This window comes from Oenanthe melanoleuca, chromosome 11 (assembly GCF_029582105.1).
Source record: "Oenanthe melanoleuca isolate GR-GAL-2019-014 chromosome 11, OMel1.0, whole genome shotgun sequence".
Taxonomy (NCBI): domain Eukaryota; kingdom Metazoa; phylum Chordata; class Aves; order Passeriformes; family Muscicapidae; genus Oenanthe; species Oenanthe melanoleuca.
Genome location: NC_079345.1, coordinates 8,883,570 through 9,146,008, shown reverse-complemented (window position 1 = coordinate 9,146,008; position 262,439 = coordinate 8,883,570). Strand labels below are relative to the sequence as shown.

The following is a 262,439-nucleotide window of genomic DNA, read 5'->3' as shown; positions in this document are numbered from 1 at the left end:
ATCTCACAGGAGTCTACAGGAGGATACAAAGGTTAGAGCAGAGGAGGAGGCTGAGGCTGGACCTTTCCTGTGCTCAGAACCACCTTACCCCAGCTTTCTGAATGTGTCCTGCCCTTTTGACAAAGCACCCCCCAGGTCCCTGCAAGGAAGAAAAAATTGTAATGAGCAGGGGAGAGACAAACATGAGGGAGAATGCTTTGTTCATGAGAACTGACTAATAAGTCTATTTTTAATTACTAGGGGTTTGAAGTAAACATGAAGGATCCATGCTGTGGAGTGACTGCTGCCTGGGGGGTACAGGTCTCTCAGTTCACTTAACACAAGGTTGCTGGTGGACCACCTCTGGGGCAAGTCACAGTAATTACACCTCTTGGTGTTGATCAGACAGGTGGAAAGACTTCTAAGACTCCTATGCTTCCATATAACCTACATTTTACTTTTGACACTTTGCTCTGTTGGGGAAACAACAAGGATCTTCATGTGGCCATGTGTATCTCTGTAAACATCCTTGTCAGTTTTGGAGAAGATTTTATTAAAATAGAACAGAATTTCCTCTTGAAAACTCCAAGTTTCTTGAAGAATTAGAGTGAGAATTTTTTTTTTTTCCAGTAACCCTAAAATGAGCATGTTTGTAAATGTGGTCCCCTGAGATCTGTACAGTTTTACTGACAATTTATCTGGGCAAGCAATAATTTTATCCCCCAGAGGAAAGTAGAACAATGGGCCAAAAAGTAACATTTTCTGTTTTAACTTCTGTGGTTGAATTACATTTTATTAGTGTTCAGGAAAGGTTTGAGCCAGCAAGATAAGGCCCACCAAGAAAACAGGAAAATTAATTGATAGAAATTTATATAGAAAAGGGGCAAGATGCTAATTCACCATTAAGCACCTTTGTTCACGTTCAGTCTTCTTTCCTCTTTTCACTTTATGAGGCTTTGAAGTGAAAGTGTCTGGTCTAAATAAGCTGGCCTAGAAAAAGAAGACAGGGACTGTAAGAAAGAAGTGTCCAAAGTTACTAGTTTTGGAGTCATTCCTATTCAGAAAGAAGTGTTTTAACTGGGCACTTCCTTCTCATCACACTTTTGAAAGCAGGTGTGGCAAGGAGGCACCACTCTTAAGGCATCAAAACTGCATTTATGCCATCACAAAACATTTTAGTGTCATAGAATTAGTGGTACTGAAATTGTAACCCATGAGCAGAAAAAGTTAAAAAAAAATTAGGCTCATGCACATATACCAGCAACTCCCTGCTTGGGAATGGAAACTATATCCAAATGTCTTAGGAGAGAATAGAGCCCTAGGAAACCATTCAAATCTATTGAAGCAAAAATATTTCTTTTGTCTAAGGGCAAGGGCTCTTTACTGACTTGCAGAAAGGATGTATTTAGAGCTGAGAAGTTACCCACCCATATCAACTTTGTTTAGCATCTGGTTTGTAAGAGAACACAATTTCAACCTGTATGATTAATTTTATTTTTTTCTAGGGATAATAAGTGGCTTATTCTGCATGGTATAAGTGGCCATCATAAGCTCAAAAAGTTGTCTGATATGAATATGATGCTGGAATGAAACTGGATTATCCACAATACTACAATATTTACCTGAAACAACATTGCTATCTTCTCATTAAATAAAAGGGTTGAAAATTACCTGGTTTTTTACAAAGCTGAATAGAATTTGGGATTATGGTTTCATATAAATACAGTCTGGTCAGTGAAAACAAAAAGCAGAGACAAAAATTTTAATTTCCCCTTTTTTTCATCTTTCTACACACCCCACTCCAATATAAACAGAGAGAAACTGCACTTCTAAGAAAAAAGCCTGGTGGTTTCACAGCAAAAAAATATGAGTTCATCTCTGCAGAATCTTATTAGATTATAAGAAGGCTTATTAGAAGATAAAAGGTCTGAATTTTCAGTACTTAGTGTACATTTACAGCATCAGTGAAAACAGCAGCCTAAAGACCAGCAAATCCATCATCTTCCCTCTGATACACAACCAGGAACTGCTTTTAAATTGATACTAACTACAAATTATATAATCAAAGACACAGTTCTGTTCTTCATTGGTAAGCCACTGGGTATTTGTGAAGTACCTTAAGCAGGTAAAGCTTCCAGCTGAAAGGTCAGCACCCTTCCACAGCAGACAGCTGTGCTGTTCAACTCAAAGGCTGTATGAGAACCTCTGAGTCTTACAGAAGGGACTTCTGGAAGGAGCCTGCTATAAATCCTCAGGGCAGGCAAGAGAGGTCAGGTTTGCCTTGAACACTTTTTACTGCAGGTGACCACCTCTGAAGCATTAAAAAAGGAGCTTGGCTTTTACAGCCCAGCGTGAGACAGTGGCTGCACACATCCTCAGCTGTCAGACAGGCTCAGCTCATGCCTGCAGGGACTTGCATCCCTTCCCTGGCAGCAGCACTCAGAGGTTCCCCTGGGGTGCTCATACAGCCATGCTGGGAGAGAGGGAGCACAGAACTGCCATCAGCATCAGCCAGCACTTGCAGGGGTTCAGCCCTCACCAGGGATGGGGTGCACACCTGGGAGATCCTGGTACATGAGCTCTGGAATGTTGGCAACTTCCAGACTTGCAGCATGTGATGTTAACCTCAGTCAAACAACAAAAAGCATCATCATCTCAATTCCTTCTCAAAGCAAGTGATTTCCCATTTGTTTAAAGGATAGACATAGCATCTGAAGCTGTGTTTGAGGACAGCTTTTCCTATCTTCCTTTCTTCCTGAATGTCATGAAGAGATACCTGATTTTAAATAGTTTAGTTTTTTCTAACTAGGAGAATCAAGGCCAAGCAAAAAGTATCAACTGTAGAAATAAGTAATAACATTGCAATTCAGATAATTTTTAAAAATTCATCTCTAAAATTATGTTGCCCCTAACACAGCAGGAAATCTGTAACTGTTATTTATTGTTTTGAAAGATTTTTCCCACTAGAGTGGAACCTGGGTGACAAATAGCCAAGAGCTGACGATCAGAAATAAAATAACAACACAAAATTCACCACTGCCAAGGTACAGTTTCCCAGGACATCAGGCTTGGCAAGAATTCTGCCACTTCATGGCCAGCATTTCACCATAGTGAACTTTGGTTTTCAGCACATTCCTGCTTCTCCATATGTGAGGATCACACCAGCCTTGTGGACACAGCAGGCTGCAGCTGGCAACCTGCCTGTAAAGGTTTCTCACTCATAAAGACCAGGATCCAATTCCCATGACAAGGACAAGCAGTGGCTGGAAGAGATCCTTTGGAGAGGACCACGACTCGAACATCCGTGTAATAGGTGCTTGTAGGAGATGCAATGTGCAATTCTCCACGGGCATTTCCAGGAGAAAAGTAAGGTGAGGAAAAGCCACATTGTAGCAATACAGGAACTCTTCTGCTGAAGACAACTGAAAATTTTGCTGTTCTTCTAGAAAACGTATCACAGCTTAAACATTAAAGACCACAAGAGGACACTATGGTGCCACTTACCTTCTAAGTTTATTTACTTTAAGAAACTTCTGCTTCACTTGTAGAATTACTTATAACTGTATTTGATACATGGAATAGCCATTTCTGCAAAAAAAAATCTTAATCACAGCTTTAGAAACTGGAAAGTTGCTTAGTCTTTGAGACACCATTTCTTTCCTACTCACCCAGGCTCTGCACATTCAAATAAGAACAAATTTTTCTACAACAAACTTTTTAAACATGGCAGTAATTTTTAAATGTAGAATTAAGATGCTGGAAAAAATACTACTCTGTGGATCAATTTTCAGATTAGTTACATTTTTTGCATGGGTAGATTTGTCATAGTATATTTAATTTTTAATAAAGGGCTCAGAGAAGAAACTAAGCACAGGCCTGGACAAGATTCTTGAGATGCTGAGTTTATCTACAAGAGGAAACTCAGGAAGATTAATCCAAATCCAAAGCTGTATTAAACTTTTTTCAAATGTTTGTATTCCAGACTCAAAAGATCTTTTGAATTGTGTGATGAAACTTGTATTAGCTTCAGTTTTAATCTCTTTATTTTGTTTCTCAGCAACAACCCTCAGGGGAACTTGAATTCTTGTTTCCTGGGCTTTATATTTTCCTTTAATTGCAGAATCGACAAAAGAAATGTTTTATGAAAACAGATAGACCAGGTGCTGAGAAAGGGTTTCAGAGGAAAATACCCATTATACAGAGGAAAGAATCATCTTAATGGAGTTTAATAAACAATCTGGGGAAAAGCAACAGCAAAAGAGCAAAATTAAGTGCCCTCTCATTTGAGTTCTGATTGTTAGGGCCAGACCCTTAATTAGAAGCAGCAACAGTTTTCTGTTGTAAGATAAATGCTGAACTTTGTTTACTTAGCTTTTTTTTTCCCTCCACTATTTGTTGTCTCATGACAGAAACAACTGAACCAAGTCCAATATGTCTCTGAGGTCACAATTTTTGGAAAGAGGTTTTTGTTGTTGCTCTTGCATGGCAAAAACTAAAAAAAAAAAAAAAAAAGAAAGAAAGAAAGGTCATAATGAAGTTATAAATAAGCATGAAGGTTAGTGAGGAACTTTTTCCATTTCTCTGGTGTCAGAAGATTTAAAAAAAGATAATTATAATAGCAGCAAATAACCATTCCCATGTCAAGTTGTTCTATGTAGATGTAAGGTTTCTAGGTAAGATAGCAAGAGAAAAAATCAAGACCAGATTAAAAAAAAAAAAAAAAAAAAAAAAAAGGTCATTCTTGAACCAATTAAGTCTTCCAGAACAGTCCAAGCAGGGTTATCCAGGATCACAGTCTGTACTGAAAAAGGTTCAGCATATCAACTTAAATACTGCTCTGGGTCAGCAAACTGAATCCAAAAATTTAAAGGGCAAATGAAAGCCACTATTAGTGGGAAGAATCTCCTGGTTATTTAATTCTTTTGTAGTTTAAACATGTGGCATTTTCAGAATTTGAAGCAATTTGATCATTTCCATATGTATAAATCCAGAGAAGGGCAAACAGAGCTGCTGCTTTCAAACAGAAAATGGAAGAAATCCAAGTTGCTGCAGTCTCACTCTGTTGTTTCACTCCTCCCTAACAATGAGCATGGTTAACCATCACTGACACCAGCAGCAGCAAACTCCTCCCTTGAAGGAGGAGAAGTTTCCTGCAAGACCAGCTCACTGAACACAGCTTACACAAACAGCAGTGCTGTCTCAAGGAGCAGGGAGACCAAGGACAGAGCAGAGCAGCAGCCACAGCTGGCTCTGGGCTGGGCTGCTGGGCCACTTCTCCTCACTCCAGAACTGTTGTTAGGACACAACTGGGAGCCAGGAAAGCAGCCTTTTTTCAGGCTGCTCCAGAACAAGAAATTATAACAATGATTAAACACCTGCTGGAGACATGAGAGATGTGATGTTTTGCAGAAAGCATGTTTTCAAAGAGGTGTTGCCTTCTTGGACCAGTGAGCCTTTTCTTTTCTATATGGCACAAACTACCCTGTATAAGTGTAGTGTTTCTTTAAATAAAAGCTCTCTTTTTCTTCTCCATTACACGAAGACCTATGTTGCATTATTCTTTTCACTGGTCTCCTCTAGCTCAAATGCAACACAGAATAGGAGGGGGATGCAACACCTGGCTTTGCAAAGCTGAATCTGTGGTGCAGGTGCCCACTGAACCTTAGGTGTAAAAGCAAACCAAGTTCATAAACTCATATTCATATAGCTGGTTAGACTTAATGGACAATGTTTGCTGACCTTGCAACAGAGCAATATGCTGGCATGTTGCTTGAGCAACTCCATGACATGCAAGAAGGAATGTTAAACACAGCTGAGTAGTTTGTATCCAATGTAAAACATACAGGAGTCCTTCTGTGCCCCAGACAAGTCACCTGCTGGGTGGAAGTTTGGTACAGGAGCTGAACTACTCAGAGTTTAAGTGACAGACCTGTCATGTGTGTTAGACCAGCAGCAGATTTTGGAGGTTTGGTTTCTAGCATCACCACTTGCCCAGATGAGACAAATCAGAACTTTTTTATTCAGAATCAGAAGTTTTTTATTTCTGTGGATGCTACAGTCCATTAGTCAGGAAAAGGATAGTACTGGGGGAAGGGCCCTGGCACCAGCCTTTTAGAACCAAATCAATAGTCTGCATCAATATTATGCCTGTAGTTCTTGGCTGTTCATATCAGATGTGTAAAAGCATGAGCCTTTGATTGTTTAAGATGCCTTCAACTTTGGGTCTTCTGAAAATCAGCCTAAGGTGCTCCATAGTACATATATCTTGATATTTACAGAAAAAATAATAAATATTTCAGAATTCATGTTAGCACAACTCATTATTTAGAAGAGGTAAGTCATGACTTGCATTGTTTCATTTGGCAGCCAACAAAGGTTATTACAAAGTTTGTTTCTCAATTATATCTGGTACTTCACTGATACCAGCAGCCATAATGGAATCTGTCAGTAAACTTGAATGCATCCGAATTACCAATGCAAATGGTTGTCATTAATTGGGGCAGGGCAGAGGCATTCAGCTGCAGCATGAATCATCCTCCCATTGGGAGGCAGAAAACAGAGTACAATCATTTTATGCTTGGGTTGTTACAAATACAGAGTTGTGAGTACTACAAGTTGCTGTCAGGGCTGGAGACCTGAGTCACCTTCACCAGAGTGAAGGGTCACTAGCTTTTCTGAGAGCAGTCACAGCTGTATCTTACAAGATTTTGAAATTGATTTCTAATAAAATGCCTTTCTACCATGTTTCAAGTTGTGTGGTTTTGATCATTTAAGAAAAATAAATTAGCTGCATCTATTAAAGAAGCTAGATAACATGAATAATCAGTACACAAGACATCTGTTGATTTTGCCTTCTGATTTTGTTTGACACAAGCAGCTTATTTGAAGCATTCTGAATAAACATTCTAACTGGTAATGGAAAAGAGACTTCTAGGTCAGGACACATCTGTGAGCAGTGCTGTGAGGCAGAGGGTGTCCTAACCCTGGTGCAGGCAGCCTGCCTGGCTCCCCTATGCCTTGTTCCCCATGCCTTGACAGCTTGAGCAGGGATTTGCTGCAGGTAACACTGTCCTCATGGACCCACTGCAGTGACTGACCCCTTCCCATGGCCTTGGAGGGGTTTAGCAGTATCTGGATTTAATGAGGCTGACTGCCTACATCCAGGATTAAACCTACTTGAGTTTCTCCTGCCTGCCATGGAAGGGGCATCCCTTCCCTCTGTTATTGACCCAGATATGATATCAACTCCTGGTACTCTGGCCTCCTACAGGGGTCCATGGTTCTTTCAGGGTCTCATCGCCTCTGAACATCTACACTGTTTTGTGAGACTACACCAGTATTGTTGCACAATTTTAAACAATATTTTATTGAAATTTCATGTCTGTGTTTTGCCACAAGGTTACAAATTACTCATTGCACAAGCAGTCAACAAACAAGTGCAATATGTTGTAGATAAGGCAAGTCATATAAAAGTATTTTATGTATCTTTAAGGAAATGAATATGTATTTTTAGTCCATGCTGTAATATGGGAAGGTAAAAAAAGTAAAAATTAGCAGGCAGTAAATGACAACAGAGTATAAAGAAAACAGCTGGAAGGAATGAAGAAGCATGTTATATTTTGTGTAATGAAACAAATATCAGAGTACCAGTTATGAGAAAAGATGGCAGCTTTCCAATGGCTTATGAACCTATTAGAAGAAGTGCTAATGGGAATTAGACATTTGCCCTATTGATTTGATCATTTTACCAATAAAACATGTTCTGATGACCGTCAAGCAATGTCTGGGAGGCCAAACTTCTGAATCAGTAATCCCTTTTTCTACATACATATCCAGGATCAGTATTTATTGAGAAATTATTCTTTAAAAATTGGCTTGTGTGCAACATGGTTCCACATGATTTGTAAAGAATTTGGTAACATACTGGAGTATAATTAGAATATATTTATCAAGGAGACCATCTTATCAAAAGAATTAATGAAGCTTAATTTTGAAGCTATAAAAGAACAGGGTCCTTCCAGAAGCCCTACTTGTACACGGAGTGCAGAAATGGGTGATAGGAACAGTCTCAAATTCCTCTAGAAAAAGCTAATATGCTGTTTTTCCATCCTATTCATGCTCAGCCTTCTCTTTCGGTTGTTAAATACTTTGTGTGTTTACAAATGCTTTCCTTAGATCAATTACAGGGCTTTTATTCTACACTAAGGCTAAATTCTGTAGATGTCATATCATAAATAAAAATTCGTATCATAAAATCACAATTAACAGCAAGTATCATGGGAAAGCATTTACCAGCAAGCACTGGGAACTGGCCATACAAAGATGTGGTGCTGCCTTCTTATAATTTAATAATGAATCTCAGAATATTTGACTAAAATGTCAGTTTTGAGCCTATGAAGAACAGGCCTATCTCAATATATGCTCTTCTCTGCAACAGGAGCTTCTAACCTCACATACCTTGTGCATTTCAAAGTGTATTCCAAAGGCCAAAACAGCAGATTTATGATAAAAAGATCTCTGTCTAATCTCATATCTATGAATCCACTGACCATGGTTCTACCTCCACCCTACAGTAACTGACCAGTTGCCCACTGTCCTGGTCAGGGTTTAAAAATAAGAGTTTAGTACTGCAGAATGGGTCTCTAAAGTTACTTAGGCATGCAGTTCAAACTGGAATACTCATCTTGTCATCTTAAAAAAAAAAAAAAAAAAACCCAAGGAAACCAAAAAAGCACCCTACTCCATATGGCAGGGGATTGTCTTCTCTGACTAAGCCATCAACTACTAATGGAAGTTGTATGATTTAACAAGAAGTAATATTTGAAAACTTCTTGGCACAGATGTTTTAATCATAATCTCTAGTTCCTGTGTGGAACTGCTGGTTCTGTACTCTAGTATTTATTCCACAATATGGGTACCAAAACCATGTGTCAAATATTACAGAATTTATTCTTCAAATGTGAATATTTTCCATTAACAATGTTGATCCTGGCCTAGCCGAGATGATACAGAATTTATCACTTAAATTCTAAATTCTTTTGCTACATCATTTATAATTTACATGATTTTCAAATATGCAGATGAATTTACAGAAATTATGTTTAAAATTTATTATAGTTTTCCATTAACAAATCACAGAAAGATGAGCAGTTTCTTTGCAGAGTACTCCATAAATCTCTTTTTAGACTCCATAGATCTTATGATATGTAATGCAGCATTAAATGTGCTATAAGTGTCAGACTAAAAGGTTGTGCCACAGAAGGAAATCCAAAGGACCTGGATGGCTGAAGCTGAGGCTTACGTAGGTCTAGGCGACAGGAATTTTGTACTTCCTCCAGAATTTCACTTTCACCTACGTCCATTACTCCAAAAGTGTTCCGCACCTACAAAAATTCAAAAGGTTGTCCTGAAAGCCAGACTGGCACAACAGCAAAAAGCTTTATGCAGCTTTTTTTTTTTTTTTTTTAATGCCATTTCAAGTTGCCCAACTCAAACTGTATAGCAAAACCACATCTGAATGCGAGGAAGTCAACATCATTATTCTGCTGTTTGCATTCCTATGAAACACTTCCCAGAATTCAGCACAGAGACTTTACAGGGAAGAGCCACAGGACTGACTGTTCTTTGTCTTGGCTCTCTCCACATATGGGGCAAGAAACTCATGAGCTTTCTTTCCTGAAGTGAGCTCACAGTCTCAAGCCAGAGCTTCAACATTTCTGATTTAGAATGGAAAAAAAATTACTAAATCCCACAGATTGGTTAGGTGTGATGCATTTGAGCCTCTTCATAATGTCAGTCTGCCACACAATGAAGTCAGTATTATGTAGATATTTTGGCAGCTTAACTGGAATAGCACAAATTTCCCTGGTTTCTGTTCATCCAACATGCCCAAAAAAGTTGAGTCAAAGAAAGGTCACTGTGAAATATCTGTTGCCTATAAGGCTTTGTGTGTAGTATCTGCTTACCTATCCCTGTAAATGAAGCAGTAGGAGACAAGCAGTCTGGAAGTTTCAGCAGAGGCATTTGTAAAAGTTACCACTGAGGGGGCCCTAGTCTTATCCAGTCTCCTTCCCTCCTCTCCTCCCTCATCCTTCTGGATTAACTTCTACCATTTACACTTAAAGCTCGTTGTGATCTACTTGTTATGTTTATGGCTTGTTAGTGATCTGGCCATGGCAGAAGCCTTTTGAACAGCAGCCCAATCCCATGACAAGAATTAAATTGATTTGCAGGAGTCAACATTCCTTCCTGCCCCAGCGAACACAGCCAGACTGTGATGCTGGTACATCCGCAGCTTCTCCAAACCATGAAGTGATTCCATTTGGAAGTCATTGATGTGTGTTTATCAGATTACTGCAGAGAGAAAAACTTCCAAAGAGCTTTGTCTGCTCTCTCTCATTTTCCTTTATGCTGCTAACACTCTCTTGCCATCTTGGTTTCTTTCCCAGCATTTGGATTTACTGAATTAGGTGCTTACATTCCCTCATATCTCTCTCATTGAACAACAACAAAAAAAAAAACCCTCCTAAACAAAACACATTAAATGAAAGAAAAACAAAGAAAAAACCCACCCAAAAAATAAACAACAAAACACCAACAGTTCCTCTTTCCCTCTTAATAAGAATCAAGATTCAGTTTGGATTTTAATCTTACCTTTTCTACTTCCCTGAAGACACGGAGAAAGTTCTCCCTTAAGACTCCTTTCAGTTCAGTTTCATTCCATCCTCTTCTAAGAAGTTCCTCTATCAAAGAAGGGTATTTAGAGACATCTTCCAGTCCCTTGGGAAAGCTGTTGGCAAGAGTCACATGAGAACATTCAGCACACATCACTGACAAATTGGAGGAAAAGGTTTTTAATTAGTGTTTTGCACATATTGACTTTTGAAGTGAGCTCACTTTGGACCCAATTCTTCCTCTGAGAATTCAGCTGACAAACAGAAACAGAACTGGGACACACCAAAAGGCTTTTCCTTCACATAGGACCCAATAAACAGAGCACAACTGGAATTAAGATGCACTTCTATAGAGGCAAAACAACAGCATGGGAGGAGATTAGAACAAAAAAGGGGAAAATAACCAGAAATCCATGTGTATGTTAATCCACACTTTCCATCTGGCCTTTAGAGTAAGAGGAAACAGCTGCATCACAGATGAATTTGGGGCAATCCACTCGTGTAACTGAGAACAAAAGGAAACCTAAAAACATATTATGAGCTCTGGAGTTGCAGGCAATTTTGTGAAATCTGTTGTTTCCAAAGTACTTTAAAAAAAACCCCAAAAACAATTAGAATAATAATATTGGTTTGAATTAAGCCAATTTTTTAGGCAGTGGAAAGAAACCTATTCAGAACCCTCTACTAAAGAAATTATAAAAAGCAAAACTGATCTATGACTTGTGCTAATTATTTTCAGAATGAAAAGAGTTTTTAAATAAAAAGCTGCAAAACCTGCATTCAACAGCTGTTTTTAATTTTATTTCCATGAGACTTTGACATTGTTTTGAGATAACTAATATTTTTGTTATTTGAGATACGCTTATCACCATACCTCAAAAAATCTGTGGCATTACTGGCAGGAATTAGGACTCCACCACCAATTTAACTGATGGTCTTTGAGAAAATGCATGTGATAAAATGTGTCCTTCTGTTGCAAACTGTATTTTTATTTTGAGCATTACAGTTTCAGAGCTATGATACCATGGGAGCTGATACAATGGGTTTGTGTTTGTACTTTACAGGTGAGAGCCTGACTCTGACTTTCATTCCCAAGCAAACCTGACTCCAGGAGAAAAAGAAAAAAGGAAAAGGAGATAATGCTTTAAGAGAAAGATAAAAAGAAAAAAAATGTTTAGGGTTACAGCAGCAAATGCCACCCATTCTGCATTTATTTCCTGTGCTGTAACTGCAGTAGTCCAGGAGTGAGGAGAGGTTTTGTGGCAGGCTGCTCACCAGGCTCTGCTTGCCTCAAACACTTCCCAGCCCCAAAGCCAGGAGTGGTTTCACAGCACCCAAACTCTTTGGGCTTTCCCCAAGGATGGTGGAGGAAAGGGTTTTGCAGCATCTCTCCAGACTGAACCATTTACCACATAAAGGTTGAGGCAGCTTTTCTGTCATTCCTCTGTGGCTTTTGGAAAAAACAACCTCTCTCACTGGTTTTGTATGCACAAACCACCACCTAGAACACGCAGCTTCAGAGTTCACAGGGCATGAGGATCCATTTCTACATTTGTAGTACTGCTTCATGCAGTTCTAAAAAGAAATCATTGTGCTCTTCTTTCATAAAACTTGGTTTAGTGCTCATTAGAAGATAATCTGATACCAGTGTTTTTAGTATGCCTTCTTTTTTTTCCCTTAAATGAATCAAAACCCACATAATTTAGGGAGCAGATGTCAATGTACAACTTTACCAACCGTTCCACTCCATCATAGTCACCACCAATTCCTATTGATTCTGAGCCTGCAATTTCCTTTATATGGTCAAAATGATCTGAAAGAAAATATCAAGAAAAGAACATCTAAGCATCTAGGAAAAAATAAATGTTACAGTTCACACATATTGGCACTAAGTAACAGGTCTCCTTAATCGTGGGTTCTTGAACAAATCCTTTTTAAAAAAAGTCAAAAGACACCCCAACAGGCATCAACCTTCAAAATAACACTACACTGATGAAATACAAACAAGGAAAGAGACATCAACACATTCATTCCTAAAGGCAGCCCAATTATACCAATAGCATTTTCCATTATCCACTGCATACCTATGTTTCCCACTCCTAATTACATAGGCTTAAGGTGTTTTCCAGAGTTCAACAACTACTTTGGCTGTTGGCTCTGTTTGTGAGTGTTGTGTCCTCCAGCTACACACACATCATGTACATCTTGTTATCGTTTAATGAGTGTTAGCTCAAAAAGTACCTAGAGCTGGGCTAAGGTGTGGATGGAATAAACAAGCAGTGTAATTTACATGACCTTGAAAATGATGCATGCACCAAGATATTAATATAATTTACATAAATTTGTAGAACCCAGAAAAACTACAGTATATTAACATCAAACCTGCAAGGGTAGAAATATTAACAACTTTTCTGCCACAGGCCAGTACATCTGCATTGAAAGTCACCATGATAATTCCCTTGTTCTTTTTCTGAAAGACATAAAGAGACAGGTGATGAGTGAACTCTCATGCCCTGCAAACTTCATGAGCATCTTAAGTAGAATCTTTGCTCACCCATCAGTGGGAACAGCAACACTTAGTCAAAGTTCAGATGGCAAGACTAGGCTTTGGCTCCGTGCCCTTTTCCCTTGTCTCATTTTACTCATGTAGACTGAATCAGCCAAAGTGCAGTGACTACATCAAACAAACTCAACTAGAATTTCAAAGTATTTGCAAACACTTCATTTTTTTAGTCAAAAGCTAAACACAACCCAAAGAAAATGTCTCAGAAGAAATTGTAAGCTCAAGGATCTGCTTCTAAATCAAATCCAGGGATGAGGAGGTGGAAAGTAAACATCATGACTTGAATGCTGCAGCCCACACAAACATTGCCATTAAAACAAAAAAACAAAATCCCCAAGAAGCAAAACCAACAAATTCCTCCATCCAAAAACAAACCCAAGAACCATATCACTCACCAGTTCCTGGAGGATATCATCAGGAACATTTCTAGAGTGATTGCAAACAGAAAACGCCGAGGAGTGGCTGAAAATTACTGGTGCTTTTGAGATATTGAGTGCAGCTTTTACTGTGGAGTATGAGGTGTGAGATAAATCTATCAGCATACCCAGGCGATTCATCTCCTTTACCACTTCCTACAACACATGTACAGACAGCAGTGTCAGTATTAAGTTTCCTGAAAGGAAGCCATTTAGCTGGTGTATGTAAACAGATAGATTAATTCTGCAGCTGCCAGCTAGTCATAAACATGCTGTGCCTGTATTGGTTTCTGTGTACTTATTAATTCATTTGTGATTTATTCACTCAAAATTAGCCAGCATGCCACCACATGCTCAAAACTTAGAAAACTTAGTCAATCTAAAAACAGTCATTTGGAGTGTTATTCACATCTTACTGCTTGCACATAAGAATTCATACATCTAATCTGTATTAAAACGATTGTAATTAAATCCAACACTTATTTTACCCTAAGAAACATCATAGAGAATTTGGCTTGAATAAATCCTGATCATCTATCAACTATCAAGAACTTCCAGTAATTAATTTTTAATGACAATTTGCTTTTGAAAAGATAAGGCCAGAAGTGGTTAGTTGCATGACAGATTGCCCAGATTAGCATTTGAAAGAGATCCTTACTTGGCCAAATGCAGTCAGACCAGTTACACTGGGATAAAAGTTGTGTATTCCTTTAGATGATGATTCAGACCTTAAAAAGGGGAGTGAGGGAGGAGAAACATCATATTATTCTGGAGAATACAGTATCAGCAGTTGAAAACTTACACTACACAAAAGAAAAATTATTACAATGTCACATAGCCAAATGTGAGGATAATGAGCTACATAATGGTATCTTGTTCAGGCAGTGCTTTTTATATTCATAATTGCTTTCAGGTTCACTAATGTTGATGTTTGTGAAGGAGCTTAAGACAAGCAGACTGTCAAGTGTCCGAATTATGATCATAATAAGCACTATATAATGGATCTCCCACTATACAAATGGCATTTGCTGTACCTCCAAAACCTATCATCTTGACTTGCTTCAAAGTCTTTCACAGGATAAGCTTGTGTTGAATCCACAGTTTTACCATGCAGCTGCCCTCCTTTGCATTAGGCAGTCACACAAAAACATGCACAATAGTTACCAAGGAGTGTTGCAGGAGTGTGTTAAAGTCATGTAACGAACACCCAAGTCATAGTACATCCTCAGAGCTGCCAAGCTGCTGTCAATGGAGTGGCCACCTTCTATTCCAATCAAACATGCAATCCTTCTACTGTCAGAGATACCTGGAAAATATAAAGGGAGATAATTCCAAAGTAATTCCATGACAGGTAAGAAACCAGCACTACTGAGCAGCAATTGTTTGTGTAAATTGCAAGCAATAATAAAGACATTTTCCTAGAATTGGAGCTTACAGAGTACATGTTTATATGGAAAGTTTTCTCATGACTGCAGTGGACCAGGGCTGTGCACAGTCAGCAGCTGTGGTTCAGAGGAAATATTGAAGTTACTCTTTAAAGCAGGATAGCTTGCCTGCTTGGATCTCTCTGCACATACCTCCTGCAATCACATTTTTAACAATTCTTTTACAATGAGGACCATCACCTTGGGAAGTTGTCACAAGTTCCAGCTCCTCATAGCTGTTACACATCCTCTTGACAACATCAATCTGCTCTAGGGTCAGGCGCACAGCATCCTTGTTCTGAGCGCTGCAAAGAACATACACTGACCAAAACTGAAAGAGACATCGACAAGTAAACCAGGTAGCTTGTGTTTTAACTTGGAAACTTCTGTTTGCTTGTAGGTCTGGAGCACAGACCAAAATAACTTCCTGCAGTTTACAAGGGAGTTGCCACTCTAGCTTTTTCCCCAAAGAAAGAGTTATGATGCAAGGCAAGAGCACCCACTCCAAACATGATAAAGGCCTCCTGATACACTCAGCTAATCCACAGTACATGCAGGAAAGCAAATATAATCTTCCTTAATTTATATATCACAAAACAAATGCTGCTGTTTTGACAAAGAGTATCTGAATTATAAAACCCAAACTTTTGAAACACAGCTCTCATTAAAGAGGGTCTGTGGCTTTTCAGTTTTATTATTTTTTTTAAATTTTTCAACATAAAGGACCAAAATCAGGGCTAGGAGTATTTCTGTGGTTGGGAAGGAAGCAAATGTAGAAATATGGTCTGAGCCTCACCACCACAGCAGTACATACCTGAGCTCCCACATAACCAGCCTGAAGTTTCACCAGGTTTGTGTGGGTCTTGTTGAGTTCTCTTAAGTTGACTCTGCTGAGTCTATTTTGGTAAAGTATTCTCAGCTGCAGTGCAAAGTCATTGTGGCTAGAATGGAAAACAAATACAGCTTATCATAGAAATAAGTTGTTCCCTTTCTAACCTAAGTGTAATTTCTTCCACTGTTTGCAGTCCCTTAGACCATTAATTGCCAATAATCCTTGCAGCAATGAAAGTCTCTCTTCTTTTCTGCCTTTTCTGCTTCTCACCCACCCCACCAGCCAGCAGGTTGAGGGTGTACAGTAAGCTGGGAGTGGACACAGCTGAGACAGCTGATCCCAGCTGGCCAAAGGGATATTCCAGACCAATGGGGTCATGCTCAGCATATGAAGCTGGGGAGGAGAAGGAAGGCAGGGGACATTCAGAATCACAATGTTTATCTTTCTCAGAAAATGTTGTGTGTGATGGAGCCCTGCTTCCTGAGGATGGCTGAACACCTTAGTCATGGGAATACTGAACTAGTTCTTTGTTTTGCCTTGTTTATGCGTGCCTTTTGCTTTCTATATTAGGCTGTCTTTGTCTCAACTCACAAGTTTTCTCACTTTTCTGATCCTCTCCCTCATCCCACCAGAGGACAAGTGAGCCAGGGCTGTGTGGGGCTCAGTTGCCAGCTGGGGTTAAACCATGACACCTAATCAGAAAATCACCTCAGTGTTTAGATTAACACAATCTTACTTTAAGTACCCTCTGAACCAAAATTCCTTCCCAATGTATCACTGCAACTGTAGCTCAGTGCTATGTGCTCGTAGCAGCCCATGTCTCTGTTAATCTACACACACTTCAGCATTTCCTCCTCACTTGGCAGGACTCACAAAGAGAGTTAATTGAACATATTTTATATACCCATCGATCAAACGTGCATCTTCCATCAGCTCAAGAGCTCTTTCTCTCATTGATTTCTCACAGTTGAGTGGCACAATAGCAGAAAAGAACAGCAGTAGCCACAACAGCTTTGCCATATTTCTCTTCATTTCCATTTTCAGTGGAAAAAGTGCTAGAGCACAGGGATACCACAATTGTTCAGTGATGACAATGAAACAGCAGAATATCCATTCTGCAGAGGCTGTAGGCTTAACAGTGCAGACAGAGTAGAATGCCCCTCCTTCTGATAAGGGTGGTGTGAATTCTGGAGGACGAAAGAAAAAAAAAAACAAAGAAATAATAGTAAACAGAAGGGAAGATAGCATTGGAAACTCTGAAACTACTACATTCTCCCAAAGATTTTAGGGCCTCTGGCTGTTGTGCTCTTGTACATATGACCTCTCCTTAAACTCTGCTGCTGCCACCAGCTCAGTGCTGAAGAGAACCAACTGCTCAGACAGAGCTGGTGGGCTGAGCCTGCTGCACCCTGGGCTCACACCTCCCAAAAACAGCTTCCAAAGCAGCAGGAGATGATAGCTTTTTCATTAGGTTAACTTGCTTGCTCTCTTTCTGTGGGAAACCTCCACTGACATGAACACTGAAACTGTTTTCTGACAAAGTTGAGAAGTGAGCTGCTTCTGAGTAAACTGTCTTCTTAAAACACACAGAACATCAGATGGGATGAAAGGAACAGTGATTGCTAGAAACACAACCATCCTCAAAATCCTTCCTCCAATAGCAGTACAGTCTTAGAACAGAACTTTTTCTTCCATAAATATGCATCAGAAATATACAATTATTGTGGGACCCAAAAATTTTAGTGGCACAGCACTTCCACAGAACAGAAATATTAGTGAGCAGAGTTGTTTCTTTTCTGTTCTATGGCAACCATACAGATTTCCCCCAAATGTTAAAGCACAAATACAGACTTACCCTTTTACCACAAATGCACACTTTGTTACCACAGGGCGAAAAATCTTTGTATCTCTTATCTAGAAAATGTTAAATTTGTTTGTGGCAGCTCAGCATACTAAATGTTAAAAAGAAAAGGTCAAAAAACTGCTCGAGCAGAAGAATTCTGACAAGTTAGTATCACAAAGGCAAATTAGTTTCTGTAGGCGTGTTTTGGTTGTAAATTTCTCCAGCCAAAATACAGGGCAGATCTGCAGCTTGAATCTCTAGAACTCTTCAAGATCCTGACAATAGAACTCTAAAGGAGAAACTAAGATTTTAGAGCTTATTGTCTGCTCTGGTCTCATATACATATAGAAATTCATATAATGTGTCAGTTCAAACTGCTTAATGAGAAAGTAGCAAACCTTGTTCACACAATAAAACTATTCTGAGGCTAGAAAAATTGCTATACACACTGCAGATTTTGGTCCAAATATTTACAATTTTTTTCCTGAATTCAACAGCAATTTTCAGTAATATTTTTCAGCAGGAACTAGGTGTTCTTCCAGTGGTTTGACTGCTAAAATAAATTCTTTTTATCTATACATTAACAGAACTCTTTTCTGTGTATGTGTACAAAAACACAATTCTTTGTAGCTACAAGAATTTTCTATAGATTTGCTATATCGAAATATCCTCTCAGTTTCATGCAAAATATTAACAGTAAGACTCATTTGTCATTGAAACTATTTAGGTGTAAAAAAGACTCATAATTAAATCATCATTCAGAGATCAGTACTTGAAAATTGAAGGAGTATCACAAGCACTACACTAAATTAAGAACGTGGCATATTAACATCCCTATTTAAACAACATTTAAAGTACAAAACCCACACAGCTTTTTACCATGCTGACTGAGCTAAGTTGAGAAGTGGAAGCTGAAATAAGATTTCTAGCTTTACTTTTGTTTATCTAGAGGCTCCTTGGAGCAGTTACCTGCTTCAGATAATGCAGCCGAGTCGAAATCCACATTCCGCTGTGTTGGATACACAGCTAGAGCTTGGCACTGGATCTGCTTGGCATCACAGCAGCAGCCAAGAAACCTCCTCTGTCTCTTTAGCTCGTGTCACAGGCTGCACACACAGCAGGCATTTGGAAGTTGCCACTTTCTGAGATGTAAGGTCTGTGTGTGAGCTTCCAGCTCAGCTACACCCCCGTGGGAGCCCCACAAGGCTTTTGCTGTGCCTTGCTGAAAACCCAGCATTTCCTCCCTCTCGTGGCAGCCTGGCTGTGCAGTCCACAATGCCTCTGTTCACTAGCAGATGATGTGTTAAAATCCCTGTACTGTTCAGAAAGAGGTGCCTCTGACCACAGAATAATTTAGGTTGGAAGGGGTCGTCTAGTCCAGCCACCTGGTCCCAAGTAAGGTAACTCCAAAGTGAGATCAGGTTGCTCAGGACCTCACTCAGTGGGAGTTTTGATATCTGCAATGAAATAGATCATACAGCCTTTCCAGGCCCCTGTTCCAGTGCTTGCCTTTTCACAATGACTACACTTAAGCCAATAAATATCTACCTCTTGTCACTATACCTGCTGAATTTTAGTCAGAACTTACAGTGTAATTGTGTTATATTCATAGAGGTCAAAACAGTCACAAGCTACTGGTCATCTTTCCAAAAATAATTATGTCTCTGAAACTACTGTAGCTTTTCACTCCCTTTCAAACATGAAAGTTCAGAAAAAAAGAAATATATATATATATGCAAAACTCTGATGCTAGAGTTTCACAAGGAATGAGGTTTGTTTATCATGATTTTTACTTCTCTTCGTATTTTGTACTGGAAACCAAAAGGGTGTCATGCTTTTGTTTATGTTTCCATTGTGGAGAAATTACCAAGTCTCATGAAGAAATCTCCCACAGACCTGTTTGTGCAAGTTGTGTCTTAAGTGGAACACATATTTGTCTTCAATCCTCTAGTTCCCACTAACTGGAAAACTTAAACAGAAGCCCCCACATGCCTGAGAATTCTGCTTCACATTACTAACTTGACAAACTTCACTTATAAATATTTACTATCCACTTCTGTGGACTATAGAACCCTAAATAATACAAGTGAAGTAACAAGAGAAAAGACAAATATTTTCTCTTTCTAATCTGAAGTTTGATCCAGGCAAGAGCCATTATTATGCCTATGACTGGAAACTACCTTTCATATTTCAAGTAAAGCAGCAATTGTCAGGTTCAGATTCCTTTTCCATTTGTGGTCTATTTCTAGCCCATATTTCATTGTTAATTTTAAACTTCTCAAATTCTCATTTCTGTCTTCCAGAGTAAGTAAATATCACTTAACAATCATTACTTGCAATTTGTTTTTCCCATTTTCTGAATTTTCTCTCCTTGCAAAGTCAAGATAAATATCTGATCTGATTTCTACCTAAAACGGTTTTTGCATGTCTGCAGAAAAACTCACCAACTCTTTGTTCAACAACAGTTTTTGCAGAGCCACTGAGAACCTTCTTGAGCTTTTAACAGCTCACTTCTTTTCAGATTCAGAGCATAACTGATTTTTAAAGCTGTTAAATGCCAAATGCTTCCTTTGGCTCACAGTTTCTTCTATAATTTTGTTCCAATAGCCCTGGATCAGTGTTAGCAGTCTGTGTGTTATTATTCTTACATCCAGCAGGGCTGGTCTCTTAATACGTATCCCAAGAGCAATCTTGATTGTCCAGAATGTAGTTGCACAGCTGTCTCTCCCTGATGATAGCTATCCCTGTGCTCATACCATGTCATATTCACCTCACACTTACTTTGAAGCAAGCTGAGAAGCTGTAAAAGAACTGCAGCACTCACACTCACACTCAGATCAGCTGCTGTCAGGAAGCAGAGGGATAACATTATGTGTTGGAACTACTTTTCCCATTAGGAAGGCTTGTTCCAGCCCAGAGCATCTTCATTAATTTCAGTACTTACACATCCAAACCACTGATAGTTTTTATCAGGACAGATTGAACTGTAGATGACTACAGCTGGGAAAGTAGGACTTTGTACATGCAGATGCCTATTGCAGCAGTCATTTTTAACTTCAATTTTGTTTCCTATAAAGTTCTTCTACAGCTCCTGGCATCAACCAGACTACATACTAGCACTTCAGCATTTGGGATGGATATAGTTTTGTGTGTGAATCAGCTTTAAAACCCCATTGCAATTGCTTAGGGACAAGCCACATTAACAGAGTATTGTAAGTCCTGCTTATCAAGTGTTCAAACTTGCTGTCTTGCTTCTGTGTGTAGATTGCAATCTCCAGGGCAGTCAGTTTGGCATTTCTTGAGTGCAGGTAGCAGTGTTTTAATTAGAAACTGTTACAACACGTTAGGAAGAGGAAATCCTGTGTACTGGGATTTCAGTTTGCATAAAAATAGCAATACAGGCAGACTTCACTATTGCAAATTGAGTCCCATCTGTTCCTTCTACTCATCTCAGCATTAGTTTTGGGTCCTAGAATGAAATGAGCTCACACTCGGAGGGGGTGGTGATGGGAGGTCCTTTGGTAATCTTAATCTCTTTAAATCAGCATGGTTGCAACTTATTTCTTAGATGAGGCCTTATGAGAAATATTAATCTTGGGAGATCAAAGAGGTTAAAAACCAAGTCAGTAAAAAACTTTCTGCTTCTAGTTTCACTGCTAATTTGACCAGCATCCTGAAGGCAGCTCAGAGGAGTCCATGCACTCTCAGGACATGAACATACAGAACATCAGCTGTCAGCAGTTACCAAAAACAAAAGAAACAGGAAGTACCAAGATAAGTTTTTCTCTTCACAGAGAAAATATTTCATGAAGCACATCAAGATATCACCAAAGCTCCTTAGAAGGAATCTACAGCTGAATGTTGCTTATAGCTGAAAGCAAATAGACCATAATGAATGCTGATACCTTTCAGATGAACACAAATTAGTACTATTCTGACACCCATCAATGCATCTTGTCAATAAGTTTTTCTAAAAATAACAAAGTTGCTGTGGATTCTCCTGGCTTAATACTCCGACAGAATTAATTTCTGTATTTTCTTTGAAAGAAAGATGGAGAAAGCAGCAGTGGAAAAAAATAGCTGCAATAAGCTTATCTAGTAATTTCCATTATGTTTATTTTAAAATAGCAGTAATGTTTACAATTGATAATGCCCAAATAGCAAAGCAAACCAAGCAAAGCCTCTGTTTGTTTAGTTATACATTTGTTCTACAAAGGTATCAGTATCCAGTTTAACTCTTTTGATTCAAGCAAGATGAAAGTTCTTGCCACAAAGTGGAAGGAGCTTCCCCATTAAAATAATACATAGTCTGTGATCTGATGACAGATTGCTAATAGGCAGGACTGGAGATGACTTCTGAGAACCAGGATACAAACTAGCTTGCTTCAGACGTGTGAGCTCCTTAATTTGGAGGTTATTCCCCCCACTCAAGGGAATAAAAAGAAAAATCTTTTTTGAAAGGCAGTTGAAGAGGTCACAAAAGCCTCAAAGACAACAGAAGTTGTTGCCTACTCAGTTTGAGAATTTTATCTGAAAAGGCTTCCAGAAACACTTAAAAAAAGAAAAGGAAAAAAAAAAAAAAGGACTTTCCTGTTAAAAAGCAGAATTCTCAAAGATGTACTTCTGCCACTTCCCACTCCAATTTTTCAGGAAGAGCAAAGCCATTCATATCTATTTAAAGCAGCTGCTGCCCTTGTGGCATTAGCACCCACAGCCAGGCAGGGCAGCAAGCTCCACTCAATGCCATGTTTGCTGTCTGGCACAGGTTTCTGAGAAGAACCAATCATTTTGGTATCAATGAGAAAATCCAGTTTAGAGCAAGTCTACTTGGCTTCTGGTTTGCCACCTAATAATGGCTCTATATTTTTAAGTTTCAAAGGCTTTGCTTTGAGTTTTGGAGGGATGCCTAAAAATTGCCGTCCTTGCCTGATCTGCAGATGGTATCCAGGTAATCCTTGAGCAAGGCCTGATTTCTTATTCATTCCTATGTTTATGAGTAGAAGCTCTCAACCACCTTTAACTGCAAGCTTGTCAGCACAGGCTAGGATATTAGAAGAGTGTAGGTTCTTATTCCAGCTTTCTAAACAATCAGTTGTGTGCCAGTCTCTTCATTAGCAATTCTGAAAGGCTTAAGCAATGACTTCTCTTTGCAATGTATCTGCAAACAGCTGTGCTGGGCACACATACAGGTAATGTTTATTTTCCTGCCTCAGGAGCACTATGAAGCTAAATAGAACATGTAAAGAAATTGGCTGGTTGTATCTCTAGTTCAGACCACATTGAACAAACTGGAAACTAAGTAAAGTTGCTCATTCAGTCTGTCAGAGACTTTCAGAAAAATCTAGAATTTGCTGCAAGTGTTTTAAGTTAGCTGCCTCAGAATCTGATATAAAGCACAGTCAGATGCTCTTAAACATTCAGAGCTGTGTGCAAGTAAGAGATCCCAAGTATAATTTTTTTTTAAACAAAAGTGTTAAAAAATTTCCAATTACATTTGTCACCCTAGGATCTATTATTTCTGAGATGTTTTTCACATATTGTGATGCTTAAGAAGAGGTTTGTTTAATTGAGGAATTTGGCAGTAACTTCAATGAGGCAGTAGATAGAAATTTGCCGTGGTTCTTTTGGAAAGAGAACTCCCTTGCAGCAATGAGAGCAAATCACCATGGAAACTTTTTGCTAAGGTGGTATTAAAGACAGCATGTACACTTACATCTCTCCTTTTGTAAAGGCAGCATTTTGTGATACAGTCTGGAGTGACTGAGTAAAAGGGCTATTTGCACAGCAGGACAGCAGGACTTTCCCAGGACTGTTGCAGGATTTTGTTATGCTGCAGAGCTGGCCAGTTGACAGCACATCTTGTTACACATAGAAAAGGGTTAAGAGATGAATGGGCAAGTGATCTTACCCAAACAGATTGGTAAAGTCAGGCTGATACACACAAAGGAAAACAGATTTGTGAACTGGCCTTAAATCAGTTTATGATCATGAGAAGTGAAGTAAATGTTCTCATGTTGTCATAGAATGATCTGGTTTTCAAATCAGGGTGAGCCAAGTATCTCCTTGGTATCTCACTGGTATCTCCTTACCCTCATTCGCACAAACACCAGCTCTGGTGCTGCTCCTCTCCAGGCTGGCATTGTGCTTCTGCTCCCACAGCACAGGGTGTGTCAGACTCTGCACTGGGATCTGATTGTCCTCTGTATAGAGGCACATATGGATTTACAAATATGTCACATTAGGACCCAGATAAAGACAGCTTGTTCTTCTGTGTTAAGGCCAAAGGGTGAGAGATCACTCACATCACTTTGTCTCCTCTGACTTCACAGAGAGCTGTGCACAAAACCACAGGAGCACACAGGAAGAGATACATTGTCTTCAATCTGTTGACATAAGCTCCTTATTCCCTACAGAGTACTAAACAAGTATCTACAAGCATCCTGTTTTGAGGTTTATTATGGTTTTGACATATTCCTATCCTAGTTTTATATGTGTCTGCCAACACTGTATGCAAATCAATCTTCTCTTTTTGTAGCTTTTGTAGTTCCAAAATAATTTCTGTTAGAACCAAAATAATGATTCTTTACTCAGTTAGTTAGTTATGAATAACAAACTTTGTTAAACAATTTTACCTGCCTTATCGAAAATTATACTGCAGAAGAAAGTTTTGGAACACTGTGGATATAATGTTTTTTTTCTATTTAAATGAAGTTGTTCTATTTTTATTTTAAAGTCTAGGTAAGTCAAAAGGAATTTGTAGGATATTTGTAACCAGCTACCTGTCCAGTAAGAATGACACAGAAAAGTCATATGAGGACCTAATGGCCAGAGTGAGATACATAAGTTCAATTCTGATCCTTCACTGAAGAGACTCAAAGGTTATAACTCACAAAAGGTGAAAGGATTTACTTCTTCTGACCCTGGGAGTTTTTACTTGATGCAGCACTCCATCAAAGCTCCTCCATGAGCAAGAGTACCCCATACAGCTCAGCTTGGGGCCTGGTGGACATACAGCCTCTAGGGGGATGAAGGTTTCAGTTCCTTTGGAGCTATCTAGATGCAATTCAGGAAAAGGATTATGTGGAGCTGGAAAGGAATCGAATCTGGACTCTAATTTTTGTGAACAAATATACAGAGCTCCTGCCTCTCTTGGGGGTCATCCTTCAGGAGGGATGGCCACTGCACCTTCTCTTTCCACTTGGGATCATAACTGGAGAGGGTTGGTGTGAGCCAAGTACAAAGATTTCTGACCTTTGTCTTGTTTCCTGGTTGCATCAAGGTAGCTCACCAGTCAGCCTAAAGGGCTTTTCAGCCTGAATCAGCCTTTCAAAAAGCACTAAGAGCTGCTGAACCTGAAGCCACAAGCAGGCTTTTGATCTGGATATTTGTTTTTCTTTAAATGGATCTGAATCTGAGATGTAACCCACATTCTCCAGAGAGACAGAAAAGTGTGACACTAAGGTTCTTGCTTGCTGTTAAGCTTCAGTGCCCTCCTTCCACTCCAAAGTCAAGAGGTTTCGAGAGCTAATGCACAAGTATCAAAAAGCTGAACCATGATTATCAAAACAGTAGGAGTGGTTTACAACATGCTGGATATTCAGTGCAATTAGGAGCTGAAGCACCCATTAGCAATCAGAAAATGGACAAATTAGTTTGTACCTACACAAGCTAAAAATGTTACCATTTAAATACTACTATTTAATGTTTTGGGTTTTTTTTCCCCACCCTTCTTCTTAGTGTTGACATTCTACTCTGGGATGGCAAATTTGTTCATGGAGGTCCAGTACTATCCTCTCTCAACAGGACACATCTGATGTCTGTTTATTCAGGGATGAAAATTCAATGCTTTTAGCCCAAATCAACTCAAAAGCAACAGCATCTGGCTTCCAGTCCATTCTTGATCTTGATCTTCAGTGATGACTGTCAGACTTCCGCTTTTATTTCCTTTTACAGAGATAATTCAGTGTCCTTTTGCTATGTTTTTCCACTTTTAAATATTTGTTGTCTTTATCTAAGAAACAACAGAGTTTCTAAAGAACAGCAGAATTTTTACAGCTGAGATATTTCATGCAGCTCAATCCACAGGGTATTAATTGTTTCTGTTTTCCAGATGAAACACTGTGAATTTTAAAATACCACTCATAATGTGAGTGTTCCCAGCAAATCAGACATTAAAGGTTCACTTGCTATTTATGCTCCTGTACTCATTCAAGTGACTTGACCTTCTGCTAGTTGGACTAATGAACAGGTCTTATGGCTTTGTCTTGGCATGATCATTCCCTTCTGACTGTATTTGGATTGGCAATTATCAGGGAAAAGAGATTTCTCACTGTCAAAAACACATGATTTAAAGCATTTGAGAAGTCACGCAATGAAAGAAACAGAAGAAGGAATCTTTACCTTTGTGAAACTTTTGACTGCCATGGTAAACATACTTTCAAGATAAGTTTTCATTTTTCAGCAAAGCAAGTAAATTAACAATGGAAATTAGCTCCTTGTGAGTAAGGCCAGCCAGGAATACTTCCACACCAGCCAAGCTCCAGATGAATTCAGATTTGCAGCATCTCAGCTCTGTAATGAAAACAAGCTGAGTACCTGCACATAGTTTTCTGGATGTTTAATTCAGCAGGTGACTGCCACTTTCTATCCAGGTTATTCACCTTTCTACCCCCTGCCCAGTTATAATACTTTCACAGAATTGGAATGTTCCTCCTGTAATAATTTAGATAATTGTTGAATTTTATTTTTTTTTACAGATCTAAACAATCTTATTATCTGTCCCTCCTCACTGCCAGAACTGTGCTATTCCCTGCCCTTGTTCTGCTTAGCATGCCATGAGATCTTTCAGCTCTGCAAAGCTGTTCTGCAGGTGACACATAGAAGCAATTCTTAAATTCCTGCAAGCATTGTCTCAAATCCCCTGCAAGAAACCACACATGTTGCAGTTTTTATTGCTTTTCCTAAACCCACTAAAAGACTAAAATGCATATTCTCAATTGCTGTGAAAGTTACAGGTTCTTTTTAAATAATTCTTTCTGGCACAGTTGTCCACCAAAAAAAAGGGGAAGAACCAAAACTCCAAAAACCCCCAGACATCAGAAATACAAAGATAGCCAGTGAAATCACTTTCAATAGCCTTCTCTAAAATGTTCCATGTAGTTATATGAATTACATTACATTAACCTTACAGTGGTCACATATTATCACAAAAGGAAAAATGAAGACGAATTTGAGTTTCATGGTGGGGTGGGTGTGCATAAGGACGAGAGAGAAGCACAGCAGGCAAAAACTGTGAGTGAAACGTCAGTAGATGGCACTCGGGCTGCAGAGATCCCAGCAAGCACACGGAACACCGGGGAACTGGAGACAAAGGTGTGGGAGGTGTCTGAGGTCCTGTGCCCGGCACTTGGGGCAGCCAGGCCATGGAGCTGCAGCTGGGTCAGGTCCAGCCACGGGGACATGCTCAGGACAAGGGGAGATCAGTTTTCCCATTGCAGCTCAGACATCTTCCCCTCCCTGCCCGCCCCCCGTAACCACCCCGATACTGTGAGAGGAATGAGGGACTGGGCTCCAGACCAGTTTTAAGCAAGGGTCTAATCAAGCAGGCTACAGAAGGCACTGCTGTCACCTCTCAACAAGAGCTTAGAGAATAAAACACAAAGCAGGGCAGCTCTCAGTTCCTGAAATTCATTTCTAAAATTAAGGGGCTCCCCACAGTCGAACCTTCCCATTCACAAGAGCCAGTGGTGTCCCATTCTGACCAAGTGCCTGGAATTGTAGCCACTGAAAATAAAGGTGGATGCTCTTCTTTGCACCCATAAATCACCATGTGCAGGTACTGTTAATTTTTGCCTAAACTTTGTTCCCTCCTCACTGCCTGCAGAATCACTTAAGAAATGGGAGGAAACAAACCATTAGAACTAACGTACTTAGTATCTTCTAAAACATATGTACAGTTTCTATAAGTAAGCATTAAAACCACAGTAACTGAGCCATTAATCTTTAAGAAAACTTCTGCTAAAAAAAGAAGAAAACCATAACTCTGTTCCCTGGCAGGGAATATTACAACTGCTCACTAAGAGTGAACATTTCCTCTTCCAGTGCAGATGCTGTTGGCATACTGGGTTGAACCTAAAATGTCTTCGAAGCTGGATCAACAAGGTCCATGAATATTCAGGCATTAAAGAATTTGGGCAGATATCCCAGAAGTAGCAAGACCCACTGCTGAATCTAAAGCTCTCCCAGCTTTTTGTGTTGGAAACAATTCAGATGGCTTTATGCTGTATGGGAGCACTGAAGACTATGAAAAAAATAAACAACTAAAATAATTTTCTGTTGATTAAAATAAGTATTTTAGCTTTTTTTCCTTTTAATGCAGCCAGTAACAGTGCTGCCCCTCACAGAACTGCACACATTATTGCTCAGCAGCTGGTGCTTATCCATCCCTTTGCATGAGAAGTGTTGCTTTGCTCTTCCCCCTGGTGAGCAGTAATGCATGCGGACAAAGTTGGCCAGGGGTTGTTTACTGAAGCACTCAGGTCACAGACAGCATTTGTTCTCTGTGCCACAGCTCAGCGTGGAGCTGGGAAAGCAGGTATGACAGCCACAGATGCAGGGAGTGTGGGAGGGAAGCAGAAGAGGAGGGGCATGTGGAAGCCGAGCTGCTGCTGCTCTGCCGCTGCTCCAGGCTCCCAGGGCAGCCTCATCCTCTGCTCCTCTGCCACCGACCTCCTCTGCCACACCTGCACCAACTGCCCAAGCTGTGAGTGACACAAATTCCTCAGCTCCTTTTATTGCCAGACCCTGGAATAATCTGCACCAGAGAGAACTCGGAAGAATCATCTGAAGAAAATTACTCCTCAAAGGACAGACACGGATTGGAAAAGGCAAAAGTTCACCTCTGGCCACCCCTGACAAACACAGACGTGCCTGTCAGCAGCCAGGGCTGCAGTGACTGCTCCTTGCCTGGCTCCATGGAGGAGCAGGAAAACAACTTTGTGCTTTCCCCTGGAGCCAACACCAACAAGTGCAGCCTTGAGACCAACCCAACAGAGGTCCCAACATGCTGGGCAGGAGCAACCAGGGGTGGCCCAGAGGTGGTGATTGTACCAGTGCTTTTTGGGCTGATTTTTCTCCTGGGAATGGTGGGAAACACGTTAGTGTTGGTTGTTCTGGGGCGCCTCCGGCCCGGGGGACGCCCATCTCGCAGTGCCACCAACATCTTCATCCTGAACTTAAGCATTGCTGACTTCTCCTTTCTGCTCTTCTGCGTTCCCTTCCAGGCCACCATCTACTCCCTGCCAGAGTGGATCTTCGGTGCTTTCTTTTGCAAGTGGGTTCACTACCTGGCCATGGCAACCATGCTGGTCAGCATCTTCACCCTGGTGGCCATGTCTGTGGACAGGTACATCGCCGTGGTCCACGCCAAGCGCTCGCCCTGCATCCGCAGCAGGCGCAACGCCGCCCTGGGCGTGGCCGGCATCTGGCTGCTGTCTCTGCTCATCGCCATCCCCGTGGCCCAGCACCAGGCCCTCATGAGTGGCCATCAGCAGGCACCCAACAGCTCTTTCTGCTGGGAGCACTGGGCAAACGGCTCCACAGCCAAGCAGATGTACAAGATTACCATCCTGCTGGTGGGATACCTCCTGCCCCTGCTGCTCATCACCTGCTGCTACGCCAAGGTGGGTGCCAGGGGTGGGAATAATGTCTAAATGGAGGGGAACATCCCAGACTCTTGGTGGGTTGTGTGTATACACAGCAACACAGCCAAATAACTGATCCAATCCTTTCTATATTCTTTCCTGGTACAGAATACTTTTTTGAGGCAGGGGGAGGGAAGGAAAACATAGAATGAATGAAATTACACCAGCTCACAAAAAGGATTACGACTGCCAAGATGACACCCAAACCCCCTAAAGACTCTTGCTGGTTTTCATATTTTTCATTTTGTTATTTCTAAATAATAAATGTTTGTTACTGGCAAGAGGAAAAACCTATGGAGGGATAAACATTTCCAGGTTATTGCTGTGTTGTAATCAGGTTTCAAAAGCTAGATCTAGATGTTGTTAACTGAGAATTGCCTACAGTGCTCCAGCACTCCATATGACCCTCTCTCTGGAGGGTGACCCACTCCTACCACTGCATTTGTTTGTGCTGCTTTCAGGAGTCCCACCAGGGTACAGCCTCCCCTCTGCCCATGTGCATCATCAGCCTAGGGAGTAAATGAAGACAATCTGAGGCTCAATATAAAATTCAAAGTTCATGTGAAAACTCCTGTGGGTTTCAGCATAGTACCAGCCTAACTCTAAATATATGCTGAACTACTGGAAGCTTAGAAGGTTTAATGCTCTTTCCAAACCTTGTTTCTTGAAAGAGAACGTTGAGAGCTTAGAATTAAAAGTCTGAAAGCATCAATTCATCTTTGAATCATGTTAAAACAATTACTTCAAATTTTTAGTGCTTGTTCAAGGAGTTCAAGTATTAATGCACAAATTTCAATTTCCCCTTCAATATATTGCTCCTTTTTTCCCCCCAAGGTTTTATACCATCTCCATACGAAAGTAAAGAACATTTCCAAGAAGTCAGAGAGATCAAAGAAGAAGGTAAATATCTTTGGTTTAATCTGTCCATTGACTATAATACAATAGATATGCCAGGTTTATAAAGTAATCAGCCTGCTCTGTGCTGATTCCAGTTAAATTAGAGCCGTTACAGTTTCTGCCTATGAATCCTAACCAGATTTAGCTGTAGATTATGTGTAGTTTCTACTGGTTCATTTCATTCACTAGCATACACCCAGTTTTGTTTGCAATATACTTATGAGGACCAATTCATAACTGGTCTTGCACCTGCCCTGTCTGTAAGGATAGAACTCAGCTGGTATTTGCATTATCTGAACACAATAACTGTCAAAGTTATAATACACCACAAACAGTATTCACTATACAAGTGTTTCTCTTTCCCCTGAGAGGGTTTTTGAATATGTTTTCTGTCTTCATCTAACTTCAGGTGGGTTCTGATAAACTTTCATTTAACCACCTTTTCTAAGGCAACACATTATGCAGCAATGAGCTGCTGTGTATTGCCTGCTGCAGGAGCACCACCACACCTGGATGGAATAGACTGTGTTGAAGAACACTGTGTCCTTTTTTGCCTGCTGACTTTTTGATGAATGCTGATGCTGCTGCAGATAAGCTGTGAATTAAAATGTCAAAACCAAGAGTATAATTTCTGGATCAATAGTGCAGACTACAAACAAAAAGCAGAATCAGAGTTTTGCAGCTACTATGAGAAAAGGAAACCAAGATGTGTTGACAATTTTGATAATGTAAAATGCAGCAGATGAAGTGCTAAGAAGCACTGTCATTCCACATAGTGTCATTTCATAATTTCACAGATTTGGAAAGTTGTCTTAGGTTTCAAAATCACCAACCAATCCCTAAACTGGTTGATTTAAACTCCCTCCAGAATTTCCTTACTTATGTATGAATTGCATACTACCTATTTTGTTACAAATTTTTAAAAGACTGCTACCAACAGTTGAAAATTACTACTGCTACTTTCTTGTAAAGAAGTTAAGAATTTCATTTATGACATTTTTCAAATGACATAGAGGCACACGTCAAGAAAAAAGAAAATAAAACCCAAAGTGTTCTGTGCTTGGGTTGTGATCTGTAAGCTTCTTAAAGGATGGTCATGTTCAAGCTACAGCAACCTTTTCAATTTATGTACACATGAAACTACAAAAATTTCCCGTGCATAAAGGTTGCTGCATCCTGACTTCACATTCCATTATCAAAAGAATTTGACCCTTAATTCAGATTCTCACTTTGAAATTTTTATATAACTTTGCCATCTACATGTCAAATGTTGGACATGCTCAATTTAAAGTGTGTTTCCATTTATATGTATCACCTGTGCATTAGAGCAAGGAAGATGTTTAGAACTTTTTGCATGCCTAGGCTGAAATTCTGCATGATGAACTGAGACTGTGCCTGCAGAAGAGATACATGACTGGCTGATTCCCCATTTAATGCTATACTAGCTGTAAAAGTTTGCCAGCCTTGAAAATCAGATGGTGTGATGCTGCAGGATTCTCCTTTGAAGCCTTGGATAATCGTTTTTCGAGGCCAGCCAGCAAGACCACATGCTGAGAAATTCTGTGCACCCCTCTATAACAATTAAGTATATTTCAGTTCTGTTACCTCTTTTGTGAGCTATGCAGAGTACAGCAAGCCTGTAATTTGGCTCCAAAAAAAGTTAACGATTCCCTGTCTGACTGTGTTGCAAAATGTTTCATAAGTGGCCACCCCAGGAACTCAGATCGCACATCTGCCTTAATTAAGGTGATTTAAAAATGGAAATTAATGCAAACTGAGGTCTAGCATGGCCCTGTGGTGTTTTACTGGCCTCGGGAGCACACCAGGGTTCCTCAGTGTTTACTCAGTTCTGTCTTGCGCATCTTTAAAGAACAAATAACAAGCCTTGCAAACTGAACAATCTGAAGTGCTTTTTCAAGTTTAAAAATGTGTCTGGGGAGGTGAATTTTGCAGCTATTTTGCAAACTCCCTTGAAAGGATACTAGGAGTTGTGGGACCTTGAGGCCAAAAGCTTTAATTAACAGACCAGATGAGCCACTTAAAGATAACGAATTCTTTGTTATAACATGTGTTTTTTTATTGGTTAACTACAATAGAGAGGTGAGCCGTGCTTACCTGGCAGGTTGGCAAATCAGCTGTTCATTGCTTCCAGGGCTAAGTAAACACAAAGACACACAAGGTTTATTTGGGACACTCCCTGGAGTGCTGCACTTTGAAGGTCATACAAGAGCCTGAGGTACAAGATACAGAATTCCTCCAAGGTAGATGAGTATTCCTGAACATCTTGGCCAAGAGAGGCATATAAAAATTGCACTGTAACTGCTCTCTGTATGTTAAACTAATTATTTAGCTATTGTCCATGCAAATTGAAGGTTTTCATATAGATGATGGACATGATATTCAAGGCCTTGGCATTTGAACAATAAATACAGCAAAGAAACATGGAAGATCCTTGGATCCATCAAGCAGAAGAATATAATTCAGAAGTGAAATCCTGCACGTTGTTTGGTTAAGAGGAGCCCAGGGCAGCAGGAATTTAGAGCATCATTACCAATTAGAGCATAATAGAAATATCACAATGCTCAAACGCATTTATGAATAGAAAGTGATTAAGTTTCAAGGGCATCAATAGAGGAGATTAGTGGCATAATCCCAGGTTGAGAGATGTGCAGATGAGCAGTTGAAACATTGCAAGCAAGCTGCTGGGAAATGAAGAGTCCCTCTTAGCACATAAAGCAAGCAATCAAAATGATTACTTCATTTCCTCCTCTTCTTCATGACATCCAACTGCCATCTCTGGCTCCAATAAAGAAGACAGAACAATAAGAAAGAATACTTTCAGTGTGGTTTTCAGATCACTGAAGAGTAGAATTAGACTCAAGTGTAATAATAAAAAAAAAGAACAGAGGGCAATTAGGGGTGCTTCAATAGTAATTAAAATATGTGGGTGCTCTGAAGTAGAGACAGCTGCTATCCAACCTTTAAGTTACTTAAGAATAGTTATGCCATTTTCTAAACATTTTGCATTTATCATTAAGCTATGGGCATATTTCTGGAGATCAGATTGTGCTTGGGACCTTTCTGTCCATTCAGTTAAGAACGTTATGTGCAAAAAGAAAAAGAATGTTTGCAAACCCATCAGGGGGAGTCACATTTGCCCACAAAGCAAAGAACATGGCACCAGGAGTGAGGAAATTGGCAGTTTTCACTGTGCACGTTGGCTCACAGATGGACTCTGAGCAAAGGGATGTTCTTGATTGGGTCTCCCTGAATCTAAAGCCACAAAAATTTTCTTCCTCAGAGGCTGGTAAGTTCCTCCAGCAGTACAGTGATATATTGCACTAAGCCACATGTATTCTTTTAGATGCCTGCAGTATCTAAAAACAAAAGCTTAAGGCACCTGGGTCACTACATTTTTTCCAAGTCTTCACTACAGTATATTACAATATAGAGTGATGTCTGTTACTCTGTAGTTTACCATAATGCAGTCTGGTGCAGTAAAAATGTGCACCAATTGTCTCTCAAACTTTAAAGGGAAAAAATACACAAGTTAGAGATGAGCATAACAGGAGAAAAGATTTATCAGTAAATCACATAACCAGATATCAGACATCCTCCTACAAAGCAGTAATAAAGGAAGAGTCAATGGTAATTTGCTGATAAGACAGTGTGGAAGAACAGGCACAGGCTTCTTTATGCTTCTTCATTTAGAATTATGGAAAAAAAAAGGAAGAAAAATAATCTCACCATATTCAGGAAACAGCAGTGGTCTCACTAATGAAGCACAGTTTGTCTGCAAGCCAGTGCTGTTTAATAAAAACCTAATTGAATGTTCTTTCCCATTTCTGTGTGGCTGAGGTACACAGTAGAAATGGATGGTCTGATCAGCTCTGAAAAATGATGTGTAGCTGAGCTGTCTCCAACTGGGACTAAATTAGGAAAGTTACAAGCCCTCTACCCCTCTACACTGTTCTGTCCACTCTATATTTTAATCTCAGGAATGTTTATTAATCTAACATTCAGGTAGTTCTTCCTAAAATATGTAAATCCATGGAATACTTGAAGCATTTGACTCATTACAGGGCAATCTTAATTTTGCCCTTGAAAAGATGCCTGACACGTTGAAGCAGTTTCATCAGAAGCTTATCAAGAACAACAACTCTAAACACAATTAAATGTTAATTAATTCATCATCGTCCTGAATGAGGTATCTCCCAAAAAAAACGGGTTTTTAAACACATTTTCCAATGCTTTTTGAAGGATGGGGGAAGGCTGAAAGCAAGAAATAGCTTGTTCAGGGCCAGAGGAAAAAAATAATCAAAGGGCAAAACAAAGAAAGGCTGGAAAACATAAATAAGAGGCAGATATAAAAATAGTGAAAGAATAAGCAAGTAAACTCAACACAACCTGCATATGACAGAAATAAGGGGGTGTGGGGGAGGAATAACAGAAATTATCTGACAAACAAAAATATCTCCTTGTCTTTGTTTGTCACCAAGCTATTTCTCCACTGTACAGCTTAAACACACTTACTTTGCCTGTACAACAAATACACTGTAAGTTATTTCCTGGAGCTGCTTGAAAGGCTTCTAGGAATAGTAAGACTTAAGTGGCCAGTAGCGGCAAATGTACATGTCTATTATGGACCCACCAAAATTTCAAAGTCAAACCAGAAGGTTTGCATAAAATGGGGACAGCTTGATCAGCAGTAATGCAGTAACTGTGCAAACTATCACAACCCATGGAAGAAGCTCAAACAGTACACAAACTATTTGGAACAGTCCTCCACAGCTGGTCACAGCTCACAGTAACAGTAGTTTAAGCTACAGCAGTTACCACATTAAAAAACAGGGTTCTGTTTCAGTTTACTCTCTCTTAACTACCTGTTCCCTAAATTGAAAAAACAGACACACGTTCCATTTTCAAAACCTGTTTCTTGAATCATGAATTATGCACATTATTTCTCTAGTATTTTCTGTGGTTTCTGTCTGCAAAATCCCAAAAAAGCTGGACCCCAGAAACAGCTCTGTGCTATTACACAGCGACTGCAAACCCATTGTGAATACACAGCCCCATGTTGAATGGAATTGTTATTTCACAATAAAAGGGGGGAAAAAGCTAGGTGTATAAGCCTTATTCAAAAGAATATTTCAGTGCTTGTATCCCCCTAATTTAAGCAGATGGATGCTCTGAAAGGTTGCCTGGGTAACAAGCCCAGGCTACTTAACATTGCTGGAGGGTAAAGAAGTAGCACCATTATTGGTGAAAGCTAATGATGGGACCTGTTTATTAATCATCACACCACAGTGGGTTAGCTAGACCCCACAAGACCACTAGGTCTGTGTCTTTCAGTCTCACCAACTTCTAATCATTCCAGTCTATTTTTAAGGACATCATCTGGCTCCCAGCATGGTTGGTTTGAGGATGCTTGGCAGGGTAGTTTGTTCACTTTTAGGGGAGCATCTTTGTTAGCTCAGTGTCAGACAGCATTCTGGTAGGTGAAACAAGGAAGAACCTGGAGCATGCCAGGTACACAATAAACTTACAGGTTATTGCCTTTCAAAGTTAATAGAACCTTACTTGAGAGACCTATTTGATAGAAATCCCTATTTTTTTACTTGTGTTGTAGCTTGATCAAACACAATAACATCTTCCTTAGAGAGGTTAATGGGTTTAACTAAATGTAGCCATGATAACCACTGACTAAATGAATTTCTGTTCACTAGAAAATTATCCCTTTTCTAGGAAAGTAACTTCACACTATTCACTTGAAATCATGCAGGGGAATTACTGAGAGAAACATTGACCTAGACCAATAAAGCTGAAATGAAACATAAATTTAATTTTTTCTCCACTGCTTTTCTGCTACTTGTACCATAATTCTCCTTAGGGGAAGGATATCATCTGCATGTTTGCAAGTTGTTACATTTATTAAAATAACAAAATAGAAATTAGAAACACTAAATACCAAAGTTAAAAAGGAGACATTGTGCAGAGAACCAAGTAGGGCAGGAGGAGGGAATTCACAAGCTGTGCATTTGCTACATAACCCCAAAACTGAGGGATTAAATACACAAAAATTGCTCACCTTGCAATACCATTTGTGTTTTTGAAAATTCATGAAGTCTGGTGGAATTAGCCCTACAAAAACATCAGGCAAGGATCTTAGGGCCCCCAAGTCAGTAATCTTTGAGCCTCTTTAGGCATCCACTGAGTGTTTCAGAAATAGAAAGTGCGAGAAAAGCAACACTACCAGCTTTTCTAAACTTGAAAAGTGTGATCCTGCTCCCACTGCTGTAAGTCCTCAGGGTCTTACAGAAAAATGTTGAAGTGAGTTACAGCTTAATTTTAGTTACTGTCACTGTTAACCTTCATTTTGTAGGGAGATCTCAAAGAACAGTTTTCAGGAAAATTTTACCTCAGGTCAAGCTTTGGGACTTGGAAGTGACAGGCTGTGCCAGAGGCTGGCCAGCTAACTGGGGAGCAAGCACTGCAGGGGCACACACCTAACCCAGGCAGCACAGGCTGGGATCCCACAGGCACAGGGAGCCTCCCTCAGTCATAACCCAGATAGGAATGTGTCTAACCAATAAGCACTGTGTATTAAAAAAAACCAACCCAACAACCCAAAACTATATGCATTGGTTGTCTGGGTTTCTCCTATAATAGGGAAGATACTGGAAAACCTTTCTCCTCAGGCCAGCCTTTGTTACTCCTCTCAGGAGTGTGCTTACTTGCGAGTTGTTTCAATAGCCTTAATGTTCCTCACCCTCCAGATGTTAGGGAATATTATTTCCACTCTTCCTTGTAACACAGCTAGGAACTGTTTGAAGTTTTACAGGCACTACCTCAACTGTCTGTGTTATTTGTTTGAGCCAAAACCAGTCAATCCAAGTTTACCATATTGCCATAATTGGCCCACCTGGCAGCTGCCAGTGTTGCCTGTGTTATGCTGCCTTCACTGCTGACAGAGGAAAGCAAACTCATTCCACAGACTCACTAGATCACTGTGACCATTTAACACACGATCTTCTCCCTTCCAGACGGCGCAGACAGTGCTTCTCGTGGTTGCTGTGTTCCTGCTCTCCTGGCTGCCACACCACATCATCACCATGTGGGCAGAGTTCGGGCACTTTCCCCTGAACAACGTCTCCTTCACCTTCCGCATCATCTCCCACTGCTTGGCCTACGGGAACTCCTGCATCAACCCCATCCTCTACGCTTTCCTCTCGGAGAATTTCCGCAAGGCCTGCCGGCAAGTCTTCACCTGCAAGCTCTTCCTGCGGCCGCCTGCTGCTGAGAAACTGGCCAGAGTGCGCATGGAGAACTTCTCCACCACACGCTCCACCACAAACATGTAAGCTGGGCGCACAAAAATGTGTTTCAGGAGGAAGAGGAGGGAAGAGGGTTCTGCCTGGGGAGAACATGCATACAAGTGTGCTCCAGGGAGTAGTGGAGCCTGCAGAGGTGTGGACTTTGCCAGGTTACTGGAGTGGTAGGAGACATTTCCCTCTTGCTATGATGATATGTGGCAGTGCCTGTCCTAGGGTACCTTGCTTGTCACTGGGCTATGTGCAACAGAATTATCTGAATGTCCATAAGATAGAGCCCAAATGGAGTTGTAGTTATGACCATAGGGTCTAAAATAAATTTACACAGAAGGTAGAATATGTACAGACAAGAAGACAGCAGTAATTATGTCTGTAGGCAGTCATTGAGATGTGAACGAGTGATGCGACATTCAGAGAGCAAACTAAAGTCTTTGGATGCCTTTGTTTCTTCAACTAATTTAACCATGTGTGAGCTGCATATACATTTATCTCACTACAGTGGTAGGGTCTCTAAATCTCCTTGAAGACTTTGCTGTAGCATTTACCTATTGGGCAATTACACCTTTCACATGATGTGTCAGTGGCGTAGCTGTCTGCATGTGGTGGCTTTGTATCAGCTTATACATCCCAGGGTCTAAGTGCCTGTGTGCAATTACTGCTGTTAATCACTGGCTCCAGCAACTGTCTCTTGGTGAGCAGCAATAGAAAGTGGTATTTCTGAATATATGCTTAAAAAACCGTGATTTTGTTTGAAAGTACTGTCTACAAAAGGTTTTGTTGGTAAATACAGTGTTCTCTTGAGTCTATCTACCCAAAGCTTTTTATTAGACACTTTAGTATATAAATGCCTGAAATTTGTGGTGAGGGTTTTTTGGGTTTGTTTGTTTGGGTTTTTTTTGACAAACTGTTGGCATCAACAGTGCTCTAGCAACAAACAGGCAAGGGCATTTGTACCAAGTTCAAGGTTACTACTTGTAACTATATAAAAGTGCATATTACTTCAAAAGCAGGAAGCAAATGGCTGAAAGAATTTCATTATTTCACTGTGTTGTCTAATTTAGTATTTCTGTGTGCTGCAATCCAGACTGAGCTAAATTTCATAGACTGCAAAAATAGGAGTTACAGAAGTTAAACTACAAATTATTTGCTGTCCACGCAATGAATGGGTTTCTTCAGTCTCCAAATGGATCACTCTTCCACTATATTTCAAAAACTTGGGAACTATTGTATTAAATAATTTTACTGCAGTTTGTAACTTCCTTTAAGAGCCCCTTAACTGTGCAATATGAACAGATCACATGCATTGCCTGATCCTTGGGTGACTATCTGCAAGTTTTCTTTGTTTAACTTTTACTCTCAGTATACCAAGAGTAGCTCCAGTGAATTATTTCCTTACAAACTAGATTTAGATCCAATGCTGTGATCTCATTTACCATAATGTAGAAATAATAATAGAAATCTACTATTTCTACATTCCAAGTGATTGCACACCCTGAAGTGGGTAGCATGAGAAAAACAGCCACTAAAAGAAAGGGTTATGGCAAATCACTGCAACAGAAATCAGGGCTAAAATGCTTATTTGTGTGATTATTTACCATGGATACAAACTAGCAGCTAGATGCAGAAAAAACCTCAACTTCACTTCAACTCTCTTGGTTTGAATCAAAATAGGACAAAAGCACAACATTCAAAAGAAATCACTCACTCTGTTACATGTGAGTCACTAGAACCTGTGAGTAAACACTCTTCTCTCATTTAAGACATCTTTCGGTGTGTTGGGGTTGGAGTTTTTTGGTTTTTTTACAGTCAGTTCAGAAACTGGACATGTCACTACAGTATGCAGAAAAAATGTACAGGAAACACTTTAGGGCTTTTCAGTTTTATTTAATATAATATGAAGGAGCAAGATCCCATTTCTCAGTGAATGCTAACTATAAAATAACAAATCAAGTGCTCGAAAGACCCTTAGGCATTATTGTGCCTTCTCATTCCCACCGTACTTTACAAGTATCTGGTCTAGAATTCTCTGAATGAACTGCTACATCACAAGAAAATCAAGCATCCTTTGTGTCTCTAACTGGTCAGACTTTTTCTCCTACCACAGTAGCAATTTTTAAGTTTCAATAACAAATGTTAGCTGATGGTGGTGGGCAGTAATGAAATGCAACAGAGCTGTATACCAAACACTTACTTTCATTTCGATTTGAATTTAAATTATGTCACAAAATAAGTAAACTGTAAGTAATTCTTCAATATTCTCCAAAAGCATTATGTTACTCACTTACTAGTTTCCTTTGGGAAAGCTACATGTTGTGATGGCTTTGCAAATGAATACTGCAGCTTCCAGAACAGTGCACAAAGTTAACCTGATCACCTGGTTCTGAAACCCAACCCTATTCTTTTACTCTGCCTTAATGACCACAAGGTAAGCCCCCACCAGGGAATGCCTGGCAACCTGAATCAGCCTCCTGTAGGTGAAGGTTTATTAAGAGAGTCCATTCCTGGGAGACCTGTCCTTTTCCGGGCTGCAGTCTCTATTTTCCGTACCAGGTCCACATCCCACCGATGGGTGACAAAGCTAACCACAGCTCCAGCTGCCTTGCTCCCAACCCGGCCGACTCTCCCGGCGCGGTGCAGGTAGTCCTGCAGGGTGTCTGGGAAGTCATAGTTGACCACCAGCTGCACACTGCTGGTGTCCAGCCCCCGCGAGGCAAGGTCAGTGCACACAAGGACAGACACTTCACCCTTCTGGAAAGAGGCAAAAATGCCAGCTCTAGCAGCCGCCGACATCTGCCCCTGCAGCCTCAGGTGCTTGATTTTGTGGTCGTCCAGGATATAGCTCAGCCAGTTGACAGTGCTGGCACTGTTGCAGAAGATGAGAACAGCCCCTCCAGACGATGGGCGCTCCTTGAGCAGCAGCAGCAGCTCGGGCAGCTTGTCCTGGCCTTTGAGGCGGACAAACTTCTGCCGGACGTGAGGCGGCAGGCGGTGCAGGCTCTGGGTGCTGAGGGTGACGAACCGGCCCACGTCCGTGAACTTGGCCAGAGTCTCGCCGAGCCCCGCGGGGAAGGTGGCCCCGACCACCACCACCTGCGTTCTGTTCTCGTCGGGACCGGCCGGCCCGGGAGCGCCGGCGGCCAGCGGCGCGTGTGCCAGGATCTCCTCCAGCAGCTCCGCGAAGGACTCGTCCATCAGCGAGTCCGCCTCGTCCAGCACCATCCAGCGCAGCCTCTCCAGGGCCAGGAAGCGGCGCCGCAGCGCCTCCCGCAGCGCGCCGGGGGTGCCGAGCAGCACGGCGGGGCCCGGCGGCGGCGCCCGCAGCTGCCTCCGCAGCCCGCCCGCGGCCCCGCCGCCCGTCAGCCCGCGCACCGCCAGCCCCGCGGGCGCGCACAGCGCCGCCGCCACCGCGCCCACCTGCGCCGCCAGCTCCCGCGACGGCAGCACCACCAGCCCGCGGGGCGCCGCCGGGCCCGCCGCCTCCGCCGGCGCCTCGGGGCGGCCGAGCAGGCGCTCCAGCAGCGGCAGCAGGTACGCCAGCGTCTTGCCGCTGCCCGTCTCGGCGGCGCACAGCGCGCTGCGGCCGCGGCGCAGCGCGGGGATGGCGAGGCGCTGCACGGCCGTGGGCCGGCCGATGGAGAGCCGCTCCAGGCCGGCCAGCAGCGCCGGCTGCAGCCCCAGCTCGGCGAAGGTCGGGCCCTGTCCCGCCTCAGCCGGCGGCGCCTGCAGGGCGGGAGCCGCCTCCTGCGAGGGCTCCAGCTGGAAGTAATCCCCGTACGCCTTCCGGTGCTTCCAGCCCGCCGACACCAGCGGCGGCTGCTCCCAGCGCCCCACGGTTTGCCAGCGGGGCTGGCTCAGCTCCGGCCGCCGGCTCCGCAGCAGCAGCTTCCCGGGACGCGGCGGCGCCGCCTCCGCCTGCCCGCGCCGCCGGCGCTGCGCGCCCCGCTGCAGGCGCTGCCGCAGGGCCCAGGGGATGCGCACCACGGCCCCGGGGGGCTGCGGGCTCCCCGCCGCCGCCGCCGTCCCGCTGCCCGCCGGCCGCCGCGGCAGCAGCAGCGGGAGGGCGAGCGCGGGCCCGGCGCGGCCCAGCGCCATCGCGGCTCCCACGTGGGGCGCGGCGCTGCCCGATGACGCCGGAAAGAGGCGCTGGCCCGGTTCTCCCCGCCCCGCGGCAGAGCCACGCGAGGAGGGTGAGTGCGGCGGGCGGTGCCGCTCCCTTCTTTCCCCTTTTCTCGTTGCCATCTGAGCGCCTTCCCCTCGCCGCCACCGCGGGAGCCGCCGCGGCCCTGAGGGGCCCCTCGCTCGGGAGGAGCCCGTGCGGCGGGAGCATCCCCCGGCTCCCTCACGCCGGGTGAGCCCGGTCCCCGCTGCCCGGAGAGCCCTGACACACCTCTGCCTGGCAGAGGGCACATCTGTGTTTGCGGGCAGGAAATGACACCCCATGGCAGTGCCCCGGGCTCTCTTCCAGGTGGTACAGCGACAGGGATGACGGTGAACACACCGCTGTGCTTTAGAGGAAAGAAGATCCTGGCTCCCATGGTGCGGGTGGGAACGCTGCCAATGCGTCTGCTTGCTCTGGACTATGGTGCCGATATCGTGTACTGTGAGGTACGGAGAAGGAGCAGATGAGGTGGTTTTATCTGATAACGTTAAGAAAAATACAAATGGGCTTTTTCACTACATGAGTTGTTCTTTCTACACATAATTTTCCACTAAAAATGAGGAAAGAAGACTCTCTATTTATTAAAGCATTCCTCTGCTATGGCAAATCCATATTTTAAGGCTGTCAAGTAACTGTAAGTTAATTAGACAAAACACAATAACAATTTCCTCAAGTTATACTTCTATTTCCACTTTTGAGGGGAGGGTAGTATTTTTCTATTTTTTTCCAGTAGAGTCAGAACTTTAAAGGAACTTTGACCTCGTGTCTCATCTGCTAAGTTCTGCTGTGCATCCATATGATTCTACTCACAGCACTGCTCTTCTTGTTTCTTAATTACTTTTTTTAAAGCTGAAAATGGGGTCTGGGGTCCTCAGCGCAAGAACTATGTGGAGCTATTGAAGTGGACCCAGAGGAGGCCACTGTGATGATCAGAGTGCTGGAGCACCTCTCCTACAAACACGGGCTGGGAGAGCTGGGGTTGTTCTCTCTGGACAAAAGAAGGCTCTGAGGAGACCTCATTGAGGGGGCTTTTAAAAAGTGAGGGAGATGAACTTTTTACAAAGACAGGTAGCAATAAGACAAGAGGGAACAGTTTTAAACTAAAGAGAGGAGAGCTTGAGATGAGGTATTAGAAGTTCTTTAACCAGAGGGTACTGAGGTACTGGGACAGGTTGCTCAGAGAAGTTGGTCTCTTTAGATAATTATTTAATAAAATGGGCAACTGTTTAGATCTGACTGGCTGAAACAATTCAACTCACTGAGTTTTTTTATTCTTTCTCCTCAGGAACTGATTGACATAAAGATGCTGCAGTGTAAGAGGGTTATAAATGGTAAGTATGGCATTTCTTTTGATAATAGCTGTAAGAAGACTCTTTTCTAGTTAAGAGAAAGGGTAATTATTTCTCTGAGGAATTTTTCTAGAGATTTATAGTGATGTATCAGTACAACTCAGTGAATTATGTCTTACAACAAACTTTTGAAGTGCTGCCTTAGACCTGTCTGCTGCTCTATAGTTCCAAACTTTCAGTTTGTTTGAACTGCAGTAGAGACAGTTTCCAGTCATGAGTCTTTTTAAGTGTTAGCTGCTTGTGACATGGTACTATACATACCTTGTCCTCTACTGCAATGAGGAAGCAACACATACAAGATCTCACTGTTTATCATTCATTTATTGACTTGAAGTGCATGGGCTGGACTTGTAATTGTTATGTGAATGTCACTGCAAGTTCTTAAAAAGGTATCTTTGAGACCTGGCCCAGTTTGAGTGGCATAGAAACAGTTGCTTGCAGTGTCCCTGCTGGGAAACAGAAGTTCACTACAAATCTCCTCTCTCCTCCTGCCCCTTTCCCAAAAATAGTACTGTTCATTCTGGCTGAGTTGTCATTGGGCTTTGATACTTTTCAAAGAAAATCAAATGACTTTGATGGCACTTCATTTACATACAAATAACATGGTCATATGACTTTTTAAAATTTTTACATTTGTACTGAATTTTTGTCTGTTTTATCTCTTTCTCATTTCATACAGAAGTACTAGAAACAGTGGACTTTGTTGCACCTAATGAAAGAGTTGTTTTCAGAACTTGTGAAAGGGAGAGAGAACGTGTGGTCTTCCAAATGGTAAGAAACCAGATACTCTTCTAACAACAAAGTTAAACAAGTGCTAGTGCCATGATATTAGTCTAAAGCAGCTCTCCCTGATGCAGACTGTCAATTTCTTGGTGTTTCAGGGGCAGGTAAAGTTTCACACAAAATGTGTTGCAGAATTTCTGAGCTGTTGATACAAATCAAGATGTTACATTGTACGCTCTCCTTACAGTTTTTTTTCAAAAGATGTGATTAAGATAACCTCTGTGCTCTGCAGAAGCTTGTTTTCATAATAGGTATCTTAGGTATATTTCCAAACTTATGGATTTGGAAAATAAATTGTGCTGATGTTTGATCACATGTTGAAGTTTTGCACTGTCCTGTAGACAGTCTCACTGCAAAGACTGAAAGAAATGGCATTGTTTAGTATAGATAAGAGAGGATTAATCTGTGCATTAGCATTGCACAAATGGATTAGAGATTCTCTCTGCTGAAAAAAAAAAAGACAGTAATTTGCTCTTAGAGACCACTATCTGTAGGACAAGACATGATGGGCTAGGAGGGAGGGAGAAGCATGAGTGGTCTGCTTTAGATACTAGAAAAACCTTTTTCAGTTGTAGTAGGAAGTAGGTTGCTTGTAGTCTGCAGAATTATTATTAGTGGAGCTTCTTAAGAACATTAAAATAGGTATCTGAGGGGCTAGGGACATTTGATATTGCTCCAGGGGAAGAGGGCAGACAGACCCTTTGGATCCTTTTTTATATCACCTTTTATCATCCAGTGGCTGACTCCAATATAGGTAAGTGTTTTAAGTATCCAGTGTATCTCTGAGGGGTCTCTCTGTACTAAATGTTCAGAACAAATATAGTCGTACACATGTGCAACTAAGCCTTGGTATTTGATTAATCTGATGATCTTTTGTAGTATAAATCCTCTTCTTTTGCCAACAGGGTTCAGCAGATGCTGAGAGAGCCCTGGCAGTAGCTAAGCTTGTGTAAGTTATCTTCTCTCACCCCCTTCCTACCATGGATTTGTCTGGACTTTTTGGACAGAGGAATTATTTTTTAATGATTGAGAGCATCAAGGTAGCTCTTGATAGAATCAGGAAAAGTTCAGCCTCCAAAAAGTATTGTGCAGAAATGAAAAGTGGCTCTCAAAAAGCTGGTTTTAAGCCTCCATTTAAATAGATGGAAGTTTCAATAGGACTTGCTGTAGTGATAGTGGTGAACTTAGAGTTGGATATACTTTATATAGGATTAAGTATATAGAAGGTATTTAAGATGAATATATGCAGCTTCTGCACAGCACTGGTCATTGAAATCTGTGGACAATCTGATCTTCAGACTGTCATTAAGATTTATATATTTAACTTAAATAAGTGAGAAGCTAAAAATTTACCTTAAGTTCTCATTTATGCCTTAATGATGATGGAACAAATGACCTGGAAAGATATCTGTTTCTTGATTCTTGTTCTAATATGCTAAAAATATTCTAATTTTCCCTTCTCTTTCAGAGAGAGTGATGTGGCTGGTATTGATATCAACATGGGATGCCCAAAAGAATATTCTACCAAGGCAAGTGGGTTTTGATTACTCTTAAATGAGCCTTTTTTGTCTTGCAGGTATGGAGTCTGGAATACATGGTCTGGTTTCCAAATTCAAGCAGTAAAATTTTGATGCAGAGAAAAATTAAATTTAATTTTTTATAGTAAACAGAACACTCTAGAAGGTGTCTTGACTCTAATACAGTAAAATAACATAAATTGTTAGAAAATTATATTCTTAAAGGCTAGATAAAATAAAGTGATTTGTTTAGCGGTTTTTAATATTTTTTCTGAAGTCATTAATTTGTTGGGTGAGTGAAATAAGTTCTGCCTAGCCTTAATAAAAATTGAAATCACAATTTGTCATCCGAGCAAATAGATGGCAAAAGCTAATCACAACTTAGTAATGCTGAATTCAGTTATTTGTCAGTTTTAAGTGGGTGGACAATGGATCAGTTAAAACCTGGGGTTCTTTTGGTTTGGATTTTTTTTTTTTTTAAATAGAGCACATGCAGTTCTAAATTAGCCCTGTATCTGTGACTAGAACGGAGCATTCAAATTGATTATTAGGACTGTTAAGCCACTTGGTGTAGAGATAAAGGATCAATAAATTAGACCATGGCCCTCCATTCCTATGTCAAATGCTTCACAGAACTGTAATTAAGAACAAAACACCAAAATATCCATCTAGGATGAAGATCAGAAGTTCAACTGCTGATGTATAGTTATTCTCCAACAATTGTTCTGGGTCAAAAAAGTTTGTACAAAAAAGTTGTTGGCCTCTGCATCTATGTATGCAGATGAAACAGTGTGGGAAGAACAGCTAAAATATGAAATTGTTCATAATTACGTTAATTTTACATAATTTCTGTTCAATAAAGGCCCTTAATTGTCTTAGTCTCTTTTTTAAATTGTAGTGTGTAGACAGAAAGTACTGACCTAAAGACCTCTCAACTGTAGTGTGTAATGTTAAAACAATAAATCTGGTCAGCTGTCACTTAATGAGGGGAAAATGGATGATTATATTTGCTAAAAATAGCTTTCTGAAATCCTGTCTGCTCCCTAAAGTGATGAGAGCAAATTGATGTCCTGAATTACTGCTTACTTATTCTGATACAGGTCTAAGAAATATTGTACCAAGATGTTCACTAATGCTCCTGTATTTTAAATTTTGCCATTTTTCCTTAATATAACATTGGGCTTTTGTTGTGGCCTGCTATTAGGCAAAACAATTGAGTTGAAAAATGTATTTGTCTGGTGGGTAACAGCTTCTGTCTGTTTTCCCAGGGAGGTATGGGAGCAGCCCTGCTGTCTGATCCTGACAAAGTAGAGTCTGTAAGTATCACCTGGTGGGGTTGCAAGTTTTACATGTCTATGCATGTAACTTGAAATTATCAGAGTTCATTGGTCATGTTATATTAAAAGCAGTGTTGAAACTCCAGCAGCAGTTAATTCCTCTCTTAAAATCCAGTTGAAATCAACAAAGTAAAAGCAAAAATGTCTTAGACTGAAAGTGTATCTACTGGATAAAATTGTATATTCAGTTACAGGTTGTGTATGTCTGTCTAGCTTGTGAGATTCTTTATAGAGGAATGGTAAACAGTGTTACATTATTCTAACTCTTTTTTGAAAGAGAAAGGAGGAGAGTTTTAGCAATGCCATTGTTATGATCTTGTTTTTGTCTTCTTTTTTTTTTTCCAGATATTGACCACCCTTGTTAAAGGAATTTGTAAACCAGTAACCTGCAAAATCCGCATTTTGCCCTCAGTAAGAACATAAATTGTTGTCTGAAGTGTTCAGCTGTAATTGCTCTGATTTACTGTCAGTTAGAATATATGCTGTTCTAGTATCTTTCACTGTATGCCTGTGCTGTGAAATAGCACTTGGAATTACAATTTCTATTTGGAATGCTGTCCCAGCCTAAATGGTTATCTGACCTGCAGGTGCACAGAGACTCTGTGGGCTTGTCAGATTCTGTGATGTGCAAGGGCACAGAAGCTTTTATCCTCTAAATATCTCAACTAAGTCATTTTTATGTCATAGAGGTACAAAAGGGTGTAGGACAGCACCCCTTGAGCAGCTAGTAGATGCTGTTAATTCCTGTTTTTCACATGGGTTAGCCAATAGATGATTGTTTTCTGTTCTTTCAGACTAATTTTTCTTCCATACTGTTCTTGCAGTTAGAACAGACAATGAAGTTACAGGATCTGTCTTTTTCAGGGTCTTTTTCCAGACTTTTTTACAGCTGATGTATCTTCTTTACTGCTTTTTTACTACATATTTTTAAACCTCCAAGGGATGATGGGCCTTCTCTTTTAAAGACTGATTATTTTACAATTGGGTATTTAATTACTTGCCTAGGTACTATGATTGCATATGACCTAAATAGATATTTCAATTGATGGATGAACTGTACCTGAGCCAGCTTTGTTCAGAAGTCATTTATGTGTTGGGATAAACAGATGAAGCTTGTGTGAAAAGAATCAGTAACCCAGTCTAAGATCATTTTGATTCTGAAATATTAAATCAGAGAACTGGCACCTTTATCCTAGAGCCTCTTCCTTTTTGTTTCAAGCTGGTTTTGCATAATGTCATCCATCAGAACAGCAGGTGAGCTTCTGTCTCTGCATCCCTGCCAGCTGGGACATGTTGCAGTTTTCAAACTGAATCTGATATGTTTGGGATGAGCCACAGATATTCCTCCAGCTTTTGAAAGGAAAATTTGCCTTACCTTTTTTTTTCATTCTCCCTTTCCCTAAAGATGCATATGACAGGCTAATGCAGCAGTGTGTCAATTTTATTTCTACTTTTTAAGAGCATTTTACCTCTTTGAAGATATACTGGGCCTTTTGATTTACTTAGAATTTTTTAGATGCTGGTTGACATTTTTAAGACACATCTGAGATGAATATTTATAGTTGTGTGATTGCACGTTAGGTTGATTTCAGAAGACATCCTTTTACTGAAAAGAATTTTAATTACAATTTACAGAACAGCCATTAGAGAGGACTTGCTAATCAAATGTTCCAATCATTTTCAGTTCACAGTCTGAAAACCTATTGGAAAATATTCTCCTGCTACAGAGTATTATGTTACCTGATTTGAGAAAGTTTGTTCAAGGAAGCATTGAAAATGGACTCTTATTTTTTCTTTTATTTTCCATAGCATGTATTTCTTTAATTGAAGTATATATTAAATGGTTACACATGTTGTGTTATTGATGAAAGACAGGAATCACATCCCTCTTGATAAAAGAAACTTCCAGCATTTGTTTGTACAATGGTCACATGATAGTTATCTTTGCTTTGAATTAAAATCATGTCAGTCTGTCTTATCCCTCAGGTTGAGGATACTGTGAACCTGGTGAAGAGAATAGAGAAAACTGGCATTGCTGCCATTGCAGTCCATGGAAGGTAAATTGATTTTAGGCAAGAAAGAGATCTTTTTAATTTGTTGATGACTGTAGCACAGTATGCTATGACTGGTATGAGTGTACTCTGTACTCTAAATATAGTATGTGGTTTTGATTTCAACTGTTAACTGAATGGGTATTCTAGGAAATCAGTTCAGTTATTAGGAAATTGAACTGCTTGCTGCTCTTTTCCTAAATATTTTTTTCTATTCTAGACCAAATAGAACTAAAATTATCTTGCATACTTTGTATCTAAAAAATCAAATATATAAAATAAATAAGCTGAAACAAGTATATCCCAATAATCCTTGTGTCATGTCTATTGTGGTTTAGAGATCTATAAATTCCACAGGAAATCTTTGTCTTGTCTTTTTTGTTTGTTTGTTGGAAAGGAAGAAAGAGGAGAGGCCTCAGCACCCTGTCCACTGTGATGTGATCAAGGCCATATCTGAAGCTGTCTCCATTCCAGTAATAGCAAAGTAAGTTGGACTAATTACCTCATTATGGTCAGATGCCTGTACTTAAGATTTAATAGTGTGGGAAAAAGAACCATGATTAATTGTATTAATATTGTTTTTAGTGGAGGATCTCATGACTTCATCAAAGAATATGCAGACATTGAGACCTTCGAGAAAGCAACAGCTGCCTCATCAGTCATGATTGCTCGTGCTGCCATGTGGAATCCCTCTATCTTCAGAAAAGATGGGTTTTGCCCCTTGAAGGATGTCATGCAAGATTACATCAAATATGTATGGTTTTTTAAAGATCCTACTTGTAATTAACATTGTTTAGATTTGTTAATCCAAATCTTACTGCAGTATCTTAACTCCTCTTCATTTCAAAGATTGGTTCTGGGGTTATTTTAACATCGTGCATGTGACATGAATACTGCAATCAACTCCTGTTTTCTCTGATTTTGTTCAGAAAAAAAAAAGTTCAGAAATCTGTACTCAGAAAATATGCTTTTTAGCCCTAGTTTCTTGGGAACATTTATGGGGCTTACTAGGCTATCTGAAAATGTCAAGAAATTTAAAAATACGTAGTCCAACTCTTTCGAAGTCACAGTTGTACAAATTGCACAGATTATTATATACAATATACAATATTGAATTTTCAACATTGAACAGAAAAGTGAAGTAAGTGCTTGGTTGCTCCTGCATTCACTTTTAAAAATTAATTACTTTTCACAAATATTATCAAGAAGTATTCACAATAGGGAAGCAAAGGGAATGATTTGTCAATAAAGTAATGCTGTATTGTAGTACTGTAGCACTGTTAGCCAAGTCATCTAATAAATAAGGTTTTATCCACTATTTGAAAGACAAAATTTTAATGTAATAGGAAATTAGTCAGAAATCTATAACTTTGATCATGTCATCAATTTAAATTCTTTTTTTTTTTTTTTTAATTTGAGCTCGCTATTAGCCAGTTGCTAAAATACCAGTGCGTTGCTAGTAATAGGTCAACTCTTCAGAAGTATATGAGTCAGTTGAACTTTAGTTCATGAAGTCATGCCAAAATAATCAGATTATAGTCACATTCATGGGTAGTGTTGAATATGTTACTGAGGAAACTGCACTGTGGTTTGCCTTTCAAAAATGGTTGTGGGAGTCATCAAGAGACCATGCGCAGTATAGAAGATAAATTTGTTTGGTGTGTTTTGAATTCTTTGTCTCTTTCCATCAGGCAGTGAGATATGATAATCACTACACCAACACTAAATACTGCTTGTGTCAGATGTTAAGAGAACAGCTGGAAACTACTCAGGGTAAGAAGCTCCATGCTGCACAGTCCACACAGGAGATCTGGTAAGCATGGACTTCAGAAAAGGAGTTGTACTCTGTCAAACTTGCACACTACTTCACTGTCTAGCATTGCCTGGCATTTCACACTGTCAGAAGTTGCAAAAACCCCAAAAATAACCCCCAAGAAAATCCAGATGGCAGATGTGAAATCACAGAATAAACTTTTCCAGGTTTCCTCCATGCTTAGATGTTATATCTTTAATTCTAAAACTCTTTATTCAGCACAATAATTTGAGTAGTGCTTCACTGACTGACAGCAGCATTTATCCACTATTTGCATGAAGTGATTAAGAAAAATTTCAGCTTCTCTGAAATTTTGTGGAGCTTGTCTTCTTCCAAGGATATTTATTTGATGTAGCTTTCCGTCTTACATATGGATTTTTTTAATGTTACTGGAATAACATATTTGTTTTAAAATGAGCACTTAGAAACTCAAAACTATGTATCAGGGTTGTCTGGTTTATGGTACTTAAATGTGATTTTTTTTCTGCTGCTTTTCATACCTGGAATGAATGGTGGCAATCCTTTTGAGGAACTATAGTAGCCTTAAAAGAATCATGTCGTCCTGCACATCTGAAACAGACTGGATGAAATTTTTCAGTGGGACAGACAGAAATGAAAGAACAAAAATATTGAAAGAAACCATAAAATAGGGTGTTGCTTAAAGATTTTGCACAAAATTTGGGGAATTCAGATTTGGACACATCCCAAACTGAACAAAATAAAGCTCTGAGCTTGCATATCATATCCATATGTTGTGTTTTATAGTTATCCTTCTGATAGAAGGGAGGGGAAGAGTCTCCTTGTTTTTTTTATAAAATCAACAGTCTGAAACTGTTTGATATCTAATGTGTATGGAAATGCATGGAAATGTTGAAAACTTGAAATATTTTGAAAAACAATTTATTGGTTTCTAGCAAACCCTAATCAGTGTTCTCTTCATGTTCAAAATGAATTGAAATGCCTGCAATCCTTTTGCCATTTTATTGCCTGTACCAATTTTGGCTTTCTATAAATAATTCTGTCCATGATTATTACATTACAGTACAATGAAGGGAATTTGTATTGCATATATAAGGGAAGCTACAGTTCATTATTCTTAAAGGAGCAGTGGAATCCATGAAAAACATTTAAACTTTGCAAGTTACTTTTCACTTTGATAACTTAAAGAATTTAACACCTTTTAGTATGCTAACAGAGTATCTATTTTGATTATGGATTTTGAGTTTAGGAAAAAAGATATAGTGCAGATTGGAACTCTTTTACAACTTTATTGAAGTTTTAGCCCGAAGGTTGGTGGTGTTTTCTGCTGCATGAATACTAAAATAACGTATGTAAAATAAATACTGTAAAGTAACAGTGTTACACTGGTAATTAGAGGTCTCACAGTTCATACACATAAACACTGGATAGAGATCTAGTGTAAAACAATGGGGTTTATGTGCTATGCCTAACAATTTTTTAGGGGCTTCCAAAATTTTTGTTGTCTCATTTTTGTGCAATGTGATGCAATATCAACTTCGAAATGGGCTGAGGCAATGTGTGTGCAGGAGAGTGGGACAGAGAGAGCCTTTTGAAAATTTATGAAACTGCTTTCTGCCAGAAAACTTGGTCTTTTAACCCCTGTTCTGAACAACCTGTTTCATGTCCAAATAACTGAGGAACATTCACTTTTTAAAAATGCACCAGTTTATCTTGAGACAGAATAGTGCATAATTCTGCTGTCTCCTGGTGGTGAGGATGGGTTACAGCCATTTGAGCTTTAATCTCAGTGCTGAATGCAAGAGAACTGCCTGCTGCTCTTCCCCCAAAACATTTACACAGCAGTATGCAATAAATTGCCTTCCCTTAGAAGCATAAGTTAGTATTGTTCAGCTTCATTGCTTTTTTGCTTGGTGCATTGGAGATGGCTTTGGGGGTAGAGTTCATTTTGCCATTGAACAGCCCCATATCAACCAGCATCCTCATAACAGAAAGTAAAAGTTTCTTTCATGCTGCAGGTTTTATTGCCATTATCATCTGCAGAAAATCAATAGTCTCAATTTTTCAAAGTAGATCCAGCCTGCCATAAATTTGAAAATTAAAATGGTTTGAGGCTTTTTGCCTTTGACTAAAATCCTTGTTGCTTCTTCTCTTTATTTGGGCTTGTGAATACTACTCTGAAGTCAGAAAATCTAAGATTTTGAGGGCTTTGGGTGCTATAGTGTTTATTGCTTATAGTATTTTTAATCACTGTAATTAGAAGAAGAATCTTTTTCCAACTTTTGTCTATTATTGCCCTTGTGGAGCTGATGTACCAGGAGTCACTCTGAGGTGTTTGTTTGCTGATTCATCCAACTCCAACTTATTAAAAGAGCTAATAACTTGAACATTGCAACACCTGTATTTCTGACTGATTCTGCCTGCATTTCCAGGCTACAAATTGCATATGTAGTCCTGGAAATCAAAACATTCTTTTTCTACTTGTAGCTCAATGATGTCTGGTAAGAATTGAAGCAATGTAATGTCACACTGTGCAGAATACAGCCAAACTTCCACTTAGTTCTCTGTACTCTTAACATATGCTGTAAACACAATTGATTTCTACATTTTCTTTCTCTGTCATAATGTGACACAAAAATTTATAAACTGATCTCTAATATAAAGGAATTCTGTTTGAATAGTGAAGTCTTTGAAATGGCTGACTTCTATGAAAAAATCACAGCTATTTTTGAAGCAAAGAAAACATCTTTAGAAACCAAGACACAAGATGAAGATGACCAAATGGAAGATCCAGATGTAATAAAAATGGCTGTTAGATTTGACAAGTAAGCATGCAAATCAAGTTTTTCACTCTCTTGCATCTCTGAATGACAACTGTGAGGTTGACAGTCTTAACAGTATTTTGAAAATGATAATTTGCAAAACGGCATTTACTGAATGAATTCCTATGAAGCAGTAAGTGAACATCAATGTGTAATCACCACTCTTCCTGTATTACCTGACTTCTTGAGAACTGAATACAGATTTTATAATTTTTTTTTCTTCTGCCATGTGCAAGGGGCTGTAATTCTGTGTCAGTAACTGAATAAATTCCTACATTTCCTCCCCTTTTTTCATTTGATTATTGCTTCGTAACAGAAGCAGCTTCTCCTTTTTTCTACTAGTGTTTAATTGGTGCTTATAATAAGCAGTACCAAACTGTATCTCTCTTTTCTGTCACATATTTAGTTAGAATCTCCTTTCTAGTAAGTATCTTTTCTCTAGCTGTGTTATTACAGGATGTAAATGTTCGGGAAGAATTAATAGAAAACTTTAGATTTTATTTTAGATGTTTTGTCACAGCTATTACTTGAGTTACCTAATGAGGAAGAAGCATCTTTTTCATAATTTGAGCTCTAAAATTAAACCTCAAATAACTGGTAATACAATAAGCAGCACTGTCTGTTTTAAAATAGAACTTTGTACACAGTTGTTGACCACAAATTTTTCTGTCTAGGCGAGAATATCCGCCACAGCTCACTCCAAAAATGTATCTTCTGGAATGGTGTAGGAAAGAAAAGCATCCTCAGCCTGTTTATGAAACTGTGAGTCAGTGAAAAACCCTTTCAAACCTCTTCCTCTGCTGTGTATATGAAATTAAATATTTTAGGATTCAAGGTAGTGAGAAATTCTGCTTCCCAGTCTGGTGTAGCTCTTTCAGAAAGCAACTACAGAAATGATAATGTACACAGGTATGAAAATAGCAGCTTATTTTATTAGAAAATAAAGTCAGTCTGCTTTTGATTCATGTGTGAAAGAAGTTGCTGGAACTTCTTAGTCGTTATACAGGAGCCCATGACTGACTTTCTTTTGCTACTTCTCTGAAGTAAAGTATTAAGGCTTGGAATGTTTTCTCTGTTGTTGCACACTGTTAAAGGTAGGAATTGTATGGGATTGGAGCACCTGTTTGGTTACATGGGGACCTTATTTGACTACTTTTAACTTTTGTAAGGCAAAAATATTTGCAGTTTGGACAATTTCTTAATTTTTATAATGTTGAATATGTACGGTGAAATTTGTGGTGAATTAGAGTAAATTTTAAAGTTGTGTTAATTGTTATTCCTGTCTTTATACCTGTGAAGAATGTTTCTTCTGTAAATTATATGACTGGTTTTTGACTGCCCCTTCCCTTTTACTTCTTTGTTTCTACAGGTTCAAAGACCACTGGATAGATTATTCTGTTCAGTAGTGACAGTAGCTGACCGAAAATACCGATCAACTCTGTGGTAAGCTGTCCTTCATGGGTTCTTCAGCTGGATTTTTGTTTCTGAAATGTTGCTTAAAAACTTACATTAAAAGGGTATTCTAGTTTATAAAAGTTTGATAAAAGTCTACTAAAAGGTGCTTCCTAAAGCTACTTCTAGGAGGGAGAAAGGATTAAAAACTTCTGAGAATTGAATGTGACAAGAGGAAGTAAGCACTGGTATAATCTAGTAAACAGTTATAGAATTTAATTCACTTTGTGTTAGTCCACAAGTTGTATTGGAAGGGGAGAAAATAGGTGACCATTCTGTATGTGATGAGTTCAGAAAGAAGCCAAGGAAGGCAGAGGGAAATGTTAGAGAAGGTTGTCTTCAGCCACTACAACAGATCCACTCCCAATAAGAAGTCAAGACTAAGTGTCTATATCCAGTGAAGCAAAGGACAGTACACTGAGTTCTTGGAGATTACAGTTAATTAACAGCTACATCCAGGGCTGCTCTAAAGTTTCATGATGGTATTTTATACAATCATCTATTAATACTGGAGTTGACTTGAGGCATTTGCACCTATGGTGATCTTGATTTAACTGCAAAGCTGGAGCTCAGCATTGAACATTTGAGACAGGACAAGTGCACAGAACTGCTTTGCAGCCTTCCTGTACAGAGACTTTAGCAAGTTATGCTCAGCTGACACGAAATTTTGAGAAGAATATGTTTTCAAATACTGACTTCCACAAATGTGTGATGTGCAGTCTTTCTCAGAACTGACAGAATTTTTATTATTATGGGACAATTCAAGGAATATCAAGGAACTTGTACTTCTGCCAGAGAGTATACTTACACCTGAGCCCCTTTCAAGAAAGGTGATCTTTCAGTTTTGTTCAGTGATCAGATTTGTAAAAGTTACCTTTCTTGAGGATTGTGTGGGCCAAAAACACATTGACTGTGTACCTTTGCAGTGGAAAGTGTTTGAGAGACAAGATCTGATAGAGACAGATTTTCTAGGAATATTGCATCAGGAGTGATGCATCAACACTTGACACCTAGCAAGATTGAAATAATTTCTGAAGCTGACCTGTTTTGTTCCTCTGCTGTGACATGGCTACAAATGCTGTTTGTTTCATGATGTTGCATCAGAGACAGGAGATTGTCTCTTGGCAATGTAGAGACCTAAGTTTCTACTTTTACATGTGCTCTGTGTGCTTGCTCTTCAGGGACAAGTCCAAGAAACTGGCAGAACAGGCTGCAGCTATTGTCTGTCTGAGAACCTTGGGTGTGCCAGAGGGAAAGCTCTGTGAGGGAGAAAATCACCTGATTACCAAACGCAAGAGGGGAGACCAGGAGCGCCTGATTAGCAGAGACCATGGAGAGGATCCTGCTGAGCCTTCCCATAAAAAAGCAAATTTTATTGAAGAAACTTCTGACATGGCTGTGCCGAAGATGCCACGATAGCATGGAAATTAGAGGTTTCATGCCTATGCAGATACAAATGAGCTCCTATTTGTATATCTTGCTGTTCACATTTCATTTGGATTCTCTCAGAGACAGATACATTTCCCAGTTGTGAAAAATGCCACTGAGGTGTTTACTGTTCACCACTCACTGTCCCTATGGTGCCTTTCAGATAGGAACTTGATTTTAAAGAACATGGAGAAGTTAATCCCAGTAATAAACTTTTTAAAAATATCAGGTATTTTCAAAGCAATTTTGTCATTGGTTTCATTTTTTAATAAGTCTACAGTTTGTTGGTAAGAGATATATTAATACATCATCCACAAGCAGAGGAATGGAACTGTGTATTGAAACTGTGTAGTTAATCATAAAAATCAATGTAGGAAAATTAATTAATAGCAAATAGAAGTGGTTGTGCGAACTGAGTTCTATGCATGTTTAGCAAGCTTTGTTTAAACCTCCCATGTATCAAGAAAAGGTTTTTTTGCAAAGAGAAAGACTTAAAAATTGTAAGACAAGCATTAATATAACATTCTTCTGTGATAATTTCTACTATGTTTTACTGTTCAGAAATATGATAGTAGAATTAACCATCCTTTCCTGGTCTTAGGTGTTAACAATTGTATCTTTCCAGTAAGGAACTGGAGCCAAGCCTGGTAGCAATGACTTTGTTGAAAGGCCCTTTGAGTTTTTTGTCTTTTGAACTTGAAAGTCCTTGTAAATGTCTACAAGTAGATTACTTGCAGTGATGGCCATCCAAATATGGCCTTGTATGTTCTTGAAATATGACCTTGTTTGTCTCGTAATCAGCTGTTTGGTGATACAGGGGTCTTGATCAAAGGCCCATGTTCTCTTCTTTGTCTTCCATCATCACAACTTCCTAGTAAACTGTAAGTAAATGCTATATGCCAAGGAAGGATACAGACCCTGTCTGATGCATGGCAACTCAACTGAGCTTGTCTGATTTAAATTTGAGTTGTGAATTCTCAAAAGAATGGCAAAAGAATTTAGACATTTCTGTTATTAACAGTTTATTGAAATGGTAGCTTGGTTTCCCTCAACAGGTCTTGAGATGATCAGCTCTGGTCTGAAAGAAAAATGATGGAGATGTATCATGCCATGATCTCTAAAGTACTTTGTATAAAGAATGTACAAGATACAGTTAGTTTGGTTGTAATCCATAAAGAATCTTTCTATCTAAAAATTTTATTCTTTCCTGAAGTGATAGTGCCAAATTAAACCATTCTTTTAAAGAGGAAGAACAATATCTCATCAGATAACGTCTGCTGTTTAGATTAGACTAATTTAAAATAAATCTATAGAGTCTGGGAAGAAGGAAGACTTTCTTGTTCCATTTGTACATTGCAGGAAATGCACTTTAATATGTTTACATTTGATATCATTTTAGTGCTACAGTTTTACTCTGAAACACCAAAAAAATTTGCAGTATTAATCGGAAATTTCAGAAGTAGCCCTTTTCCTATTATAAGTTCTATTTGGGTATTTTATTTTTGTCAGAACTATTTGGAGCCATAATAATAAAGTAGTTTTTAGGTCCTGCTACCAGTGTGGTTTACAATGTCTAATGTAATGGAATCATGGAATATTTGAGTGTGGAGAGGATCTCTCGAGATTGTGTGGTCCAAATCCCATGCTCAGAGCAGGGTGAACTGGGGCAGGTTTCCCAGGACCATGTCTAACTGGGTTTTGCACATCTTCAAGGATTGAGACTCTACAACCTTTCTTGGCAGCTCAATCCAGTGTCTGAGCACCCTTAAGGTAAGCAAAAGTGGGGTTTTTTTTCTTCAACATGGAATATCCTGTATTTCAATTTGTGCCCATTGACTCTTGTCCTGCCACACAGAAGGATCTGGCTTAGTCTCCTAATTATTGTCAGTGTAAAAGGAAGATTGAATCTTTGGGTAGTACAGGTGGTGGTGCCTAAGTACAGTGTAGACTTGTATGGCTGCAATTACTGTGGATCAGTAGAAGTTACAGTGGATTGGGATGAGTTCATAGCTAAGTCAGTCATGAGAAGCATGTTATTTCTCTTTTGATTCAGAAAAAAAACCCAAAAAATTACTCAGGAGAAAGTGTGCCACTGCTGACTTGAACTTCTTACAGAAGTGAGATGGGATCATTCAATTTAGGAGCCAAGGCCTTCATAACAGTATTTGTACCTTGAGGGTTTTTATTTCTGGTATTTTGTCATGTCATGTGAATGTGCATCCTTCTGCCTCCTTGATGAGCTACAGACTGTGCAGACTTTCATGTTGCTTCCTTCCAACCAATGATTCCATGCAATTCAGAGCACAGGGTTGTGATGGGAGGTGAGTGTCCAGTTCATTTGAACATCTGAGCAGATTTCTGCAGGATGCTGTCAAAAATTCACATGTAACTGTAGTTGAAGATAGATACCTTAGCACAGGCTGTGTGAGTACCAGCCTGGAGGTGCTTTACTACTCATGTTACAGAATATGTGCCTTGGCTTGGTTGATGGACAGTTGGATAAAACTGGCTGCATAGTTTACTGTGAGTGAAACAAATTCTGTGTTAGCACTGGTCTGCAAAGTGTGTGTATTAAATCAAGTAGGGACTAAACGTTAGTGGGGGAGATGTTTCTTATTTCTAATAACTGCATGTTTTCAAATCCTTCCTGAAATTATTACATGGTTGCAATGTTACCTTACTCCTGTTAGCTCTCTGCACCAGTTGTACACATTAATGGGGTTGTCTGTGCTGTAGTTATGGATAGGCCAAACAGAGCCTGTGGAAATGAGAGTGAGGAGTCACTCTGTTGGAATGAGCTTTTAATGCTAAATATAGAAGGGCTGTGATTCTGGCAAATGGCTAGAAAGTGACACCTTTGATCAGTTTCAGGAAGAACCAAAGAAAAGTTGCACTCGTGTGCAAATATATGTTTATATGTATATATATATATATAGATGTATGTATGTATGTGCTTGTCAGAATGTTGTGATTTAATGACTGTTACATACTTTCATTCCTTGTAACTCTGTTACAACTAATGTATGATGACTTACCCTACTTTGATAATTCAATTCATCCTAACCAGTTCCACACATAGGATAATTGTATTTATCATGTGTGTTCCCTTCTCAGCACTGGTGGTAAAGTACTTACTTCAGTGACCAGTGCTTTCCTTATGGAAATCATTACATTCACATTGCTTTTAAAGAGCAGCTGGTTACTCTGTGTGAGTTTCTGCGTGCTTCTCTTCCCTGCTGTACCTTCTGGAAACAGAAGGTGGCAGGTTTTTTTATTGCTTTCAGAAAAATATGCTGACTTTTGCAGTATTTACCAATCCAGCCACTGCACTTCAGCATTCTTGCATGGGGTGGCAATTGAGACCACAGCTGGGTTGGAGGATATTTAGCTTTACTTTTCAGATTTTTATTTATTTATTTTATTTTGATGTGGTGTGAATATGATACTTGGTCAATACTGATGAAAGCTGTGCTCTATTTTAAGTATTTGCTTAGTGAAAAAGTTTCGCTATTAATCCTATGGAACTCCGTGAAGCAACTGGAGGGTTTTTTTCCTGGGGGGTACCATCAGCCAACAAAAAAGCAGTTGTATTTTTTTTTTACTTTATAGTGATGTTGCAGAGAGTATTTGTAATGATACCTGCCAAAGTGTGGTCCATGGGTATGGGGAAAACTGTAACTTGTCCTCCTTGTATTCTGCTTACTAGAAATATGAATGGGAACGCAGAGATATTTTTACCAGCCTTTAGTGTGGATGCACTCACTGTGGGTCTACCTCGAGGGCCTTGCTGGCTGGAATGCTTTTTGGAATGTCCCGGGCTCTGAGCCCAACCCCGCCCTGGAATGTGAGGTTAAATGTTGGCGGTACAAATACAGAGTTTGAATATCAAAATCCTTGAGTTCCCCAGTACTGCAGTTTCAGAAACTGGCAAGTGAGCCACATGTCAGCTCAGCTGCTCTCCAAAGAATAAGCATGCCTCGGGTTGCTGGGGAAGGAGGGGGCGTGGGATGGTTTTTGTTTTGGTTTGGTTTTCATTTACCCGTTATGACACGCAGAAGAACGTGCTTTTCAAACACGTCAACTGGCAAGATTGTGAGAGGTCCCAGACAGGTGTTAGCTGGAAAGAGTCTTCATTCACAAAAGCATTTTACTGCCATTCTTTAATCAAACTAGGAGCTCAACATAATGACAGCTATTGCCTTTTTAAACAGGAACCTGCCTGTGTTAGGACTCCGAGTGAAGGAGTGATGAGATGGCCTGTAAGGCTGAAGTTCCATCTGTGCCACAGTGCAGGAGACTGACACTTGAGGCATTGAGTCAGAGGTGCTGATGACAAAGCTGATGAAAAACATTAAAAGCTAAACATGGAAAGTAAGCCTTTGCTGAGGAGGGAGTGCATCATGTATTGTTAAAAAGCAGTTGCCTAGGTCAGTTAAGGAGAAGAACTGCTGAGCTCCAGGAGGAGTCTGGTTCAGTCACCCGTATTCCAAGGAGCTCTAACCTCAGTGGGCTTTGTGAGAAGAGGCTTAAAATATGCCTCACTTGTGGTGTTCACTTAGCTCCAAAATAAAACTGTCTTCCAGGAGCTAATGTGAATCTGCTGTTAAACATCTATCAGTTAAATAAATAAATACTTTTCCCTCACCCTGGTATGGTGGGAGAGTCTCTGTTTTCTGTTTTTAGAAAATTATTGTCTGCAAGAAATCCTCTTGTGAGAGTTTACAGAGAGAGAACACTGTATAAATCTGATACTTTGCTCATTTTAACTTAATTTTCCTTGATAAACTCCGTACGTTTGTTAATGCTTCAGTATGTTCCTGTTCAGCTGCCTTTAAAAATTATGCTTGGTGATTGGAACCAATGGATATAATCTATGTATAGTTGTGAACATGCATTTTTTGATTAGTATTCTGTTGCATAGAGCTGGCAGAACTAGATTTGAATACAGATCTTCAACCTACTTTTTAGCTGGTTTAAAACTGTATAAACACACTCTTTTTTCTAATACTCTTTTTGTTGATTTGCAAACTTCTCTAAGCAATGTTAGGCTGCCATGCACTTGCCTCTGCCTGTGCACAGGTGCTAGCATGGATTGTCAGCAGCTGGCTATGGGCCTTCATGTTAAACTTCTTACACAGAAACTGATAAAGTGGTTTTCCTCATTGTGGTCAAAGAAAAGTGAGCGTTATAAAGATATTTAACTAAAGCTTGTACATTTTTACCTTTTCTAATCTCAAGTGTTGGAAAACATTATCTTTCTGAATAAAAGAAAAATAAGGCTGTAACTGAACTTCATTGGGACTTACCTGGCTTCATTCACTGTATGCTTATTTACTTAAGAAATGAACTGCTGCAGTTTTCTTTTAAGTTTTCAGGCAGCATAAGTTAGCTTTTTTTTTTTTTTTTTTTTTTTTTCTTCCCTTTTTGTGGTAGTTTACTGTTTCATTAGCTGTCTGAATTGCTGTAAAATTGAAAACAAACTTTCTGGCTGTGTGTGTACCCATTCTAGTTAAATACTTATATTAAGCCCAGGCAACAAAAAGTTAAAAAGCTGAAACCATTGTTTTCTTTTGTGCTGAAAGAGACCCAAATCCTGGGCAGCAGACAGAACACCAGTAAACATGTGTGGGTAGAGGCACCTATATGAGCCACAAAACCAATGAGATCTGAAGGGTGTTAAAAACAATATGGGGCAGCTTCACTTGGGCAGAAGTGTGCATTTATTTCCCCTATATGGCATACAAAAGGGGTGTTTGTAAGGTTTGTTTTTTTTAGTAAGTTGATTTAACATTTTCTATTTGAATCTGTAGGTGTAGGGGAGTGGATGGCAGAGTGTTTACAAGAGCATCAGAATGATATGATTTCAGAGAGGTGCAATATTGGGACTGCAGGGTTCAGGCAGTAAATCACTGTACAGTTAGACCATGATGCCTACCTGTCACATCAGTGGCATGGTAATTATGTTATGCTGCCCTGTGACATTCTCTTATTACAGCTAATAGCAGCTTTTATATTTTGCTGTGCCTGAACATGGAAAACAACTGTAGTTCTTAGAAAGTTTACAGCCTGTAGGCTATAAAAATACTGCATTGTGAATGCTGAATTAATAGGTATTTAATAAATTACCTGCTCTCCCATTAACTTTTATCAGCATGCCAAGTGTTGCAATGTAGACTGTAAAATCTGTGGTAGTTTGCTCACTGGTGTTGGTAACATGCATGACTCTGCAGCATGACCTGAGAGTGCATATCCCATAATGGCAGCAATGCTGGTTGAAGGGATAGAGAGAGAAAAAAAATTAGATTAGTCACTGCTGTTTTTCTGTGCAGTAGTACTGGTACAGCATTTACCCATAGATTAAACATTTACCCCTTTTTCTTGTGTTTGTTTTTAGTACACGTCTGTAGTAAGATTCTCCATTCTTTGTTAGGGGCAAAAAGTGTTTATTGAAAGTGATGCCTTATGTCACAGGAGCAAATACAGCTTGTAGGATGGAGGGAAGAGTTTCCATTTAACTTTGTAGAGAAACACACTAAAGACAAACAGATTTGATCCACCCACACTCCATTTTCTTCATCTCTCTTCATTAAAAAAAAAAAAAATCAGTTTAGATGAAGAGGAGATTTTACAGAAAAAGTTGATATATTTTCATGAAAGGAAGAGCTAACCTCATCCTGTTAGAAAACATCTTGCATCTTCACCTATCACTGCCTGACTGCTATTGTGTACTGTTTTCCTCTCGGCCCAGCCTGTGAATTCACCGGATCACCTGGTTGGAGAGAGCATTTCACCCACACAGCTCACCCCTCTCACTTCCCCTGGGCTTTAGAACCCCCATCTCACTGTACTCACAGTGAGCAGCTAATTGTATTCCTTCTTACATTAGGAATTTTTATTGGCTGTTCTAGGACTGTGACTTAAATTGATTTTCACTAAATACAACTCAGCCCTTAGAGAAGAAGGCTTCTGCAACTTTTTAACAAATTTTGGGTTATTGACAAAAGCTAATCTTAGTATCTTGTTGATACTCTTCACTCAGGTCTTTGTGGGTCGGGAAGAGGGTTTTCAAATGGTAATTCAGGATAATTTCTGCTCAGTTGTTTTCTTAGCCTAAGTTAACTAAGTTAGCTTTTGTAAACACCTTTATTTTCTTTCACTTCAGTATTTAGAGCAGGCATGTCAAGCTGACCAGTCTTTTTAGCTGAGCGTAAATAGTCACCTTGTTAATCCTGGAATTTCCATTGCAGCCATTGTTGCATCCCTGGGTGAAATAAAATGAATTTGGGATGCAGCTGTTACACCTGCAGGTATTGACTTCCATTCAAGAAGGTTTTTAGCTGGGGTGACAAAAATGTGTGTTGGCTGTTTTCCAGTCTTTGGTCTGCAAAGATTGTTTCTGTAGTAGAGAGCATTACACAGCTTCTTCCTTGAGGTTTGTAGGGCTCAGTTGGCAGCATCCAACTGCTGCCAGTGTTGGTTTTCCTTACATTGCTTATTGACAGTGCAGCTGGGATCCTCAAGAGCATGTGTGTGCAGAACATCCTGTTGACAACCTCAGCACAAACATCAGTGGCAGAAAAAGAAAAGGGCAATTAAAATACTTCTTGGTCTTCAAGTACAGTATCTCCAGATCAGGACTCAGGTCAGTGATAAGGATATCTGTGGAGTTTGTACAGTTACTGTCTGTAATGTAGCTGATCTCCTAAAAGTATGTAATAATATTCATTCTTTGGCACTTCTGTGCAAATTAGCAGAGAAATTAGTGCCATCAGAAGATAAAGACCAACAGATGCACTTTTCTGTTATGCTTCCTTATGATTGAACTGGGAACTGTCTGGAAAATTTCCATCCAGTATACTTCACATTTATTGACTGCTGAATATAGCACAGACAAGTTCATAAGCTTTGCATAGGTATTAAATTTATTCTGTTTCATTTCTGTGAATTGATCAATTAATGAACAATGTACAGTATTGAGCTCTGTCAACAACTTGAATCTATATAACAGTAATACACCCCCAGTGCATGGTGAACTGCTGTAGTTTAACACAAAACTCAAATCAAGAGGATCTTCCTTGATAAGTGAGGAAGTGGCATGATCTGTCATTAGCTTCCTTCTAACGAGAAACAGGTATCTGCAACCACATCTTTAGACTCCCACACCACTGTGGATATCAAGATGTTAAACTTGGTTTATTTTAAAGGTCATCATGTGAGATCTCATGCACAATTTCTAAGCCATAAACAAAACATAGCTCCATAAAAGGAAAATGCAGATTATCAAAAGTGAGTGAAACTTAACACAGCATCTAAAAATAGACTCTGACATTACTTTTCTGACTCAAAAACATTAGCAATTATGCACAGGATTTGGGTTCTTTGGGTTGATATGAGGAAAAAGTTCAGATCTGTGTGGAAATGTAGTTTTATCCTGTATATGAAAGCAAAATCCAAAATAGTCCAAGTGTTAAGAGTATGTGGAGCGTCTGCTGTGATGAATTTATCACCTAAGAGAACAAAACTGAACAATAGAGCAGACAGGATATAACTACAAAGGGTGAAAGGCAGGGAGGAGCACGAAGCTGACTGACCCATTTTTCACAAGAGTAGAGGAGAAGCTGGAGTACATGTTTTTGCACTTTTTGTGACAAGGATGGATGTGGTGAAGCAGGAGGAAGCTGAGGGACTCATGGTATCATCAAGACAAGGAGAAAGAAAAACATTATACAAAGAATGTGTTGTGGATGAACTGGTGAGCAGAAAGTTAAAACAGGGATCTGGAACTGGGGTCACATGAAGCAATAGTAATGTCAGGGGGAAATGGTTTGCCATCTCCTTGAGTGCTTTTATTGGTAATTTAGGTATGACTCCAAGGTCCTGGATGATGTCCTGAATTCAGATCTACTCACTATATACATGAGAAATATTGATGTACTTTCTTATATATGATTGTTGACAGGAGATTGTTTAAAATGGAAATCAGCATTTTATTCAAGCTTTCACTAGTTGAATATAAAGCTTTAGGCTGAATTACTTATAAAGGATGAAATGCTGGTTGAATTAGATGGATTACAGTAACATACTTTCGATCTAAGTTCTCACAAACTTAAAAGCTATTTAGCCAAGGAATTTTGCTCCAAGCTCTTTTCTGTTAGAATTTTATTTAATTGTGTGCTTAAGAAGAAGGAACTGATATGCAATAATTCATGGGGACTGCATGAGATTTTTCCTGGAATGTATTATATTTAACTGAGATGGGAGTTGAACTGAAGAATGCTAAAACGGGGCATTGAATGACCATTTATTAAGGAAGTTGCTACCTGTCCTTGAGTCTTGAAGTGTATTGGAAGGACACTGTGTTTGAACTATGTTGCCATTATATTCTTGGACTAATTATTCTTGAAACAAAGCACATTTCTCAGAGACACTCAAAGCTGCTAAATAAACCATTGTAGCATTGGATTCAAATCTGTTAAACCCTTTCTTTCTTGAAAGGAAAAGTGGAGATAAAACTTAGGCAAGGGACTATGAAGGCTGACTTGACATCTGTTCTGAACTCTTTCACACTCAGAAGTAATTTCATCCCTTTACAGTTCCAGATCCTCTGTTAGAATGGACACACTGTGTTTTCAAGGCTGTGGTTTGAACCAAGGTATCAAGTCCTTGCCTTCTGCTTCTTATTGCAGCCTTTTTTACTTCTTACCTTTTCCCTTTTGCCAACACAGACGCTTGTGATTGCTTTTATTTTTCAGCTGAATCAATTCCCTGATTTGATTCCCTCTGGGACCACACAAGTCTTAGTGGTGCCACAACAGCAAGGATGGCACCTTAGTGAGAAAGGGTACCTGGGAATGGAGAGTGCCTAAAGAGGGAATATGGGGACTGTTGGCCAGTATTAGTCACCTAGGAAAGGTCAGTACAGCCAAAGCTTCATTAGCTTCAGGCCCAGAGAAATACCCCCCAGCAGTTCATATTAGTCAAATGAGATTTGCAACTTTTTTGCATTAAATTATCCCTACAGATGATGAGAGCCATGGCAAAAGAGCCCTCCTGAACAAGGATATGATACTTTGGAAGACAGTTTGCTTTTTAAGTTCTGTGATTTCTGGGAGCAGTTAAAACAAATATTATTTCCATGTAATTGAAGTGGTATTGTTAAAAATACCAGTTAAAACGACTGGCTACTGGCAGAAGAGCTAGACTGAAACAGATCTCTGAGCTGGCTAAACTTCTCAAGTATTTATTCAGTTTTGTAGAACATCATGCACCCCTGCAATGAAATCTGTGCTGCAAGAGTTCAGCTAACAACAGCTGCTCTATAGCCAGGCTGGCTGTTCTTTCATGAGCTCTAAAAATGCCTCCAGTGTCCATACACTGTCAGACACATTGGGGAATCATTGGGACAGTATCTGCATTATTTAATTATTGAAACAGTTGCAGTTCAGTTGGACTAGCCACTGATTTTGATGCATATGGCAGCAATGCAAGTTTGTGATAGAAATCTGCATTTCTGAACCTAGATGGTGACTTTAGGGAAGACTGCATCTTTCAAGCCCTAGATATGTTTATTACTTCTTGCTAGGTCTCAATAGGGATCATGGCAGCTGATAAACAATTCACTCAAGTGTAGAATCTGAAATTAAATATCTTGTTCTACCTCCTTTATCCTCCCACTATTGTTTCCTGAAAGCAAACATTTTGAAATCATTATTGAATCCACAGCCTACTTGTAAATGTTTGCCTGGGGAATTAGTGCTATGGGAGAGGTTTGGGTTAGTGTCTGTGTAGGCTGAAGCTCTCTGTCTGATTTGGATGCACTGTGGTCAAGTCAGTTTTACAAGTGTGACTTGTGAAGTCTATTCTAGAAAAGTACAGTAGAGTCTCCTCCTGCCCTTGCATCACACTCTCAGTTCTGCAAGTGCAACTGTATGTACAACTATCTGGCCAACTTCACTGGGGAACTGATGCAGAGTGAAAACAAGCCTGCAAAAGAAAGTGGGTTTGTTAGGTGGAATTTTTTGATAACAAAGGGCCACTGCTGCCAGAAGAACCACTCAGGAACCTCCTTTATTCCCCTCTGGGATGCCTTTGAAGCAGGTTATGTAGTTCCTGGGCTACCCAGGGCCCCACAGTTCACATTACCAGATGCTTTGGACAATGTCTCAGTCCTAAATGAAAGATGAAAACAGATACCTTTTCAACACAGAAGTGGCAGCTGGAAGTATTTAAAGGGTAGATATTGGCAACTACAAATGAGCTGAAATGGAAGCTAAGTGGATTCTTGTATGTCTAACAGACAAATAGCATTCTTGTACAAAGTGAGTTGTCTTTCCTGGCAGTAAGGCACTCAGGCTTGTTTCTTGACTGGATAACAGATGCTGTGCCTCTTCTCTATGTATGCAAGATAGCAGCATTTAATATTTGGAGGGAAGTTAGTCTGCAGCAAAAAAAAAGTTGTGCCAATTCAAAGTGTGGACAAGAGAACAAATATATTTCATCTTGCAGCAGATTTTGAGTTAACTGGTTTTAATTGTAAGAGATTATTTTTAAAATAGAGCTGCCAGAGGCTAAATTTTGCAGATCATTAAATATAAATAGTTTTTTCCAAATGGCCATCAGTTCCTCTCTTTAAAGAAACTGCTATACAGTTGCCTACTCTTATGAAATTTCTGGGGTTTCCTAGTGAGATTTCACTCTTTTCTTCTAAATCATGGTATTCATTCACTTTTTATCAAGGTATTAATAGCTATGGTAACCAACTGTCAGGGAGGACCTTGTCCAGTCCCAGGAGTAACAGGAGCCAACAAAAAAGGAACATTTTTCTTTCATTCTTTTCCTATGGTTCTCTTTGAATTATCTTTTGATAATTTGCCACAAAAAGCAGATTATTTTGACAGAACCAGGTTAGGGAGTGGCTCTTTGTGTAGCCAGACTGGCAGATCTGAGAGGACTGGCAGCTATAGGTGCTGTGGAGGAGCTCATCTCTTAACACAGACCAGCTGCACAACTCTGACCATGTCCTCAAATTCAGTAATGCTCCTTCTCAGATCAAGGCAGGGGAGATGGAAACTCTATTCCTAAAGTCCCTTGTGATACAGAAGCCAAATAAATGTTCGGCTTATAGTTGTATGATTTCTGAATGATAAACTTGAAGTTCTGAATGCTCTAGACAGGCAGATGAGTCTGATCCTTTGCTTTACTTGCCTGTGAATGAAGCCAAGGTTTGCAGAGCAATCCTCTGTACTGAACTGCTCCCAAAGAGCATAAGGGATGGAAAAAGGGAAGGGAAAGGTCCAGGGGAGAGAATTGAAAAAAAAGTTCTTACAGGATCCACACTAACCTTTTTTTACTGCTCTTTGATGCTGCTCCTGAGAATTTATTATTTTCTAAATGAATGAGGTGATGACACCTTGAACAATATGTCTTCCTGAGGAGTTCAGGTATTTCTCACAGCTGCTGGGATAGGTGACAGACAAACTACACAGTTATCTGTGAGCCATGTAACATATATCTAGGAAAGCACATAAACTTTTGGAACCATTATTCACACTTGAAGGCAGATTGGCAAAAATAATACAGTTGGCTCCAGTCTCCACGTTCCTACCACATCTATAAGCCTAGATAAGATAGAAGCTCTTTTAAAAGGATTTATGCATTTGAGTTTTCTTCTGACTTCTGGCTCCAGATTTTTGTCTATAGATTAAAAAAAAACACAAGCATGAAGGATTACCAAGAGTTGCTTGTGCAGGGAAAGATTTGGGAGGGGAGGAGCAGAACAAAAATGTGCCTCTGTTCCCTAAAACAAAAGCATATTCTTTGGAATCTCTGCATAGAGGTTCTAAATAGGGAGCATATACCCTGGTCAGTATGTGAAAGGTACTTAGTCTAGTCTTACTGCCCTTTAGAAAATATACCAGGCCCTGGAAATATCACTGGGGAGGCAGATCTGACCTGTAAACAGACTGAGTGTTAGGGATTACCTCCTACCTCATGGAAAAACAAGTACTCTATTATATAGAGTAATAACTCAACCCTCTATTCATAAAAGTGGGGATTGAGCAGCTGCTTAACAGCTCTTTTTGGTGTGTTACAGAGCCTTTAAAATTCTGTCTATGAACTTTTACATACAAATACCTATATTGTGTATCTGGTTTGGGGGCAGCAAACATACTGAATCTTGGAAGCTTGTACATTCATGTGGGGTTATAAAACAGTCTGCATATTTTAATTTTTAATTTTCCAATAAACTGCAAGAGTCAGTAACAACAAGCTTGTTCATACAAAAGCAGTGTGAAATTGCAACCTTATCCAGAGCGGGAGAGAGAAGGAGACACCATGGAGGGCTGTGTGTGACCCTTTTAAATAGATATCTCCTTGGTCCTAATAGTGCAAGTCTGATTTATAGGTGGATCAGGGAGGTTTTGCAGGTTAAAACCTGTATTCTCCACATTGCTGCCACCCCCCTCTAAACAGTTTTTTGAGGGCAACAAGGGAGAAAGAAAGGGAAGGACAAGGATGGTTTAAGACAGAACTGCTGACAAAAGCAGCATTTACCAGACTGTGTCCTGTAGATGTTAGCTGCCTTTCTTGATGTGGATGTCTGTGACATTAGAAATATTAAAGACTTCCCAGCAGAGCTAGTCCAAGGAAATATAAACCAAACCCATGTGTTTAATTATCAAAAACTCCCTGATCTATTGAAAGGGAGAATTGCCACTATGAAAGAGATGTGATTCTTCAGCTGCCCCTGGTGAGGCAAAACACTCAAAATTACATGAACACCATGGCCCTTCCCTACCCATATGTGTATTTGTCACATAAAACTCTTGGTAGAAAAATTTCAACAAGTTGAAGTAATTTTAACTTTTATTACTAATTTTTGAGGCTACATCAAACTGACTTAAAATGAAAAACAAAATATATATACTTCTGAAACATTTTGGAAATGAAATATAGTTTTTGGAGGTAACATTGATGGTAGACTACTTACTCCATTCATTGCTAAGTCCCAGTCCTACTGCTGTGTATGGTGAAGCTTCATCTCTAGGAACTGCCATAAGAACTTGGTGGATGTCAGAATTACAATTCAAGTCAACTGAGAGGCATTTTTGATTTTGTGCCATGTAACTAAAAATCAGGACAGAAGTTGTCTTTCAAGTTGAATATATGGGGACTTTTTAATCTTGTAAAGTGAAAACAGTTCTCTCTTCTTTAACTGCATGCAGCTTTTCAGTGCTAGGCAAAATTTTACATTGCTATCCCATTGTCTCTTTTAGTAACAAGAGGCAAAGTGAGTTTACGTAGGAGAAAAGTCTCACCATAATCTTCTATTTTTAGAACTGAACTTTTCCCCCACAACTCCTGAAGACAAAACACAATGTGTGAGGTTGACTACCCTCATCATATTCCAGCTGAGAACAGAAATAAAAGTGCCAACATCACAAATAAGCTTTTTTCTCACAAGATTTACAGCACATTTTTTTCTGACAGAAAGCATTCAGAAGAATTTCCAAACTCTTAGATGTTTATCTAAACTATATCCACAATTTTTAACCTTTTGTAGCTTTCCTTATATTTGAGACTAAAAAATACATTCATCAGGGCCATGGCTTAGAACAACAATCATCCCTAGTGGACAAATAGTTTGTTTTCAGAGATACTGGTATGAATTGTGGGGAGGGGAAAAATTGATGAATTATTGTCTAAGTGTTTTTAAAGATTCTCTCTTATTTGAAGTAAGGTTTAGCCTATTTTTCCTGATTTACTATTTCATATACATCTTTCTGACACTGATCCTTTAATGTGATTATCCTTCTCTTTACTGAAAGCAAAATGTCTTTAAAACGAAGGTCAACACGAGGAAATTCTATAGCAGACAATTCAATAACCCTGTATTTACCACTTGCAATAAGCCTCATTATTTACTGTTCAGATTCACTTTCTGCAAGTTTCACTGCTGATCAGCCTCATCACAGCTTTTCTTCTGAAGTCACTGAACAGCAGTGCGTTCACAGCATTTCTCCTCAGACACCATCTGTTCATCGCTCCTGTGCTCGTTCACAGGGGTTTAGGCTGCTGGGGCACATGGATGTGACTCAGAGCTGGAGCGTTTCTCTGGGGCTGCTGCTGCCGTGGGCATGGCCAGTGTCCGGGGCTCCGCTGCGGTTTTGTCTCATGACACGCAGCCCTTGGCAGCAGCGCTAACTTTAGCCATCCCTGGGCTGCGCTCCCGCTGCGCCCCGCGTGGCGCTGCTGACACAGCTCTGCGTGGGGACCAGACCCGGGGCAGCGCACAGCCTGGCACTCCTCCCCTCTCCCCCCAGATAAAACCGGCTTATTATAAAGCTGGGCCAGTTCCCTCGGTGGGGCTCACAGGGTGGTCTCACAAATGGTTCTGCTGAGGCAACTGAGCAGATGGGATGCTTGCAAGGCACAGAGGGAAGGAGCAAACCATTACACTGGCATTGCCTAACACCATATTCTTATAAGCCTCAGAGTAAAAACAGATGCAAATATTAAATTTATTTCCTAATACTTGTAGTTGTAACTGCAACTTACCTTAATGGCTAGGTTGCTGATTTTAAGGGAGGAGGTTTTGAGACTTAGGTGTTATAACTTATCATGTAGCCTAAATTAATTTATTTATTCAAATCGATTAAAACATTGTTAGAGAAAAATCTGTAGTTAATACACCCCAGTTGGCATTAATGGCAGTCTAAGTAACTGGTACAGATCAAAGCATTGCTTTTTCTGTTAATTATTCTTTAATTGCTAGGCTAATATCATCTTTGGTTTGTTATCTGGCACAGTAAAGATACATGTTTAAAACAGCTACAAAGGTCCTGCAAATGGGGTCAGGTCTGGCTCTGTTCCCTGGATTAGAGTGTGCTCTGGCATTCAGTCAAATTGAACCAATTCCAGAGATTTCTGTACTGTACCTGACTTGGGCTGGCTTTTCCTGCAAGTCTTGTAGGTCAGAAACCTGTGATTATGCCTTTGCTGCCTTGCATTCATTCTCCATATACTGTTCTTTGATCAAACCTTCAGATAACCCATAGTTTAAAAGTTTTTTTTTCTCCCCCAGTCTCTGCAGTCTGGCACAAGGCAAGCAATTGACAATTTTTACTGAAGCAACAGATTCATCCTTATCAGTACCTTATTTTTGAATCTGGATGTGTTCAGTTGATACAAATTGCTCTTCTTGTTTTAGTTTTGTGGAGAATGAGACACAACAATAGAGGAACAGGAAAAGGTTACATGCAAAGCCCTGTCTTTTACATGTTTGTTGTGGGCTCATTGCGAAATTGGTGCATAATGAGAGAGCTCTGGTACACAGCCATCGAATACCTCAGAGGATTGGCTCTGAGGCATAGGCAGGTGGGCTGTTGGTGAAGAAAACCGAGGTGATCAAGTTATGATTGAGATACAAGTTCCATCCTGATTTATTTTCCCATCTGCAGTTCAAGCTGTGTGGGTAGTGTGGCTTATTTAAATTGTGACTGCAAGGGAGTGTCATGAGTGACTGGAGGTGCCTGGGAGAGGTCACCCCTTCTCCAGCACCCACCAGGACATGGATCCGAGCTGAGCTGAAAAACCTGCTTCCGAAAGAAAATTACTCCATTCCCACCTTGTTTTGCCCCAGGCAGAAAATTAACAAAGCAGAAGTGAATGAGACATTTCCATCCGGTTTAGTGAGTTTGGGCAGTTCTCATACAAGGGGGTCATAGGGAAGAAAGTGTGGAATTCCCCTTTCCACACAACTGGAGCAGCAATCCCCCTGCCCCTTTACTGTGCTCGTTCTAGCAAACCACTTATAACGAGTCATGCTGGGCCATTTGTGACTTTTCTGCTGAAAGATGTTACTGTTCCCATGTTGGAAGTATCAGGGTTGGTGAAGTTTGATCTGTTTAATTTACTACCTGCCTAAAGCTAATTACAGTTCATGCCACCCTTTGGCAGCAGGCTCTGGGGCTCCCAGAAGGGTGGTTAACCTCGGAACTGAGGGTCCCAGACCTGCTCCAGGAGCTCCCATCCAACAGCGCTGGGGCTGAGCTGCCTGAGCCCCTCCCTTGTGCCACTCACGCTACCGGATAACCAGCCAGTTCAGGGAACCGAGACAAAAAGTTGCTTTCTTTGGAGCACGAGCCTTTAACTGGCTGAGGTCCCTGAGCTGCCTTCGTGCACAGTGCTCGCATCAGCACAAATCACCCAGCAGCCAGGGCAGGGTGGAGGGCCAGCCCAGGGCAGCTGTAAATCAGGTTGGCTTAAGGTGTTAGAGAAATACACCCTGAATGGAAGCAGAAAAAATATAAAAACTTTCCTTCCAGAATACTGTTTTTCTTGAGTAATTGAGCTACTGCTTAGAAATGCAAGAATATTAAGCACAAAGGAATTTAAATCCTACATAATTATAATTTAGTTTTTAATTTTGAGTCATATTTGGGCCAGTTATGTTATGAATATTGAAGTAGATTTCCCAAAAAATGAGTTATTTCCACCCTTTCCCTTTTGTTTAAATACCTGTCATTCTGGTGATATTATGGGTTAATTAGTTTATTTTCTGAAATGTATTTCTGGGATATTTTCCCTTTAACTACTTCAACCCATAACCTCATGTTCTGAGAGTTACTTAACCTTTGGTCTTGCACAGTTTACTGGCAACCATTCCTTTCCTTTTAGGATTTTTTATTTGTGATTCCCTTAGCAATATAAACCACATATAGCTGCTATTTCCTAACATGAAGCCTCACACAGACAATTGACGTTACAGTTAATTATCAGAAGACTTTTAGATATTGCACAAAGTTATTGACACCAGAAATGCTGTACATTAATACCAAATGTTTGACATCATTTACTGTAAGAAGAGATTGCAGTCTCATATTAAAAGCATATTAAAAAGTAGATCAAATTTATTTTCTAACTAAAGGACTACTGTAGGAAAGAGTTAACATTGCTTGAATATCCTATGTGTAGTTCTATGCCTTAAAATGTTTGGATTTCTTTCAAGTTCTGCTCTAATATTTCTTGGCTTACAAATGTTTTCAACATTAATTTTAAAGCTTCAGACTCTTACAATCAATTTTATTACAGCCTCAATATTATTTGTTAGGGAATCCCCAATGAGAAAATGTCCAAGAAATCCAGTAAGACTATATTTAATACTCTGAAGATATATAAATACCAATGTTGGAACTATTTTTAGTTTGATCTTTTGTGTGATTCACTGGTCCATACCAATTGTTTTGAGCCAAGCACAGTCAGAGCCTGGTAGCCAGTTGAACTGGGTTTACAACTTTGGAAGCTGCTTAGACGAATAACTTTCATGTACTGTCTTGACTGGAAAAGATTCATTTTCAGTTTATGGTCATACTGCAGCAGACACACCCTCCCTTTGTGATGATAAATACAAAACTGCATTCCATGATATGGATCTTTAATACGTTGACTGGTTTTGGAAGGTGCTACTGTAAAAAAATTTAAAGCATAAAATACACTTTTTCTTAATACAGATAAAACTTGGAGCAAGCAATGTCCCATTTGGTGCCTCTGGTGCTTTAGAAGGCTTTTCCTTTTAATGTTTCTTGAACAACTGTATAAACCCAGAGGATTAGAGTCTGCTGCAGGAGAGCACCAAGAAGGGCAGCTGTTGTTCTCTTCAGCATTTTTTTGCTGAGCCATCAGGACAGCTTAATGCTACTACATGCTAAAAAAGTCATGCATTATAGTGATTGTGGGTACATACAGTCCTGCTGAGTCCCTGCCCAGCTGAAACCACTCCATGGCTGATTGATTGTTTCTTCTTTTTTAGTTTTGCAAAACTGGAGAAGATGTGTATGTTTTAATTCAAATGGAAAGCTAAGTAGCAGATTCTAGAGACCTTTTCTTATCTGAGTATATTTAGTTCAGTAAAAGAGTTTATAAAGTTAAAGAAAACATTGCCATAAAACTACTTACTAGCACCTCCCTGTCTGTATTTTACCTATCATCATGGAGGTGACCAGTTTCCATTATCTTATATTCTTTGCCTCCCAAATATTACTAATTGGATGTAACTACTATTATGATACTTCAGCCTAACAATCACAGAAATCAGAAGTAAATTACAAAATTAGAGAGTAGCCTGAACACTGAGCAATTTTCTAATGCTACATTTTACAATTGTTATCTGCTTTCTAATTAATCAACAGATTGTGAGCCTTAGTGTAAAAAAATGCTTTATAAAAAAAAGTCAGACTGAATAAAAATAAAACTGAATAGTTAATTGTTTTTCCCAGGAGGCAGTGCAGCCTTGAATGCTTTAAATGTTAACTAGCCAACATTTTAAATGATAAAGGCACATGACATTTTGTACAGATAATCATATTTTCAGTCTGTCAAAGTCAAGTAATTATAACGCCTCAAAAAAAATTATGCAGTGAAATACATGAGAAAAAAAGATTTTGAGCTGTCTAAAGTATGTATCATGGATGCATTCTGTATTTTAACATGAATCACTCTTAATGCCACAGATTATAGAATTGTTTTAGACAAATTCCATTTTTTAATGGGAAGGTAATCTATTTAAATATGGTATAGACCTCACAAAATTATTTACCAATTGAATAATATCATAATGTTGAATTTAACAAGTTTAGCCTTTTCTCTTACTGGTTTTCTTAATGGGAAAACATTTGTAGCTTATTGGTGGTATTTCTTCTTAACATATGGGAACAGCAGATCCTGGTCTCCAAAGGAGTAAGCAGCAGATCAAACATTTTATTGTATATTTCTAGACAGATGATTTGTGCATATTTAGGCATCTGGGGCCTTTCTGATAATGAAAGTGAAGGGACTAATCATATGATTTGGTTTTGCTCAATAATTAAGTGACATGATTGAACCCTGGCAATAAGATTTCTAGTTTGAATACGTGTTAAAAATCTATTTTATGCGAGCATTCATTTAAACTCTGTTGTTTTGTTCAATATAAATTACCAGGCAAACCATTCTTTGTATACATATCTGACGAATAAATATATAGGATCTGCAAATACAGCAAAACTAAATTAATTTTAATGGGTGAACCTTTACTGAGTAATATTCTTCCAGAGCTGACTGGGATCACTTTATTAATTGAATAGTTCATTCTCCAGCTAGGAAAAATACTGACATAGTATTTAATCAGTTATCCCTTTCTGTGTTTTGTCTTTTTTACTTTCCATAAATTTTTAATATACAGCAGCACTTTTATCCCTATCCTCTCTACCAATATATAAGGAGCTAGATGATGCAGCTAAGCCTATTCTTGGGAAGGGGTTAGGGTAGAAAGATAAGGATCAGGATCAGGCAGCATATCAGATGACTGACTGTAATGAGGATTGATTCTGTGACCAAATCAAATCGTTAAAGCTCCCAGCCCTTGCTCTGTCAAAGAAGAATCAACCCTCTTACATGCTGCAATCTGGACATCAAGCCAGGCGGAAACTCAATCAACTAAAAAATGGAGAGGCAAGAGCAGCTAATGAAAACCACCACCTCTACTCCAGTGCAAAGGCAAAAATAAACGTAAACCACCTGGCTGGCCTGTTTGACTTTAGACCGGGGTGGATTACAGCAAAAAAGACACATAAGCACCTGCAGCAGCTGGGGTACGGCAGTGTGCTCACATGGTACCTCTCAGCTGAAACCTGTTGTGCCCAAATTAAGACATTGAGTCAGAAAGCTCATTAGGCACAGACTGAGCAAGGGGTGTGAGCATATGTGCTCTAAGGACTGCACAATGGATCCACAGAGGAAAGGTGCAAGTCCCAGATCCAAACTGCCAGGGATCCTTTAAAGTTTTCTGCACCACTGGAACCTATTGTTTCATGTTGGCTTAGCCTGATCCGAGCCAAGGACACGAGAGTGGTTTGCACAAGGCTGACAGTCCTGCTCACTCAAGAGTAAGCCCACTAGGCTTCCTATGGAAACCTGGGAATAGGCACATCAAGAACAGTTTAGTAATACATTTATTCTAGTTGCTTCTTCTGAATTATGGTGAAAAGCTGTAATGAGGGGAAATACTCTTTTTCTACCCCTGAAAAGAATTAAAATGCTGATGAAGAAACATTTATTTATGGATAAGCAAAGTCTATGTAGCATTTATTAAATTAGAGTGTATAAGGAGGGATGACTTAAGCACATGAGGTTGTGGTTATACCTAAGCTGATAAAAGGATATAAAATATATGTGTAAAATACAGAAAAACCATTGCACCTTCAATTGTATGTGCATTACAGTTGAACAAAACAGAACTACTCCACAGAAGGACCATAGTTTTTATAGATCCTTGGATAGAATAGCTAAAGGTTCAGGGACTTGGGTTCCATTTTGCTGCAACAGTTGTGATGCCTCTCCTTGTCCAGTACAAAGAGAAATACCAGCCCAAATCACCTGGCCAGGCTGCTTAAATGTTCAAATGCAGTGTATAATAAGCAGTACTTCAGACTTGAGAGTCCTTACTCAGATGCACTTGCAATTTAAGTGAAAAGAGGAACAGAAGTCATATTACTCTCACCTTCAAGGGAAACTAAGGCAATGTTTTGTGTCTATATAAATAGCAAGTTACTTGTGCCCCTCTGAAGTCTGGAAATTAGACTGCACGAAAGGGGAAGCTTGGAACAGAGCCCATATTTTCTACATCCCAGTACTGTACAAGAGGACAGTCTGCTGGCTAGTGAACAGTCAAAAATGAAAGTTAAAATATGGAAAAGTAAGTAAAATGCCATCTTAGTCTTTTTTTCAAGGCTAAGAGCTTTTATGAAACCTCATTTGAGTTTCCACAAATATTTATCTTATGCAAACATCACTGTGCATTAAAGGAGTTTGTTCTTGTTCTGGTAGCAATCTCAGTTGTCATCTGATTTCACTCACAAACCACTTTAGGCTTTGTAATAAGACTCTGAGGTATCTGTAAAAGCAATCATTTCAGAAGCAAGTACTTGTGCTGGGAGTGTCTTTATATACTGATATCAGTAATAATGCAGCTGATCATTTTACTTTGTCTTCACTCCATGATCTGAGAGCAAAATACCGTGAATATAAAGTCTGTGAGGAGAGCCGTGCAGTTCAGTGCCAGATTCCTAGACCCTCTAGTCTTTTCAACATGTGTGATGGTAACCTCCAAATGGGAGGATTGCAACCTGCTCTGTAAAACTCTAGAAATATAAAGCAGCAGCAAACTTTATGAAGTAATGTCTGCTTTACATGGCATTTTAAACAAACAATAAAGCAAAGCAATGATTGTTTTATGTAAAATTATATTGAAGAGAAATATACTAAAGTGCATTTAATATGACTGCAGTAGGTTTAGGAGAGCGATGAAATTTCTTGGGGAAAACTGTAAAATGGTTACATGAGACTGTGACCTCATTAAGTTTTTATGTGGGTATGGTTTTGTCAAGACACACCACGTAGGCAATCTTTTTTTTTTTTTAACTTTGTAATCTTGCTATTACAAATGCCCCATTGATCAAACACCAAGCTCAAGATATAGATAGGAGTGATATAACTATGTCATGACAAAGGAAAACTTAAAAGAATGACTGTAGATTTTCACTGAAAATGTATCAAAGTTCAGTCAAATTACTGTCTTGTACTCTATGTTTTGCTACTGTATATTCTAATGCCTGAATTAGCACAACTCTTAATTTTGCTAGGAAACTTTCCAATGCTATGCAATCTACTTTTGTTTTTGTTTTGCTTTTAATTCCCCAATGGCAGAAGTTTCATATTTCACCCAGGCACTGGTAATTAGCCAAGGAAATTATTTAAAATGCCAGATGTCACATATTAAATATAAATAACCTATGACCTTGTGTGCAGAATGCAAGCCTCTTTCCTATATGACTGCTGAATTTAACCTTCTTCAACATAGGCTCAATACTGAAATATTATCTTTCTCCTGCAGAACACCATTCTGCTTGCTTAAACAATGGATGTGCCTTGTTCGCTGCAAGAGACATGAAGGCTGTAATAATTTTGTTTGTATGCCATTTGCAAATGAGTTTAAGAGTATTAAGTATACCCATTGATCAAAAAATGCCCCTTGTTGTACTCATGCTTTCTTCAATGCAGCTGTAAAAGGCATAACCATTGCTGCAGCCAAGGAACACTATCTGCTCAATCCAGGAGTCTTTCTCTGTGCTTTCTCATCTGCCCTTTCTATGCCACGCTGGTGTGTGTGGCTTTTAAACAGGTCCAGATTCAACCACAAATGGGAATGAGATCAAGCACATGAAATGCAACCTTCTGTGCTATATTGCTAATTCGAGGCTGTTTGGTTGATTGAATCATGCAGAACGAATGCCTGACCATGCGTCTTCCAAAGCCTATTCTGGCTACAATTGCACAGCTGGCTTTGATTTGCTGCCCATAGGAAGGGGGGAGGAGCCCCTATTAGTCCAACACAAATACAGATCTGGGATGTGGCTGCAGATCCAGAATTCCTAGCTATCCAGCATTGGATGATGTGTGGAAAATAAAACACAGCACAATGTATCCCTCAGGTTTTTGGAGCCGAAAGTCACAACACGCCTAAAAAATAGCCGCAGTTTGGAAAGGATTCAAATACCACAGGAAGCACGTTCCTTCCTTCTCAAGTCACATGCAATAACTCCAGCTCCTGACCAGATCAAGGTGTATCCCCATCTGGATGCAATAACACAGCCTAGAAGCAACAAGGACAGAAACCACCTATGCATATTAAATAAATGAAGAAATAAAGGAAACTTCTCCTCACAAAACCACAAGTGAAATAAAGTTGCCCTTGTTACTGCCACCGTTTCATTTCTCAGTAGCCAACAAAAGCCAAATCAGCCATCCATGGCCTGGACCTCAAGCACCAAGGCTGACATAATTCCCTGGAAATTGATGTGAGCTCACTCATGTCAGTTGTTTTACCAACTCATTTCCAGTCACACCCCAATTACTCTTTAGCTGTCTAGAAGAGGTTTGAAGGTGTATTACTCTACAGTTTCAAATGGAGGAAGGATGTGCTTTTGGTGCAGTACAAGAGAGTCAGCAAAATGAAAGCTATGAAGACAAGACAAAAGGATGATGTTGACAGTGGAACTCCTGAACTCAAAGACATACATCTGCTTTTGAAGTAAAAATCTTTATAAAGTTTACTGTAAATAACTTGCAATGCCACCTTTTACATATTCTCTAAATTCTTACCTTGTTAGCTAGGTGATCATGTCATAACCAATTACTCTATTTTAGGACATATAGGCCATTTTCTTTTTCAGTTGACAGCAGTGGGTAGAACTAAAAGCAATACCTAATGTCCTGCTTATATCATAGCTTTCTGAATGAATAGTGGAGACAAGAAAAAGGGGAGACAGTATTTAATTTACAGTTAAGGGAAATGAGCAAGTCATTAATAAGAAAATCTTTAATTTAGCATATTCACTAGAAATATGCTCTGAGCATCATATCAAAGAACATGGATCAAATACTTGTGTTCAAATCCCCCTTATGAAGAGAACAAGTTTGGTTGTATTTTTCACCAGGGACATGCATAATGAAAAATCTACTGGTATAACAGAACAGGAAACTGCTGTGGTTGCTCCATTTGCTGTAATCTGACACAACAATTATTTAACAATAAGACAAAGTCTAATTCAGCTGCTTTGAAAAGCAAAAGATTACCCAAAAGTTTTCAGACAAAAATTAGCTGTAAAAAGTAATTTTATGTATAGTGTATTTTACTGACTCGTTCATTGTAGATCTGTTTTCATTCAAGAATGTATGAGGGTTTTTCTTAACCACAGTTAATCCAATTACATATACTTTTCCAGCTTGTCTTGCTACGTGACCTTGGATTTAGAGATAAAAAGAGGCTACAGTCCAACTGGGTGTGAGCTTCTTATAAAGGTTGGGTCTTCCTTCAGGAGAGGGAATTGTCTACCCTAACAAGAGCATGAATCTTTGGTTTAAGTGTTGTAAGAACTGTAGCAGTAGCTGCTCATGTATTTTCAGTAAAGAAATAGCTAGTGGTGTGTGGGAACTGATAATGGCAAGGACAGTGCTTTACAAGATAAGTAAAAAACATATGGCTGCTTTTGCACTAGAAGCAACTTCCCATTTTGGGCAAACATGGGCAAACTCCTGCTGTCCCAAGTTCAAAGTATTTTTTAATATTATGCATTCAGTTTCCACTAGAATTGCAGTGTCACAAAGTAGTTTTTCATTTAGGCTTGCCTTCTTCAGCACGGATTACTGACCTTCCTCAGAAGTGCACACAGAGAGAGAATTCACAGAGAATTCACTGCACTCTGTTAAGAGCCTCTGGACTGAGGATTATTCACTGCAGCTAATTCCTCTTCACATGAGCCTTCTTTTCTCACTTTCATTCACAGGCTCTAATGAACACATCCAGGTACAAATGCCTGGGGTTAGGACATGCCTGCTTGGATCTGTCTAAACAGCAACAAACATGGAAAGACACTGTGCATAGAAACACTTAGAATTATTTTAGAGTCAAACCATGTAATCTCCAGATGGCCATGGAGTCACAACAGACTAACTAGTTCAGCTGATTTTTCAACTGAGTAATAAAACCTTAGAGATAGCAATGATATTTCTGATTAATGTTTCATATCCCATAACAAATTAAACTGAATATTACATAACTGACTATAAGCAAACTTGACTATTTGTGAGTAGTAGTTTAAATCTCATCAATGCCCAAGTTTCAGCACAAACCTAAAATCTAAAATAGATCATATGTATTAAGGATTAATATTTTGTTAATTTCACAGCACACAATGACTGTTTCATTAAGTCATAACCATAGAATAGAATCTTAGAATCATTTAGGTTGGAAAAACCTCCAAGATGATTGAGTCCAACCTTTGACTGATCACCACTTGTCACCCAGACCAGAGCACTGAGTGCAGTGTCCAGTCATTCCTTGGATGTCTCCAGCAATGGTGACTCCACCATCTCCCTGGGCAGCCCCTTCCAATGCCTGACAACCCTTTCCATGAAGAAATTCTTCCTGATGTCCAACCTGAGCCTCTCCTGCCATAGCTGAAGACCATGTCCTCTCATCCTGTTGCTGATTGCCTGTGAGAAGAGGCTGACCCCCACCTGGCTACAGCCTCCTTTCTGGGAGTTGTGGAAAAGGGATAAAGTCTCCCCTGAGCTTCCTCTTCTCCAGGTTAAACACCCCCAGCTCCCTCAGCCCCTCCTCATAGGACCTGTGCTCCAGACCCTTCACCCGTTCTGCTGCCATTCTCTGGACATGCTCCAGCGCCTCAATGTCTTTCTTGAGCTGGGGGACCCAGAACTGGACACAGGATCAAGTATTAACCTCCCCTCAAGTTGCTCTATGATTTCTTAGAGTGCAAATTCCAGACACATCAGATCAGTTGTAGTTTCTGTACTGCCAACTCCTGCAGGGAACAGATGCTCATGCTGTGAGAACAACTTAAATTCTACATTTTATTTTGCCATTCTTTTTGTCTTTTCTTCTTAGTGCTATATTATCATGCAGGCAGAGCATCCTGAAGTTTCTGTGATCTTCAATCTGACTACTGGGCTTCCTTCATGGATGACATGCATTGCTAAGGAATATTTTAATTAGTTTCCTTGTAGTAAAAACTTTTAGATGCAGATCTTACAAAATGCAAGACTGGGAAGACCCTATTCCATGCTTTAAAATTCTTTTTGGAGCTGGTTTCGGAGGAGAGCTCTGGAGCCTTGGTGCCCAGCTGTGGTGAGCAGCAGGCGAAGCGCAGGAGGAGGCGCGCAGTGCAAGCCAGGGTGCGGGGCACTGACCAGGCTCCCGGGAAAGCGGCCACAGCACCGAGCCTGCCAGGGCGAGGAGGGCTCGGACAAGGATCTCGGGCACATGGGGGGATTCTTGGGGTGCCCTGTGCAGGCCCAGGAGCTGGGGGTCCCTTCCAGCTCAATATTCTGTGGCTCTGTTTGCTCGATTGCCACTGTTCCCACTGAGCCGGAAGGCAAGTAGCTAACAGCTTTGAGTCTCGGAGCCAGCATTTGTTACCCAAGCGACATTCCTCAGCTTACGCCATCCTACCTAATTATTCCAGTCATTAGTTGGTGCCAAGAGCACCATCTATTTACATGCGGTGTTTTAGAAAGTAACGCTCTGCACGCCGCAAGGGAATTCTGCCCCTTTGCTCTGGCGTGGGGCCGTCTGCGGTTTGCAGGAGAGCTCAGGGAGCGGGCTGGGGCTGGGGCTGGGGCTGGGGCTGCGGCTGAGGTTCGGGCTCGGGTCCGGGTTCGGGCTCGGGCTCGGGTCCGGGCTCGGGCTCGAGCTCGGGCTCGGGCTCGGCTCGGCTCGGCTCGGCTCGGGCGCTGCTCGGGCGCTGCTCGGCGGCGGCAGGGCCGACACGTGGCACCGCGCCCCGCGCGCGGCTCCTCCCCCTGAGCGCAGCTGGCAGCGTCTGATTGGGCGCCGACCTCCGACTACAACTCCCGGCAGGCCCCGCGGCCCCGGGGGCGGGGCGAGGCCGCCGCTGTCTCAGTTCCTCGGTGGCGCGGGCGGCGGTCACGGGGTGCTGTCGGTGCGGTGACGTCACGCTGGAGGGCCGGCGGGCCGGGGGAGGCGGGGGCCGGTGGGCGGGCCCGGCGGGGCGGGGCGGGCCGGGGCGGGGGGCGCTGCCCGGGGCGCGGCGCGGGGGCGGGTCCAGCCGCAGCCCGGAGTAGGCGCCCGCCTCCCCCGAGTGACAGAAGCGCCCGGGCACCGGAGCTTGCGCTGGGGCCGCAGCCGCCGCTCGCGCCGCCGCCCCCCCTCCGGCCCCTCCGCCGCCCGGTGTTATGCGGCGGCCCTGAGGGGCGAGCGCAGCCCGGCCGGACCCGGCGCGGCCCTGAGGGGCGACGGGGTCTCGCTGCGCCTCGCCGGCCAAACCCATGACTACGGCAAACTGCGGCGCCACCGACGAGTTCGACTTCAGGCTGATCTTCGGCGAGGACGGGCAGCCCGGCCCCGGGCCGCCGCTGGGGCCCGCAGGTGCGCCCCGGGGCCGGGGGGGTCGGTCGGGTTCCTGTTTTTCTCGGAACGAGGCGGGGAGGGCAGCGGGGGCTGCGCCGGCCCCGCCGCTGCGGGAGGCGGCAGCCCGGGGGGAGAGGCGCCGTCCGTCCGTCCCTCCCTCAGGCCGCGGCCGCTTCCCGGCGCCGCTCCCGTTCCTCCCGCGGGACGCGGGGCTCGGGGGCCATCGGCCGGGCCTCTCCTCGCCCTAACAACTTTCTTTGGGAAAAGAGACCCGAGAGCTCGCATCGGGCGGGAGGAGCCGCCCCGGGCGCGGTGGCTCCGGCGGGGAAAAGGCCCCGGGTTGGATGTGGTGGCCCCACGCCCCCCGAGCCCGGGGAGCGCGATGGGGCCGGTGGGGGACGGGCGGAGAGCAGCCGAGTGTTAACGGGGCCGGAGCAGATCAGTGTTCGGGCACTCGCGATGAAAAGTTTCAACCGAAGTGTTCCCCGTACATAGAACATCGCTGTTACTCCAGTGTGTTCTGCAGACTTTGTGTACGTGTGGATGGGCGAACACCGCGTGTCGAGATGTGATGGCTCTTTGGGTCCGTGTGTACAGATGCACGCAAACATCTCAAAGTGCTTCCATTTCATATTGTTTTATAAAAATCCTGTTTTGAAAATACTATGTTTTTTTCTTGAAACTGCAGAAAACAAAGTGTTCGCTGTGAATTGTGGTGTGAAGAATCAATAAGGACCAGCTGTGCCTTGTTTAGCTGTACCAGAGTTTGATGGCTGCGTGCTTCCTTTTCTAACCTACTTGAAATAAGTTTTAATTGGTAATGGGCTGTCTTATGTCTAAGTTTTAGATGATAAGATAGCTCTGAAACACGACTGTATCCAGGCTAAATGATGCAGCCATGTTGTTTAGTTCTCTGACTCGGTTGTCTGCCTAAGTTAATTAGAAAAAAATTTGTTTGATACAGTCTGTGTGCAAGCACACAGGATTAACTCCATAGAAAATCCCTAACTTTTTTGATGCTCAGATTTAATTTCACATTCATTCAGATAGGGGAAGACTTTCTTTGCCTATTTTCCATCTCAGTGCAATAGCAGATGGTGTGTGTTGTGAAGGGGCCCTGAATTCTGCAAGCTAGATAAATGCATTACAGTGCAGTATGAAAACAACGGAAAACATATGTACAAACGACAACAAAAATAATTTTGACACCTCCATTACTGTTATTTTGACGTGAAATTGGTTGTCTAAACTATATTCCTTTGTCCTTGATGATAGATAAGAATGAGAGAACAAGTTTCTCAGAAAACTGGAAATACTACTGTAGTATCAACTCACTGTTATGTTATTTGTATTTAGGTAGCATTCTCTAAGAAGCAGTTTCAGGTGTTACTCTGAATACAGAGAATTTTCCGTGCTTGATAAGTCAAAACTATTCTTTTGTCAAAATTTAAAATGTGATATTTGGACCATGAACTAGTTTGTTTGCTGTAGCTCTCAGTAAGAAATCCTGCATCTGAAACTCAAGTAATTGTAGAATTCTGGAGATGATCTTGCCTGCTGTGCACAGATGTGGCCTTCAGGGGAAAAGGGTTAGGCTAGGACTCTGCCTTCATGTATTCTGTTACAGTATTGCCAGAGCTCATCTGTTAATTCTGCCCATGTATTTTACATATATAAGGAACTAGAATTGATATGAGAGGTCCCATATTATAAATCTATTTTTTCCCTTACCCCTCTTCCAGATATACTAGATTAACAAAAAAAAAAAATTCTTATAGCTCCCTAAAGCATCTATTTCATAATGCCATATCACTTCCTTCAATGGTGGTGTCCATTGTGCTGTGAAGTAAGCATAAGTGTATTTTTTTTTTCGAATATATGCTAATAATAAAACATGTAGGTCACAGGGAAAGTTGTTTAATTTGAAATAAATAATACTAAAATTATGACGTTTTCCTTGATCATGGAGAATACCTAAAAACACATTCTGATCCTTCATGCTTTGTCTCTAAAAGTTTGAGACTGGCATTCTGATGAAAGAAGTGTCTGGTACTAAGTTCTTGTGCAAATAGCATGGAAATCTATGTTAATTGTATCTTTTGTACTGAGACTTCTCTAGTGTTGTGGGGATTTTATCCTTTTATATATGTAGACATATGAGTATAAGCAGTTACATGTTTATATTTAACTGTATTTGTAATCAAAGGCAAGGAAAAGTGACCTATTCTTTAATTTCCTTTAAATATTTTTGATATCTGAACTCCTAAGAAAGTGCTAGTGCCAGGCAGTAGATTATCCTTTTTATGATATTAAAAGAACAGTAAGAGAAATTAAATCAGCTGAGATCTTTAGTTATTACACAACAATTTCAATGGGTTGCAGGACTAACATTCATAATTTTGTGCTAAGTGGTGGGGCTTGAGGCCTCTGTTCTGCATTAGTACTTCTTTGCTTGATCTGAAAGTTGGAGTTCCTGCTGCAGAGGAGAATGCATAAAAGGTGGTGTGATGATGCTTGAAATCCCTGCTGTAATACTGCAATCTTTGCAGCACCCTTGGACTGAAATTAAAGGGGTAGCCCACTTTTGGTAGTTTTTGAGTGGAGGTAAAAATTTGCTCAAGTAATTGCTAAATTAAAGCTCTCAAAAGCTCTTCAGCTGCTTTCAAGTGGATGTTCGGTACTGAGCACCTTCTGCAAACTCCTGCCTTTTGTTTTTCTGGTTGTCCAGTGTCCTTTTCCCAAAGAACAAAGAAATTGTCAGTTCGGTTTTGTAGTGTTAGGCACTAAAAGTGTTTGGTATAGTTCTAGGTGCTAATGAGTTTCATCTTTTTATGACAAAGAAATTCAAGCCTCCAGTGCCCAAAGGTAATGCTGTAGATCACTCTGAAGTGAACCAAATCTCTTTGGTGTGCTCTTTGTTGCAAAATTTTGGGTAGCTGCAGTAGCATCTGATTGCATCATGCCACGTTGTATCAGTTGCATTTGAAATGCCCAAGTCAGCATGTGCGTTACAGTATGTTCAGGTCCTCCACAGTCTGCTGAAAGAGATTGGCATGCAACTGTCAGTGACAATGTTTGATGTGCCACCTGGTTTGGTCTTTTTGATGGAGAGACCTCAGATGTAGTATGTGACACTTGAGTGAGTGAATTAGCTTGAATGCATTTGTAATAATGCCCTTATTCCCTTCACCACCACCAGTTTTGCAATGCTATTCAGTGTAATTTTGGGAAATTTGTCTAGAATTTATTAAGCAATTAAACTGCATTAAGTTTTCCACACTGCTGAGGACATGTTATACTTTTTAAATGCCAAACTCCTCAAAACAGAAGCAAATATAAGTTGCTATGATATTTTCTCAAGTTTTAATTTAGGAGTTCATCTTCTCTTTTAAAGAATGATTTTTTACAAGGTAAAAGCTGAACTTGGAGTATATAGTACTAAATTTGGGAATTTGGGATCTTTTAAGGTTCTGTGTCATGCAAAACTATTTCTTACTGGTATGTGAAATCAGGACTAACTTAAAATAAGAGGCTGCAAACTGTTCAGTATTCAGAAGATTAATTACAGATGAGTTATTGATGCTGCTGTTCAGCATCCTGTCTAAAATGTTCCTGTTATTTCTCATTAAGTATTCTAAGAGCTAAAGAGGAGCTAATGTTTTGTTACCCAGTGAAACAGAGTAATATGTGAGTTTCACCCTAACTTCCACCTTTTGTTCTTGGCTTTTGAAGTAGAAAAGGAGAAATTAATATTTTCATTTAAGTAATCTTCCATGGTTGATTTTGTTTATTTGCTTTCCCACAATATGAGGGCTTTAAAAGAACTGATCAGAATACCCTCCTTGGACTTCAGGTTCATGGTATTTATTTTCTTTTCTTGGAAACCATTAAACAAGCTGAAAAGGGGCTCTTCATATTTCCTGTGGCTTAACATTTGGTGAAGTAATACTATTTAGTAATCTTGTTACAAATGAATCTTACAATATCTTTTACTTTTCTTCTGAAGAATATTTTAAAAAAATCCCAGTTCTGTGATGAATTTTGTGACAGTTCAAAACATCTTTGTGAGCTGCAGCCTAGGATGCTATGTCTAGATTTGACAAACTTCTACTCCTGTTCTCCTCTGAGATTTTTTTTTCCTTTAGCTTAGAGCTGGTAGGTTACTGGATATCATGACTGAAGTACACATTTTGCCAGAGTGACTGTCAGAGTAATCTTTTCTTTTGAAGGTTTTCATGTCAGACTTTTCTCTTTGAGCATCCACGAGCTGGGGCTGCTCAGCAGTTGTCTCCTGCCCACATACCAAGTGCTCTGAAGTGATGATGGGTGCTGGATTTTCCCTCAGCTAGGCAGAGTTCTCTTGTAGTGAAAACTGGCACTATGTATGTGTTATTTCATTTAGGTATGTTATAGAAGTCTTAAAAACCACTGATTTGTACTGAAACACCACCACAATACTAGTCTTTATAGCTTTGCCATCATCATTAATATGTAAAGTATACTTTTCCCCTTCCCAAATGTGTGTTCATGACTGGTATTGCTGTCAGGGATTGTTGGTAGAGTAGAAGGCAGCCAAAGCTATTGACAAGAGTTTGCAGCATGGTTGAACTTTTTGTTCTTTTCTCCAAGGTCGTGATTAAGGTAAATAATCTTAAGAAAGTCAAGTTGTGGTAGAAAAGAGAGAGTATTCTTATAATTAGGTTGAGGGAAAATTAAGGGCTGGATGCTGGCAGTAGCTGTGAACATGAGGTGTGAGTTGACTGAGGATTGCTCTTGGTGAAATTTGTTTTTGTGTTCAAAAGAGTCGGTACACAACTGTTGTAAAGTTTGCTTTCCTTAGCTGAGTAAGGGGAGCTGGTGAGACATCTTTTAAAGTCTTTTTACCAGGCTACCTTGCACAACTGTATGGTTCACTTGAAGTTTTATTATTTTTTAAAATATTTTTATTCTGTTTATATTTGGTTGTGTATATAAATGGGCAGGAGAGAAAGTCTTTGCACAAGATGGTAGCTGTGGTTAATATGTATAATTTGAGCCATCCATATAAATACAGCTGTCTGCTCGTCTGTTAACATTTGCTATACAAAAGGGTGTTCATGTGAGTTAAGAATAGGATCAGCTGGTGCAACTTTAACAAAGGAATGAATGGATAAGTTACTTGAATCCATTTATTGTTTTTCTATCTTAGATATAAATTACACTTTCTAGCAGAAATATTTGTTTATTTATTAGATAACTGAGTATTAAATATATCGTGATAAACCACCACTTGCAGGAAATTGAGCTACTATCACTTTATTTTACAAGCTAGTGGATGCTGGTATCTGCATGTAAAAGATTGACACACAGGGACACAATGCAAATCAGTCATATAGGCTGTGGTTATATAATCTGCTGATAGGGGGGAGGAGGGAAAACCAAACAGCTGCATCTGACCAAAAACAGAGGGTCTTGTGACTTCAAGATGGCTTAGAGCAAAACTGAGGAAGAACCAAAGGAGAATGAGTACTAAAGTGGTATCAATGGAGTCAAGAATTGCCTGGCAATTAAGAGTAAGAAATTAAGATGGTAATCCTGGCAAGCTGACATGTTTGAGGATGTTGTGATTTTTCACAGCATTCTGGATAAATGAAATCTTGCCTATTTGAATGAAGTTTGACCAGGATGTGACTGTTTAGAGGAATAATACCAAAATCTTTTGTGTGGTATTGCAAAGCAGTTGTAGCTGCAGTTAATCTAATTTAATAACTTTTCTGTTTTGGCAGTATGGTTCTTTGATCACTACATAGTGCGTGGAGCGTCACTAGGTAGAGAGTCACTGTGTATTGCAGGGATTTGAAAAAGCTCCCTGGATTGACAAAATGTCACTTACTTTGTTCATTAATTCATAGTTGCACATCACTCTTTGTCCCCTTTCCCCCCAACTGAATTGTGGACAGAGTGTAAATGAAAACAAATCTTAAGATTTGGGATGTAGGAGATGGTCAGGGTGCGAAAGCATTTGGGCTAGTGCTTTTGTCATATATATTTCTGAAAATTGGAAATAAACTCATTCTTTCTCAAAGTAAAAAGTACCCCTCTGCTTAAAACATGACAGTCCCATTCCTTTGGTCTGTGTTGTCCAACTGGAAGCAGTTTATCAGATGGCACCTGAAGTATAGCCAGCTCAGTAATGTTGCTGGGAATGAGAGAGAATAAATTGAGTAGATGGGGCCTGGGTCAATAGTAAGCAGCAGTTTGGCTGTTCACAGCAATAACGTAAATATGGGAGTTGTTGCCTCAAGCTGCCCTAGTGGGCCAGGGAAGTACGTGGAGCAGACTTGGCAGTGAGCCCAGCCAGTAAAACAACATCCAAGTCCTTGCATTTGTCCAGGCATGCCATGTGGGTTCGAATGACAGTGGAATTTAAGATGAGTGAAATGATCAGTAAGGCTAAGTAAAACTGCAAGGCAGGAGCAAGCTTATTAAGAAGCCAGCATTCTCTTCTGCCTTTATTACACCCATCTGTGAGTGTTCTTGTGAAATACTGGTCAAAGGGAGCATTAAAGAGTGTAGAACTGTTCAAAGTCATTCAGGGAAGATAAATTTGAATCTGAAGCACTGCAGGTCTGGTGGAAGGAGAGAAGAATGAACATTCTGGGGATCTGACTACAAACCCATGATCTTTCAGGAGTAAAGTCATGAAAACAGAATTCTGTGTGTGATTCGATTTGGTTATGTGGTGATTTTGGTGGATTTTTTTAAAGCAGAAACAAAAACTTTGTTTGAGGTTGCATGAAAGATGTTTGTAGGTAAAAACATGAGCAAGTACTTACAGCTAATTTATTAATACCAGAAAGGTAGTATCATATTATTTAGATTAATATTTAGATTAATAGGAATTGCATGTTTAGAATTACTTCGAAGGCTGCACTTTGAAGATTAGACATCACTTGTAAAAATGAGAAATATTTTTAATACAGAAAACATTCTTGAATGGAGTTGAATTTTTCTGGTATTTTTGGAGGTTTTCTTAGCAGGTTGTTGGAGAGGGTTAATGAGATTCTTCATGTTTGAGTGGCTGCTAACATTGCTTTTTGGGTAACAAATGCTGTGAGAAATGTTTTTTTAATCCCACATTTTAATTTTTTAATGGTTTTGGAAAAAAATTGAAGGATGACTTACACATACTTTTGGAGAGGCAGTATTTGCACTGTGCTAGAGAGGGAATGAAACTGTGACTGATTGTAGTTGGGCCGGGGCTGAAACTGTCACCTTTTAACTAAAGTTGTTTTACTGAGTAGCCCTCTGTATCTTCGTAGCCAAAATGAAAGTGTAACAGAACTGTTAGAACAGTTAGAACTGCTAGTTCAGTAATGTTGCATTTATTAACTGTTAGTGACAATGATTCATTGCTTTGATGGCTGCATAATGGCCTGTAATAATATCTGCAGTGATATATAGCTACTCATGTGTATCTTTAGATGCTTTCTAGAAGTCATTCCCTAAGTCAAGGACATGAAGATGAGGCGATTCAGTCATTTGGGATAACTGTACTCAAACAACAAGGCCATAAGGAAATGCATTGTTTAATCCAAAGAGCTACTAAGAATCTGTCAACATTTTGTATTTTGCATAGCTTCTTTAAATTATGTAAGTCTCTGTATTTCATCAGTGTGATTTGTAAAGTTTAGCCTTTTGAGAGCAAATGATGCTGTCCTTCAAATTACCAAGCTTTTTGTGTTGGGGGCGGGAGGTTAGGCTGATGTACAGAATGTGGTGACACCTTCACTCCTGCTGGAATAAACACAAGCTATTTAGGACTTTGGGAGTAGATGCAAAGTTACACGTGGCACAGTCATGAGGCATGCTAATATCACCATCTCTGTATTTTGGGATGTCATTCTGAACTTGCTGAAAAAAATGGTATTTGTGCTCAGCTTCAGCCTCCTCTTTTTCATTTGGCTGATTTGTGTTTCTGCCTTATATTGTATAAATCTAGCAAAGTGAATTCAAGGTGTTTCTGATTATACATTCATGTGAGCAGATGGGAAAACAAGGCAGTTTCAGATTGTCATTGTGGCTCATTACAATTCTTTGATGTACACAGCCTTTGAGTTTAATGTGCCTGAAGTCCACATTGAAGCTGCATTATGAAATATTGGGTGAAAAGCTGTAATAATTAATGGTTTGAAATACTGAGTTAACTATATGGTAGGACTGCCTGCTGTGGAATGGTTTGCCCTGTCATGCAGGCCAGCTGCAGAAGCACAGTGTAATTTGGCCAAGGTGTGAAGAGCTCCCAAACGAGTTTGTTCAGATATTATCAATACCAGTTCTCAATCTCTGCGTTGTGCTCTGTTTGATAATCAGAAAGGGGATGCCTCCATTTCAGTCTTCCCTCCACTGTGTAACTGCTCCCCACTCGGACATCTTGCCTTGGCTTTCTGCTCTCCTTTTCTACCAGGTTTCACAAGGACTCTGGTCTGTGTTGCCATACTCTCCTGTAGCTAAAATACACATTTTTTTGCACACTCTTGCCTATTTTCTTTGACATGGCCCTACTTAACACTTGATCTTGGAATTTTGGCTTCTGCTCAGTGCTTGCTTCAGGACTGGAGCAGTGAACTGGCAATGTGTCTGTATAGAGCAGCAGGTTGCTGTGAGCGAGATCATGTTAGAAGTTGGTGGTAAAGGCATCCATGTAGAAGTTAGGTAATTTAGGTGAGGACTTCAGTTCATGCTCTTTGAATAACTGAAGAGCCTTTTTATGGAGTCTGTTGGTTTTGCCCCCACAAAGGAAGAGTTGTGCATGGTAGATTGGCCCACAATACCAAGAATCTAGGCGAATGGCATGTGGCAATTACAGCACATGATTAATTCCCTTGTTCCCTTCACTCAGTATTTGCCTAATCTCACTTACCTTTATGCTCAGTCTGCTTTCAGTGAGTGAGGCACAGCACACCAGATTGGAGTGATCAAGCTTCTCTCAGATCCCATGTCTATGCATCTGAAATGCTCTGGGGTTGCAGGGCTGCAGTCCTTTGGTATAGAGTAAGATAGTTCATCTTCAGAGCAGCAGTGTCAAAAGGCTGATCATACTGTGTGATAGTACCTGCTGTGTCCACGTACTGTGCTGTTTCCAAAAGGCTGTACATTAATATCTCTGAACTACTGGGTCATGTTAAGGTGGCTTTTGAGCTGACAGTGAATGACAAATGAGGCCTCCTCAAACTGGAGGGCAGCAGCTTCTGTTTTGTCTACAAGGTTATTATGCAGTGAAATACCGTGTCTTCTTGAACAATGTAGCCACAGGTTAAAGAAAGGAATCAAAGAGGAGCCCAGAGAACTTGGAGGCTTTTAAAGCAAGAAGCAGATTTTTTAACCATTTTTTTTAAATTGATAGCACTTAAATACTGAACCAAAGGCTGTATAAAATTATCGTTTAAAGACATGCTTCATATCTATCAGAAATAGTGGGAGAGCTGGAGAAGGCACAGGTAGAAACACTACTTGGCACTTCCAGTTGTTATTTTCTGGTTTGTAACTGAATTTAAAATGACTAATTCTTGTTGACTCTTACAGTTACAAGTTGAATTCTTTACCAGCCTTGTGCATGACTTTTTATCAATGTATCTCAAAGCTGTTCTTTCCCTATTTGAAATTTAATACAATTACTTCCCTGTGAAGTTGAATGTACACTAAGACAACAGTTCAGGCTGTGGCCTAAGAGTTTATTTAGTTGCATGTTACGTTTTTATTTGATAATGAGCACCAGTAAACACCTGCAGTTCCTATCCTAACCTATATACGTTGCTTGTTTCCCCCCATGTCCTAAAGCTTGCCATTCTGTCAGTTGTGTGTATACAGGTGTTAGTGAACTGTAAATACGATTGCCAAAATCATCTGTGTTAAAAGAACCTCTCTTCTCATTTCCCTTCCCCCTTTGTGTGTGAAGGTGTGTGGGAGGGTGGTTGCTGCTGAAAAAACCTTAGTGTAGTTACACCCCAAGAGCCAGTATGTTCTTATTTTAGTCAGCGTCAGTTGTAAACATTTGAGATGCTGGATTATTCTCTTGCTTAAACTAGTGCAGCTTCTTTATTCTTCTGTATTTCTACCAAGGATAATGAATTCTTATCCAGACTATAATTTGGAAAAGACTCATTGATGAGCTCCCACTGTTGAGAAGATTATTTTTCTTCTGCATTTCCAGTATTCTTGCTTAACAAAAGAAAGAGTGAAGTTGTCACTGGCACGACAGAACAGCCTCTGGCATACATGACTGACAAAAGTAAAATCTATTTTTATCCTTATTTGCATAATTTGATATGACCATGAAACAGCACAAAACCATCAAAGTGAGCAAACTGCTTCTTAAAATAAGAGTTGTAAATCGTCCTTTTCTGAAAACTTAAACTTGCAGTACTGCTCCATGCATTGCTAACTTTGGTCTAGAAGGATGTTTCCCCCTACTCCACCCTGCTACCTGAAATGTTTTCACAATTTATTCTTTTCAGTACCATATTTGGCTTGCTAGTCAGTTGTACTCCTTATAAATGAATACATTGCTGTGTTTCAGTTTGGGGTTGTGTGTTTTTTAAAGTTGTTTTTTAAGCTTCTAGAAGGTGTTTCTGGAGAACCAATAGCTTGTAATGGAAAACTGGAGTTAAATATCCGGTTATAGAGCTTTAGTGCAATAGTGTACCAAGAAGAACTCTGATCAATCATGTTTTTTAGAGGACAAAAGAAAAACTTTTGATTATTTAGGCTATTTTGTGTTCCCTGTGAAGATTAAAACTCCTCTTTTATCCCAAGAAATATATAAACTTGTGCAAACCTGCAGAATAATGAAATAAAAAAAAGCCACATATGCTCTTTGTCCTGTTTTACAAATATTTTTGTAACCATTGTATTCAGAAAGAGATAATGGTAATTGTCATGGCAGAAATGGAAAACAGAAGAGTTGGTCATTCTTTTTAAAGCTCCTAAGTGAGACAGACTTGCCTGAGAACACACATGATGTCTGTGTCAATGTTCAGGTCTTTTTTTCCTCATGCTATTTAAAGGACTTGATTCCTGATCCTGTTTTCACAGTAGTAGTTTTATAAGACCTAGGTCATGTCGCACTTTCTTCTTACCTTATAGCAACTCCTATTGTCTGAAAATGTTTGTTTATGGGCTTGTAAACTTAGAATAATAAAACAGTTTGGGTAATTCTGGCACAAAGCTTATGTTCAGGCATTTGATAGTAATTGACCTTCCTTCTCTGGAGAAATCTGGCCGAGTGCACAGCTGCACATGTGCATGTGCCAGTACATCATTGGGGAGTGAACAACTGGTGGGCAAGCATTGCTAGTCCTAAATGTGCACTCTGATACAGCAAGTAGCAAGCAAAATGTACTTTAGGAGCAGTTGTTCTGGATATTATTTAATGATATTCCCCAGTTAGACAGCTTATGTTGAAGTGTAGTTAGCAGCTTAGTAAGGGATGAGCCAGCATTGTTTCAATACTGAACAGGAGCTTCTGTACACGAGGCTGTTTCCAGACAGTAGCAAATGTACATTCAAAATGAGCAACCTTCTGGTTCTCATTGACAGTGGATGACACAGATGCCTGATGTAAGATTGCAATGAAAGTCTTCAGCTTTATTTAGCTGATACACTGTGAATATAGAGCATCTGCTCATTTTTGTGATCCCTCAGAACATGATCTCAGCAGGGAGGGGATGAAGGCTTCAGTTAATTTCTAAAGACTCATGGCTTCTCTGTGCATGGCAGTGTTAAAAGTCTTAGTAAAAACAAAGCTGAGTTTCTTTCTATGCCGTTTGTCCAGAAAATCTCCTTTGATTGTAAAAGAAAATTTGTTTGACGTGGGTTGTTCTTAGGAAACAGTGACTTGTTTTGTTTCCTTGTCTCCTTTAAAATGCTTTCTGGAACAAATAAACTATTAATACTACTTCTAAAACTGAAGTTGAACTTATTGGCCCATAATCCTTCAGTAATTTTTAACCTTATATTTAGTCCAGTTTTCTACACTCTGTGTTGCTGTTACCTTTATTAGCAGTTCATTCTGTTGTCCTTAGTAAAACTAAAGCATTTAACACAGCTGCCTTTTCAGTGTCATTCATTTGATGTGCATGGCACTACTTCTCTTGGTCTGTGTATTTTGCTGTCTGTCTTACCTGGCTTCTTGCCCCCATGTACTTGTGGGTAGTTTTTGTGCCTTGAGTGCTTTTTTATATTTTATGGTCAGTGAAGGCCTCATGACTTGACCGACTTCTTTATTGTCTTTCCTCCCCCAGTAGGATTGTTTGAATGTAATAGCTGCCCTACTAAGTAACCAGATTTCCATAACTCCTTCTTTTTTCCCCTTGGGCTTCTCCATAACTCATTTTTCCTTACACTTGTCTATTGTGAGACTCCTCTTTGTTTGTTTACCCTCTGCTTCTTGAAGCCCTGTGTTGGATTTGTTTTGTGCTGTTCTCACTGCTTTCTCTTTCTCTTAAATTATCATCTAAATTTTTTCATTCTTTCTTTTTTCCCTGAAGTTGTATTTGTGTCTGTATGTTTGCTAGTTCCTTAAGAGAGGTTAGAAGGCCCTTCCAGATTGGATTCTCTGCAGTCTGTATTAGGATAAAAAAAATTCCTGGTAAATAATCTACTAGAATTAATGACATGATTTGTAAAGATCTTAGTGCTGTCCTTTTTTGTGAGCAGCTAACAGGTTAGTTTAACACATGAAATATAAGGGGGAGGATTTGTGTGTGCAGACTGGAATAAATCTACTTGTTTATCAGTTGCATGAAAATTATTTGGGTAATTTAGACTTCAAACTGTGTTGTGTTCACAGTGTTAAGTGTGCTTTCGGGATTGGATATTCATTAGGTTTCTTGCTTCCTGTTTTGTGTGTGTGCAGCTGGGCAGGGGTAATGGGACAGTGCCAAACTCAGGAGAGGCTGTTTGTCAGGAGAGGACCAAAGAAGCCTGAGTCAAAAAAGTTGTGTCTCCTGTCTGCTCCATCTCTTCCCCTGTTCTTCCCAGCTGTTGGTAATTCTGGACTCGTCTGATCTCTCCACCTCAGCCTTGTGAAAATTAAGCTCTGAATGAACATCTGCATTTTGTAAATCTCTGTGACACTGCAAGTAGAGAAATTGTCTTAAATATTTTAAGATTTCTTTATTATTGGTGCAAGAGGAATAAGGCTCTTTGCAATGGTGATTTAGTGCAAACAATGTACTGCTACTGTTCCTAAAACCATTAATGACAATAAATGGTTACACACAGGGCTTGAAGACTTCCAACTGCTATTTTTCTAAAACATTCTTATTGTTATTTAAAGAGTTCTATAGCTGTAACTGTTTTATTTCTAAGTTTTGATAAGCTGGATAATAGCCTTTATTAGGATTGCCTTTTTCTTCCTTTGATCTATGCTTTTATTAATACTGAGTTAGGAAATCCATGGTCTCGCACATTAATACACCAACAGATGTGGAAAACCTATAACCAACTACTGTCTGCATTTCATGTTTTGTGATGGAAAACAGCAAAAAGAAAGACCCTCAATTAATGCTTTAAAAAATGTTTGTTACCTGAGAGAAAGGACCAGGAAACGCAGTTTTGGTAGTGCTCAACAATAGTGAGCTTATGTTAATTGTGTGCAGTATGTGCAATAGCCCTTCCTGAGAATCCTGATCCTTTCACTATGTGCATAGTTAGAAATCAACCTGTGCTGATTTTCTGTGCTCTTAACACATATAATAGTAGTTAATGATATATAATTATCATTATGTGATGGGTAACTGTAATATATACAAAACCACTCCTTAAATGCAATGCATGCCTCCTTTAATATATTTCTTATGGAGTTGTTCCCTGTTCATGAACCTTCAGCTTTTTTTTTTTTTTTTTTCCTGAAGTCTGAGGAATGTAGTCCATTCCTTGGTAACAATGTGCTTTCTCTTCATTTGAAAATGCTTCCGTCTCTGAAGAGCTGATGTTTTGTTTCTGTTTTAGTTAATTTTAAGCTGATTGCTATTAGTGAAATCGGTAATAGACTGACTTCATTAACAAACTAATTTTTTCATCATGAAAAGGTCTAAAATACATAGCTTCCTGTCTGGATATTTTAACTGATTGTGAGAGAGACTACATTTATTTTAAAACAAATATAAATAGTCTGCTGGTACTCAGAATAAAAATAATTTTCAAAAAAGAGCTAATGCTTAGATAATGTCATCTAGCCTGGATTTATAGAAAATTAAGGAGTGAAGACCCTATATACAAGTGGAAAGAAACAAGAGTGGAATCACAGTGGCTACAAAATGTGAAAAAAAGTTGTCTTTTCTACTTTTGTTTCAGACAAATGTCTCATATTGGCAGTTAATTCAATATTGAGAAATGGGGCAAGAAAATCTGCTTCAATTCTGTGAGACAAAGTTGCTGATTTTGTTAACTGGACTTGTACTCCCTCTCAATTGCTTGTTTTTCTTTGGAATATTTCCTGTGTTTTGGATAAGTTAGTGAGATCTGAGAATATTTTGTTTTGCCTTATTTTGCTGAACAACTTGTGCTCAAACTTCGTGTGACTGCACTGAAAAATGCTATTTAGCATAGGCTCTTGATAGTTTTCTAATCTACAAAAAATATACCTTAGGAATATGATTCTTCATAGTACCTCTAATAATATTTCTTGTTAGGCCTCCTTTGGTTCAATGTTTTTAGTAGTTCATAATCTTCATTCAAGTTTGAGTCGCTGTAGGATGCTTTGTGTTGTTAAAGTAGATAAGTATTATGTATGTGATATACTCATGATTGAAAGTATTGACTGGGCTTGCAGAAAGTACCCTAGTCCTATTTGTGTCAAAATGACAAACTTTTAATCATTTTTGAATAAAATTTTTAATTAAAAGTGGAATACTGTTAAAATGAAGATGAAGTTTAAATTGAGTGTTCAAGCTTAGATCCTTCCAGGATTTCAACCCACTTTTCTGTTTGTATTATATTTTCAATGATCGGAGATGTGTATAAACTGTGAAATCTGATTGAAAACAGGATTTGTAATAGAAAACCATACTGTAGTCATATTTAGTTGTAAAATAGACTGGGGAAGATTTAAAATTAAAAATTGTCTTTATTTTGTGTAACTAGGGCAATGGGAAATGCCTAGGTTGTTGATAACAGTCCCTATCTCGGAAGCAAAGGATTTTGTTTATGGCATTTATTCAAGTATTGCATTCTGACTCTTACTACTTTTTTTATCTTTTTAAATTTTGTTTTCAGATCTTGAGTCAGATGACTGTGCATCCATATACATCTTTAATGTAGACCAGCCATCATCCTCTGTCAATCAGCCAATTTGTATTCCTCGCCATGGACTGCAGTCTCACTCCTCTCCTACAAGATTCCAGAGTCACAAAAACTATGAAGGCACTTGTGAGGTACCAGAATCCAAGTACAGTCCACTAGGTGGACCCAAACCCTTCGAGTGCCCCAGCATTCAAATCACATCGATTTCACCCAACTGTCACCAGGGGATTGAGGCCAATGAAGATGAATTGCACACAAATGGCACAGAAAATGAGTATATGGAAAGGCCTTCCCGGGACCATCTCTATCTTCCTCTTGAGCCATCCTATAGGGAATCATCCCTTAGTCCGAGCCCTGCCAGCAGCATTTCATCCAGGAGTTGGTTTTCAGATGCTTCCTCTTGTGAATCCATTTCCCATGTTTATGATGACGTAGACTCGGAGCTAAATGAAGCAGCTGCTCGATTTACCCTTGGCTCTCCCTTGGCATCACCTGGTGGTTCTCCGAGAGGTCCCAGTGACGAATCGTGGCAGCAGCCTTATGGATTTGGGCATGCCTTGTCACCTAGACAGTCTCCCTGTCATTCTCCTAGAACTAGTATTACAGATGAAAATTGGCTGAGCCCTAGACCAACATCAAGGCCCTCATCAAGACCTACTTCCCCCTGTGGGAAACGCCGACACTCCAGTGCTGAGATTTGCTATGCTGGTTCTCTCTCTCCTCACCATTCTCCAACTCCATCACCTGGCCATTCTCCTAGAGGAAGCATAACAGAAGACACGTGGCTAAATACTTCCATTCATAATGTTCAAGGCCTTAACACTGGCCTTTCACCATTTCAGTGTTGTACAGAGACTGATATTCCTCTAAAAACCAGAAAGACCTCAGAGGATCAGACTGCCACTTTATCTGGAAAAATAGATATCTGTCCTGAAGAGCAAGGTAACTTGTCATCATCCCTTGAAGCTGCAGTAGACGATTGCTCTGGATCTCAGCATACCTTGAAAAAAGACTTGTCTGGAGACCAATTTCTTTCTGTTCCTTCGCACTTTACTTGGAACAAACCGAAGCCTGGTCACACTCCTATATTCCGGTAAGTGGTTAGAAAGTAACTCCTTCCTGTTTTTAACTTTCCTGTGCATCTTAAATAAACATATAAATGTCCTTGTATTTCAGTGATGCATTAAGAATTCTTTAAGAACTTTTTGAAGGCAGATAGATGTTATAATTAGGAAAAAAAAGTTGAGATGCCAAATACACTTCATCTTTGAAAAATACAGTAGATTCATTGTAAGTAGGGTTAGTTTTATTTAAGTAAAGTGTATATGCACAGAGCCCAGCTGAATTAAATGTCTGTGATTTTGTACATGCTTTGCAGTTCCATATAATCTGAGCACTTGACATTTTTATATAACTAGGGAAACCTGACTTACATGATTTTATAAAGCTGGAAGCTCACAAAGAGATAGGGAGTTTATTTGCTTTTGGGTCTATTTGCTTCTTCGGACTCATATAATTCTAGAAATAGAATAAAGAAAAAATTTGTATGCCATGCTGAAAATAATACAGAAAGAATGGGTGTCTGGGCTGTAGTTCCAAGGTATTTCCACCATCCATGAATTAAATTAGAATAAAAAGAATAGAATTAATAGAATTAAAGGTCTTTTTGTTTTGCAGTCCTGTCGTGTGCTAGATGTGCAGGATGATTTCTGGAGACTCAGAAGAGGGAACTGGTTCAACTGAGGGAAAAAGTCCCCCTCCTTTCCAGTCTGTTACTTTCTGTTACTTAATGGATCAGCTCTGTGATCTTTCAAGTTATAGAGCTTGTATAAATTGTTCAGAAGTTGTCACCTAGCTTGGCTTGTAGCTAAATATATTTAAACAATACTTATTCAGCCATTTGGTTATTTTTTGCCTAATTTTATAACCACAGATTTTAATTTCTCTCCACAGAATTGTACTGATTTTAGTAAATAGAAGTGATTTTTCTTTTCTTCTCCTTTAATGTTCTTCCACATATCTGTTTATGGATGTAAAATGTAACAGTAAAGACACAAAGCTGCTGGCTGGAAAAATCTCTTCTACCAGGTCTGAAACTACTGTGTTAACAGATAAATTAACTGTCCTCAAGTCTGCAGTTTTTTTTAAATTCCATTGCCATCTGTTAGTAATAGGTGTTCAATCTGTTACTAGTCTTTTCATTCAAACTAAAACAATGATGACTGTTTTAACTTAATTGTGTATTTTGGAATTGTATTATATTTATGTAGGATACTAAGCAGTCCCAACTTGCCATTTTTGTTAGATTGCAGGCTAACATTGTTCATAAAAGGTGAGCACTAATGTAGGGTTAGAGGTCACAAGCATACAAGCATGGGGTGTGGATCTGTGGTTCTTCTGTGGGATGAACAGTCTTTTAAAACATAGGCAGCTCATACCTGTTTCCTCTTGTACTGCAGAGAACTGAGTACAACTGAATAAAAAGAAATTTTAGTGTTTTTGTTAAAAAGTAAAAATATTTTTTAAAATGTCAGACTTTATTTAGAAGCTGGAACTGAAGAATTTCTATAAATATAAGATGGTCAAACAGACAGAAGACAATGAAGACTACACCTGTACACAAAGAAACTACATAAATCTATCAAGCTGGGTACATCTGCTGCCAAAAATGTCAGCTGACTATTGAATTAGTGGAAATAGCTGCAGTGGCAGCTGTATCCTCGATGAAATGTTGAATTACTTAGCAGTTGTAGGCTGTTCCACAAGGAGCTATGGCAGTGTGCATCTTCATTCAGTAGGTAAAACATTCCATTCTGTCATGTAATATTTTGTAATTTTGATTCTTGTAAGCCAGGGTAACTAAGTTGACTGATTATTATGAATAAAAATTAAATGCAAGAAGACCTACTGTTTCTAAATAGTTGTTGGTGACCAAAAGTGAGCAAAATAGTTGCCATAAAGAATTATATAATCATTATTTATGCATTTATTCAATATTGTATGTACAACTGTATTAATTGTAATATAAATTACAAGATACAGGAAAAATAGTACACTTCTTAATGTCCTGATTGTGTTGTCAGGCACAAAGTAGTGCATGAAGGAAGGAGGAATATTGACTCTAAGCACATGAGGTGCACACAGCTGCAATAACTGACCCCTGGTAGAAGGGGGGATAATTTGCCTCACGTGTTCTGTGGTGTGAAATGAATTCTGCTCTGAATGCTCTCTAAAGTTTTGTAAATCTGTTATCTACTTTATCTGTCAATCCCTCACCATGTTTTCCTTCATTCTTCTGTTTTCAGTAAGTGTGCAATGCTTAACAAAATCTAAAAATGTATAAGATGCTTTTGAGCATATTAGTCATATTTCACGTGCCATCCAAACTGTTAGATGACAGCTTGTTATTTGGTCACAGAAACCCATAATCTGTCAGTCAGTGCCATATGAAAAATGTCTGTGTATTCCATACCCTGAATCCCATTTCTGCTCCCTTGTCAAAGATAAGTGTGGGCAAGGGCCTGGGCAGGACCACTCCAGTTTCTTCCTACAAGTTAAAGAACTGGGCAGCAGCTTCTGCACAGGGAATAGTATAGGAAGTGTCTATTGATGATGTCACTCACCAGGTATGATGGCAGATTCAGTTGGTCATTTTACAGAATATTCAGCAATGAACTTGGTAATTTTATTTATTAATGGTTACTCTTGTTACTGTTCAAGATACCTGTTTCTTTCATCCCCAGCCTCCCCACAGGGTGATGAACAAGACAGTTTTATCTGTGTCTCATGTTTTCCTTCCCATCCATTTAAAAAACCCCTTCTTTTTGGGGTCTCAATGCAGTGATAATATGTCCAACCTCCTCATTTGCATTTTACCCCAACATTCCACAAATGCACTCATTTTATTGCTTTCTTGCACATTTGCTGTTAGAGTTATAAGAGTTTCAGAAAGTGGAAAAAAATATCAGAAAATCTGTTCCATGATAGTTTTTTTCCTTGAATAAGGAGAATAAAAAGAGTCTAGAGATGACCTAGAAATCTCTACTGAGCAGGTGATATAATACAATACCTTTGGTGAGGACTTCATTTTACAAGTACAATTCATCAAAGATCATTAGCATTGCTGGTGCTAACCTTGGTTATGGTCTTCCAGGGTTAAGGGCTATCATAGACATGGTCAGCACTGGTGCAGGTGACATGGGGCTATTTTTTAGAATGGTCACTGATAATGCAATTGAAAATCATGCCAATTCTGTTATTTTCGTTATCTTTTGCTTTAAACTTAAAATTTTAACATGATTGACTAGTGGAACAGTAAACCTTAGGTTCAGTTAAGTGGATCTTGAGAATCTAATTTGTGTCTCAAGCAAACAGGCACTTTGCATGGTAGTAAACTTAATGAATCGTTCAGTTTTTTTTTCTTTCTTTAGCCCCACAGTGTTTGATGGCAATAAATGGTGCTTTTGTTTTGCTTTAACGAGGCAATATTCATTAATGGTCAAAAATCTTGAAATAAAGGCTAGTTTCTTTTACTTCCCTCATGGAATTCATAGAGACTTACACATAGGTATAAAAACTACACATATATTGGTGTTTGTCTCCAGACTGTTGTGTCATGAATTTAATTTATGACACTAAGAGGTGATGGGACATCAAATAGTTTCTTAGTTCCAGTGATGATGAGCAAACAGGCTTTGGCAGATGTATTTACAGCTCAGAAATCTTTTCGATGGTGGGTATGTAATGGCAAGTTGAGAGTATTTACTGCTGAAAATGAGGATGGCTGGCAATGTAATTAATTAGTTCAGAAAAAAAAAAATTAGTTTAAATATAGTGGTAGATAGTGGAATACTTGGGAAAGCAATTTGTCTTGTCTGAATCCTCTTCTTGGAAGTCTAAAGAATAAAGAATAACAGAATTGCATCCTATTTTTACCATAACTGTTTTGGTCCTTCAGTCTTGATCTTAAGAACTCCACTCACATTGAAAGATTTCTATAGACAAAGTTAGTCTGCTAAGTATTTATCACCTTATTCTGATAAATAGAAATAACACCAGCTATTCTACTAGCAAAACTTTTTAATGAAAATGTTTGCAAATTACTGACTTTGAAGATAAGGACCCACTTAAGTGAGACAAGCAAAGGAACTTTGAACCTCTTAGGTTTTTAATAAGCAAGGCTATCACTGTTATGTTTACACACCATTAATGAATCCAGGGAAATTCAGGTAGTGTTTAATAAGGACCTTTGTGCTGTACCTGCTATTCATCTCTCCGCTTTGCTCTGGGATGATGGAACAGAGATTTCCTTGTGGCAGGTCACTGTACTAGTACTCTGACAGCACTGTGAGCTGTGGCTCTGCTAGGAGAAGAATGGTGGTATTTTGAATGTAAACAGTATTAATAAAGTCTATTGATAGACCACTGTGGTAGATGGAATGGCCCCAAAACTTGTTAACTTCACAATTTTTCCACCAGGGAGAATATGGCTTTGTTCTAGGCAATGAAGAGCAGCCACAGCAGAATTTTGGCTCTACAAAAGTTCTTGAAAACCATAGTATTGGATCCTAGTTATGATTTGAGATTCTCAGGGGGTTGCTGTGTTGCAACATTGGCTTGTCACAGAATACACCATGGGTTCATCTCTGCAAAAACTTGGGATGAGGAAAAATGTGGAATAGCCATTGTATGGTCAGTGAGCTTTTTCCCTTTTGAAATGTTGGGAGGAGCTGTAAGTAGAAAAATATTTTTTGCTGCAACTAAAAATTATTAAAAGTATCTGTCTTGGAGATCTGAGAATCTTGACTAGTGAAGGAGACAAGAACTTTCACAGCTAGCTGGAGATACTCCACAGTATCTTTGAAAGGTTGCTGCTAGAATTAGTGGCAAAAAGAGGTAGGAACATTTTCATATGGAAATATAAATGCAGCAAAGCTGGCAGCTTCAGACCTACTTTCCCATATTCAGCATCTGGTACAAAATAGCATTTCTTCACATCAAAAAGTATTCAAAATATATGTTACGTCTTGCACCCCTAAGGCTGACATGATTTTTCTCATTTGATATTGGATTGTACATAGAATAAAAACCCCAAAATACCAAGAGTTTGTAGACTGTATTCTCTTGGGCTTTTAAAGTTATTCGATGTGCAATCTTGTGGGTTCATGTGACTTTAAGAAGGTGACAGTGCTGGCTAGGAAGTTCCCACTCTGCTTCCCACCCCTTAGTTCTGCTTGAAGGTGTACAGACAACTGGGACTCTAGTAAAATAATAGGATTAAAAAATTTACATTTCAAAATGAACCAGAGCTGGATCACTGACTCAGTTCAATGTGGATCTCTATAGTATTTGTTTCAAAAATGTTTAAGATTGATGTGGAAGCAAAAATACATAAAACTGATACCCTTACAAGGCAGAAAGGTGCATGACAAAGTACCATAAAACCTTTAAAGAATCCACTGCTGCTGAGAAGTTCAGGGATAGAGACAGCAAGAAAAATATTCAGAGAGAAACAATAGTTTGGATATCCAACATCAAAAGGAGAGCAGCTGTAAGTGTCGGACTAGCTGCATCTAGAAAACATCTGTTGGGTGCAGTGCAAGCTCAAAAGCTGTGTCACTTACTGGGGAATGTGTTTTGGAAGCTTTGCAATTTTTTAATGTTTTAGGCATCTGCACATGCACAGTGCTCCTCCTTGCTCTCTCATGCTTTTATTTTCTACTTGTTTTCAAAGAATGACAAAATCTTGAGACTTGGCTATTTTCTTGTCTCCATGTTTTTTCTAGTATGCCAAATATTTTTTCAAAAGATAATTTGCGTCTGATACAACTTGTGCCACATTATTGTTGGTTAATTGCAAGAGGAGTAAATGTCTCTGAGCCACTGTATGGAGAGTGGTCATGAGCAACAAATACTTTTTTCTTGACTGTATTTATCATTCAACTTTCAGTAATACCTCCCAGTATCTGGTGTATAACCTGTGGTGCATTAACAGAGTTCTCTCAGGTACCATATCTCTTCAGTGTGTACCAACTGTTTTGACATAGAAATTTGGTTATATGGAGGATAAAAAGATTTTCAGAAACACTACTAAAAAATTCTCACATGCAACACTTCTTTTACCCCTTTTTAGTATCTTCTAATCCTGATGTTTTTCTTTCCTTTTCAGACTGAAGACTTGAATCCTTCTCCCTCAGTAGCTGTAACAGTGAATGGCAGGATGTAGTTGGTAGCCAGTAGTAGCATTTAGGCAGTACATCTTGCCTGTGGTGAGTACCTGGAAGGACTGGGCTTACACTGTGTTCCTGACAGTTCCCTGTTTTATTGTTGGCATCACCATCATCTCCTACCCAGTAAATGCTATTGCTGTGGGAGGACCAGTCAGCAGACCTCCTTATGGGGTGAAAAAGCCTCTTTGCTGTGCATTGAATGCATGTGGAGATGATTTATTTCTCATGTTTCTGCCTTTCAGTAAGAAGAAAGGGAAATATTCACCTTCTTCCTCTCATTGCTCCCAAAAAGTGCTTAAGAAGAGAGAGTTTATATTATAATGTCAGCTCTCTCCTGAAGTGCACACCACAGGTGCCCATGAAACAGCAGACCAGCAGCTTGGAGGTTGTCCTCCTCAGAGGAGGCCAGCAAGCAGTGCCATTTCTTCTCCCCCTTTCCCATTCTTAATGACAGACATTTCTGTGGTAAAAGGTGGATCTGTGGTGCTGCAGGCTGCCAAGTCCTTCCAGATACTTCCTAAAAACAGAGATTTCTTTTATTCAGTCCAAACATTTATCTTCTTTCTCAGCTGTGGATATCTTTTTATGTCTAGCTAAACTCCCCAAAAGGAATCATTTATCTGTCATGGATCCATCACTATTCATGTTTGTGGATATTTGCATTGATTGGTGCAGGGGTTTTACCCAACTTCCTGTAAAGTGGAAAGAAATTAAATTGAGCTTTGCCAGATGATACAAACCAATATTTGTCCATCACTTTAAAACCTAATTTGCTGTCCCTGTTGGTCAGAGTAAGGTAGTACAAAACTATTTTAAAAGAAGATTTTTTCTATTACAAATGTTTTTGTTTGATAAACAATGCTATAGATGTTCACTTTTAAATGGTAATAATTTAATTTGCTCTACCAGGTGATTACTGGCTTGAATCTGACTTCATCTTATTAGAATCTTAAGTCTATAAATCAATGACAGGTAAAAGGGTAGGTATGCAAACATTGGTTTGAAGTTCTTCCATGTTATTGCTATTATTGTATTTTGTTCTTCTTCCGTGGAGTGACTTTGCTGCTGTGCATTAGGGTGTGTCAGTGGACAAGCTGAACACACCTTTAGGTCTCTTTGTTGCCTGTTGCAGTAAGTCTTTATGCTTAGATAGAACAAGTATTTTTTAAAAACTTCTGGTGATCACATAGTGTTCATTTTAATGATTGTTAACAAAATGCAGAGCTTGCCAAAGGAAAACAAAACCAGCTGGAAGATAATGTAGAGTTAAAACTTAATGGCTGGCAGGTTGAGTTTTGACTGTTCCCTCAAAACCACATTTGAATTTGCTTGCTAGGTTAAAAAGTGAATTTAAAGGTATTATAGTGTAGCACTGGTAATGTGTGGCTGGGGGTCACAGAGTATCTTTCTTTTGTTCAGGTGCTGGAAATAAGAAATTCCATTGTAGTTGAAGATTTTAATGTACTGACAAAACTGTGGAATTTTCACATAACAATTTTAGGCTGATAGTTATTCTTATTTGGTTACCATTTGTTAGGGAAGTGGCATCACTGTATTTTACAGTGAAGGCTTTGTGCTGTGGCCACACGGCACAGTTCATGTAACCAGTGTGCTTATTTTGATTGCAGCACATCTTCATTGCCACCTCTTGACTGGCCTTTACCCAGCCATTATGGGCAGTGTGAACTGAAAATAGAAGTCCAGCCTAAAACTCATCACAGAGCTCACTATGAAACAGAAGGAAGCAGAGGAGCAGTAAAGGCATCTACTGGAGGACACCCTGTAGTAAAGGTAGGAACTCTGGCTTTCTTGAATAGAAGGTAATTTTTTAACTTACAGTTATTCGTATTTACAATGCTGTGAATTGTTATAAAATCTTTATGAAATGAAGAGGGGAGAAAAATCTGATTACATGAAGGTTACAACAGGTTTTGTCTTTTCCTCCAAATCGAGGATATTTCATGTTCTTTTCCAGTAAAGTTACAGTCAGTGTTTCAGTTCTAAATCTTTTGCTACATTAAAAACATATTTTATATATTTATCCTCTTCCAGTAGTTGAAACTTGGAGACCAGATGCAAAGTGCTGATAGGATTGGCATAATCATTTTCTTTCTCCTTCTCTTATTGTGGTATAAACATGTTACCACTTTTCCTCCTTATAGCTTTTTCCTCTTCTTTTGTAAGTGAATTTTGTCACACTCTGTATTTACATCATTATATTTCATCTATATATATGAAGATATACTAGAAGAATTTAAGTGTCTTGGATCTGCTGGTCTTAATTTGTCTAAGCAATCTCTGCTTTCCAGGCTCTTCATCTGATGAATTTCTTCCATCAACCTGACTCCTAATCATATTCTTTGGGCTGTTTATCAAACTGTTTCTTCTCTGTTAACTTACCTTGAACTTTTTCATTACACCTTTTTTCCTCTTAAAGACTTTGTATCATTCCTTTCTCTCCCTCTGAAAAGGGTTATCTGTGTCCCATCTTCTTTCTTTAATGTCTTTCCTTGTTTTTCCATTTCTTTTCTTAAGCTGAGCTCTTCATCCAGATTGTATGTTCCCTGCAAAGTTGCTCAGTGTATTTCTTCTCACAGTACTGTGGCCTAACCAGCTGCAAAACTCTCTTTTTGTCAGACCTACAGCATTTCTTAGCACAGTGGAGGCAAGGGTCAGGTGCTTCTTAGGGAAGTGTATGCTGAAAACTAGAGAAAGTTGAGGATGCCTGGGCTAGGCTGGAATGGGAAAGCTGACAAGACACGTTCTTTCATGTGGAGTATTGTGCTGCTTTAGTCCGTGGAGGACAAGTAGACACAACTTCCACATGCCAAGGTGCTTGCAGTGGAATTTAACACATCATTAATGAGGACAGAAACCTGAGAGATTTTAGCTGACAAAATAAATCTTTCCTGAACTGCTGTGAACTGCATTCAATATGGTTTCATTTTTTTTTCCCTGGGTGCTTATGTTTTGCACTAATATTTGCATTAAGGTAATTTATACTGATACTTGTAAGATTTGACAAATAGGCTTTCTTTTTGATCATAGGCTTTGTTTTGCTTACAGAGCTAGATGCTTCTAAGCTGCAGTTCTGGATGATGCTAACTGCAGTAATGCAAGTTAGAAGAAACAGATCTGTACTGGGTGACTTACACCAATTATTTTAAAAGCTATTTATTTGCATTGAAATTGTGAAGTGCCTTGCTATATGAGAATGCTGCCTTAAAAATGAGGATGGCATTTATGTGTCTGACATTCTCATGTTTTCAACATGTGCATTGTACTATGCCTCTCTAAATCAAAATGAATGCAAATGCAAATTAATATTCAACTTCACAATTTGGTCTCTTCTAGCTGGATTGGAAATTAATTGTTGTGTTTGATAAGAGATAGGAAGTTGTTATGAAACAAAGAATTTATTTTTATTTGCTTTTACTTACTTCTGGGAAAAGCAGCATGGGAAAGGCCAGGTTTGAAAAAGGTAATACTAAATATCTATAAGCAGGCAAATATTATTTTACTTTCATACAAACTGAAGTGTTTTCCAGTACTTCTGGAAGCTTATTTCAGAAATCCCTGTCACAATATGCATTATTACTTCTTTCTGACTTTTTACTGCTCTTAGCTTTAGAGCAGTCACTTCATGCATGTGATCATTGCAGTAAAGAACTCAGCATTTTCCTGTGTAAAATAACTGTGTTTACCAGTGTGTTTACCGAGATGAGAAAGCAGGTGGGTAAATAGAATAGAATCTTTTAATTGGAACAGACCTACAGCGGTTGTCAGGTCCAACTGTCACATCTTTGAGTGCCTGAAGGCTCTGTGCTTTTGTTTCTTACACAACTTGTTTTGCTTTTGAACATTATTTTACAGAAAGCTGGAGTATTTAATTTCCAAACTGTGAAGCCTCTGTAGTTCTGCATGTGCACTTGATGTATTATTTAAAATAAAGATTTTTAAGATAGTACATGGCTTCAAGCCTTTAATGTATTAGTGCATGTCATTAATCTATTACTAATACTGTACCACACCTGTTGCTAGGACACTAAGCTTCTGACAAATTTGGCATCATCTGTTGTGAGTACATTTAATCAGCTTATTTCCAAATGGGAGGAAATTGAATAAGTGGAGCATCATGCTTTGCTTTGTATATCTCTTAACTTTAAGAAAGCTAATTCTATAATGATGTTCCCTTGTTTTTAGCTTTTCTTAATGCAGAACATTCTAAGCAGCAAATACCTTTCATTCTAAGTTCTACTTTCTTGTGAGTATATTCCAGCTAATCCTTGTCATCTGGTACAGTTTCTTTTATCTTGGTAGAGAATCTGCATGATAATGCTGACGGTTTTCATAGGGAAGGAATAAAGAATATAGCAGGTTTGCAAGGAGAAAGGTGGCATGTTGAGCTTTTGTTATCCAAATGACGTGGAAATTTTGTAGTGCATTGCCAGGAGACAGCCTCTGAGCTCTCACTATTTTTACCATTCTAATTCATAGGTTAGAGTCTGCAATTCACCCATCTAGGGAGCCTTTTAAACAAGTAGCTGTCACATTTTATCCAACTCTAAATGAACAGTCATCATTGCTTGAATTTCCACCCTTCCCATGGGCAATTGTACATAAAATAATGTTTGCACTTACAATTTGCTAGAACGAGCTTTCACTTCTGTCTGAAATGGTAGGGTTCTTCATGAGACCTCACTTGGATAATGCTTATGATCAAAAACAGAAAAGCCTTTTAGAGCAGGTGGGTGCCTGATAAGAATCTCTCTGGGATAGTTTGGGGTTTTTTTACTTTTGTATCTTAGTTTTCTGATCTAAAAAGAACTTTTTAAAATAGCAAACTTTTATATACTGTGTTCCTGCTACTCATGTAATTTTCTGCAATTTTCTGAGCTCAAGTATTTTAAATCTAATAACATGTTTTGGTAGTAAATTATAAAGGCTGTGTTGTGCCCAAGTAGTATTTCCTTTTCCTGTTACTAGGGAAGAAGGTGATGTCCATGCTGGTCGTCTTGTAACCATACAGAATGATGTACTCAGGGACTGTGGGCTCACAGCTACTCCTTAGCACCATTCTGTGTGTGAGTGTCTATCCTGGGGCCATTGGCCACTGTGGGAGGCACTGTAGGTGTGAACTGTGATGGGGTAATTGGTTCTACAAGTGATGATGTATCTGTAACAGACACTGTACAGAATCCACTTACACCCCATGTATGCAAGGTAGATTTGGAGTGGAGGTAGCTGTTAAAAATTTTCCTGGACCAGAAGTGTCTTTTTATTATACTGCAGAGGGTTTAAGGACAGAATCATTCTGTTCCTCTGCCATAAGCAAAATTATTTCTGTAGCAGATTCACAGTAACAGAGGAGGGGAAGCATCGTGTAATCCATAAGGACAACTCAGAGTTTTGCAGCTGAAAAAAAATATGTGTGTCAAAAATTAAAGCAATACTAAATAAAAGCCAGTTTAATTAAATGGCTATGCACTGCTACTCACTGAGGAGTAGAGAGTTGTCTTCTGTGTGAGGTTTCATGAAGACCTGTAAAAGAAGGACTCAGTGTCAGTTCTGTTTAAAGAGATTGCAGAGCTTGAAGTCATGACAAGCACTGCAGTGGAGGAAAAAAGTAAACTAATTGAGCAAAAGTAAACTCACTTTGAACTGCTTTGAAAGTTCTGAGACAGGAATGTGTTCTCAAAAGCTTGTCAAACTCTGCCTGAGTCCTGATGGAAGGAACTGCAACCAACAAGAGAAGGTCTATCCAGGCAATATCAGATGATCTGATAAAAATAAATTAACAAAGGGTTGTCTAAATGAGTCTATGTTTCCTGGCCCATAATTCTGTGCCTATCACCTTTTCCCAGCTGTTCTCTGTGGCCAGTGCATGTAACTACTTGAATATCAGGTATAATATTGGAATTATTCCTCTTCTCTATGTCCAATAAACAGCACACTTCTTCAGTGTTTTGGAACCCTTCTCATTCTTCCTGCCTTTCACTCTCTAATTTTCATTTTTGTCTTGAAGTTTTTCCTGGTTTGTCCATCACCAGAAGGCAGGCTGTATGCCAGCTCTAGTTGCCTACTGTTGATTGGTGACAGCAACCTGCCAATAAATTTAAAAGGCAGAAGGTAAATCTCAGCCTGTGTGAACAGTGTAATGGGCTGTCCTGGCAAAAAACATCGACCTTTGGATGTGATTCTGAAACTATGTGTCTTTCAAGAACAGTTTTATGGTTCAGGCATCTTCTGCTTCAGAATCCCAAAAACAGATAGCAAATGTGATGCATCTACTCATTCTAGAAAATGCAGTAATTGCTGTGTGACAACCAATAAAAACAGTTATCTGTGTTTGTATCCTGGGTTTACTAAAAATTTTTTTTATAGGTTATGTGGGAATGACCTTTCCTATCCCAGCAATGCATGTCCAAAAACTCTCCATAGCATAATTAGCATCTGGATTTTTTTCAGGAATAGCACCCTTTTTTTTCATGAGTATGGTAGAGCCAAGTGAAGATGGATGATTTGGTGGCTGGTTGCATGTGACTGGCAATTCTGCACTGTGTGTTAGCCTAATACTATTTTAGCTACTAAATTATATCCTTTTTTGCATAGTGTAAAATGGGACAGGACTAAAGCATCTCAAAAAATGCCTGAAACGCCAGTATTTGAAACACTTTCAATGCTGTCTGCAAGCAGTGAGTGTGTAAAAGTGTGAGATTTCAGAAATAAAAATCCAGGTTTTTAAACCTTGAAGAATGTTCTGTACATGTGTAAACACGTGGTACCATGACCAATAATGAACTGATATTTGTCATTTCTCTTTTGCCTTAGTCCTTTGTAGGATCTGTTTGTTTTTGTGATGACCTTTAAAGTGTTTTTAATTGGACTTATGCCCCTTCCTAATAGTTTATTGAAGTTTGTTCCTTTCATCTGTCACTGATTTTTTTCACAGTTGCAAAGGTCTGTACTATTTTAAAGTCTTCAAGTCAGTCTACTCTATAAGATTATTTAACAGAACACAAAGGAAAAAGATACTTTTCCGTTGTGTATGCTTTTCCTTGATGGAAAGATGCACCAAATAATCAAGTGATAGAAAATAGTACTGCACTTCAGGAAGGGATTGAAATAGTTGTTTTGGTTCAACATATTGAACTTTAAAATCAGACATTTAACTTTTTGTAACATTATAACCTCTGCAGAATCAGAACAAAATTATTTAAAAAAATTCCAATGTGCTGTTAAGACCTTCTGAGCCAGTGGCTGGGATATTGTATGATAGATCTGAATGGAGTTTCCTTCCATCAGTTTCTGCAGTCTCTTTTAAGTAATCCATTGGAGATTATAGGTCTGCACTCACTGCACCTCTGCAAGGGATGATTGTGGTCAGTTTGACTTTCAGTAGCTTCCCTGAGCTCTGCTTTCTTCATTTCATGCCCATGGTTTGCATCAAGTTTTCAAAATGCAGCTGTTGATAAATTCACAATAAATTGTATCACTGGCATTAGTTATGGTGTCTTTTGTTTTAAATTATGTTCATGTTCATGCCCTTGGATCCTTGTCATCCCTTACTTGTCATCTCAAGTCATAGTTGATAGATGTGCTGCTTGCTTGGCAGACAGCCCTTCAGCTTTTAAACCCAGCAGGCCTCACAGTCTTTAGGAAAGTCACTGCACACCACTCAAAAGAGGAATTATTGTGGAGAAATGTCTGTAGAAAAATGTTGATTAAAGCCATGCACTGTTGCCTCTCTGATACCACTGTCCTCAAGATTCCAGGTTTGTGGGTCATGTCTCCCTTTTCTAAGAGGATAAAACTTCTAAGAGGCTTTTTCTTTAAATCAAGTTTTCAAAAGAAACTGTATTTTACTCTTGAGGTGGACTGAAATTTAAGCAGTGATAGTTCTTTTCCTTTAGGATTGTTTAGGTTTCATAGTGAACTGTACCATATTTTGCTCATTTTTCCAATGTAAAAGGGACAAGTACCTGATTCAAGAGAACAGCTCTTTCTTTTCACCCTCTGCAGCAGGCCTGCATTCTTCTCTTTTGCCCTCCTTACCTTGTCACTCTGGGGGGTGTTCTAAGGAATAGAGAAGTCACTGAAATCCATCCAACTGCTGTGAGTCTTATCAAGGGGGAAATAACTATTTACAAGCTGCTTTTCCTATCAAGGTGTAGAAAGCCTTGGAAATATCCATCTGAAGTAAATGCTTACTAAGTGCTTGTGGCTCTTTACACAGATGAGGTTCCTTCCCTGTTCTTCACATTGGAACTGAGGATTTTTGTATAGATACTGGTGCATTTGGTGAAGATGGATTGTTGACTTCAGGGACTTGATTATGCCAAACTTGTCTTGTATTTCAAGACTATGCCCTGTTTTTAGGGAGGCCTATTTGTATGTAAAAGCTTGCTTTCTAATCAGCCTACTCCACCAATCCATAATGTACCAGTAATGCCATAAGCAGTGAATTAATTGCACAAAGGCAAAGGAGCACTGAAATCATCTTCAATCAGCAAGCAAAAAAAAGGCACATGAAAGATAAAACATGAGTATTAAGCCCGAATGAAAGTTTGATGATGCTTGGCAATTTTCTAATAAATGCTGGAAAGTTTGGCAGGAAATATGCTTTAAAAATACAATCAAATAGGTTTTGACACCATCTGAATGTTGATAGCTGAGCATAAAACCTAACTGATGAAATTATCTTTCCCCTACCACCCCTTACACACACCCCCAGTTCCATGTTTTCTCTTAAATTCTAGGTTTGAAAGTGTTGATGTACAGAATTATGACATTATTTCTGGATTTAGTGACACTATTAGGTATTTGGGGTTTTGGATACTTTGGTTCAAAAACCGAGACTATTTCCAAGTATACTAGTGATGTCTGTAAGTTACTGTGAAGTGTGTATTTCCTGTCAGTATTTTTCCCCAAGCTTTGTTGTATGTCTTAAGAAATGACATTTTGCACTTGAACAGAGATTGGTAAGACTTAGCCTACAACAATAAATGGAAAACATGGACAGAACCTTCTTCATTTAAAAAAAAAAAAAAGGTGGGATGGGGAGGTCAAAATATTAAGTATTAGAGACTAAAAAGAGTCTTCTCATAATCTTTTCAAGTTACAAGATTTTCTTTAGATCAGAGCATGGAACCAATGATATGTGAGCCAGCTGTATCCCAAATATAACCTGCATGAAATCTGGAAAAATGCTAATTTATTTTTTCCAGGTTGATGTCTCTTAATTAATGTGACTCTTTATTTTCCTCAGCAAGGAAAGTTTCTCACCACTGCCACAAAATTCCAAGTTTAAATAGTGCTGTCTTCAGTGATCAAATTAATCCATATAGTCTCTAGCGTGACACGTTTTTAAAGGATTTTCCATGTGTGCATTAAGGAGAGTTTTTGTTGCATAGAATACAACTTGGTGATCTGAAACTCTCTCATGAAGTGGCTGCCTTTGTAGTTGGTTGGTAAAAGCTCTGAACTGACAGTGCCATGCAGGGGTTTCCTGTGTGCACTGTAGTATTTCGGCTGGAACTGCTTTGGCGTGCAGCCCTTGTGGCTTATCCTGTAGTGACCTTCAGTCTTTAGCCTTCCAGCTTTAGTTTAACTTACGCAGGCACTGACCTTTGCTATGGAAACGATATAGAAACACAAAAACAACTTGGCTGAGTTTCCTCGCAGAGCAGTGGGTGGTGTATCAGGATTCTGTTACAGAGGAGGGTTTCTAGAGGTCACTAGTGACACAGTGCAGCAACTTACTGCTTGTCTGCAGCACACTGTTTGCTCCTCCTGGGAAAGTGCTATATCTTTTTTTAAAGGAAAATTAGCAATTTTTTGTTTGTAGTGAGCAGCTCTAATACTGCACATTAATGGAGTAAGTGCTGGAAGGTGAACCTGAAAGCCTTCCTAGGACTCAACCAGTAGTTCAGGTTACTGTTCCTCTGTAAGTGACCCATGACTGAATCTTGAGCACACTGATACTGTAGTGCCTTACCGTAATGCATCTTCATGGTGCTGATTCTGCAGCACTTGCCAGTAGGTTGTAAAATGCTGTTTATTGAAATACCTATGATCTCTAAAAAGACACTGTGATCTTCTTGTGTATATTCTTTACTAAGGTGAACTAAAGGTGCAGATACCATGGCTTCATTATGTATTTCAACAAAATATAGTATTTTTTTCTCAAGTTAATTATGTACTTATTTTAGTTGAAAAACAATTAACAGGTTGGGGTTTTTTACTGATTTAAATGTTTGGGCTGTTCAACATACAGAATTGTGCATAAAGCAGACAAGGTGGTAAGAAAGTGTCACCCTGCTGTCAATGCAATTAAGAACAATCAATATTTTTTGAATGAGAACAAAACTGTATTTAAAAGGAATTTTTCCTGATTTAAAGTTGATTTGGGGTAGTAAGTCTTCCTCATTATTCACGACGTAGGTATTGCATCAACAATGGCGAGTCAGCCTGGAGTTGCCAGCTCACTTATTACACTAGATTTAAGAGGGAAATTCATTCTAAAGCATAGATTTGTCTAACATAAAAGTTGGGTTTTTTCTGTCCACAATCTCTCCAGCTGCCTCAGTTCCACTAGCACATCAGGCTGTCTCATTAGCATGCACAGCCTATTGAGCTTACTGGCTTTTGGCTGTGGCTGGGCTGTTGGGAGCACGGGGACACTGCAGCCTGTCCACTGCTTGCTTAAGGCTGGGATGTTTCCTTTGACCAGGCCCCGTTGGTGCAGTCAGGCCCTGAATTACAGCCTGGGCTGGAGGACATGGGGGTTATTCTTCCTTTCCCCACTCCCAGCTTGCTTTATTGCCATGGGTATTGCAGACACTGGTTATATTTATACCTTTACATGTGGGGATGGGGAGTGGTTCTCTTTTTACTTAACTTTGAATAAAAGCAATAAATTGCCTGCAATACCAAATATATATTTTTAAGTTTCTGCTACCTTTCCAGTGTATATGGCCACAGAGTCTCCTGGGCAATACCAGTGTGACTGCTGGCATGGGGAGATGTTTTACCTCCCTAAACTGAGCTCCTGCTCTATGTAGGCTTCTGTAGAAGGTGGTCTTCATGCACTGTAGACAGACCAGCTTCATTTTATGAGTATCCCCCACCCTTCCTTATCTCTGGTATCACTAGTATCTCTAGAGCTGCTGTGTACATGTCCATTGTTCAGCATGGGGAAGATTAGCCTTAATTGGAAATTAGCTTTGTCACAGTGACCGCATTTGGAAGTCAGTCAAATTTTTGAATAGGTCTGGCTTGTAATTTTTATAATTCCCAGTATTAGAGTGAACACATTTCACTAACGTCACATTTAGGCTGGTTTCCATTGTGTTAAGATTTAATTTTAACTCTGAGGAAAATGGATGGTGGAGTCACAGTGTTGAGAACTTGTGACAAGATGGCTGCTGTAATGCTAAACTAATACATGTTCTAATTTTCTTTAAACTCCTAAAATAATTCAGACTAATAAAAAAATTCAAATATTCATTTGATATTTAATGAAAAAAAAAAACTTTTGGAAAGACACTGGAGTTCTGCATTGAGCATGAAAAGGAACTTGTGTATATATTTAATTGATGTAACAGTCCCTGTGCTCCACTGTGATCGCAACACTAAGAGGAATGTTCCTTGTGGTCCTGATGTTCCTGTAGTTTATAGACGACTTCTGGCAGTGAAGGGAGAGAAACCTGTCAGTACACTGACTGTCACAGGAGCTTCTTTACTGTAGCCTTTCTAAATGCTTGTCTATCACACTTATTTACATGGGAAGCAACTCTGACCATCTAGACTATCTCCACTCAGTGGCTGAAGGGATATTTTAGTTTGGTTTGGGAGTTATTTAGCTGGATTTAGCTCTTTCTGTACTGAGAACTCCAGGGATAATATACTTGACAAAACAAAGACTTTACAGACTACTGTTGGAACCTAAATTTCTATTCTTGTCTGAGAAAGCTCTAATAAAAGTGACAGGCCTGGTAGGTGCTGCCACTTGAATATAGAAACCAAGCTGTAACTTGAATATAGAAACCAGGCGTTCATTTGGTCCATAAAACTCCCTGCCAGGAGTGATGCACCAGCAGTGGGGCTTCTGACTGCTGGGTGTGGGTGTGCTTTGGGCTTTTGTGCCACTGACTACTGGCTTAAATTACTCTTCTAAGTAGGTTAAATTGACATGTTTTGTTTGGTTTTTAAGTGTTAGTTCTGTAAAGAGCTTGGATAATATTGTTGTGTGACCAAATAACTCTCCCTAGAGACAAAAATATTGACATGACAAAACCACGTTTAAAGAATGACCGTCTGGCCCTCCCTCCTGTTTGAACATAAGTTGATGTCAAAGTCAATGAAACGTAAATCTGCTCCAGTGCAGTTTAGCAATTATATAACTTGCAGCCTGCATCAATCTGCCAGTTGCAGGAAGGTGAAGGAAAATGAATTTGTAAGAAATACTCTGTAGGTTTCAGATTTATAGTAGCAAGGGTTAAAGGAAACGTGTTACTATTGTTTGCATTTGTTTCCTTAACGAATTACCCACATACTATCATAAAATGGACTTTTTCTTCTAGATTCAATTTTTTTTTCCTGCTGTTTTGTTGTTGAGCCAGAACTGCTGCAGTTACCTCAAGCAACAGGTGATTTTATGGCAACTGAGTGCATTGGTGGTTAGATGTGCATTTGAGAACCAGAAAGATGTGTAAATTAATATTTGCAAAAATTGGGGGTTTAAAGTATTTTCTTTGCCAAAAATAAACCAGATGTGATTTTCTAGACATGAATTGAATCTTCTTCTCCTAACTTGATACATTTTAATTCACAAAATTTCTTAAGTTTAATGAAAGTTGCTATTCCATTTCATAGTAGAAAAGCTAAAACGTCTTAGTATTTCTAGAATTTAGGTACATCTAAGTAAAATTGGTAATTGGTTATTAAAAACAGTACCAGAAACAGACCCATAGCATAGCTTTGATGTAGAAATTCTGTAGAAAGAAAAATTCTCTTAGAGAGATTCAAAAATAACAATGGTATTTTGATATTCATTTGTTCCAGTAATTGTTGCCAGTCCTTGTGTTTGGAGACAGATACCTGTACTCAGTTTTCTGCTTGCTGAAGACTTTGTAGAAGTTTGAGAAATACTAGTGACTCTTAACTCTTTGGACTCGTTGTGTGTTGTAGTGTGCACACAGATGCAGTGGCAGTCCCCTAACCTTTTGCTGTTCCATGTGCCCTCCCTTCAGCTGCTGGGCTACAGTGAGAAGCCGGTGAACCTGCAGATGTTCATTGGCACGGCCGACGATCGCTACCTGCGGCCCCACGCCTTCTACCAGGTGCACCGCATCACCGGCAAGACCGTGGCCACCGCCAGCCAGGAGATCATCATTGCCAGCACCAAAGTGCTGGAAATTCCACTTCTTCCTGAAAATAATATGTCAGCCAGGTACATCACAGCATGAGTTGGCCATTGGGTTGCTATGTGTAGTTTTTATTTTCTTCGTTTGTGCAAAGGTGAAAGAAGAATCTTATAAAATGTGGGTCGTGATGAAGAGACACGTTTCTTAAAGTGAGCCAGTGTGAGAACAATCAGAAGTAAAGGAGAGAGAGGCAGGGAAGGTCTTGTACAAATGTGTTCTATGATTGAGGTTGTGTGTCTCGTGAATAATTGACCTCTGTGTGGAATAGCAGCTGAGGTTTGATGGGTACACTTTGTCATTCTCTAGTCCTTCCTAAGCTAGAACTAAATATTGGTCTCTTGCTCCTTGTAAATGATGTTTACTATGTTAAATAAGTCACTTTGAAGGTTAAACAACGTGCAATAACAAATAATCTTTTAAAGGTTCAAAAAAAGCAGCAGCTGGACATTTACAAGACAAAATGCTTCACCAGTACTTGCTGCCGATTCCACACTAAGCATTCTTTTAATCGCAGACATGTAAAATAACCCTTAAAATACCATAATGTGGGGAAAATAGAACAGCTTCATTCTTTAACATTGTTAAACTGAAGGCTTACAGAGTGAACTTTGGCTGTAGTGTGATTTTCTTCCATTTCTCTTGTGATCCATCTGTCCATCCTCTCCTATCTCCAGTATCGATTGTGCTGGTATTTTGAAGCTGCGCAATTCAGACATAGAGCTGCGGAAAGGAGAGACAGATATTGGAAGAAAGAACACCAGAGTGCGCCTTGTGTTCCGTGTTCACATCCCACAGCCCAGTGGAAAAGTCTTATCTCTGCAGACTGCTTCCATACCTGTTGAATGCTGTAAGATTGCTCTAACTTTTTTTTAAACGTCTTTTATACTCATGGATTCTGCATGTGTTAGTAGTAGTGTCATTCTGACAATATTTATTGCCAGAATTATGTATAACAATTGCGTGAAAAGCATTGTGTGTAAAGAGCTCATTTACCAAAAGTTAATGGTACTTGCTAGGTGGAAGCTTGGAGGTTTAGAGGAGAAACAAGGGTTTGGGCTTTAACCTCAGTGCATTCATACAGCAGCTTCAGTAGGTAGTGCCTGTGTATGGGCAGAGGCAGATGGTACATCTCAGTGAAAATATTCATTCTAAAGCTGATACCACTTCATTGACAAGAGTCTTTCCCTATACAGTATTATCTAGTGAACAGCTGAATTTCTAGAGAGTTGATTTGTTAAATACTGGCACTAAGGAATCAAGGAATGACCTTAATCTGAATTTCCCCTAGAATTCATTTTATCTAGAAACTACTAAAGTGATTTTTAATCCAGTAGTCCTAAACTAAAAATTGAATTTGCTGTAACAGTAGAGACTGTTGGCATTCATGTCTTCTTGGTGTTTCTTTTCTGTAATTACGTAATTTTAAAATAATTTTAAAAGCAAAGATAAATCACACGCAAATATGATCTGTGTATGTAAACAGATGGTCATTTTAGTTTCATCTCTGGTTCTTCAAGTTAGAATTGTAAAATAAATGTCATTATGATTAAAATTGTAATAATAATTATTCCCTTAATATTTCTAAAGCTCAGCGATCTGCGCAAGAACTTCCTCAGATTGAGAAATACAGCATCAACAGCTGCTCAGTAAATGGAGGCCATGAAATGGTGGTGACAGGATCCAATTTTCTTCCAGAATCTAAAATTATATTTTTTGAAAAAGGACAAGGTAAATACTGTCTTGCTGGGTTTTTTCAAACCATGTTCAGTACCTAAGCTTGATTTTAAGAAATAAGGATGTTTTAAAAAAGGAAAAAAAAAAAAAAAGGTCCTGAGTAGTAATTGGAAAGTTCATTTGAGCATTGTTCTATGTGCTGGTAGGCAATTATTGATGAAGTACAAAAAGACAGAGGGTAACTAACTTGGAATGGGTGCATTTGAAAGATGCTGTTGGCAGATCATACCGTTTATTTGCTCCTTCTTATTATATAAAAATGAAAAAGTGAAAAATGGGATCTAATTGAAATGTACTATTTGGCATTGATGCCATGTTACATCTAATTTAATCAATGCATAGGAACTGACTCCTTAGCTAATGAAATAAATGGTAGTTAGAAAACAATAAAACATTAATCTGAACAGCTTAAATTATCATTTTGGTCATTAAGTGTTTGATTTGAACTCTCAGGAAAACTTCTGTAAAAGAGAGGTATTATTTTTATTAGCAAATACAACAGGTTATGTAATGGTGTGTTTTGCCACACAAGCTGAACACCTTTGGAAGAAGCAGAGCTGCTGCAGTGGTTCCCTGTAACACCCCATGGCAGAGTGTGCTAGGTTCAGGCTGTGGGTTATGGCAGCTGAGAGCACAGGTGGCTGCCCAGGTGATTCCCCTTGCACCTTGCCCATTCGACCGGGGGCCTGTGGGCTCAGGGCAGGGAGGCACCGTGACCCTGGGGCCGGGCAGGGACGGGTGGCCTGGGATATCTCTGCTGCTGACTCAGCCTGCAAGTCATCAGCAGTTTGTTTGAATAAGCACAAGTGGCAGCAGCAGTTTAACCACCCTTCAGAAATGTTTCAGAAGCATGAGGAGGATTCTCACAGCACTCAGAGCCTCCTCTGCAGCTCAGTGTGCCTGTGTGGGATGAGCATGCTGCAGAGTCCTGCACAGCAGGCAGCCACAATGCCCGGAGTGCTGAAACTCCTGAAGCGTCTGTGCTTTGTTTACAGTGTGTGTCTGTCCGTTTAACGGCCTCTTTGTGACTGAAAATAAATCCAGTTTTATATTAAGTCTTTAAATATTTTTAAGATGAATTATTAAAGTGTTAAGAAAATGTTTTTTACTTGAATTATTTGTAAATTTCTCTCAACAGATGGACGACCTCAGTGGGAGGTAGAAGGGAAAATAATTAGGGAAAAGTGTCAAGGGGTGAGAAACAATTTTTCTTACTTTAGAAAGCTTTTTTTTTTTTTTAATGCTAAAATAAGACATTTACATTGTTGTTCTGAAATTTAGACTTCATTTATTAAAGTAGATCACTGGCTAATTCAGACAGACAATTGGAGACTTCTAAATTGTCTTAACACTATAAAGTAGCCATTAAGGGGATGCTTGGAAGGAACTGGAAATAGCATGCTTGTTGTGAAAGCAATGAAAAAAGAACTTGAAAATCAAAAAGCAGAAACTTAAGATCATTTTGCTAATGTGACAAATTACTTCCAGTGCATTCAAATTTTTTTTAAAAGCTTAATGATCCAAAATGCAATTCTTTAACTGCTAGAAGGTTTTTTTATGCTCTGGCAGATAAGCAAAGCATCCTTTAGATGATATGTCTATTTAATTAAAGCATTATCTTCAGAGCACTTGTGTTTAAAAGAGGATAAAATTCTCCAAATAAAAGTTTGCTGTTTTACAATGTAATGTGCATAAACATGAAGTTTGCCAATTTCAGAATATTAGGGTACTTTAGTTTTGTCATAAGTGTTTCAGTTTTTCTGTAATTAATAGTTTCATTTGCATTTAATATGTAAAACTTTTTTATTGCCTTTCCTGTAGGCAAACATCATACTTGAAGTTCCTCCATACCATAACAAAACCATCACAGCTGCAGTTCAGGTGCAGTTTTATCTCTGCAATGGCAAGAGGAAAAAAAGCCAATCTCAACGTTTTACTTACACACCAGGTATCAAATGAAAAATACAGAAGTGGCATTTTTTTTTTAATTTTGTTTTTTGAAGTGGACATGCAAAAATACCTCAATCTTATCCCTTTAACAGGTACATAGGGTTAGCTTTGAATTGTTTGTAAAACAGTTACTAAAGCTTGTCTAATGAAAAAGCTGAAATATAGAGTAATAAGCTCCAGTACTGTGACTGCAGCCATCTATTTCTTCATTACAGTTTCTACACAATAATTTTTGCATTCTGCTTTCCTTTGAGAATGATGATGAATCTCAGAAGCTGCTCTTTTTAAATAACCCTGGTGATGACACGGTGGATAGTGACATCATAGATGAACAGATTTGTGCCTTTTTTTCCACCCTCAAATGTCAAAAAAGAAAAAAAAAAAAAAACAGGTTTAGATAGAAGGAAGGTCAAATTATTTTTTTCCCCTACTCTGGATACATTGCAACTTACTGAGACAACTCAGCTTGTAACTTAGCCAGAAGTGAAACCAGGACATGTGAACTGTAGATGTAGTAAAACAGTCTATTCCCTCCCACCTGATGTGAGGAAGAGCTTACACCAGATGTGGAGTGCCTGCTCCTTTCCTGCCCCTTGCTTCATTTCAGAGCTGTGTGCCCACTTGGAGCAGTCACAATTCCCAAGCTTCCAGTGATGGTGGGGACCCTTTGTGCTGCTTGGAGCACTTGAAGTCAGATATCTGAAGGAGTCTTTAAAGTCAGATAAGGATATTAATATAAACTTCTTAAAACTTCTGTATATGCTGACATAGCCAACTTCCATTAGTTAACACAATTTAAAATAAGCTGTGCTCACTTGTGCTCTAAAATTACCTACTTTTTAAATTTAGGCAGTGTTACCGGGGTGTCTGGTACGCCAAGTATACATTAACTGTGTTATCAGATTTCTGTGGTATTTGTCAACTGTTTTTCAGGAATATCAGCTCCTGAGATAGTTACACATCTATATTTTTGTTTGAAGTATCTCCATTTAAATTATTTAAATGGTGGAATGAAATAATGGCAGTTACTACTTAAATAAGGGGCAGCTGAATTGTAACTGCAGTTGTTATTACAAAAGCACTTAAAACACTCTATATGTATTACAGTTCATTTGACTGTAATATTTAGTTAACTGTATTTTATAAAGTAGTAAATGAGCATTTAAGTGTTAGCATTTTTCTACTAGTACTTAAGATCAGTATCTTGTCCTAAGCCTCCCAGTAGTTTAAAAAAAATAAACCTTTAATAAACCTGTAACTGAAAGTGTGTCAGTTTGTAACTTATAAGAACAGTTGTTGCCATCACTGAAATTGGGGGATGTGCTTAAAGAGCGGCTGTAATTAAAACATGGTGCACTACTCAAACTAGCGTGCCTATTGCTAGAGTTCAGCTGTCCTTGTGATCAGAGGCGAAGGAAAGCCTGAAGCCTGCTAAAAATTTCCTTCTCCATTTCCTAGTGCGTGATACTGAACTCACATCTGCCTATTTTCAGTGGATCCCAGCAGCAGCTCCCTCCCCTCTGGTGACAAGAACATACTTTAGATGAACTGGACTTTCTCTGGCTGGGTTGCAAATGTCTTTAAAAACCTACATTGCATAGGAGGGTGTGCTGGGGAGATATTTGGATACTTGCTGGGAGAGTTTTTTTGGCTTTGCAGATGTAGAAACAAAGAAGGTGAAAGCAGAGCAGAAGAAGGGAAGCAATGACACTAACAGTGCTATTGTGGTTGTTAAACAGCAGTTGGTGTGTATTTGTCACAGGGTACAGATGGGCTGGAGTTGTAAAACTGTTTTACTTTTTCTAGTTATAATGAAGCAAGAGCACAGAGATGAGGTGGATCTGTCTGCTGTTCCGTCCCTGGCCCTGCCGCACGCGGGCAGCGTGCAGGGCCTGCACTCGATGCGACCCCAGCTGCCTTCACCAGAGCAGGGGCACCCCCATGACAGTTTGCTGTCCACGTCACCCAGGAGCCTCGTGTGTCCCGTCCAGCCCCCCTACACGGCCATGGTGACCTCGGCAGTGCCACACCTGCCACATATGCAGGGTAGAAACCTCAGTCCAAGTGAAGAGTGTCATGTTTTGCCTCCTGCTGTGGTTCAGTCTTTTCAGGTAACATCAGCACCTCCTGTGAGGCCTTCTTACCAGCCTATGCAGTCTAACGATGTGTACAATGGACAGCCTGGTCTTCCCATGAACTCTGCCTCGAGCCAAGGATTTGATGCGATTTCATTTCCGCAAGACACGACCGTACCTCACTTGATAAATCTCAGCTGCCAAGCTCTACCACCAGTGCAGTTCCATTCTTCAAATCCAGGTTCTGTGTCAGCATCAAGTCCAGCAGGACACCCACTGGCACACGCAGCTCATTCGGGACAGTCGTCTGCTCACCTGCCCTCGCTGGGGTACCACTGCCCGGGCCCCGGGCAGGGCTCCGTCCCCTCTGCCATGAGCCGCTCCCTCGGCCCGGCTTCTCCCCAGCTGCAGCAGGTCCCGTACCACTCTCCAAACCCAGCGGCCGCCTCTTCCCCGTCCCCGACAGCTTCCCACCCGCTGGGCCACTCGCCGCTGTCCGGCCCCTCTTCCCCCCAGCTCCAGCCTCTGCCTTACCAATCTCCGAGCTCAGGACCCGCCCCGTCGCCGCCGCCCGGGAGCCGCTCGGGGCAGCACTCGCCGCAGGCCGCCAGCCCCGCGCTGGCAGCGCTGAGCACGGTGCCACCCCTGGGGCCCCACCCCGTGTGTGACTCATCTCCCTTTGCACCCGAGGCGGCAGCTGTTCACATCAAACCAGAGCCTGAAGACCGGGAACTGAATTTTCAAACCATAGGACTACAAGACATCACACTAGATGATGGTAAGTGGATATAATATTGCATTACTGGGGTTAATAGTGGACATTAAACTACAAAGTGGGTGTGAGAGGGTTGTTTTGTTTAGAACACACTGCTCTTCACAGAAGGAAATTTATATCATCAGTATGGAGTCATATTTTTGTGTCCAAAGCAACAACTTTTTTAAAACTAATTATATTGGCTGTTAATTTGTAGTTACACAATTCAGACATTTTAGTCTGATTCACCCTCAGATTTTGGTTTTGTTGTAAAACAAGGCTTGAGGATCAACTCCTACACATTGACACCTTGTATTCAAGAAAGTAATTTGAAGTACGCTCTGATTGGTTCATTGATATGTTTCAGTGAAAACTATAATACGTTACCTAAGTTGCATAGATGTAAGCTGGAGTCTTGTTTCTTGGAGTTGTCCCAGTTTTGAAGGGCAGGCTGGTGTTTTGATAATCTATCACATGTGTTTTGGCACTGTCTTGGTCTCCTCACAGATATTCTGTAGATACCTGTCATCATTCAGCACCTCTGCTCACAGTGGCTGTTTGCTTTCTCCACTCTGGCTACTTTTTTGAGAAGTTCACTTGTTTAACATAAGCAGAACAAAGACATTATAATGCTAGAGGCCAGACTATAAAGGACTGCGTTGTAAATATTTGGACAATTTTTAAATTTATTTCTTAATATTTATTTTCCAACAAAGTGAAAAAAGGAGAATATCAGTTCCTAAACATGATATTATTTGAGGTGTAGATGCAAAGGAATTTAAAGGAAATGTCATGCTGATAAAGACTGGAAGAACAGAAGACCTGGCCTTAAAAGCTGTGTACAATGTGTTTGGTTTTGATGAAGGGAAGAGACACAAACAGTGTCTCTTTTCTAAAGTATCCTTAAATGTTGTGGTTTGGGGTTTTTTTAACCATCCCTGGTAATTACTTAAATTGCATAAGCAGTATAACACAGACCGAAGTGTAGGCCATCTGTTAAGTATCGTCTCAATCCCAGCTTCTTGCATAAATGGAGCTTTGCTATTGTTACCTCCAGACAGTACTAATAAAACTTAGTAAGAAATGCCTTTAAAGTCATGGCACAGTAGGAAGAAAACAAGAGAAACCAATCTTGCTGAGCTTTCAGTTCAATGGCCACCTTAATTAAACAAAGCTCTCTTTTTAGAAACACTGTTTATCAATCAACTTAGGTTTATTTAGAAAGGAAGGAAGAGACTGATTCTGTCAAGGACTTGCTGAGGGGAGAAAAGCAAAGCTTTATGGAACAGCACACAGAAAAAAAAAAGCATTTAATACTTCTATATAGAGGAGTGAGAAAGAAATCTAATGTTTCAAGAAGTGTCAGGTTAGAATCTACTTCTCTCTCATCCTTCTCTCCACACCCACAAAAAAAAAAAAAAGATGTAGAAACAAATCAGAATAACTAAATACTCTAGTTAGATTGTTCACAAAGTAAGCAGAAGTGTTTAGCACTTATGAGCATCTTGGCAGTGTGCACAGTAAAAAGAAAAACTTTTTTCTCTCTGTCTCAACTATTTGTTGCTTTTTGATACTATTTCCTTTGCTTAGCACTGAAAGTACTGCCTTGTTCCTGTGCTGACAAAGCCGTGGAATCACAGGGAGAGAAGCTGTCAGAGCACCACTGAAAGCGCGGCCGCTTGCTGATGGTTTAGAGTACAGTGAACATGAGAGTCAAATGGCCACAGCTTAATTAACTTCTTTTTTAAATGACTGTTGTAGAAAATTAAAGAAGTTCTGATACCTGCTGATTAAACATACTTCATATATGGAAAACTGACCATGGATTTAAATGCTGAACTTGCCCTTGGCAGCAGCACTGGGTTTGTGAGCAGATTCTGCCTTTCCCTTCCATGTTGCCGCCGTGCGATGATTTCCTGGGGTTTGGGTTTGGGGCTTGTTTGCATTTCCAGTCTGCAAATGCTAATCAGATGTCGAGCATGAAACCTGCTGTTCCAAAAATCTGGAAGGGCACAGTGACAAGAAGCAAAGCTGCTCAGTTCTCTCAATGTGAGTGAATACTTCCTCTGCTTAATCAGCTTAAAAGGAAAAAAACCCCCATGTTTACACATGAATACTTTTTTCAATAATTTATCTAACATACTACTCTGGTTTAAAAAAAAATTCTAAAATTTCTTTTTATGTATAATTGAATTTTAGTTTCTGTACAAATAGAGCCAGGCAAAAATAGCAAATAGGCTATTCTGCAATAAAGTTATACCAATTAAAGAAAAAAATCCAAACATAATTACATACATAAAATGAGTGTTGATACAATATGTTCTCCAAGCTAATACATCAAACCTGAAAGCTCTACTTAGTTGGAAAATAGGTTTTTGAGGGTAACCAATTAAGGCAAATAAACCTCTCAAAATAAAACACTAAGGCAAAGCCAGTTGAAAATTCTTTAAATCGGGTCTGGATTACCGGCCTTAAATATTTAAATTAGTAGTCTTAAAATAAACAAAAAACTCTGAGAGCATAAATTATGTTCCTTCTTTTAAGTAATGTACACTGTTTCAGAATTAAAATTAGATCTATTTCTTTGCCAAGAAAATAAAATATTTCAAGAAATATTTTACAAAATTTCGGTGTACTATGGAAGTGCTATCCCATGGTAAGTTAATCCCAGAATAACTATGTAGTTTGACAGTATCTGATTTAAAATTTTTAAAAACAAAATCTCAACAAAAAAAAACACTAAACTGGGCAGCCCCTACCTCCAGATGTGGCATTGTGGATAATAGTTACATAAATTCATTTAAGTAAGACCCCTAGAATTGACTTACTGCCTCTTCAGCCAACATTCAGTGTTTTCTTAAAAACATACCAAAACACTTCCAAATCACTACCTAATACAGAGCTACAAAGCTGCTGCATCCATCAGTGCTCAAGCCAAGAGCATCTGGATTACTGTCAACCCAGCATCTCCTGGAAAGTCTAACACATTTGCAGCTTCCCTGCAAAGTCCAAGGTGTTTGCCAGTGACCAGATGGAGAATCTTTTAAAATGTTGTTTATTCCTTTGCCCTTTACCTGGGCTCTGTTCAGACTGTGGTTAGGACAGGTTACACGATGGAAAGGCAGATCCTGCCCATGTGTCTGCACAAAGGATTCTTCTTTCCTTTTTCCCCCCACACTGAACTTTGTGTGACTCTTTGTTGTCTTGTTTTTCAGAAGGACCTTGTTGATGTCCTTAGACTTTTCTAATCTTCACATTTTATTTTTTACTTTTATGTTTTGTTTCCCCTCTTCCCATCCTTGCATCCTACAGGGAACACCTTCTAGTTCACTTGTAACAAGGGATCAAAATGCATGAGGTCACACAGATAAAAAATTCAAATTACATAATAAAATATATTTGAAATATAACACAATTTCAAAGTAGTATTGTATGCTGCCACTCCAAAGGTATTCTGAAAAAGATCCCTTTTCTGCTTTGGTTTTTGCAGTAGTCAGGCTGCAGAAGCTCAGAAACTTTTGGGCTGGAACGAAGTTAAAGCAGCTTCGTGCACTTTTATTCATCCCCTCTACTTTTTCTATGCCCCAGTGTGTTGAACTTTTTTTCCCTTAGCATCTTTTAGCAAGCCAGCCCTCTGGACAACACCTCAGGTTAACATTTCCCTGGATGGACAGTGTAATGTTTAGGGCTGCAAATAGATGTAAACAAGGCAGCTGAAGTGACTGGAAATATGCAGCTGGTCATTTCTGGCCTTTCCCATATCCATCATCCATACTGGGCTCTGCTGCACACCCATCTAATAAAGTTTCTTCCCCACTTAAAGAAAAGTTACTCGAAGTTAGACTCAGTCTGGTTATATGATAAGGCTTAATTAATTTCCACCCCCTCTGTTTTTAAAAAGTGCTCCTAGTGTAGTGGCTTACCTATTCCCACTGTCAAGTTTTAGGTTTAAAACTGTTCCAATACTGTTGATCTCAAATTTAATCTTTTGTGGTTTGCAAATTGGGAGGGAGTTTACCTTGGATTTCATGGCTTTCTACAGTGGTGAGATTTCTAACATGTACACCTGTATTTAACCATTTTTAAGGTGGTGTTTGGCTGTATTCAGCAAACCAGGATGACCTTCTACTAATCCTCTTACATTTTGTTACTCATTGCATCTCCATTACATAAAGCTGGAGATTAGAAAATCCAGTATGTGCCTTTACTATAAATCATAGCTAGAAATCCCCTAAGCACTTTGTGTATATAAAGCAATAAGGCTGCTTTGTCGGACATATTCCATGTAGAACTCTAAGCCATTAGCATTCATTCATTTTAATAGTTCTGTGATAACTATCTGATAAATTATCTTGCTGAGAAGCTCATATTATTCTGATCATAGCTAGAAGACTTGTACATCTGTGCAGGCAGCTTTTTTTTAGCTTCAGCTAAATTTCTGGATAATCAAACTGGTGAGTAATATAAAAAAATTGGAGAAGGACTATACTTTGTATTTCTATCTTTATTGAAAACTTTCTCATTAACAGATCAGTGTTAATTAAGGCAGTGTCCTGCCATTGGAGGTCTGCAGAAAGCACAGAAAGTTCTGAATGCTGGAGTCTGGTGTAGAGTGGAGGAGAGCAGCTAAAACTTGAGATGTACATCTCAAATCCAAGGTGTTTTATTGTCTCCTGAGTACAGAGCAAAGTGTTGCACCTTGCAGTGTGTCCAGAATGGCCAAGGACTGACTGTAACCTACACTGTGCTTGGAACTCTCAGAACAATCCTGCACTGAAAGGCATTCTGAAAATTATACCAGTAGGAACTGTTTAGTAAAGTTATGTTCAAACTCCTTCTTTCTTAGCATTCTCATTATTAAATCTGTGTTGTCATGCACTATCCATGCAGTAAAAAGCAGTCCTGCAATGAGATGTTGAGGTGATAAGGCAGAACCTGAAATGTATTGAAAGATAATGGAAATCTACTTTGAGAAATGTGTGTTATGAACAAAATAAAGATCCAGACTGAGCAGTAGTTTAAAAGCTGAAGGGTGGAGCAGTGAGCAAAAGGGAAATGTTTTGCATCAGGGGTTGTCAGCAGTTAAAGGATTCTTTGACCATATCTTCTAGGGGATTCACTTACTGTGTCCATAAAATCTGTGTCAGCCAGGCATCCATTGAGAAGACTAGTTACAGATTTCTAAGTGTAAAAATGTCAGCTAAATCCTCAGATGTCTATGGCCAGCTCTCCCTGTGAGAGCCACAGAACATCTCATAACTAGTGCAAAGTAAACTCAACTGGCTCACCACTTCAAAAAGATTCCCATTCAGGAATCAGAAGAGGTTAGAGACTTCTTCCATCAGTGCAGGTGGCACTTCTGCACCAAGGTGTGGCTGCTGGCAATTGCCAGCAGAACTGGAAGGATCTCAGCACACCTTGTGACCCTGGAAAAAAATCCGCACAGACCCTTCAGCACCGCTTTCCACTGCCTGGCCCTGCGCTGAATTCTGTGTCACACTCAGCTCTCTCTTGTATGAGAGAAAAGGTAAACATGACTGCAGTGAGTTGGTTTCACCAGGATACAGAAATGCAGAGTGTGACAGCACTAGCCAAGCCATGAGCAGGGTATTTGTTAGTGTAGCAGCTGATGCTGTGATTCTGCAGGCACATTTAGTTTTTCTGTACAGCTATAAATATAATGTGCACAGGAAAACTATACTGCAACATTCCATACAGTTAATTGAAAAAAAAAAAAAAAAGTAGTATTGCTTAGTGAAGTTGGCATTAAACCTGAAATTACTAAAAGCAAGCCTGGCCTGTGGCTTGTAATGGTGTCTTGCAAGGCTTGTCTGTGGTAGTGTGCCACAGCAGCCATGGCCTGACGTGTGCCTGGTTTGGTCTCAGCTGGCTGCTCCAGCACAGATGACTGAGGGTTAATTACAGCCTGGCAGCTTCCTCTTTTTTCTTAGGGAGAGTTGACACTTGCTGGTCATATGGAGTCAAAACCAGGCTAAATATACTGCACTAAGCAATGTGACATAATTGCAGGGATTCTTCACATAAATTCAGCTGGTAGAGTTCTGTCTGGAGCTGACAGAAGGTGTGTGTCCCAGGAAACGTGTGCTGCAGTCTGCCCATAATTTTCCTTAAGGTTTGCCGATCCTTGTTCCCTCTGTCAGGAGAGTAGTTCACTCACCTGTCCTCTAAAACACACAGTTTGTATCAAACTTCTTTTTGTGATGCATATTAAAAAAACTCCACTCTGTGCTACTCACTGAAGCAGCACAGCAGACAATCATGCATTTTAGAATATTTTGGGAAATTTGCTTTTCTAAAACCAGTACATCTAGATTATGTCCCACAGCCCACACATCCTGCTTCAGTTCAGCAGTAGTAAAGGATACACAAGCTAAACTTTTAATCAGATAGTGCTACAAAAACAGGAAATTAATTGACTCCCGTAGGAAGAGATCCAAAAACCAAATAGGATGACTCCAGGAGCTCTTTGGTCTGCCTGTATCCATAACAGAACTCTAATTTTAAGTTGACTTCCTGCTTTGACCCAAACCAGGTGCTGATAATTGAGGGTTTAAAGCTTTTCTTAATCTTTCTTTCCTTAAAGAGTGAGTCAGAACAATGAGGTCTTTCAAAAAAGTACAAATTTTTGATCAGGTAAACAGATCTACCGGGTGTGTTTTTTCTTGATTTTTGTTTCAAGTTCCTAATTTTCATTTTGGCTTTATATTCTTTGGTTACAGAGTACATTTTAGTACTGCTTAAGGTACTAAAAAGCTTTCTCAAATGTTTAGGATATTACAAAGTACTTAGGTATTTTTAATGTATATTTTTCTGGTATCTCAAGTTCTGTCTAAGGTGTGTGTGTAGAACAAAATCTTTATGCTGTATCACACAGTTGAAAAGGCTGTTGCTTTATGTCCCACGTTTCCCAAACAAGAATCAGTGTGTGCCCGAAGGCAGTGCATGCTCTGTTCCAGAAGGTGCTGGCTGGAGATGCTGTGTGTGCTGTGCATGGCACAATTTGTCAGGGATTGATAAAAGCAAACACTCACCACTGTCAGCAGCTTTGGTAGTGCACACAAAAACCTCAGGATCTTGCTAAGTATTAAATTAATTAGAAAAAATGCTCAGAAACATATTTCCCTGCCAGAGTGACATATAATCCTTACCGTATAAGCTGTGCTGTCTTTATGAAGCAGAGGCTGTTGCTTTATGAGCTAATGAACTCCACTGTTCTCTCTGGAGGCTTTTTGTCAGTGTTTGTTGTCTGCTCTTTTGAAAGCTTCACCTTTCTAAAGAGGGTTGTTGATACAGTTAATTTGTCTCATCACGATGCAGTTTCCTCCCCATCTCCCGGATTCATTAGATCTTTATTTAAATATCACTTTCTTGCTGTTTTTGTCATAATTCATGGGGGAAAATGATATTTTCTTATCTCCTATTATTTGACAAGAATTTATCCTTAATGTATCCTTTCCTTCACAATGGCAGTGGACATTTTCATTGAAACCCAGATAATGCTTTCCACTTCCCATTTAAACACATGTAACTTTACACTTTGAACAATTAAACATAAGAAGTCACCCAAAGAGGTAATTTGAGCTGCTTGAATTTCAGAAGGAATTAAGAGTAGATTCCTTTGTTCTCCCAGGAGTCATCCCTAAGCAGGGCTTAGAAACTATGCTGGCAAAACAAGTGTGGGCCTCTATCCAGAAGGCACAAATTAGCAAGGGTCCAGAGTAATTTTGTTGTGTTAAAGCCTAGTTGACTAAACTTGCAACCCTGTCTTGGACAGGAAAAAAACCTGAATCCAACCCTGTGTTAAGCTCTGCATAGCCACTAATCACAAGTGAATAAACACAGACTTGTTGGTTAAAATAAAGCACACACTATTTGACATTGATTTCTTCTCTAGGAAAAGCAGTTCCATGAAATGCAGCTCTGCACTAGCTGCAGGGTTTCTCAGGTGGGCCAGGTCTGAGGGAGCCAAGATAACACTTGGTGTTCTGCCTGGAGCTGTGGTAGCCCTGCTGCAGAGCCGTGCCTTGGGCAGGGTGTGCAGTGGGACAGCAAAGGGGAGCCAGCAGCTCCCTGTGCTTGGGGGAGAGGGAAAATGGCACCAAAGGTTTTGTTTACTGAGATTCTTTTGCCCACCCTGGAATTGCTGTCAAGGGCCACGGGTACTTCTAATTTGACCACAGTAAGTAAAGCATATTGAGAAAACTGAAGGAGGAGTGTTGTAAACACAAATACTAAAATCAAATTTAAGTAGTATAAATACATGATGATACACCTAGGCAGACACCCAGAAGATTAACCATTACCTTTATGAATGGCTGCTGAATGAAAAGTAACTATACAAGTAAATATACAAGAAAAGTGATACTGTTTTTAATAGGCACTCTGATAACTTATAAATAGTTACATATGTCACATACATAGTGTTTGTGAATGAAACGGGGTATTTAAATTTAGTGCTATTAAAAAAGAAAAATGAAAATCACTTCCTGGTTGAGTGAACTGTAACTTCTTGGTTTAGTCCAGTCAGTAGTTATGTCTGTCTTCTTCTCTGACACAGACAGTTTTATCTCTGACCTGGAATACCAGCCATCAGGTTCAACAGAGAAATGGACTCAACATTCAGCACTCATGTCCAACTCCTATGTGGAAAATCTAGAGGGTGAGTCTGCTTACTGAAATGCTTCAATGTTTGAAATTGGAGCACGAAGGAAAGGGGAAAGTGTTATAAGAGTTTTAAGAGCTGCAAGTGAAAAGCACTGTGTAATACTGAAGTACTGCTGTAACTGGACACCTATGTATTCTGAAATAGTTGGAAATTTAGCATTTGTGAACCAGGTGTACACTCCTTCAGTAAAACCTCCACTCAAAGTGTACAGAGCTGCCACAGAACTTCCTGAGTGCTGTAGGATCTAGTAAAACAGCAGAAAATAATACAAAAATCTTAAGCCAAATATGGACAAGGTAGAAGAGTGGCCAGATCAGTTAACTTAGAAATTTGGAATGTTTCTCTTTTTCAAAAAGATGAAACAATGTCATTTTAAATAGATGGAATACAGTGGCATGCACCACCAGTCAGAGTATTAGGAATACCAGTTCATAACTAGATTTAGAGTTGAATATGCACTATAATTGGATAAGAATGTCTGGATTTATTTTTCAGCTTTTTTATTTCACATACAAGCAAGATAATTATGCACTCTGACTCTTCTGAATACTAATGATATTAGAAATTGTTGCATGTTATATTGGTCTTGTTTGTGTTTAGACTTTAGTGGTTTTCACTTTATTACAAACATGCCTAAAATGCTATAGAAGAACTATGCTCTCCTTTTTTTTCAATACATGTACACATACAAATACCTTATAAATCCTTATAACATGTTCTACTTTCTCCATAGATTTTAATGGTTAATAACTGTAAATGTACAATAGATTTGGTAACAGTAAAATAACCAAGTTCTTCATAAAACTTACACAGTTACTGTGTAGGCTGATTGTAAGCTTGCTTGTGAACCTGAAATAAACCACACTGGTCATTTGCCAGCTTTCAAGAAACTTAATTCTGCTTTCCTTACCTATCAAAATGTTATTAGTAAGGTAAGTAGCACCTACTTGGAATGGCAAAGCCAGAGTAAGGACTGTACACCAAGCTGACATTCCTATGTCTTGAAACAGCAAATCAATTAGTAAAATATGAATTGTAACTTAGATAATTTCATTGTTATTTACTATATCCTGTGCAATTCACAATCTGGTAGGTTCAGAATAATTGTTGAAGAGCAGGAGTTCTTGAAAAATGGAAATTCAGGCTAATAATAAAATAACCCTCAAATACCATTATCCCCAACTGAAAAATAATACATAGGTGGCAACCCCCAAATTTAGGCCTCTGAAATGTATGTTGACAGGTCCCTTTTAAAAAGGGCACATAAACAGAAACCCAGACCCAGAGAGATGCACATTTATACACAAGTGTTAGTACTTGACAAATGCAATTGAGAGACATGGCATTTTTAAAAATTAAAATAATGGGTATTTTATGTATTTGGAAAATGTCGTGTGGTATTAATACAAGAGATAGGATTACAGAGGAAAGTAGGATGGTTTTGTACCTTGAAGAATGCTCAGTGTCAAATCAGACAAGTTAACTGTATCCACTGCCAGTACAGAATTCTTACAGAGCCTACTTTCAGGCTTAAATTAGGAAGAGCACAGCTTCTAAATTATACTGCTGCAGAGGAGAGCAACTGTGACTTTAGTATGCTGCAGGAGATCAGAGCATCTGATCAAAGGCAGGAAGTAACTAATGGAATACTTGAGTCATGATTTATAGAAGGGGTAGGTGAGATGACTTCTTCAGGGAGTACCAAAACATGAGGAGAACCCACATGAGGAAATATCTCTATTTGATTGAAAGGAATGCACAAAAACTTGCGCACTTACTGTGGTCCAGTACAAAATATTTGTGTTTTAGCACACAGAGAGGGGATATTAGATACAGAGCAACTCAGAAGCATGTTAGTTTTTGCTTGACATTTGATTTAAAAAGATAATGCCTTTGCTTTTGATATTAGAAATTCAAACACCTGAAAAACACCTTAAGAGAATTTGTTACTATAAATTCATAGTTGGGGGAGGTTAATTTATCCAAACCATTCAGGATTTTATTATTAGAAGCACCAGCTTTCCTGCTGATGTCATGCTTCATAACACAAGAGCTTTGTTCTGTTCAAATCAGTGAACTTGGATCACTTCCTGTAGGTGGGAATTTCTCTGGAGGGGTTGGTCAGTGCTGGAACAGCTGCTAAAATCAGCACCCATAGCTCTGGGCGTCACTCACTGCACAAATGGCTGAGGTGTTCAACCTAACTTTAGGTCTTTAAACTCTGGATTGCAAATTGCAAAGTGTGGAGAGCTCATCCTGAGCAGTTTGACTGTCAGGCTGTGGCTTTGTCAGCTGTCCAGTGCAAGCCTTCAGTGACCAAAGGTAAAGCCCTGGGCCTCAGGGGAAGGGGAAGCCTGGGTGCTCCAGCTGCTTCCTCTTGTGCAGTGAGCAGGAGCTGGAAACAGAGCACAATGGGAAGTGAAAACCATGGGAAGAACCCAGTAAAACACAGTAAGTGGTTGCTCCTATTTTACAGCAGATCCAAAAGTCTGAGATACTTTGCTCTGTTCTACCCACACTGATGTTAGGATGCTGCTTCATATTTTGCAATTTTTAATTTTGTAGGCTAGAGCCTCCATCTGACATTTGGTGCTTTCTCAGTGCAGTGTGTTGCTCCTTCAGTGCAGCACAGAGAGGGAAAAGCTTTGCAATGCAATATTGCAGTATCACCAGTATTGACCAGGCCAATCTAATCTGTCTGTAGCAGATTTTATTCCTACCAACTTAACTTCTGTTCTGCACAATCTATTTTTAACTGTTAGTGTAAATTTGCCAGCCAGCTTACATTCTAGATAAATACTAAGGGAGGAAAAGGTGAAACTATTGCACATAAAGTAACAGCAGAAATTCTGAAGTCTGGGAAAACTGCCAAAGAGGTCAATTACATAGAGAAAAGTTGTTAAAATAATTTCCATTTCACAGCCCGATATTAAAAAAAAAAAAAAAAAAAAAAAAAAAAAAAAAAAAAAGGAGAAAAAAAAATCTTAAAAACCCACTGTATCAGAATTTGATCTGTGCCATATCTGACAAGTTTTCAAAGTGCAGTTACCACTGTTGTATGGAGGAATATGCCACATGTGTATGCAGTGTATTGTTTGCACCTCTCTCTCTTTTCATCTGCTCCAGTCATTATTTCAGGATCAGTGACCTGGACTGTTAGCACAGAAGACACTTTGTGACATTTTTATGTCATCCACTCAGTTGACACTGATCATCCAGAATGATTTTAGATATCAGAAGGTACCAAATGATTACTAAATATTAGCAAGGCCTCTGTAATGGTTTGGTGTGTAAGACATTTCTGGTTCCTCCTGACCTAAGGAATGAGTAGAGGTCCAGGCTATGGGATCAGCAGTCAACACCTGGTACCACAGGTACCAAACAGGCAAGGATTTAACTGGAAGGGGCAGTGGACTGAAAAGCCAAGGTCTTACTTGCACAACTGTTCTTCTAAGTCTAATGAAATTGGCTCTCACCAAAGAGGCAGCAAACTATGAGCCACAGAACACGCATGAACCTGTCAGAGCACAGAGAACACGAAAACCATCCTGGGGATCTGTGTTGCTGAATCCCAAACAAGCTCTGCAGCTTTCCCCTGCAAACTTGTGCTGGAGAAAGGAAATGGTATCAAGCCAAGGAGGCTTAACAAAGCCATGCACGCTGCTTTCCCAGTGTCTAGTTGCTAATGGGATGGGGCTCTTAAGGTTGAGCAAAAGGAAGTAGGAAATTTTCTAGCTATATTTTTAGGACAAAATAGCCCCTGCAGCCCATAGTCAAAATGAGGAGAGGTGGCATAAAGCGTATTTTTAAAAGTAAATAAATTCTAATTTGTTTGTAAAGCATCAGCAATAGAGCCTGAGCTTGTCCTTTCTCAGAATTGTTGGAATTTGCTTCTCTCCCAATTTGTCACCTGAAGAACTTGAGTTTTGCTAGACATTATTGTAGAAAACCTGTATTTATGTGCATGAATTAAGTTTTCAGTTTAAATCACAGACTATTGCACATTGTGTGCTTGCCCCTGATTGGAGGAAGGTGACATATGCATTCAAATACTGGCCTTTGGATTTCTCTTTTAGTCTTTAATACAAAAAGGAAAACGATGTATGATTTCGCCTTCAGCCTTGTACATTTTTATGCAGGATTTTCTCTCTTCTTACTGACTACAAGATTTATATTTAAACTGCTTTAATTTATACCATTCCCCATCAGAAAGACAAGTTCTGATAATGCTGGTATTATATGATTATTATATGTGCCATGAAAGATTAGAGACTGATCTGAGCTGCTGCCTTCTGCAAGTTCTGCTTTCTTTGAAGCCTTTATTTTTACCCTCATCTAATCAATGGAGAGTCTTCTGGAGTTGCAGGCCAACCCCAGTCCATTTGTTGTGTACAGAGTTCCAGACAGCTGAAATGGATGTTATAAAATAGAAAGATGTGTTAGTTGGGAGGCCAAGATTTGTGAAAAAACACGTTGGCCAGACACAGCAGGAAAAGCATTTTGGCCTCTTTTTTTGAGGCCTGCAAGGTGCTCTGGCAGAACACTGATTTACATACTTATTTTGAAAAAAACACACTTGAATACTGTTGGATTTATAAATTACCAGTTCTTATAAAGTCACTTTGACAAGTGATCCAGATAAATCTGTATTCACCACATGCTAAAAAGTATTGCAAAAAAACCCACTGAGCTACAAAACAGCTTCATATAAACAAATCAGTGATTATTTAGAGCAAAGCAACACCAACTAACCTGTAGCTTTAATATTCTACCTAATGACTTCTGCAGAAATTTGGCAAATAAAACCCCATGTGGCCAGCTATTGTCTTCAGTGTAATGTGTTTTAAGAATGCAGTGCCAGTGGCTACGTGCTGTTCAGTTAAACACCTCTGACTGTGGGAACCACAAAACATTGCAGGACAGACCAGTTTGTGCTGATGGTGATAAGACAGATACAGATACAGATCAGCCATCAAAACTTAAGGAAGTAACTAAGAATTTCAGAATATTGAACTTCAAGTCATTATTTTTAATATGTTTTTACTGTAGCACTCATGAAAGTTTTAGCAGTACTGAACAGCTGAGGCACTCAATTTGCACAAAGCTGCTGTTCAGTAGGTAAGAGCTGTTGGAGGTCCTTAAAGCAAGCTAATAAATGCCCTGACAGAAGCTGGTGGAGCACAGTTCTTATGAATTACCATGTATAATTTGTTTTTGTTTTTTTGTTTTTTTTTTAAGTAGTGAGGTTTTTTTAGCAGATATTTACTTAAGCATTCTGTTGGCCTAACAAAAATACTTGGGAAAGTGCCCTCCCTGCAGTCACACGATTTCCAGTGTTGTAGTGCAGTTAAATTCATTGAATGACAGGTTTTTTTTTGAAGCCAGATAAATTGCAAATCTTGTAATGCTTGAGGGAATTGGCTTTTCCATAGCATGTGTGACCTGTTAGAACCTTTGGGTTCCATACCATATGTGTAACAAGCTGTCCTTGGACTCCTGAGGAGAAAAGCATTGCAGTGATCGACTTGTGGATAACAAACACCTCTCCATTACACACAGGGCTGTGGCAGGAGGTGTTTTAACACCTTCTTGAATGACTTTAAAGGATATAGACACAACCTCTTTTCAGAGCTGGATTTTCTATGTTACATGGACTTCAATCTATTCACAATATTAATACATTTTCTTTCAGAAGCACTTATGATCCTGCTGCCACAAAGGGCAATGCTTGGGCTGTTCAGTGCTATAAACATAAAGAGCAATTTACACCACCTGTAGATTGATTTTGTTATGTTTCTACCAGACAGGAATGGTTGGTAGGAAACTAAATCCTGCTATGAAAAATTAAGGAAGCATTAAGGAAGGTGGTGAAGTGCATCAACACTGTTCTGTAAAGTTACCAAATGGAGAACAAAATAGCAAAAGCCTGGATTCCAAACCTGTTAAGATGTTCAACAGAAGCAACTTATTAGCAGAACAAAACATTCTAAACATAAAAATGGTCCTCAGTCAAGAAAAGGATCCATTAAATACCTGTTTATAGAAGGTTCAAGCAAAGTCATGCCAATGATTAAGGAAAAGCCTCTATAATTCAGCCATTCAAAGTTTTGCTGAGAAAGAGATAACCTACTGCCCACTCAGTAATGGGAATCAACAGACCTCATTGCCTCTAGAAGTGAAATAATATAGATCATGGTTGTAGTCCAATATTATTCTAAAATTATTCATTATTATTTAGTGTGATATTTTTCACATGTAGAATGTTATTCAGTTTTCTTTGATAACATTACCAAGGTCAATTTTTGTAAAATAGACATTTCTATCACTGCTTTTACACTTAGCCTTTAAAATGATAATTTTTATCATCTTCCAACCTCAATTGTCTTGCAATCAGTTACATAGGATTTAGAGTAAGACCCCAAGATTGTAATTTCTTAATAACCTGGGTTATTTTTGTCACATTCATGGAGGTATCCCTCACTTTTAAATAGTACAATGATTAAACTTTGCTGAAGTTGACGCGCATGGATACACAATATTAGTCCATCCATGGATGATATTAGTCCATCCTAAATTTTCACTGTAGACAAATTGGCATATAAAATTTAGTTACTGTGGTTTCAGAAATGCAAATATTCATTAATAGATATGTAGTGTTTAAAAAGAATATTCTATTAACCTGAATCCGTGTTCTGAGGAAGTTCTGTAAGTAGCCTGAAAGAGCCAGGAGTTGTTAGAGTTATTTGTTGTGCTTGTCACAGTTTGGAACAGGAGTTCTGTGGGGAAATCTTGATAAACCTGACCTGTGCTGTACCTTTCAGTTACCTGCGTGTCATGAATACTCATGTGCTTATTTTCTTCAAGGAGCTTAGGGAGTCTCCAGCATGGATTATGGCAGGACATTTTTCCCCACTTGCTTAACTGTTGCTGAACCAGACTCCTCATTCATCTCCTGTTATGTAACAGCACCAAGGCTTAGCACTGAAAGTATTTCTTTTTTAAAAGGATTATACTGATGAGTTCTGCCTTTTGGAAAGTATAAAAACTTTTTAATAGTAATTCTTTTTTTTGTAGTGAATGAGATCATAGGAAGAGATATGTCACAGATCTCAGTGTCACATGGAACAACAGCGGCCAGCCAGCCTGCACGTCCGTGTCCTGGATCTCTGGAGACAAGAATATCTGATGGAATCCAGTAATGGATAAGCTAACTGCTCAACATCCATGAAAACTTCACAGTTTCTCTGAATATTTCTTCATCCTCTTCCTCTTTAGACTTACTGTGCTTCCAACTCTGTGGCCTTTATGAACTGGAACAGTGGATCCTTGCAAAGCCCTTTTAGTGGGTTACATTTTTGATGTAGAGACAGAGCATTTTAATTATAGTTCCTCAGATGCTGTAAAGAGACTTCTTAAAATGGACACACAGAATCGACACCAGATATTTTAACTGTTTTAAAGTTACAAACAAGCTTTGCTTTTTGCATTTAAATAGAATACTTTTATATTTTAAATGCTTCAGATGTGTGGAGATGTTAGTTTGCTCTTATAATATTCACAGTCTTGAACGTGGAAGATTTAATGCACATTTTCAGTGTGCTGCTTGCCCTTAGAGGTAGTATAGTTTGTAACTGATGATTTGTAACACCTTTTTGGTCATTTTGGAAAGCCTTTAAAGCTTCTGTTGTTTAATTTTTTTCTTAATAAGACCTTCCAGTGGCAAATCATACCTGTCATCTGAAGCCAATGCCACCGGAAGCCATTGTGTATATGAATATTGTAGCATTTTCTTTCTTAGATTCATAGGAAGCAAAGCCAAATGTAGATCTGCACTTGTTTATAAACTGAAGATGTTACTTGATAGGCTGCAAAAAGACCATTCCATCATGAAAGTGTTGGGATAGAAATTACATTCCAAAATTTAACTTTTATAACTTTGTGGATAATCTTCCTGATCTTTATTAGCACAGGCTCCTTCTTGAAATAGCTTTTTTCTTAGAAAGTTACATTTGTAATCAGATTTGAGCATTAGGATTTTAGGTTAAAGAACAGCAACATCAAAGCTATGTTAGATACAGGAGAAAATTTAATGTTTGCTGAGGTTCTGAATGTTCCCATTAATCCTGCAGAATATGGTTTTGAAATCACCAATTCAGTGGCATTTAAGTTTTCAATGCAATAAATCATTTGATCACATCTGTATCTTTTATATGCTGTATGGCCGACCATGCCACTTGGAAGTCCTAAGGAGATGACAGTTACAGTTCCTTCAATTCAGGCTGTTTGTAAATGTCAGTTTGCTAAAAAGTAATTTACTGTGAATTAGTGGTTAGGGAGTATGATGTGTCCATGTTTAATTTTAAAGGTGTAAAGCAGGAGTTTCCAAAGAAATACTCAAAATTCATCACAGCTGCAGTAAACTCCATGGTGTGCTCTGAGGATGTGTCTCCCCTATCTCCATAATCTGATGAATTTGAAACATTCTATGTCATTACTTAAAAATCTCTGGCCTTTCCAATTAGACACTGTGGAGAGGATCCCACACTGGCTGTGGAGGTCACACACTTGCCTCCCCCAGGAACCACTCATTAACAGAGCTTCCCTCCATGGAACACAAAGGGTATACCAGTCATGGAAAAGAAGGTCAGCAGTACATGGAACTCAGAACAGCCAAGGTGTTCCTACTAGTTGCTCATTTGGGTGAGCCATGACAATCTAATCAAAATTAAGAGTGAATTAACATAAAGAAGTAGAAAATTGGAAAGTATATTTGCATTGATCCAGTTCAGACAAGTGTGGCCATTTTAGCAGTTTAGCACATGGGGAGCACATGCCCTCCATAGACTTCAAGTGAATGAAAGGGTCTGACAGTGGAGAGCAGTGTTGAGTTTTAACACCTGGGAGAGTAAACACAGTTTCTGCTGATGTTGCATTTTGGCAAACAGTGGTGGGGGAAACTTTCCATTGAGCCTTTTGCTGGCAGAACCTTACACCTGGGGGAAGTCAGTGCCCAAGCAATACCATTACAGTAGCTGTAATCACATCTCTGTAATAGCTGAATAATGAACTTTTAAAGACCATATATTACGTAGGTAAAACTGTAGTTTTATCATGTCCTTCCTTTAAGAGTGCAGCCTGAGGCTACTAACTTGATGTTTCATAATTATTTCAAACAATTTACTGCAAGGCCACTATGTACCTGCTGGGAATCTTAAGCATCCTTTTTCTGAATGTACTGTTCAGTGGTGTCAATCTTGACATTTGCAGGAAATAATTGGCAGGGCTGGAATCTGAAAAGTGTGATATTGTAATTGTCCCTCAGCAATGGTGCTTTACTCTGTCCTCTACTCGTGTACATTGAAGATCCTACAAAGAACTCACATGCTCAGAATTACATCTACTTATGTTTTTAACACCTTCAAAACAAACCAAACCACACAATGCTGTAAACTATGTAATTGTCTCAGAGTGTGTGTTGGTGGCAAGGCATGTTCCAGTTTTCATTCACGTATTGGGTCTTTTGCATTAACCATTGTTTGTAGGAGAATTCTGAGTGAAAAGCTTTTCATACTGTATGGGATTTATGCTCCTTTATCCTGCTGGTACAGACTCTCCTTGCAAGTTCTCCACGTAGCTGGAATTCACACTGTACCTAAAATATAGGAGCCCAAACAATCCGGAGTTGCTATGCACTAAATTTTCTGATGCCTTTAAATACCTTGATGCCTGTAGACATAGAAATGCTTTCCTATTTAAAAATGAAATTTTAAAAAAATATAGCTTTGGATACTAAAGCAGTTTTGTATTTGCCTTGTAAAAGCTTCAATACAAGGGTCTTAATTTTGTTTTAGCTTGTGTGATAACGTAGATAAAGACTGTTAATCTTGTATAATTTTAGTGGTATAAAAAGCACACGATCTCTATTGGACTATGCAAATTGAATTAAACAACAAAACCCGGCAACTGTTAATATTTTGTTGGCATCCACTTCCTTGTCCTTAAGTCCTGTCTTCTCCCTGAGTACTTTTCCAAAAATTTTTAATAACTTAGATTATCCTGAAGGAAAGCCTTAATGATGAGGTCAAAGATCAATGTTTAGGGGAAAAAAAACAAAGGGGTAGCATATTAATCCAGGGGGACAGGGGTGAGTTCTGAAATTACCATCAACTAGCAATCTGAATTTCTGTGGTGAAACTTACCTGTTATCAGGGGAACTGCCACCCTTTTTAAACCAAAGAATGAAAAAGCAGTTTTGTTCTGATACAAAGCTTTGAAACTCTATTTTTGATACTCATAATGGATGTCATTCCTTGAGGTTCGGAAATCATTCAAATTGAAGTTTTATATTTAAAAATGTGGGACAATAAAGATTAAGTTCTAGATGTTTACAGAGCCTTGTATTGTAATTTCATGTACATTTTGTATTTTAAACATTTTTGTAAGTTATGATTGCAGTGCTACTTGCAGAAATAAAGGGAAAAACTTGCATTTAGGCTCTTAAATCATAGTGTTCAAATAAATAAAAATAATGCAAATGCATTGTCATTTATTTAAAATGCAGAACCAGACACATGGGAAGAAACTCCGTTTGTGATGCAGCAGTAACCAGCTGTGCCAGGCTGGACAGAAGAAATGAGGACATTGGCTATTCTCCCTGCAAGAGTGGTGATTTTGAACAATCTGATAGAGAGTTTGGGGCTCAGATTAGAGCCAGCACCAGTGAACCTCCACCTACATACGAAGTGTTCAGCAGTGCTGGCAGAGTCTCAGTCTGCACAATACTGCTGCTTCCCCATTTGCGAGTGTCATTGTTCCAATTAGACAATCACAAGATTATTTTGAAAGATTTTTCCAGAAATAATTATTCAAGGAAGTTCACAATAAAAAAAAAAATTCCATTCCTGAAAGTATATTGCCCTAGGCAAGATGTAGTTTCTGAAATTGTTTCTGAAATAAATGTGAAATTCCAGCAAAGTTTACATTATTTGCCAAATCCTGGCTGATCAAGCAGTACCGAGGGAATTCCCTGTAGGCAAAGTTAGGCCTTGCAATGTGTATCTCATCTCGGTGATCTTGGAGCTACTGGACAGGTTTTTATCTCCCCTGCTGTTTCTTACCGGGCCCTTTCCTTCCCCCTGGAATCCCAGTGAGTGTGGGACTGTTCCAAACCGGACAGGGAAGCAAAAGCTGCGGCATCACTCTGCCGTGGTCACCTGGCCGGAGGGCAGGAGCAGGGGCGCGGGGATGGGGCCAGGCTGGGATTAGCCCCCCTCGGAGCGCCTGTCCCGGCCCATTACCTTCAGCGCTGCTCTCAGCTATAAATACTCCAGAAAGGGGATGCTCGAGTGCCACCAGCCGAATGCGCGGTAAATATAGCCGAGCTTTAGTAAAAATAGCCCGGGCAGTTTGAGAGCTGTTCACATGTTCTGTAGGGTGATTACCCAGGGTATAATTAGCACACACCGGCACCAGCAATAAGCCATTGACTGCGTCTCCTTTGCGGTCATTTCAAGCCGCCTTTCAGATGCAAATGGGCCGGAGGCTGTCGGCTCGGGATGATGGGGTGGCACAGGACAGGATCTGCAGTCACGCCAGGGCGGGTAGAGCTCAGCACTGACACACGCACTGCTCTTGCTTTATTCCAGGCAGGGTGAAAACGTCACTTCTACCCTGCAAAACATGGGTTTGGTGCTCCAGGTAATCAGAGAGAAGGAGTGTCCTGTTAAAGTCAGCTCCTTTAGAAGAGTAACCAGAAGTTTGTCCATTTAGGACCCAAAGCCAAAGGGAATGCTGGCAGAAATCAAGGCTTTTTAATTCTCATATTTTATCCACTATTTCCTTACAATATTCCACAATGTTACTTTTGCTGTCTTCTTCTGCTGCTTGTTTCTGGACCCCTCTCTCTCCCTGCCTAACTTAAAATACCACTGTATGCTCTGAGTCCACCATGTGCTCCATTGCACTGAATAAGGTGAGGGCTGAGCTGTTTTCTCCCAACCTTTTTTCTTTGCCCCTTGGCTTCAGTTAATTTACAATAATAGTATTCAGGAACTAGCCACTGCTGTAGTAAGTAAAGTATTAAGGCATGTAAAAGACCATGGAAAAAAGGATTTTCAATATATTTAAATTCATGCATAGTTTTGCATACAGACTTCTCCTTATAAAGGAAGTTAACACTGAACTTTATTCTGCCTGCTAAAAGGGTAATTTTTATCAATCAGTAATTCTTAACATACAGAGCATTGTAACTTGCAGAGACCCTCTAAGAAATTATTTTACAATAACCTACTGTTACCCTTGTTAACATCTGCTACATGCAAAAGAAAACACAAGGAAAAAAACAGACTAAGATACAGAAACAACAGAAAAAGAATATTTATTTTGCAAAGACATGGATGCTCCATTGATCTTGTTTTTGAAGAGACTGATCCACTAAAAAGTCAGGCTATACAAGTTCTCAAGCTGTTTCTGCAGATCTAAAGTTTTCATTACATTGGTGGATTTTATTACAAAGAACTAAAAAAAAAAAAACCAAAAACCCACCTTATCTCTTCCTTCCTGTCATTGCTGTGACACCTGCTGGTAAGAGCTGGAAGAATGTTTTTAGTGTGTGTTTGTTCTTTTCTGTAACTTTGATCAAAGAAAAGTGATGCACCTAAAGAGGACTTGATATGAAAATATTGCTTGGGAATGCAATGCTGGATAATCAGTGGTATCATATGAAGTAAGCTGGAGGAAAAAGGGAACAACTACTCTTCCAAGTTCTTGTGACAGTGGAATGATAAATGACTGATGACTTAGAAAGGTCCTTCTTGTAATGAAAAGCAGAAAAGACAAGGAAGCAGCATGCTGAAAATCCTGAGGGTGGGGAAGGCAAATATTTTCTAGAAAACAGGCAATTATATAAAACAATAACCACCCTACATATTAAGAACTGCAGCCTCTCTCAGTAAACACCTCCACACATTAATGACTGGAATCAAAGACAAAAGTTCCCAAGCCCAGCTTCTCCACATACCTGAGGTTCTGGCTGTAACATCAACATCAAGGATTTGGGATGGCACAGAGCATTTTTTAGGACAAGGCATGAAAGGTCAGGGCTGCCTTCCTAAATTTACTTCAGCTTGGTACAGAAGGTGTGATGGATTCTTCTCTCCCAAGGTGGCAACATCACTGCAACAAACACAGAGCACAGAAAAGCTGTTGTCCTATATGCATCATTATTTTTTTTCTCCCAGCAATAAAAGGATCTGTTTGTAAATATCTCAAGAACTCCCTGGTGTATCCACCAGCCAAGTTGTTCTTGCAATGTGCTGAAAATGGACAAGACAAACTTTTAGCAGTCAGTATGTCACTGCTTTCAAGTAGGAAATTCTCTAAGTATGATGCAAGAACACATTTTTCCAGTCTTCTTTCATTTGAACAAGTGCCTCAGGAGCTGCTGCACAGCCTGTCCAAAGCAATGGTTTTCTATGATTTAATGAATTAAGGTTTACTTTCAAGGTTTGCCATTTTAAGAATTGCATCATAATAAAGGTGTGACAAGCATTTAAAGGTCAGAAACAGCTACAGTTGACAGCAGATCTGCTGTCAGATTTCCAGTTTAGCTGCCATTGGTTCAGCTTTACCCTGTGTGTTTTCTAGGCAGGGTCTCCATGTGGAAAGGTTGCTCATAGGACATTAATCCTCATACCTGCCTGTCACAGCAGCTCCTGCTCAGGTCTGTGCTGTGTGATCAGTTCCTGCTGCAGTTGTTTCTGTCTCCAGCTGCACTGATCAGCACACACTGTTTTGCCAGTACATGCATTTCTGCATTTACATATTCCCACCATTTCTTCCCTTACCAGGAATAAAAATTTGCTCATAAAATCTTCAACAGAAAGCAAATATGAGAGGTCAAGGATAACTTTATTTGAGTAACAGCAAATATCACCCTGTGACATTTGCCTGGCTGTAGTCACAGTAGCTGGAAGAGTATAAGCCATCAAGCCAATAGGACAAATAAGGCAATACTGAAACTGAATTAAGTGCTACTATGGGATTATTTTTTCTAAGGATATGAAAAAAGAAGCTATGCCAAGAATGTCATCATTGCCATCTGACCTCACCACTGACAGAAGTTATAATGGAAAAGTTGCACAAACAATGGAGGATAACAAGCAAAGCAGCACTGGCCAAATCCCAGGCTGAATGACATCGTGGCTTGGAGAGGCACAGCCATACATTTCATGGCTGTCAGCAGAGTTTGCTGAGAGACTCAAATGCTGCTTGCCCAAGCCTAAACCCTTGGGAACTAATCCAGCTGCTAAAATGACACTGGATACTAAGGTTTCTTTAGCTAGAAAGAGGAATATAAAACATACAAAAGACAGAGAAAAGGGGGAAAAGAAAAAAGAGAAAATATTTTGGTTACTGAGCAGGTCTGTCTCCAATTACAGGCTTCCATTCCCACAAAAGGCTGACCTCAACTACTTTATAGCAGAAAGCAGGAAAATCTCTAAGTTCTTCTTAGATATTCTTTTTAGATAGCAGTAAAGCTGCAAAAATCATAATTTAGATAAGCAACAGTTAAACTGGCTAAGCAGGCCATGTTCCAATGTAAATTGTCCCATTTTTCTGTGCCATTTCTGCCCTCCTGCCCAGACTGCCCCCACAAAGACTCTGCGTTCATGACTATTGTATCATTTTCATATATTTGCATCATTTTCATATATTACACTAAACTCACTTTTTTTCCAGCAGCACATGAACTATTTGCAGGTCAAACACCATCTGGACCAGACAAGTAAAATGGAATTCTATCACTTACGACAAAAAAATTTCCTGTTTGGTTGGAAGGACATGACCTAAAAACAGAACAATTCTGAGTGACATTAAATATTATATTCAAACAGTGACTCAGTTGTTCATAATCAAAGTAGAAAAAATTTAGAAAGCAATTAAGTATTGTCCTTACACTCAGTCTGTAAGATAGCTTTCAAGCTAGCTGGTGTTTCTTCCATTCAAAATACACTCAGGTGGCTTCACTGAAGGCCATTTTGCAGACAGTAGAGATGTGCTGCAGATGGGCCCAGCAAGCAGAATCAGCACTGGCTCCATGCAACACAAAATATCCTCAGGGGTGGAGTCAATAAAAAAGAAACCACATTATTGAGATTCAAGGAGCTGAGTTGTTCAGCTGTTCTGGAAATGTCCCCCAAGCTCTCAAATTTGTTGAAACAAGTGTCAAACCTTCATTCGGTGTTACTGGCACTCTCTCAGTCCCACAGATGTGTGACTGAGGATCCTGTGCTCAACAGCAAAAGGACGTTTTTCTAGGATCTTTTTTTTCTTTTTTTTCTTTTTTTTTAAAGAAGGCAAATTGCAGCTTGAGGTGGGGCCAGGGGTGTTATAAAATTTAATTCACTTAGAGATCCTATGCAGTTCTAATTACCCCCAAGAAAAGTCAGGGTAGGAAGAAAGCTGACAAAGGACAGTTCTCTGGGCTCTCTTTTTCTGGCAAACGATGTGTGAGTGCTCACAAAACGCACACCTGAATCCAGGTTAGACTTTGTGAGCTCCCCAAAGGCACAGACATTCGGCTTAAAGCAAGAAGTTAATGGCAAACCATCTTCAGCTTTCTATTTGCAGCTGAAAAGGAGGTTTAAGATCACATGCCGTTTGAATTATTTCTCTCCGCTTGTATATTATGAGTCACTTTACTCTCAGTAGGACTCCTGCAAAACAAACATAAGCAAACAGGAATAGGAGACGAAATCTCACATGCAGAAAGGTCACTGAGGGAAACAGCTCTGGTCTGCCTGCACTGAAGCAGCCAGGGCTCATCAGGAGGGTCACAGCCTCTGCAGTGTCCCCTGTGCTGAACTCCAGAGAACTCCCTGCAGCTTCTGCCTCCAGTCAATGACGGGACTGTCTCACAGCCAGAAGAGACAAATGCTGACAGCTAACCCAGATACAGTGAATCCAAATTAAAGGCAAGGCCTGAATTTCTGGTAGCACTCCTGATTTTTTATCCCAGGGCTGACCACAGACGAGTTCAGGGGAGATTTGCTTCTAGAACAAGAAAACGCTGGGAAGCCCATGGAGGAGAAAAGGTTGGAAATCTACTCCCTCTGAGTGCTCGGTAGTGTGTGGTCTCTCTCAAGGGCCACAGTGAGGGGACACAACCACAGACTGACACAGAGCCTCGGTGGAACAGGGAGGGGCAACATGGAAGGGAGAGAATTCCACACCTCATTGAGGCCAAACACCTAAGCAATTTAGTAAAGGAACGGATGCTTAACGGCTGGAAACGTTTACATACATACAGAAGGAAAACAGCCTTTATTGTAACTAAAAGGGGCCCAAGTCTCCTACTCAGGAAAAGAGTAAGATCTGGAAGAAAGGAGGTATCAGGTGAGATTAAACCTGGATAAATCTTCTAGAAGACTTGAAAGGGAATAATGGCTGTAAAAGCTAAAGACACCCCACCAAAAATGTGGATGACACAAAGGCTAAGCCCTTTAGTAAGGTTATCAGTAGGGAAAAGAGCACAGCTGATTACTGCACAGAGAGAGCTTTCTCACACAGTATAAATACAACTAGACTAACATGGGACTGGTTGTTTATCTATTTCTACTCCTATGTCTTTCTTTAAAAACAAAACAACAACTAACCTGATTGCTCTGAGCATTATGATTAAACACAGATTCACAATCTTAATCACTCGACTCATGCTAGTTAAAGTAATCTGGGTAACTGCAAAGCATTCCTTATCCTCACACATGGTGAATGCAAAAACTGAGACCTCAGGACATTTTAGCAAGTGACCCAGCCACCCAGGACTTCTTCCACTCCATTGAAACACCAAGAGAGCAGGTTCCCCATCCGAAAGGCACAGCTCCAGGAAGAGTTACAGCACATGTGCCAGAGAAGCACTAATAACTTCTAGTAGCTATTGGCCATACTGGAGGCTCCCTGCTGCACATTCAGGTTTTGAAAATATACCAGAACTGCATGGTTCACACAGGGCAGAACATCACAGCACTGAACAACCTTTAGTAAAATACACGGATATCTTAGGATGTACTAACAATTCAGTATCACTGTATCATAGATGATTTGTGCTATAATTTTTCTATCATGAGGTACTTCAAATAAATGCAAAAAAAATCATGTTAGTCACCAAGAAGACAGCCTCCATTCCTCTGGAATGCAGCAAGTGTTTAATGTTTATAATAAAAAGGCAGGATTTAAGAAATATCATGGCTGGCTGAAATAAAGGTGAGTTTCAAGTAGGTATTATGAAATTACCTGGAGTTGTGCAGGCTACTAAGGTAAATGTTTTCTTAAGCAATTATCATTTGAATTCCGAGTTATTTTCCACTATGTCCCACAGAGATAACATAAAATCTCTGTTAAGTACTGTGATTTCAGTTCCCAGAACTCAATATATGTTTTGGTTGACATTTCAGGTCACATATAGAAAGCATTTTAGTGTCTTATTGCACAAAGTGCACCTTTTAGTCCCAGTCTTTGCAAACATATTGATCATGAGCTGTTCCACCACCGATCTTTCCCGTAACTCAAACTTTCAACAGTTCACAGCTTTATCAGCAGTTTCCCTCTCTACTCCCAGAAAAATTCACCACTAAAGTCGGCCCCAAACCAAAGCAACTTTAAGCTGCATTGGTTCTTTGCCCCTCCACACTCTTAATGGACTTAATGATTCCATATCAGATTCCACTTGGAGGAGAAGAGAAGGACTAGTTCCCAGTAAAGATCAGATGGGTTTGGATGGTGCTCTCACACCCAGCCCCCAGCCCTCCCTGCACTCCCAGAGGAAGAAAATGTGGGGAGGGGGCAGGACAGAGCTGCTCAGGGGCTTTTCTTATCTGCAACTCTCATCTGCAGTGGCAGCAATACCTCCTGCCAGCTCTTAGTTAGAGTGTTATCTCTATTCTGTTCCTATTATTTTTGTATTTAAAGTCCTCCTACCCAGCTCTGAAATTCTGCTGTTATGAAAAGAGACTTGGGTTCATCTAATGCTTTATTTATGCCCCAACAGCACATTCACTTAACTAACAGATGGTGGCTGATGAACTCTAGAAATTTTTAACACAGGCTTCTAGTTTTATTAATTTAAAAGTAATGAATAATTTATATATAAACAATTAATCTGATGTCCCTTTCTTGTTCTGACAGCAGTAGAGAAGCATCCAAACCACATGAAAAAATTGCTTCCAACACCAGCCATGCACAACTGCCCAGGAAGTCTTCCATCTGTCCCTGTCACTAAAGGTACTACATGAAAGCCAGTATTGCACAACTGGTGGTTTCTACAAAACAGATGCAAAACTAAGGAAAAGGACACATTAAGGTATATTTAAGAAAGGCAGCATTAATTCTTACAAAACAGATTCCTGGTATCCCACACTGAATGTCTCGAAAAATTAAGTAACAAGAATCAAAGCAAATCAACTCTCTATCAACTTATTTTCTAAAAGGTAGTGCAGAATTTTGCACAGAAAAATCTCCTGAGATAATAAATGATTCAGTGAAGGCTTTCAGGCAGAAGAGGTATTTTGGAAATAAAAAATGTGTCCTTCAGAGAGAAGGTGCTCCTGCTATAGTAGGGTTAAGAGGAAATTTTTGTTGTTTGCTCTGTGTTGGGAACATTTAAATTATTTTCTCTTTTTTTGTCTGCATAATTAAGGCTGGCCTTGGTTGGCCTTCCAGCAACTACTGCAGTCGCTGCAGTGGCTTCACACAGCTGGAGCAATGTTTCCAAGGGCTGCAGAGCCGAGCTGTTCTCAGAACAGGCTGGGTGGGCTGGAACAGGAGCACAGAGCGTGCTCACCCCGCACAGCAGAGCCCTCTGCTCACCAGCACCGGCACCAGCCCCGCTAAAAGCCAAACCTTCACCTCGCTCTGTCAGACACCCCTTGATGCTTCCTATAAATACCTTCCCATCCCTGGCCTTCCAGAAATGGCCATTAAATTACTTTTACAGCAGTGCAGAAAGGATTATTTATAAAGCTCCACATTAGCAATCTTTCAGGGAACGCTGCAGTAAGATAAATGCAAAGGCATTTTTGAGAGGAATGCTTTCCCATCATGAAGCATTATCAAGAGAACATTATCTTTAATAGATGTGAGACAAAAGGCTGTATGTGTGGTTTGATTATTGGTCTGAAGTGAACTGCATTTACTGTGTTCACAAAAAAATTACTTTAAAAAACCAACTTTCTTTGTGCCTCAGAGTGAAAGTCTGAAAATTTTAGTGATGGGGAGGGGGTGAATGAAAAAAAATCACAAGTTGCTGATCTTATTCATTGTTGAGATACTATGTGGAAAACAAAGATAATTTTAGATTAAATATTAACATCATGCTTCAAATGTACTCAAATGTGGCCAAAACCAGATGAGCTCATTCCACAAACAAAATCTATCCTTGGGGTATTATCAGAGCAAACCTGGGCTGTTGCTCTGGGCAGATTGTGACCCAGCCAGTGTGTGCAGGTCATGCAGGGAGAGGTTCAAGAGAAGCCCACAGCAGATCCCCCCTGTGCAGTGTGCCCACCCTACTGAACAGAGCATGTTCTGAACAGGGAATGAACACACAAAAACCAGACCAATGCAAGACCCTTGAGTGTGGAACACAGCCTGGGCCATGCCACAAAGGTGCTCTGGAAGCACAATCTGAGCAGCTGCCCATGAGCATCACAAGGCAGGACAAAAGCTTTCCTTTCACACTTACATTATGATGTCTTCCTTACTACAAATTGCCACTTTCATTTTCATATCTAAAAACCCCAAAACAAGCCTGCCATGCTTTACTGCTTTTGGCACTACAGAGCCACCAGAGTGACAGATCCTAGTTTGGACTGTTTTCCATGTTACTGGTGGTTATCTATTTACAGACTTCACTATTGGTGGAGAAGTGAGGTTGAGGTCTTAGGTTTTGTTTGCCATTCCTGAAAAACATCTATTAGGTTTGGAGTGATTGAAGGGCAGCATGCACGATGTGCCTTTATGTAATTCCTAAAGCACAACATCAGAGGCCATGTAGGAGAGAAGAGAGGGTCACTGGGACTCTCAGCACCTCCCAGTGAGGGGGATTGTCACAGCAGTTACCATTCTGCACAGCTGCTCTCACACCACCATCTAAACAGGGATCTGCAAAGAACTGCATGTTCCAAAGGTACTCAGAATGAAAGGTACTGAAATCCCTTGGGTTTCAGTGTTCCACTGTTGATTTGGGGAACACATGATGAAGTGTTTTTAATATAAAAATTCAAACACCCTATGGTTTATGTGGGTAAAAAATAAAAATGAATTATAAACCACAGAATCTTATTTTTCGTGGGTACATTGAACAATAGAAAAAACTATTCAAGTGGGGGTGGGGATGGCAGTGGTTTTGAGCATTCAGGAAAAAATGCAAGTCCTCTTACACAGAGTTTGCAGAGTTCAATTTTCAGTGGCATAGTCTGCTAAACAGCAACCATTTTTTCCCTGTATACTTCACAAATTTTATATCTGAAGCAAATATGAAACTGAATATATCTGAAATCAACAACAATACATAGGAATGAGAAGAATTTCTGAAGGGAGGTGATGTGCTTGCTAAATAGAATTCAAAAGTTACTCTAATTCTGTAATAGCTCTTCTGAAGGATTTCTGACTCAAATGCCAGACTTACAAATTCAAGGGCTCCAAGAGCCAGGTTTGTCTGCTTCATTACTAGCTCCATAATTATTCCTCAAAGTTATGCATTTTTTACAGTGACATCTGCACGAATATTGTATGTTCCCCCTTACTAATACTTGCTTAAAGGGATGAAAACTGAGGTGCTGGCATAACAAAAAACTGTTCCTTGGCTCTTCCTTCTGATTTCACACCCATTTCCTATTCTGTATCTAGAGGCTAAGCTTTCATTTATGCTCAATGACAGGCAATGAGCAAACTGCAATTGTATCCAGCTCCTTTCCCCCACTTTGGTTTATCCTAATTGTCTCAAAAAACTCGAGAGTCTATAACTTATAATCAGTTGTGACTTCAGTTCATGAGACCAGCAACAGGAGCAGAGCTGTGCTGGCAGCTGCACTCGCTGAGCCTGTGCTGCTGGGGCCCTGGACCTGCCCAGCTCAGAGCTGCTTTAGTCCAACCTACAACACTGTGACTGATTTCTAGATTTGAGGCTCCCCAGAGTTACCCCAAGAGCAGCCTGCCAGCAGTGCTGCCCTTTGACACTGGCTTGCCCCAGCCCCCTGGCAGTGTGGGCTGATGCTGCCTCCTCAGCACATCTGCAACCTGCTGTTCCTGTTCAGACAGCTCAGGAAACCATCCCATCTCCTAAACCATCACAGCAGCCATTGCAAACCCTCTGGAAACTGCAATATCCAGCACTGTCCTTGCTCTGTAGCTGGAACATCTGCAGGCCCACTCCAGCAGTGAGTTCCCACTGCAGCAGTGGTGCTGTTCTGCCAGAGTAGCTGTATCTGAAAGGAAACCACTGGAGGAACCTGGTGCCAGGGAGCAGAATAGAAAATAAACACCTAAACAACCCACAAACCCAAAATATTGCCTTCACAATCTCCCCTGTTGTCAGCACACTCTCTGGGATGTATCATCGGTGTCTAGGCCCACGGCCCTACAATTTTCCTTTTCCAAATCATCTCCAAAACAATCCCCACAACCTGAAAATTTAAAATCCTTTCTTTTTTGAGGGCTTACTTTTTACAAGGTAAGGCAAGGTCACTTTAAATAAAACCACTCACAGGCTGTTATCAGTCACCAATATCTTTTAGCTGAATGAAAATATTGATTTCAGAGACAAGCAGAAGCTACATATCACTGAAAATATGGATCCTGCCATCTTTATAAGCCTTCTCATCCTCACAAGCAAGAGAAATTGTCTTTTACTGTCGTAAGCACTACCAGGTGTAACTCCAGCTCTAACCCTAGGATATATCTCCTCATGGCCTGCAGATAATTATCCAAGCTGTGCTCCAAATCCCATCAGGAATATGACGTACCTGACTTTTGATAAAACATTTCAGAATAATTTAAAAGGTAAATACCACATAACAGAAAACACACAGCATTGTAAGTAATCTGACTGTTTATATCCAAGGCATAGATTTTCTCTTAGTAAAAACTCAGCAAAACTGACTGGTTTTCTAAGTTTTTGCATTGCTTTTCAAAAAAGCTAACTAAAACAAAAGAACCAACCAACCAACCCCACCCCAAAACCAAAACAAAAAAAAAGCCTGGTCTTTTCAAGGACATTTTAATTTAATGTGAAAACTACAATTAATATTCCACAAGTGTAGCTTGTGTGGATTTTCACAGTAAAGTTCACAATTTTCAAGGATTTGATACATTGCATCAAACCAAAGAAAGGCAGGCCTAATCCAAGGGGAATGAGTCCCACATTTTCAGGGCATGTTCAACTAAGAATTCCTAGGACTAAGTCATAGTGACAAATGTTACACTCCAGATGAGGCTCAGACTGTCCTTTCCTCACTTGAACCTCTCATGCCCTGACCAGAGAGGAGGAAGGATCTGTTCCTTGCCAGCCTTTGCACTGAGCAGTTCCATCACACCTTTGCATCTCTCCCACAGCAGAACTTTGTGTGCCTTCAATCCTTACTGAGAGCAGTCCCAAGGAGATCTCCAACACTGAATTCGTTCAGTAAACAGCAGGAAAAGAGCTTACTCTTAAATCTCAAAAGATTTTACTCAATGCAGCAAAGACAGCTAAATTCTAATGCTATTCTATTGTACACAATAGATTTTTCCAACAAACTACCATCACTTTTTTTGGAGCTTCTCACAGAAAATTCCACTAAGACTCCCCCTCCCCAAAATACATAATTTTTTCTCTCCTCAGTTTTTCTGTTGTTCCCTTCCAGCTTCCACCGACTCTTGTGGATAGTAGTAAGCAGAAGTATAACAATATTTCCTTCATTTTGCTCCTGTATACTTTCAAGTATTATTATTTTAAACTTACCTAGAGTAAAGATTTTTAGCATTTCTGCACATGAATACAAATTTTAAGAGTTATGTTTGCATGAAATTCAAATATCCCAAGTTATTTCAGAAGGGAATATACACACACAAGTGATTCATGGCAGTAGCACATTAACTTTTCCTCTACCTCCAGCAAGCAGAAGATAAAGTGCTGATAACAAGGAATGATTAAAACCAAATAGCAACGAGGAAAAAACTTTTCAGAAGTTAAAGTGTTGTAACAGCCAAGCTGGAAGATAGGGACTAGCACAGGACATTGGTATAAACCAGAACAATTGCACCTTCATCAGGTCTATTGTAAAAGCTGCTTTCCCAAATGAAACACATGTTCTTCTTATTTTCACTTATTACTAAACAAGAGAAGAATGTCCTAGGAGGTCTAGGAGCAGTAGAAGGCCCTGTTTAAAGTTCCCAGAGTTGAAAGCAACAGAAATTTACAAAGACAACTCCCTTGTTTGAGAGTTAAGGATTGTGGGTGAGAGAGTTTGTTCCTTTTTCTAAATAGTGAAACTATTGCACACCCCACACTACTCCCCGTTTCAGTTGCTCTTGAAAAAATTAGGCATTCCCAAAATGTGGCAAGTGCTGGAGCAACTCAAGATCTAATAATGAACATTAAGAAGCTCTCTCCATTTTTGCACTTCTTTCTATATGGTCTGGACACTACAGTGTGAGTATCTCACGGGATCCTCCACAGGGAGGATTCCCAAAGACTCTCAGTTTATGGTGTTAACACAACCAGAGGAAATACACTGAGAGATGAGGATTAAACCCAACAGGAACAACAAACTCTCTGTCTGCCAACAGCAGTTTAAGCACCCCCAGCAGCGAGGAGAACAAACAGGCTGAGAAAGTCAGCACCTCCAGACAGGAGCCCTGCCAGCACCGGGGTTTTTACCAGAGCACACGGGCACCGGCAGCCAGAAGAATAAAGAGTCATTTTCCTCTCATTCCTGGTCTAACACACTGTGTTTGCATTGGGGTGACACTCAAAGCACTCCTTTTGTCCAATCATTGCCACTGGATTTCTAGCAAACATTTGACGGATTTCTTTTTGTAGAGCAGTTTTTAGAAGTTAATTTTTTTCCGACTGGACGCAGTCAGATACAGCTGTGATTTTTCACAAATTTGGAAAAAAAAAAAAAAAAAAAAAAAAAAAAAAAGAAGGAAAAAACAGCACAACCAACTTAAGTGAACAATTTTATGAACAGCAAAATGACCTCCGATTTTAAGGCTGACACACACCAGAGTATTCCCTGAATACTCTGAGTATTCACTGAAGCTCCTGCTGCAGCTGCTAGCAGGGAACTCCCGGCTCCAAAGCTGCTGTTTCCAGTCCCTTCCTTGCGAACCCCGATGGAAAGGGGACATCTACTGGCAGCTAAAGACATTCCCTCAAAGACACAGCTAACATTAAACCGGCAAATTTGAGCACTACCTTAGTAACGTTTACAGAAGGGAAGGCATTTTATTTAAACACAACTTTATATTACCAGCAAGCACAAAGAAAGCAACAAACAATACTTATTTTTTAAAAATCATGTATTGAGAGTAAAACGATTATAATAAAACAGCAATAAAAGAAATGGCAATTAGCAAGTCTAAATTAACATGCTGTCGTCTTAATATTTGCATTTCAGCTGTATATCCAGCTAAATAATACAGTAGCCCTCACTGGATTATATAAAAAGAGGAAAAAAAATCAGGTCTCTAGTTTAGTTTGGATTTTCTTTTTAAAAAACTTTATAACAAGTAGGTCTGAAAAGGCAGAATTATAAATTGACTACAGGCAAACCTTGGCACATCAGGAATTTTCTGGTTTAGAATATTTCAAGTTTTCCTTACATGCAATCAGCTTTTGGAAAACACTTCTAGTGATAGACTCCAAACAGAACAGATTTTGTCAAATACAGTTCTATATAAAACAAGACCCAGGAGGTTAAACTGTCAGTCTTCATCAGCAGTTCATTTTAACTGACTGAAACAGAATAAATACTAGTTCAAAAATGAAGGTGCTGAAAAGCATTTATTCTTTTAAAAATGAGGACTCTAATTTTACAAATAAAATATTTGTTGAAAATATCTTAGTTCACATAAACAAGCAAAACTTGTAGCGTGTCTTGGGCCAGTCTGCACTGCAAATGAAGAAATCCCAAGAAGAAACACCTGATCTGATGCACAGCTGCAACTATTGAAATAGACAACCCCTGTTTCAAACTCTTCAGTTTCATCTCCAACAACAGTAATAAGAATAAACTACCTTCTGTCTAAACTGGGCAGGAATATCTCATAGGCATATATAGAAATCATCTTTAGGTAAAATTATAAGTCTCAAGAGAGGGGGAGCAGAAATGACTAAATGAATCATCTCCAAACCAGCACTAGCAGAGGTGTGAATGTAGGAGAAGAAATAGAAGCAATGGTAATTCTGTTCCTCAGTTATACAACATGGCAACACAACTGCAGGTGAAGGAGTTTGCTGATTGTGAGCACATAAAAAAGCTTCTTTTTTGAGAATATTTGAGAATCTCTTTTTTGGGAATTGAGTTTTGTGGTTGAGTTCTTTAACAACAGTAAAAGGAAATTCAGAGTTCTTTACCAAACTTCAGTTCTTCTTTGGTGAAACAGTTAAAGCTTAATGCTTTTTAAATTTTCTGTTAGCACATATGCATGTAAAGACAGCGATTCACCTGATAAGGCTTTGCCACACAGCACAGTCTAATCACAAGGAGTAAGTGCATTCACCAAAGAACAGAAAGCAGGCCTTACCGCAAGCTCCCAGCTTCTCCAGTGACGGGAGGCACCGTCCGAACACGTGTGAGGCAAGTATTTATCTGCCATTTCTGGAGGAGACCTCCTGTACATAAAGCCAGCCCATCATCTACAAAGCATCTGCAGCAGAATTGCAGGTGAGCAGCGCCAAGGGTCGCTGTTTGCGGCTCGGCTGCAGAGAAGCTGAGGGGTCAGCGGGCAGCGCTGAGCTCTGCCGAGCGCCCTGCCTCAGGGCGGGAGCGCGGGGCTCCCCGGGCAGGCCACAACACCCGCGGCACCGAGTGCGGCCCGCCGGGCCCTCGGGCCTGCAGCCGAACCCGGAGACCCGGACCGCTGCGGCCCGGCCTTCAGCGAGGCCAAGGGCAGAGCGCAGGGCCGGCGGAGTTTGATTCCCGTGCCCCGGCCCGGCCCCTCACGGGACCAGCCCCGGGCAGAGCGGGGCTGACGGAGTTTGATCGTTTGATCCCCGTGCCCCGGCCCGGCCCCTCACGGGCAGAGCGGGGCTCCGGCACCGCCGAGACCGCCGGTTCGAGCCCGGCCGGGCCGTTCACCTTGCGGTTGGATTTGATTGTCCCTGTGAGTCCTTCCCGACTCGGAATATTCTGTGATCCTGATGGATTCCTGCCCCAGCCACCGCCCTATGCCATCGACACTCCGTTTTTTAACGTTCCCCTTATTTTTTTCTCTTTTATCTTTTTTTGGACAAGACCACAGAGTTGTCAATACGAGCAAGAAAGTTAAAGTTCAGAGGAAGAGATGCCCAGTCTGGTCTCTTGTCAGGTCAGAGCCCCTCCCGGAGGGCCCTGGTCTACCAAAATGCTGCCACTGCCCTTGCAGTCATTTTACACGGACAACTGCTAAAAACTAAAAGTACACACTGGTCCCGTGTCCCACTGGTTGGGTTTCACACACAAACCCACAGAGCCGGAGACATCTCCAAGTTCATTTTCTAGAACAGGTTTCCAGAGTCTCATGCCGAGCAGGGGATAACACAGCAGTGGCTGATCGGTAGGTACAGCCTGTGCCCGTGCACAAACAGCCTGATTGCAGTTCGTGGTGTGGGTGTGGGACTGCTCTCCAAAGATCATTGCCAGCTAAGCCATAAAGGTGTTAAACGAGTAGGGAGAGTGTTTACCTCTAAATCACGCTGATGTGACTGAGGTTCTCCATTCCTCTCTTGCCAAGGAAGCAGAAAACCACAAGTTCCATAAGAGTTTTATAAGAGGAAAAAAGAGAATGTTTCAACAGCCTGCAAAGCCGTGACCAGCTGGACCATGGCAGACTGTAAGTGTGTAATAAATGGACTACACAGCTACCAAATTTTCCTCCTAGGCACAATGAGAATGTTAATTAATTACCATTGTGCAATCCTTTATACTATTCAAATTACTTTTGAAGTAAGATTATTGGTAGATTTTTCCAAGACAAATATTGAAAACAGATTAGTGCAAACACTCCCACTTAAAAATAACAAAAAATCTTTCCCTCCAGTCCCACCTGATTGTGCTGACACTTAATTTGGGAGGTTTTGATGATGAAATGGTATCTGGCATGAGATGTGTCTGATTTGAGAGAAACAGACCTTCTCATCTCAATATGATTTCCTCCCCTTTCTCCATTTTCACTACAAAAAGGCTGACTGGCTCTATCTTGACTTAAACATAGCATTTTGGGTTGCACAGAAAAGCGAGTGACCCATTAGGTCAATTAAATGCAAACACGAACATGATTTCAAGTTCAATACTTTGTTTCCTCTGGCAACAGAAAGAGAACACTAAGCATGTAAACAGTTACATCATGTTGCCTAAAATGTGTTCACTAGGAGAGAAAAACGAATCATACAGATTTTTGGCATACTAGAAAATGCAAAAAGTCAAAAACACAAAACAAACAAAACAAAACAAAACAAAAAAACCCCAAAACAACATAAAAGCCACCACCACAACCCCAAAAAGACAGAGATGTCACACTGCTGGCACAAAGTACAAATGCTCATCTAAATCTAGAAGAAAAGAGTGTAAGGCTATTTATCAGACTGATGCTCTGTGAAAATACATTAAACCAAAGCATAAATTACTTTCAAAAGACAATGCACATCGTAAGCATCTCTTTTATTTATTGTAATGTAAAGAAGCATACATCATTCAGTTCTTTTAAGTACAACTCAAATTGTACACTAACAAAAAAGATCAATTCAGACATCCATGAACACGTCAACAACAGAATTCATTACATTTTGCTCTGCTGGTATTGCACTTGGAATGGTTTAGAAGTAAGGCACAGTAAAAACAAAGTCATTTAGTGCTACTACAGCAGATGTCTTTTTTTAAACACATGCTACACGACGTAAAAGTACTTCTAGCTTATGTATATACACACACAGGGAAAAAGAAAAAAGCATGCACTAGAGAATTCAGATTTCAACATATCTTGCTGTTTCATAATATACAAATAAAGTAGTTTAAAGATGTAAACAAATTGCATGCACATAAACTAGAGCAAAATCTTTAATACAGTATCTGAAAGCTATTATGCTTAAATAAAAAAATATAACTTATTAGTACTCAGGTTTATGTGCCATTTTTGTCCTGTAGAGATTAAAAATTTGGATTTGGGGCAGGGAGTTATGGGTAGAAAGAGAGGATTTTTCTGGTTTTGCTGTTGATTTTATTTTTTTGCTTTACACATTGGCAGCAGTACACTGGTAAGAAGGTCAAATATGGCTTTTGCAAAACAATGTCTAATGAAAACATGAAAAAGCACAATTGTGTTTGGGATCCAGCATCCTGATATTTTCCAGTCAAGAACAAAACAAAACAAAAATCAATATGATCTATGCTTGGAACTGGGTAAGCCATGCATTTCGAAAGACCTTTCTAAAGACATTTAAACTCTACAAGAACGAGACACTTTGTCAAGTGTAAACTCTTAAAAACTAAACACAGAAGAATCTGAATGACTCAAGCATTGCTTTCCACTTCAAATGCTACTGAGTAAGTTTTGCCCGTGGCTGCTGTAGCTGAAGTGCTATTGGACTGTCTTCAGAATTAACTATGTGCCAGGAGTGGCTTTGCTTCTTTTTACACAGGTACGAAAGAAATTAAGTAAATTAACGGCATAATTTTTGGTTTCACTTTAACTTTGGCATAGGAGATGCCATTTTTCAAATTAAAAAGGACATGCACTATGCTGCATTCCAACATGTTATGCTGAAAAGGCACATTTGTTGCTGCCTGGGTGGCAAGGGAAGACTTCTCATTTTGCAAAAGGCACGGTGTTGAGTGCAACATCCTTTCCTCATCCTCCAGAGAGTGTTCAGTTAGACCAGGTACAATTGTACACAGTGGTTTCCCAGGAGCTGCCCGTTTCTCTCAGCCACTGCTTTCTTAGCTAGATCCAGGCTTGGAAAAGTCACCAATGCCTCACCACTGGGCTGGCCACTAAAGTTGTAAAGCATGAGGATGGAATCTGCTTGGAGCTGCAATGGTACAAGAAGACAAAAGAAAAAAAAACTATTAAGACCAGAGACAATACCTGGAAATGCAGCTTTTAATGCTGGCACATTTTTTAGTGCATCTGGCTCACTCAGCTCCTGTGTCCATGGTGAAAATATTCTGGATGTTAAGAATAGGAAGGAGCAGGAATCAAAGATTAAAAGAATTTCAGCTTTTATCTTGACAAACAGCAGCAGTAGCTCTTATTCTGCTGAATACAGTGATGTAGACATAATTCTCTGCAAAAATTTTGCTAGAGAAGCAATTCAGATTAAAGGTTGATAAAGAGTGAGAGTTAGATATAGGACGTGAATGGAACAAGAAATCCAGGCATGAATAATTCTTGTACTATGTGGACTACTGGCCAATTGACAAAGGCTATTAAGGTATGTCAATACTTATACACAAAGTTAAAAAAACCCCAACCCACATGCAAAAAATAAAAGAGCTGTATGAGTTCTATGTTGAGAGAATGAGCTGAACTCAACACAGGTATACAGTACAAGGAAGGTTTTTCAGAAAAATTTAGTAAAATTTGGGGCAGTTCAACTGAATTAAATAATTATTGTAATCTTAACAAGGCTAAGAAAAAGCAGGTTAATAGTTGAGATTTAGTCATTGGAGTTGATTTACTTGGGAGGGCATTTACCCTCATGAAGTCTTAAAAGGCAGTTCCAAATTGCTGAGTTCAAAGCAGACATCACTGTCAGCCCTGTTGTACCACATCCATTTCCTAGAAGATGCAGGAAATTCTTCCAAGCTAAATTTGGAACTCCTGGTTGTTGGATAGAAATTAATCTCAGTGAAGTTTCAAAACCAGAAACTTAAGGATCAAAAGCTCAGCATACAAGGTTAGTTTTTTTGAAAAACATTCAGACAGAGTCAGACAAAGCTATGCTGGAAAACAAAGCAGTTTTATGAATGTTAATTCAAGTTCACGTGACATATGTCCTCTTGAGTTCATAAAAGGTCAAATTATTTGTTTCATTTCTGTAGAATTTATGTGTGTCTGGTATACTACGAGAAATAGCAGACTTCTCAGTTATTACCAATAGCATTTCATTCATATATCATATCATATATCAGCTTTACATTCAAACCTATGAAAATAAAGCAAGTGCATGCTAGAGCTTCACTCACCCAAACACTGAGCAGGCAGCAAAAATATTCTTGAAATATAAGCAACAGTACACTTTAGAAACCAAAAGCATGCATAAGACAGTACAAACTTTCTATCATTTCTTCTCAGAGAACTAAAGTTAGTCAAAAAATGGCATGCAGTAAGAAATCCAAAAACAGATAAAAAAAATCTAAAGCCCACTTCTAGTTTGGAAACAATCTTGGTTTATTTCAGAGCAACCCTCTCTCAAAGAGAAAGCTGTACATAACTTGGGTTGAGCTGCAAATCTGAGCTAAAAGATGCTCTGCTCTAAGCCAGCTCTTTGCTGTTAATCCATATGGGATCAACTCATTTACCATCAGTCTAGAATAGAACTTTAATATTCCAGCTCAGAGTCAGCTGAAAACACACATGGAGCACAGTTAGACCTCTAAGCACAGAGGAGAGCTTTAAAAACATAGTTTAAATAGGAGCATTGGTGTAATACCAATGTAGAGATCCATAAATTCATGTTACAACAGTTGTATAGAAAGTTACCAGACAAGTCTACACATTCTGCAGGCAACATAATTAAAAGAGGTAAATTAACCCCTTCAGTTTAATTTTAAGACATAGTGGTTTTACAGATATTTCTAGAGAAATAGATTTTCTGTATGTACATGTGTGTTTTAAAATTAGATTCAGATTCACACAAATTTTTCCCTGGATACTACTTTGTACCACTTAGAATTCAGACTGAGCTATTCCATGAATTAGTCAAAGACTGTTTCCATGTCATACTAAGTAGAAACCAATTGCTGGTCTGGTTTTCCAGTTAATCACCAGACCATGCAGTCTATCTGCTCCTTACAGAACTAAAATGAGAAAACAACTAATTTGGAAACTATTGAGTTGATGGTTGTTAGTGAAAGTATATTTGTCTGTGAAAGCAGGCACAGTATGTGACTGACATTTTTAAACTGAAAGCTTCTTCTGTTTTTCTCTTAAGGAAAAAGCAAATGTACTAACTAACCAGTAGCATTTTGAATGGAATACAGTAGTACTCTGGCATCATGGACTCCACATAGGCCATAACAAAATTTCTCTAAGAATTATGTGTGAATGCCAAAAATGCAGGCAAGTTTACTGTTAGCAAATCTAGTTAGCTGTATTAGAGAGTCACTATACCCAAAAAACCTCTTCTGAAAAAACTAATGTGATAGTTCACATTGCGTTAAGGAGATCAAGAAAGAGATATTAATCTCTAACCAGTTATATGGTACAGAAAAGACAAAGCCAGAGGTCTGGGGTTTTTATGCACACACATTTGTGTGTGCTTTCTAGCAATATTGGGATGAGGGGAAATCATCTTCTTCCACTACTAAGAGGAAAATATTGGACTGAAGGGTTCACATGAGATACATGCATCAATAAAGCCTTCTGGAAGTTGAACACACTATCTGAGCAGAACCAGGCAACCACACTACCTCCACCACTGCTGCCCATCAGCTACAGATCACAACTGGCCCACTTCCTTGGGTTAGTTGATTTTTGAAGCAGAAAGAATAATACCAGGATCCCATTGCAAGCTACTAAGGGGGAAAAGCCACAAGCAAAGATCTCTGTAGCACCAAGCCCTTCTTTCCCTTCCCGTTCACCTCTGGAGCCCCAGGCTCTGGCAGTCACATCTTACCTTCTTCAGAAGTTACAAAGAGTTACAAACAGACCCACTCTTTCGGTGCTTGTAACACACTCCTGGCTTGATCGCTCAGCTGAATTAGGCCATTGTAGTCATCAGGTGCATACTACAGTACAAGTGTGACATGGGACAATCAGCAAGAGAAGGAACAGTCTGGCACAGCAAGCCACACAGACCATCATTTCCAACCACAATTAAGAGCGTCAGCTATAACAACTGGCAGGAGACACTGGATTGGACAGAAACTATTTTTATGAAATACAAAAAATAGATTAATTGTATTACTGGTTGTAGAAATAAAGTAAATGCTTGTGGGGAATATTCTAAACTATGTGTTTGAACTGCTTCTCATCAAGGAGGGGAAATAACTCAGACCATGAAGTGCTCCTTTTTTCCTTCCACTCATGAGATGGCAGCACCAGGTAACCAAACTCTTGTTTTCACAAGCACAGTCATGAGCCCCCATGGCTCTCACTGGGCAGATGAGCATCTTCTAGCCTGCACACTGAATGGGGGATCAGAATAATTGTATGAATTTCATTCAGATCTTTTATGCACTCATGGAAATGAAGTGCAGCTTCTTTAGGGTGGAGTGACCAACACTTGAGCTGTAGACAATACTTGTACTCCATAGACTACACCAATGTAATGAAAGAAAATCAATCCCCCAGCTTAATGCGTTCAAAAGGTAAAATAGCATTTATCCTAGTTTAGAGTATTTCTGCACTGGAAAATGAAATAAACTACCCAGTGTAACTGCATCATGATAGATCTCCTGAATCTGAACCATAATCACTCATACTATTGGCCTGGTACAAATACGACATATATAGTCAGAAAATACATTTTGGAGAATATGAAATTGTTCTTAGCACATAATCTTTCCAAATCACATATCCTGGAAAGGGACTGAGCATCCTTACACATGCTGCAAAGATTACTTGAGTGGCTCCTATAATCCAGAAAGGTGTTTATAATAACCTGAGTTGAAGAATAGCTCAGTGGCAAGAAGAGTTTCCTGTCTCCCCACCAGACAGACTAACACTAATGGTTTTGCACTAACACTATAAATGATTGCCAAATGCACACAATGTAGATGCACTATGCTACCTTTCCTTTGATATTTCTATAATACAAAAAGTCTCCTGCCAGCTTAGGGAGAAAAGAGTATTATATTTGGGCATACAGGACACTTATCCATCCAAAGGAAAAGAAAAACACCAACCATCTCAGTACACACCTTTCACAGAAAACAATAACCAAGAGCCCAGAGAACATAAAAGAAAAGAACTCCCCAGAATTGTGCTACTGGATTCTAGCCACTTTCACATCTAAACCCAAGCCATTAAGTAAAAGATAAATATAAGAAGTATTTTCTAGATAGTCTCTGCCAGGGCAACCAGACCGTGCAAATATTAGATTTATCAGCTCCCAGACCTGCCCGTGAAACAAATCTACACAATGTAAGTTTACTCTTTGGAAGGAATGTCTCAAGATAGTACATACTTTAGATTATCAGTAGATGTACAGTAGGCAAAGTTCTACAGTCTTACTCTTGTAAGGGACATTATTTCATAAGTTACACTTGAAAAGGAATAAACAATGTGGAAAATATGAAAGTTGGAAAAAATATCCTGTAGAGAAATGTCAGAGCTTAGGCAAAGACCTAAAGAAAGCCAGAAAGAAAGAAGAAAAATAAATTCATCAAAAGACTTGGAAACAGAAGTAGCTTCTAATCACAAGGATAGGAACGAGACTGCAGTCAATTAAAACAGAAGCTGTAGAACAGTTCAATACACAACAACAATTCAAATAAAATGATAATTACCCTAATTTGCCTGAGTAAGCACATGATTGTGAATATTTCTGATTCTGTCTGCATTTCAGAACCCAACAAGAACAAAACAAGAATATCCAACCACACATGACAAAACCAATGGTTAACTGATTAATAAAGATGTAATACACTATACTTCCTCCTTGACTTCCCTTTTTCTTCAACCTATTTGATTGCTTTGTTCTTCTCTTGCTGAGAGAAATATGTGATTGTCTTCCCCTCACAGACTGTGCACAGATTTAACCAGGTCACTAACCAGTAAGTCATTGATTTCCATTTCATTTTTGCAGTTCCTACAGTGAATATTCAAAGCTCAGTCTAAAAACAGCACCTACAAAGCAATCTAGAGAAAATAACCCACTGCCAAAATAGAAAAAATAAAAAACAAACAAACAAACAAACAAACAAAAAAAAAAAAAAAAAAAAAAACCCAAAAAAACAAAACAAAAAAAACCCCTAAAAAAACAACACCAAACCACAAAAAACCCCCAAACAAACAAAAAAAAAAGCCAGTATTGAAACTGGAAAGTATATTTAGACACACTCTAACAGGAGCAAATAATAAAAAAGGAAAACATCATAGGCAAAATGGCCACTTCTGCTGCAATTCTCACCCAAACTACCCATAAACTTTATTGCAGAACAGCTCCCAAAGGGAGCTCTCAGACTCTGGAAAAAAGCCTAGTTAGACTAAACCTGGAATATAAAATCAGATTTAAGGGTAGGTAACTGCAACCTTTAGCACAAGAGTCAGGAGAAATACCCTAAGCTGGCTTTGCCCTTACAAGTACATCAGTTGTACCATAAGACTGCCTATACAAACACTCAAAAATATCTGAATGCCCTGTGGAAGAGAGGCAACCTGAACATTCTGTGTATCAGAGACTGAAACAGGTAATGCCTGTTCCAAAAATACAGAGGGTACCACTTTAGTCTCTTGCTTCAAAGTGTGGAAGGCAACAGACAGAAACTGTAACCACAAATTTACTTGTCCCAGTCTCACAGATACTTTCTCCACACAGGAACATTTCTAGGTGGGAGATAAATTTAGAATAAAGCAAAACAAGCAGCGTGCTCTATTCTGAGAGTGTGGGGGTGAGCATGGAACAGTGTCTGTATTGCCAGATGATTTCCAATCCCACTAGGTGGGAATTCTTCCTTACCACTTCCCCTTTCCTAGTCAGAGGGTGCCATGCCCAGGACTGCCACACAGATGATGGGGTATCCCCCCTCAGACTACAGGGAATCAGATTTCAAAAGGAACCCAAAGGAAATACAGAATACTTCTTTGTTTAAGCACACATTTCAGAAAAAAACCCTCCTAATCCCTAAGATGTCAGTAACAATGAAGTCTGTTGTCCTGATGCAACAGAGAAATGTCAATTCCCTTGGAATGTAGCCATCCATCCACTTTCCTTCACTTCCTTACTACTGTTCTAAACACAACTCACCCTCCTGCAGCAAGCCTCAGATTCTGCATCTCTGAAGCCTTGGAGGATTAATATACTGCAAAAGCACTTTATAGCTACAAAAGAAACTTAAGCCTCTACAGGTTTAAAGAACACTACTTATTTTAAGCTTTTCTTATGTAGAAACATGTACACAAAGAAGTCCTTACATTTCCATTCCCAGCCTTCTTCAGCAAATTCAGGGGGCTTTAAATAAAAGTTCAGATGGTGACCATGGCCCCTAAATCTTAGTTATCTAGTTTGATTTTTTTTTTTACTACTGTACTTACACACAAGCTACCTAAATAGCAAGTCTGCTTTCTAAGAACTAATCCACAGGGTCTTTTTCAGGCAGGCATGAGTTCACTTCATGCCAACCTCCAAGGAACTGGGCAAGCACTGCTAAAAGGAGGCTGAATGCCAGCCAAGACAACAGCTGTGAACTAGCTTTTGGTCAGCTAAGATCATGGGCACAGACAATGTGCATCTGCTTTTACATTAACCTAAAGTTCTTGTCATGATACAGCCCTGTCACTATTTGCATTCTCCTTAAAAAAAAATTTAAAAAACTGCACACCAACAACCCCCAAAACCCCAAACCAAACCCAACATCAAAAAAAAGAAAAGGGAAAGAAAACCTCAACCTCAAAAAAGTCAGTATGTGGAGACTAAAATATTTTGCATTGATTCATTTAGTAGCTAAATAGTAAAACCCATCAAGTATTTAGCCACTAAACAAAGAAAAATAAAAATACTTTAGTGAAAAATTTTGTTCTGCTATGCACCAACTTCACATAAATTCATCACAAGTACTGTTCATTCATTGTTTACTAGAGTTCTCTCACTGCTTCTACAGCTGCACAGAGTGATGGCCTAAAGCTCTGAGGAGTTCTGCTGTATGTTATTACTATATTTGCTCCACTTCTCCCTCAAACTTTACCCCATGGTATGAAATATGAGTTATTTTTCTGAATTCCTGAAGAGTCTCCTCACAATCCCATCCATGGATCTCTAACTTCAACAAAATACCCAGGATCTGCTAAGCAGCTGGTGAATGCTATGGGGAGGGTTTTGTTGTTCTTGTTTTGGTTATTTTGGGGTTTGTTGTTTTTTCAATGTGGTTTTAGTTGGCTTGGGTTTTGTGGTTGTTTTTTTTAGCTTTCCTTTAGCTGTGTATCCAGAGTATAATTGGACTCACATCAATGTCCATATTGCTTTACAGTACAACTAAAAAGCAGTTTAATGTGAATTACTGAATCATAGAGTATTAATATTAGCTCTTTTGAGGATTACATACACTACAATATTATACAGAAAGGTGATGGGGAAAACTGTCATCTCCCTGATTCACTATTAAAATTCTTCCTGGGCTTTTCAATTGCTCAATCCAAGTTACAATAAATACATGCAAACTGGAAGGAATTTTCACAAATAAAAACAAGAAAAGAGAATTACAATTAGCAGTTGAGTTGCTGAAACACTAAACAAGAGGCTAATGCTAATAAAATTAAATGAAAATTATAGTGCTGATCTGCAGACTTTTAAATTATTTGTTTTTAGAAGCATGTACTGATGTTGAGACCAGCTTGTTGAAGCCCATGATAGGCAAAGTCTATCTCTTAAGAGGCAGGTCTGGTATGAAAAGTGCTTTCACTTAAGTAGCAACATGTGCACACATGCAATATATAGAGCCCATGAAGCCTGAAGGAAAAATCCAGAGGAAAATAAAGCAAGAACTAAACCCTAAACCCTGTTCCTTTCAGACAAGGACACACAAAGACAAAAATCACCCTTCAATCCCAGCATCTCTGATCTGGTTCCCAGAATACCAACACTGAAGTCCATTGAACACCAGCATCAATTAGTTGTACAGAGATTAAAACCATGCCCAAACCACTGATGATTGTATTAAGGGCTCACTTTATGAACGAGCAGAAGCATCGTGCAATAAGTCCTTGGGTGGCAGCAGAAAATGAGAAAACAATGTGAAGAAAGGGGAGGAAAAAAGAAAAAAATAAATATTAGTTATTGCTCCAGAGATGCAATATCGTCCCATTACAGTAAGTCACCATCTCTTTTTCCCCTGAAGGAGTGAGTGAATATAAAACTAGCATTGCCACATGTGGGATTCCAAGAACAATTCAAAAGAATTCCTGGCTCCTTTATAAGATTTTGAACCTGATCTCATTTGGACAACATCTTCTAAAGAAATTAAAGAGGTGACCAATTTAATAACAGTAACTGATAATCACAGGAGGTTGCAGCAGCAAAACATAGGTTTCACCTTGTGGCAAAATTTCTGTTCATCTAACCAAATAATTGTGCAGTACAAACACCAGGACCTGCTCTGCAAATGTAGAAATGAGGAGAAGGGCAAACTGAGCATGAGGCACAAAGTCCAGATTCACTAAACTGGAGATTTAGTGAAAGGTACTAGAGGTGGTCACTGACCTGCTCCGTGGATGGGCAGGGTCAGGCCACATCTTTCAAAGGTGGAGTTACACTTCTAGCTGAATTTCAATTTAGCAAATAAGCTTCCACACTTAAGGTTTTAATACATCCACCTTCTATGCAACAAAAACCCCAGCCAGCAGAAAACAACTAAAAGGCAAAATATCCATGGCTAAAGAATAGCATGAATGATTATTACTTGTCTGAGCATCATGAAAGCCACAAATAACTGAACTTGGTTTGAACTCTGGAAATATCTCTGAAAGAAAAAGTTCTAAAATACAATAATATTCAGTTTCTTTTTACTGTTCATCAAAAGTCACCACATTTTTTATGTGAATATCTTTTTTTCACTGAAAAACTGAGTATGCAAAACTGCTTTTAAAACAGAAATGTAAAGTTCAAAAAGAAGACACAACAGGTAGAGCACTGCATCTTCCTAATACTCAAAACTTGGAACATACACATTTAAGCATCTGTTGTTAGTCTACATTCATTTGCATACATCTGGCTCAACAAATTAAAGCTCATTGTCTTGTATGCATCTTAAAGTTAAAAAAAAGAAATAGAAAAAGAAAACATATCATGCCTGAATCTTCCCTATTAACTCCACAATATCACTGTTATCCCAGAATGTTGAAGGACAAACATGCAACAACTGTTGTCTTTTGACACAAATCATGTGTTCACTTGCAATGTTTGAGAGCCACAAAAAGGATTTTAGGTCAGGGCTTCCAAGCAGTACCCAAAAGGGCAGAGTTGGTAGCTGTGTAAGTGCTGTTACCCACAGGAGTTAAATACTCACCAGAACATACCATATTCAATTACCCTTCCTTTTAGCAAACATGCCAAGACAAATCATGGATACAGATACAATACCCTCTGACACAAAAGGCAGAACACATGGAAAGCCATTCCATGAATGCAAGTAAGGGCAGCTGGAAAACAGGGTTTGTAGCTGGTGGTTTTTTGGTTTTTTTTTAACTTATCAAGAAGATAAGTTTCTGTTTGCTCACCTGAGAGCATTTTGTCAGTCCTTACAGACTGATATCACCTATAGTACATTTGCTGTCAGTATGGACAGCATGGATAATACAGATTTCCTTTAGTTTGCAATGTAATACAGCTTTAATGAAAGATGTTCCTGTCTGTAACCAAAACAATTAGCACTTGAAACAGTGTTTGACCAAGACATCTGTGTGTCTCTTTTTACAAATCACCACACTCAGATCACAGCTCTCTGCATTAGAAATCTGCAAACTTTAAGTACTGGAGGTCAAACACTGACCCCACTAAAAGGTTCCCACAACGAAGAGGCCAGGACTGAAAATTTTGGCAGCCCCCACTTTCCTGGGGCAGCCCCTTTGCAGCCCCACTCACCCTGGGGCTCTGAGATCTTCTAACTCAAACCCCAAACCCAGACACCAAATCACTGCTTCCAAAATTTATTTTATAAGAAGTAAGGCAAATTGTGTGTTACACTTCAGTCTGCCAGTTAAATACCCAACATGCAGCTTGCACACTTGTTTGGCAGCTTCCAAAAGCACTCACTTGCTCAGTTTGATCTCCACTGATCAGTCCTCAGGGGTGTCAAGGAGAGGGCTGCATACTAACCTGGTACCCCTGGAAGAAACTGAGTATCTCCTTCATTCCTGTGTTATATGGCAAGCCCTGCATCCGGACTAAGGCTCCAGGCTGGGGCAGGAGTGGAGTGTGGGTGGCAGTGGCAGCAGCTGCCACAGCTCCTGGAGGAGCTGCAATGTACCCCACCGTGGTAGGAGATACTGGAGGACTGAAAGAGAGAGAGGGAGCAAAATTATTACAAAAACTGGTTCTGCTGCTAAGAACAGACAAAGATGAAACTGAAAATTTAGATTTGAAAAATAATCCAAGCACCACAGAAAAACAAACAGTCCTGATTAGATTGTTTTGTGGACTTTTAAAATTTCTCTTCAGCCTCCCAATCTATTTTTAGAGAAAGGAGGGAAGGGGAAATAGTTAACATTTGTAGTTAAAGATGTAAGGAGTGACATTTATTTCACAGGGGAGTAGAAAAAAGTAGCTACAGATGACTTGTTTCAAGATCATTAATAAAAGCACAAAGAAATAAAGGGAAGGGGTGTGTCATAGTGTGAAAATGAGGAAAACGCCCAAATCTGGCATTTCTGAGCCACAAAACAGTGAGTAGTTAGCATCTCCATCTCTATCTCCATATCTAGCAAATGACCAGATACTCAAAGTGTCACAAGCCTAGGAGCTATAGAGAACAAGCTATTTCCCCACAGCCCGTGTACCAGACTTCAGTGACTCATGCTGATACCATCTGTGGGAAGGGAAAAGGTGGATATCTGCTTTGCTTTCACATGTAAAAATGCTCTTTGGTTTCACTGATACACAAAATCAAAACTAGTACACACCTATGATGAGTCTTTCAGCACAGAAAACAGTACTGTAAGTAAAAGAACAAACTAAGAGGTGAGGGTACAGGTGTATATTGACACAGCTTCTCTTTTGGCCTAGAAATAGAACTGCCTTGATGACATTGCCCCAGTGCCAAAAAAACCCCTGCGAAATAATAGGCCAACATTATCATGAGATTCAAGCAGAACCTACAGAGGATATGAACCTCCCTACAAGGTCACAGAGAAACAGTTAAAATGGTTTCTGCCTCTGTTGCTGAACACTAAATTCCCAGGATTACCTACACCAGAACAATAAATGTAAGAGCTGTTCACAGGCATCCACAGAGTCACCTGCTGCACTGGGATGAGAGGTCAAGAGAAGCAGTGAAATCTCGGGGTTACCTGGGATAGTAAGCTGTGTAGTTCATGTAAAGCTGAGCAGCCTGGGCTGGGTAGTAGGTAACAGTTGGAGGAGCAGCTGCAGAGGCCTGGGGCGTCCTGGTGGTTGGCAAGAGGGCTTGTGGCTGGTAAAGGGCTGCTGCCTCTGCAGGGATCACAGCTGCTGTTTGGAAAGCAGCATAAGCTGGTGGAGAAAGACCTAAAACCAAACCAGGTCACAGCAACAAAAAGCAATCAGAATGGAGAACTCTCGGATGAGTAACTCCTCTCCTACAGCAATGTCATTAAAACCATCTGGGCATGATTCATGAACACTTGAGCAAAGACTGCTCTTTAGCCTCTCCCCTGGAGACCTCTGCTACATCTCCCCTAATAACAACCAGGGCTTTTGGAAGGAGTCATTCCTAAAAGTTCTCAACTCCTAGAACTGAGCAGCCTTGTCTACATGTGAGTGGAAAGTAGGGAACTTCAGAGATATTGAAAGAAAGCATAAAGCCATGTGCATAGAGAAAGCAGGCGTGCACACCAACACACCCTCGTGTTTTCTAACAGAAGTTGTACTCTGTGGGACAAAAGCACCATAATAGTAGCTACACATGGGCATCCATAAGTGCTGACCATGAGACACCATGTATAAGCTTCCTACTATTTCAAAAAGTATTTTTAGGACATAGCAAATGGAAGGGAGAATACCCCACTAGATCACTAGTCTGATGCATTTTGATGAATAAATACCTAATTTGTACAGGAAAAATAAACTTGGCTTGGTGTGCAGTCAAATTTGGTTTATATACTATATTTGGCAGCTTTTTACTATTTTGTCAATACACATCAGTATTTGTTTTGTGATTTGATAATGAAACTAATTAGAACAGTAAAATTCCATTATAGTTCCTCAGTAAGGTTTACTGTAATCTTAAAAAAAAAATAAAATCCATCCAACTTCACCACTCTATGGTTGGTTAGTATACCATCCCAGTGGGTGTTTTCCCTCAAAAATAAGCCCAAAGAGTACCTTCTCAATGCTCTGAGGCAAGATAGCAAGAGCACTCATTGGCAGCTGGAATATAGAACTTCTCCCCATTTTAAAAATCCCTCTCATTCCAAGTAGGTTTCACTCCAGGCAAGTCTACTGCAGAGCTCAGAAGAACAGTACACCCATAAAAAGCAAAGTGTGCAATAATTTCACTGGCAAGGCCTTGCTGCCCTCTACTCACCACCGAAAATACAATAACAATGCCTCTGATCAGTCCCATTATTGCCCAAAGGGAACAATTCCAATCTTAGCATGTCCACAGATGGATGATTATTGATCATGGCAAAACCCGAGTCAAAAGGTGAAAGGCCACAAAGCTTCAGCACCTACCACATGTCAGCCTTTAGCAGCAGAGAGCAGAAGAATTGGAGACTTACATGGTAACTTACATGGCGGTGGGGACAAGCCACTACGATTTAAAGTGCCACCCATTAAAACAAAGTTCATCTCCTCTCCAGAACACTGGAATACTTCCACATAACGGTCCTTCATCATTTTTTTGTGACATTTTTGAGCCACCATAAAGGCTTTGTCAGCAGATTTCATTTGGATAAAAGCATCACCTGACGGTCGTCCCTAGGGGAGGCAGGGAAATAATTGTAGGTCAGTCTGTTATTAAATCACCCAGATCACAAGAGATGCAGAAAGGACTAAGATCAAACATCTACTGAAAGCCTGTATCATTATTCCTTCTCTGCCATGAGTGACTCACAACTCAACAATTCTATTTAGGAGCAGAAAAATCAAGACTCATGCAACAAGTGCCCAGTTAACACAATGCTCCTTCAGTCCTCTGCAGAAAGAAACAATCATGGAAACAGTAGCACAGAAAAAAAATTTGGAGGTCTCTCATCCAAAAGGTGTTCAAAGCAGGTCTAACTTTCAGTTTACATCAGGCCATTCATGGCCTTCTCCACTTGCAATCTGAGCATCTCCAGGGATAGAGATTCCATATCACCTCTGGGAACCTGTTCAGGTGCTTAGCTAATTTCTCATTGTGATTTTATTTTTTCTCTTTTTACCCAACTGGATTTTTTTTTTTAAATGCAGTTTATTCACACTGTCTCTTATTCTTCTGCTGTGAATTTCTAGGAAGAACCTAGCTTTGCCTTCCTTATAACTACTTTTGAGGTAAGAGTACAACAGCACAAAGTTCAAGATCCTTTAGTAAAGTCCATAGCTATGTCAGAAATTGATTTCCAGGCCTGATTTTCTGCAGTTTGACAAATATACCAGTCTGTATAAAATATAAAAAACTTCCTTAACCAAAAAAATACACAAAAAAACCCCCTCTAAACAAATATAGTAGATCTCTCATTTGTTTTCTTTAATACCACAGTATTTCTGTCATTCAGAACTTGTTCTTAACACAAGAGGGAAAATATATCTCTATGATCACATCATTAAAATATACCCAAACAACTATTTCAATTATCAACTTTCTTTAAAGCCCGAGCAACTGCTAATCAAGTTAGAAAAACTTCATTTTGACACAAAGATCACTCAAACTACACAGCAGGATCCCTGAAGCTGACAGAGCAGCTATGCCATCTAAAGGAGACATTTCTATCATGTGTCTCCAGCCTCTGGCTGAAAGCATCCTCCAGGATAAGGTTATTCAAAGAACAAGCTTCACCTTCCCTAGGCTGATGCATATATACATACAGAGAGAGAAAAGCAAGGGTGTATGTAAAAGAGGAAGAGAAATGAGGCAAGGAAGCAAAGACAAAGAGAATGTTGTATTTTCCCAAGGTTGGAGAAGACAAAAGCCAAGATCGGGTAAGCTGTTCTGACTTTTAACCTGTTCAGTCACTGCAAAGTCACTCCTCCCAGGCAAAAAGCTGTTACCTGCTGATTAAGGACCATGTGAACTCCATGGGGCTTGATATCCCCTGTGGCATCTCCCATAAATTCCAAGATGTCATCAATGCCAGCAGTGTAAGGAAGACCTCTGAGCCGGACGCAGTCCCGGATGCTGCCCGTGGCAATGGTGTAGGGTGGGGGGATGACTGGGATGATGGGAGTTGGAAGGGTTGGAATCAGAGGTGTTGACATGTATCGATTAAGTACCTGTTGGCAAAAAACCCACAATCATCTGTCTGAGCACAGAGCAGTTCTCAATCCTATTTCCAACATCATAGAAAAAAACAAACCCTTCTTAAACCAAATTATTGCAGTTAGTTTCCTGTTGGGCATTTGAAAATTTCAAACTCAGAAAAGAGGAGTCTAACAAATTCAATTTGGTAGACCACAATAACAAACTTTTCTCATGTCAATATAAAAAAAGTTAATAGCCAAATATTTATAGCATCTCAAAAAGGAACATCTGAAATCACATCTGTGCTAATAAAGTATTGCCAGTATTGCCACATACTGTTCTTAGTTAAATCAGGGTAAATTAAAAACAGCCATTTTAAAAGAACTGAGACCTGAAATAGCTAGTAAGTAAAAGCACTAATTCTAATTTTTTCTAAAATCTGATTGGCTAAGTGAGGGTGCTTATTTATTTAACCCCTGTGCTCATCTCCAAGTACAGAGTTTCTGAGGAAAAAAATAAAAATTAAAGATAAGAATATGACTTGACTTTGATCTCAACATTTTCTCTTGACTCATTTCCAAATGACAAAGGGAACATATGACACATGTTGGGGCTTACTGCTGAAAAACATTTTTAGTGATGATTATCACAAATAAATACATTCTACTGAAAGAGGTACCAAAAAACAGGTTACAAAGCTTTAATTTTGTTAAAAGTGATTTGGCTTTGGGAGTTTGTTTCAAGAATCTCCTTGTAACACATTTCAGGCCAGAAATCTCTCTCAGTTGTGTAGAGAATACTGCAATTACTTTGTATTAACACTAAGCAGATGAGAGCTGGCTTTACTTCTTGTAATTACTCAAACAAGTAGCCTGTAATTCCCCAAGAAATAATCCCTTGCCCAAGCAGCAAAGAAGTTCAGGTGTCAGCCTGGACAGCAGTCATAGAGGAAGAAGTAATGACATATTGGTAGAATATAAGTTATAGCCAGGTCTCCCTAAAAAAAGTGGAAGCAGAGACTTGGTGGCTGTGACAGAGTGATTTTGTTCCTTAGAGGATTTTGTTTCACTCTCTCTCAGGAGGGAAGTTGTGTTCCCAATCTTCACAGCACACAGATCCTCAGCTGTTGTAATATCTGTATCACAGTACTAGCAATGGTCTGCAAGAGTGGATATTCTTGGATATTCTTTCCCTTGCCCAATCCCTTCTTCAGGAAGGCTTCACTTGTCTTACAGGTTGCACAAAAACTGTGTTACATTTTTATAGAGTGTGGTTATGCAAAGACAAGACCAAATCTAACAGTGGCTCCCTCTGGAGCCACCAGTCTGAAATGTTCTGTGTCAGGAAGAAAAATACAATATGTGATGTTTTTCATAGGGACAAGCTGCTGGTGACAAAATAAAATGGTTTTACCAGTTTAAGAAAGTAATGATAGGAATTGATGAAGGATAGAAAAAAAAAAGGAAATATATTATCTCAAGAAAAAAGAAATTCACTTCCTTTCACCAAAAAATCAGATATATCCTCTTAATTCTTAGCTTCCAAGAAATCTCATTTCATGCATCCAGATTTGGATTTAATATTAGAAATTCTGTACATGGAGACTAGCATTTAAAGACAATACTGGAGATTTTCAAGAAGCATTACTACAATACTATCAATCTACTGTATTTTTAGAATTGTTTTTGTGATTTCAGTCAACCTTTAAGGAAAAGAAAATTATGCAATGATTTTTATTTTATGGCCTGAAGGATGGTTAAAAAAAAAACCACCCAAGCAGTGGCAGCTTAAAAAAAAAACCCCTAAATAAACACTCCCCACACCCCACCAAATAAACAAACAAAGAAAAGCCAGTGCTGCACAATTTTCCATGCCCATTAGGAAACATGTGTTGGCCTTTCTTGACATTTTTCATATAATAAACATTCATGGTTGTCTACAACATATTTGTGTGCAAGTGCTAGAAGAAATATTTCAGCTGTTCAGTTTTGAGTCTCACAACCAATAGTTACAACCTGTTGGACCTCTGCTGCTGTGCTCCTGAAGAGTTCAATGTAACGCTTTCCAAGTATTTCTTTGTGCTTTTTAAGTGCATTCTGTGCATATTCTTCACAGGAAAATAACACAAATGCATCTCCTGTGGGCCTGCCATCTGGGTACTTGACAAAGAGAAGTCCCTCTTTCCCTCCTGTGACTGGGCACTCCGGCCCCAGGAAGCCCAGGACATCTTCCTGAGTAGCAGTGAATGGAAGGCCTCTCATCCTGATAATAACTTGATTTTCCTTGGATAAGAACTGGGCCACTTCATTGGAGGTGCCTGGTAGAGACATAACAGCACATGGTCAGCCAAGAACATGTGGTCAGTGCTGGGCACTCAATTCCAGAGGATGCAGCAGCAGAGAAGCATTAAGGAAGATTACAGGAGGTGAGTAGCCAGCAACAAACCCAGACAAGACCCAAGATACTACTAACTCTCAGCAATCTATTTTGAGGGAAAACCTCTTAACCTGCAAGTGTTTCACATTTTAATGAAATTGGAACAAAGATGAGATTAGAGTGAATACAAGATACATGGATGCTTCCACTGCAAAGGCTTGTCTTCCTCCCAAGACCTGTCTGTGAACATCACAGCTCAGTTACAACCACGTGAAATCACAACTTGACAGGGTCAAATATTCTTGGAAGGCAAAACAGGAAAAGTTACTTCGTTATCCATTTGCATCCTCAGTAAAGGAAAAAAAAAATATCTAGAACAACATTCCTAAGAATTTAAGTAATCACACTGAACTCCAGCATCACTTACCTCCTGCAATTTTTAAGAATTCTTCTCCAGTTGCTTTGTAAACCTTGAAAGAAAGAACAAATAACTCACATGAAATCAGTGTTCAGCTTTAAGCCACACACATTCTTTCACAAGCAAGAGAATGTGTTTTGGCACTTTGAGCAAAATGGAAGTGTAGTTTCATTTTAAATGAGAACATAGCCTAAAATATTCAGATTTCTCTCCAAAGGTTTGTTTCAAGTCACAACTTTTTACCTCGATGTATCTGCTACCCATGTGATGCTTGTGCCTTTCCAGGGCAAGGTCTCTCTGTTCAGAACTGACAAACCGAACCAAAGCCTCCCCATTTCTTCTTCCTTGAGAATTCAGACAAAGAGCCACACCACCTCTGGAAGGTAAAGACAACAAATATAAGCTTAGTCTGAGTCTTTAATAAATAATTGTGTAAGAATGGTAAAGGAATCAGACTTTAATATGAAGATTACAGATAGAAAAAGAAATTGCTACTATCCACAATTTATTTTTTGTTGCAACACAATTATATTTTAAAATCTGCTTCATTGAGGTCATGGATCTCATGTTGTGCATCACTTCCTCAACTCCCCTAAAGATGCAAATTTGTCCTTCCTATTATCTCAGAGATGCACTTTTTAACTTCCTCATCACTCTAAATAAAAAAAATATATTTTCTCAGTGTTGGAGATCTGGAATATATATCAAGTGACAGGTATGCTAAATAAACTCACTCTCTTCATATATATGTATACACATAAATCTATACACAGGTATACACATGAGCCGTATGAAAATTTATTCCAAACAGTACTTGGAAGTTTCTGAATGTTTAAATGTTTAAAAGGTAGAGAAGGATAATAAGTTGGCACAAAATGAAAGCTTTTTTCAAGTCTTGGCCTCTGCTTTGATTAATGCAATAGGAGTTTCTCCCTTTAGATACTTGTAATAAATTAATGTATGTTGGTTTTCAATTGATAAGTCTCTTTTCTTCTTCACTCATTTCAAAACTTTTCTTGCACACCTAAGGCTGGTAAACCTGTTCAGCTGTCATGGCCACAGCGTGGGAAGGGGTCAAGTGGGGAAAGACTGAAGGACTCCAGTGGGGAGAGTGGGGGATGTGTGCTAAACAAATATTAAGGGAACTTGCTATTAAAGGCAAAGTGATAAAGCAAGGCAAATTCTCCTTATCTTACTTGGCAATGTTGAGTCCTTTGAAAAACCGAGCGATATCCTGGTCTGAAGACTGCCATGGCAAACCTCTGGCACGTATTACTGTCTCACTGTCCACAGTTTCAGATTTACTACTGCACAGAAAGAAAAAAGAGGACAAAGTTTTAATCCAGGTTTTCCAATATTTTACCAAACTTCAGATTGCAACTAATTGAGTTGTAAGTTGGGAGCATATTTTCTGTTGAGATATTCCTATCTCCATTATTCCTTTCAATAAAGAAAGATAACTTGAATAATTCCTTTATATCTACAACACTGAAGATGTACCATGTTGTCACCACATTGCAGTTCCTTAAATAAAAATACAGGAAAACTGTCTCAATATAAAGTAATAAGGAACTGAATTAATTTTATTTAAAAGAATTAGCAATCCAAGCAAGGCTAATTACTTATGCCTAAGATATTTAAGTCTGGTCAATGAAATTCGTAAAGAATTTGCAAAATTAATTTGTTCCTTTGTCCCATGCATGTAAAACCACTTTGGGAAGCACCACACAGCTCAGCTCATGCAGGGTGCACTGGCCATCAGCCTTGTTGACTTAGGGAAAGTTCACAAATATTTCTTCACCCTGGGTAAGATAAGCCAGCCTTGCTGCCATGCAAAACAGAAGCAAGAGAACAAAGAGCATTTAACTTGCAGTGGCTTTAAAGAGATGGACTGAAGTACAGCATTCAGCATGCCAGCCACAGTCTGTCTGCACTGGAGTGACTGCAGAGTACACTGTGCTGTTCTCAGGAGCCAACCTGCTTTCCATGGGGAAATATCCACAAGCTTTCCTTGCTGTACACAAGACTCATCTTTGCTTGTAAACAGTCATGACAAGGGCACTTACCAAGGACCTGTTTCATACTTGTATTTCACAGTTTCAGGCTCAGTAAACACGTGATCTGTGACAAAACAGGAAGTTTAAATATAACCAGGGTCAGAGATTACTTAAGAATGACAGCACCACTGCCAATTCTTTCAGAAAAGAAGGAATTCAGCATTAAGTATGAATAGTTAACTTACTACAACCTTCTGAGAGCATGCTGAAAATGATAGCCACCATGGTCTTCACTTGCCACACACCAAAGTCCTCCTCTGCTTCATCTGTCCCTAAGCCTAGATCTAAACAGGTGATGATAGGAAATAACAGAATTGCATAATCCTTTGTAAACAAGCCATAAGGCTTTCCTGATTATTAACACAGAACTAATAATCAAATGTACTGGCCTTAGTAGAGGCATGTGGCTATTAGACATGTTACTCTGCTCATAAACTGGTTTATATTCACTTTAACTGACAACAGTTTGAAAACTATTGAGAGTTTAAATAATTTCAGTGTTAACAGTCTGAAAAAGAAAAAGCTGAATAAGTTCCTATCACATTAAACTGAACTTTAGTCCCATTCAGATGGACCACAACAATCTTACCGATTTGAATTTAGATGTAGAGTGCTTTTTGGGTTTTGTTTTTGCTTTATTTTAAACTCAGTCAGGATCATGCAAGACAACAGTTATCTGCAAACAGTGGAAACCTGCTGAAAAGACCCACTGACAGCTCAGCCTTTCCTTTAAGATCAAGTACCAATGCAAGTGATACTTTTCTTTGGCAGATTTACTAAACATGGTTTAGAAATCAATTAGATTCAATTTTGGAAAAAAAAATTACAAGCAGAGCCACTCCCCCAACACACTTAAGTAGACATCCCGTTCACTTTATCTGTGGGTTTTTAAAACCCATGTCTAATTTTATTCTTCTAAACTCTGTTACAATCACAGAGAGAAAACTCGAGGAAGTTTCACAGATTGTGGTATATGAGCTGCAGCAAAAGGATACATTCTGCCATGGTCTTGATAGTCTGATCCTTCACGGCGGCTGAACTTGGGTAGCAAGTGTGGAATTCTTTGCGCAGATCATAAAAGGAATAGAAGCAGTCTGACAACAGGAAGTTCTACAAGGAAGGCAAAAATGTTTGTTTTGTACTCACACTATCCCTTTAAATTTCAATTAATACTTTTGAACTGAATGAGGCACTCTCAAAAATCATGTAGTTCCACGTCACCAGTTTGTTGGTGATGGAGCAGTTTGGTTCCTTTGTAACAGTTCAAATTCCATAACTCTACAGTACTGGGACTCTACATGAACAAAGTCAGATAGTCACTGGGAGTCAGACCCATGCAGAATAGGTGGAGAGGATGGCTGGAAAAAAATATTTTAAAATATCTAGGTTTTGCTGTTTAATTCCCATTTTGGACACTATTTTATCTTTTGTGGCTACACTGAAAAACAGATCTGTACCAAAGCGTGATGACAAATTTTAAACAAATAATGACACAGAGCCCCTACCTTGCACAAAGGCAAGGTTTTCCTCCTGTGCTTGACAGGGTGCTCTAAACTTTCCAGGAACTTGGAGTAGAAACTGCTGCTTCATGTGGGAGTAGCAAACAAGCTGCAGCTCTTCTTCCCACTGAATAAATGTAGATGGAGAACCTCCAGGCCACATCACCAGCTGTGTGCTTACCCTCCACAGGACACTGGTTTAACACGAGCCTAAGCAAAGCAATAGTTCTCCCTGTACCTCTGTTTCCACTCCACATACAGAATTCAAAGCACTTCTATTTCTTCTGTCTCTATCCTATTTTTCCTAATTTTCTTCTTCCTTTTTCCTCATCTGGGTAGTGTGGCTGCTTTTCAAGAGCAAGTGCCTAAAATAACTACTCAGGGCTCAGGCAGGAAGGGGATCATCTTCAATAGCCTTGGGACACTCTAGTTCCAGGGTGGAATTGTGTCACTCCCCTCCCAGTGCTGCCTCCCTGCACCAGTTCTGATCTTGTACCTTCTTGGATGTTTCTGGGTGGAGAACTTGTCGAATGAGTAACTGGCCATCACTGCAGAGTGTGTAAGAGCTCCTTCCAAGTACTTTCAAATCACTGGATACCAGCTGACTAAACTGGAAAAAAAAAAGTGAAAAATTCCATTGTACTGACTGAAAATTTCATGCACTTGCCATTACCTCAGCACTCTTTTTTTTTTGAGGAGATGAAGTAATTCAACATTTTGTAAAAGATTTTGAAAAAACGTGATGGAGAATAGACATGGGCTTCTGATAAAAGTAAGCAAATAAACTGTATGCAATTGTGGAATAAAAAACAAGAACACTCAGAATATAATAAAAAGACTAATTAGGAAGATATGGCAGAATTAGGAGTTCATATGAAAAGTGATCATATTATACTGGTAATGTAGAAAATTTGGACTAACTATAATTTAAGTTATTAAATACTTGAAAGAACGTCGAAGATAAATCACAATACTGATTTTGCAATACTCTTTCTTCACCTATAGCACTTTTGACTTTGATTATGTTCTTAATAATTTTTTTTAACTTAAAAAACCCCCTACCCATCAGGATTCATTAATGTTCCAAAAACAATATACTAAGAAAATCCAAACAAACAGTGATTAATACCTTCAAAAGTGAAATTATGATCAAGTCACATCCAAGCTAATAAAGTTTTTGGTAGAGATAAAGTGTTACTTTAGATTGCATATATGATATTATATAATACATAATAATATTAAATACTAGATTTAAAAAAATTATTTCCAGCTCAAGGATAACTAACCCCCAGCAGATTAATTCTCAAGAGGAAAGGGCTCCAGCTGTGTTATTCAACATTATTTTCCATCCTTAGATAACAGTTTCCAGCCTTTTGTTACTCTGTACCAGTGTTAAATTCCTAGCTCCTAATAAGTCAACTAGCATATTATAGTAGCTACATGTATCATATCAGTGAGCAGTAGCTTGTTAACTAACTTTCAAGGGGACAAATATAATTATTCTAAGCTTCCCTCTTGATGCTACACCCTCCCAGGAAAGCATCACTTCACAAACAAAGCAATAATTACAATCATGATGCAGTAGCCACCCACTGCTCTCAGCAACAGCTTATAACTCCAAAACAACCACCCCCAAAAGCAAATTACAAGTTGACTTGAGACTCAGACAATATCTTTGTGTGCCTTTTAAACTGTGTATGGGGAGAAAGAGAGTTGGTTTGTTTTATCATAACACATGTGACACTTTACATCATTACAGCCTCTGCTCAGGAAAGATGATGTCCTAATGACCTGATCCCACAGCTACACAGAACTCACAGGTGAACAAGTGTTGCAACACCTGCAGCCCAAAGGTAAGGCTCCACAAGGGAAAAACTGTGTATTGGACATGATTTAGAAGGAGCAGAGACATGATTACCCAGGCTTTATTTCAAAATAACTGCTCAAACCAATCCAGGCCCTTTTCTAAGCTTGGGCAGCTGAGCAGAGTTCCACTACCATTTTGAGTTCAGAATCCTGTACTAGTGGGTTCTACACACCAAAGCAGGGAACTGAGGGGCAGAGCTGGGTGAGGAGAGGCACTCAGATCAGCACCTTGTGTTAAGGTGCTGCATTTGCAGATATATTTACAGATATAGATACAATCATATCTAAAAAGTGAAGTTATTTAATAGCAGAGAACATATTTAAAATTATAAGGGTGAATATCCTCCCAAAACAAAAACCTTTATAATGCAATTCTCTGCACACTGCCACACACACAAAGAGAACAAACACGCCACACAGACAAAATAATCAACTAAACATCAACAAACCCAAAACTGCAAATTCACAAAGCCTGTTTCCTCCCAATTGCTAGCACAGGTTGTGTTCCTCCCACAAGCCGAAGTCTTGAAGAACCTGAGGCTTTAAAGCCATTTATTGTTCAAAGATGATTTAAAGTCAGAAAATTGAGATCTGAGATTTCTCAAAATACCTCAGTTGATGTGTAAACATCAGAAACAGAAGAAAATTCCAGTGGACTCCAAAGGAACCACTTTAGAAAAGTAGTTCTGTGCATGGCCACAGTTACAGACCAACAACAAATATTCTCACCACAATAACACTTGAGGAGGATTGCCTTCTTACTAAATGCTGCAACTTATTAGTTTCTTTTTTAACTAATGGCCCCAGTAAAGATCAAATATTTATAAAAAGGGATTGGAAATGGTGATAGGAATCAGCCTCCAGAGGGTGCACAGGGATTCTCACTGAAAGGAAGTAGAGTCTTACTGATGAACAGCAATAAAACACTCCCCACACCTTCAACTTTGTACCCTGTGTTACTGAAGATGCTCAAGAGCCCATACAGAGAGTGCAGTTAGGGAGATATTTTGCTCAGATACAAGAAGGGATCCAACCCACACAATCTGAAGAAAGCAGCAGATGTAAGCAGCCTCCTGCTGTACACATAAAACGTAAGAACTGTAGATCAAAAAGACTTCATCAAGTTAGAAAAAAAATTGAAATTAAAAAAATAAAAAATGTTTGTGTGAGGAAGGAAATGCTCAGGTGTAAGTCAAGTCAGTAAAAATCAAGACTGTTGCACTGGAATATTGACTTTTTCCAGATGGCTTTCCCACACAACCTACAGCTGAAAAGACAACAGATATTTTCAGAAGCTGGTACTGAGAAGATGCCAGAGTAGTAAAATATTGCATAAGGACACTGATAAGCCCAGAATTCCAAGCGTACTAAGGTTTAAAAAACTCCCAAGGATCTGCATTTGTTTTTATTTTTATTTTTACTGAGTTTAAGTATTTGCACTGCATATTTATTAAATGTCAGAGATAACATTCAACATTGCAAACTCCTTTCCAATGGGACAATCAACATGTCAAAACAATTCCCTACTTTTCTTACCAGATGCCAGCAGCTTAAAGTGCCTTAGATAAACTGCCACAAGGTTGGCATGCCTTGCTGGGAGTTTATTTAGAAACTTCTATTTTAAAAACAGCCTGTTTCAAACTTTGGGGTGCACTGCTCTGGAAGAGGACAAAAAGACTGTGGGAATAATGGTCAGGAGACATAAGCAATCCTTCATTATCCAAACCAGCTATGGCATGGGTTAACTGAGAGGAAGGAGGAGAGTGAATGGGAAGATTCACCTGGGATCAGAGCAAGGGGCAAAATAGCCCCAGAGGAACAACAGATATTTGAGATTAGCCTGAAGTAGCTTCTTTCATCCACAGGAGATGTCTCCTAATTCTGCAAAGGTTGAGTATGAAAGGCACAGCTGTGGACCAGCTCTTGCTGCTATAAATTACACGGGACCCTCAAGGCTTTCAGGCAAGAGATACACTAACACAAGTGTCAAACATGTTAAAGCAGCTGGGCAGATGTGTTTGTAAAGCCACATCAGTTAAGCAATTCAGCACTGCCCAGGAAAAGCCATCCTCAGCCTCCTTTCTTGCACCACAGATTTCAGGCAGCATTTCAAAAGACAGCCGTGAACCAGCATCCACCCAAATGTAGCAAGCTAAGGACAAGTTTAGACCAGCACTGGGTTGACATTGTCTCACATGTTGAACAACCCGTCCACAACTCTCTCATTTCATAAATCCCATCCCCATTTCCTTCATGCACTAATAAAACCATCTCAGCTATTTAGCTGCTGTCGTTCACCTTCATGCTGCCCTCCAAGCACGCCCCCACTTCAGCAGGAAAGCTGCCCCACCTGAGCACTGCCCCTGCCAGGCTCACACACCCTGTCTGCCCTGTTCATCTGCTCCTGTCACAGCAGCTCCACTGCTAATTACGTGTTTGCAGCTCACAACCACCCTCATCTCAACTGCAAGAACCAGTCTGTTGGGATCACCCTCCACCTTTATTGCTTATTCCACCAGATCAGTCTCTCCAGCAAAGCTCTGATGAGTCATTCCATAGTTAAAGGAATATGTTCAATAATTCCACACCCAGATTAAAAACTGAACAGAGAGAAGAGGAAGAATCAAACAAGCTGCTCTGTATATTTTCCTCCATGAAACCTAAAACAGTTCTTAGAGAAGGTGGTGAGAGGGAAGGACAGACTTTGAACACCAGTTTGAAAAACTGGCTAAACAGGATTTTGGTCATGTAGCTGAGAGTACAAAGAGATTGAAGAGACATGTTTTGCCAGCAGCAAAGCTGGATGAAAGCCAGCACAAGCTGCTGTGTTTTTTGTAGATGAATCCCAAGGGACTAAAATAACAGCCTCTTCGTGTTGCCTTAAATATAGCTGAACTAAGATGTGGATCTTAGAGAAACAAGAAGATTCTTCATTAAGCTTTTTCTACATTTATGATGCACAAAAAACTAAAATAAACATCAGTCTATTTGGATATTCTCATTTCCCTTACTAAAAATAGCTCTCATCCTTGAGAAAGGCCACTGCATCTGTGCTGTATCTGTGCCTGGCATGGTAATGAAATACTGGGATAATTCAGTCACAGAATGCACCCATCCTGTCAAACAGAACCATTCCTAAAACACCATGGCACTCTGGGGGATTCTCTCTTTAAATCACCTCTGAGAAATAACAAAAAATTCAGCTGCCTCTTACACACCAGATTTCCAGCAGTGAAAACCTTAGTGAGTCTTTAAAACTGTATCCTTTCCTTTAGCCATGCACAGAATTTCTCTGTTTTGCTTCTTTTGGCCCTACTGACCTGTCATAGCTAAGATAAGACAAAACAATCCACAGAGCTTCAGAATTAAAGCCATCCTTGCAGTTTAAGCTGGTTTGGAATGCCATGCTAAAGTATAACAAAAATACAGAAAAGAGCTTAGCTTGTAGTCCACACTTAAGCTAGATGGGAACTTATTTTCAAGCAGAAAGACAAGTTATATTTATCAATATTCTTTGAACAAAGGATGGTCCTCACAGTGTAGGGATCTGGTTTCAAATCAGTAGTATCAACAAGATGTCACTAAATTGCCCTGTTTAGAATTTGATGAATGCAGATAAATATATGGTCTACTTTCTGCCAGATCAGCATATCAAGAAGTGCTTATTTTTTCATCCGTGCCACCTCAGACTTAGGAGGGTGAACAGATCATATCTGGTCCAGTCAAAATTGGAGACATGAGACAGAGAGATGATACTTGATTTGTCTTAAAACCTGTTGAAAGACTTTGAACAGGCTTAGCAATCTTGATTAGTGTTTTGCAAAAAAAAAAAAAAAAAAAAAAAAAAAAACCCAAGCAAAAAAATAAAAACCCCACACTGAAACTTTTTCAGGAATTATAGCTTTTGGTCATTATTAAAAAGAAAACTTTCAGGAATAACTTAGAAGAAAAGTTATTTTGTCTCACTTAGGTCCTACATTCTGATATCTCTGTTGAACTTAAAAACCCCTCATATTACTGAAAAGAAACTATTCTAGAGAAAGTGAAAATAAGACTCCACAGATCTGTAAAGTACCCTGAGATGAAAAAAGTTTTGTCTGAGGCACACAAACATGCACTGCTTACATTTCCTTTGCACAAACCTGTGACTAAAGCCACACTGTTTATAACCATGGATGTTTTCCAGTCCAACTTGTATTTTAAAAAAATCATCATCACTTATTAGACATTACTGTAATTCACAACATTAGAACTTTAGACTCTCTTTCAGGCCTTTGGTGTGAGTCATTCTTTGCTTGTAGCATTGAGCATATAACAATGATCAGTCTACTTTCAGCTAACAGCAGCATGGGAAACAAAGGATAATCTTCAAAAAGGTTTCACTGAAGATTTTCTATTCCCAGTTCTGTTTCAACAGGCAAAAGGTGCTGCAGTTGTTGCCTCAAAGCCTGATTTTATGCTAAGTCCTCAACAATTTGTTCCAGAGAACACCCAAACCCAATTATACAGTTGCAGGTGTGGTTCCTGAAAGAAGATCTCCAGCAGCTGAACAATGAAGAGGCTGCTGAGAGAAGTTACAGATTCTTCATCACTGGAGATACTAAAGACCCAAGTGGCCATGGTCTTTGGCAGCCTGCTCAAGTGCCCCTTGCTGTCAGGTCTTGGGCTGGACAACATCTAGAGGTGCCTTCCAGCCTCAGCTGCTGTGTGACTCCCACCACTTTGGACTCTATTTTACCCACTCTGCAGCTCCACCAAAGATCAGGACACCAATGCACCACAGTGTGTAACTGAGGGGTGTTTGGGAAAGGACATGCTTCCTAGGATGGAAAGTGAAGATCTAGAGTTAAGACGCAGCCAAATCTCATTAACAGAACCTGTCTGCCACTAGAACATAAGCAAGATTGGAGCACCACTGAAAAGCAACATCCAGCAATCCTGAAACCTGACCAAAGACTTAAAGGGTCTAACACAGCATGAGAAAACTCAGGGTAACCAGCCATGGCTTTGGCATACAAAGCTTGCACACACACAACATACCATGACATGTCAGCCTGGGGAAATATTTTCACTTGGACTTTGTGCCTCAGTTCCTACACCCATGAGGGTTTCACATTTATTTACAATACTCTCCATGGGCAGTTTTCTTCTCCTACACTCTTCCAACCCTGGTGATAATGTCAGCCTTATCCATGCAATGGAGGAATTTAAAGCATGTCAATACTACTGGGAGGTGCACAGACTGCATTTCAGCACTATTTACAAGTATGATAACCCTTTATTGTGCTGGGTAACTTTTTAAACAGAGAATCCTATAGTAAGCCCTTGCCTTTGTTCATCTGTTAACTGATATTCCACATGGCTGATAATGGATACATAGTGACCTTGTACTAAAATTGCTGTATGGAAAAAAAGAAAAAAAGTGTAAGCCCCAGAGTAGCCACAAGCTACAAATAACTTCTTTTTCCCTTCTAGCTAAACAGGGGGAAAAAATACTGTATTTAGATCCCATTCAGACATAAATATGAAAAAGATACTGCCCCTTGGTTTTATTTCTGTGCAGGGCAAACATGCAGGAGATGACAGAGGCAGTCCAGGTCCATTCACAAGAAACATTTAAAAATAATATTGCCAGTTGATTTCTCCTATTAGGAGGAAGGCAATTATTTGCTCTACTGAACACTAATGCCTGAGATTATTTAGTGACTGCAGACTAGCTTGGACAAAAGCATGGAGTTCATTTCCAGTTTGCCAGAGAATCTAATTTTGCTCAATATGACTGGTCAAGTTACACATCACCTTATGCCTCTTGATGGCCTAGAAACTGCATTAAATATCAGAATGAGGAATCAGTCACAAAGGCCACCATAAATGTACTCAATATTACCTAGCAGCCAAAACCAGTTAAGAGTCCAGACCCATCTCTGGAATTTGCAAATGTAAGAACAAGTTTGCCCTACTGAGTCTCAAGGAGAGGCAGGATGTGGCACTGAGTTTCAGGCACTGGAGATTGCCTTCTCCTCAAGTACATCATGCTGCTTCCTACTCTTAGTCTGCTGTCACTTCGTGTTCTTTCCTGAGTAGAGGTCCAGACCAGGTGCTGCACACCCTGCTGCTTCTCTAGCTGTTCCAAAGCCATTTCCTCCACATCAGCTGCTTATATAGACTCCTGTTGTTGCCTCTCTCACTGAAAGAAATTAATTCTTTTCCACTCTTACCATGAGTCAAATGTAACAATAGAGTCTCAGCTATCCTAAGCATGGGGTTCTGCCATGAAATTCCAATCACAAATCTTCAAAAGAAGTAGTAGTTCAACAATATAGAATTATGCTTTTAAATGTATTTATGATATTCACTTTTATTTTTTACTTTGTTGGGAAGCTGAAGTTACAGGAAATAATACCACCTTGTCCTCCTCCTTGTTGTCACCTCACAGGTCACCACAAGTCTCTCAACAGAGAAAGGCCTACAGACACTTCTTATAATTACTGCAAGATTTTAAGGGGGAAAATGGAAGGTATTCTTCAAGTTTATTGCATCCTTCCACTCAATAAAACAGAGCAAATTCCTTTAAAATTCATTATACTTCTTTGGAATTAATAGAGGGACTGGCAACTTTGAACTTAGCTGGTGTGAGTAGCCTACAGCTAATTCCCTGAATAAAAATAAGTTTGTTTAGCATTGTTCAGCAACAGGTAGAACATGAAATACAGAAACAGAGCAACAATTGTCATGGTTTGTGTGTCCAGTGACAGTCTGTGGAGCATAGAAAACAGACCACTGTGAGTCAGGGTTGTGATAAACTGTCTTAAAGATGAAACTTCCACATTATTTCTTTCTGGGGTTCATTTTAATTGGGGCTGGGTCTTTGTACAACAAAGTAAACATTAGCTAACTAAATGCTTTAATTCTTCTTAGGAAAGAATGCAAACATCTAACCTTCTGCCATGACAAAGATCTGTCCAAGCCATGCCACTTGAGCATTTTATGACCATTTTTGATTAATTATTTCTTAGATGGAAGTTTGCAACACCAGATTATTTGCATGCTTTCCAGCTATGGTATCTACAGCATCTAATTCAGGTAATGCATTAAGCATAAAAGGCAAGACCATGGCTCAGGCAATCTGAATGTCACAGCAGTCAGGTCACAGGCTTTTATCTTCAAAAGTACAACCTGTTTTAATAAGAGAGTGTTGAAATATGCAGAGTACTCCACAAATAAGCTACTTGAAGTTAGCCTTGTGTAAGATAAAAAACCCCAGTCCAGTAACATAAGAATTTCAGAGTTTGTGGACTTACTTTACTACTACATTATGTGTCAGGAAACTGCTAAATAAAGAAACACTGAGATAAACTACATTTTCACTTTAATTTAATCTGTGTGAAAGAGGCCATAGCTACCAAATGATGCAAAAATAGGTACATCTTGCAAAATAATTTATCATTTGTTAGCACAGCTTATTCATAACTCTGACTTTAAGCAAAAAGAAAATTCTGAATTCTTCTAATAAAAAAAAAAAAATCCCTACTCTGTCAACCTTTTACCTACATTTCAAGCAGGTTTACAATGGTGCCTCACACTCCTCACAGGCTGCTATCAGCTCAACTCACAGAGCAAGTCATTACAGCCTGAAAGACAAGGTTGAACATACTTTCCAAACTCTAGGTTTTAATTAATGCCATGACTGCAACATTTCCCAAAGTCTTGATATAAGCACAAGCTCTCTCTCAGTGTTCTATACCTCCCCCACTCCCACTCACCTCTGCTTCAAGGACAAACTTTCATTAGCAATGTGATCTTTAGCACTGGCTCTATTGACTGCAATGCTTGGTACTGCTCTATTTACTCAACACTACCTCATTGTTTGTAGTGCAAGCTTAACCAGTTGTAGGAGAATAGCCAAGGCCTGCAAAATTAAAACATTTTTTTCTAATAGGTTGTTTCTCAAGTTGTTTTTGTAGTAATATGCAGGGAAAGTAAAAAGATGAGACAACACCAAAAGAATGAAGAGGCACTTATCATCCACAACCCAGTTTCCTGCATGATTTTCTCATACTCCTGCCTCTCCATTAAACTTACACTGTAAGAATATCATAAGCATGGACTTTCAGAATAGCAGCCTTGAGATCTATGAAGTATCTTTGCTTACATAGGAATCCAAGTGATTCTTGATCAAACCCTTACGAATATCAGCAAAAGAAAGTAAAACTTTCTTAAATTGACACTGCTTTGTTTTGTAAATGGGGGAGAGTTCCCTTTCTTGTACAAATATGTTTTCACAAACACATAAAGGACAAGTGGAATTAGATCCCTAAATCAGTTTGCCTTCAATCTTTCAAGATTTCAAGTCACAGATTAGGTAAGCACAATAATTGGTTATAACTCATAAGGAAAAATGAGAGTAAGAAATTATTAGAGATATGATTTTAGCAGTTCACAACTGAATAAGATCAAAATTTACACTTGGCCTCCCAAGGGGCTCAGACCTGCCCAACACACAAGGAGGACATTAATGGTTACACTATTAGGATGTTGTTTCCTCTTGCAGAACTACATCCTGTCTTTCAGGTAAGTTACTGCTTCCAAAGCAAGTTCCTTGTGACTGAAAAGACTTGACATGAGTTTGTCTGTGAAGCAAATCACAACTTCTTGTGATCAAATCTTAGCATCTGAGAAAGGGTGTTGATTTATATTTTCTTTCATTTCTTTAAGCATAATCTCAAGAACAGCAGTTTTCTTCTGCACTTCATGTTTACAGGGTGCTATTTCACATGCTTTACAATAAACCGAAATCCATCCTGTGTAAGTTTAATTCTTTTGTAAGAAATAACATGGAGACACTCAAGTTATCAATCAAGCAAACTGCAAAACTCCATCACAGTCATTTTTGTGACCAACAATATATTTCCAACTATCTATCTCTCATGATCCCCCTCCAATCCAAGGGTACTTGATTCAAGAGGATTGGTGTTTTACAATGTCTCATGCATTTTTTAAGCTGAAAAGTTAACTTAAATCAACTTCCAGCTACAATAAAGTCTAGTTACACAGCAAAATTTCCACAGGGGGTTTTTCACTTTTATTTTTCAAGTTGCACTGCCATAGTTCTACTTTGCTCTTAGTGCGATTCACAGCAACAGACTTACTTATCAGGAAAGTAAACATCTTTACAGAAGCTACAGCAAAATTAATTTCACACATTGCCAATGTCGACCCAGCTCATTGTAATATTAAAGCACATGCTTACGTTTCTCTAGAATAAAAGCCAGAGAATGGAAACCCCACTAATTAAGTTTTGAGTTCAATAAGAATGATAACACAATTCAGAGACTGCTCTAGAGCTCTAGTCACAGAATCTTTTATTTTAAGCTAACAGGTGTCCAAAGTCATCACAGGAGCCTAGTTTTTGCAAAAAGGAATACAACTGTTTCTTAACTTTAAATTTCTAACAAATATTTTAGTGTTAATAAAATATTCATTTCTCAATCTTTTTTGCCACACTCTGCCCACTGCAGCTCTACAAAGAAAGGCAGCAGAAGGAAAGAGAAATTAAAATATTTTGAAACTGAAGTTTGGGGGAAATGGGAGAGTTGGTTTTAGTTTTGCTTTGTCTCTCATCAAAAGGGGTGATCATTTGAATTTCACTTCCCAATATCTTTTGTTTAATATTTATCCCATAATTCACATCTACCTTCACAGCTTGTGGATTCAATGAATGAAGGATAAATAAGCAAAGCAGCTGTTTGTGAACAAAGCAAGGACAGAAGTACACTGGAGCAAGTTGTGAACAGTTTAAAGAACATCGTAGATTTATCAGAGCAAAGCACTGAAACATGATTTGTAGAATGAACATGACTTCTGACTCAAGACTCTCTTAGAATACATGTCAAGGTGTCTTTCAGAGCATCAATATTTCCCACCTTTTATTGGAATAAGGTTGTAGCTAACAGAAAACAACATGGTATTTCTGCAGGAAAGAAAAAAGCTTTTCCAGAGCAGATAGGAGATGGCAAAGATGTGAATGTAAGGGAGAATTACTGTTTCTAATTAAGAGACACAAAATTTCCACTTTTAACCACAGAAATTACAAAACGAGACAGGGCTGACATCATGTTGCTAAAAAAATAATCTTTAATCAGCATTTTTAGTTCTGGTCACAACATTGCTTTGCTAACAGTATCAATTCTAGCATCTGTGCATCAGTCTGAGGCCAACTGCTCAGGAAAGAAGTGCTGCAAGAGATTGACAGAGATGTTGCCCTCATTTGGCTGCACTCAGCTACCCAAGAACTTAATATATAACTGAAGAGTGTTGGTTTATGGAAAAGAGAAAAAAAATCAAGAAAACCAACATACAGACTGAGGAAGTGTGCAACCCTTTCAAAATGCTCCCAGGGGAAGAGAGAAACAGCACAGGTTTGCAGACAATGCTGAGTATCCACACAAAGTTTTCTAAGCCTGCTTCCCTGTTAACAGCAAGAACAGATAGAAGCAGTGCACACATAATTACTGTCAAAATAGTAGAATACAAATCATAGAACCATTTAGGTTAGAAAAGATCTTCAAGATCATTGAGTCCTACCATTAACCTAACAGTGCCAAGCTGACCACTAAACCTTGTCGCTAAATGCCACATCTACACCTTAAAATCCTTTATGCATCACTTATTCCTCAGCTACTTTTGAAAACCCTGACAATAATTCATTAACACATTTCCAGTGATTTTTTCAGTAGCTACTTAGAGCAAGTTAGAGGAAAGTTCAAAGTCTCTGAGGATCATGCAATCCAACAATCTTTGTATTGAAATTCTTCTACCCCCTATTTTGCTGTCTTTCAATTACTTAAAAAAACCCTGCAAGAACAATTTCAAGAGAAATTCAAGTATTCAGACATAATATTATAGCTGTGGAAACATCCAAATGTGTTAGTGACACAGTTTTCAAACATGGAACATCACTCCCTGTGAAGACAGGCACCTCAAGCTATTCTGGAAGGTCCTAGTAAAGTTTATTTGTCCATATATGCTAATCCCAGACTTGGAAATTAATTGCTAGTGTTAAACTTTGCCAGAAAAATTAGCAACATCTGCTATCATAAAAAAGTCTACTCATACCCATTCTCAAACCACTGGGCCAAATTATTCACTTATCTTGAATATTGGCACTTCTAGTTTTAAGAGAAGATAGCCCAGCTTGCCAAGGGTACCACACTTTTCTGCCTATAAGAAAAAGAATATGCAGCTTTAGACAAATTCCTTCATCTAATTCCCAGCTCATTCTGAAATGAAATGTACCTAAATACAGGAACAAAGCAAGATTTCCTACAGGGAATACTTGAGGAATTCAGATAAAAGTATTGCAGCCTTTGGAGAATGGATTCACATGATCTACGTATGTATATTTCTGTGTACATATATATTTAATATACATAACAGAGGAATTGTGATAGTTTATGCTATCAAGTCTTTCCTGGACTTTTTGAGGGAATAGATTTGAGTGTTTCAATAATAATGTAATAGGCTACAGAGCTGGGTAGCACTAAGGATTTGTGAAGGGAAAAATAGTTTATCTGTGCCATCAAAAACAGAATTGTAATTAAGATTCTGAAAAAAGAGTTAGCCATAGCTAAAAAAAAAAAATCCACACTGCTACAAGGAGCATTAGCACATCCTTAATTCCCCACAGAAAATACTGATGACATTCCAATAATAAATATGCAACGTAATTTAACCAATACTCATCTAGTTTATCAGTGAAAATAGGGGCTATTGGATGTTAATAAATATGAAAACTCTACATAAGGCTACCTGCACACAGGACACTCAGCCCTCCTATAAGAGCAGGAATCTATCACCTACCTGCCCTGACAACCTTGTGTCTACCAGGAAATCCTCTTCACTCACTGCTGATGCCAAACCAAGGCCACAGATTCACATAAATTGATCAGTGCCCTACCTGTCCTAAAGTGTTACCCTCCTTTCACCCACTCCTTAGTGCTACAGCTGCCCTCAGGAAAACTTCTAATCTGCCATACATGCATAGACAGAACAGAACCACTCCAAACCAGAACTGCCTTCAACTCAGAACAGTGCCCTGCTCCAGCTCACTTTGCAAAGACTTCTGTGCTGGCAGGATGCAGGTGAGGGAGGGCCATGGAGAGTGAGAGGTGCCAGTGAGTGTTCATACAGCAGCAGCTTGAGCACAGTGCAGGGGCAGAGTTGGCTTAGGCTGGTATTGCCATCAAACGTGTTGGATCATGAAAACACAACCAAAGGGTGTAGGTTCACAGGACGTGAGTTTGGACAGCAAAGCAGTTTAAAGTTCCCACCCCACCTGCTCATTTCAGTGATCCTGTTTACAGCACAGCTTCACAAAGGGTTTTACTGACACAACAAAAAGATGGCAAAGTCTGGCGTAGGGGCAGGGGAGAAGCTGGCTTCACTGCTAAAGCCAAATCTTGTGAAACAACACCCCAAGTATTTGTTGTGGAAAGAACAGCCTGTCTAGTGACACTTGCCAAAGGTTTGCCAAACACCTGCTCCAAACCATCAGAACTCAGACCAGCAAATACTCCAAACACTGTTAGAAGTTTTATTGAGGTGATGCAGTCACCAAATAATCTGAAGTTGGAAGACCAACCATAAGACTAAAAAAAAAAAAGTGACCCAGCATTTTCAGATTTTTTTCTGCAGTTTGAGGACTGAGAGGTGTATTCAAAATAAATTTAAAAAATCATTTATTCAAAATGAAGGTGTGACAGCTGGCAAGGGAGCCAAGAAAACTTTCTGCTAGCACGTTGTGAAGAAGCTGCAGAACAAGTTTCTCTTCAAAAAAGGGTTGTAACCAGTTTATCAGGTTAGAGGAATTCATGAGTTCTTCCACCTCTCCCCCCATCCTATTTGTTTTTAAATGCTTGTTTCTTGCTGAATTTGCTGAAAATAAATTGCACCTGCAGCCCAGCTGGATGTTCAATAGGCATCCAAATATGTTTGAGGGAAGTGGCAATTTGCTATCAGCTGATAAAGTGGCAACCACTCAGTATTTTCAAGCTGAGCATTATTTAGGGGAGAGTGATGGGGGAAAGGCCCAGTTTTGTTTCTCTATTTAAGAATACGAATCAAAATATTCACTGATGTATTTGATGCAATATATTCAATCAGTAAGACTAGGAGAGTCTTTAAAAATTTTTTTAATATTTTAATGTCAATCCATAGGTTAAAATTGAATGCTTTCAGTAAGTCCAAAAGCAAAGCCAGGTCTCACATGAGAATGTCTCCCTTTTTATGTATATCATTTAAAGAAAGATAGTAATTACAGCTAAATACTGCAGACAGTTCTCCAAAATTATTAGCTCTTCTTAGACTCATCCTTTGTCAGGAAGACATGCAAATACTGCTTTGCAAAAGGAAAGTAACATGTCTTAAGGCAAGTCATGCTGATTCAGCCAGGTTTTCTGTATGGGAGGGATTAAGTAATCCACAACACTTTCAACTTCATAAGGGATCTTTAACTTAGAGCCCCCGTGGCAACAATCAGAGAAGCACATGAGGTTGTCAGCTTTTTGATGACAGAGTAATGGGGCTGAGAGAAAGGCAAAGTTCATTTTGGTTTTGCTCTTTAAAAGCAAGGTTCCATTCCTGCAAGGTTTCAGAGAGCAACCTGAGAATAATTGCTCTCCCTTAAGAGCTTGCAAAGTGGGAAACTATAAAGCTACAGGAGTTAACTAGAATAGAAATAACATGCTAAATAAGCTAGTCGTGTGATTTGAGGATCTGAACAATGAAACCTGGCAAGAATGCCCCAGTCATGCAGGAAGAAAACTATTCCCCTTGGTAAGGGGTGTACCTGATGCATGTTTAGAGGCTTAGATCACAGGCTCAAGACACTTCCAAATACACACTTGAACAAGAGATCTCTCACTTATTTTGTTAAATAAAAATCCTCACAGTTTTCTACTCAGTAGCATTCTGCAACATCTCAGCTGTGAGTTCACCATTTCTAGTCTCACATCAGAGGTAAAGTTATTTGGAACTAAATGCATCAAACAAGGTGCCCCCCAAAGGGCACACATTTTATGACTTCAGGTAACTATTTCCCTGACATTTGTACCTACTCCACTCCCACAAAGGAAAGCTATCACAACATTGCACATCACCCATGAGAAAATACAGATGGATCAGGCAGTAGTGCCTGTGGAATCAAATGCTTGTTACCCTGGACAAGCACAATGTTTAAAACATTGCAACAAAACAGAGCATACACTGCAGCAAAAAGCTTGGTTATTTGAGGGCACTGTGCTTCAGGAGCTTATCTTGTGAAATTACAACAACCAAAACTTATTGATAAGGAACCTTATTTCAGAATATTTCTTGAGAAACTCAAATAGTAAGCTGTGCAAGATGTAACATTTTAAGAATATGAAGTAAAATTGAAATGAAGCATCATTTGATGAAGTGACTGGTTAAAAGGAGGGTAAAGACTTGAGCACTGATTACAGGCCTTTGGTAGACCCCATCATTGCTGGAAAGTGAGCTACACAGCAATAGGAGACTTTCTGTGGTCAGGGAAATAACTCCAGACCTACAGAGGCTGATCTACTGTTTACCAGCTACAAATCACTGATTCAGAACCACAGAATGTTTGAAGTTGAAAGAAGCCTCTGAAGCATGGATAAAAGTTACAATGGATTTGTGCTCAGTGATTCTCACTTCCCTCTACGTGTAGAGACTGGGAATCCAAGGCAAAAAACAGAAGCAGGCACCAAAACTTTCATTTACATGATTGAGATATGTGCTAAGGTGAGCAATTTTCAGCTGCATCATCAATTTTCTACCACAATCCTGGCAGGGTGTGGAGAGCTAATTTCACATACTCTATAACATTATCTCAAATCAAGGTACAAGTCTACTTCCCTTTCCTCCTGCTTTTCAAATAACCACTTCAACTACCTGTTGCTTTTGCTAATCAAAATGCTTAACTGAGAAAGAAAAAAACCCTGTATATGTTGTCACCTGACTCATCCTTAAAATATATGATGCAATTAAAATATCCCATGGACTTGTCTTCAAAATGCAGAAAAGGATCTACTATTAAGGAATATAGAGTTTTGCTGTTTGCCACCAATGCAAGTGGAAAGTTGAATTGATTCTCTCCTAATTCCCACAGGAGTCAGGACACAGAGGGGAAGGGAAAAGAGTTTATGTAAGGTGTGTTCCAGAAGACTTATGATGGAACTGGCCACATCATAACTGGAATCCAACAATTAACAGCAAAATCATTATTTAGTTGCATAGATATGCAAACAAAAAGGAAAAAAATTGTTGTTTTTCAAGAGTCTCTACCCACCTACACACAAAGGTAGTATTTCCTTTCATTTGCTAAAGCAGACCCACCTACAGTGCAATTTACAGCAATAAGATACAATCTCTCATAAAGTATTGAGTATAATTAAAGTGTGTCTGTTATAAAGGTAAACAGAGTGTACTAGGCTAAGCTGTTCCAGATGTCTTTAGTGCAAGATCTGGGACAAGATCAAACCTGCAGCTGCACATTTTCTCAGGGGTTATAATAGAGCTTTAAAAAAAAAAAAAAAAAAAAAAAAAGAAAGAAAGAAAATCACCTCTCGGTCCAGCATTGGTCCAGCAAAACAAATGCAAGTAGAACAAATACCACTGCAGTCAATGCTGGCAAATTTTAAGCTGCACAGAAATTAAGTGTTCAAAGACACTCCAGTGTGTAGTGCTAACCATGCAGTATCAAAGAGAGTTAGGACCAAGTCTGCCAAGTTATCTGTGTCACCAGAAGTTACAGCAACATGAACCTGTTCTACTGCCTAAGCAAGTTTCTTGCTGAAACACACCTACGAATGATTCAGACAAGGTGTGGAAAGCCAGGTTTATATGTTACACAAAAATGTACTATTGTATTTTTCCATTCAAGCACATTTTGTGCTTAGAAACGACAGTCAAAGCAAGCAAACTTTTGGGAACTGCATTATGTATACACTATTTGTACAACATTTTTTTTAAGTAACTTAAATCCTCTTGAGCTGTAAGTACCATATAAATTTTAGATTTATTGTCTCAGTGCAAAAGTAAATGAGCCAAAGAGCAAAACTACAGAAATCAGAAAAAAAAAATCAAACCAAATCAATTTTAAATTCAGTCATTAGCTCATCTGGAAAAGAGTGATACACAACAAGCATATCTGATGTTACATGAAAGGTTTTGAAGATTTCAGCTGATTGTGAAAATAACAAATAAGGAAAAGTTTTTTATATAGATTAGAGCAGTAAACCTCTAGATTAGAACGTACCATGTGAAGGCTGAAAGTTTGATTAGCACTGCTTTATTCAGCAGTACTCTTACTGGCCTACACTTTTAAAGCTTAAGAAAAGCTTGGAATAAAAGTAGACCCATCAAAACAACCAGAAGTCAGATCTTCCAAGGATATATAGCATCAGCTTAAATACTCTGGTATCACACATAACTGTTTCAGAATTATGGAGTTCCCATTTCAAATGGTTCGGGTCTCTTTTGGCTTAAGTTATAAACAAACATGAAAACTTGCTACTGATTTCAAAATGAACGGCAAAACTAAAGTCTATTTCCTCTTTCAAATCCATTGAATCTCGTTCACAGGCTTCACCCCGAGGAGCCCCTGCTCCCAAAAGCAGCACCTCACCTGTTGAAGAACCCGGTCCAGTGGTTCAGCTTTGCCCAGTCCCTCTGGTGTTAAGCCACTGACTTCGCGACACTGGTCACTTAAGTCCAAGTTGTCTGCTTTCACCAGGGATTTGTGTAGTGTCCCTACCTAAAAACATTTAAGAAATTATGGACAAAAGTGAGGAACAATCGAATTAGCTCTGTATAGCAATGTGTTGAGACTGCGGAAAAATCAGAAAGGTGCAGTATCACCTCCCGAAAAATGCCAGGAGAAAACGCATTTGTCTATTTCACAAATCGAAACCTTTGGCCGCGGTTTCTCTCCCTCCCACCCCGGAGAGCCACGCTCTCTGCTTCGGAGCATCCGAGCCCATTTTCATGGCAGACCTTTTGCAGTCAGCACCGACTTTTACGGGAGTTGTTAAGTGCGAAGGGAAGATCATTTAATATTAAGGCAGTTTCATTAATCCACTAATGAAATTGATAGTCCTGTTTGTTTTATCAAAGCCCTTCATCTCTAGGGGGTTACTTAAGATAGATAGGGCTTTTGGGGAGGAAAAAGATTTTAGGTTGGCCTAAAAATTAAAAGAAGTCAATATTCTCTTAAAGGTTATCCAAACATTGGTTAAACAAACAAAAAGCAGGCCCAAAGGGTCCAACGGTGAGCATGAGCCGGCTCCCAGGGGAGCGAGCACGCTCGGAGCCACCCGGGGCAGCTTTTTGTTTTAAAGCTTCAAAAATCCGTAGGCATCCTCGAAGCCGCTCATGATTTAAGACGGACGGGGCAGTGGGGTGTGGAAGCGGCCAAACTTCCTTTAAAAGTGACTTCTTCCCTGCAGACGGAACAGAAGGAGCTCCCGAGGCAGCGGCCCCGCGCCTCCCCTCCCTCGGTGCATTTGTGAAATGAACAAACGGCTCCGGCGGGCGGCGAGCGGCCGGCGCTGCCCGCTCGCCCCGCGCCGAAACGCGCCCTCGCCCCGGATATCGAAGCCATACCTTCTTGCTGTGTAGATCCACAACTTGCCACACCAAGAGAATTAGTTCCCTCTCATCCGAACCCAGTTTAGCCCCATATGCACCAGCTGTTGCCCCAAACAACACCACCAAAGAGTCACTGTGCGAAGCCGTCATGACCACAGGGGGAAACAACTACAATCAAAAGCAGAGGTCAAAAAAAAAAAAAAAAAAAAAAAAAAAAAGAAGAGAGGAAAAAAAATGCAAAAGAAAGACACAGTAACAAACAAGAAAAAAAAATAAAACCAAAAAATCCCACAAGGCTCACCCCCTACCTCCAAGTAATCAAAGGGAAAAGGAGCGAACGAGGAGTCACAATATAAAGAAAAGAGAAAGAGCTATTTAGTAGATTGGGTGTTTGAGGGGAAAAAAAAAAAAAAAAAAAACAACAAAAAACATGGAGAAAGCAAGCTCCCATCTCTACCTGTTCCCGGTGATCTCCTTCCCGGGGCCGATTGGGAGGTGAAATTAGCAAGCTGTGGGTTTCTTTCCCTCTGACATCATGGCAGAAGCTCAGTCTGGGCTTGGGCTTTTTTTTTCTCTCTCTCTTTTTTTTTTTCTCCCTTCCCTCTTCCCCTTCCCCTCTCCTGAGTTACCTGCCCTTGGTGCAGCTCATGTGACTCTAGTCAATCTCCCAGTGGGACAAGGCCATTGGGCCTCTGGAAAAGGTGTAGGAGGGACGGAGGGAGAATCAACGCCTGGCTGATCTGGCCTGATTGGTTTTTGAAGGAGAGCAAGGCAAACTCCCTTTCTCTCTTTAATTCTGCCTGCAGGAAGTGCCCGTACCTGCTTTCAGCCCAGCGGATCCCGCCCGCTCTGCGCGCTCGCACCCGCGCCCGCGTCGGGGCAATCTGAGCAGTACCAGCACACTTGCTACAACAGAATTTACCACAGCATTGAATTCCACCAAAGAAAAGTCTTTAGCTGCTTCTTTTGTGCACGTTGCTGTGTGTGTTCCCAGCTACCGACACCAATGTTAATGTGTAATGAAAGTGTAGTATTCCACAAGGATTTTTAAAGGATGTTACAGGCAGAGAGTACTTCGCAGTTTAGGCCCTATGCTTCATATAGTTTGTAAAGATGGATCTTAGTAAAACTTTTTTTTTTTTTTTTTTTGAGAATGATGTATCTAGGCACTTTTGCAAAAACACAGTATAAAGACCTGCATTTTCCTACTACAGCTTTTCAATAAGGAACTGGGAGTTAACTGCAGTACAAGATGGGAAACTTTTCTCCACTCCTCTCTTCTGTTTCACTGGTGAGACTACAATGGGAAAGCACCACCTAGTTTAGCTGCTGTGAAAACACTCCTGCTCAACAGCAGCAGCAGCAACAATGTTTGTGACATCGGGGACTGACAAAATTTTCAGAGATATTGTAAAACTTAAATTGATTTTAAAGAGGAAAAAAGATCAAAAGGCTTCTAAACTCTTTTGAAAGTATTTTTTCCTATTGACACCACTGATGAGTTACTAATGATTTTTAAAGGCCAAATGCTGCAAGTTAGACTAGTCAAAATTTTTCTTTTGTTTAATTAATTCTTCAGTTTATACTTCAATATTAGTGTTGTGTTGAAATAAAGTTTTTACTGAATGAAAATTGGTGCTGCTATTAGCTAATGATGTCTATCCTGGGAAAATGCAGATCTGGCCATTTTACTCTGAATATTTGATGGCTTAAATTATTAAATCATATTTTCTCATCTTCTTTTAACATTCCCATTTTATAATTGATTAATTATAGCCGTTATTGTGGAGCTCCCTCCAACAAACACTGGTTCCCCATGCTAACACCACCAGCAAGACTAATTCCATTTATTTCAGTGGAAATAAATTACAGTTCAAGGATGCTTTCCAATGTGAAGTATCTTAGAATTCGTGTGTTACAAGTATTTACCTGACAGAGGCCATGCAGGAAACCTTGTACAGGTGCATCTCATTGAACATCACAAGACAGTTAAAGACCTCTCAGCTGTTGTCTTTGCAGCTCATGCAGTTTCCTGAGAAACAATCCTGAAAATCCATTGTTACAGAAAGGGCAAATCCCTGAACAGAGATGAAAACTTTAATCTGTAACATATATATATTTATATATTCAAAATGTTTTCAGCATTGTATTTTCTACCATTGCTGAATTTATGCTACAGCTGTATTTTCCTCTGCCAATGCATTTCTAGAAGTCTTTGGTAGAACAAAACCCCATTTCTATTTCTTTTGGTTAGTTACATCCTTTGGATAAAGTGGCAATGAATCAGTGTGACAGACTTATTGAGCATGGGATGGTTCTTATCCCTGAAGTCTGTAATAAGAACCATAACAATGCATTAACTGCAAGTGTGAGAACTGTTCCTCTTTTCCAAACCTGTTCTCCCCCTCCCAAACTCACACATATCCATGGATGGGGGTGTTTGGAGAGAGGCAGTGTTTGTACAGATAAGTGTAAACACAGATTAAGTGTAAATACACATTTTAACTGTAGCTATGTTCACAGAAAAGATACCAGGCTGTTTCAATTTAGCTGTCTTCATGAGAATGTCATTTTGTAGCACTAATATGTGAGTCCTTCATACACAATGGGATTTTAATCAGCAGATTTCTATAAGAGATCATACCCATGATAAATTCTTGGCCAGGTTGGCACATACACTCACAGGCTCCAATGAACTGGCTCAGAGAATGCCAATACATATGTACTGGTAGAAAAAGGATTGTAATTCACTTAGAGCAACATGTTAGATTAAAGAAGTCCTCCTCAAATCAATGTCAAAGACCCTTGAAAACTTATTTGAAATCTACACATGGTATCAAAGGCTGGTGAGCTCAAAAGCTTCTATGCTTTTTAAAATTATATAAGCTCATCTCACAAAATGTAGGTTCTCTTCACAGAAGGCCCATCTGGTTTCTACTTTTAGACAATCTTAAATCATATAATTCTTCTGTTACTAATTTATCTGAGCCATTCTAGCTAAATTAAATTAAAACATATTCTAAAATGTCTTTTAAAAATCCTTAAATAAATGCAATATCACACATTTCAAAGTTATCAGATTATGCAATTGGCTTTTCATTCATCTTCTATCCACAACCCTCCCATTCTCTGCCCTGAAATATACTAGCAATTTATTGATCTAGAAAATCTAGAGGAATGACATTGTATGTCTCAACAGAACAGCAACAGGATCCAGTTCCTGAAAAACATATGTGACAAGCCCTTGTACACTGAGCATAAAAAAGTTAATTTGTAACCAAGATCTTGCTGAAATAAAGAGTTATTGCTCACCTTTAGCTTTAATCCTGGCAGGCATATTTATAGAGGTATTTCTTTGTAGGCTCCATAGGAGGATAATGTCCCATAAATGTAACTGGGTGGAAAAGAAAAGTTTTAAAGATGGACATTCATTGTTATGGTAGCTCAGTACTGTGATTATTCTGTTTCTTTAAAATAGATCAGTTTTACAGTTAGAGCACTTGAGAACACTGAAGAGATTCATTAAAACCATTGTGTTTGCAATAGGTAAATCTCTAGTGGAATTTTCATTCTTAAAATGGAGGAAAGGAGGAAAATGATGATTCTATTTAACCTTCTAAAATGGTTCAAAATACCCTGAAAAAAGTGAATTAACTTTAAAGTTTGGTCTAATTTCAAAATTGGTGACAGTGGCAGGACAAGGATGTGCACCAAAAGATGTCCAGAGCTCTTCTAGCTGTATTTTTTCCTATGATTTTGAGAAACAGAGATATTAAAAGGAATAAATATGGAACCTTGGTATTTCTCTGCACAATAAGGATAGTAGTAAATTCTTTGCATGCCTCAGCATCTCCAAACTGAAATGGCACTAGAAGTAAAAGATTTGTAAGTGATGTAAGATTTGTAAGAGAAGACATTTAGATTTCAGACCCATTCAGTCCTTGGCTCCTGGATTGGTTTATAATATAATGTAGCAATATTTGCTGAAGGAGGAGCTTACTGTAACTCCTGAAAATAAACCCATATGTAAAGAATTATCTGGCATCCTCTCTTTAACAGCAAATGAGTGGGAAAAGGCATGGGATCAAGTGCTTAGGAGTGTTCTTTGATTGCTGCCCAGAAGTTTGGAGAGATCTGATTTTTTGGTCTGCCAGGTAGGTGTGCCATGATTACAATGCACTGTAGAAGCCTTGAAATAATTTCCATTGAGATATCCACAAAAGCTCAGCAATCTGCAGAAGAGCTTCAGAACTGTGGTTCTGATGGATTGTTACCCTGCAGATACCAGCACCATCAAGCCACACTGGAAGCATTCACTTAGAATCCTGTACCAGTTGGAATTTATTTCTATTGGCTTAAAGGTAAGTTAAAACATAAAATTGGTGACTAGACAAGATAAATATAAATGGAATTACTTCTCTTATTTTACATAGCTTCTCTTCTGTATGAGATAACAGTCAATGGAGTGGTTAAATCCTACAAAGGTTTTATATGTGCTCAGTTCCCATTGGAGTATTGGTATGAGCTGTTTAGCCAAGATCACACTTACCAGGCTTTTGAAAAGCTAAGCATTTACCTTTCCACCAAACCAGTAGACAGATCAAATGTGCAAGCATAGTAGTCTCTTTCATAAATATTATTATAGCTTTACATCAAAGTTAATAATAAGTTTACAACAAATAAGCTGAATTTCCTTTTTTTTTGTTTTAAGATTGAAAGTAATGCTGTCTGTCAAATAATTTAATGAACAGTTTTCTGGACTTAGAATCACTGAAATTATTGCTGACAGGGACCTCTGCAAACCCTCTTGTCCAATGCTGGCTTACTGCCAGCACTACATTCAACCAGCCAGTATTTTGTCACAGTCCAGCTGTGATTTAGAAACCTCCATGGATGACCCATTCCAGTGCTGCACATCATTGCTGATGAGAAACTTCCTCCTGGTTGCCAATCTGATCTCACTGCTAAATTTTTAAATAATTCACTGCAACTAGTTGAGACAGGATCTTTAAGCTGTGGTAAGTTAGACAAGCCATGTGATACAATTCCTGTTACCTAATGAGATGAATATGCAAGTACTTCCTTACCCTTTCAATCTACCTTACCTGTGATTCAAAATTGACTTTGTGCAAAGCTTTATTGCCTTTACAACCAGCCTAAATAAATTTGTTGCAATTGTTTATTTTTTTTACTAGTCTCAGGTATAGTATAATATGAGAAAGAAAATTCAAAGGAAAATATCCTTTTTGTGGCAGGTTTTTAAACAAGGCTGATGTTCAGTCTTAGATCAAAACAATTCTATATACTAACCCATTCCCTCTTAGCTCATTGAAAGGATATAGGAGTTTCCACATCTGTCAGTGTGGCAGAATACCCAACAGTAAAAAAATTGCTTTTTAATAATAAAGTTAATCTAGTGAATTATTTGTTACATAAGATATAAAGGAAAGAAATTCCATTGCCAACATCCTTGCTACCATCACTATTACCCTAGTGAAAGAAGTAAAACCATAAATTGATAACACTATCCACTGCAATAGCTAAAAGTCAAAATGGGCTCTGTTTTTCACTAGAATTTACATTCTATTAAATAGAATCATCTTCTGAATTTACAAACAACAAAATTTAAAATTACACATTTATGGTTCAACAGGATAAAGCTATATCCTCTTGGGAAAAGATCAAGAATTTAACTCCTCATAACAGTAAATGAGAATGAACCTAATGTCTACATAAAGCATTCAATTTGGGCCATTTGGTACTTTATATTTAACAGACCAACTCAGAGACTTCCAATCATAGCAGTAGCAAGACAGGAAATTCAGTAGTGCTTTACCCTTAGAGAAATTTTTTGCAACACTCCTTCAATGAATCAATGATATTCAGCCTGTCATATTCCCACACACAAAACTGCATTCACACTGCACAGCTAGAAAGTTCTCAGCTGTTCACTGAACCACAAAATCACTGATGTTTCAGAGTGAGAAGTGGCCACAGCCATCTGGAGCATTGCATTCCAGTCATCCATTTCCAATCACCTTTGCATGTAAACACTAAAAACAAATAGACAACATAAGAAATGTAAAGGGCATTACCTACATCAGAAGATCTGCATGCTCCACACTGCTCTCACTTACTGAGAGTTGAGAATCAGTGCTGCAGTATAGCAGAGGAAATAACTGATCATCAAATACAAACAATGGTATACTGGAACCCCAGGTTATTAGATGAAAAACAACTGTAAAGTTTACACAATTAATGATGAATTTATGCTGCTTACATCTTCTCAAGCTTTACTAAAAACTGGTTGATACTGGGCTCTCTCACAAGATTATTTTGGCAGAAATTACTAATCTCTCTCTGCTTATTCAGATTGTACCACAAGCTCTCAGCTGGCATAAAAACCTTAATAAAAAAGGAAGGTGTGTTCCTATAATATTTTATTACCATTTCATTTAACTACTCTAATATTTAACCTGTTTCTTCATTAGAATTTAATTAAACTTGTTCCACATACAGATATGCTAATACACTTCTTTTTCTCATCACAGTATAAACAGAAGTAAAATATAAATGCAAAACATAAGCAAAACTTAACCACCTGTTGAAGTACTTGAGTTTTAAAAACATTTCTTCTAAATGTATAATCTGTATAATAAATTTATGAATGCAATTATGTGCATCCAAAATAGACATGATAGGACCTATCATTCAATGATTTCCTGATCTTTCATCTTGGTTATGGTTATTTTGCTTCACTTCTACCAGCAATTGTTTCATACCTATGACAAGGGGATTTCAAACACACCCTGTGTCCTATTCTATCCAACACAAAGAAGTAGCAGAACTCTCATTTTTTTTTTTTTATTTCTGTTTCTGTTTTCACTGTCCCGTCTTGAAAGTACAAGTTCTTTAAAAAGTCTTGTCTGACTCATGACTACCAGCCTCTAGCAGGACTAATGCCAATTTCAAGGAAGATTAGATGAGTTTATTTTCTACTCTACCATTTGCAGCTTGATAAGACAACTATAGCTTTTGCAAAATAAACTGATTTTTTTTCTACAGCACCTCAAAATGTAATTGCTTTCATGGAAGGCTGTAATTCACATTGAAATATATTATATAGTTACAGTCATGTCAGTAGAGCCATCAGATCCTCACTCAAATAAATTTCCTTGTTCTATTCAACAAATGCTCTTGTCACTTTAACCCCGATCATGATTAAACAAGTATCTTTCTTCTTTGGCTATGATGCTGGATCTTACACACTGGAGGTAAGATAGAAGTTGTGTCCTTACAGATACATCTAGCTGATACAGGGGGGTGATACTGTTCCTGAGAATAAATATTCTCAAAGAAACATGTTGCACAGTCAGTAAGTGTATTCAGACAGAGAGAAGACAGGTATACCTAGATTATTCCTTTTGGCATACTGTAGAAATTTTAAGGCGCCATATGATGCAATTCAGTGCATTTTATCACTTAACAGCAATAGAATTGCTTTATAAGCACAGATAATAACCAAGCACATGCAAGCAGCTGCAATTCCCTTTGCAGCAAGCTGGAGTTGTGATAATATACCCTGACAGAGCTGTTTCATAACTGCCAGTTGTACCCCACCTCCTTTCCACAGCCCTCTGCTAATGTGGCACACCCTTGTTTGACAGGAAATGTCACCTTGTGTTCAGCCATTCCTTGTTTTCCTCCAGTAATTATTTCAGTCATGGTGCGACACAGTTAACATACATTAAGATTTTGCCTTTTCTACACTGAAATACATGGTGGTGAGGAAAAGAAAAAGAGCCCTGGGGCACATGAGAGGAAGTTAGCTGGCACATTCTGGGAGTGGCTCTGCAGTGACTCGGGTGAGTGCACCAATAACGCTCCGGCTCCGGGTGAAGTAGATGGCAAGGACATAATTAACTTTAAACTACTTCTTTCCAGGCTCTAGTGCCCTTCTTTGTGTGAGGAGGGAGGCTGAGGAGTCCAATCTGCTCCTCTGTTCTCTAAAGTGGAGTCATTCGCTCATTCGGTTCAGTCACCCTGCCAAAAACAAGACAGTGACTCCTGGGAATGGGAAACAAAAGGGGTACTTCATTAATCCATGGCTTTAGGGCACATCAAGCTTTTCTAGGTCAGGCACCGTTGAACACCTGCAGCCTCGCTAAGGGCAGTCAGGCCTGCTGTCATTGTCACACGAGTCACGCTGGGCAGCATTTCACACCTACTTTATACAGACATAAGATGTAAGATTGTGAGATCTTCCTGTGTCTTCAGAACTCTGGATTACATTCTATCTATGCAGGAAACCCTATCAGAGGATGCATAAAACATCACGTTTTTGATAAATTAATGTGTAAATTTCTCCTTTTCTCACAACACATCTTGCAAAACTGACTTGAAAAACATTTTATATTTTGCACTGTTATCAAAAGCACAAGATTTACCTGTCCAAACCTTGTGAATCTGTTTGGTTTAGGGGAACAGGGGGGAGCCCACCACCTTCAATCAAAGATTGGCTGTTTTAATCAAAGAGATGTGAACATCTTGCATTCTCAACTTTTGATTTCCACAAAGCCTGTTTGTTTTACTTAGGGCTAGCAGTCCCTGTTGCCAAGGAATTGCTAGGGAGCTAAGCCACACCTTTATGGATATACTTAGCACTTCCTGCTCTGTGCAGCTTTAAAAGCAGTCTCCTCTACTCCAGAGAGATAATTGGAGGTTAAAAAAACAAACATCTTAAGATCTTGCCTGGCTGGCAAAGCCACCTGACTTTGTACTCTTGTTCAATAGTTCACACAAGGTCTTGGGGAAGTGTTTACCATGAGATGTATTTTCCAGAAGAATTCAATCTTTGGGATGGTGATAATATGTTTCTTACCCTTTCATCTGTTTGAATCCAGAGCTTCCATTGGTGGCTGCTTTGTGACTACAAGAAAATGAATTGGTGGGTTCCTCTGAAATCCCTCTAGGCTGGTAGAGATGCTGTAGGCTGACTGGTAGCTCCAGCACACGGGGTAAGGGTTCATTATTTGTAATACATGTAAACAACCCTCTGTGTTCTGAGGCAGCACCGTGGTGTAATTGCTAGACTACTTGCATCCTCCTTTTTCTGCTTCATCTGTAATTTAAAATATTATACAGAAGGATTTGTCAGTCCTGTTGATGCTCAGTATTTACATAAATCACAGGAAGTTGTGTTTGCTGTTTGTTTGGGGCTTTTAACATAGTTTACTTAAAGAAACAACTTTTAAATACACACATTCAGTACTATAAAACAAATTTAAGCACAGAACTCATTGCTGAAAATTAAGGTGTCTGAAAATGCCTAAAGCACAGGACATTCATATCAGAAACCTTCTTACTGATGAATCAGTCCCACAGTTTCATAGATTTCTCTCTTTATCCATCTGTCTGATGCAGAGTATAAAACTATCTTTTGGTTTTTTTTGTCACTGCATCCTGCAAATGGGACTTCAGACTCCACTTAACTCTTCTTACAGTTTTCCTGATGTTACAAATGATAACAGCTTCTAAGGCTTGGGTGAATAGTAGGGATGATTAATAAGATATGGTTACTGGCACAGCAGTGAGGTGGAGTAGGTGTGAGTAATTGTATTCTGTGGGAACTTAATCAGAGTCCTCTGGTTCATGGGCATGAAAGTATTTTGTATTCTCAGCATTTCTAAGAAAGGACAGAAAATCAACAGGATCTTAGTGCAGGTTTCCTTTAGGATTTCTATACAGAAAGATACAGGCAACAGTGGAAAATCAAAAATTTGGAATAAAAGTTACTTTTTTTTTTTTTTTTTTTTTTTTGAGAATGAAAGCTGCAGTGCACATTAGAATGATGTAGACTCAAAGGCAGAGGGAAAGGATTCTCACTTGAAGACTTAGAACTTGTTGCACAGGCCTCAAAGCACTACAAGGAGCAGACAATGCATTTGAGCATGCAGTTTCATTGTTTGAAAGGAACAGCAGTCTCCAAATACATTATTGGGGGGCAGAGAAGGAGCTTGTGAGCATACACATAATGAAACTAAACTAGTGGGTGTAAAGTAACTGCCAGTTTCATTTATTTGCACAGTTTATCTGTAGTAGCAGCCAGGAGGCAAACAGCCTGGACAGCTGGTGTGGGGGAATAGATTCCACAGCTCTGCAAGGATTTCATGTGAAGCAATACCCTCTAACTGGGATTAGTTACCTTACTCAAGGCCAGGCTCAAAAGGATTTACAAAACTACTATAATCTATATATATCCAGAGTCATACAGTAACATCTTCATTGTTCTGTGGACAATATGCTGCATCAGAAAGATTTGTGTTTTTCTCACATGCAGAAGAGAAAACACCCCTTCCTTAGAAAAATCATAAAGGATAAGGGACTGGTAATATGGGGATTAAGCAGGCAGGATTACAGTCTCAGCTGAATAAAAATAGTGTATGACAACTGACAAAAACAGTTAAGTCCCTTTCAGGAAAAGGGATTACTAAACCAAGAGTTCTGCAAGTCACACCCACAGTTCCTGGTTCTTGGACAACAAATATCCATTGTCAAATATTGCTATTTAACATAAAATGGGCTCTCTTCTATCTTCATGTGCCTTTCCACAACACAAGCAAGCCCAGAGGACAAAAAGCATTTGCCACATTTCAACAGGGAGCTTGGTCTAGCATTGGTCATGATGGTTTGTAAAACGGTTTAGGAATACTGAGGGAAAGGATGGGCCCTGGAATGCTCTTAAACTCATAAAACCACACTTGCTACCTTTAATATGGAAAAAGAAAATATGTTTCAAGATGTTGTAATGTATCAAGAAAAATTAGTATGGGCATGAAACACTGAGGAGTTTATTTGATCTACTCTCCTTGACTGAGACAAAAGACAGTAATTTCAAGAGCATTGTTTGTACATGAAGGAAAATCAGAGCTCAGGGATCTATTTGTTTCTTTAGCCCTTTAGAGAATAAAGACATAGACTGCTTGAACTGCTTCAATGGCTCCAACATCAAATTTCAATGAATCAAAATATTAAAGTTCAGTTTCCTAATCTATTTACTAAATAAAATACATCTTTCAAACAAGACATTAACATTTGGATAGCAAGCTCATCAAAACTGATGATGATCCCACATTACAAACAAATATGGATGTACATCTACATGTACATATACATAGCTCCTTTGTAACATATTCATTTTCATTCCTCACCTTTCTGTTCCCTCAGAGTTTTCAAGTTTGGGCCAAAGGCATATACTTCATCTGTTCTTGATTAGCATTTCTGACTTCTTTAATCTTCTTTTAGTTCATATTTTTCTATCTTAGTCTCAAGTATCTGAAAATACAGAACATGAGCTGAGTACACAGCAATGCAGAATAATCAAATGTCTGTAGAGATCACAGGTTCCCCACAATAGTATTACAAATATAAATTGAATATATATTTCACACATCATTTCACACAACATAGTTGTTACTGTCTCTCACTGCTCTGCAAGGAAGCAATACTTCAAAGAAAAACTGCCTTAGTAGTTTGAAATTTGCATCTGCTATAAGGCCATTTATACTTAATTTCACGTTTATTTCAGTGTGACTCTATCATTTTCCTACCAGCAGTAGATATGGCCTTTTTTAGGAATGACTGCATAGGAGAAACATGCTCCTTCCACATGAGTGATTCTTTGTGATACTTTTCCTCCACCCCTCCCAGCAGTGCCTTCATGTTTAAGCACTCTGAAGTTACTATAGCTGTGCAACTCTTGCTCATTGTGTAGCCCTTAATAATTGCTTTCCATCTGGATGATGCTGTTGCCATATACTCTGCATAAGGCTACACCTTAAACACCTAATAAAATGAAGTTCATGTCAGAACAGCAAGGATAACTTCTGAACTGCTTGACTCAATGCAGTTTTTTTGTATGCTGGTTATGAATAACAGGTATTGCAGGAGGAGTGCATAAGCTCTTTTCTTTTTCTCTTCATTACTCCTTCCTCTGTGTACACACACCAAAATATGGCCACTGTTGTAGTCCCTGTGCTTCAGTTTGATATCCTTGATATAACAAGAGGCAGAAGACTTTCTGAGGATTCAGGACTGGGATATCTGCTTCCACTTGACAATAGCATGAAGTTATATTTTAGCCAAAATTCAGAAGACATTTTGTCAACAAGGCTTTTGGAAGGGGATGAGGATATAATACCATTGATAAAGAGCACACAAACCAATTCTGTGTATAACAAGCTAACAAGCCAACTCCAGCATCAGGCTTTAGTCAGAAGCTGGATCACAACTGAATTTCTTTTAAGGCATGCAAAAATTCCAAATGTGATGTAAACTGCATTCCTGCAAAAGATTTGGTATGTCTTAGTATTTGCACAGTTTCTCAAGAAGTTTCACTGGGACATGACAGGTATCAGATGAGGAGGCAGCATTCAGCACAGAGCTGAATTGTTGCATTCAAGTTCAACAATGCTTCCTGTTAACCAGACTCAACAGAAGTCAGCAAATAAAAGACTCTCCTGGGGCTTGTAAAAATTAATTTACTAGTCATGAGCAGAACATGGGTGAATTCCTGTAGAAAGTTAAAGCAAAAGATTTATTGTCATTACTTCTTATATCAATTAGCCATATCATAGTTCCTGGACTCTGGATCCATTCTAAATAAAGAATGCATTGCTAGTGTCATATTCAATGTAACCTATTCCTTTGCAATATTTAGATGCATTTTATTCCACCACAGAAAGCTCTGCAGTGATTGCAGGTTTTAAGGACATTAGTTGTACTTATCTTCATTTTCATTTTGAGCTTTCCAAAATTGTGTCCTTTGCCCACTCTAAAGGGTAGAATTATGTTAATGGAACATAACTGTCATTTAGTCTCTAGAAGGCCACACATGCTCAGATCTCCAGTCAAATGTGCTCTAGAGAGCTGTTCAGCCATGTAACTATGAACCTCTTGCATGAGATGCTCTAGAAGATGGGAGTGAGACAGTGTTCCAGAGCAGTGCTCTGCAGTTACTGCCTTGCCTTCAAATAAACTGTGCTATCAACTGAATCAACATCTCATCATGCTGAGTTTTCTCCTCTGTATTCATTAAAAAAAAAAATCTTAATTTGTATGTTGTTCAAGAAATAGTAGAGGTAACCTTAAGCTGTACCTCAACTATTTTTATGGTTGGATCACTGAGCTCATCTAACACCATTCAGACTTGCAAAGTCAATCTTATATGATGAACTTCATGTGAAGAGATTCTAGCTTTTGCTTCTTTTACAAAGTATCATAAAAGAAATCTCTGCTCAGAATTGCACAACAGCTTTTGCCTCTTCTTTCTCTTTTCTTCCTTCAAATTAATTCTCATAATTCTCCTTAATGTCCTGGGAAAATGACAGTCAAATTTTAGCCAATGATGAGACTTTCCCCTTTCCCTCCAGATTTGTGTGTTCTCTGGGCCAATTTGTATTTTTTACCCTGGAGAGGAATATCAAAACAAGTAGATGTATCTGAAACTTACAGTAGGCATGTTCAAACAGTAACAAGTCTCACACTTCTTTTGCACTACAAAGAAAACCACAGGATAATAAACTCATCCAATTTTAAGTATAAAATATGTATGTTTATATACATATAATAATGACATGTGGGAATCTAATACAAGACTTTCATAATATAGAGGTGATAGACAAAAGCCTCAAAGAGCCCTTGGATATTCTTCCCCTTTCCCTTTCCCTTTTTAAATAAACATTTTTCTTTATAGCCCACCCAGAACTAGGTCTCCATTGAAAATGTTCTTGGGCAGTGACTGCACAATAAATCCAAAGCAAGAGGACAAACATATTCCTGCACCACTGTACAGTTTGTCTCAATGAGGCAGGTGGAACAAAATAATATTTTAATTTGTTAGAAAAGAAAAATACCTGAATATTATACATGAACTACAGCTCAAAACCACAAAAATAGAGGAAAAATTTACAGTCCATAAGAACTTTCAGCAGTAGCAGTATCTGTTAGTAAAAACACTACAGCCTGTATATTAAATGATAAATGTCAATTTATTTGTTGAGTGTAGCTTACATCATTACTTTTAACCCTCACAGCTGAGTAATAGAGCATCCTCTGCTTGAACATTTTCTATTATGTAGATCATGTAGTCAAGCTATATCCAGAAGGAAAACACAATTCAGCTCTCATGTGGCCTAAAGCTAACAATTTTTCATATATTGTGTGACTTGTAACTAGCTAACACAGGAGTATGTTTGAATAGCTGGCCTGGCAAAGACCTATTCAGCCTCAGAGTAAAGAAAATGTTTCCACACCCAGTATAGATCAACAGGTCTCGTGTGACAACATATTCAAGAGTCCCAGCAGCATTGCTGAGAGAATGCTGGACTAGCATTTATGAAACTGCTGAATTCTTACTGAACTGATGCACTGCTCTGCCACTTTTCACTTTCCTCTAAGAAGTGGGCATGATAAGATGACTGCAAAACTGGCTGAGGGTGTTTAAGTCTCTTTGTGTTTGTTTCATTGCATCCTTGAACCAAGGAAAATTTCTAAAACTTTAATATTGAGATATTAAAAGACAACAGGCTCATATGACCACCTGCAATTTTGAGTTGAATTCTGAACTTAAACTCTGCTCAGAAAAATCTGAAATTTTACCTTTTCAGGTAAAGCTTCTGAACATAATTTTTGAAGTTAAATACTGCAGCTAAGCTGGTTTAACAGCTTGGCATTGCCAGAAGTGGGAAGCCCTTGTTGTTTCCCCACACTTCTTTTTCCCAGCTTTAGGTATCCCATCTCTTTGTATGTGCTGTAGTTGTGGTCAGACTCTGGCTGAACCAAAACCACTTGTTAATGCACCAGTAAAACCCCTTTTGATCACCAACCAGGCTGTTACTGCCAGAACTACTTAAACAGAGGGGCCACAGTCAGGAGGGAGAAAAAAAGAGTCTCCTTTTAGCAAACCATAAGACTGGCCAAAGCCATAATGCAGCCCTCCTTTCATTACTCACACAATGTAAAAAGATGATTTGATGTTTTTAATCGGGGGTTTAGAACTTGTTTTGGCAAGTCAGTTTTCCGGGGAATTTTTAGAAGCCTTGACTCCCTAACTATTCTTTAGCTAAACTAAGTCACAGTTTCACAACTTTTTCTTCGTGACAGGTGGCTGGGGCCAGAAATGCCATTTTAACTGTAAGCTGCTTTCACAAGTACTGCTGTGAAGAGGAATCACCACGATATCCTGCCCTTACAGGGTCCTTCAAACAAATACTTTAGTGTGACAGTAATGCAATCACAGACTTCCTTAAGGAAATTCCTCGGCTTAAGTGCTGTGGCATACATTTTAGTCAGTTTAGTAGAGACCATATTGATCTAAAGACAGAACAGTAATGTACTTCAGATGCAGGTACAGAAGGACACAAAACAATAAAGTGACACTAAGCAGCCAAATTCTTAATGGGTCAGGCACTCATAGCTACTTAGAAGTATTTTGAAATATCCACGGCAACTACTGCAGCCTCTGGGTCGTTAGAATATTACATTTTCAAATTTTTCAAGAGTGACAGCTAGAGCACAGAAAAAGCTGAGGAAAAAAGAGTAGTACATCACCGTCCTTAAACTTTTTTATACCACCAGTGCCTGAGACAGAAATTGATCTTGAACAAGAATGTCAGTCATTGTTTCCCAGAATATCACAAAAACCTGACTGTGCGAAGGGCAGATCTTTTCAGATGCACAACCATATGTATTATGAATGTTACTTTCAGATAGTTCTGCATATGCATCTATAGCAGTATGCACACACACCCTTTAAAACAGTTCCTTTTATTAGGTATAACTTTAGTCACCTACGAAGTGGTTCAGGTTTTCAAGACTCCGATCTGACGGCCGGAATAGTCATTTTATAAACACCCTGTCCCCGTTTGTTAAACAGCTTTGCTCATGAATAAATACCATGCAGCATTTTTCCTCCGCATCCCCACCTTTTAAGAACAAAAGCAGCCTCAGGCCATCGAGTCTTCCCCATCATCTCTTAATCTCTGAGAAAGCAGCTTCTTTCTCAATTGTTGTTGCTTAACTAATGCAACATTTAACACCCCAGATGAATCAGCACTGTAACCTTCTGACTAGCGATCCTTCAGCTCCACAATACTAAATTTACTGATGAAAGTGCCAGGACTAAGTTCGGGCTAAGAGTTCCATTTTGGGAAGTCATTCTAGAGCCGACATTTGCATATTTTCTCACTTCTTGTTCCTTTGAATCCGTCTCTAGAATTCATACATACAATTCATTTCTGTGAGTGCTTTCCGATTATCAGAACTCATGTCATCTGCTGTAGTTTTTGTTCTTATCTGGGCAGATCCTAGATGATGTTCGAACTTTAGGGGTTCAGGGCTTAGTACAATACTTCTAGAAATTCCCTGTATGACCTTACCAAAGATCACAAGGAAGCATTGTGTTGGTCGAGCTATTGAAAAACAGCAATTCCAGCCAGCAGAAAGTTTCTCTTTCTCATCAGAACCAAACAAGAAACTCAAGTGGATGATGGAAACAAGAGAACAGGTTTGTTAGAAAATCTTTTCTCAACAACATAAATATGTATTTATTGGCACATACAAATTTAAAATGTAAATTACGGAAGTATATATATATATATATATATATACACACCTCTTTTTTTCTCCCCTAGAAGTTATTAGTTAGGATCGACAAGGATTAAATCCTTTGATATTTTTGCTGGAGTTCTAACTTGTTTCTTGTGTGCAAATTTTCTTTTTTTCCACCCCCTCGGTTTCATCAAACAGAATGGCCTCTGTGTAATAGAAATAGCATCAATTAGCAAGATCATTTCTTCAAGCGTTAACAATTTCAACCAGCAAATAAAATGACCCAGAAATCAGAAAATGTTTTTTTTTTTTTCCCTTTCTGTTCTTGTGTCTCGCCACTATCCCATCCAGGAAGAACATGCTATCTTTTTAGGCAAGTGCTCTGAGAATGTTTTCCTTCAGTCGTACACATGATCTCATCCACCCTCAAGAGGGGAAGGTGGGGCAGCGTTTATTGAGCAGCCTCTAGTGGTTCCCCAAGGAGCCACCCGAGCTGTAACTGGGCTGCGGAGGCAGCAGGTACCTGCTCACCCCTTGCACTCAGAGAAATGCTCTGAAATTGTCATCCTGCCTACAACACTGAGAAAACTGTTTGGCCTTTCTTTAGCCATCTCCAGTTTAACAGACAAATTCTTCTAGCAATGAAAAATCTTTATTAGAAACCAATAATTGGAATAAAACTTCCTATTAGTGGGAGATTGCTGCTTAGGCTGATAAAATCTTCATTCCTAAAAGGTGATCCTTGGGCAGCAGCAGTGTGAGCCAGGCTCCAGCTCCAGGGTTTGGTTCAGTGAGAGGTTGTGATGGATGGGGAGAGGGGGGCAGGGGATGGGAGGGATGGAGCTACCAGAGTTCATCCTGCTCAATTTAAAGTGCTGTGGAGCTGCCCTGGACCCAGCACAGCCCAGGCTACCTGAAAGTCCTAGACCTGACCCCGGGGAAACAATCATCTTAATTAGTGTCTTACAGAAAACAGTGTCAAAAACTTTATATAGCACTGTTAATATAATATAAAAATGTCTGGCATATGAAAGACTGAATATATAAACCGTGAAAAAATTCATTATAAAATTAATTACAAAGGATTTAAAATAGTTTCCATTGTTTATAATTAGAAAATTAATTATAAAGGTTTTATAATTGTTGCCACTGTTTATGTTTAAATACATAAACTTGGTGCTCTAATATTCCATTAGCTTGAAAATTTAATGTAAAGGACGTCAAGCTTACACAGACATTTTGGGCTCTGAAATTTACAATCCCATATCTAACTTTTTTGTGATGATAGACTGATATTAATTAATTTTTTCCAACTTTTAGTACTAGTGATCATGTAAGTGATCAGCAAAAGAATAAAAGCTATATTTGAAGTACCTACTTGATAATTCCTTGACAACCTAAAACTTTAAACTAGAAAAAGCTCCAACCTTTTTTTTTTCAGCCTCATTAGGATTCTGTGAAAAGATTTTTCAGCTGATTCTCTGCATTTGCATCCTAAAACTGCTGTTGAAGCTGTTCCCACCAGTAATTAATTACTCAGGGAACGGGCATGTTTTCAGTACAAGTGAGATGCACCAACCCTGCCCCGAGGGTAGCACAGCTGCCCCACCTGTCAGCATGCAAATATGCTTGGTATGCCCAGTCACATTCAGGCAGAGCCTGCGAGCCCACTAACAGAAAGATTAAGGTTTCCTATTACTTTGAGGCACGTTTCCAGCAGATCAAAACAATGGACTAAGTGGATACTCTGAAACTGGGAAGACAAAAGTGCAAGATTTTGCACTTCTACTAAAGATACTTTGAACATCCAGAGGAAAAAAACTAATTTTTTGGGGTTTATGAAACACAGCCTGGGGTTTGATTTATTTTTTTTCCCAAATGCAAAATTGCTTTTGGGTGAAAAACGCATCACAACTTTAGATCATTGAATAATGTCCTGAAATAATATCTCATAAATCCAGGCTCACAAAATAATTTCAGAAATCTTATTTGTACTAAGCTAAAGAATATTTCTGTAGTCTTTGCTTTGCTCTTATTTCTTGGTATCCCAGGCTAGTCCAGGATATTCTCACAAGGTGGGAAGTGCTAGGAAAGTTTGTCATCCGAGATCTGAGAAACAAAATGATTAAATATCAGGACTCTCAAGAAATTGTGTGATGCAAATGGGATCATGGAACACAAAACTCCTCAATAGTCTTCTCTACAGAGTGGTGGTGTCAAGGTTTTGCATCCTTCACTCTCTAGATCTTTGTGGTTTGGAACAAAAAAAAAAAACAAAAAACAAAAAACAAAACAAAACAAAAAACCAAAAAAACAAATGTGCTTGTGTCCTTTTTTTTTTTTGGAATGTTAAAATTCCCTTTTATTTTTTTTTCTCATTTGCTATTTATCCCCAGTCAAACTGCATGTCATCTCCATTCTTCTTCCTTCCTTCTCAATAGAGATGAGGGGGAGAGTGACATGCTGTGACTGCAAGCACTACTGCTGCTCTTAGGATAATACAGGAGTCTGCTCCCAGTCACCAAAGCTTGGTTAAGGCACATATGGAGCCTTCACTATCAAAATGTAACTTATTACACATATTTTTTATCCTACCCTGAAGACATGCATAAGAAACTGATTTTAAGTGGTGTAAAATTACATTCTTAAAGGCTGAATCTGTCTACAGAGGAAATAAAGCATGATGTGCAACAGCCCAGGCTGGATTTTATCTCCACATCCTTTAAGCAGCCTTTCTGCTGATGCTGAAAATCAAGGGCCCAGTTCAGACAGATGGTTTTTTATCAAAAAAACTAAAGTGTGAGCAATATTTATAAAAAAAATTTAGTTTACACTGGATTGTAATTCAACTTCATAGTTTAAAACAAACTAATTCCAGTTAGAGAAACTTTGTCTAGCAATTATTTATTTTTACACTTCCTGCCCTTCAGATTGGTGGACTGGGCTCATGCAATGACAATGAAGCACTTACTTAAACTTCTGAATGGAATAGATATCATTTTGGAGGCCAGTGAAATGAAATAACCAGTAGAACTACACCTGAAAATGTGTACTGGCTCTTTGCAAATATACCAAGAAAAATACCAAGAAGATATCTGTGAGAAAATCAGGCAAGTAGTTCTGCTTCTGTTTCTGTAGTTACCTGATTGATCATCTTGACATCAATTTATCAGTTACATTTATAACTGAATACTCCTGAAATGTATGCTGCTCTCTAGTGGCTTCCACAGAAACAATAAAGCACATTTCTACACTCAAAAACTGTAAAAAGCAAAAATCTGCATTTCAAACACTTGAAGAAAGGGATTGTCTTGCTATTGAGTGTGTTCTGTAGCAAAGTCTGTTTAAGGAGTTCCCTCTCCCCATTTTGGGCTTTGATACTATAGTTCACACAACTGCTTGTGGGGCTGCATAATGAAACACTCCAAGTAAGTGATCAGTGTTAAAAATCACCCTTTTTCTTAAGATATTAAAGGTTAAGTTAATACAAAGAAAATGTGTTATTTTGAAAACAGACAGTTTCCCTGATGTGCTGAACAGATGCACTATCACCAAGGACCAAGCAAGAGGATAGAGGTACAAAGTGAGCAAACTTTGCAAACTGTCTTTGTCACTGAGAGAAAAACCTGAACCCATGTCCAAATTCCTGATTCTTAAAGATTTCTGTGGAGTGGCTGTGCACAACCAGCTCCTGCTTTGGCAGTGACCAGAACACTACCAAGACTGATCAGAATGGTACAAAACAATTTATACACACACATTTAAAATTAAATTTTTCACAATTGCTGTTAAAATCAGAGGTTCTGTTAACATCTTTCATTTTTGTCCCCATTCTTACATTTACAGGCCTCAATGAGGTTGGTCCTCCACAGTCATTTTCACCTGTCAGGCAATACTCCAGCTAGATGCCAGATTTTGCTGAAGGTTTATTTATGCCCAAACCTGTCTTTCACAATATCCCTTAAATCTAGAAAACACTGCTCAAATTAATTAGTTTTCAGCTTACCAACCTCAAGACATGTTTATACTCTGATGTTTACAGTAAACTGCCAGTTATGGTGGAGAGGAAGGCTGCATAAAGGGAATTTTGATACCATAAACACTGTTTACTTCCAGCTTCAGGAAGTCTACTAAGTATGCAAATAACTGGACTTGTTTCTCTGTATTGTTTATTATTTCTTTCATTAAATTAGCTGCTGCAGCTATTGCAATATGGCTGAAATAAATCTCAATGCATTGTTTGAAGATAATGGGACAGAAAGCTGGCTATTGCTGTGTCTCTTCTGTTTGATACTGTGGTTGTATTAAGTAATTTCCATGTACCAGGAGCAAAGCTGCCCAATCAACTCATTTATACTTATATAAATATACAATATTTATACTTATACATTTATACTGTGCTCAATTGTGCTCAATTCTCCTTTTAAATTTTTTTCAGACCCAAACCTGATTTTAACTGTATTTAGAAGCATAGATGTTTCTTTTCTTAAAGCTGCTAGAAGGGTATAGTAAAATTCACATTTATCTGCCTTACTTTGGCAAAGGACTTGAAGGACTAAAACTTTCTTTCTCTCTTACTTCAGTCCTCGCTCCATATCCCAAGGGAAAAACTCAGACATCTGTAAAACAGGAAAGGAAATGTAATAGACTGAGCTCCATCAGATCAAATAAGCTTCACCACAATAAACTGATTGGATTCTATATTATATTATGCAAGAAAGAAAATCACGGATCCCTGAAGTTTATAAGCAGAAACTCAGTTTATCCCTGATTTCTAATGTATTTTCTGTGCATAGACTTACACACACAGAGAGGAAAAGGGCTGTTCCTAGCAGGAGAGAATCTTTGACATTTCTGGTCTACTCAGGAAGGGTTAAGAGATAGTTTACAAACAACAAACTTCATTATTGCAGTAGTAGCTCTCACAATTCACAAAATAAATTCATGATGTGTTTGGAAAGACTTTTCTATTTGTGCATGATGTCATGGGTTTATGAAGATGAGTTGAGAAAACAGACATACAAAATAGTGAACAGAATAATCCAATCTCTCATGGTGTAATCTCTGTTGTCAAATGCCACATGAGGCTGTTTTCATTTACAAGTTCAAATTATGACAGAAAGAAAATTCATGGGATAGTTTTCCAAGACATTGGGTTAGCAGGACTTGTGTTAATCCCTCAATGCTGCAGTGCCTCAAACCCATTATTCTTCCAATATTTGATAGTTTCCTTCCTTATGCACCAATATGAAGAAAAATGCTGTAAAACCTCTCAGAGAAGGGACTTGAATGACTGAAAGATATGGCTAAGGAAACAAGAGAAAAAGGAAAAAACAAGAGGATGAATGTAGGAGAAAAAAGTTGCAAACTTAATTTGAATGTTAAAGTAATATGCATGTTACAACTGTCAGAAGAGAGATACAAAGAGAAAAAGAACAAGTATGCCAAAAACGTCTGAGAAAGACAATCTAATGTGGAAAGAACTGCCATGAAATCAGAAAATCTTGACTCTTTTTCCAAATTACCTCTTCTGTTTCCAAAAATTGTACAGAGGTAACTTAATCTACTACATTTTCTGTCTGTAGAATCAGAGAGAATGCTTATCTGATAGGCAACTTGGGTATAGAAAAATCTGTAAGTAATATTCAGACCTATCAAGTTTCATGCACTAAAATGAAATTTCCACAACAGTTTCCAAAGACACATTCTCACACAGCCAGCCCTCCATACCTCTGCTGGGCAGTGCCACAGATTCCCTTTTCCTCCCACCTCTCAGGCACAGTCCCAGGCTCCCTCCAGCCTCTCCCAGCACTTTTCCCACACATCTGTTCCAAGGCCCCTGTGTGACCTTTGGGCAGGAGGATACTGCTTGTTTGAGGGAGTCTCCTGTTTGTGCAGCTACAGATCTAAGATGCTACAGAACTGGAGAGAGTCAAATCCCTTGGGTAATAGAAGCATCTTTTGAGACAAATATTTGGCTAGATCCACAAAACCAGAAAAAGTCAAATCACTTACTCAGCCTATTTGACAGGGCTAAACAATTGAGTGAACAAGTTTGATGTGATAAAAAGTGTTGTCTCTTACTTTTCCTGAGGCTTTTTTCCTATTTGCTAGTGAAGTCTTGCTCCTTTGCAGCCACCTGTGGTTGGTTTTGTTTTGTTTTGTTTTCTGGGAAAAAAAATTGGAAAAGGAAAATATATGTAATTGGAAAAATACCCCAATTAAAATGTTATGCAGAAGGCAAGCAAGTGTAAAGAAAACTATGTTGTCCAATAGCAATCAACATTCACAGAAGAAAATTCAAGCAGATGTAGCCAAGTCAACTACAGAAGAATGTAAACATGATTCTGTAGCTAGAAGAAGACTAATAATGAGAACAAAAGATATATTGTTAATACCAATGATGGAATGGGAAGAATTATAAACAAGTCATTCACTGAAAGAAAACATTGAATTAAGCATTCAGTGAATAAGTTAAATAAAAAATAATTTATTTTTTTAAAAAAACCCCACACCTGGAAATGTAAACAAAATTAATATTGAGAGAGAGAGATGCCAAACAGAAAAGATGAACAATGGAAAAAAAGTCGTTGAAAGCCATAGAATATTTTCCAGCTTACTGTGAAGGTTGGATTTAGAGTAAGGAAGATTAGGAAGTGAAGGCAGGGTATTTATACCACATTAAGTTAAACCTTTAGTTTAAGAAAATAAATTGAGAAAGTTTTCTCCTTATTTTTAGGTATAGTTGATAGACAAGTAAGGTCTTCCCCTAAATTGCTTCAGGAAGTGCTTACTTCTCTCTCTACAGGTTAAATAGGGAGTGCAGAGAGTGACACGTGGCTGAGCCAAGTCAACAGATCTTGGAGGGAGGGCACCAAGCCCTGTCCCCACCTTTCCAGCTTTTCTTTCTTTTCTCTCACATCTTGTGCTGCCTCTGAAGTTTATCTGATTTATTTCAAGGTCAGGCAACAAAACTCACTAACTTGGCAAAAAATGTACTCTTTGGAAGGTGGGCAAAGGTAACTTCTGTTGTTTTATCAGGCTGAACAACCTGCAGCCAGAGGAGCTCCAGAGGTGGCTCAAGGTCAGCAGGGGGATCACATAGCCACGAGCAGAGTGGGTAACAGGAGAAGGGCAGGGGAAAGGTAAGTGCTTTCTGCAGCAATTAGCTTCTAGCTGAAGTCAGCCAGTTTTGTAACTTAAGTACCTCAGCTAAATACAATAAGTCAGATGGAGGGAATTGTGCCACTGTCCTCTGTTATGTACACAGAGGGTGCTGTTGCTGTTCTTGAACTTGTATCTTCATGTCCTCATGTTTCTTATCCATGTGAACCAAATCACCTCCCCAGACTTTTATTAAAGCTGAATTCGGAATATCCTCCACTGCCAGCCTCTCCTGGGCTATTCTGTTCCACAGCACTGCTTTTTTTGGTATAGTACTGAGTATGACACAAGCAGCTGGTATTAGATTTACATAATTCTAGGTTTTATTGTAAATCTCTTTATGCTTGTTGAGTTTTATTTTTAGCCTCAAAATCTTACATTATGCAAATAGATGACAGCCTGCATTTTCAAATTTTCATTTCTCAGTGGTGTTCTTTGTTTTCTTGTTTATAGAGCCTTTGGTTATATATTTAAAAATCCCTGATTCTTTGATATATCTTATATATACTCCAACATATATTAGTCAGGAAGGCTTTGTATGGCATTAAGATTAAATTTAGCTGATCTACAATTTTTTTTCTCTTTCTAATAGCCAGGCTGCTTGCCCCTAGTAACTGAAGTTTAAGCAGAAGTTGAAACAAGGATTCTACTGTCTGTAGGAATAGAAGTACAAACAAGCTGCTAAGGGCATGCCATGTGAACACACAGTACATCACATGCTCTGCAGAAGTTCTGCAACCTGTTCCTTCTCTAGCTTGTTATGTCTTCTTTCTGCATAAAACTGCACTTTATGGAACCTTGTTATCCAGGAGGAATTTGTGTACAATATATACTTATTCAGGCTATGTGACTGTGCAGGGTCCTTTGTTCTTAATATACAATATTATTTTCTTCTGGAAGTTACAACTTTCCAATATTTTTAGATAGAAGATGGATCTCATATTTCAATCACACATGCACATGGCAATAGCCTAAGAATGAAGAAACCTGTAGACATCAGAAATCTCATACTGAAGAGTAAATAGACTTTAGGAAACCTTCCCAAAAGAAAAAAACCCTTGAAGGTAGCTGTTTTTTGGGGCAAGTTTTTATACTTTGGTACCTTTGGAAATCTACACACATAGTTAATTTTAAGCTCTGGAGTGGTCATATTAAAGTCAATGAGGGGAAATAATGCATGCAACAGTTTTGCAGGAACAAACTCCTTGCACCACTAGGGATTTTCCTTGCTTTTATGAAAAAGTTATTTGATTGACTTTAGTAATACAATCTAGTTACACTATGAAAATATGACATCCTCTGTACCCTGACCTCTCCCTGTGTCCCCCAGGGTCTGTCCCTGCACACAGATGTGTGCACACAAACACAGCTCCTATGTGCTGACTGGCTCCTCGTGTTGCCTGAGCAAAAGGCAAAATGATGATTTGTGAGCTCATTGAACATTTTCTGAGCAGATACCACTTTTCTCAGTGTTCTGGTGGATATGTAGATACTGTAGATCCCAAGGAGGCACTGGGATAAGTGTGTTACATAAAACTAAAGCTCAGAGACAAGTTGTGTGGCACCTGCAGCACCTGCCCAGCCCAACGTGCTGAGTAACAGGGTGAGGAGTGGGGAGCTGCTAGGGCACAGTTACACATCAGCACAGCTGCATTCCCATGGGAGTGTGGTTTCTAAATACAGTGAGGCATAATGGGCAGCCTGAGTTGGAGACAATGTTTAAATTCCTGAAGAAAGCTGTCCGTGATCAATACCTGAAGCTAATGCATACCTGAGATAAATACATTGTAGAGTGAGAAGGAAATACATTTTGAATGAATGTATAGATGGAGCTTTCACCTTGTTTGGCTTCTCAGAAGCATAATTTGCCCAAAATTAAACTAATCTACAAAAATTCTGTCCTGTGATGCTGTGCTTATTACATCTGCATAGAAAATACAAAATTATTTACACATTTAGAAACATAACTTTACAGGTCTGGTGTTAAAATCACAAATCATGACACAGCATACCAGAAAATGCAACAGGAGTCTTACATATATTAATAATTCTAAAAAGACATTTTCATGCTTCGAAGACATGTCACAGTAGCCTCTGGGCTCATTTTTAAAAGAAGGGATTAAACCAAGTCTTTGTGTATGATCTTCCCTGTAAGTGTTAGAAATAACCTGGGGTTCCAGTCTGACCTCTGAGACACATAGAAATCAAATACCTAAAACACAGGGGTTCACTCTGGAAATTGTTAATTTTTAGTTTCTGCAAAATTATTTTTCCAGGTTAAAATTACTTTTCAGATTGTTTTGTGACTACACATTTCTTGCTTTTGCTTAAACATCTTTAAAGACTTTTGCAACCAAAATATAAAACTTTTATTTTAATTAAGTTGTAGGGAACGTTGTCTATAAAGGCAGTTATTTATAGCTTTAATATGTACTTCAGTCATTCCAACTGTACCCTGAGGAAATGTTAATTTTTAAACTTTAATGCATTATTTTAATGTAACTTTCTCTGTTACTATTTCTGCCTTGTTCTCAATTCAGGAAGCTACTTGGAAACCCTACTGAGGTAAATTCCACACTAGTTTAAGCAGTTTACCTTTCTTAAGAGGTCTGTCTACAAACCTACCTAAATAGTGCAAATTCCCATAGAATTTATATCAATTTGATACAAAAACTAAGTGTTTTGATAATAAAATTCTCGAATTGTTTTGCCCACCTGTGCCATGTGATGATTTTATTACACTTCTCTCACTCTTACAATGACATTTACTGTGTAGCCTTGGTACCTCCCCTCACCTTCTGTTTTCCTGGCTGTAAACAGGGAACAATAACACAGGCAGGGTCACACACAGCTGTGCAGAGGGGCTTTGCTGGCACTCAGGTCATCAAAACATCCCCTCTAACCCATCCCTACCTTTGGCTTTCCTTTTGAGGCATAATGAAATTTCTACAGGAATATTTTATATTAAATACAAAACTGTACTCCTTGCCCAGTATCAACAACCACCTGAAGTTGCTGTGAATGTGAATTCTACTCAGAAAAAAACACAAACAGAACTTTTCTTTTGAGATGCAGCTAAGGTTGGGGCATTAAAAGGAGTGCCCTCCTGACCCCCCTCATGTCCTGAGGCAGCAGATTGGGTTACTTGGTGTCATTGTCTTGCCTTGGATAGCTGCTCATGAAGTTACAGAGTTTTAAAATTCCTGCAACACCACTTATTTCCAGGAACACCTGCAGCTCTGGTTTCCATAGGCCAGTTTTAAATTCAGTACAGAAATATTTCTCTAATTTTACTGCCTTTCTTACTAAGGCTCCCCTTCATTTCTTGTGGACTGAGTGGAGTCCTACCAATTCTGTTAACCACTGCAAAGAAGTAATTTTTCATTTCCTAAACTTATTTTTTATAGAGAATAAAATCCTTCTTCCTTAAATAATAATATAAAAAATTAATGCTGTATTACTTATTTGCTATTATGCAATCATTAATTACTCACCCAGAGTTAGAGTTTAAACAACAGATTTCAGAGATAATTAACTGTTTCTAATTAGTTCATGATGTTATAGAAAAGGAGACAAATATTTAGTTTTTTTCTGGCATTGGATTTTTTTAGTTATTACTGTTTATTTTATACAACTCTTTGAAGAATTGAATACACCATAATATTAATCAAAATATAGAAAGTTGCTAGCTTAAGAGAGGCTTATCTTTATCTTCTGATAGACAAAATCTGGTTTCCTGTGGGTCTTTTTTGCTTGTTTGTTCACTTTACAGCAAAGTACTGATCTAAGGCACATTTGTACATCAGTTACAGCCTTTACCAGATCAGAGATACATCATACTTCTCTTTAAACAGGAATGATGGTGAGCTGCTTCATGGATGGAAAAGGGAACAAGTAGAAAGAAAAGGAAGTGGTTTTACCTCAAGCAGCCAAGGTGAAATGTATGTTTGTGCTTACCCTAAAGTAGGAAACTTCACTTCCCAAGCTCAGCAATCCCTGTTTATTTTGCCTATACAGATAGGAAATGAGAAGGGATTTCCTTGGCACACAGAAAGCAGTGGCAAGGTGGGAGTTTGGGGGGTGTCTCTTCACTGTTGTCCCACTGTGCTGTGACACTGAAAAGAGCTGGCAATGGTCTCACTGCCATGGGAGTGCTGCAGGTCTGGCCCTGGCTGGGGCAGCAGGGCATTCAGAAATGGTGCTTCCAAGCTGCCATACACATCTAGGAACTAAGTAACTCTGAGAGCAGCTGAAGCACTAAAAGGGTGTTATGAGCCCTGGAGTGAGGAGGAATGTGTGTGTGAGAAAAGCACAGGACAGACCACACTGCTCACCTCCCACAGCTCCCTTACCCACAGGGAAAAGCCACACAAAATGCTCCCTGGGTTCCTAAGCAGTCATTTGGTTTGGTACACTTCAGTACTTGTGGATAACACCAGTAATTTAAAAGGTTAAATAACACCACTATCCCCCTGTGAAATTATCAGTGTGCCTAAAACGATTTACCTGAGTTAAATCAACAGCAATAAGGAAACATGTACTCTATAAACAAAACAATATTAATTTGGTTCTTGGGAAATGCATAGCTATGTTTTCAAACACATACCAAGCTTTTTTTTTTTTTTTTTTTTTCTCTTGTGCTCAGGATGCTAAATATTTAACTTTATTCAACCAAAGGTATTATTGAAATGAAATGAAAGATCCTATCACATGGCCAACCCAACAGTTACACTGGGCTATTTAATTGTCTGCTTAACTCAAGCCAAAGTTCAGTGACCCACAGCAGGTGAAATTCTCAGTGCAGAGTGTGATAACATCTTTGTGATCAGAACAGCATATGCTTTCCCAGCTCTTGTGCTCACAGAATTTCTGTGTATTTCCAGTGGTTAAAATATGTAATTTTTTGTATCTTGGAGAGAGCAAAATATCTTTCTGTGTATCAAACACAGAAAAACTGTGATGAGACTTGAAGAATCAAGGAAAGAAGAGGAGTCAGATGTAGGAAAAATACTCTGAAGATCTCTTCTTCATTTGTAATATTAAAGGAATGTAAGTATAAGTGAAAAAATACCAACCTTGAAATGTTAAAGTGTAAAAACATCACCATTTTTTTCTAGGAAGCTCCCCCACTTTTTACAAAGTTGCCTAACTTAAGCCATTACATAAAATGGCAATTGTGGCTTACAGGCATTCTTCCTTGAATAATGTGCATTTTGCTGTTCTTGTTCTTTGTGTTTCATTGCTGCTGAAAATGTATCAGGCCCCTGGGTGCACTAATTGCTCTTAATGACCCTCCACTCCACAGACCCTGCCTCTAGGCCTGGGAGTCCATGTAAATTCAGACCTGGAACTCCATCCCCTAGTGACCTGGAGTGCCTGTTTGAGTCCTGCCCTGGCCATCCCCTGCTGTACAGCTCCTGACCTATGATCTGACTTCCTGAAGTGGCCCTGACTGACTGCTGTGGTCCTGCTTGGTCATCACTGGCTGTTTCTGATGATGCTTATTCTCAATGGACCTGATCCTCATCCTGACCTTGACATACAGATTAATTCCTTGGTTCTTCCTTGGGCCAGCCCCATCTGCCCAAAACAAAAAAAAAAAGAACCTGGAGTGAACCCAGAGGCAGAAAATCTTCAATTTTCATTTTACTTTAGTTGTCAAAGAATAAAATAAGGGGTGCAACATAAAATAGTTGGGTTTTAGTGTAATATACAATGCAAATCTTGGAGTAGAATGGATATTTAGGGAAATGGTTATTAGGTAGAAACCTTTAATTCATGATGCCTTCTTCCTAGAAGTGCTATGAGAAGTTCTTCAGCAAAATCAATTTCTTCTGATCATTTTAAAAGCAGGATTAATCAATTAGTGTAATGTTATTCAACATGACAAATGTAAGAGGATTAAGCCAAGCCTTGTTCAAAGACACCAAAACCATTACATAGAGAAACTAAACATTGCAGTAGAGAAAATGGGCATTTGAAACCAAATCTATTGATTCTGTTTTCTGCTTTTCTCCTAACACTTCTCTTATTTTCTTAAAGGCAAAGCTTTTGCAATTTTCTTATCATGGATATCTTTAAGACTGCAAGAACCATTTCTAATTTTACTCACAAGGAAGTCAAGTCTTTTTGAAACTTTTTGAGAGCATCTCAAAAGCCTAGAAACCAATAATATCACCTGGGAGGAGATATGAGCTACTCAAATTCCAATCAAGGTCCAGCTCAACATGCTTATTTATGGTTTTGCTGGGGGAACATGGAGAAGCTGTTTCCAGCATGGACTTTTCACAAACTGTCATGAGGCAATTACATCTTGTCAGACATCCTCAGCTTGCCTAATTTATGCAATATTTGAAACAATTCAAAACAGGGCCTAGACTCCTGAAGAGCAAGAAAGAAATGAACTAGATCATTCTGAAATCAAGCTGAATGCTGAATATATTACTGTGTTTGTGAACATTTCTGAGGTTCAATGACCTGAACCTTAAATATGGTTCACAACTGAAACAATGAGCAAAGTACTTCACTGCTTGTTTCAGTGACTTCCAGAGAATTAAAATTAAGCCTAATGTTTTAAAATGGAAAAGCCACATGGTGGCAGGAGAGAACAAGGCATGTAAAAAACCTGTGCTGCTAAATGCTTCCCTCAGATTTAACTTCATAATGCACAGATGAAGGTCTGTGGTTCTATTTGTGAATCTAACAGGCATTAACATAACTCATTAGTTGCAATGTTTAAAAAAGTGTCCATGACTTCTAAGTTTCTGATACTACTCACCAAGTTCACCAGGAATTATACAGTAAATGTTAATATTACAGTAACTTTTGAAATTATGTTATAGAGTTAAGGTATTGAATCTGCAACCTAGTTTCAGATTGCCTACACTGTAATATATTCCCATAGCTTCAGAGATGCAATGACTAAAGGTGACCTTCACACAGCTGTTTTCCTATTGTGGCTCTTATGGTGACACTACCAATGACAGGCCATGAATACTGCTTCAAATTCACAATTCTATGACAATGAAATATTTAGCCTTATTTTTTTTGTGTAATGTGCTATACCATCAAAAAGTCTGCTATGCAAAAATAAGAAGTCTCATTTTTCAGTTTAAGATCCAATAAGAGGAATCTAAACTACTAATCCTCCACTTTACGACCATCCAGACATATTCTTGACTTTAATCACAATACACTATGGATGTCTTAGTGCAGTCCACACTGTTTGCTAGTTAACAGCTAGTGGAAATAGTGATGCACTTACCTGCACACACTGTTAGTACCTGCAGGTGAAGCCAAAACTGAAGACTGACCAGTTGCTTTTGCAATCAAGATACAGTTCTGATAGCTGACTTCTATTAGATAAATAAAGAGGATTTTGCTGTTTAGCAGATGTATAATTTGGATTCCTAATTTAAGAGCTGTGACTCTTTAGCCTGTATTTGAAGACTTCATGGGATCGTTTTAATTAATTCCATTATTTAAATCACTGACTTGACACATTCTGTAAAAACAATTTTCTTCAAATCTGAACATTTCTTCAACTTCAATCTATTTTAAAATGTTGAATCTTACTAAGAACCACCCACATAATTTTTAGCATATTTGATTTAATGGGAAAGAAGACACAAAGAAATTCAATAGTACATGATTGTCTTATCTCCATATCTATCAGGGCAAGAACTTTCTTAGGGCTGTAAACAGTGTTGTAAAGTTTCTGAAATCCTGATGTCACTCTTCATAGCCCTGCTCACACCCAGCTCTTAATGCTAACAGGAGCAACATAAGCTACTCACCCTCTCAAAGGACAGGCTTATGTCTCTCTAAACTCTGGTTTATCAGATTTTTTTTTCTTTAATTTATTGACCACCAGTGTGGATCACACTGAGAGGCTTTCTAATAAAGAGCTGTTTTAGTGATTAACTGATCCCACAAGAAAGCATTTACAAAAATCTGAAATTATCTTGCAACAGAATAGTTTTCACTTCCCTGTCTGCTCTCTTTCTATACTCAGCTCTCATGGCTGAACTTCCCAGTTTCATTTTAAGTCCATATTATTCTTAATAATCTTGACTAAGTTATTTCTCTTGTTTTTCCACTCAAAAAAGCCAATAACTTTTCCTTTGTCTCCCGTTTTCCCAATATGTGCAGGAAGGAGAATAATACAAGAGCTGTACACTAACCTGTAGAGAAAACCTTCACCACTGTTAATATTTGCTACTTTTGCATCTTCTAACATTTATCCTTTATCAGACTCTTCATTGAATGTGAAAGAATTTGCATTCTTATGTTATTTCTGTGCCATCTGTTAGCTTCCAGGTTCTTTTATTCCTTTCACCTAGGCATTGCAGGCAAATCTTTCATTTAGTCCTGTTAATTGTAACCCTAAGAGTTCCATAACTGCAGCCTTAACAGTCTTTAAAAAGTGTCTTTTGCTCTACTTCTTCCTAGAAAAAGTTCTGGTGATTTAAAAAGATATTTTTTTTCTCGAATATAGTGCAGCTGCCCTTTTTCTGCTTGCAAATAAGGATCTCTGATTTCCCTTGTGCTACTCCTTAAATTACAAGTTGCCTGTAAATATTCACAAAGCTCTCTTGTTTTAATCGAGATATCTATTAAAACTCTTCTACCATGATTTTTACAGAAACATTTTGATATCAACAAGCAACAAATAGTGTAAGGCTGATACTTCTTATTTACATCCTTTTCTATCCTTCCTGTATATTGGCTGTATGAACTAAAAATTCCTCAAGCTTTCCTTCAATCCATTTAATACAACATGAATTCACTTTAAGCAGCACAATCTTACTACAGCAAATGTGAAAAAATCTTGATGTAAACCCATGGAAAGTTCACAGCAGGTTTCAGGCTGGGAAATACCAAAATGTTAAGAGATAAATGTTAGAAGATTATTAATTTTTACAAATGTGAGAAATTCAAACTATCTGGTCACCTCCTAGTACTCAGTGTTCTAAGCAGTGTTGCCCTGACTCCACATCATGTTCCCTGTACCTCAGTGTAGTCTGAGGTGATTTGACTCAGGTGTCTGAAGTGGCCCTTTCTTAGCTCAGCTCTCTGCCTTGCTGTGTCATGAGAAATGCTGAAACCACAGAGCAGACTGCATAAACAAGGGTAGAAGGGTTAGCAAGTAAGAAAAAAAAAAAAAAAAAAAAAGAGGAACTCAAATGACATGAAGCCTCTATTTTCTCAGGAGAACCTGAGTGTGACTCGAGTTACTAGGAAGTCACTACTTTGATCTAGCTTGAGCAGCACATAGGTGTGAGAGCATGTTAGCACTGATGAAGTGCTATACCTGGCTGCATTGCCAGGCCTGATGTGTACCTGCTCAAGGAAGCAGCAGAAAACCAAGTCATCTCCTTGTATTTTTGGGTGGACTCTTACGGTCCCAGTTACATGACTGTTGTGTTGACAAATATATAAAATCAGTGAGGATTTTAACTGTGTATACCAACATTTGCAAGAATTAACTCCATTTACTCTACATAGAAATAAAATCAGTTAAGGTTGCCTTCAAAAGAAAAACAGTTCTTAGAGATGACTGCCTACTGGAGGTAGAACCAAGGCCATTAATGTGAAATTAAGAGGCACAGTTCTAGCTCCTTGATGGACCTCCTAATTTACAAGGACTTCAGTACTGTGACTAAAAAAGAGTGGAGAAAATTTGAAAAATTAATATTGAGGCAGATAATTCATGTACAGACTGATAGAAAGGAAAATACTAGTCAGGCAGCTTGTACTAAAGTTTACCTGGGTGTTTTCTCACCCTGTGAGTTGTGAAATGCTTGAGTTTTTGTGGGCTAGAAGTTCAGTGCTCATGTGCTCATGAGATAGTAAATCTCTTCATCTGTTCTGTGTTGTTGTTGAATAGTGAGTGATTCCTATCTCAAGAACATATTGGGAAATACAGCTTCACTTTTTTATGAGTAGATAACTGAAACTGCTGGGGTTTTTTGGTAAGATAAAGCCACACTGCTATATGGAATGTTTTATAGCAATTAAAAGCCACTAGAGGGGTGAAAAGGAGTGGTAGGTAAAGGATGGGGTAAAGTCTATAGGATTTCATCTGTTGCTTTCTATTTGCTGCAAACAAGATCTTGCTAAAATTTTGTTTAATTTCACAGGAGTCCTATTGAAGTAAAACCCTCTGTGCTGTGGACTTATCTCCTATTAAAGAGAAAAAAAATTATAAGCAGGAATAACAAATACATATGTAAAATTTAGAGAAATATTCTCCCATTAGCAGCTAAGGATTTTACTTCCTCATGTTTATTTCAGTTTACAAGCTAAATCAATACAATTCAAATATCCTTTACTCTAACACATTCAGACTTCAAAAATTAATTTCTGGTTAGTATTTGTAATTTCTTTGTAAAGATGTGTAGCCATTTAGCAGCTATCCAGAAGAAGGAATGTGAAATTACAAAATGCTTCGTAATCAGTAATTATCTTGATCTTATTACAAAATATTGACTTAAAAATACACAAAGCAAGTATAAAAATGTTAAGCACAATTGAAATAAATAAAACTTCAAAAGCAAACACTTGATGCTGTGCAATTTTTCACAGTGAGTTTACACACATTCACAAAACTAAAACCCTTGCAAATACTGATTTAATTGGTTTCCACTATTCTATAAGAGAAGAAAAACTAACACTTTTATTTGCAAGGCTAAGTTCTTATGATATGAGACACTTTGTACCACTACCATAATTATGTGAAGGATCTCTCCTTACTCCTCACCTGAGCCTGATCCAATTCTTTCACATTTTAATAAACATCTTGGAAGATTAACTTCTTTGAATCAAAATTTTTGAGGATACTAAGGTATATATATTTAATACATAAAATTACCACTGAAGTATGCCACGTGTTTGCCATCAAATACAGCATGCAATCTGCAGTGCTGCTTGCCATACAACAGAGTTCTCATACCTCCTGCTTCTTCTGGAGGGATGTCACACTCCACGTTTGACTTGTTCAAACCTACCCCAAGATAATACAGTAAATGAGCTTGACTGTGTAAATAACCCTTATTAATTTAAAATCTAAATAAAGTAATGAAGAAAAATAACTTTAGATTTTCCATCAACCAGAAGAGTTTCATGTCATTAGTATACTTTAAAACCATTCTTAACCATGTAAAGGATTTAACTTCTTAAATTTTTAGATTGTATAAGGATTTTTGAACATGTAGCAATTTTTTTTCTGAAGACAAACTTATTTTTAAGCTTTGAAAGTCTCTCTTTTCCACATGCAGTTCTTTTCTGTTTTCTGCACACAGACTTTCTAGAAATAAGAAATAATTTTAACAGAAAGCAAAAATGCTGCATTCCTTACAATTTGAGCTTTTAGCCACCTTGCTGAGGTTCTCAGCAACAGTGAAATAGTGCTCATTTCATGATGTGAATATTGATTTATGAACTGAAAACGACCGTTAATGCCAATTCTTATAAAAAGCACAAGAAAAAAAACCCAAAAAGCTTTTATTTCTCTCCAGCTTTCCCTGAACTGCTCAGTAAATGAAACTGCGGGAATGAGGAGAAAGGACTGCTGTAGGCATGACACAGATTGTTCACTGAGTCCTCTGTTAGAGATTTTCTGTGCCTACCAAAGGGTCTTCACGTCTGGCAACAACCAGACTTCTTTTTTTGTCTTCCTCTGTTACAGTCTGACTAATCTGTTCAAACAGCTTCGACATCTTGGCAAACCTCAGGTGGTTCTGAAACCTTCGTGCAGCAAAAGCATAAAGGAGAGGGTTAATACAGCTGCTGATGAATACAAGTGCTCCAGAGATATACACTCCTTTGTCTACAATTTCTTCCAGTGCCAAAGACATCTCCTCATTAGAGAGTTCTATTTCAATTGAAATAATATCCAGGACGTTGAAGAGATGGTGAGGGAACCAGCACAGAATGAATGCAACCACAACACTGGCAATGAGACGTTCTGATCTCTGCTTGGATTGGTAAGTCATCCTCCTTATTCTTCTTGCAACACAGGCATAACAAGTGCAAATAATTAAGAAAGGGATTACAAAACCTGCCAGGGTCTCCAGCAGAAGATACGACACTTTCTGTCTATTAGAGGAGTAGTTGCGACATGTGCATAGAAGCCGACCGTTCATTTCTTCTGTCTCTTGAAATGGAATGACAGAAATGCCAAAGGCAATAGACAGGAACCAAATGAGGAACACAATCAAAGAAATTTTTTCTTTTCTTCTGTATTTTTGAATTGTGAAGGGGTAAAACACAGCCAGTAGCCGCTCCAAGCTGAGTGCTGTAATCAGAAATATACTGGCATACATGCTGCAGTAAATAATGAAAACCAGAATTTTGCAGAAGATGACTCCAAAAACCCATGAGCCAGCAAAAGAGTAAATCCAAATTGGTAGAGTGATCAGTACAAGGACATCAGCAACAGCCAGGTTCACGATCAGCAGGACTGAAAGAGATACTTGCTTCATTTTTGTACAAACAGTCCAGATGACGATGCAGTTTCCAGGGGTGCCAATTACAAATGACAAGCCCAGTATTATGCAGACTACTGAACTCACAATATTCCATGTTGAGTTGCCACTGCTTTCCTCAGCTTCACTCATTCTGGAAATTCTTCGGCTGTCAGTTGCTCTGCGCTCTGCTTTATTCTGCAGGTGTTGGTGAACTACTTGAAAGTTCTCCTCTGACTGATGTTCTGAAGGCTAATATGAGCTCACATCCTCATGCTCACTCTTACAGACATCTGACCACATATGACAGTTCCTGTTGTTTAAGAGGATGGGTATTTTTGCATACAAAGCAAAAGTAAAAATACAGTGCAGGACCTGACTTTGCTGTTAGTTATACATCCATTGTGCTACAGCAAATTTTACAGCATGTTGGTGGTCTTTCTAAAGTGTCCCTATTTAAAGAAACTTGCTACTGTTTTGATGTTACTGATCTAATCAACAGCTGTGAAGAGAAAGAAACCCTTTTTATGCTATTCTATTCCTGCTTCTATGAATAACTTGGCATTTTATTTTGCAAAAAACAAAAAAAGAGGGGTGGCAGGTATACTACAAATGTGCATTATATGTTTGACATGAATTTAAAAGCACCAAAAATTGTGTTTAGTACCTTGATGTCATCTTTTTTAATTCAGCAGAAAACAGTCATATTTTATCATATTTTAGAAATGTCCCAGCATGAAGGAAATTGGCTGGTTTTACTATATTGGTACAATAAAGTGGGTAGCAACTGCATTTCTAATTCTCTGGGAAATTGCAGTTCTTTGCCAAACAATAACCATCAGAGTATTCAGTCTGGATGTAGAGTTATAGGAGAAAATGCTTCATGACAGAGAGAAATACATGGTTATATTATTGTCCTCCTGTGCCAGCAATGGACTATGACTTTTATGATTTTTCCTAGGAAACTTGGTAGACAGTGTAGTACTCAAATCCTAAATGAATCCTAAGTTCTTCAGAGTCTGGCCAAAGAGTATGAAACTATTTTGTTATCCTGATTTCAAAACATCTTTTGAAGTTCATTTCTAAAGTGTTAAAGGAGGAACTAGAACAGCAGAGCCAACAGAAATATTCAAGAAGTGGAACTGGAAGGGTATTTACAATAAAAAAAGATTCACAGAAACAAAGGAGTTATTTATAGCTTTCTCACATTTAAGAATGTGATACAGATTGTTTCCCTAATTTTGAAAACCTGGCAAATGTAGTGCATAGTATTAAGCCAAAAAGTATTTTTCACCATGGAAAAACGATTGTAACATCAGCAGCCCCAAAGCAGCTTAGCTGGCTTTGCTTTCATAAGAGTATAATGAGATCAAAAGCAAATCCAGAATAACCCTACTAAAGTTAAGTATTATATCTTCAAAATACTATTTCTGTAATACAGATTTTAATTGGGATTTAATTTGATACATTATTCCAGTTCCTTTCATTTTTAACTGCATTTAATGAATATCGGATAGGAGAAAATATGAAACAAGTTGTTTGTATTCTGAAGGGAATTTCTGAAAACCACTTGTGAAAATTAACTAACAGGAGGAAGTGCTGGGCAGTATCTCTTCTTCCAATGAAATCACCTTTACACACATTATTTCTCCAGAAGTACCTTCATAGACTATTTTCAGTTTACTGCCAGAGGCATATGTCTATTGAACTAAGCTGCAGATTTTTATTGGAAAAAGATAATAAAGAAGAGATGCCCAGTACCTCTTTTCACTCAGTGCTGAAGATTCTTTAAGTAAAGTCAATCTAGATTATGATTGTTGTGTCACATACCGATTATCAGGACTTTGACCTGAATTGCAGAGGGCTCAGGTGACTAAAAGCCTACATAACCAAAGACTCTAGATAGGGAAGAAAGCTACACCAATTACTAGGAATTCTGCTTAACTGAAAGCTTAACTGATAATTGCTAAAAATCCTGTGTAGCAGTAAGTAACAGCTAGAAATTGTAGAGAACAGTAAGGTATGCTGATAAGTGAATTTTTATGTCATAATCTATGATCTTGTGGCCAATTGTCATTCCAGCAAGAATCCCTAAAAGGACCTGTATGTTCTGTACCATTGTGTGACACCTCCACAGGATTTTTTTGGTAAAACTTTATTTTTGGTGGAAAACAGCAGTTGTTTGAACAACCATTGGTGTTCTGGACTAATTCTAGTGTACTGGACTAATTCTAGTCCATTAGTGTATGGATGTGGTTGAACTTCTGAAGCATCTGGCCTTTCATTTTCCAGAAACATGTTTCTCCACTGGAGTTGAAGTTTCCTTGCCAGATGGCCTATGCCTCTGGCTGTGTCTTTCATTTAAACAAGAAAATAAATTAATCTGAACTGCAGCCACAGTCTGGAATTTCTGTTTCAGAAAAATCCCAGAGAAGTGTTGAACTGCTAAGATTTCCTTGAGTAAGACTCTGAAGCCAGGCTACTAGACTAAATATCTCAGACATTAGAGTTAGCATTAGCTCGGGAGCTTGTTTCTGAGCAGCTCTATGTGACTGCTGGATCACTATGAAAACTTCAGACTGTAAGCTGTCTTTAATATTCTCTAAAAGTGTCTGACTGTCACCTATTAAATTTAAATTAGTAGTACACAAACTTCACAGGCAATTTGGCAAATATTTCCATTAACAGGAGGAGCAATATAGTGTAGACAATAAATGCTAAAAACAACAGTGGCTAAACAATTCAGATCTTACTCACTCCAGTGGCCACATCTGGATGAGCTTTAATGAATGGATGCATCTGGACTTCTGATCACAGAAGCTCTGGTCTACTTCATCACAGCAGGGAAATTAGGCTGCATCAGTATGTTTAAAAAAAAAAACAGTTTAATTTTTTTTTGTGTGTGCATGAATATTATATGTAGTGTAATAAGTCAGTCATCACTACAGGAAACTTCCTGTAAGTTTGTTACTTTTAGAATGGCAAGTAACTTCTGAAAACTTCCCAAGCTCAAAAAGTCTGTGCTACTGCTATGAAACACTTTAAATAGGATTTGCTTTGCTTTAAACATCAGATGTGTGTTTCTCTCATCCTTCAAATTATTTACTTTACTCTGAATGAATGCACGAGCTTCCCTCTAGTGGATGTTCTGCAATTTATATTACCAGTGAGCATTTTCAACCAGCTGTGTTTGCATCCCTAAGTGTAAATTGTAACTGATATCTTCACCTTTTGCACATTTATTCTGAGAAATGGAGTTTCACTTCAAAATGCTGAGAATCTTTGGGCTAAGAGTCTCTGCTCAAAGTGTGTCCATCCCTCCATGCTGTAAGAGCATCCTGGTAATGATTTACAGAGTAGCTAATGCATGGCAAATGGCAAATCCAGAATGTGGAACTTGCATTTAGAACTCTACCAAGAAGACTTTTTAAATCCTCTTTGCATTTTGTCTTCAGAAGGATCCCCTGGATGTTTCTCTTGTAAGAGATTGTAGAATAATGATTATCAAGTATCATGTATCTGCTGAGACACTGCAAACTGATGTTATAAGCTCCTTTATTGTTAATGTGAAAAGGAAGAAGTAATTAGTGTGAACCCCTCAGGATTTGTTCAAATGTCTTATAACAAACTCAAGTCCATGTGCTACTGAGGACAGTGTGAAAGTGCAACCCTTTGCCTTGATCTGTGAACTATGGGCTACTTCACAGCTGATCTAATTGTTGCTTTCTTTTATTAGAAAGCTCCTATACAAGTGAGATTTCATGGGGAGGTGCAGTAGCTAATAATGACTCTGTTCTGCAATTACTGCAAAGGGAAGGGCAGTGTAGGAAGAGACACACACCAGACATTTCTAAGGTCTTGCAGTGTTTGTGACAGCAGCCCATGGGGCAGCAAGTACAAATAAGACCACTCCCAGTGCTGCTTTATCAGAGAGAAAATAACTTAAGGAAGAACTTGAGATTGGTTCCAGAATGTAATAAAAGATGTGTACTTTGCGCTATAAAGTTTGAAATATTCTGTGCTGTGTTAATCAGTATTCTAACACTAAAAATTTGTATTCCTTACTCAGCTAAGTGGCAAATAGCAATAGTTTTATATGGCTGGCTAGAGAAAATATTTCCTGCTTGTTATGTTCATGGAAAACTGCTTTAGGACTTGTGCAAGTGCTTCCAAGCCACCTGTGTATGTGCATGAGACATGCTTACATATTGGCACCTTTCTTGCCCTAACAGACTGATCATTGACAATCAGAACATGTTTCCATGGTGAAAACCACTGAGAAATATTTTCCTTATACAGACATACCAGGTGCATTAGGTTAGTGGTGTTAATTAAAATAGTGAAGAACTGTATTCATAATTCTGACTAAAAGCAGGAATATTAATAGCAATTATGCAGAGATTGTGGAAGAACTTTTAGACACCTTTTCTTGACATTATAAATATATACAGTTTTAGTGTCCTGTTACAATACTAGCTTTTGAACTGTAAATGTATAGAATTGTTACAATTTAAGGCAAGAATGTCTGGTTCTGAATCAGTTACTACTAAGTAGTTACTTGTACATAAACTGTTGCTAGCCAAATCCTCAACAATATAAACATATGTGGCACCATGGTTGCTACTGGGTAAATCAAATACACTGTTTACATGCTCTTCCTTTTGAGTAATAACTTACAGATGACAAACACTGCTTGGATGATTTGCTGCCAAACATGACTTGATTTTTTTAAAAATTGTTTAGCCAAACCTACTGGCACTTCTACCTTGTTTACTGGGATTGCACATAAAATATTATTTTGCTATATGATCGATGTCTCTTTTTGTTATGCAGCAGTAATGAAAGAAAGTGTTTAGCAGAGCATGTCTTAGTGAAGGACCTGTGATTAAAAACAGATTAACACAAACAGGTACTCTGCACCAGACAGCAGCTGCTCTGTGCTGTCCGTGCATTTCTGTGTTTGCAACACAGGGTGGCACTGGGAAACCATCCCTTGGTTTTTGGCTGCGTTTGGCCCAGAGGTGTTGCCTTTCTCTGCACGGGGTGCATGGCGTTCAAGGCCATGGGTCCCCACAGAACTGATTATTTTGCATAAGAATGTTATGTGTTTGTGACTAAATTTTCAATAAGATTATGGAGAAAAATCACAATGTCTTTTTTTTGTCCTGTACATCACATTATTTTCTAAATACTCATGTTTCTAGCTCTCTCAGTCCTGTTTTGATACATATCCATTTCCAGGGCTACATTCTGTTTTAACCAATCTAGTAAGGACAGCTCCTTCTGCAACAAAAATTAACATTAATTTCAATAAATAAATTTCATTTTCTATGCCTCCAAAGGAACAAAGTTTGGAAAGTTTTGTAATTATATTAACAATTGGTCCTTCAGTATAGTTTCCATTTGTGATTTCTCTTGGAAAAGCAGATTAAATTGTGATCTCTTGGGTTGTGAAACAACCCTGTCAAGCAGATTTGAGCACTTTTGAAGACTTACTTAATTCCTTTATTACGCATGCCTTAACCTTGCTACCAGTGTGACATGAAATCTTGATTTTGTGTCAGGAGGCTGGTTAATGGTGCTGAAATAAGCAGACTGCACTGATTTTATGGGGAATACAAAGATCTTTCTTCTGCTCTGTAGCAGCCACCACGTGTGTGTCAGGAATGCCTGTGTGCTCAGCCACTCAGTAATTAGCATACCTGACATTCTGTTCTGCAGAGCCAGAGAAACCAGCACCCTGAGCCACGCTGCTCTTCACAATGGTCTTGTCCAAGCATTCTTAATCTGAAACAAAAAGTAGTCAGGAATCATTCTGAGATGCTACACAGAGCCACACTTACAACTACTTAGTAAATACACACATAATATACTGTATGGAAAAAGGGTAAAATAAGGAAACTTGAGGCACAGGTAATGTTTTATTGTTTCTGTAGAATGTCTATATAATATTAGAAATGACTGTGAACAATGATAACTTCTCCATTAAATGAAGTGTTTTTACTGGAAGAAAGTGGTAGCACCGTTTTCTTAGTTAAAACACATAACTATATATGGAATTTAATAGAATATAAAGCTAATAGACTATAAGATCATCTGATGTCATAGTTTTCCTATATATGACTCTTGAGCCTAACAATATGATCTGGTTTTAGGCAGATTTATTTCTTGTGTTCTAGTGTTGAGTCAGATCAAAAAGTACTTTTAGCCCAGTGTCTTGTCTCTGGTAGCAGCCACAAGCAGGTGTTTAGAGAAGAGTGTAAGAACAAGCCATGTGTGTCCATACTTGTCCTACACATTCTCTGGCATTCAGTCAATTACAGCTGAGGAGTTTCTTGGATCAGGGGTGGTTTCTATGTGTTTAATAAAGCTTTGTGGACATTTATTCTGTAGACTTCCTAAGCCTATCCTTGAACTCAAGTGATCTTTTAGCACTGCAGCTTTGATCCATGCTGTGTGAGGAACCACTCCTTGTGTTTGTTTGCTGTTCTCCTGTTGGCTCCAGCTGGCTTCCCACAGTTCATCTGTTGGAAAAACAGTGAACAGCACATCTGTGTTCATCCTTTCCACAGTCGTTCCTTGATAAAACCCCACATCTGCCAGTCATTTCTTAGTTGCAGACTGAAAAGTTCTTACATACATGAATATACCTACACAACTTCCTGTACCCTACATAGAAATCATCCCATACTTTTCATCATCCCTTCATTCTTCTCACTGTTTCTTCATTCAGGTCTTTTATGTTTCTTTCAGATAGAGGAACAGACTCCTTCTGAAATCCAATAGTTCAATTAAACCAGAGTGTGCTGATAAGGGAAAATGAAAGAAATTAAGGCACACAGAGGTCAAAGCTCCCTCATCTCCAGTCTGTTTGTCTCACCCTGCTGCAGTGTAACAGGGCTGACCATACTGCACTCAAACATGTACTTTGATTTTTTTTTTCCTGATTGGGGATTAGTTTTGTTTACATTCAAACCAAAAAAATAATAATTAGCTTTTGTCTTTCTCAATGCCAGTCTGTGCTCTAGGATTTAGAAGACTTTGTTCCAAAGGTCACTGTGTCATTCTTCCTTCATTTACTCCAGATGCCTCACAATCATAGAAATCCTCATGTGATGCAATTACCTTGTAATCCTTAAACCATATGTTATCCCCTGACTGGTAGAGCTTTATATCTCTGCTGTGTGTCCTATTCTGTGCCTAAACCACTAGAAGTCAAGTATAATCTAAAATTGCCATTGTTTGGTGTTGTATGAAAGGCAGCTTTAATTGCATCTGTTATCTTTTTCTAGGTGGCTTTGTGTCTTGTTACACCTACATGGGAAGCATTTAATCCTCCATGGTACTGAACAGTATCTCTTTAACACCTCTTCTTCTCTGACACAGCAAATGTGTGACTCTTCTTTCTCTCATGATTGTTGTTTTCCTGTCTCTTGAGTTTGTGACTATTCACAAGGCCTGTGGTATCTACCACAACCACAGCATCACTGCAGCTCTCACTGCAGCTCTGCTGCTCTGGCTCCCCTCAGGGTTAGCTGCAGGTGCCTCATGCTGGCCCAGTGAAGTGTTTGCTATGTTCAACACACTCTGATGCACAGGGCTGGTTCTGGCACATTTTGGGATCTGTTAGTGAGTGAGAAATAGACAATATGGTTTGGAAAAAAACATAAGACTCTTGGCAGACACTGCTGATGGGTGCCCATTGATCAAATTACTAGAGATACCCCTTGGCATGACAAATCACAGATCCAGTCACAAACTTTATCCATGTTCTAGTCCTCTGGTTGAGGCTTTGAAGGTTCAATTTATAATTTATTTGTTAGGTTCAATTTATAATTTAAGAGATTTGCTAGGTTGTTGTCATCATGTAATAACAACTTCTATGAAAGTTTGTAAAGATATCAAGAAGAAAACTGTTAAGGATGTAAAACCAGATTTTACCCACACATTTATAAAGAACAGAAGCACAAAAGAAAAACATCAGTTCTGTCTACCAGATTCCCAAAATGAGGAAATATCCAATAAAACAGAGTAAGAGGGCAGCTTTGAGAGAACTGCTTTCTGCAGCTAATCAATGCATCTTTGCAGCACATAAACACAGCAGAACCATTTCCACAAGTTATATTTGAATGAGGTCCAAGTAGAAGAGTTGAAATTGCCTCATAATGGTATAACCTTTTACAGGAAGACTCATGTATTTCTTGCTTTCAGCAGAAAATTTGTTTTCATGTCACATGAGAGCAGCATCCATTTTTTACTGCTTCTTTGGCTTGTAATCTGAGCAACTTCACATCCAGCTGCCAAGTACTGATAGCCAAATTAATTTCACCATACCATGAAGAAACTCTTATGAGTACTAGTCTATTGTCAGTGTAGCATGGCAACAGTATTTACAACATCTCAGGCTGTCTTTAGCATACTAATAAAAAATAAACTCCAATAAATCCATCTTCTCAAAGTATGATGCCCAGATAGCCTTTGGCAAGCTTCTCCTTTCTAACATGTCCACAAGTGTCTCTAAAATATCATTATGCAGGTTAAAACAAGACAGGTCAGTTCACTGCCACCTGCTTAAAATGTCCTTTATTCAGTGTTATTACCAGGAATATGTTAAAGAAAATGATGGAATTTTACTAGAATTTTAACTTTTTATTCACTTATTTGCCCAACAGAACTATCAAAATAATTTACTGATCCAAATTTGATCATAGCTATGATTTGAACACAAGGATGAAAACAATGACCTTCAAAAGTCCCTTCCAACCTTAATTTCCCTGTAACTGTATTTTTGCACTGACATGTTTGACAGAGCCTCACACGATACTACTCATGATGCTGCTGATTCAGCATTTCCCCATGATTAACTGTTCCCAACTGCCTGTGTCCTTCAGCCTAGAAGGGAACTGTGTCCTTACAGGAATCATCAAGCAATACTTTTTAACTTAATCTGCCCAAAGGATGGGACAGCAAGTGCCTGTGCATTTGTAGCCAATCTATCCCTTGCTTTAGAACATGGTACCAGCTGAACAGCAGACCAGGCATTTCTTTTTACATTCAGCGGCAGTCAAAACTCAGATCTAACTAATTTTGTTAATCTTGTTAATTTTTTTTTTTGTTTTTGCACACACATTTCAGAGCCAGAGACATAAACGAAGAAAAAAAAATCTTTATATATCCTTTAAACTCAGAAAAACTCTCATATTTTAATGCACCAACTAAAGAGGAACTCTCAGATTGGTTCTTATAGGTTAAAAGGGAAGTCTCTCAACAGATGTGATCAGGGTCAGATGGTTTTCCATCCCTCAGTGTTGGAAAAATTTAGCACTGAAAATGAGTGAGTGAAACCTTAGGGAGATTAGACAAAGAGCAACATCCCCATTGATACATGACTAAATTACTGATACCAGTTTCAGTTCTTCTGGACACACTTGTGTTTCCAGAAATGGTTCACTTCAGTCACTAATCCATTGGATTCAGTAGTAGCAGTGTTGTGTCTCTTCAGAAGCAGCTCTGAGCTAGCAGATTTCCTGAGCTCTCTGTTTCCCTGTGACTTCCCTGACACCCTGTCCAGCTGGGATACCAAACAGGTGTGACACTGGATGAAACTGCTTATTAAACAGTGGGCTCTTGCCTTTTCATTATATGTGGACAAGAATCCTGAAATGCTGCTGCTTGACTCGTGTCACTGTGCCCTCTCTAACCACACTTAGCCTTGTACGGCTTGTTAAGCTTTACAGTGACAACATACCAAATTCTGCTGCTTCTCCAAATCTCTGCTTCACAGAAAAAAGTACCTTGTCTGCAGATTAAACCACCTTGTCAGCTTTCTACCTCAGAGGGCCCAAGTTTCTCTGCAGAGCAAAAGATGTCAGGTTCTAGCACTCTCGCAATGTGCTGGGAAGTTGTTGTACTTTGTGGGAACTTGTGCAAGACATAAACTGTCCCTGAGGGTTCAACCTACTCAGTTTTCATCACAACATGGATTATATTTTCGACACTTTTACTCATATATTCATCCTACACAAAATTGTATCTCCCCATTTTTTCTTCCCATACCACCTCTTATTTTTATTTTTTTTTAATTCCATATATTGCCTAGCTCCAATTTCAAAATTCTTCAGTGGTCCAACCCAGAATATTAACTCTGAGTAAATCTCGAGTTAAAAGTCCCACTAGTTAAGTCTGAACATTCTTGCTAAAAATTTCTTTAAATCTCCCAGATTCTAACAAATTTCTTTTTGAGCAGGAATTCCTAGTGTTAGTAATTAAATCCTCACAATTTGCTGTGAAACTCTCTTACATGTATGGTTTACAAGGACAAATTGATTTGCTTTAGCAAAACAGCCAAAGGAGTAACATGATCTCTATTATATAGATTAAAGGTTTACAGATAGGAGAGATGACAGTACCTGTTACTCTGTTAATTGTGGTTATTTACCTTGGCTCTGAGTTTGTGGGTTGATGGTTCTGTTAACCTGCATTTCAGTACTCCCACTACCCAACTGCCCTCTTCTCTTTTTTCCAGTCTCCGTTTGACACGGCAACCAAATTTAGCCTGAAAGACAATGAGGAACACAGGTTTTGTTTACTGTCCTAATGCTACAGAGCAGCACCATGGGGAGCAATATGGAAGTGGATGTGAAGTGCTGAGGAAGCAGGGAGAAATGAAAGGAAGAAGTGTCTTTGCAGCCCTGGTTCAAATGCATGTCAGCTTGTGACCTGGGACTGTGCTACTGCACTGAGGGGCAAGGACAGAGTCGATTTGTCACAACTCTTTTGGTTGTCTTCACATCTTTCTTTGAAACTGACTGTCTTCTACTCGTGTGTGTAACTCAGCACAATCATGTTGGAGGGTATTTGAGCCAATACAAACACCACTTCAATGGCAAGGATCAGAGGCAAACAGAGAATTCTGTTCAATCAAATAAAAGACATTTAAGCAAACAGTAGATTTCTGGAAAGGATTGTTTCTTTTAAATAACCAGCGTGCAAACTCATATCCAATTCATGGTCTTTGTCAAGTTGCCAGTGCAAGCCCTGAAAGAGTCTTAAACAAAGATAATGCTACTGACACTGTAGTTTCTGGCACTTAATATAATTTATTTCTATGGTGTGGGTTTTTTGGAGGAAGTAAAGAATATTTACTTAGAAAATAGATTATGCACATGAAAAAAAAAGTCTACACTGGTAACAAACTGGCCTCTGAAGCATGGATAACAATTTTTTTTTCACTTCATACATAAATGAAAAAGGTCCAGTCCTCCTTTTATCAGTAGTTTAACTGTAACAACTTCATTTTGGACATGAAACATGAAAGAAGCAATATATAGAATGTATTTCATCAATACTAATAAATAATGAGCTGGCTGGCATTTTACTGGCAGTTCAGATGTGTGGTTGGTTCTGTTATTCTTTGAATCTGCCTTGGATGATGCCTGGTAGATTTCTGTGTGGCTACAACACGGTCATGTCCCTGAACTGCTGTTAATCTACAAATGCCCTGTTGTCAAATCATTCTCTGTGGAGAAAGACCTGGATTGCTATTCCAACAAAGCAGCCTTTGGAAATAATTACACTGACTCAATTAATAGCAGGGTATCATCACCTGGAAAGCAATGGTGTGTCCAAGTTCCTGGGTTTGTTGGTGTGAGTGACAATAGGACCAGGCACTGTGTGAAAACAGAAATTTGCTGTGCATATTTAAACCTCACAAAGGCAAAGAGCTTAATGCACTTTGTGCTTAAATGCAAATGGTCCTGATCTCACAAAAGGAGACAATAAAAGAAATAACTAACAAATGCTGCTTGATTCATCAGCTGAAAGACTGTTATTTAAAGAGCCTGGACTTGCAGGAATAGCTGTTATGTGCTTAGAAAGCTTTTCCTGGGACAGAATCATATGGGAGTGTATTTTAGTGAAGAGTGGAGACATTCCCAGCTGTCAAAACAGCACAGAGATTTGTATAACAAATAATAAAATTGGTTTGAAGACATCCAGAGCAGAATCAAGGAGGAAATGATTACAGAAGTGATACATATGTGATAATCAGTAGGAGCACTTGTAAATGCTGACAAATGCAAAGTGCACATGGAGCCCTAAAGGCCTGTGCTCTTAGAGGCCTACAGCCAGGCACAGAAAATCTGTCCCAAGATGATGCTTTGATGCCAGCCAAGGGAACCCACAAGATGTCAAGGACTTGACAGGTGTCATTCCTTGAGCCTCGTGTCATAGCACAAGTGATCCCAGCCAGGCTATTTGGACATGTGCATTCTGGGGATTTTGAGTATGAGAGAAAACTGATTTCAGACACAGTTATTCTTTTAAATAATGTTTTATCCTCCCATAAGATCTTTTGCTGCATTTTGTAACTTTTAATTCGTACACTGGGTTCCCTGTTGCAATCAGTTTTAGTCAGTCATACTTGCACACCCTGTAGTTTGTTTTAGTAGGAGGTCATTTCATGTCAACACTTGCATGGTGACTAAGCACCTGTCTTTGGGTTTGTTGGCTGTAAACACACAAGGTGTGGCTGCTGCCTAGAAAAAGGCAAGTCTAGATTTAGACCTTAACTTCCTTGAGTGATTTGTTGCTTTTTCTTCTCTTATTTAAGGAGGAAGATATATCCTTCTCCTTACATGTCAGTGCAAGACCACACAATTTTTCTAAACTCCTCTCAGTAGGCTGTGTATCTGGTACCACATTCTGCCTTCACACACAATCTCTGACAGGTATTCTCTTCAGGAATTACAGAAGTTGTTGAATACTGAATTCAGTGAGGCCAGAAGTTCTACTCCTACTTGTTTTTCACTCACATCCTCACTTGTGATATTGTTCATGCTCGTGTATTAACCACTCAAGGTAGGAATATTCCTGAAAATGAGTAGACCCACTGGGGGATGTAGGAAACTGTGATAGAGAGTGCAGTGCTCCTGTTGCAAAATAACCTCTTCAGAAATAGCTTTATTCTGAGCATGAATTGCTACCATCTGGCTCAGAAAGTGTGTTTCCACAGCAGCAGTAGATATATGACTGAATCAAGGAAACCCTGTCCAGCCCATCAGCACAATCATTACTGATCAAGAGCTGTGATTACACTGGTTCCAATTTTTTTCCTATTTAATTTCTGCCTCTGTGGATATTCTTCCTTGTTCCTCTCCATAGGCAGACACCCACCAAATGACCTGTACACCAAACAGAGCACGTAGCCCCTACTAACTGGCATTGCTGAAGCATGAAGGCTTATAACACTTCTGGTTCCAAATTACTGTAATTACAGGACTGCTTGTTCTTGTTACATGTATAAAGGTCTAATGATTTTTTTTTTCCCCTCTCGGTATTGCCAAACATCTGATCTCAGGGATCCTCTGTACCAATTAGCTGTCATGTTAGTTGGGTGTTGTCTGAAGTGCAGGTGTGCCCACGAGCTTCTCTATCAGATGCTCAGTCCTTTGACCGTATAATACTAAAATTCCCAGCTCTTCCAAGCACTTCGGCTTTCCTTTCAATTATTCTGGCCACGCCCCTTATGCGCTACTTATTTTTCGACATGTTTTGCAGCAAAGGCCCATTTTTTTCGCTGTTAGAATTTATCACGACTACACAACTGTAGACGTAATAATGACAGAAAAACGCTCTCCTCACTCAGCACGTCCTTTAGAGCGTTCTGCCGGTCCCAGAAGGAGGGGCCGCTGTCCCTGCATGTCCGGGGCAGCTGCTTGTGCCTGCGGCCCGGGCTGCGACACTGCCAGGGCTTTCCGTGGGGATGGAGCACAGCCGGGCTGAGACACTGCCAGGGCTTTCCGTGGGGATGGAGCACAGCCGGGCTGCGACACTGCCAGGGCTTTCCGTGGGGATCGAGCACAGCCGGGCTGAGACACTGCCAGGGCTTTCCGTGGGGATGGAGCACAGCCGGGCTGCGACACTGCCAGGGCTTTCGGCAGGGATGGAGCCACAGCCGGGCTGAGACACTGCCAGGGCTTTCGGTGGGGATAGAGCACAGCCCGGGCTGAGACACTGCCAGGGCTTTCGGTGGGGATCGAGCACAGCCGGGCTGAGACACTGCCAGGGCTTTCGGCAGGGATCGAGCAAAGCCAGGGCTGCCACACTGCCAGGGCTTTCGGCAGGGATGGAGCACAGCCGGGCTGAGACACTGCCAGGGCTTTCCGTGGGGATGGAGCTCCCACAGCCGGGGCCGCCACGCTGAGAGCGCTTTCCGTGGCGGCACCGAGCTGCCACAGCCGGAGCCGCCTCACTGACGGCTTGCCGGGGCGGTACGGAGCCCCCACCGCCGGGCCCGAGCGGCGGCCGCCCGGCGCTCCGCGCTCGGCGGTGACGCGGCGGGGGCGGGCCCGGCGGGGCGGGCGGGCCCTTTTCTGGCCGTGCCGGGCGGCGGGGCCGCACTCCGGCCGGGCCGCGGCAGCCCCGGCGCAGCGGTGGTGCGTCTCGGCCCCGGGGTTATGCGCAGGGGCGATGTTCCTGCCGGCTCTCGCCAGGCTCCTCCCGTGCTCCGGACGGAGCTCCTCTCTCAGCCTACTGCTCCTGCTGCTGCTGTGCCCCGGCGGCGGGAGCGTGCCGCGCCGCCGGCCCGCGGGGCCGCCCGTGGTGCTGGGTAAGAGCCGGGGGGCGGCGGGGCGGGCGCTGCGGGGCCGGGCTGAGCTGAGCTGAGCCCGCCGGCCCCGTTACCCACCCCCGGCGGGGGGCCCGGGGCGCCGCGGGCTCGGCACGGCCGCGGGGAGCGCGCCCCGCCCGCCGCCGGCAGCGCCCGGGCACCGGGGCCGCAGAGCCCGCACCGAGCCGCGGCTCCGCAGCTGCGCTGGCGGCTCGGCCCGGCCCGGCCCGGCGGCCGGAGGTCCAGCCTGGGGCTGGTTTGGCCTGGCAGCGGGCGGGGGACAGACAAGGCTCGCTTTAATATCCTTCCAGCTCATTAAGTAACACCAGAGCATCCCTGCTCAAGTCTTTCCTCTCTACGAACCTTTCGTGGAAGAGGCTGGAATCAGATGTGGACAGAGGAGTGATTGGGTGTTCCAGCAGTTAAATTACAAAACTAAACAAAAAAAAAGGCTTCCTTCTTCATGTAATATGAAGAACAAGTATTTATTACTGGTTTGTGGTTTCACCTGTTAACACAATATAGTTTGTAATGAATATGCAGGTAATATTCATAGAATAGTTAATAAGTAATATTTTTAGCTGCTTTTTGTATCTATTGTTAAGAAGATGTAAATAAATTTTAAATGTTTAATAACTTGTCTACAGAAACTCTAATTCTTAAGCATCCCAAGACAGTAAGTGCTGTCTGGTGACAGTAGTGTCAGTAGCCAGCCCTGTGAATATATTCAGCCTGCTGCATGTTCTTATTATTGATTAACCTTGATGGTCACAGGGGAAGAAAAACAAAGAAGATGGGAAAAATACAAGGAAAAGGATTATCAGTGGTATGTTGTTCAGTTCAAGCTCCATTTCTTGATAATAATTTAGGCTCTGATGGTGACTTTGTTACTACTGTTACAAACTTCTGACTTAGAAGGGCAAACTCTAAAGCATCATTTTAAAAAATGTTCTTGTTATCTCAGGGAACAGTGTGTACAAATCCACAGTTCCTGAAAGGCTGCAGAACTGACTGATAGGCTGTGGATTTGGAAGCAGAAACTGCAGAAGGATGTCCTAAGGGGCAGGAGTTGAAACAGGAAAAATTCTTTGAATTCTGTCTGGGGAGGCTAGAAACAATCTTTCATGCCATCGTTCCACTCTGTAGTGCTGGGATGTAGCAATAGGCCTTGGCACTTGCTCCAGTGCAAGCTTCTTGATGGCAGAGATATTTTAGTTGCTGATCCAATATTGAACTCTATCTGGGAAGGAATCAAATATTTAAAAACACTTGGGAGAAAGGGTTACTGTTTGTAGAAGTGTGGATTTCCTGCTGATGGATCCACTGTAAGTATATATGTTCCCTAAGGATGGTTTTAAGAACTGTTGCTGACCTACATTTCCTTAAGAGACATTCCGGTAAATATTGTGTGGTTGAGCACATGTTCATCCTGAGTGCTTTACAAAAGGCTGACTTGCTATTACAGTGAATTTTCATCAAATGGTGCATAACTTGCATCTCTTAGTGTTCTAATCTGTCTCTACATTTTAAAATTTGCTGGAGTTTTTGCTGCCCAGTCCTCATCTCTCTTGCATATGTCACATGTTAAAGTAAGCTTTTTAGGAATTAAAGTGATGAGGATGATGGAAGGGCTTAGAAGAATCATTTAGGGAAGCATTCACAGGTGCTTGGGGGAGGGATACATCTGGATACACAAATGACAGAGATTCAGAGGTGTAAGGCTGCATTATACAAGCCTGTACAAGCTTGAGGTGACTTTGGTGCCCATACCAGGTGGGAATACAGAGTTAATCCTCCCTGATTTATCAGACTGGCATCTAGACTGCTAGCTTCTTATATAAGAATTTCAGTTTTTAAATACATCATTATCTTATAGGTTCTCATGACCAAAACACTCACTCTTGATCTGTTTGGAGGTTAACACACCTTAGTAGAAACGGGAATTAAGTTTGGTAGTAGTCTGTACATGGCAAGTTGGCCACCTGATCTTAAGGAATAAAGAAAGAAGTGCTGTTTAAAGGAATGTTGTCAGCACAGTGATCACTTCAGAAATGTTTTGGATGAGGGATGGTCACAAGACCCAGTGTAGCTTGCTCTCAAACCTTTTGTGTAATGACCCCACTTTGCAATTGCACTATGCACTTACCCAATTAACAGAGGGGGAACTAGAGCAGAATCTTGCAAAATATAGAGTGTTGCTCATACATGGTTAACTTCTGTTCTGCTGCCCAGGTACTGACAGAACTGCTGCTCTGAGGAATCTCTCATCAGAAAACAGCTGAGCTGCACGAATGCACCCTTGTAACTCTTGGCCATAGTTGTAATGGCAGCAGCTCTTAGATTTGGAGAGTCCCCAACTGGCTCAGGTGAAAGGTGGTTCTGTGGAAGAGCTGTGCCAGTCTAGCAGCTCATATGTGCTCACCCAACTTTTCCTGTACTTGTTTGTTGGCCACTTTGTGGAGTCCTTTGTCTTGCTAAAGCATGAGAAAACAGCCTGGTGAGGAAGAAATGATTAATTTTGAATTACTTTAATGGAGGAACTGGCACAAAGAACATGGAGAGTGGCACCACACCACTTGGGTTAAGTTGTTTTTTAACCTGGTATGTGCATGTTCAAGGTGCCTTAGTAGTAGGAGCTACTATACCTGGAGCTCAGGTTCGTTCATACCAAGGGAGAAACACCAGGGATCAGATTGCCATGGGTAGTAACTGACAGCAAAATACTGCAGTGCAATTGCTCAATTTTCTGAGATTTAAATAAAAAAGCATTGAGGTATATTCATGTAATAGTGATATCAGAGAAGAAGAAACAAATGAAAGTCAAAACCTTACTTGCAGAGCCTGCTTGAAGGCACAATGCTCATTAAAACCTAAGGTGGCTGTCTCAGATTCCTTTCCCAAGTGTTTTGAGGGAAAAGGAGTCTAATTATGATGCTGACTTGCTTTTATGCCTTTTTAAAAGTGTGTTCAATTTAGCCAGGATGATATAATCATACAGAAAAATCTCCTTCAAGAACCAAAATAACCCTCTGAATGCTTCTGTTCTAATAAAATATCTACTAAAAATGTATATTACATATATTCTGTGCATTTATTTCTGCATATCTGCTTTATATTTAGATGAACTGTAATTTTTTACACTTACCATCAATTTGGTGATGTTCAACAGGCTTATCTTTAATGCTCATGTCAAGTAGTTTTTGTGGCTGTTCTTCCTCCTTCTTTTTCTCATATAGTCTATCGATAATCACTGCATTCTATCTTGTGTTTTAGACACTTTTGGAGCTGATAACCCATCCTTATAAGATCAGTGTTGGATGCACTGAACTCTTTACCTTTTAGAGCTGACTCAACACAATAACTATATCAATGTTCTGATACCTTCTGCAAACAATTTGTTAGGTACTTGGCTAAAGTTTTCTAGAAAGACACCTAAATGAAGTTTGTTAATAATTGATTTACATGCAAAAGAGCTTTGCCTGTGAATTCCTGCTGACTGCTGTTGAGCTGTGTATGTTTGTATGGTCAGCTGGCTAGATGTCAGGAGTGATTTAAATGTTTATGCCTCATGTGATCCAAGGTATCTGGAAGTATCATGTGAGACGTTGTTTGCTTTCTTGTTCCTAATTTTAAACAAGGCTTTTCTGTGTCAGTCCAGGGAGTGAGTGTATGAGCTACTTCAAGACATTCTTCTCAGAGGCCTGTAGTAAGAGTTTAAATTTAATTTTCCTGGAAAGTTGGTTCATTTTAGAATATATGAACCAAAAAGACAACAGTTATTTGAGGAAATAGTAATGGTTAAAAAGTTACGATAGTTGATAAATACCCAAAGACATTTGCATTTCAGATAAAAGTAGTACAAAAGTACCAACTATTCCCCCTCTTTTTTTTTTTTTCCCTTCTCCCACATAAAAAAATATCTTGGCTCCCCACCCTGTTATTAAATAGAATCCTTATATTTGGACACTTGTTGAATGATCTTTTTTCTTTGTTATCTGAGAAGTCTTAAGGCAAGTCACTTTTAGGGTGCAATTTGCTTATTGTCTCTTGGTGGGAATTGTGAATCTGTCATTAAGACATAAGGATAGTGATAGGCAGGAGTAGGAAGGTATCCTAAAGCTAATTGCTGCAATTCACAGTCTGTTACCTCTCTTAAACTATAATGATATTTCTAAATGTGCTTTTCCATACAGTTTAGTCATATAAAAACACATCCCAGAGGGAGATCTACTAGTTTTGTCAGGGCATATGAGACCAAAAGATTAGCCAAGGATACTATAAATATTAGAAGTGAATGTGGCTTATTGATGTGAGTTTTGTTTGGATTAGCATCTTTGTGAAAAAAGAGAATGTGCTAAAACTGATAGAACACAAAATCTTATGGAAATACTTTTTTCTGCTGAATAAGAAATCTGATTTTTCCCAAAGTTGCAGTTCTGAAATCAACAGAGGAATTACACAGCTGCAAATTAGGGAAGCAGAGTAGTGCTGAAGATCTTGTCTTGGACATCCGGTCTTAACTAGTGCTAATGTATTTTGCAGAACTTCACAAAGAAGTTATTTTGGGGTCAGTCTTCAAGTAAGAACTCTCTTGGATTTTTCCAGCAAAACAGCTTAGAAACTGCAGATATTGCTAGATGAAAGGATGAAGAGAAAAATTGCATACAGGTTAACTCTGCCTGCAGGTACATCCTCTGTATGGTCTGAAAGCAAAGGAAAAGATGTTTTTCTACTGCTTTCAAGTTCCACCATAGAAAATTTGGAAAGCTATGTCCTTAACCTACAGAATTAATCTTCAGTGTGATATTTTTTAACCTGTTACTTATAAAAAACCACTAAGTAGTTCTCCAGCCAAAACGTAAATCATTAACGCTGTTGAACTGGGTGGGTTGAGGGCTGAAGATCTTGCATGTTGTTTTTCCATCTCAAGACCCAAAATTTGTATTTTGTTTCCTATAGATTCATCATGAACCATCTTCAGTTTGCAGAGTGTACTTTAGAAAATAAAGAAGCCCCAAGGTGTGAATGATAGTGTTTAGCAGCTTCACTGTTAACATGGAAACGTAAACATGACAAAAGCATTCTTGTTAATCACTGCTTTACAAACAGGCATCATACTTGTACATAAGAATTTATTTTTTAACTACAGTATTCATCTTTGCATAGGTAGAACTTTCCCTTATCTTTTGTTTAGAATTGAAAAAATTGCTATTTTTCATCTTGTCCCTTATCATCCCTTGAATAAAAATCAATATGTCATGTTTCTCATCTTGTGTCCTGAATTGGACACAGGAGCACAGCCTCTATCCTTCAGAAGCTGGAAGATAAAATATCTTAACTAAATGAAAGTTTGCAGTTAATCTAAGATCATTCCATTAAGTCCAAGTGAGACTTTGTACAGTTTCCTGCTTTCAGTGCTTTTGTTGATAGATGTGTCTTGGCTATAATCTGAAACTTCTTCAGCTGTGAGTTTTCCCGACTCTCAGCAGGAGTGCTTGTGATTGAGTACAGTTTAGAAACCTCAGCAAGTTCTTCAAATTCTAATACCCCAGGTGTTTGTCCCAGTCTTTGAAGGGTTTCTTTGCTGGAAGAACTTTATTTTTACCCAAGGAAGTGAGATTCTAGGCTAGAACAAAATGTCACTCTTCTTTGTTTTGCATTGAAACTGAAGACGAAATTAACCTGTTCTGTCCTTGGCAGGTCTGCAGCTGAAACTGGCCAGTCATGAAAGATTGATATAAATAGAATTACATTCTGTTCCTTTTCCAATTAAAAGCACTGATACAGCAGAAGCACGAGACTGGAACAAGTTGTTGCCTTAGTTTTCTAAGCAATTACTAAGTAGGATTTTCTGAGGTTACAAGACTGAACTTCAGTAAACTCTTTCTAAGGTGTGATGCAATGCTGTAATCTCCCTTATTATGCTTTCCAGTATATCAGAGTCCTTGAAATATGACCTAAAATAAACCATGGTCAGCTACTGGGCCTTTTAACGTTTCACCTAAGGTGGCAAAAATAAAGCCCCTAAAAACCTAATGAGAAAGTAGAGCTAGTTCCTAAAGAAATCCTGAGGTACATCCTGTGGTGGGACATAACCTGCAGTGGTTGGAGGTTGTAAGAGTGTGGTTATCTGAAGTTTTGGCCTTTTTCAGTTCTGCAGTAAGTTTTTTCTAAAAGCACATCTGGTTTTGTAGTTAAATTAGGCATTCTACTAGAAGATCTCTCTTTCCTTAAATCATTGCTAAGTATCAGTGTGTTATAGAACTCAAACTATTTGGATTACAAAGTTTACTGGGAGATAGGAGGAAAAAAAAGTGTGGGTAGACCTGCATTAAAAAACTTCAAAACTAAACATTGATAAGCACACCCTAAAAAGGGGGCTTTGTGGACCTGAAAGGAGTGAAGGGAGCCCTTAAGAAATGCCAAACTTCTAAATTTTTCTAATACAGAAAAACTTCTCGATTACTGAAAAGTTTATGCCTCTTTGGTTCTTGAGGAAAAAATGACTAAAGGTAACAGAATGTAGGAAATTTCTCTGAAAACTTGATGCTGAAAATTGGTAGT

General features: G+C 39.3%; 7 protein-coding genes and 2 long non-coding RNA genes across 20 annotated transcripts in view; 5 read left to right on the top strand and 4 right to left on the bottom strand.

Annotated features, from left to right (window-relative positions):
- Window positions 1–7,318: 7,318 nt before the first annotated feature.
- On the bottom strand, window positions 7,319–18,909 carry LOC130257994 (dipeptidase 2-like). Of its 2 annotated transcripts, XM_056501003.1 has the most exons (11): window positions 18,700–18,909; window positions 16,792–17,074; window positions 15,870–15,996; window positions 15,257–15,386; window positions 14,796–14,937; window positions 14,290–14,359; window positions 13,611–13,787; window positions 13,035–13,122; window positions 12,390–12,465; window positions 10,633–10,768; window positions 7,319–9,362 (listed from the first exon to the last, which is right to left on the bottom strand). In XM_056501003.1, exons 2-11 carry the CDS (start codon window positions 16,923–16,925, stop codon window positions 9,177–9,179), a joined length of 1,266 nt encoding a protein of 421 aa, XP_056356978.1. In that variant the 5' UTR covers window positions 16,926–17,074; window positions 18,700–18,909; the 3' UTR covers window positions 7,319–9,176. The 2 variants fall into 2 exon arrangements, with proteins under 2 accessions (XP_056356978.1, XP_056356979.1); XM_056501004.1 differs by lacking the exons at window positions 16,792–17,074; window positions 18,700–18,909 and having other exon boundaries at window positions 15,257–15,360; window positions 15,870–15,974.
- A 9,794-nt stretch (window positions 18,910–28,703) lies between these two features.
- LOC130257884 (galanin receptor type 1-like) lies at window positions 28,704–37,690 on the top strand. The gene is made up of 3 exons (XM_056500815.1): window positions 28,704–29,411; window positions 30,267–30,332; window positions 37,373–37,690. Exons 1-3 carry the CDS (start codon window positions 28,704–28,706, stop codon window positions 37,688–37,690), a joined length of 1,092 nt encoding a protein of 363 aa, XP_056356790.1.
- Window positions 37,691–41,115: 3,425 nt separating this feature from the next.
- Window positions 41,116–57,884, top strand: DUS2 (dihydrouridine synthase 2). 3 transcript variants are annotated; one of them, XM_056500754.1, is made up of 16 exons: window positions 41,116–41,188; window positions 42,126–42,265; window positions 43,105–43,150; window positions 43,848–43,939; window positions 44,857–44,900; window positions 45,420–45,480; window positions 46,737–46,784; window positions 47,151–47,216; window positions 48,792–48,862; window positions 49,254–49,340; window positions 49,442–49,610; window positions 50,548–50,669; window positions 53,330–53,473; window positions 54,145–54,232; window positions 54,840–54,913; window positions 56,104–57,884. In XM_056500754.1, the coding sequence occupies exons 2-16, from the start codon at window positions 42,143–42,145 to the stop codon at window positions 56,339–56,341; spliced, it is 1,473 nt and encodes a 490-aa protein (XP_056356729.1). In that variant the 5' UTR covers window positions 41,116–41,188; window positions 42,126–42,142; the 3' UTR covers window positions 56,342–57,884. The 3 variants fall into 3 exon arrangements, with proteins under 3 accessions (XP_056356729.1, XP_056356727.1, XP_056356728.1); XM_056500752.1 differs by lacking the exon at window positions 41,116–41,188 and adding an exon at window positions 41,540–41,847; XM_056500753.1 differs by lacking the exon at window positions 41,116–41,188 and adding an exon at window positions 41,540–41,847 and having other exon boundaries at window positions 45,420–45,484; window positions 46,741–46,784.
- A 26,174-nt stretch (window positions 57,885–84,058) lies between these two features.
- NFATC3 (nuclear factor of activated T cells 3) lies at window positions 84,059–145,977 on the top strand. Of its 2 annotated transcripts, XM_056500571.1 has the most exons (11): window positions 84,059–84,353; window positions 99,594–100,713; window positions 108,478–108,640; window positions 120,103–120,302; window positions 120,951–121,123; window positions 121,864–122,004; window positions 123,149–123,204; window positions 123,832–123,958; window positions 125,767–126,813; window positions 135,368–135,469; window positions 142,550–145,977. In XM_056500571.1, the coding sequence occupies exons 1-11, from the start codon at window positions 84,254–84,256 to the stop codon at window positions 142,672–142,674; spliced, it is 3,354 nt and encodes a 1,117-aa protein (XP_056356546.1). In that variant the 5' UTR covers window positions 84,059–84,253; the 3' UTR covers window positions 142,675–145,977. The 2 variants fall into 2 exon arrangements, with proteins under 2 accessions (XP_056356546.1, XP_056356547.1); XM_056500572.1 differs by lacking the exon at window positions 135,368–135,469.
- LOC130257749 (uncharacterized) lies at window positions 112,158–161,751 on the bottom strand. 4 transcript variants are annotated; one of them, XR_008841377.1, is made up of 5 exons: window positions 161,261–161,620; window positions 148,494–148,648; window positions 120,875–120,996; window positions 112,505–112,629; window positions 112,158–112,390 (listed from the first exon to the last, which is right to left on the bottom strand). It is a non-coding gene; the product is annotated as an uncharacterized LOC130257749 (long non-coding RNA). The 4 variants fall into 4 exon arrangements; XR_008841379.1 differs by lacking the exons at window positions 112,158–112,390; window positions 112,505–112,629 and adding an exon at window positions 150,204–150,321 and having other exon boundaries at window positions 120,313–120,996; window positions 161,261–161,495; XR_008841380.1 differs by lacking the exons at window positions 112,158–112,390; window positions 112,505–112,629; window positions 120,875–120,996 and adding exons at window positions 126,820–128,791; window positions 150,204–150,321 and having other exon boundaries at window positions 161,261–161,495.
- A 1,608-nt stretch (window positions 161,752–163,359) lies between these two features.
- On the bottom strand, window positions 163,360–205,690 carry ESRP2 (epithelial splicing regulatory protein 2). Of its 5 annotated transcripts, none has more exons than XM_056500577.1 (16): window positions 205,486–205,690; window positions 205,044–205,196; window positions 204,067–204,195; window positions 186,013–186,126; window positions 185,013–185,127; window positions 184,209–184,301; window positions 184,027–184,081; window positions 183,157–183,267; window positions 182,204–182,336; window positions 181,970–182,012; window positions 181,182–181,483; window positions 178,977–179,198; window positions 177,506–177,704; window positions 176,096–176,291; window positions 174,906–175,083; window positions 163,360–164,741 (listed from the first exon to the last, which is right to left on the bottom strand). In XM_056500577.1, exons 2-16 carry the CDS (start codon window positions 205,176–205,178, stop codon window positions 164,583–164,585), a joined length of 2,184 nt encoding a protein of 727 aa, XP_056356552.1. In that variant the 5' UTR covers window positions 205,179–205,196; window positions 205,486–205,690; the 3' UTR covers window positions 163,360–164,582. The 5 variants fall into 5 exon arrangements, with proteins under 5 accessions (XP_056356552.1, XP_056356551.1, XP_056356553.1 ...); XM_056500576.1 differs by having other exon boundaries at window positions 184,203–184,301; window positions 205,486–205,678; XM_056500578.1 differs by having other exon boundaries at window positions 177,518–177,704; window positions 184,203–184,301; window positions 205,486–205,678.
- Window positions 205,691–212,729: 7,039 nt separating this feature from the next.
- On the top strand, window positions 212,730–220,271 carry LOC130257824 (uncharacterized). Its single transcript, XR_008841388.1, has 3 exons — window positions 212,730–212,893; window positions 213,932–214,045; window positions 220,191–220,271. It is a non-coding gene; the product is annotated as an uncharacterized LOC130257824 (long non-coding RNA).
- Window positions 220,272–239,113: 18,842 nt separating this feature from the next.
- Window positions 239,114–241,552, bottom strand: LOC130257754 (leukotriene B4 receptor 1-like). Its single transcript, XM_056500581.1, has one exon. It carries the CDS (start codon window positions 241,418–241,420, stop codon window positions 240,410–240,412), a length of 1,011 nt encoding a protein of 336 aa, XP_056356556.1. The 5' UTR covers window positions 241,421–241,552; the 3' UTR covers window positions 239,114–240,409.
- Window positions 241,553–255,625: 14,073 nt separating this feature from the next.
- The window catches only part of PLA2G15 (phospholipase A2 group XV), an 18,100-nt gene continuing 11,286 nt past the window's right edge, over window positions 255,626–262,439 (top strand). The window contains exon 1 of the mRNA XM_056500747.1: window positions 255,626–255,875. Within this exon, the coding sequence (XP_056356722.1) occupies window positions 255,737–255,875 (139 nt within the window). The 5' untranslated portion in view covers window positions 255,626–255,736. The remainder of the gene's footprint in view (window positions 255,876–262,439) is intronic.

What these genes read in the sequence shown, in the direction of transcription:
- ESRP2 (XM_056500576.1), bottom strand. Translation starts at nt 205,178, where the DNA reads ATGACGGCTTCGCACAGTGACTCTTTGGTGGTGTTGTTTGGGGCAACA. An exon ending in CATGCTCTCAGAAGGTTGTA is followed by an intron (nt 184,082 to 184,202) that starts GTAAGTTAACTA and finishes GTTTTGTCACAG; the next exon opens with ATCACGTGTTTACTGAGCCT. An exon ending in AAAGGACTCAACATTGCCAA is followed by an intron (nt 182,337 to 183,156) that starts GTAAGATAAGGA and finishes TTTACCTTCCAG; the next exon opens with AGGTGGTGTGGCTCTTTGTC.
- LOC130257884 (XM_056500815.1), top strand. Translation starts at nt 28,704, where the DNA reads ATGGAGGAGCAGGAAAACAACTTTGTGCTTTCCCCTGGAGCCAACACC. An exon ending in TCACCTGCTGCTACGCCAAG is followed by an intron (nt 29,412 to 30,266) that starts GTGGGTGCCAGG and finishes TTTCCCCCCAAG; the next exon opens with GTTTTATACCATCTCCATAC. An exon ending in CAGAGAGATCAAAGAAGAAG is followed by an intron (nt 30,333 to 37,372) that starts GTAAATATCTTT and finishes TCTCCCTTCCAG; the next exon opens with ACGGCGCAGACAGTGCTTCT.
- NFATC3 (XM_056500571.1), top strand. Translation starts at nt 84,254, where the DNA reads ATGACTACGGCAAACTGCGGCGCCACCGACGAGTTCGACTTCAGGCTG. An exon ending in GAGGACACCCTGTAGTAAAG is followed by an intron (nt 108,641 to 120,102) that starts GTAGGAACTCTG and finishes CCCTCCCTTCAG; the next exon opens with CTGCTGGGCTACAGTGAGAA. An exon ending in CTATGTGGAAAATCTAGAGG is followed by an intron (nt 135,470 to 142,549) that starts GTGAGTCTGCTT and finishes TTTTTTTTGTAG; the next exon opens with TGAATGAGATCATAGGAAGA.
- LOC130257754 (XM_056500581.1), bottom strand. Translation starts at nt 241,420, where the DNA reads ATGAGTGAAGCTGAGGAAAGCAGTGGCAACTCAACATGGAATATTGTG.
- DUS2 (XM_056500752.1), top strand. Translation starts at nt 41,631, where the DNA reads ATGCGCACCACGGCCCCGGGGGGCTGCGGGCTCCCCGCCGCCGCCGCC. An exon ending in CCGATATCGTGTACTGTGAG is followed by an intron (nt 42,266 to 43,104) that starts GTACGGAGAAGG and finishes CTTTCTCCTCAG; the next exon opens with GAACTGATTGACATAAAGAT. An exon ending in CAAAAGAATATTCTACCAAG is followed by an intron (nt 45,481 to 46,736) that starts GCAAGTGGGTTT and finishes CTGTTTTCCCAG; the next exon opens with GGAGGTATGGGAGCAGCCCT.
- LOC130257994 (XM_056501003.1), bottom strand. Translation starts at nt 16,925, where the DNA reads ATGGAAATGAAGAGAAATATGGCAAAGCTGTTGTGGCTACTGCTGTTC. An exon ending in ACTTGTGACAACTTCCCAAG is followed by an intron (nt 14,938 to 15,256) that starts GTGATGGTCCTC and finishes TATATTTTCCAG; the next exon opens with GTATCTCTGACAGTAGAAGG. An exon ending in GTCTGACTGCATTTGGCCAA is followed by an intron (nt 13,788 to 14,289) that starts GTAAGGATCTCT and finishes CATGTGTTGTAG; the next exon opens with GAAGTGGTAAAGGAGATGAA.